Here is a 275,713-nt window from a genome sequence, read left to right on the forward strand (position 1 = left end):
AAAGTAAAATCTACACTAGTTAGTAATTCCATCAATCATCATACTATCATGCAAGAAGAGCCACACATCTTGTACTCATCTAGTTGTGCTTGCGGAGGTTGAGCTTCAGCTCTCTGATCCCGCCTTTCAACCGTCAATCAACAGGTGTGCAGGTTTCTGGGTCTGTTGGGCTCTATCATATCTGCACTTGAAACTGTATACAGAGTCTGCCTCCACCACATTACTTCCTAATGCATTCCATTTATTAACTACTCTGACACTAATAAAATTATTTTTAATGTGGGCACTCAATTTCTAATGTAGCACACAATTCACTTATGGCTCACTTGGACACTCAATTTCCACCTCCCCCTAACTCTTCTATCTTCTAGCGACGTGAGATTTAATTCCTCTAGTCTTCGTGGTTCATGCCCCTCAGTTCGGGCACTAGTCTGGTGGCAAACCTCTGAACCTTCTCCAATATAGTTTTATGCTTGACGAGATATGGATTCTGTGCTGAAGTTGCGTACTTCAGGATTGGTCTGACATATGTGGTATACAAGGTTCTGAATGATTCCTTAGACAAATTTTTAGAGGACGTTCTTATGTTGGCCAACCTGGCATATGCCGATGATGTTATCCTCTTGATGTGGGCTTCGGGGGACACGTCTGGGGTGATATCAAGCCCCAGGTCTTCCTCTCTCTTTCTCTCTCTCTGATTTTAGAAGAATTTCATCTCCCAAATGATACCTTGTATCTTGCCTCCTGCTCCCTACATCAGTCTTCATTACGTTACATTTGCTCGGGTTAAATTCTAACCACCATTTGTTGGACCATTCTTTCAGTTTGTCCAGGTCTTCTGGAAGCCTCATGCTGTCCTCCTCTACCTTAATCCTTCTTATAATTTTGGCATCATTAGCAAACATTGAGAGTAATGAGACTATACCCTCCTGTTTGATACCTGGTTGATGGGGTTCTGGGAATTCTTCTACTCCCCAAGCCTGGCCCGAGGCCAGGCTTGACTTGTGAGAGTTTGGTCCACCAGGCTGTTGCTTGGAGCGCCCCGCAGGCCTACATATACCTAGTTGATGAGGTTCTGGGAGTTCTTCTACTCCCCAAGCCCGGCCCGAGGCCAGGCTTGACTTGTGAGAGTTTGGTCCACTAGGCTATTGCTTGGAGCGGCCTGGAAGATCATTTACGTATATCAGAAAGAGGATAGGTCCGAGTACAAAACCCTGTGGGACTTCGCTTGTGACGTCATACCAATCTGAAGTCTCACTCGTCACAATAACTCTCTGCTTCCTATTGCTTAGGTGCTTCCTTATCCACTGGCGCACCCTAACAGTTACTCTTGCCTGTTTCTTCAATTTATGCACCAGCCTCTTATGGGTCCAACTTATGGAGATCCTCCACATCCTCGACTTGTGGAGATCAAGTCGAGGATCTCTGTCCGGGTAAGGGTCTGGTCCCCCTCTGAAGCGTACCATTATCCGGTAGATCATGGTACCTAAAGCTTAGTACCAGAGCGGAGCTCAACCAGGACAATCGGCTAACACATTCCGCACAAGGGATCGCAGTGTTCATTCAGATTCAGATTCTTTATTCAGGTAAAGGTACATCCGTTGAATTACATACATAATGATGGATTTAAGGATAGAGATAGTACATACAATACCTAAAGCCACTAGTACGCATAGCGTTTAGAAGATGTCCTCTCACTATAGAAGGTCGGCTGAATAAGGCCAGCTGGTTTGCTCAAAACTGATATAAGTTTAACTTGTATTCGAACCGTGGACCCTACGGTCCACGGTTGAATGACAATCAGTGCTTAGCTCGTGTGAAAATCGTGAAGTTGCTGTTTAGTCTGAGTTGATTTATTGTTTTTTTTGTATGGAGGCTGGTATTTTCTCCCGACTCCATGTATGACTAACCATCCTGTGAGAGGGAGATATTAGATGAATTTATAGCTAGTTTTTTTATCTACACTGTATAATCTTTCATATAGAATAGGATAGCAGCACATTGCTGTGAATACTTAAGCTTATTATTAAAAAAAATGCACGTATAAACTGGCTGACTGTCCTCCGACACAATGAATTACTATTATTATTTCATCAATATTATTATTTGCATTATTATTATTATTAATATATTATTATTGTCATTCTTATTAGTAATGAACTAAACTTGGCTTACCAAAGAAAACGTAAACGCAGACATAACCACAAGCGAGGGTCTGACACCTCCACAACAACATTCGTCACCGCTCTGAGTTCTATGTGAATTGTGCGTGTCGGAAAAAAAGAAGCACATATTACAAAGAAGCAGCACGTTTTCACCAAGAAGAAGCACGCATCATAAAGAAGCATGTATAAAAACTCTTAAGAAGCAATACTCGTGCCCGACCTTATCGTAAAGAGCGTCACTTCACTAATACCAATTGTACAGTCACTGAGAGACGATAAACCGTCACCCAAATTAACTATCATAAAGCAGTCTACGCCTGTGGCTCAATCTGTTTAGCAGACCATGTGCCTAAAAAAGTAAAGCATTGTCTTGTAGCTAGGTGGAATATCTGGCTCCTGCTCTGCCTGGGACTCACCGGGAAACAGCTTACAGATTTTTGCTTGAACGACATCCTTATTCGAATACTGTTACTGGAAGGAGGAACATGTGTGGTTAAATTGTAGTTTTTAGATTTTCAGTGTTCTGATTTGATCTTTGAGCAGATCATTGGCTTGGCCTAGAGGTGATGGGCCTTTGCCATAAGGTATATACTATTGACTGCTAGTCATAAATATTTTGTTGCAAGAAACAGTTTTTTAGCTGAACAGATCATATTTTCACTATTTGATGTCAGTATTCATCTGCGGCATTGTTATAACTCAGTGACTGTAAGATTGGGTTTAGAGAAAGATTGGATTGGGTTTAGTAGTATTTTCCAGTGACAGCTCTTATAATCAATCAAAATCATCAAAAATCAAAGATCATCTTTGACAATTGCCCAAAGAATACCTGAAAAGGGTAGAAAGAATCTATACATTAATATTCACTGTAAAAGTGCTTATGTTTAACAACAACAGCAAAAACACATGAAATATTAAACCTAATTTAACAACAACAACAATTCATGAGAGATAAAACCCAGGTCTAAGTAACTCTGCTGAAGTGCCGTGTCTCTAGAAGGCACACTACACAGTCCTGTTACTAGAAAAATGTGTCAAACTATAATAAAGAAGAAATATAAGTGCTTCACAGTAGGTGACCAGTAATGGCAGCTGCAAGAGGGATAAACTGCTGCACTTTGTAAATTGTAACAAAGAAAGTTTATATCCATCTTTCATTGGATATTTGGTGACGTTGGTCAACATTGTCTTGCTAATAACAATGATAATCCGGAGCATTTGCAGGACGTCGCGTGGTGTGAGTGTGATATTTGCCATGTTGAGATACCAATCTTCCAGATGCTTTCATGCCCACTGTAAGTTTTACTTTATGCTGCATTTAAGTCAGGGTGTTATGCTGCACAGTGCAGTAATTTCATAGATCATTTTTTTTTACAGTATTTGTCAATAAAGTTTCATTGTTAATATCTTAAATTTCCATGCTAATAAAGTACCTGTACAGTGGAATCTCGATTACCAAGGTTCCACTGGATTTGAGTTGTGGACGGTCGACCCCACAGACGCAGTCATAAATTTTTACATGCTGTTCATTTAAAACAGGAATTTTATCAAATGTAAATTAATATTATAATATATAGTATTAGTATATTGTGCATATATAGGTATAGGTAAGGTTAGGCGTTAAGGTTTGTTGGCAATCATTTGTATTTATAGTAGTGGGTGAAGCATTTACCAACCCGTCTTTGACTCAAGCCCATTACATCCAGCGGTCGACCCCACAGGTGCATTCATAAATTTTAACATGCTGTTCAATCAAAACACAAATTTTCTCAAATATAAATTAATATTATAATAAATTAGCATATTATGCATATATAGACATAGGTTAGGTTAGGTTAGGTGTTTAGGTTCTGTTGGCGATTATTTGTATTTGTAGTACAGTACGTGGGTGAAGCATTTATAGCATTTGTGGTTCGAACGAAACTCGTCAGTGAAGCACTTGTTCCGGAACTGTTCGAATGTCATCAGTTGTGAGTCATGTGTAAACCGTTTTTCATTCATGAACAGTGGGTTTGGCGGGTGCATGGAATAGACTTTGGGTCTTTGTTTGGAGGATGTGATGCAACCCGTCCTCAACTCAAGCCCATTACATCCAGAGGTCGACCCCACAGACGCATTCATAAATTTTTACATGCTGTTCATTCAAAACAGGAATTTTCTCAAATATAAATTAATATTATAATATATTAGCATATTGTGCATATATAGGCATAGGTTAAATTGGGTTAGGTGTTTAGGTTCTGTTTGCGATTATTTGTATTTGTAGTATGAAGGTGAAGCATTTACAGCGTTGTGATTCGAACAAAATTTGTCAGTAAAGCACTTGATCTGGCAGCCCGTCCTCCAAACAAAGACTCAAAAGTGATTCCTTGCATCCGTTAAACCCCCTGTTTATGAATGAAAAACGGTTTACACAACTCCCAACTGACTTCGTTCGAACACTTCCAGAACAAGTGCTTCACTGACGAATTTTGTTTGAACCACAATGCTGTAAATGCTTCACCCACATACTGCAAATACAAATAATCACCAACAGAACCTAAACACCTAACCTAACCTAACCTATTCTTATATATGCACAATATGCTAATATATTATAATACTAATTTATATTTGAGAAAATTCCCATTTTGAATGAACAGCATGTGAAAATTAATGAATGTGTCCGTGGGGTCAACTGCTGGATGTAATGGATTTGAGTCGAGGATGGGTTGGAACCACAATGGTATAAATGCAGCCCGTCCTCCAAACAAAGAGCCAAAAGATATTCCATGCACCCGATCCGTCTAATTACCACAAGCTATACAAGCTTCACTAAGCTTCCTGGCAATACGTTAGTAATGAATAAATATGATATATTTACTTATTATAATGTTGGTGCTGAATGTACAACACGAAAAAACAATTTTAATCTGAAAAAGTATCTTTTTATAAAGAAATTAGACGAAAATAAAGAGCTGGTGACGCCAAATCAAGTTGACGATCCAAGCGTCGGTTTGGTAAGGTTAGGTTAGGTTAGGTTTGGTTTGGTTTGGTTTGGTTTGGTTTGGTTTGGTTTGGTTTGGTTTGGTTTGGTTTGGTTTGGTTTGGTTTGGTTTGGTTTGGTTTGGTTTGATTTGGTTTGATTTGGTTTGGTTTGGTTTGGTTAGGTTTGGTTAGGTTCGGTTAGGTTCGGTTAGGTTAGGTTAGGTTAGGTTAGGTTGGGTTAGGTCAAGCTAACCTAACATATCATATTTATTCATTACTAACGTATTGCCAGGAAACTTTGTGAAGCTTGTGTAGCTTGTGGTAATTAGACGGACCCCATGCACACGCTGTAAATGCTTCACCCACCTACTACAAATGATCGCCAACAGAACCTAAACACTTAACCTAACCTATGCCTGTATGTGCACAAGATGCTAATATATTATGATGAGATGCTAATAGGGTAGCGTGGCCGAGTGGTCTAAGGCGCTGGATTTAGGCTCCAGTCTCTTCGGAGGCGTGGGTTCGAATCCCACCGCTGCCAAGAATATTTATTTGGAGCTGGTCGGCCGAGCGGACAGCACACTGGACTTGTGATCCTGTGGTCCCGGGTTCGATCCCGGGCGCCAGCGAGAAACGATGGGCAGAGTTTCATTCACCCTATGCCCCTGTTACCTAGCAGTAAATAGGTACCTGGGAGTTAGTCAGCTGCCACGGGCTGCTTCCTGGGGGTGGAGGCCTGGTCAAGGACCGGGCCGCGGGGACACTAAAAAAGCCCCGAAATCAACTCAAGATAACCTCAAGATATTATAATATTAATTTACATTTGAGAAAATCCCCGTTTTGAACTAACAGCATGTACAAATTTATGAATGCGTCTGTGGGGTCGACCCCTAAATGTAATGGACTTGAGTCGAGGATGGGTTGGTTGTGTGTAAACCGTTTTTTTTTAATCATAAAAAGGGGTTTAGCGGGTGCATGGAATCACTTTTGGGTCTTTGTTTGGGGTACGGGCTGGTTTGTTTGTAAACATAGAGGCGGACCGAGCGCATGGTTCCTGGTGGCAGGGATGCCAGATTGGGCTACAAGTAGCGAATTGGGCTACTTTTCAGAGCCCCGCGCTCCCAAATTTTTAATTTCGCTACTTGCGACTTTCTGGGCTACTTTAAAAACAAGTTGGGCTATTAATGTTAAGAAACTCAATGATGATTTTTATGCTTTTTATAATGTCATGTGTACAAATTTTAAGTCTCCGTGGTGTAGTGGTAAGACACTCGCCTGGCGTTCCGCGAGCGCTATGTCATGGGTTCGTATCCTGGCCGGGGAGGATTTGCTGGGCGCAATTCCTTAACTGTAGCCTCTGTTTAACGCAACAGTAAAATGTGTACTTGGATGAAAAAACAATTCTTCGCGGCGGGGATCGTATTCCAGGGACCATAGGATTAAGGACTTGCCCGAAACGCTACGCGTACTAGTGGCTGTACAAGAATGTAACAACTCTTGTATATATCTCAAAAAAAAAAAAAAAAAAATCACAGCCGCGTCCTATTCAATCAGCCGCTTGATTGAATAGACCACTTACCGCAGGAGGCCAGAGGTCAGAGACCGACCCCCTGGGGACGTTGATCCTAGGAACTTCCCAAAGAAAAAGTAACCGCAAGGCAAGATAATCCTCCCCAGGGGTTATAGATTTCCCAACCTTAATTGTCATTAATACTTCATCCCGGGTACTGTCTATGTTAAATGACCTCCCACTGTTGCCTACTGTAAATATTAGGTTTCTCTTTTGGTGTTTCCAAGTATTAAATGACTGTCGTTAAGAGCGGATTAGAATACAGTGAACTTGGCAGCTTCATCTGTGCTTTTAGTTCGACACAAGTTACCGCATATAGAAAAGAAGTTACCGCTGTTACTTTTAGAATTTGCTTAAGTGTTGAGATAAAGAAGTGTAAAATGGGGAAGTGGTCTAAACACCAGAAAGCGTTTCAGATGTCCTGGCTCGTGTTTGGAAAGTGGTTGGCTGAAGTGAAAGAAGATGGAAATAAGGCATATTGTAAAGTTTGTAGAACTGAGATAAGAGCTCATAGAAGTGGTTTAAAGAAACACAGTGAAACATTAAAACACAGACAAAATATATCGGAGGTAAGTCATCAGCAGATGAGCATCAAGTCTGTTCTATCAAAGAAGGAAGATAAACTTACTAAATTTGAATGTCGTCTGTCTGTATGTACTGTTGCTATCTAGAAATCTAACATTATGTTTGTAACTCATCTTGTATGTATGTACTTTTACCTGAATAAACATTTGATTTGATTCGATTTGACTAAACAAAAAATTGGGCTACTCTACTTGCAAATTCGCTACTTTTTGACCGTCAGCTTGCTATTTTTAGCAATTTGGATCTGGCAACCCTGGGTCGACCACGCTTCAGTTTACGAGTGTCTTCTGCCTGGTGACGATCGCGCTTCAATTCTTTGTGAAGCATTTCAGTGTTTTTTTCGGCTTTTTTTGGTTTCTAAACATAAAAATAATTATTATATACCACACCATGCGTCCCAGGAAAGTCAGTAGTATGGTTGAGCCAAAGAAAGCACATGTGAGGATGACTATAGCGGAAAAACAAGAGATCATTCATAAGCATGAACGTGGTACTCGTGTTGTTGAACTAGCAAGGCAGTACAAGAAGTCTACGTCGACAATATGCACCATATTAGCTAAGAAAAAGACCATTATGAGTGCTAAAGTAGCAAAAGGAGTAACAACAATCACGAAACAGAGAACCCAAACACTTGAGGAAGTTGAAAAGTTATTATTAATTTGGATAAACAACAAACAGTTAGCGGGTGATAGCATTTCAGAGGGCATGATTTGTGAGAAAGCAAGACTATTACACGAAGATCTTGTAAGAAAAACTGATATGAGTGATGCAGATGTGAAGGAGTTTAAGGCAAGCAGGGGATGGTTTGAGAAATTTCGAAAGAGAAGTGGTATTCATAGTGTTGTGAAGAATAAGGAGGCTGCCAGCTCAGATAAACCAACTGCTGAAAGCTTTGTTGACGTATTTAAAGAGTTTGTAGAGAGTGAGGGATACCTACCACAACAAGTGTTTAATTGTGGCGAGACAGGGCTATTCTGGAAAAGATTACCTAAGAGGACACACATTACCCAGGAGGAGTCATCATTGCCCGGACACAAGCCTATGAAAGATAGGTGTACTCTTGTGCTGTGTAGTAATGCGAGTGGAGATTTGAAAATTAAACCCTTGGTTGTGTATCATTCCCAAAATCCAAGGGCTTTCAAAAAATATAGAGTACAGCAAAGCCAATTGTATGTGATGTGGAGGGCTAATATTAAGACAAGGGTGACTAGCCTATTTTGTGCCGAGTGGGTGAATGAAGTGGTTGGCCCTTCCATCAAAAAGTATCTGCAGGAGAAACGTTTGCCACTCAAGGCCCTGCTTCTCCTTGACAATGTTCCTGCTCATCCTCCAGGCTTGGAGGATTATTTGTTGACGAAATTTAATTTTGTTACAATAAAGTTCCTTCCTCCCAACACCACTCCTCTACTTCAGCCTATAGACCAGAAAATTATTTTCAATTTTAGGAAACTTTATGAAAGGGCACTTTTCCGAAGATGTGTCGAAGTGACCAATGCCACAAACCTCACCTTTAAAGAGTTCTGGAAAAACCATTTTAATATTTTTACTGCTTTAAAACTCATAGACAAAGCCTGGCAAGAAGTGACTCTAAGAACCCTGAACTCTGGCTGGAGAAAATTGTGGCCTGAATGTGTTCCAGAACGAGAGTTTGACGGGTTTGAGCCTGAACCTGAAGTGCTTCTTGTTGAGGAAATTGTTTCTCTGGGCAGGCAATTGGGCTTTCAGTTGGATGGTGCGGATGTGGAGCAGTTGGTGGAGGAACACAGTGAAGAACTGACCCCCGAAGAACTCCTAGCCCTTCACAAGGAGAATCAACGAGAAATAGATGAGGAAATTTTTTCAAGGGAGGAGGAGGAGAAGACATCACCGATTATCCCTTCCTCAACAATTAAGAAGTGGTGTGAAGTATGGAAAGAAATGCAAAGTTTTGTTTTAAAGTGTCACCCAGATAAAGCTGTAGCAGCCCGTTGCATTAACCATTTTGATGACAATGTGATGTCTCGCTACAGACAAATATTAAAACGTAGGGAAAAACAAGTGTCTATAGACAGGTTCTTATCAAGACAAGCAAGCAGAGACCCACAACCAGGTCCTAGTGGTATGCCTGCAAAACGTAGGAGAGAGAGTACCCCAGAGAAGTCATCACAGCCTGATGTTATAATGGAAGGGGACTCCCCTACCAAACACTAACATCTCTCCTCTTTCCCCGCTCCTCACCGTCTTCCATATGCCAACAAGAGGCATCAATAAAGGTAAGATATAACTTATACATACTGTAGTACAAATTATTTGTAGTATTATGTATGAAATGTATTTTGAAGTTATTATTTTTGGGAGTGGGGAACGGATTAATTCAATTTACATTATTTCTTATGGGAAAATTTGTTTCGTTTCTATTTGCGAATTTACGGTTTATGAGCCGTCTCTGGGAACGGATTAAATTAAAAAACCATGGTACCACTGTATATCATATTTTGTAACCATTTTGTACACCCACACTATACAGTCTGCTTTATACATTTTAAATGTATATTTTTGGGTAGGTCAGGCTTTAAAATCCACATGAGAAGTCTGTATGAATCAACCAGGGTTAGTGTGTGCAATCCTCTCTTGTAAAGTACATGCATTTTACACATTTGCTGTTTCATCCATTAAATTTCATTATAAAAAAAATAGGCCTATACTGTATACTGTATATAATTGTTTACAAATTTATAACTTTAAATTTAATGTTTTGTATGTCTAATTACAGTATCTTACAATTATTTATGAGTTTATTTTACAATTTTTTTTTAATTATTGGCTCACTTTTTTCCCTTCATTATTTGTCTAATTCATCACTTTCACTGTTTATGTCATGAACTGCTTCACTGAATTGTACAGTATTAATTTTCATTATTAATTTGTCTTTTTCATTTCCAACATATTCATGCTATATCACAAGTTATAATTAGTAATTAATTAATAATGAATAAATGTTGCAGTATTACCAAGACTAAATGGACGCTACACACATGAGTGGCGGAGCAGAATGGCTGCCCAGCTATTCAACACGAGCTGCATGTTGAAGGCTAATAGTGTGTTGTGTGTCTCATCTTGTGCTGCATCACACAACGTGTCGCTGCCTGAAAAGAAGTCGTCTAAAAATAGGTACTGTACTTGGTTGTTAAATGTTAAATTGCCTTGGTTGCATAAGCCTTTCATATTTGTAGAATTTAGGGCAAGGCAAAAAAACTAACACAGTTTATAAGAGATTTATGATAAGTCAGCTTAGGGTGGAACTTCAGAAAGGTCAAGAAACCAGGTTTCTGTTCCAGATTGACCAGCCTCTTGTGGTGCTTGCCTTTCCTGAGCAATGTAAAGGTCTTGGACTCTTCTGTGTAGCTATGGGGTGGAAGCAGGTATGGTCTTGTTGGGGGTGAATGGGGATCGTCTGTTCGTTATGCAGTGTGGCAATTATGCCCTTCCCAGCTGTATTTGCAACTGAAGTTGGATTCGATGTCTGCTGATGAATGGCCCCTACGCCTGTGTTCTGGCTCAGTTTTCATCGTCTGCAGCTGGAAAACCCCTGTGGGTCTCTTGGTGCAAGTCTGAAGGATGTACATGTACTTCAGTTTTGATTCATGCCAATGGCCATTCTTAATGCCTCTTATCATTCCACTTGTTGTATGTGTTGTTGTTGTTGGGTCTCTGTTTTGGCTGACTGACCCCCATCTTGGGATCGAGGAACAACCAGGAACGTTTTTCCTGACTGCATTGTTTGATGGAGCTGCTGTCATTGGGGTTCACTGTCAACATTTCACCAGCGCCGTTTAAAAAGTTGTCACAGGCATTTGTTTTCACCTCCGGCATGCTCTCATTCTTGAACCTTCTTGGTCTTTGGATAGTGTTTTGTTTTTTCTGTCCTCTCAGTTTTCTGTCGTCACTTTGGTCATTGATTGCATTTTCAAAGCTCTGTTTCTGGGGCAGCCTCTTGTGGCTCCCTGAATCTATCTTGCTGAGATGAAGCCAGAATCTGGCTCCTCTCTCACAGAGGTGCAGAGAGCAGGTGATACTCTGTTACCCCACAGGGAAAGTATCCAAAAAGGATGTCAGTTGGGGGGGAAGTTTTCAGGTCCCTTTCAGTCCTCCAAGCCGCTAAGAGATATGAAAAGACATACACTGGTGAACCTGAAAAGGAGGGAGGGAATCAGGGAGCCACTGGGGCTCAGCCAGAAAGAGGCATTTCATTACATTCAACACTGGTTTTCTGGGGAGACCCTCATGGCTCGCTAAAGCTAACTACCCATGGGGAAAGGTAAAACAAGGACTCGCCAGAGAGAAGGAAAGACTGCATGAAGTCAAATCTAACCAGGGATGGCCAGTCAGGAGAAATGCTCCATGGAGCAGGTATTGCAAAGCGCTGTGATAGCTTTGCTTTTCTATCGCAGATTTAGAAATCTTTATAATTTAGATTAGAAAAATATTCTCGTAGATATATCATCTTATTGTGATTTCCTTGTCTGTTTGTTGCTTGAAAAGTTGTGTATTGAGATCCAGTTGTCTATATATTGTACTAAGAATGGCAATAACTATTTTCTCCCTTATTTCAGTGATGATGAGGATAAGCATATAGATGATGAATTGGGACATGTGGAGAGTGAAGATTCTTGCCTAGAAGAGGGAGAATTTTTTGACAACCCTTATCATCAAGACAGAAAGATTCAAGTGAAAGACATTGGGGAAAAAGTAAAAATTATTTGTTAGATATTGTAATATTTTTTATTAGTTTGAACAAAGTTTAGGTGTATAATAGTCTGTTCTTCCATAGCTTATAATTAAGGAAAGAATAAATTTTGGGGTTCTTGGAAATTTCATTTTGTGGTTGATAAGTTTATAAGAAGGTAATGATAACTGTACATACAAATATATATACCAGTAGTATCATTTAGTGGTAAGTGGTAATTTAGATTTAGAAAGTGGTAAGTACATTTACCACTTTCATGAGGTGGGGGAAGCATCTGCCTGGAGGAAAATAGTAATATAACTAGTAACTGAAGATTATATATATACAGTACTGTATATACAGTATATATATTGAATAATAAAACGTTAAATGTATCACCTGGCCATTCATTACATCATTCACAATACAGTATATAGCATCACTTACAAGCAAGCACCACTACACTCCAGCAATCATCCACAGCAGGACGCTGCTGGTTCATAAGACCAGGTGTACACTGATCATTGTGAATTGTCACATAAATTACACGTAAATACTTTTACTATCATACACACCACTTCCACCCATCCTTATTCCTTATATCTTGGGTGTTGTCCACACTTACTCCCTGCATTCTCACACCCTCACTCACTATGTCCGCTATAACATTCACTTACTCCCTGCATTCTCACACCCTCACTCACTATGTCCGCTATAACATTCACTTACTCCCTGCATTCTCACACCCTCACTCACTATGTCCGCTATAACATTCACTTACTCCCTGCATTCTCACACCCTCACTCACTATGTCCGCTATAACATTCACTTACTCCCTGCATTCTCACACCCTCACTCACTATGTCCGCTATAACATTCACTTACTCCCTGCATTCTCACACCCTCACTCACTATGTCCGCTATAACATTCACTTACTCCCTGCATTCTCACACCCTCACTCACTATGTCCGCTATAACATTCACTTACTCCCTGCATTCTCACACCCTCACTCACTATGTCCGCTATAACATTCACTTACTCCCTGCATTCTCACACCCTCACTCACTATGTCCGCTATAACATTCACTTACTCCCTGCATTCTCACACCCTCACTCACTATGTCCGCTATAACATTCACTTACTCCCTGCATTCTCACACCCTCACTCACTATGTCCGCTATAACATTCACTTACTCCCTGCATTCTCACACCCTCACTCACTATGTCCGCTATAACATTCACTTACTCCCTGCATTCTCACACCCTCACTCACTATGTCCGCTATAACATTCACTTACTCCCTGCATTCTCACACCCTCACTCACTATGTCCGCTATAACATTTACTTACTCCCTGCATTCTCACACCCTCACTCACTATGTCCGCTATAACATTCACTTACTCCCTGCATTCTCACACCCTCACTCACTATGTCCGCTATAACATTTACTCGCTCCCTGCATTCTCACACCCTCACTCACTATGTCCGCTTACTCCCTGCATTCACTTACTCCCTGCATTCTCACACCCCTCACTATGTCCGCTATAACTTTTCCAGACATTCTCTTCTGCTTTCAAATTCACTTGAATGCACTCTTTTCACGGGTATACCATCATTCACTCATTCTTCATGCCAAAAACATCTCGTGCATCTCAGATTGTATAATATTCTTTGCAGGTCAATGTTGGTGAACCTGTGATATGTGGATTGAAACGTCTGTTTCAAATAAATCGTAATGAAGCACTTCGTATGGTTCGCCCCAGAAATTTTCTCTTGGTGTCTGATGGAGCTATATTGAAAACTCTCTACTTTCTTAAAGACCAAAATATTGCATCTCGACAAATACAACGAATACCTTGGATAATGCTACATTCTTCAGGTGTGTTGTTAATAATATAGTAGCTAGTAAATTTCAATAGCATCTTGATTCATGTTAAAATATTGTATTTTTATAAATATGGAAAGGCTATATATGAGATTCGTAAAGGTAATTACAGTATGTTCATTAGTTGAATCCAAATTGCCCTGTAACTGACTAGAGAACAGCTTCACGACAGCCTAGACTTGCAACACTGAGGCCAGCTGCAGCCGAGGCCTGTGATCCTCTGCGATCAGGGCTCCAGATTGCACAGGCAAACTTATATGGAACTGCCACAAACCCATCTTCTCGGCGCAAGGCTGCAGCAAACAGGCACGCCCGAAGTGGCTCAAAGGAAGAGTCGCCCAAGAACAACTGAAAAATTACCCTGCCTCATGTCACTCAAGCTGTGCCATGCCCCGAAGGTAAACAAGAGGTTGTCCGCAAGTCAGGAAGAGGAAGGAGCTGTATATCTCAACCAAGAAGATGAAGCAGAACAGAAGAGGATGGATTCATCAAAGAAACGAGGGCCTGATCCTGAAGGAAGAACTGAAGCAAATTTGCTCGTGCCACAGATGGAGAAAGACAGGTTGTTGGAAACCTATGCAAAAAAAAAAAAAAAGAGATGAAGCAAAGAACCCTAATTGAAATTGAAATAAGTTTATTGAGGTAAAATACACACAAAGGGATGAGGTAGCTCAAGCTATTCTCACCCCGTTCAGTACATCGTGTTAATACATACATAGACACACATCACAAGCAATAAACGTATTATCGAACATTCTGAGAGATAAACATATACATTTCCTCCTTTACACAAGTAAAGAACCCTAATGGAACCCAGAAATATACAGTACACAGGGAGTGGCAGCCAAGGATCAAACTAAAACATTGATGGAGGATACGTGTAATCCTCTTTGCAGTTGGGCCATAGGCTGTGTGCTATAGACTAAGCTCGCTGCTTATGACCCAACCCCCAGAACCTCACAGAGGAGTCAAAGAGCTTTACACTGCCCAAAGAATGGACCTCTCAAAAGGAGGATTCCTTTTCGGGAACAGCCACCCGAACCGCCCAAGGGAAGCAACCCAGACCTGCATTCGTCTGATGCGTTCACATTCACAAAGTCGTGCTCAGAGGCTGGTTTTGTTACTGCTTATGTGTATGTGTTTAAGAGTGTTTATATGTACTATTTTTAAACAATTTACATATTATTACATAAATTTTTGTGTATTGTTAGTTGATATATTCTATAACACAGAATTAAAAATCACTATAATATTTTCTTACTATTGTATTTACAAAACAATAACACCACTGGTTTACATAGTAACAATATTAACATTCTTTTATTCAACAGATAGTCTTCAAGAAAAATTTCACAAGATTACCGAGCCATATTTATTCCGCAACTACTCGGAAGGCTTGGGATTTTGTCACTTCACACCTAGTGTGATAGTCAGTCTCCAGGACACTTTCATGATGGAAGCAGCAAAATTTTCCCATCACCCAAACCGAATATATTATATGGCTGACAGATTAAATGTAAGTTGAAATATTATTAGATGTGAAAATTTAACTTTAATAGGGGGAAAAATTTCTTTTTATATACAGGTATATGTAACCCGCCTAGTAATTATGATCACGCTGTTAGGTTTCACAATCGAGGGAAGGGGAGCCAGTCGGCCGAGCGGACAGCACACTGGACTTGTGATCCTGTGGTCCTGGGTTCGATCCCAGGCGCCGGCGAGAAACAATGGGCAGAGTTTCTTTCACCCTATGTCCCTGTTACCTAGTAATAAAATAGGTACCTGGGTGTAAGTCAGCTGTCACGTGCTGCTTCCTGGGGGTGGAGGCCTGGTCGAGGACCGGGCCACGGGGACACTTAAGCCCCGAAATCATCTCAAGATAACCTCAAGATCTGGGTTCAATCAATTCCCAGGCAGGACAGAAATAATTGGGCATGTTTTCTGTCAACTGTTGTTTCTGTTGACTTTGCAGTAAACAGATACCTGAAAGTTAGGCAACTGTTGTAGGTTGTATCCAGGGTAAAGTCAGTAGTTGGTTTTAGACGACCTCGATAACCCTGTATGTTAGTTCAGGCTGTTGTTCCCAACAACAGGAATTAATAAATGTCTTTTCTAGATAATAAGTGTATTTTACATGCTGGTTTGATAAGCATTTAAATAATCAGCCACCATCTGGTTCCATATTACTGTTAGGTGAACAGAGGCTTAAAGTGAAAGGAAATGTGCCCAACCATTTCTGTCTTCTTGAGGTTATCTTGAGATGATTTCGGGACTTTAGTGTCCCCGCGGCCCGGTCCTCAACCAGGCCTCCACCCCCAGGAAGCAACCCGTGATAGCTGACTAACTCCCAGGTACCTATTTACTGCTAGGTAACAGGGGCATCAAGGTGAAAGAAACTGTGCCCATTGTTTCTCGCCGGCGCCTGTGATCGAACCCGGGACCACCGGATCACACGTCCAGTGTTCTGTCCGCTCAGCCACCAGCTCCCGGTCTTGCTGGGGATTCAAATTTGGGATTCCTGATTGTGAGTTGAGAACGAATTCAACTGTATTATCGAGACCCTTCTTGAAAGCCACTTAAATCTTTTAACGTGATTTAAATAACATGGGGAAAGTTTTTGCCTAAAGAAAGGAACATTCCTAAAGGGAGTAAGGCATAAGAAAATGGCTGAAGAATGTACAGTGCTGGACAAAGATGTGATTGATGTTTGCATGAAACTTATGCTTTATAATCTAAATTAAGGTATATAATGTTATCTGAATGTTTCGTATACTGAAGTGTGAATATTATGAAACCTATTTAAAACCCATAACTTTCAGGTGCCGGTTGAGCAGCTCACAGAGAGGATTGTCAAGCCTAAACATATTCTTAATATGGACGTGAAGCGTTTGGACGTAATAATTGATATTCTCTTTGGTATGGAGTTGCATCGTTTTCTATACATGAGTGATGATAAGACTCAACAATAGTGATTATATTCATCATCAGTCTTCATTATTATTATTATTATTATTATTATTTATTATTATTATTATTTATTATTATTATTATTATTATTATTTATTATTATTATTATTATTATTATTATTGTTTCCTACCTAGGGAATGGAACACTTTTTTTTATAAGCTAAATGCCAAAACATGAACTAGGACTCATGTAAAAGTTGTAAAAAGTTTATTTGTTTACATAGACAAGAATATTGGATGTAAAACAGCCAGTGTGATAAGTCTTTTTCCAACTTGATCATATTGATTTGGAAGGACTTCTATTTTGCCAACTCTCAGTTATACATTACATATATCACTTATGTAGTTGTTTCAGTGGAAAACTTATTAATAAATTTAAATTCATGTAATTCATTGTGTTTTTGGGAAAGCAGCCAGTGTATATATATATACATGTTAGGCTTATATATTAACGTCCCCCTCCCCTAAAGTTGCTCACCATAGCCCGTGTTACTTGGAACTTTTTGTTCCAGGTAGCGAATCTTTAACAACAACAACAAACCCTAAAGTTGAACTACTGACCCTCCCCTAGGATACAACCCCACAGCAAGCTGATTAACTCCTTGGTACCTATTTTATGTTAGGTGAACAGGGCATTAGGTGATGGGAAACACCCCCAACCATTTCTGTCCCAACTAGGAATTCCCGACTGTGAGTTGAGAACAAAGCTGACTGTACTATTGGTCGAGGACCAGACCCTGGGGACGCTAAGCCCCCGAGACCATCTAGTAACCCTCAACGTACTACTGGGTCCCGGGGGTAGAGAGTGGGAGGACGCAGTGGGGGACCAAGGGATAGGGACAAGCGGGGGTCAAGGGGAAGATGGGGTGAAGAGTAGAAAAAGTGGGGGGACAGAGACCTGGGTGCAGCAGGGTACCCTATATATGTATATATATAACTGTTCGAGGTTGGAGAGATGGGGGCGAGAGTGAGTGGGGAAAATGGAAAAATGGGATAGAGACAAGTAAGTAATTATCAACAGAAGGCACCAAGCCAGGAAGGAGGGATAAAGAGAAGGGGGAGGAAACATGGGGAAGAGGGGAAAAGAATAGGGGTGGAATGGGATGGTCGGGAAAAGAGACACTATCCCAGGCACTGCTGGATATAACATATATATGATGATCATTTTTTTTCCACAGCATATGGAATGAAGGCAGAAGACATACTGGCTGACCTGTGGGTGTTCTACCACAACGTTAATAAAATAGAGGCGAGGCTGCAGCGGGCTACAGAGATTGGTTGTGAGAGAATCAAACCGTGGATTTGTCATGCAGCTCCTCATGTTTTTGAGAGGTTGGTAGCCAAGTAATGTTATTAAAAGCCATGCGGAGTCACCTTGTTCTTTCTAGCAACTTGGTAGCTGGGACTTGTTTACTCAATATAATAATAAGGACAAGGGCTGTGGTGGGTATGTGGGCCTGTGGGCCGCTCCAAGCAACAGCCTGGTGGACCAAACTCTCACAAGTCAAGCCTGGCCTCGGGCCAGGCGTGGGCAGTAGAAGAACTCCCAGAACCCCATCAACCAGGTATATGTGGGCCTGCGGGCCGCTCCAAGCAACAGCCTGGTGGACCAAACTCTCACAAGTCAAGCCTGGCCTCGGGCCGGGCTTGGGCTGTAGAAGAACTCCCAGAACCCCATCAACCAGGTATCAACCAGGTATCAAGGATGATGCATGGGGGACTGGATACTGCATTTAGGCCCTAAAACAGAAGGGTCCAGAACCGAGACAAAGACCCTTTCTTTGTCTTGACAAATCTCATCCAACCCACAGTGGTGGAAGACGAGGCCTTGGTAAGCTGATAAAGGATCGAAACGTTACCACCGTCAACTGACATGATGGACTGAACCTGATGTGGCAACATCAGAGTACAGTACAGTAAATGTGATGGAAGAGGTAAACTTCCTGATCAGCATAGAGAGACCTCAAAGAAGGGGCACGAATGCCTTTTCTTTGCACGAATTTGCCCAAGAAGGAACTTGAGTTAGATTCACATGGTGTACTTTACATACTAATAAATAGCCCAGTAATACCATAGTGCTCACGAAAAAATTTGTTCTGAAAAAAAAAATTTTTTCTTTTAACACTTTCGCGCTATCTGGACGCGCCGGCGCGTTCGGTTTCGTCTAACGTAAACGCATAGTGGACATAAAGTTATGTCAACTTTTAAAATATTTGTATAAAATTCAATTTTTATCCGATTTACTTTGGGTTTGTTTCAAACTGCGCGCTATGAGGCTCTCTTTCTCACCACTAGGCTGCATGGTACAATAAGTTCATGAAAGGTGTGGATAACGTCGATCAAATGGTATTTTGTCCCAAACGGGTTGCAGGTGGGTGACTTTAGCCGTTTATACTGGTAATTCTTCCCCCATATCATGTATTATATGCATATGTCTGTTTAGGGAATTTTATTCCGATCAATATACAACCAAAAATAACTGTGTGCAACAAGTATAATCTTGACAAACATAACAAAAGTAAAAATATTTCGTGTGTGTTTGACGCTCACTGATATGTTCCAGCGTTGTTTTATATTTGTCGCTATTCTAACTTACGCTTTGTTGATATTTTTTACCTATGGGCACATAGAACATTCTATTGCGAATACATTGACATGAAAATGAATGACGTACATAGAAAATTAATGTCATGAGAGTGAAATAAGTATAAACTTTCAAAGCGCTGTGCGTCGTCCCGTCACCGATACCGGGTAACAATTTCACCACTTCCCACACTCTTGCGGGCGGGCTGCATCAATATTCAACGCTTATATTCATATCACCGTGTTGGGAATTTCATTGCGAGTCCATTGATACCAAAATTAACGCTGTAGAACAAGTGTGGAGGTGATTATAATCCCAAGAGTAAAAACATTTTGTTGCTGATGGGCGCTCACGGCGAGTCATCTACGTAGTTATTTATTTGGTGCTGGTATCCCTATATGTTTCGTGACTTATTTTACTAATGTTCTTCTAGAGAATTTTATTGCAAACACGTTGGTGCCAAAATGAAATACGTAGCATGAGAACTAAGGTCAGGAGAGTAAAAAGAGTATACACATTTTTGTTTTTACGCTTAAGCGATAAAAACGCAGCGCGCACATTCGGTTGGCTGAGTGACCTTTGCGGAGAGCGCGAAAGTGTTAACATTGTTAATGAACCTTCACAAAACACGAAAATCCAACTAAAATGTCCCCACCGCTTGTAGTTTAGTTGTAATAACCCAGAGTAGTTGTAGTTGTAATAACCCAGAGTAGCTGTAGTAACCCAAAATATGATTTGCACAGTGCAGTCAGGTAGGCCAAAATCATATACTGTATACAGTATAAATATATGTGTATATGATTTATGCAGTGGGAAGGGTAATGAGTGACCACTGTCTTAAAAAATGTATCATTCTACTCTTTCAGATTCTGTGAACGATTTGTGTGTAAAACCCAGCTGCTTGGAGAACATAAAGATGTGGTGAGCTATTTATCTCGCAGGCTGGAGTGTGAACCTTCTGTAGCAGCCGAACTCTACCGAAGTAGATCGGGGCTAAATGTCGGTCATATTCCCAAACTGAAGAGGAATCTGGATCTTCTGTTTGCTGCAGGATTTACACCACAGGATGTTAGGTATGGTGTATTGTATTTTGTGTCCATTAGCTCGTAATATTATCTCTGTGTGCTATTGGACTCTGGTGTGTTATTATTTTATTTTATTTATTTATATATACAGTATATACAAGAGTTCTTTCATTCTTGTACCGCCACTAGCGCACACAGCATTTCGGGCAAGTCCTTAATCATAATTTTCCCCGGAATACGATTGCCAATTCGTTCAACAACCGGATACCCATTCACGGTAGGGTGAACAGAGGCTTAAGGATTGATGCCCAGTAAATCCTCCTTGGCATAGGATACGAACCCAGGCCAAAGCTCTCACAAAATGCCAGGCGGGTGTTACCACTTCACCACAGGGAATTATGTTTACCTTCGTTTGATCATCATTGTAATAGTTCACGATAGGTGATTGTTGAAGCCTGAAGAAGAGACTTCCATCCAGCAATGGATGAAATGCAATATGAAATATTTTAACAATGTTTCAGATCTATTCCTAATCTCAGTGTGGTCTGACACATTATGAAATAGACAAAATTTCAGGTTTATATTTTATAAAAAAAAAATTGGGAATTAGGATGTAGTGATTCCATTGCCCAAAAGTATTTATGGCGTGCATCCATACTGGCCAAAGGAAACAGAGGTAGCCATACAGGTACAATAGTGTATTTGAAGAATTTGAAAACGAATTAATAAGGTACAGATAGAAAAGCCAGGACGAGTCTCGTATCAGCTGAAGGCATGACTGTAACAAGGCTGACCGAGAAGAGAAAATGGAAGGACAGCCTGGCAGCCCAAGGAGAGAAAATGGAAGGACAGCCTGGCAGCCCAAGGAGAGAAAATGGAAGGACAGCCTGGCAGCCCAAGGAGAGAAAATGGAAGGACAGCCTGGCAGCCCAAGGAGAGAAAATGGAAGGACAGCCTGGCAGCCCAAGGAGAGAAAATGGAAGGACAGCCTGGCAGCCCAAGGAGAGAAAATGGAAGGACAGCCTGGCAGCCCAAAGAGAGAATATGGGAGTACAGCCTGGCAGCCCAAGGAGAGAAAATGGAAGGTCAGCCTGACAGCCCAAGGAGAGAAAATGGAAGGTCAGCCTGGCAGCCCAAGGAGAGAAAATGGAAGGACAGCCTGACAGCCCAAGGAGAGAAAATGGAAGGTCAGCCTGGCAGCCCAAGGAGAGAAAATGGAAGGTCAGCCTGGCAGCCCAAGGTGATTGAAGAAATAGAGCAGAAGTAATGTAAATGAAACTGTATATGAGATATGAAATTTGTTTAAATTCTTTTTCACACATGCAAAATCAAATGTAAAATGTCCATTGATTATTAGACTTAAACTTGCAAGAGGAGGTTCATACACAGAGAATGACAAATAAATTAGTGAAATCCTGAGAGAACAGTTTGAAGCTCTGTTTATCACTCTACCAGACAACTTGAAGGTTGATGATCTGGACAGCATCTTCATAACAATATGCATGATTCAGACCAGTTGCCACTTTTGTTGGACATTTGGGACAAAAGTTTGTTGCTTTTCTTAATATTGACAGGTTCATAATGTTTAAATATATGTATGTAACATTTTGACGATTTGGAAGTAATTTTACAAATTCCATCTTTCTTTCCAGGTCGTGCATACAGGTGCTGCATATTTCTGAGGAGAGGGTAGTGAAAAGGATTACAGAACTCAAAGAAATTGGTTATTTCCCATTCCCAATATTACTTTTGTGCAAGTCTTCAGTTGCGTATAAGAAAATTGTTAGACAGTACAGGTACAAGGATAAATATTGCCAGGGAAATGTTATTGATACATGAAGCTTATCAAAGCTCGAGTAGATTGCGTTAGAAAATTTTTCATTGCCTTTAAATTTAAAAATGAAGGTGACAGCATAAAAACTAAGCTATTTTATCACAGAGCATACATGGCAAGAGTGAATTTGATATCTACTGGCAGTGAAACTGTTTTCAAAATAGCTCTCATTTTTGTTTAAAACAAACGATGAAATGTATGACGTGTAACAATTGAAAGTGGGGACGGAATGAAAGCTAGAACGTGAGTGTATGAATGACGGATCCTGTAGCACAGGCATCTGTATTCTCTGCTAACAACTGAGGGACTAGGTTTCAGTCTCTGAGCAAGATAGAAACAGTTGGGCACATGTACGTTCACCTGATGCTGCTGTTCACAGCAATAAAATAGATACCTGGGAATTAGACAATTGTTTTTTTATTGCATCCTGGTGAAGATAAACAGGTGGCCTTGGGGGACCTCAATAAGCTCAAGAAAAGGCTTCCTGCCCCCATCAACAGGCACTATTCAGCATTATACCTAACCATCTTCCAAGTACTGTGTTTGACCTGCGATGTTGGCATACAGCAGGTGATATACCATTTGTTGTACATATATGTAATGGTGTACCCCATTTCTTAATTATATATAGTTTATTATTAATTTTACACCGTGCATCCTCACTAATTTCGGGATGGTTTGAACAAATAGTATTCGATACAAGTGTTTGATTAAGTGAGGACTGTTCGTCCCAGCTGTCACTGAGGCCGGGATCTAGGGTAAAGAGAAGAGGCGGAATAAGGATGGTGGGGAATGCTAACCAGTAAAACTATATTTTATTCTGGAACTACACTTAGGTAATTATATAAACATATTCAGCCTTCTGGGTATAACTTTTCAAAAACTTCAATTTTTTTGTTATCAAACTTTATTTACAAAATCTAATCTAGATTTAATCTAGATTATCTAATCTAATAAGATGAACCTCCAGTCCAAGTTTCAGCATTGATTTTTTATTCTCTGTTTTTTGGATTACAAAGTACAAAAAAAAATTACATTTAAAAAATCCAAGATTATAAAATCTCTAACCAATATTAACAATATTATAGTTAGCTAGTAAAATAATCTAAAGCAACATGGAAGAGGATATTATGTAAAAATGTGTAGTTGTTGACTGAGAACCATCATTTTGCTTCAAAACAGCACTTTTCAAAATTAATCCCTAAATATAATTTGTAATTTAAAATTTGCTCTTTCCAGATTATAACAATATACAAAGAATATATATGAAAAATTTGTTTAAATTTTATTACAAATATCAAACCCAACCTTTTTAAAGATGTACAATCGTACTATTGCGAGTAAGTAAATCAATCATGTGCCACCTGTGGATGAGGTAAATATTGCTTGATTTTCTTCAAACTTCACATAATTATAGGTTGAGCTACTTCCTCAAAGGCAGGTTAGCTTGAGGGAAATTGCACATCAAACAATGGGGATGAAAATTACAGAAAACATAGAAATTCCCCTGTACTTATTTGTATTTGATTTAAACACTGTACAAATACATTTAATAAGACTAGTTACTAAGTTTATATGACATATACCTGTAATGACAAATTACAAAGACAGAAAACCCTTTCTCATCATAATATTCGGAGAATGTGTCCTACAGGTAAATTTCCTGCTACGGCAAGATCACCAATGTCTCAAGATGCGCTCCTACCATGCCCAGGAGAAGAGGTTTGGTTAGCAGCATCACTGATTTCCTGTCACCCATTTGGGTAGTGTCACACACTAGCCTGCTGAAATCAGCATGACCCTTTGACATTTGCTGCACATATCTAAACTGCGTGTGCCACTTTCAGTCAATGTTTAACGCATATAGAAAAGACAGGCATCTTAAATGTGTTATGAAACGAATGATGTAGAGAATATATACTGTATCTGCTAGTAAACTAAGCACGGACCTGTAGTACAGATCTGATCTGTCTAATGGCCCGTTAGTCATTGACAGACTCATCCCATCCATGTTTGAGTCTTGGATGTCAGAAAGTTGCCAGTGACCATAAGAGATATAATAATAATAATTTCACATATACAGCATTAGTAAAATAAATATTTATATAAACACAAAATATATTTAGAGCCTGTGAACTTCCTGGCTGGCTGCCAGGGGTCAGCCCAGCAGTGTTATAGAAAAAAAGGGGCATGTATACATTTCTGCCACATTAGTCCCTTTTCACCTAATTATGTGTGATTGTGGAGGTAAATCCTCAGAATGAATTGCCATTGCAGCCTACCTGTTCATTTCTTTCACAATGTGTTGCGTTTATCTTGACCATCTTTGATGGCTTTAGCTGTGCCATCCCACCCTGATTTCACTAAACCTGCTCCTCTTTCGTATTCTGTGTCCTTCTTTGCCTTAGTTTTCTCTCTTTCTGTTATCCCTGTTCTTTGCTATATCTATTCTTGAGTGACATATACAGTACTTGGTTTTATACCAATTTTCAGGAACTCCAACTTCTGATCTCTCAGTTTTCACCGCTTTGTGTGTCTTCAGGAGACCAATGCTTGGCTCTCATCCTGGTCACTTCTGTGGTTGTTCCTCTCTCCTCTCCTGCTTTTGCTGGTAACCTAACTCTACTGCTTTTGCTGGTAACCTAACTCTACTGCTTTTGCTGGTAACCTAACTCTACTGCTTTTGCTGGTAACCTAACTCTACTGCTTTTGCTGGTAACCTAACTCTACTGCTTTTGCTGGTAACCTAACTCTACTGCTTTTGCTGGTAACCTAACTCTACTGCTTTTGCTGGTAACCTAACTACTGCTTTTGCTGGTAACCTAACTCTACTGCTTTTGCTGGTAACCTAACTCTACTGCTTTTGCTGGTAACCTAACTCTACTGCTTTTGCTGGTAACCTAACTCTACTGCTTTTGCTGGTAACCTAACTCTACTGCTTTTGCTGGTAACCTAACTCTACTGCTTTTGCTGGTAACCTATTTACTGCTTTTGCTGGTAACCTGACTACTGCTTTTGCTGGTAACCTGACTCTACTGCTTTTGCTGGTAACCTAACTCTACTGCTTTTGCTGGTAGAGTTACTGCTCTCTTGATCTAAAATGATATTCCCTTTGTTTACCTGCTTTTTCAGCCAAACATTCATTCTTCTTCTGCTTGTATCTTTGTGAGTTAATGGTATACCATCTTAAAAATTACTACAAAACCTTTTCCAGTTTGTCCAAATTCTGCTTTGTAACTGTCCATTACATCAATATATGTAAGATGGTCCAAATCGTTACCATAAATACCATCTAAACAGGACAATATGCTGACGGGGCAGATATTCTAATTATATTGCTCTTGTAAGTTCTTGTAAGTATCCTGTGCAGCTTAAGGGTTGCTCAAAACTCCTCCAAAGTATTCTTATAGCTTGTCATGCTCAATTCACAAATCTGAAAGCATTATTATTAAGAGAAAAAAAAGGCAAATGCTGTACTGTATTAGTTTCTAAGGTTTAAGTTGAATTCGGACACATCAGTGTTAGGAATTCTATAGACTGCACCCACAGACAGGACAGACTCGGCACCCTTGACTCTGAAGCTGGCGAAGATATACTCCCCATAGCAGTCTCTAGTTCTAATTTCTTTTAAGCATGTTAGTTCTTAGTGGTAGTAAAGAGCAGTGCCACCACCTCTCTGAAGTTGACGACAGTTGTGAATTGCCGAGTAGTTAGGCATGTTAAAGAGTTAAGTAGTATCCTCTTTCAACCATGTTTCAGTAAGTATAATAAAGGAGAATTATTTATTGCCTGACCCTACCTCCTCATCACAATCGACTTGAGAATGGTCCAGGACGGACCGAAACGTCGTCGTCCCTTCAACTTCTAGTGTGTGGTCTGGTCAACATACTTCAGCCACGTTATTGTGACTCATCGCCTGCATAATAAAAGAGAATTTGTTGTCAATAGTTTCAATCAAGGCACTAACATCATCGAAGTGTTTACCTAGGGATCTAACGTTCAAGTTGATTACAGAGATATTGTGATTATGAGTTAATACATTGTTTACATCATGTGCTGCAAAATATCTGCAATTTAGATCATTAAAGTGATGATTGTCATAGATAGTGGATAAGAGGTTTAGTTCTGGGTCTATACTTATCTGCATAAAAAAGCTGATAGCAGGAAAACAATGCAAGAAAGGCAAATTACAAGGTAGAATTAAGCTATAAAAGGGGGAAAAATATGTAAACAATACTATACAAAACAAACACAAAATGAACAACAAAAGAAAAAAATGAGGTAGCTTACAAGGGGCTTACAGGGGTACAATGGAGTAAGGGAGTAGGGCGAGGCTAGGCAACCTAGGTAATAAATGATTAAAGCACATTGATATATTAAAGCTCTGATTGATTACACTGACAGCTTGATTGGTAATTTGTTTGCTATCTTGAGATGATTTCGGGGCTTTAGTGTCCCCGCGGCCCGGTCCTCGACCAGGCCTCCACCCCCAGGAAGCAGCCCGTGACAGCTGACTAACTCCCAGGTACTATTTTACTGCTAGGTAACAGGGGCATAGGGTGAAAGAAACTCTGCCCATTGTTTCTCGCCGGCGCCTGGGATCGAACCCAGGACCACAGGATCACAAGTCCAGCGTGCACCACACTCAACATAATACTAATAATAATTTATTTAGTTACAGTACATACATAGTTGCAGTGTTACAGTACAAACATTGTTAGATTTAAAGATAGAGGTACAGTAGTACATACAATAGTACATGAAATTCACCAACAACGAGACTCCTCAAGACAGCTCAAGCGATGAACTGTCATCACTTATCATCACGTCATAATAAAGATGAGGATATCCATCATCCTGAGATATCCAATATGATTAAAATAATGAGGGCAAATTCCTCATAGTGGACATCTAGCATCATGATCCAGGCAGGAATCTCCAGTGGACATTAAATATCCTGATTCTGGCAGGACTCTCTCCAGTGGAGATTCAACACCCTAATTGTGGCAGAGCTCTCGCCATTTGATATCCAACAACCATATTCAACCAGGACTTTCTCCAGTGGATATCCAACATCCTGATTCAGACAGGACTCTCCAGTGGATATCGAACATCCTGGTTGAGGCAGGACTCACTCTAGTGGATATCCAACATCCTGATGACATTGTAGACAGAGAAATTTTCTACACAGTGATTGTAGGCTGTTATAGGCTTGAAGATATAAAAAAGTGTCTACATAAATGACGAAGAAATAAATTCATAATTTTTTAATATCCATTTATTATTAGGTTCATTATAATTATTATTACATGCTCATCAACTCATTTTTCTTAATAATATGTTGAGAAAACATGATGATATGTTTGATATTTGAATTGGCTGTATCTCGGTAAATATATGTGTAAAAGGCTTAATATTGGAAATTAGCAAAGAAAGAGTTAACAGAAAGAAACGTCCAGAGGTGCGGTAATTCTAATGGTAGCATTTTGAAAACGATTCTATGGCTGGTTTTGATTTTGAGTTTTGTGAAAAATGACGATTTCGCCGAGGTGGCGATTTTTCCGAGGCAGCTCCGCTTTGCGCCATCTTGATGGCGACACAGCTCAGCGGTCAGTTAAATCAGTAAATAATTGTCAAAAGATGGCGCAAAGCGGAGCTGCCACGGAAAAATCGCCACCTCGGCGAAATCGTCATTTTTCACAAAACTCAAAATCAAAACCAGCCATAGAATCGTTTTCAAAATGCTACCATTAGAATTACCGCACCTCTGGACGTTTCTTTCTGTTAACTCTTTCTTTGCTAATTTCCAATATTAAGCCTTTTACACATATATTTACCGAGATACAGCCAATTCAAATATCAAACATATCATCATGTTTTCTCAACATATTATTAAGAAAAATGAGTTGATGAGCATGTAATAATAATTATAATGAACCTAATAATAAATGGATATTAAAAAATTATGAATTTCTTTCTTCGTCATTTATGTAGACACTTTTTTATATCTTCAAGCCTATAACAGCCTACAATCACTGTGTAGAAAATTTCTCTGTCTACAATGTCATCAGGATGTTGGATATCCACTAGAGTGAGTCCTGCCTCAACCAGGATGTTCGATATCCACTGGAGAGTCCTGTCTGAATCAGGATGTTGGATATCCACTGGAGAAAGTCCTGGTTGAATATGGTTGTTGGATATCAAATGGCGAGAGTCCTGCCTGAATTAGGATGTTAGATATCCACTAGAGGGAGACTCAATTATTCTTTTGGATATCCTTGATCCTGACGACAATGAAAGCATATCTGAGAGCTGTTGATATCCTGCACGCTGAATATTGTAGAAGGCATTGCATCTATGTATATCTGCTTTCCTTTGATATAATTATGGTATGTTGTGCCTCAGTGGGACTCCTATTGTTACAGCCGCCGGATTCCTTCGCGGGTATTCTACATCCTGATTATAATGTAGGATGTCCATCATCCTGAGATATCCAATATGATTAAAATAATGAGGGCAAATACCTCATAGTGGACATCTAGCATCATGATCCAGGCAGGAATCTCTCTAGTGGACATTAAATATCCTGATTCAGGCAGGACTCTCCAGTGGATATCCAACATCCTGGTTGAGGCAGGACTCACTCTAGTGGATATCCAACATTCTGATGACATTGTAGACAGAAAAATTTTCTACACAGTGATTGTAGGCTGTTATAGGCTTGAAGATATAAAAAAGTGTCTACATAAATGACGAAGAAAGAAATTCATAATTTTTTAATATCCATTTATTATTAGGCTCATTATAATTATTATTACATGCTCATCAACTCATTTTTCTTAATAATATGTTGAGAGAACATGATGATATGTTTGATATTTGAATTGGCTGTATCTCGGTAAATATATGTGTAAAAGGCTTAATTTTGCAAATTAGCAAAGAAAGAGTTAACAGAAAGAAATGTCCAGAGGTGCGGTAATTCTAATGGTAGCATTTTGAAAACGATTCTATGACTGGTTTTAATTTTGAGTTTTGAGAAAAATGACGATTTCGCCGAGGTGGCGATTTTTCCGTGGCAGCTCCGCTTTGCGCCATCTTTTGACAATTATTTACTGATTTAACTGACCGCTGAGCTGTGTGGCCGTCATGTCCCGAGGCATCATGCTTGTTTCTATCTTTTGGTCAGTTTTTTATTTAATTTAATCATTGACTATTTTCTGTTTCTATAGGAAATAAGGTAATTAAAAATCAAGAGAAAACAAAAGGTTTATGCCGAAAAATGACCGGCTAGCTGTGTGATGCATCATACTGAACCGCTATATATATATATTTATTTAAACAAGAGTTATTCACTCAATTATTCCTTGTATATGAGCATTCTTTTGGATATCCTTGATCCTGACGACAATGAAAGCATATCTGAGAGCTATTGATATCCTGCACTCTGAATATTGTAGAAGGCATTGCATCGATGTATATCTGCTTTCCTTTGATATAATTATGGTATGTTGTGCCTCAGTGGGACTCCTATTTACTCGTTACAGTCGCCGGATTCCTCCGCGGGTAATCTACACCCCTGATTATATTGTAGGATGTCCATCATCCTGAGATATCCAATATGATTAAAATAATGAGGGCAAATTCCTCATAGTGGACATCATGATTCAGGCAGGACTCTCTCCAGTGGATATCCAACATCCTGATTCAAGCAGGACTCTCTCCAGTGGATATCCAACATCCTGATTCTGTCAGGACTTCCTTCAGTGGATATTGAATATCCTGTTTCAGGTAAGTCTCTCTCCAGTGGATATCGAATATCCTAATTCAACAAGGACTGTCTCCGGTGGACATCCAACATCCTGATTGAGGCAGGGCTACACTTTACAGTCGCCGGATTCCTTCGCGGGTATTCTACATCCTGATTATAATGTAGGATATCCAACATCCTGAGATATCCAATATGATTAAAATAATGAGGGCTAATTCCTCATAGTGGATATCTAGCATCATGATTCAGGCAGGACTCTCTCCAGTGGATATCCTACATCCTGATTCAGGCAGGACTTTCTCCAGTGGATATCGAATATCCTGATTCAACCAGGACTCTCTCCAGTGGATATCCTACATCCTGATTCTGGCAGGATTTCTCCAGTGGATATCGAATATCCTAATTCGACCAGGCCTCTCTCCAGTGGATATCCAACATCCTGCTTGAGGCGGGACTCTCTCCAGTGGACATCCACCATCCTGATTCAGGTAGGACTTTCTCCAGTGGATATCGAAGATCCTGATTCAACCAAGATTCTCTCCAGTGGATATCAAACATTCTGATTCAGGCAGGACTCTCTCCAGTGGAGATTCAATATCCTTACTGAGGCAGGAGTCTCTCAAGTGGATATACAACATCCTGATTCAACGAGGACTCTCTCCAGTGGGTATCCAACATCCTGTTTCAGGCAGGACTCTCTCCAGTGGACATCCAACATCCTGATTCAGGTAGGACTCTCTCCAGTGGATATCGAATATCCTGATTCTGTCAGGACTTTCTTCAGTGGATAATGAACATCCTGATTCAGGCAGGACTCTCCAGTGGATATCCAACATTCTGATGACATTGTAGACAGATAAATTTTCTACACAGTGATTGTAGGCTGTTATAGGCTTGAAGATATAAAAAAGTGTCTACATAAATGACGAAGAAATAAATTCATAATTTTTTAATATCCATTTATTATTAGGCTCATTATAATTATTATTACTTGCTCATCAACTCATTTTTCTTAATAATATGTTGAGAAAACATGATGATATGTTTGATATTTGAATTGGCTGTATCTCGGTAAATATATGTGTAAAAGGCTTAATTTTGCAAATTAGCAAAGAAAGAGTTAATAGAAAGAAACGTCCAGAGGTGCGGTAATTCTAATGGTAGCATTTTGAAAACGATTCTATGGCTGGTTTTGATTTTGAGTTTTGTGAAAAATGACGATTTCGCCGAGGTGGCGATTTTTCCGTGGCAGCTCCGCTTTGCGCCATCTCCTGACAATTATTTACTGATTTAACTGACCGCTGAGCTGTGTGGCCGTCATGTTCCGAGGCATCATGCTTGTTTCTATCGTTTGGTCAGTTTTTTATTATTTGATTTAATCATTGACTATTTTCTGTTTCTATAGGAAATAAGGTAATTAAAAATCAAAAGAAAACAAAAGGTTTTTGCCGAAAAATTACCGGCTAGCTGTGTGATGCATCATACTGAACAGCTATATATATATATTTATTTAAACAAGAGTTATTCACTCAATTATTCCTTGTTTATGAGCATTCTTTTGGATATCCTTGATCCTGACGACAATGAAAGGATATCTGAGAGCTGTTGATATCCTGCACTCTGAATATTGTAGAAGGCATCGCATCTATGGATATCTGCTTTCCTTTCATATGTTGACCAGACCACACACTAGAAGGTGAAGGGACGACGACGTTTCGGTCCGTCCTGGACCATTCTCAAGTCGAATAATGTTCAAATTATGCTGCAATGTACCCGTTTAAAACCCTCAAATTTTACAATAACATACCTACTGATCTCATTCTTACACTGCACTTTCACATTGAGTTTTTCTAGAAACTACCTTACTTAAAATTATCTGTTAAATTAAGGACCTTCTTGAAACGCTGTACATGTTAGTGACTTTGCAAGAAAGGTAAACCAATTCTGTGTACTTTTGTGCGTATATATATTATATAAGACAAGGTGACAGACAGTGTATAGTTTTAAATTTTGCCCCGAGGGGCGAGTTTATTAGGCAGCGCCACTCATCCTGCGAGTGGACATACCGCCATAGCAGCATGTACAACACTCCCCAATAGGAAGAAAACCCGCTGGGTTGTTCACCCTGTCACTTGTACCCAGACACAGCTGGGACTTGCTTAACTGCCTCAAGTGAAGAGTTTCTTAAACAAGAACACTAAACTAATCTTATCTTATCTTGCGGGTGCAAGATATGGGAATCTCAAGACCATTATTTGACAGTTTTTCCCCCCAATTCAATGTAGATTTTATTTTTCTACACATTACAACGGGCTCACCATAGCCCGTGCTGCTTAGAACTTCATGTTCTAGGTAGCGAACCTTAACAACAAAAATACACATTACAAGTGACATTCATACACTTTGTGGTCAAGGCGGTGTCCGTCACTCAATTTCTGCCACTCTTAACCGTTTCCATTCCGAATCTACATGGATATTAATCCAAGACGGATTCTTGCTAATACTGATCTCTCCCGCGACCACCACCTCTTCGTCCATATTGATTGGAATTAACTTTTGCAACCACATTGTACCAACGTACCGAGTTAGTTTAGTTACTTGCTATTGGCCAATAGCAGCCCATAACAAACATCTGATGCCATCTGTTGGCAGAAAATGGTACTATCAGCTGGCCTAAAAAACTTGCCTGATAATTCCTTTAATGTGAAGAAGTCTTGTACGAAAAGTTAAATAGTCCCTTTCAGCACCTCTACTCGTTCATTTCTAAGATTCCAACATGGGATGGGATCCACAGAAATTTGACTAAGCTATAGCTGATAGTACCATTTCCTGCCAACAGATGTATGTTACGGGCTGCTATTGGCCAGCTGATAGTACAATTTTCTGCCAACAGATGGCAGCAGATGTACGTTATGGGTAGCTGATAGTACCATTTCCTGCCAACAGATGGCATCAGATGTATGTTATGGGCTGCTATTGGCTAGCTGATAGTACCATTTCCTGCCAACAGATGTCATCAGATGTATGTTATGGGCTGCTATTGGCCAGCTGATAGTACAATTTCCTGCCAACAGATGGCATCAGATGTATGTTACGGGCTGCTATTGGCCAGCTGATAGTACAATTTCCTGCCAACAGATGGCATCAGATGTATGTTATGGGAAGCTCTAGGCCAGTTAATGGTGTAATTTCCCGCCAACAGATGGCATAAGTTGTATTTTAAGGGCAGGTCTGTTGATAGTGTACATTTTCCCCAATAGATGGCATTAGATATATGTTATGGGGTGCTGATGGCCAGCTGATCACTGAGGCCATCTATTGACAAAAAATTGCACTGTATGTTATATCATTTGCTGGTCAGTTGATAGTGCAATTTCCTGCCAAAACTCTGTGTGCCAGAGTGCCGGTGATCACTCTCTGGTGCCAAGCAGGCCGGTGCCAGAGTGCCTGTGATCACTCTGGTGCCAAGAGCTGGTGGGTGCCAAAGTGAGGAAGGAAATTAAGTACACCTGTGGGCAGATTTTTCATCTTTTTAATGCATTATTATTGTACTGGGAGCTGGCACTGGGGGGGGGGGTGCCAGGGCCATACCCCGCCCCCCTCGCCCGGTGCCCGAGGTCACCCTCCAATTACACAGGACCGTGTCAGCCATATAAGAGGCACGACGCTGGTCCTCCAAGGGTCGAGCTTCAGCGATGGGGCTACGGCTCGCTTGCCTCTCCTGCCGGGCCGCCAAGGGGGAAAATCTCAACAACGTCATCGATGACGTCAACGATCCAATTGCATCATCGATGACGTCACTGACCCAATAACGTCATCGATGACGTCACTGACCCAATAACGTCATTGATGATGTCACTGAGAGGCTATATGACTGGCTTGGTGTTAGTTGACAGTTGTGTTGACAGTTGTGGTGTTGACAGGTGTAGTGTTAGTTGACAGTTGTGGTGTTGAAAGTTGTGGTGTTGACAGGTGTAGTGTTAGTTGACAGTTGTGGTGTTGATAGTTGTGGTGTAAGTTGACAGGTGTGGTGTTAGTTGACACTTGTGGTGTTGACAGTTGTGGTGTTGACAGGTGTAGTGTTAGTTGAAAGTTGTGGTGTTGACAGTTGTGGTGTTAGTTGACAGGCGTGGTGTTAGTTGACAGGCGTGGTGTTAGTTGACAGGCGTGGTGTTAGTTGACAGTTGTGGTGTTGACAGTTGTTAGTTGACAGGTGTGGTGTTAGTTGACAGGTGTTTGTGATGTCATCTCGGGTCAGTATGCGGTGTTTGGCTGCGTCATAGTGGTGGTGGTGGTGAATCAGAGTGCCAGACACTACAGTTTGATGGACTGTGGTGAGGGGCTGAGGACGAGCTGCTGGAGGGCCTCAGGGTCGACACACACACTGCTGGAGTGCAAGTTGGCACAGTTCAAGTGCCTCTCACACGGGCAGTGGTCGAAGTACACCTGTGGACAAGGGCGGTACAGGTGAGCAAGTATATTTGTAATGACGGGGAGTTGTGTAACTAAATGCTAACTAATTCTACTTCTCACATGCACATCTACGCCTCTTTCTGTGCTATCTACGACTTTAATCTACTCAACATCTTAGGAATACTTGTGGCTGGGATATTGTTAACACAGCAAGGAGGTTATCTTGAGGTTATCTTGAGATGATTTCGGGGCTTTAGTGTCCCCGCGGTCCGGTCCTCGGCCAGGCCTCCACCCCCAGGAAGCAGCCCGTGACAGCTGACTAACACCCAGGTACTATTTTACTGCTAGGTAACAGGGGCATAGGGTGAAAGAAACTCTGCCCATTGTTTCTCGCCGGCGCCCGGGATCGAACCCGGGACCACAGGATCACAAGTCCAGACCGGCTCCCATGACTGATGCCTCAGGGGACAAGGGAAGATTATAAGTATATACAGCTATACAGACACATATATTAGAGAATAAATCTAACAAAGGGAAAATTATAGAAGAATGTTTTCAGGGCACAACTAAGTAAATTTATTTAACCACTGCCTGGAACAAACACTGCCTGGAACAAACTGCCTGGAACAAACACTGTCCCAGACCCTTCTAGAGGAAGAACTACAATAGAGGTGAGTGAGAGGAAGCAGTGAGAGGAGCTGGATGTGATGACGGCCTCAGACTGTGACAAGGTCGCTCCCTGGGTACTCAAAGAAGCAGCTGCAGCACTGTGCGGACCTCTTGCTACAGTCTTCAACTCCTCACTAGAACTGGGGAACTGATATCTGGATATTGGCTAATGTGACACCTATATATATAAGAAAAGGAAAAAGACATGAGCCACTGAACTACAGATCGTTATAACTAACAGCCATCTGCTGGAAGCTATTAGATATAGATATAGATATAAAGGCACGGTGAACACTTAGAGCATATGAACTGTGAACCAATGGAAATCCTGCTTGACCAACCAACTAGGAGCTCTACGGAAGATGTGGACAGTCAAAGTGGAGAGAGAAAGAACTGGACAAGCTGCATTTTCCAGGATTGCCAGAAAGCTTTTGACAATATTCCTCACAAGTGACTGCCGTAAACACTGCCAAACCTGCTTGGTGTGTTGGGAAGAATATTTCGTTGAGTGGAGGAGTACCTCTCAGGAGGGAGCCAACAAGTGGAGGAACTACTTCAGCCTCAGTGTGGCAAGCTGCTGGAGCAGGTTACCACAGGAGCTCGTCGAGGACACTACGATACACAGTTCCTCATGTACACATGATAGAGCAAACTAGTTAAAAAGTTATTGTATAAAACTAGTGATGAGCGCAAGGCGGGGCCCAGGAGCAGAAGCATGACCTGGTATACACATGTGAGGGCTCCCACCGAGACTCACCTCGTTCTCGACGTCTACAAGGATGGCGGAGGCGTCACAGATCTGGCCCCGGGTCTTGTAGGGCAGACAGTAACTGTTCGTAGCCAGCATGGGTCGCACGCAGCACCGCCCCGGCCCACAGTCCGCCCACGTCACACACGTGTTCTTCGTCCGGGCTGCAATATGACCACACACACACACACCTGTTACTGGAGTCTCACGACTGGTATAGGGCGTGGCAGATGTTTAAGGATATGACAGGTGCCTCAGCGTCATGTCTCACCGGAAGGTTCCGTTATGATGGGAGGGAACAGATGAATGTTATGGGTGAGTGAAGCTGGTGGTACAGGGGGGTACAGGTGACGGGTGGTACAGGGGTACAGGTGAGTGTGACGGGTGGTATAGGGGTACAGGTGAGTGTGACGGGTGGTACAGGGGTACAGGTGAGTGTGACGGGTGGTACAGGGGTACAGGTGAGTGTGACGGGTGGTACAGGGATACAGGTGAGTGTGACGGGTGGTACAGGGGTACAGGTGAGTGTGACGGGTGGTACAGGGGTACAGGTGAGTGTGACGGGTGGTACAGGGGTACAGGTGAGTGTGACGGGTGGTACAGGGGTACAGGTGAGTGTGACGGGTGGTACAGGGGTACAGGTGAGTGTGACGGGTGGAAGTACAGGTACAGACGGGTATAATAGTGCCCCTACCATTGACCCACCAGCTGGGTATCATCCTGTTGGCCACACGAGAGGGTATGCCCACGGTGGTGCCCACAAGTATGCCTGCGACCACCACCCACACCCACAGTGCTCTACGCTCGGCGCCCACACTCATCACGCTCTCTGTCAGCAAGGAAATAACCTTGAGACATGCCCATGTCAGGACACGCTGCTCCTTGACCTGCGACACCGGTACAGCATCAACAGGACCTGGACATAGCACAAGTACTTTACATCAAACACTTTCATCCAATTATTTACAACCAGCTTGCAGAGATATGTCCTACCACTAACACATCTTAGGGGCTCCTACCTTAGGGGCTCCTACCTTAGGGGCTCCTACCTTAGGGGCTCCTGCCTTAGGGGCTTCTGCCTTAGGGGCTTCTGCCTTAGGGGCTTCTGCCTTAGGGGCTTCTGCCTTAGGGGCTCCTACCTTAGGGGCTCCTACCTTAGGGGCTCCTACCTTAGGGGCTCCTACCTTAGGGGCTTCTGCCTTAGGGGCTTCTGCCTTAGGGGCTCCTGCCTTAGGGGCTCCTACCTTAGGGGCGTCCACCTTAGGGGCTCCTACCTTAGGGGCTCCTGCCTTAGGGGCGTCCACCTTAGGGGCTCCTACCTTAGGGGCTCCTGCCTTAGGGGCTCCTGCCTTAGGGGCTAATATTTAATACATATAAAAGACCTCACCAGTAGTGTAGTGTGTAAGACGTTATCCTGTGGAGGACTGGAAGCCAGCAGTGTTCCCGCTCCTATATATACCCTCCGCTCTGTGAAGTCACAACCCTCTTGACCAATCACGCCACTATTGTCATCACACTCGCCTGAGCTCTTACTTGAAGACTCTCAAGACTCTCACAGCGTCTTACAAGCCTCCACTGCTGCTTGAGTCAGTAACTGGCGCGTGTGTTCCCTCCTACAGTCCTCTCCCACACTGCCCTTCCAGGAGTCCCCTCCCACGATAGTGGGACATGTCCACGAAACGATAGTATGGTGAGTGGAGAGTAAATTAGGAATGGGGAATATGATGAAGGGGTGTGGAGAGCAGAGGTCAACATACCCATGACTGTGAAGGGTATACTAGGAGGGTATACTCATAATATCCTGTGATTCCCATCATATCCTGTGATTCTCAGCATATCCTGTGATTCTCAGCATATCCTGTGATTCTCATCATATCCTGTGATTCTCAGCATATCCTGTGATTCTCAGCATATCCTGTGATTCTCAGCATATCCTGTGATTCTCAGCATATCCTGTGATTCTCAGCATATCCTGTGATTCTCGGCATATCCTACCATTCTTATCAAGTTATATTCTCGGTATATTCATTCTCTCTCTCTCTCTCTCTCAGTATCTCCAATCATTCACAGTATATCCTATTATTCTCAGTATACCCAATCTTTCGCATACTCAGCTCGTGTTTTATGCCTACAGTCCTCAGTATATCCACATTATATATTAGTATACCGATAACCTTTTTAATTATACCAAATTTCACCATAGGTATATCCACAGTTTTCTCAGTATAATGATACTCATTCTCAGTATACCAACAGTTAATTTAATATATCCATGATAATTATCAGTATATTTATAGTCTAGCTCGGTATATTCGTAGGGGATGAGCTTATATCTAGTCTATTGGTATATCCACAATCCTGGTTGCTATAACCAATCTATCGGTATAACCACAATTGTTCTCACTGCACTCAGATTATCTAGATATATGCAAATATATTCTCTGAATGGCCAATGTTCTCAATATCGGTTAGGTTAGGTTACAATGTATACACACATTTCAGAGTTTACCTGAGGTACAGGGCCATCGGCCCTGGCCACTAGAGATGGCCCCGTCGTGGCCACAACGGGGACAGGAAGCCTTGAGGGCCACCAACAGTTGATCCAGCGTTGATGCGATTGATGGAGCATGTTTTACCGGCTAGGACGCATCTGGGGGTCTTTGTTTACGTGGTTCTGGCAGCAGAGTTGAAACCTCCTTCAACATTCCTTGCTGCGTAAAGCCTCATCCTCCGTTGCTGAGTGACTCTGCAAACACGAAACGTAACCCACGACGTTATTCGTTATTACGTTGATACGACGTTGTGACGCCGTGATAACGTATACAAACGTTGTGTTTACATTATGTGTTTGCTGGGATTGTGGTACAAGGTAATGGTGTTAGGGGTAATGAAACTCATCGGTGTTGGGTTATCATTGTTTTGTATTGACTAGCCGGACCAAAGCATGAGGTGGATAGGGTTGAGAATGTGAACGTCGCCTTGGAAGCAATGAACGCCACCTTGAGAGCTGTGAACGCCACCTGGGAAGCAATGAACGCCACCTTGAGAGCTGTGAACGCCACCTGGGAAGCAATGAACGCCACCTTGAGAGCTGTGAACGCCATCTAGTGAGCTGTGAACGCCTCTTGTGGATCTATGAACGCCACCAGGGAAGCAGTGAACGCCGTCTGGCCTGCCCACCCCGCCAGTAACACGGTATCCACCGCCCTCGTCACCATGATGTCTCCTGAAGAACACGTATTGGCAGTCTCAGCTCCTGTGGTGGATGGGAGGCTCCTGGAAGTCTTGCCCAGGTTCCCGGGCTCGTCGACACCAGCTCGAAGTCCAGCCGACGCCACGGACGCTGTTATTTTGACAGGGACACAACCGCCTGTCGTATTGACCTCGGTGGACAGGGGTATAGAAGCACACACCGTCAGTATGTGGCCTAAGGCATGTGAGGCAGACGTGATGAATACCCTGCGGAAAGAGATTGACAGCCACATGCGATTGATGAGGTCCACATCATGCCGGGTGATTTTCTTCCATTCATCTTTTTGATTTAGTGTGATGGTACCCGTTTGTCTTCCTCATGAGCGGGTGGAAGGTACTCACAAGATCGTTGGAGGTCATCTTCAAGATGGCATGAGGTCGTCCTTGAGGTAGAATGCCATCCTTAAGATGACTGAGTCGTCCTCGGCATGGCTGAAGGTGGTTCTCGTGACAATTAGAGGTGGTCAGGAGTTGTCCTTGTGGTCGTTAGCGAGAAGTGGTCCTATGGCGGCCAGAAGTGGCCCTCGGACTGGTCAGAAAAGCATCTTGTCAGACGCGAAACTTGTAATGTGCAAAGATGTGCCTTGGAATGGTTAGAAGTGAGTCTTGTAGTGGTTAGAAGTAGACTTAAGGAGGTCAGAAATAGGTTTTGGAAGAAGCCTTGAAATTTTCAGACGTGTGACTAAAGGATACGGACCTATAATATGTGGACCTGTAGACGTGTAATGAGAGGTAGTCTTTGGAGAAGACAGAGAGGGTGTCTGAGAGGCCAGAAAGTGGCCATCGAAAGCGGGAACCGAGTTTAAAGAGGTGAGAAATGGACCCCATGTGAGGTCAGAAATGGACCACGGGGCATAGAAAAGTTATGATAATTAGAGAAAGCGCTTTTAAAGGTTTGCAATGGTCTTTGAGGCATTTAGACGTGGTCCTTGAGATGGTGAGAATTAGTCCCTGAGGTAGTTCTAAGTGGTCCAAACGAGGCATTTGAGGCATTCAAAACCTGCCGAGAGACTTGGAGCAGTTGGTCTTGGAGCAGTTGGTCTTGGAGCAGCTCAGAGGTGATAGTGGAGGTGGACCTCGTCACTGGCAGGTCAAGTGGATGTAGAGCCGCACAGCCTCAAGGATGGAGGGTGAAGACTGGAGGAGGAGGAGGAGGAGGAGGAGGAGGAGGAGGAGGAGGAGGTGGTTCAGTGGTTCTCGCTCAGGGGCGGAAGGTTCATGGCAGCGAGGCGTCGGTAATCGACTTCGAGGGTGCGAAGGTCGACACACTGAGACTTGGACTTGTTGCTGAGGGAGGCACACACCAGGTCGTACTGGCACGGACAGTCGCTGAAGTATACCTGTCGGAGGGGCGGAAGCAGCATCAGACGCCTCATCTCAACTCACAACAACGTCATAATTCACATTATTAACTTTTAAGACAACTTAACATCCCTTCCATTACGTAAAGTCTCTCAACAGACGTAACTTAGACCAGCTTGAGAATCAAGACAGTCACTTAACCAGCTTTACAACGGTATGTCAACACGCGGCAACTGACCTGCTTGGCGAAGTCGAGCATGAGAGGCGAGGCATCACAGACCTGACCCCGGTCCCTCAGGGGCATACAGTAGGCCTTGGAGGAAAGCATAGGCCTGGCACAGCACTCCCCGGGCTCACAGTCCGACGCCGACCAGCACACATTCTTGGCTGTGGGACCCCACCATACACACCCCCACACTGTTAATTCTTGTACAAACGTCATCCACCAACGTTTAAACCACAGAGAATCAACATTGTTAACGTCATCCAACAACGTTTAAACCACAGAGAATCAACATTGTTAACGTCATCCAACAACGTTTAAACCACAGAGAATCAACGTTGTTAGACGTTAATTCACTGTGTCACAACGTTGCCGTTCATTCACTGTTACCAACTTCCCCGAAGGTTCACTGTTTATCAGTACTGTTCAGCTTTGCTCACGGGAGGAATGGCGTGAGTGAGGTCAGGTTATGGACCAAATATCAGACTAAGCTGGGCAGCTTTCAAACTTATTATGGTTTATCTACAGATAAATGAAGTTTAGCTACAGTGCAGATATGTAACAGAGAGCTGGGTTTAAACATTGGGTGTTGATTTAGGTATATTATTGCTTCAACAAACATGCTTAAGATGTGGAAATGGACTCTATTAGGGAAATTAATATTTAAACTAATCACAGCAGGATACGAGAAGCAAAACATTGGAGTCATTAATACTTATAAAGTTTCAGTTGAGACCTGGAAAATATGTCTCTTGTTTATGTTCGAGTTCAGATGCCTTTATCATCTTCAATAAGATATTGACGTAATTTCAGTAAATTAGAACAATAGAACACAGACTTATGATCAACTTTATACTTAATAACGCCTACTTAAAAAGAAAGTTTGAAAATACCATTAAAACTTTAAGGGATTTTACTTAGATAAACACAAGCGACTATGGATAGATATGCATAATTGTTTATTAGAAATTGAGATGTGGCAGGTGTCCACAGGTGATTGGCTCACCTGTGGACCACCAGCTGGGGGCATGGCTCACCTGTGGACCACCAGCTGGGGGCATGGCTCACCTGTGGACCACCAGCTGGGGGCATAGCTCACCTGTGGACCACCAGCTGGGGGGCATGGCTCACCTGTGGACCACCAGCTGGGGGCATGGCTCACCTGTGGACCACCAGCTGGGGGCATAGCTCACCTGTGGACCACCAGCTGGGGGCATAGCTCACCTGTGGACCACCAGCTGGGGGCATAGCTCACCTGTGGACCACCAGCTGGGGGGCATAGCTCACCTGTGGACCACCAGCTGGGGGCATGGCTCACCTGTGGACCACCAGCTGAGGTCATAGCTCACCTGTGGACCACCAGCTGGGGGCATGGCTCACCTGTGGACCACCAGCTGAGGTCATAGCTCACCTGTGGACCACCAGCTGGGGGCATGGCTCACCTGTGGACCACCAGCTGAGGTCATAGCTCACCTGTGGACCACCAGCTGGGGGCATAGCTCACCTGTGGACCACCAGCTGAGGTCATAGCTCACCTGTGGACCACCAAGAGGGCACCATCCTATTAGCGACTCTCTTGGGCACAGCGTGAAGAGGATCCGCCAGGGACGACATCACCAAGACCAGGATCATCATACATCCGCCACGCTGTGTACAAATGTTAAAAAGTACGTTGTACTCTGTAATACAAGTACTACAGAGTACAGAGGTTGTGTATTCTTAATACAAAGGTAGGTACACAGCCTCTGTACTCTGTAGCACAGATACACAATGTACTCTGTAATACAAGTACTACAGAGTACAGAGGTTGTGTATTCTTAATACAAAGGTAGGTACACAGCCTCTGTACTCTGTAGCACAGATACACAATGTACTCTGTAATACAAGTACTACAGAGTACAGAGGTTGTGTATTCTTGATACAAAGGTAGGTACACAGCCTCTGTACTCTGTAGCACAGATACACAATGTACTCTGTAATACAAGTACATATAATCTCTGTTCTTTGCTGGACAGCTCCATGGTCTATTCTGTACTCTGTAATGCTAGTATATATAACCTCACCTGTACTCTGTAGTACAGTATACTCACCATCACAATTACCACACACACCATCAGACAATCACCATCATAACCACACCACAATCACCATCACAATCACCGAACATTATTGTCTCTATTTCAATCTACTAATCTTATGTTTTTATTCCTTAAAGTGTCCCATTTATTCCTAAAAACTTTTATTCCTAAAAGTTTCCCTTAATAAAGTGTAACGATGATAATCTAAACCCAAACTTACAACTGTTCAAAAGGTGCTTTAATGACTGCACCCAAGATGAGGTCTAGGGGGGTCTAGGGGGGTCTAGGGGGGTCTAAGATGAGGTCTAGGGGGGTCTAGGGAAGTCTAGAAATGTCTAGGGAAGTCTAGGGGGGTCTAGGGAAGTCTAGGGGGTCTAGGGAAGTCTAAGATGAGGTCTAGGGGGGTCTAGGGAAGTCTAGAAATGTCTAGGGAAGTCTAGGGGGGTCTAGGGAAGTCTAGGGGGTCTAGGGAAGTCTAAGATGAGGTCTAGGGGGGTCTAGGGAAGTCTAGAAATGTCTAGGGAAATAGAGAGATATCTATGGAGAGAGAGTTAGAAGTGCAGTCTTGGAGAGAGTTAGAAGTGCAGTCTTGGAGAGAGTTAGAAGTGCAGTCTTGGAGAGAGTTAGAAGTGCAGTATTGGAGAGAGAGTTAGAAGTGCAGTCTTGGAGAGAGAGTTAGAAGTGCAGTATTGGAGAGAATTAGAAGTGCAGTCTTGGAGAGAGTTAGAAGTGCAGTCTTGGAGAGAGAGTTAGAAGTGCTGTCTTGGAGAGAGAGTTAGAAGTGCAGTCTTGGAGAGAGAGTTAGAAGTGCAGTCTTGGAGAGAGTTAGAAGTGCAGTCTTGGAGAGAGTTAGAAGTGCAGTCTTGGAGAGAGAGTTAGAAGTGCAGTCTTGGAGAGAGAGTTAGAAGTGCAGTCTTGGAGAGAGAGTTAGAAGTGCAGTCTTGGAGAGAGTTAGAAGTGCAGTCTTGGAGAGAGAGTTAGAAGTGCAGTCTTGGAGAGAGAGTTAGAAGTGCAGTCTTGGAGAGAAGATGTTAGAAAACGGAACTTTGAGACTGAGACTGAAGAAAACCTGTGAGCTGTTTAGTGAAGACAATGCAAAAAGACAATTTGCAAAAAGATGCAAAGTTGTGGCACGAGGCCAGAGACTCCAAGAGATTTGTTTTTTGGTCAAGGGAGCTGTTGCAGATGGCGGCTCTCTATATTGTATTAATGGACTAGACGGGTTAACCGGTAGTGCCCGGGTCTCTGTCCATTCGTTTCTCCTATTCTTCCTCCCACTCCTTTGATCCCTCCTCTTCTCTCTCTTCTCGCGGGCAAAACATGGGCGATTAGTGAGCAGTTGAGCCATCGTCGATAACAACAATGAAATGACGTAGAAAACACTCTATGGATAATACATCCCACATTTCAGAATTTACAGGACTTTGACTCAATGGGAACCAACCCTTCTTAAAGGGGGGGCATTGTAGTCGACCCCTAACCCCTCCTGTAGTCGCACCATCCAATCACAATTCAGGACGGAAAGTTGTGTGAGGGGAAACAGCGCGAGACCTCACCTCCATCCTCCAGCAGACATTCTCTTGGTCAGAATCACATTATGATCCTTTCCCCTGTGATGGGTGTACTGTCAACGGCAGCCTCTGCTCTATTATCCTCATCTCTAGCTCAAGAACTAGCGGTTAAAACATTAAACTATAAGGTCTTGCCCCTACCTGAATACTCATGGTAACTGAGGAGGACGCGACGGCTGCTCTTCAGTTCGAGGTTCCAGACGTTGTGACTGGACCAGGACCGGTCTGCCCCCCTTATATACCTCCAGGATGACATCATAGGCGATAATGAGAGTTGATTGGTCGAGCAGGCCGTACCTCAGACGTGCATCCCTCCCCCCTGGACCAATGAGCGCGCAGACAATAAAGCCGGTTGACTGACGAGTCTTCGGTGGTTGGCTGAGGACTCAACGGATTACAAGAGCTCAACAAACAGATGAATTATCAAATCTACAACGATAGGAAGACACCAGGACACAGTGAGGAAAACACCAGGACACACAGTGATGGAAGACACCAGGACACACAGTGATGGAAGACACCAGGACACAGTGATGGAAGACACCAGGACACACAGTGATGGAAGACACCAGGACAGTGATGGAAGACACCAGGACACAGTGATGGAAGACACCAGGACACAGTGATGGAAGACACCAGGACACACAGTGATGGAAGACACCAGGACACAGTGATGGAAGACACCAGGACACACAGTGATGGAAGACACCAGGACACACAGTGATGGAAGACACCAGGACACACAGTGATGGAAGACACCAGGACACACAGTGATGGAAGACACCAGGACACACAGTGATGGAAGACACCAGGACACAGTGATGGAAGACACCAGGACACACAGTGATGGAAGACACCAGGACACACAGTGATGGAAGACACCAGGACACACAGTGATGGAAGACACCAGGACACACAGTGATGGAAGACACCAGGACACACAGTGATGGAAAACACCAGGACACACAGTGATGGAAGACACCAGGACACACAGTGATGGAAGACACCAGGACACAGTGATGGAAGACACCAGGACACACAGTGATGGAAGACACCAGGACACACAGTGATGGAAGACACCAGGACACACAGTGATGGAAGACACCAGGACACACAGTGATGGAAGACACCAGGACACACAGTGATGGAAGACACCAGGACACACAGTGATGGAAGACACCAGGACACACAGTGATGGAAAACACCAGGACACAGTGATGGAAGACACCAGGACACAGTGATGGAAAACACCAGGACACAGTGATGGAAAACACCAGGACACAGTGATGGAAAACACCAGGACACACAGTGATGGAAGACACCAGGACACACAGTGATGGAAGACACCAGGACACACAGTGATGGAAGACACCAGGACACAGTGATGGAAGACACCAGGACACAGTGATGGAAAACACCAGGACACAGTGATGGAAGACACCAGGACACAGTGATGGAAAACACCAGGACACAGTGATGGAAAACACCAGGACACACAGTGATGGAAAACACCAGGACACACAGTGATGGAAGACACCAGGACACACAGTGATGGAAGACACCAGGACACACAGTGATGGAAGACACCAGGACACACAGTGATGGAAGACACCAGGACACACAGTGATGGAAGACACCAGGACACACAGTGATGGAAGACACCAGGACACACAGTGATGGAAGACACCAGGACACACAGTGATGGAAGACACCAGGACACACAGTGATGGAAAACACCAGGACACACAGTGATGGAAAACACCAGGACACACAGTGATGGAAAACACCAGGACACACAGTGATGGAAGACACCAGGACACACAGTGATGGAAGACACCAGGACACAGTGATGGAAGACACCAGGACACACAGTGATGGAAGACACCAGGACACAGTGATGGAAGACACCAGGACACACAGTGATGGAAGACACCAGGACACACAGTGATGGAAGACACCAGGACACAGTGATGGAAGACACCAGGACACACAGTGATGGAAAACACCAGGACACACAGTGATGGAAAACACCAGGACACACAGTGATGGAAGACACCAGGACACACAGTGATGGAAGACACCAGGACACAGTGATGGAAGACACCAGGACACACAGTGATGGAAGACACCAGGACACACAGTGATGGAAGACACCAGGACACACAGTGATGGAAGACACCAGGACACACAGTGATGGAAGACACCAGGACACACAGTGATGGAAGACACCAGGACACAGTGATGGAAGACACCAGGACACAGTGATGGAAGACACCAGGACACATAGTGATGGAAGACACCAGGACACAGTGATGGAAGACACCAGGACACAGTGATGGAAGACACCAGGACACAGTGATGGAAGACACCAGGACACATAGTGATGGAAGACACCAGGACACACAGTGATGGAAGACACCAGGACACACAGTGATGGAAGACACCAGGACACACAGTGATGGAAGACACCAGGACACAGTGATGGAAGACACCAGGACACAGTGATGGAAGACACCAGGACACAGTGATGGAAGACACCAGGACACATAGTGATGGAAGACACCAGGACACATAGTGATGGAAGACACCAGGACACACAGTGATGGAAGACACCAGGACACAGTGATGGAAGACACCAGGACACAGTGATGGAAGACACCAGGACACATAGTGATGGAAGACACCAGGACACACAGTGATGGAAGACACCAGGACACATAGTGATGGAAGACACCAGGACACACAGTGATGGAAGACACCAGGACACACAGTGATGGAAGACACCAGGACACAGTGATGGAAGACACCAGGACACAGTGATGGAAGACACCAGGACACATAGTGATGGAAGACACCAGGACACACAGTGATGGAAGACACCAGGACACACAGTGATGGAAGACACCAGGACACACAGTGATGGAAGACACCAGGACACAGTGATGGAAGACACCAGGACACAGTGATGGAAGACACCAGGACACAGTGATGGAAGACACCAGGACACATAGTGATGGAAGACACCAGGACACACAGTGATGGAAGACACCAGGACACATAGTGATGGAAGACACCAGGACACACAGTGATGGAAGACACCAGGACACAGTGATGGAAGACACCAGGACACATAGTGATGGAAGACACCAGGACACATAGTGATGGAAGACACCAGGTGATAGAGGTGATGGTGTTAGACAATGGGAGGGAAGAGACAGCTGTGGACAAGCGACAATCAATTTTATCGAGTCCTGTTACTATTTTGTACGTGGTGATCATATCTCCTCTTTTTCTTCTATCTTCTAGTTTTGGCATATTTAGTGCCTGTAACCTCTCCTCGTAGCTCTTGTCCTTCAGTTCTGGGAGCCACTTAGTGGCATGTCTTTGCATCTTTTAAAGTTTGTTGATGTGCTTCTTAAGATATGGGTACCATACAACCGCTGCATATTCTAGCTTTGGTCTAACAAGTCGTGAACAATTTCTTTAGTATTTCGCCATCCTGTCACCCCTCCAATATGTTTCAGTTTTCAGAACAACCTCTTATGCTCTGATGGACATAAGAGGTTGTCGAAAGCCTTTTTTCGGTCCAGATAGATGCAGTCAATCCAACCATCTCTTTCCTGTAAAATCTCCGTGGCTCGGTCATATAAACTGAGTAAATTCGATAAACAGGATCTTCCAGATCGAAAACCATACTGTCTGCCAGATATTATATTTATTATCATCGTTTCTCTCCAGGTGTCGCTGCTACTGTTGTAGATTGGAACTATGTTAGCCTTTTCCCACACATCTGCTATGACTCCTGTACGCAAGGATGCCTGAAATTCCAGGGATGCCATTCCAGCTGAAGTGGAATGCTGAGCTCAGGTGCACATTCTCTCAGTACCCATGATGAAACTCCATCTGGACCAACTGCTTTGTTCTTGCTTAGCTCTAAGAGTATTTTTTTTACTTCGTCTCTAGAAACCTCTATGTGCTCTATGTCGTTCTCTGGAATTCTTATTGTGTCTGGTTCCTTGAAGACTTAGTTTTGTACAAATACACTTTGGAACTTTTCGTTTAAATGCTTCAGACATTTTATTTTCATTTTCCGTGTATCTGTCCCCCATTTTTAACCTCTAAATATTACCCTTTACCTGCAGCTTGCTTTTAATGAATTTATAGAAAAGGCCTGGATCTGATTTACATTTGTCTGCTATACCGTTCTCAAAGTTCCTCTCTGCCTCTCTCCTTACTGACGTGTAGTTGTTTCTCGCACCTTTGTATCGCTGGTATGTTTGGGGGTTTGACCTCTTTCTATAATGATTCCATGCTTGTGTCTTTTGATCTCTGGCCCTCTCACAATTTCTGTTGAACCAACCCTGTTTCCCAGGTCTGCATGTCTGTTTTGGTATGAATGTTTGTGTGCCTTCATCGTATATTTCGCAAAATATGGCCTACATGTCATTTACTTCCTTGCCTAGCAACAAGTCCGTCCATTTATACCCATGAACAAGTTGTCTAAGTTCCCCGTAGCGTCCTTTCTTGAAATCGAGTTTATCAACTGTTTCAATGTCCCCATTCTCTACTAGATTATATCGCAAAGCATATTTAATGTCCAACAGGACATGATTATTCTTTCCCAAGGGAGGAAGGTGCTGGATGTCAAATACCTCTTCTTCTTTCCTGGTGAATACTAGATCCAGTACTGACGGAACATCCCCTCCCCTCATTCTTGTGGCCTGCTTGACGTGTTGATACATGAATGTCTCCAAGATGAGGTTTACAAATCTGCCTGTCCAAATGTCTTCCGTTCTTGCCTCGTAGGCCTTCCAGTCTATTGCCTTAAAGTTGAAGTCCCCGAGTACCAACAATCGGGATTTATCTTTGTCAGCTCTTACCATAATTTCTCTCATGACCATTATGAGGCCCTCTTGTTTGTCATCCAGTTCTTCCTTTGTCCATGTGTTGCTTGCTGGTGGGCTGTAGGCATTTAAAATTATCAGCTTTTCATCCTGAGACCAGACAATGTCATTATGTCAATATCTCGAGAGTTTTCAATTATTAACTCTCTTACCTTCAGGTGTTCTTTCACCAGCACAGCCACTCCTCCCGCCTTCCCAGTTTTCTCACGTCTCCAAACTGTGTAGCCACTTGGGAATACGACCTCATTTAAAATATTTTCTTCAAGTTTCGTCTCTGTTAATGCAACAATATCTGGGACTTTGAGTTGAATTATATCTTTCAACTCCAATATATTTTATCTCACTCCATCTATGTTGGTATATACTATTTTCAGGAACACGTTCCCCTTTACTTTGTTCTTTACACCCTCTTTCTCTAATGATTTTGTTGCTTTGTCTTTATGTACCATTCTGCTAGCTTTCTAGTCCCTATCACTTTGTAGAAAAAAAATCTTTTTTCTTCATTTCTATTCCCATTTAGATGTTTTGCTTCAACGAGGTTCATTTTCAGTTTTTCTCTGTCCTCCTTTGAGAGGTCTTGTCTTATTGACCAAAGTTTGCCATCCTCATCACACTGCAATTCTCTGGCATTTCTAAGCACTTCCGACATATGTTTCACGCCATTAAAGGTCACCTTTAAGGGGCGGTTTTTGTCTCTCATATTTACCTAGCCTCCTAAAATCACTGACATGTTCCTTTGAATTTAGGCCATCTCCTTTTTTTTTTTGAGATATATACAAGAGTTGTTACATTCTTGTAGAGCCACTAGTACGCGTAGCGTTTCGGGCAGGTCCCTGGAATACGATCCCTGCCGCGAAGAATCGTTGTTACAACCAAGTACACATTTTACTGTTGAGTTAAACAGAGGCTACAGTTAAGGATTTGCGCCCAGTAAATCCTCCCCGGCCAGGATACGAACCCATGACAAAGCGCTCACGGAACGCCAGGCGAGTGTCTTACCACTGCACCACGGAGACTGGTGAGGTGTTCCTAATCGTATGATTTTCATCTCTTCTGCTGCTCTGTCCACCCTAGATGAAATTTCCTTCTCTAAACACCTGAAAATTATTATGGACTTCTATCTGCAGTGTTTTGTACCAGTTTACTGTTGGTAACTTGTTCTTCCCTAATTGCTGGCCTAAGTTCCGCTTCTTGTTGTGTGTGAATGTCTGTGTCTGTCTCAGGGGGGTCTGAGGGATGGAGGGAAGGTGTGAGGGAGTGAGGGAGTGAGGGAGTGAGGGAGAGAGGGAGAGAGGGAGGGGTCAGTGAGGGAAGGGGGGGGGGTGTGAGGAGGGGGGGTGGTATAGGGTCCCCTCACAGACAGTGGTCGTATATGGCTGCTTGTCTCTATAGCATTAAAAATACCCCGAGGAAGGGAGGGGGGGGGAGAGAAGGAAGGGAGGAGGGGAGGGAGATGGGAAAGAAGGGGGGGGGGGGGTAAGGGAGGCATAGGGAAAAGGAGGGGGGTAGGTTTTTGGTGGGAGGGAATGTCTGGGTGCCAGTGCCAACCCACCATCAGCACACTAAGGAGGCTGGCACCCACCTCCACCACCCATGCCCACTTTCACTCCACACCCACTGGCCTAGTGCCCTACCGTGCCCACCCAGCGCCCAGTGCCCACCCACCGGCCCGCGCCACCCAGCGCCCCGCGCCCACAACGATGCTTGCTACAATAGCCTGGTGAACATTGGTTCAAGTTTCATCACAGCGGATATTGTTGTCATGTGCAGTGCCAGAGAGGAGGAGGAGGGAGGTGGCATTGGCCCCGTGTATGTTCAGAGGGCCACTGGGAGGTGGCACCAGCCCCCGTGTGTGTTGTGAGGGCCACTGGGAGGTGGCACCAGCCCCCGTGTGTGTTGTGAGGGCCACTGGGAGGTGGCACCAGCCCCCGTGTGTGTTGTGAGGGCCACTGGGAGGTGGCACCAGCCCCCGTGTGTGTTGTGAGGGCCACTGGGAGGTGGCACTGGCCCCGTGTGTGTTGTGAGGGCCACTGGGAGGTGGCACTGGCCCCGTGTGTGTTGTGAGGGCCACTGGGAGGTGGCACTGGCCCCGTGTGTGTTGTGAGGGCCACTGGGAGGTGGCACTGGCCCCCGTGTGTGTTGTGAGGGCCACTGGGAGGTGGCACTGGCCCCCGTGTGTGTTGTGAGGGCCACTGGGAGGTGGCACCAGCCCCCGTGTGTGTTGTGAGGGCCACTGGGAGGTGGCACTGGCCCCGTGTATGTTCTGAGGGCCACTGGGAGGTGGCACTGGCCCCGTGTGTGTTGTGAGGGCCACTGGGAGGTGGCACTGGCCCCGTGTGTGTTGTGAGGGCCACTGGGAGGTGGCACTGGCCCCCGTGTGTGTTGTGAGGGCCACTGGGAGGTGGCACTGGCCCCGTGTGTGTTGTGAGGGCCACTGGGAGGTGGCACCGTGCCGGAGGAGTGCCACCCAGCATCCTAGTAAACTTGAGGGACTTTCAGGAAGAGATGAGAGACGCAGCCAGCCGGCATAGTGACCGGAAGGACCTCCTACCTCTACCATCAGCCACTAAGGCTCTCCTAGGAGCTGCGACAGCGCCACTGAGCACAAGACCGACCTAGAAATCTGTAACCATTCTCTACTACCTCTCCAAGACCTAGAAAACTCCAAGAATTGTCTAAGATCCTCGAAGAACCTACTAGAATCAAGAAGAACCAGCTAGGAACCTACGAGAACCTGCTAGAAGCCTACAAGAAGCTGCTAGGAACCTAAAGGAACTTGCTAGGAACCTGCAACAACCTGCTAGGAACCTCTAGGAAGCTTCTAGGATTCTCGTCCACCGCTGTGCATCCTCCCTACACCAACAGGTTAGTGTATCCATATGACCCAGTATACAAATGTTAGATAAACACACCATCAGTACAGGTTCCATAGTTGGTACAATCTTTATGAAAGTATATTATACAGGTCAGTACAGGCTACAGGTCAGTACAGGTCAGTACAAGCGACAGGTCAGTACAGGTCAGTACAAGCTACAGGTCAGTACAGGTCAGTACAAGCTACAGGTCAGTACAAGCTACAGGTCAGTACAAGCTACAGGTCAGTACAAGCTACAGGTCAGTACAGGCTGCAGGTCAGTACAAGCTACAGGTCAGTACAGGCTACAGGTCAGTACAAGCTACAGGTCAGTACAAGCTACAGGTCAGTACAAGCTACAGGTCAGTACAAGCTACAGGTCAGTACAAGCTACAGGTCAGTACAGGCTACAGGTCAGTACAGGCTACAGGTCATTACAAGCTACAGGTCAGTACAGGCTACAGGTCAGTACAGGCTACAGGTCAGTACAGGCTACAGGTCAGTACAGGCTACAAGTCAGTACAGGCTACAGGTCAGTACAAGCTACAGGTCAGTACAGGCTACAGGTCAGTACAGGCTACAGGTCAGTACAGGCTACAGGTCAGTACAAGCTACAGGTCAGTACAGGCTACAGGTCAGTACAGGCTACAGGTCAGTACAGACTACAGGTCAGTACAGGCTACAGGTCAGTACAGGCTACAGGTCAGTATAGGCTACAGGTCAGTACAGGCTACAGGTCAGTACAGGCTATAGGTCAGTACAAGCTACAGGTCAGTACAGGCTACAGGTCAGTACAGGCTACAGGTCAGTACAAGCTACAGGTCAGTACAGGCTACAGGTCAGTACAGGCTACAGGTCAGTACAGGCTACAGGTCAGTACAGGCTATAGGTCAGTACAAGCTACAGGTCAGTACAGGCTACAGGTCAGTACAGGCTACAGGTCAGTACAAGCTACAGGTCAGTACAGGCTACAGGTCAGTACAGGCTACAGGTCAGTACAGGCTACAGGTCAGTACAGGCTACAGGTCAGTACAGGCTACAGGTCAGTACAGGCTATAGGTTAGTACAGGCTACAGGTCAGTACCAGCTACAAGTCAGTGATGGACCACCAGAAAGTACCAATATGTAGTGATGGACCGCCAGAAAGTACCAATATGTAGTGATGGACCACCAGAAAGTACCAATATGTAGTGATAGACCACCAGAAAGTACCAATATGTAGTGATGGACCACCAGAAAGTACCAATATGTAGTGATGGACCACCAGAAAGTACCAATGTGTAGTGATGGACCACCAGAAAGTACCAATATGTAGTGATAGACCACCAGAAAGTACCAATATGTAGTGATAGACCACCAGAAAGTACCAATATGTAGTGATGGACCACCAGAAAGTACCAATATGTAGTGATGGACCACCAGAAAGTACCAATATGTAGTGATGGACCACCAGAAAGTACCAATATGTAGTGATGGACCACCAGAAAGTACCAATGTGTAGTGATGGACCACCAGAAAGTACCAATATGTAGTGATAGACCACCAGAAAGTACCAATATGTAGTGATAGACCACCAGAAAGTACCAATATGTAGTGATGGACCACCAGAAAGTACCAATATGTAGTGATGGACCACCAGAAAGTACCAATATGTAGTGATGGACCACCAGAAAGTACCAATATGTAGTGATGGACCACCAGAAAGTACCAATATGTAGTGATGGACCACCAGAAAGTACCAATATGTAGTGATGGACCACCAGAAAGTACCAATGTGTACTGATGGACCGCCAGAAAGTACCAATATGTAGTGATGGACCACCAGAAAGTACCAATGTGTAGTGATGGACCACCAGAAAGTACCAATATGTAGTGATGGACCACCAGAAAGTACCAATATGTAGTGATAGAGCACCAGAAAGTACCAATATGTAGTGATGGACCACCAGAAAGTACCAATATGTAGTGATGGACCACCAGAAAGTACCAATATGTAGTGATGGACCACCAGAAAGTACCAATATGTAGTGATAGAGCACCAGAAAGTACCAATATGTAGTGATGGACCACCAGAAAGTACCAATATGTAGTGATGGACCACCAGAAAGTACCAATATGTAGTGATAGACCACCAGAAAGTACCAATATGTAGTGATGGACCGCCAGAAAGTACCAATATGTAGTGATAGACCACCAGAAAGTACCAATATGTAGTGATGGACCACCAGAAAGTACCAATATGTAGTGATGGACCACCAGAAAGTACCAATATGTAGTGATAGACCACCAGAAAGTACCAATATGTAGTGATGGACCACCAGAAAGTACCAATATGTAGTGATGGACCACCAGAAAGTACCAATATGTAGTGATAGACCACCAGAAAGTACCAATATGTAGTGATGGACCACCAGAAAGTTGACTTTTGTTGTATTGAACTTCGACTAACCGGAATCTTTCTTTTAAACTGTAACATAATATAATATAATCTCTCTTATCAACCCTAGGCAGTAATGCACGTTTATATATCATTTATATATAAATATTTATATATATATTTATATAAGTACTTCCAACACCGTTCTAGTAGCTTGCAACTCTTGTGTTGAATAAGCTGTGAAGCACCATGGGTTAAATCTACACAAAGATCAAGTTATCTGGTTCATTTCTGTAGTTTTCATGTATATTCACTCCACTTAAGACTGCTTCCTCGTGTACTGTGGCCGCGGTCCCGAGGCTCGTGTGGACCTTTTGAGCGAGCGAGTATGGCTGGCGGTGTAACCTTCATATGAAGATAATTCTGTCACAGAGGCCGCCAGAAAGTGGGTGATGTTGCATGCAACAATGTGTTCATGAGCTCAACTTATTTTGGCGCCAGAGGACCGGGTCGCAGCGCACCTGCAGGAGACACGGACCAGAGGGGCTCATGAGGTATACAAGGTACAGGGCGTCCAGGGTCACTCAGACAATATATTCTACAACGGGAGGTAGCCAGTGGGTTGATGGGGCTGGGAGGATGAGGTGTGTGTGTGTATGGGGGGTTTTAGAGTAGGTAGAGAGGGTCGTGGCGACAAGTACTGGTGGTCCTGCGAGAGGGCGCTGGTGGAGACCCACACACACACTCATGGAAGCCTCATCCACTCCTCCAGCTCTCATAGGATGTATGAGACTTCTCTATAGCTCGCTGATAGGTATATAAACGGTCTGGGTACTCAGTAGCTATAGGAGGTTATAGTTCAAGCTCTCGCTCTATGTGTTTACCAGTTATATACTCCCAGATGTGTGCCGCTTGTCTTGTGTGTATATACTGATTGTTGCCGGCGGAGGTGGTTAGTTTATTGTGCTCCCCATACTCATCCTGTGAGCGGTAGCGCAAAAAGGATTACAGCGGGCACAAAAGGTCTTTATCAGACCACAATGGTGATTATCACATTAACAATTTCATGTATCCTAACACCTTATAATGTTAGCTAGTTCACAGACTATGATAAGACGGGGTCTCTTACCTTGTTGCTACGTCAGTCGTTCAGCACCACCACCACAGAACTGCCAGTTAGTGTATCACCTCATTGCCCCAGCTGGCCAATGAAAATTCAGAACCAGATTATCCTGTTCTTTCGACAGGGTAACCACCTCCCCCCTCACGACACTCCCTCCTGGTGGGGCAGGTGATGGAGGGTATATGGGACATACACCCTCCATCACTCGCCAGTCCTCCCTCCTCCTAGTGCTGGAGGTATAGTGCCTAGGTAGGTGTAGTGAGGTAATACTGGAACACTGAGTGTATGTGATGGGAAGCACTTCACTGTTCTACTCCTGTTGTTAATCAATCCGTCTGTTATATCAGTGTTGTTTGCCCCATACCTCCTATCATTGTGTAGCCCTCAGCATCATCCCTTCATGATCACTAATACCGGAACCTGTAGAGCAGTTGAGAGGCGGGCCCCGAGAGTTTAACCCCCCGCACATGCACAATTAGGTATTTAGGGTGGTGTGTATACCCCGGTGTAAGATAACAGCCTCGCCCGCTGCCACCACCTCCTCCTGCCCCGTCACTCTACACCGGCCACTGTGTCTTCTTCACTGTTATGTTCACTGTGATCCTTTTGTCACTTGTATCCTCTCGGCCTTCAAGCCTAGGTCTACTGCCCTAGCAATACTGTCCAAGGTGTACCGCCCTAGGTGTTGTGTCCAAGGTGTACTGCCCTAGGTGTTGTGTCCAAGGTGTACTGCCCTAGGTGTTGTGTCCAAGGTGTACTGCCCTAGGTGTTGTGTCCAAGGTGTACTGCCCTAGGTGTTGTGTCCAAGGTGTACTGCCCTAGGTGTTGTGTCCAAGGTGTACTGCCCTAGGTGTACTGTCCAAGGTGTACTGCCCTAGGTGTACTGTCCAAGGTGTACTGCCCTAGGTGTTGTGTCCAAGGTGTACTGCCCTAGGTGTACTGTCCAAGGTCTACTGCGTTAGGTGTACTGTCCAAGGTGTAGCGCCCCGTCACACACTGGCTCCGTGCCCCTCACAGTAAAGTGGTCCAGACGGGTGAGGAAGGGCCCTGCGTCAGGAGACTCCGTCAATGTCTCTCCTTGTGACGTTTAGAATTGTCAACATTACATCTGTGTCTAGCGTGTGGGTGTCCCCCCTGTGGGTGTCCCCCCTGTGGGTGTCCCCCCCTGTGGGTGTCCCCCCTGTGGGTGTCCCCCCCTGTGGGTGTCCCCCCTGTGGGTGTCTCCCCTGTGGGTGTGTCTCCCCTGTGGGTGTGTCTCCCCTGTGGGTGTCTCTCCCCTGTGGGTGTCTCTCCCCTGTGGGTGTCTCCCCTGTGGGTGTGTCTCCCCTGTGGGTGTCTCTCCCCTGTGGGTGTCTCTCCCCTGTGGGTGTCCCCCCTGTGGGTGTCCCCTGTGGGTTGTCCTGGGCCCCGCTGGTGGTGGTGGTAGTAGGGGGGTGGTTGTTGTCGTGGTGGAAGTGCTGTATATTTCGAGGTATATTATTTACCAGAGATGTACTCACCTAGTTGTGCTTGCGGGGGATGAGCTCTGGCTCCTTGGTGCCGCGGGTATGGCTATACATGTGGGCATACATCTGTGCAATGTTGTGGAGCATTGAAATGCTTCTTCGTAGCGCCAGTGAATATTAGGAGCCTTTTGCCTGAATTTACCTGAGGACTACTATCTATCTAGTGGCCTCGACGGGGACAGGAAGCCAGGGGGGAGTTTCAAAAGGTCCTCTACCTTTTTCCTAGGATTTTTTTGTCAAAAGGTTTTTGAGTTGCAGCAATTTCTTGGGAATGTGTTGACTATAATTTATAATTGTGTTTGGGGACAGGCAGGCATGTAGTATGTGTTTATGTCAAGGTTGAAGGGCGTGGTGGAGGGAAGGTATAGTGGAGGTGTAGTGGAGGGGGTGGGGAGTGGCACTAGTGTTGTGGAGCAGGAGTGAGGGAGAGAGGGAGAGAGGGAGAGAGGGAGTGAGAGAGGGAGGGAGGGAGAGAGGGAGGGAGAGAGGGAGGGCCCAGCTCATCCCTACATCAAACACGCCACACAAAAGTCTCTCTCAGACTCCAAGACACTTTGTCATCTCCCGCCACACACACACACACACACACACACACACACACACACACACACACACACACACACACACACACACACACACAGAGGCGGGGACCAAAGAGGCGGGACCAAAGAGCCAAAGCTTAACCCCCTCAAGCACAAATAGGTGAGTACATACATATTAGAGATAGAGATATATTAGAAAGAACTTTTTTAGTGTCAGAGTTGTTGACAAATGGAATGCATTAGGCAGTAATGTGGTGGAGGCTGACTCCATACACAGTTTCAAGTGTAGATATGATAGAGCCCAATAGGCTCAGGAACCTGTACACCTGTTGACTGACGGTTAAGAGGCGGGACCAAAGAGCCAGAGCTCAACCCCCGCAAGCACAATTGAGTACAATTAGGTGAGTACACAGAGTGCTCCGATGGGCAGTGGCGCTGATGGCTGTGTGGGCAGCACGCTGGGCACGTAATCATGTGACCCGAGTTCGATTCCCGGTGCCGGCGAGTAAACAAAATGGGCAGAGTTTTCGTTCTGGACTCTTAATCGGGAATTGCAGGTTCGATTCCCAAGCGGGAATCCACCCACACAAGGCCAGGCGATTAAGACTGCTGACTAGTTCAGTGGTTACCAGGGAGGAAGTTATTAAACAAATAGGAAAAAACACTAGTCAAACAGGGAGGGAGCCGGTCGGCCGAGCGGACAGCACGCTGGACTTGTGATCCCGTGGTCCCGGGTTTGATCCCAGGCGCCGGCGAGAAACAATGGGCAGAGTTTCTTTCACCCTATGCCCCTGTTACCTAGCAGTAAAATAGGTACCTGGGTGTTAGTCAGCTGTCACGGGCTGCTTCCTGGGGGGTGGAGGCCTGGTCGAGGACCGGGCCGCGGGGACACTAAAGCCCCGATATCATGTCAAGATAACCTCGAGAGGAAACAGGTCTCCATGACCGGGTAAAGTATTCCCAGCGTGTTTAAACACAGTAAATAGGAGTTTTGTGAGACCTTGTCGTGCATATTTAATAAATCAGTAGTGAGGCAGAGTGGCACGAGTCATGGAGGGCTGCCAACGTGGTGCCAGTGTCCAAGAATGGGCCACAGCTCATTTACCAGTTTACGTCGAAGAGTCGACCAATTAGCTTAACGTTTACTCAAACTTGATTGAATTGATAATCATGAGAGCCATTTGTTGTCATAAGCTCACAACCCGACATGTTTTTGAGTAATAATAATAATTACCAGTACCAGCTGGTCAATGTTGACACTGACAAGTCTGTGTGAGGAAGATCTTGGGGGGGGGGGGGGAGGGGGGTAAGGATTAGTTGGTATCTTGCGCCAAATCCAAGCATAAAGAGTTCTTACAAGAGTTCTTACATTCTTGTTCAGCCTTGTTCAGCACGCATAGCGGGCAGGTCCTTAATCTGAAATTGTCCCCAGAATACGACCCGCTAACAGTTTAACAACCTGGGGCCAGATTCACGAAGCAGTTACGCAAACACTTACGAACCTGGGGCCAGATTCACGAAGCAGTTACGCAAACACTTACGAACGTGTACATCTTTCCTCAATCTTTGACGGCTTTGGTTACATTTATTAAACAGTTTACAAGCAGGAAAACTTGCCAATCAACTGTTGTTATTGTTATAAACAGCCTCCTGGTGCTTCGGTGCTCATTAACTGTTTGATAATTGTAAACAAAGCCGCCAAAGATTGAGAAAAGATGTACAGGTTCGTAAGTGGTTGGTGTAAGTGCTTTCGTGAATCTGGCCCCAGGTACCCATTCACTGCTGGGTGAACAGAGGTATACAGCTAAGGATTGTCGCCCAATCAATCCTCCCCGGCCAGGATACGAACCCAGGCCAAAGCGCTCGTTAAGCTCGGGGCGAGTGTGCTACCACTGCACCACGGGAGGGGGGGGGGGACATAAATGTTGAAAATAAGGCAAATAGTATCCTGATATTTATTTCTATTAGTCGCCTTAATGCCTTATCAGTTTGTTTAGGTATCTAAAATATATTTATTGAAATAAAATGAGGGAGAATACAGTTTGGGGTGACATCTGCCCACATCCCAGACAAAGGGCGCTAGTTAAGCGTGTCTTGAATCCTCTCGGAGAGGAACCAGGTACCACTGAATGTTGAGTCCCACTCACAGGATGATTACCCACGATTCAGTGGGGTCCGGCTCCCCCCCACTGCTCGTTAGTACTATACACCAGCCGACTGAACCACCAGCACTTGGAGTGGGTAATAACTGGTGGGTTCCAGGCACCCTTCAAGGAAGCCGGTCGGCCGAGCGGACAGCACGCTGGACTTGTGATCCTGTGGTCCTGGGTTCGATCCCAGGCGCCGGCGAGAAACAATGGGCAGAGTTTCTTTCACCCTATGTCCCTGTTACCTAGCAGTAAAACAGGTACCTGGGTGTTAGTCAGCTGTCACGGGCTGCTTCCTGGGGGTGGAGGCCTGGTCGAGGACCGGGCCGCGGGGACACTAAAGCCCCGATATCATGTCAAGATAATCTCAAGAAACCTTGGTGCCCTCCGACCCTCCCAAGACCTGGCAACGGTCTGGTAACGTCGCAGCAACGTTGGGTCACAACGGGTTCTCAACGTTCAAGTACCTTTATTGAGACAATGGAATACATCTCGAAGGGCTAGAGTAGCTTAGGCTATTTCTATCCTCCTCAACCTTTTAATAACGTTGGAACAACCTTTAATCAACGTTAGTTTGACGTTCATTCATTGTTACGTCAAAAAATGTGCCAAGAATTTCTCCAGGGAAGGAGGGGGAAGGGGGGGGAGGTGGAAAGGATTGGAGAGGGCAGGGGGAAGGGATTGGAGGGAGAGGGGATTGGAGGGGAGGAGGGGGGAAATTTTGCTCGCACCTAAACAAATAGTTTTTTGCTGTGGTCGCAAAACGCCCCATTTTAGGCAAGCTTTAGCAACACTGACGCAACAACTCGACCAATATTACCAACATTTGTTTACTATTTTGTCCAACATTAAGTTATTCCGTTTTTTAATTACTGTAGGTGACTGGATCTCTCACCATGATGTACCACGGAGGGGTGAGGGAGGATGTTGACCACCTCCGTGTTCTAGAAGGACAATTTTTGGCCGTAGGTAGAATATACGTCAAAATGCTACGCTCTATTGGGAGACCGGGTTGGTTAACTCTATTGGTCTATTAGATGGGGGGGGGGGGGGGGGGGCAGAGTGTGGGGCCCTATATCCCCCCTACTGGCAGTCACAGCCCCCCCCCCTACTGGCAGTCACAGCCCCCCCCCCCTACTACACCTGATATTTATACCATGCCATATATATACTTTACTGACACTGGCTAATGATGTGTGTCAGACAGATGAGAGAGAGAGAGAGAGAGAGAGCGCGAGAGCGAGCTGCACTGTTAACTGCTGGGACAGTAGACTTGTCTACCCTATTACTATCCCCTGATTAACTTGCGTGTAGATAGAATTCAGAATAGAAACTAGGTAGTCTCTCTTCTACCTTCCTCCCCCCCCCCCCCCCCCCCCCCCCGCAGCGAGCACTATAGACTCACTGTTGGCCTTTATAGAATTTATATCCCTGTTATTGATCAGACATCGTGTCTTGAACGCGTACAGTCCCTGAAAGTTATTCCCCAGGGAGTAGGAACTGGTATTGCTAGTTCTATAGCACTATAGAACTATGCACAGACAGTAGCACTGTCACTTGGTGACGAGAGTAGTATGAAAGTGACAGAAAATGTGCAACACAATTAGGTATACTAATACTAGTATACTATTAAGATCAGATATACTACGACAATGTATACTCCGCTACCATCCTCATCATCATCTGGGGGTCGAGTTACAACTCCAGTTCACGTAAATACCATTGTTCATTGTTCCTTTTAAGAGCTTGTCGGATGGTTCAATGTTTTTTTTAACATAATTTCACAATAAAATTGGAAATATAATTAACAAAAAAATCCCCATGATAATTCCCACAAATGCCGGCTAAATCCTGTTCTCCTATTAACCTCCTAGGTGACTTAGAGGCATTAGGTGAAGGGAAACGGGCCAATTTCCGCTTCTATACCTCTCTGAGATTGCCTCTAGGTGTCTCAGTTGTGAGCTGAGGATGTAGACTGCTGCGCTACTGAGCGCTTAACATCATAACTTGGGACTTGGGTGAGATATGGGACCAGGTCTTGCAAGACGTCTGCAGACGAGGCGAGGCCAGTCATGCCTTAACTTTATTAATTATGACATTAGTCGGTTTCTGTCAGAGAGAGAGAGAGAGAGAGAGAGAGAGAGAGAGAGAGAGAGAGAGAGAGATCGTGTACAATGATCATTTACCTTATGGAGAGAGAATTAGAGCGTTATCAAGAGACACAGAGAGAAAGAGATAAAGCAGAAAGAGAGAGAGAAACAGGGAGAGACAGAGAGCCATAGAGCCCTTGCAACATAGTTAGTGTTGCCAACTTGTCACTCTTTTATTTTTAATTCGTGACGATGCTGGCGGCCTCCGCGGAGTCTGCTGTGAGTGGAGTTGTGTTCTAGCTGGTTGTGGTGGGTTGTAATGCACACTTGTATGCTTGTTAGGGGGAGGGGGGGAGTGCAATGTGTACAAGCATGTTTGTGGTGGTCATTAGTTGGGTTGTGTGTGGTAATGACCTAAGTGTAGTTACAGGATGAGAGCTATACGCTCCGGGTGTCCCGTCTTCCCAGTACTCTTTGTCATATAATATGTTGACCCCTGTACTCACCTATTTGTGCTTGCGAGGGTTGAACTCTGGCTCTTTGGTCCCGCCTCTCAACCGGCAATCAATAGGTGTACAGGTTCCTGAGCCTATTGTGCTCTATCATATCTACACTTGAAACTGTGTATGGAGTCAGCCTCTCCCACATCACTGCCTAATGCATTCCATTTGTCAACCACTCTAAACACTAAAAAAGTTCTTTCTAATATCTCTGTGGCTCATTTGGGCACTCAGTTTCCACCTGTGTCCCCTTGTTCGTGTGTGTGTGTGAATACACAGCTCATGTAACATAGATGAGATATACACAGGTTCTAAAATGCTTGGCAACATCGTTTTGTGAATTAAGTAATATCTTAATCATTCCAACTCATTCTTAAGACATATTTCCTAAGAATCAAGTTCATATTCCTGGAAAAGTTTGTGGCTAAGGATTAAGTTATTGACTGAAACAAAGAGTTTGTGGTAATTATTGGATGGCAGACTTTCTATAGACAAAAGGAGATTCACAAGTTCGTTTGCGAATGATGTTCTTATTCTTAAAGTATGTGTGTGGGGATATATATTGTGACAATCTCAATATATATCCCATAATGGCATATATCACACACAGAGATCACACTAACGTGATGCATCAAATGAACAAAGATTAAGACAGTGTCTGGGATGCTCCCGAACGCAGGTTCGAATCCTCGTCACGGCCCTTGTGGATTTGTTCATGGCATATATATTGTGATTTTCCTTGACCCAGATAGCACCAGCGAAATATTCAACTGCCCTGTTTGAGGACACGACCCAATATACATTTCTGAATTATTTACCGAAATCTCTGTGTGTGAAGCCTATTTCAAACGAAAAGTAGTTGTACCATTTGACTCTGGTGTTGGCTGACAACCTGGCCGACTTGTCTGCCGCCATGTTGGCAAGCCAGCGGTTGCCATATCCTGTCAACCTGGGGCCAGATTCACGAAAGCACTTACGCAAGCACTTACGAACGTGTACATCTTTCCTCAAACTTTGACGGCTTTGGTTACATTTATTAAACAGTTTACAAGCATGAAAACTTGCCATTCATCTGTTGTTATTGTTATAAACAGCCTCCTGGTGCTTCGGAGCTCATTAACTGTTTAATAATTGTAAACAAAGCCGCCAAAGATTGAGAAAAGATGGACAGGTTCGTAAGTGCTTGCGTAAGTGCTTTCGTGAATCTGGCCCCAGGGCTTTGCCAGCTAATGACAATTGTCACGATCTTTGACCTGGCGTTGCTGCTGTTAACTGCCGTCTAAACGACTGTTGTGAGGTCAACTTAAGGTCATTCATTAGCATTGTTTAGTTCGTTTATTGTTCACTCTATACCCGTCCCGTGGGAGGTAGTGGAACAAGTTACTGAAGCACATACCTGGATTATAACTGACAGCTGAGGAATGTTTGGAGAGCAGAATGTAATATATGGCTCGGACGCCGGAGTTCAGATGTGTAGGGCGAGGCCGGGGTTCAGGTGTGTAGGGCGGGGCCGGGTTCAGGTGTGTAGGGCGTGGGCCGGGTTCAGGTGTGTAGGGCGTGGGCCAGGTTCAGGTGTGTAGGGCGGGGCAGGGGTTCAGGTGTGTAGGGCGGGGCCGGGGTTCAGGTGTGTAGGGCGGGGCCGGGGTTCAGGTGTGTAGGGCGAGGCCGGGGTTCAGGTGTGTAGGGCGTGGGCCAGGTTCAGGTGTGTAGGGCGGGGCAGGGGTTCAGGTGTGTAGGGCGGGGCCGGGGTTCAGGTGTGTAGGGCGAGGCCGGGGTTCAGGTGTGTATGGCGTGGGCCAAGTTCAGGTGTGTAGGGCGGGGCAGGGGTTCAGGTGTGTAGGGCGGGGCCGGGGTTCAGGTGTGTAGGGCGAGGCCGGGGTTCAGGTGTGTAGGGCGGGGCAGGGGTTCAGGTGTGTAGGGCGGGGCAGGGGTTCAGGTGTGTAGGGCGGGGCAGGGGTTCAGGTGTGTAGGGCGGGGCAGGGGTTCAGGTGTGTAGGGCGGGGCCGGGGTTCAGGTGTGTAGGGCGTGGCCAGGATTCAGGTGTATAGCGCAGGGGTGATTGCCCTTGTCTGGGAATTAGAAGGTAGTGTTTGTATGGGGTTTAAACCATGAGTAGAGGCGTGGGAGTGTGTGTGGAAGCAGGTGTGCCGGGAGTGTGTGTGGAAGCAGGTGTGCCGGGAGTGTGTGTGGAAGCAGGTGTGGCGGCCGGAAGGAAAGTGTAAACATTTACTTTACTGCTAAACTGAATGGGAAAACTATAGGGGTAAACAAAATGCAATTTTAGAGGCGTTTTAAGAGGCAATTCTCGAAGATAGTCTTAACAAAAGCACAAAAGTATAACATTGGTCGGAGCCGGTTGGCCGAGCGGACAGCACGCTGGACTTGTGATCCTGTGGTCCTGGGTTCGATCCCAGGCGCCGGCGAGAAATAATGGGCAGAGTTTCTTTCACCCTATGCCCCTGTTACCTAGCAGTAAAATAGGTACCTGGGTGTTAGTCAGCTGTCACGGGCTGCTTCCCGAGGGTGGAGGCCTGGTCGAGGACCGGGCCGCGGGGACACTAAAGCCCCGAAATCATCTCAAGCTGATGGTGGATGCAATTTACCATATCTAAATATTATAGTATCTTTCTTAAGCAATACACTACGGGGTTAATATGGGCAACCAATATATTAGAATTGGTTTTTATCCATTTGGGAGACACTCGTAAATCTCTGAGATATAAGGAGTGCGTTAAAGAACAATGATGTTAAGGAAATTGGATTTAACATGAAGTGGGAATTTGTTTAAGAAATAAACCTATTAAAGTACCAAAATTGTCGTAAAGCCAGTTGAGTCTGGCTTTAGAAGGGTCAAAGTTGGCGGTGTGTGGAGTTATGATGACCTGAGTTTACCTGAGAGCCACTAACACTAGTGGCCTTGACGAGGATAGGAAGCCGGCGGCTTGTCGAAGACCCTTCCCTCATTTTGAGTTGATATTGTCCAGGTGTACCTTAAAAATTGACTGCTTCGGCGGGTAAACTCAGGTAATGGAGGGGTATCCAGGTAAACAGGGGGTGGGGGGCTGTTTACATATGTTTACATATGATCAATGTAGCCCCACAAGACTAATTTCTCTTTGATCGACAGACCTCGGCGCTGACGATGGCCACCTGGACCACACGACCAGCTGTGAGGGGTACAGACGCCAACTGCTGGGAGCCGACGCCGCCTCCTAGCTCTCCTCTAGCTCCTAGCTGCACCCCCAGCACCCCTCCAATGTCCCCTCACTCCCCCTGGGACGACCTTCCTCCCTCCCAGGAGGTCACTGACTCCGACCTTGATGATATGGATGATAGCGGCTTCTATGATTGGATGGGTAGGCTGTGGACACACACACACACACACACACACACACACACACACACACACACACACACACACACACATACATACATACATACATACACACACACACACACACACACACACACACACACACACACACACAATTTCCTTTGCATCAGTTAGGCAGTGATGTGGAGGCTGACTCCATACACAGTTTCAAGTGTAGATATGATAGAGCCCAGTAGGCTCAGGAACCTGTACACCTGTTGTTTGACAGTTGAGAGGCGGGACCAAAGAGCCAGAGCTCAACCCCCGCAAGCACAACTAGGTGAGTACACACACACACACACACACACACACACACACACACGCACACACAATGCCGCCACGTTCAGATATGCAGATTCTATCATTAAGATTTAAGTGGTTTAAACAAATATCGCTCAGTTTAATAACATCACATATATAGCTGTAAGCATACACGGTGATAAATCAACTTGTTAAATCATAAATATTTACATAAAATACTAATTGCGTTGAAATAAGTTTTCTTTGAATAATTAAAATAAGCACGGTGACATTTTTGAGGAAATTGTTAACCCATAATTCCTAGGTTCTTCACTAACAGCGCTCAAAAGCTTGCGAAAACAAAATACACCGACAGATAACAGGATATCAGCTGTCATCGTGTTAATCCCAGCCATGCCATGGCGTCCCAGAAAACACGGTACATGAAGGCTGTTAGGATTCATCAAGGATTTAAGCAACCACTTACGAAACTTATACATCTGAGGTAAACAAACGCATTGCTAGACATATAGCATTATTGATCAAATTACAAATACAAAATATTTATTCAGGTAAGGTACATACATACAAGGTGAAATACAAAAGTTGATGGATTTATAGATAGAACTAGTACATACAATGCCTAAAGCCACTATTACGCAAAGCGTTTCGGGCAGTAAATTATTAAATTATACTAGTTACATCCTGCAATAATTCCAAGCCATGAAATATTCAATAAACGTAAATACAGTTTAAGCAATTTCTATTCACTATTACAAAAAGCAAACTCCATTTGAATTAAAGCTAGAAATACAGAAAGTAAGAAAGTACATTACACCGACCTGTAAACATGTGGGTCACAGCTGATCTGCCAGTCACCAAAACAATAACAGTCAAGCGAGCATCTATCCGGTACAACAACAACTCCAGCCAGATACGATAGATACAACACTCTTATTAGAACATCTTTCCTAAATTATATGCAGGCGATGAGTCACAATAACGTGGCTGAAGAATGTTGACCAGACCAACTTTCTACATCAACTTTGACCAACAACAAGTTGGTCAACTTTCCTAAATCATGTTTTTTTTTTTACGTTATTAAACGTTTGAGCTCCGAAGCTCTATGAGGTTGTTTATAACAATAACGTTGGGCTATAAAGTTTCGAAGCTCTTAAACTTCTTAATTCATGTAAGCAATGTCGCTATTATTAAGGAAAGATGTACAAGTTTCGTAAGTGGTTACCTAAATGCTTCATGAATCCTGATAAATTCTCAGTTCACCTTACACGAACGCAGCTTATTTCTGCTTCCCCAGGCCATGCAAGGCCGCTATTTCCATCATTTTATGTTTTATTACCCAGCAATTATTATTATTTATTATTTTTACTGCCAGTATTTTGGAAGTCTTCCCACTCGAGCGTCGACTGAGACGTTCGCGTAATTGGAGGAGTGTTCGGGCAGGATCTGTTTACCTTCTAGATGAGCGCGGATACTGCATCCTTTACACAAATATTTCTCTATCATTTTGCTAGTAGAAACTTACCTATTCAATATTTATAGAATAAAGCATTTTAGTATATTATTAACAAAAAAGTTGTAAAAGGAATAATAAATGTTTTTTATTAGTAAAATCTGAACAAAAAACGGTGAGCCTTTTGGGTAGTCATTTGCATGGACAGAAATGGAGCAGCCTGATACAAATTTTTTTTATTATATTTAGTGTTTAGGCCATTATGGTTGCAGGGAACATTGTAGATATTACATGTGGAGTTGTGGGTTTCTGTGGGCATGACATGTGGAATTATAGGTTGATGTAGGCATGATATGTGGTTATAGGTTGATGTTGGCATGACATGTGGAGTTATCTAGCTGTAAGCATTACATGTGGAGTTATAGGTTGGTGTAGGCATGGCATGTGTAGTTATATATTGTTAGTATCACTGTAATGTTGAATATTGGTTAAATTATAATTTGATGATTGACCGGATTGTTGTTGGTTTATGGATCGTGATATAAGACAAATCATTGTTCTTGGTGTGAAATCTTGACGAGGTATGCAGCTATGATAAGATAATGTGACCTTACGAGCAAAAGTGAGATTTTTAGGGCTAGGCTTGAGAATGGGTCTCGGTGACAACATATGTGCAATATTGATTGTTCGACTCAATACCAGTCAACCAATCACATCTTGAAACATGTCACTTGCTTCCTATTAAACATAACACAGAATGAATGAAACATGCTGAAAGCCTACTGGCCTATACGAGGCAGCCTATTATACATAACACAGAATGAATGAATCATGCTGAAAGCCTATCTATATCCACCCAAACTCATATATTTATCTAACTTATGCTAAAACAATCCCACGTATAACGTTAGCCAGTAATTTGTTCCATATATCACCAACCCTGTTCCCAAACCCAGGTATTTGGGTGTGGGTGGGACAAGGGTTGATATACGCGGCGTAAGAGTTGGGACTTAACAGAAGCCTGCGTCGACAGAGTCCCAGATGGCGGCCACGGGTGAGATGTCAGTGGTAGAGCGACTCAAGTACCTGCTGGACACTGGGCAGTTCGCCGACGTCAACATCAGGGTGGGACAGGGCAACAACGCCACTGTCTTCAAGGTAAATTCCGCCGCCACCTACCTTGAAAGAATAATTATAGCTTCCTTTACAAAGTATCCATTCCTTTCTTAATGTGCTTCCATAAACTTAATGGTTTATCTGTTATATTAGCCTGAGCGACACTTAAGTTAATGTCTACTTCCCGGAAATTAATCCAGAGACTTAATTGTCATCTTAATTGCTGGTGTTCGCCAGGCGCACCGTCTTCTGCTGGCAACGGCGAGTCAACCGCTGTACCGCCTAGTGTACCAGGTGTGTCCCTCTCCGGGGCCCAACGACGTCACTACCATCAGAGTCACTGACATGACCCCACAGGACTTCGAGTACATCCTCAAGTGAGTCACTCATCACTAACCAATCACCGTTCACCCTTTGACTAGATTTACAAGTGTAACAAGTTCTAAACAATGAAGATCAAATGTTAATATTAAATGTTTGTGTTACAGATACATCTACACTGACCAGATAGACTGTAAGAACATCAGCGTGGCCTTCGAACTGCTCCGAGCGAGCAGGAAATGGGGGCTTGCCGGCCTGGGGATAAAATCTTTAACATATCTTGAAGAATTCGTCGACAACTTCGAACCTACAAACGAGGAGAAGAAAACGAACCTCTTCGATCTCCTGGTGCTGTCGGAGGAGACGCTGAACGAAATGAGCGAGAAGTGCTGGCAGATCTTGACCAAGCATGCCAATACTATCATCCCGTGTGAAGGGTTCCTTAACTTGAACCAGCCTATGGTCAAGAAGGTGATCTGCCACAAGGATATAAAGTTCGAAAACCAGCTGAAGCTGTTCGAAGCGATCAGAGACTGGGGTCTGCGATACATAGAGAAACATAACCTGAAGATGATGCAGTTGGGAACGGTAGTCGAGGAGCTCATCAAGGTCATCGACTTCGAGAGAATCACCGACGCAGACTTCATCAACACCGTTCTCACCTCGGAGTGTCTGGGCAAAGCTGAGGTCATCGCGTTCTTCATGACTCACGGCCTCGAGATCCCCAGGAACCTCGACTTCAACAATAACAAACAGGTCTCTGGTATTCTGTTGGGTTTACATGTGGTACTCTTGTACGTCAATGGTTTATGCTGCCGTGTTAGACCTAGTTTTTTATATCTTAATAGTTCCACTTAACCGTATTGTCGTTTGGTATTCTGATAGTCACGCTTAATCCAGAACTTATGTTGCCATGGTGGATTCACCTTTACTGTCTCGGCTGGTTCATACTCTGTGAAGATCGCAGTTCTTCCCACTATACAAATATGAGGGCAGGAAAGCGGATTAATTTAATGTTCAGCTTATTGGAGTTAATTCGTTGAGGCGAATTTTTACATAAGAAATATTTAAAAACCAATTCATGGAGTCGCAGCGTGGCATAGAGCCTTTGAGCACGTGAATATACTCTTATAGACAGACAATTGAGTCTAACCAGCTTATTATTATTATTATTATTTTAACTAAAAGCCAATATGTAATGCATGTTAGTTGCTTTATTAGTGTTACATATTTGTTACTTATACGGGCATCTTAGTGTCGTATGATTCATACAAGCTCCTTAGTGTTGTATACTTTATACAGACATCTTAGTGTTGTATACTTTATAAAGGCCCATTAGAGTATGTGTCAATAGCTTCTTAGAATTTTTTTATTAAATACCGCAATGATGACAACTAATTCTTCTTGTATTTGATGTTTAGAATTTGCTGTTAGTGATAGTCTGAATTTTTGCGTATATAATTTTGGCGTATTTTGAATATCTTTTAATCCAAAATGTTTTAATCCAAATTAACAAGACCATTATGGATTTTATGCTAAACTGGTTGTTTCTCTTTTTTTTTTTTGCTTCTTCCTCTTTCTGTTTCTGTTGTTCGTCCTTTCCCTTTTCCCTGCTTCTGGTCTCCCATATTATTATTGAGTGTACCCTCTTCCCTTCCATTTTCTGTCTGTTGACATTATCTCCCTTTATCTTCCTTGTTTCCTCAATTTTATGTTCGAAGTGACTCCTTCCTTGTACTGTTCTTATTCCTCGTCCTATTCCTTATATTTTCTGTTAATGTTAACCTTGTTTCTTTGTGGCTATGTCCCCCATTTCCCTTGTGGCATGTCCCCCCTCTAACGGAAAACCACGTACCCATCCCCTTGTGGCTATGTCCTGTGTAACCATATCTGTCTCCCTGTTGTTGCCGCTGACTGCGTGGTCATTTCCCTCCCTTGCTGTGTGTGGTTACGTCCCACACCACCTTCCCCTCTGTGGTTAGACCTTCCTGCCCTGTAGCTGCCCTTCTGGTTGTGGTTCTGTGCCACGTCAGACGTCGAGGGGCGGGCGAAGAAGAGGCCGGGAGCTCCTCACCACCACGGCAACAATCACCATTCCCGCCTGGCCACGGTGAACGAAACTTTGTCCAAAGTACGTAGAGGGCGCCGCGGGCGTGTTGTCTGGCGGCGCGGACGCCGTAGAGTTCCCGCCCTACACATGACGTAACCACAACATTGCGGCAATGTTATTACGTTTGTATAACGTCAAAATATGGTTGTGGTTACGTTTTGTGTTTGTTGTGATGCAGAGGTCAGGTTGATGCAGCAGCCTGTTAGTGGTGCCAGTATAACAACGCCTGTGTCACCCAGGTTCACATACACACTCACGCACCCACGGTGCCTCAAGAACTGATCCAACCTCTTACGAAACCTATACATCTTTCCCCAATAATGGCAGCTTTGTTTGCATTTATTGAACAGTTTATGGGCTCCGAAGCACAAGTAGGTTGTTTATAATAATAATAACCTTGGGTTGTAAAGTTTCCAAGCTCGTAAACTGATTAATATAAACAAAGTTTAAGGGAAGATGTAGAGGTTTCGTAAGAGGTTGCAGCGTAAATGCTTGATGACTCCGTCTTGGCCTAGAGTAATATGGTGACATTTGCACCCGTGTCTTATGCAAATCTTAATGTCAATCGCCGATAAGACCTGTTGCCACCGGCGTTGTTGTAAGTGGTGTTTGGGGGTCATTACTAGCAGACAAATTCCCGAGTAACGTTGGATCAAAACGTTTTGTCAACGTTAGATGATCAACGTTAATTCATTGTTACAGCAATGGCCAGTTCTGGCCGAGGTTATTGTTGTTACTGAAGATGAGGGAGTTTGGCCGCTTGGTTCAGTAGTCTAAATAGTGAGAATATTGCTAGTTAGTGCTAATTAGTGAAGCATAGCACAGTCTGGTGTGGCACAGTATGTCCCTGAGGTGTGGCCCTATGTCCACTTAACATATAACACACCCACAACAAGGCCATCTAAAAATTACAGATTATATAAAAATTATATTTTTTATGTAAAAATTATATTTTTATGTAAAAATTATATTTATGTAAAAATTATATTTTTATATAAAAATTATTAAATTTTAATAATTTGTATATATAAAAATATAAACTTTAATTTTAGATGACTTTATTGTGGGTTAAGCTTATCATTGATGTGTTAAGTGCATAAAAAGGCCGTGAACGAGTGCTTATTTGAGTGGATGTTATCGTGGATGTGGTCTTGCTTTGGGCGTGTGTGTGTGTGTATATATATACAAGTTTATGTGGGTGTTGGGAGGAGTGAGCATGGCGTGGGAGTCCCACCGGGTGTATGGGAGCGGTTCAGGGCGCCGTGGGACCACAGTTCCTCCACCAGCCAAGATCTCTAACTATCTCCTCCCACAGATCTGCTCCCTGACGCAGAACGGGTCGCTCTTGGAGTTCCGGAAGGTGTGTCGCTTCCGGAAAGGCTACAGGTGCCCCCAGAAAGAGGTGAGAACGCCCGCGTCATACACAGGTGTAGGGAGATGCCCACAGATGTCAGGTAACATCTACAGGTGTAATAGGACGTCCACAGGTTTAGGGAGACGTTCACTGGTGTAGGGGGACACCCATGGTGTAAGGGAAGGTCTGCAGGTGTAAGGAGACGTCTGTAGGAGTAAGGAGACGTCCACAGGTCTAGGGAAACGTCCACATGTGTAGGGAAACATCCACAGGTGCAAGGAGACGTCCACAGGTGCAAGGAGACTGTTAAGAATTACTAGTCTGATATGTGGGGGTCTAGTATTATGGAGTAGGGTCAGCAGTTAGAATTAAGATGTATCTCAAGTATGGGAGATCATAAAGGCCCGGCCCCCAATAAGATATAAACAGTGTTAACTAATTGGCTACAAGACAATGTCAGCCTAGAGGTAGATCATGATCTTCTACACAGGAAGAATGGCTACTCCTTTAAAACTAACTTATTTATTAAACCCTCTTAACAACCCCCCATATACATTCACAACAATAATTACTTTATCACACTATCTTACGTTCACAGTCTCCGTGGTGTAGTGGTAAGACACTCGCCTGGCGTTCCGCGAGCGCTATGTCATGGGTTCGTATCCTGGCCGGGGAGGATTTACTGGGCGCAATTCCTTAACTGTAGCCTCTGTTTAACGCAACAGTAAAATGTGTACTTGGATGAAAAAACGATTCTTCGCGGCAGGGGATAGTATTCCAGGGACCATAGGATTAAGGACTTGCCCGAAACGCTACGCGTACTAGTGGCTCTACAAGAATGTAACAACTCTTGTATATATCTAAAAAAAAAAAGCCACATAAGCAGGATACAAGGTTTTACAAAGCACAAGCTAGGGTAAAGTCTACTAGTGAAGAACTTGAAGCTTGAGGCAGCTTAGGGTAGTGAGCCCACCCTAACATAACACTTAGGGGTGCCCAAAACACTGGCAAATACTACCCAAGGTCTACACAAGTCTTACAATTCCAGAGTTGGCACGATTATATACAAAGTACTTATCTTAGTGGTTACAGGAACTTAGGGTAAGGGAAAGAAGTAGAAGGAAGGGTAGAGGGGTGCAGAGCAACTCAGTAGAGATGTCGACACCACGAACGCCAGCCAGAGAAGGAGGACTCGTCTCCAGTTTCAGGTTCCTCCAGCTGACTCACTGCCGGCCGACTACTCGGCTAATCGTACAGCAGCCCTATATCCAAGTTTACTCAGATCTACTTTACTAATACTTTCTAATCATTTGTAAACATAGTTGATGCCTATTTTATTAATTAATAATCAACCACAAGCTCTGTGAGAAACAAGAATCGTCTTACGTCTGGCAGGGAAGATACAAACAGACACACGTCGACAAGCGCATCAAATAATATAAGGTAGTTTATTTAGCTCAATTTGACCTCTGGTTTCCAACTGAGGAACCCAGGCTCGTAACAGAGACGTCCACAGGTGCAAGGAGACGTCCACAGGTGCAAGGAGATGTCCACAGGTGTAAAAAAGACGTCCACAGGTGTAGGGAAACGTATACAGATGTAGGCAGATGTCTGCAGCTGACCTAGCACCTCCCAGCTTACCTAGCACCTCCCAGCTCACCCAGCACCTCCCCCGGCAGATCTACCAGGAGCACGAGGTGAGGTTCCGGGTGGACAAGAACATCCGGTTGCTGGGTGTTGGCTTCGGCTTCCTCTTCAGCTGTACGGACATGGGCATCAACGTCCACTGCCAGGGACCCTGGGAGACCCACCAGTGGTCCGACATCACACAGGTGAGACACCACACGTGTGGGACATACACACACATGTATCAGCATACATATAAATGTAACATTCTGTATGTTGTCTGAAGCCACAGTATTGACCACTAAATGCATTAGATTAGCCTAGTTACGCTGCAACGATAACTCTGTAGGCTTATGGTACAACAATCTTACGCAATGTGTCTCTTCTTTATTTCCCGCCTGGCACTGTACGTCCCCCTGTATGTGCACTGTACGTCGCCCTGTACGTGCACTGTACGTCATCAGTCGTACTGCAGAGTTTCCGGGGAGAAGCAGGAGACTGCGGACGTGAGGCTCATGTTTCTTCATCCGGTGAGGATAATCGCCAACCAGAGCTATAAGGTGAGGGGGAGTAGTGGCTGTGTCGGCAGGTGTGGCTGTGTCGGCAGGTGTGGCTGTGTCGGCAGGTGTGGCTGTGTCGGCAGGTGTGGCTGTGTCAGCAGGTGTGGCTGTGTCAGCAGGTGTGGCTGTGTCAGCAGCCGTTTAATCCTATATCTAAACAGTTTATTTGTATGATAGACAGAGGTCCCAGGAGAGTGCCTTGTGGAACTCTTACAACGGTCTCCTACTCGGACTTGATTTCATTTATGTTTACTCTTCTGTCTTTGAAGTAACAATGCTCTAGTGGAGATTTGGATAACTTTCACCAATCGTGGTTGTTTCAGGTTGTGGTGAAGACGGTACGGATGAGCTCCGGCAGCTCTGAAGTGGAGTTGTGGGGTGGGACTGGCGGGTTGTACTGTGTGGAGACGGAAGACGCAGAGTTCCACTTCATCAAGGCTGCGGTGGACCCCAGCAAGAGTGTGGAGGAGAGTGACGGTGACACGGCGCCCAGCGTCATCACTGAGCTCCTCTACCAGATGGACACGGGCGAGGAAGACCCGTCTGCTGCCGTGTCTACCACACATCGGAAGCCTCATGTCCAGGAGGATCAGTGTGAGGAGACATCTCAACGTCGGCGCCGCCCGCAGGAGCAAGACCAGGAGACGCAGCCGGCGGTCCAGACCAACCCCTGGCGCAGGCGTCACAGACCAGAAGTCTCGCTCAAGATCCGCAAGAGGTCTCCCCCGGCAGATGACCAGAAGACCCCAGAGGCGCCACCGCCCTGTAGGAGACGCGAGAGCAACGACTTTACCTCCAGAAGGCCGTCGACGGAGGAGTACAAACCGGACAGCTTCTCCACTAACAGGTGGAGAACCAGGAGCAGAGACACAACAGAACCAGAGTACAAAAAGTCTCCGGTGGAGGAGTACAAACCAACCAGCTTCTCTACCAACAGGTGGCTCACTAGGCCTAAAGCAGACAAGAGTGAGTCTGATGGCTCTTCTTACAAGAGTCAGAAAAAGACGGAGGAATACAAACCAGAGAGCTTCTCTACTAACAGGTGGAGAACCAAGAGCAGGGACGAGGACACTGCTAAAAAAACAGTAGATTCTTCTCCCTACAGCAGCCGGAAAACGTCGACGGAGAGCACACAGGAGACCAACAGGTGGCGAACCAGCTCACGAGAGGAGACCAAAGAGACGCCGTTCGGAGCCCGCAGGTTCTCCAAGTCTGACGACAGTGCCGGTTCGCACCCATTCATGAGAAGACGCGAGTCAAAGGATGCCGCGTCAGACGTGCCCTTCTACCTACGACCACGACCCTCCCAGTCCCAGGAGACGACGACGACGACGACAAGTGCCCTCGGCAGGAGCAGATGGGCCGCCACTACCACCATCCCGGCCAAGGAGGACAAGCCCGCTGAGACGACTACAATTCGCAGCAGATTCTTAAAATCTACTGACGGTCTCGGCTCGTCTTCCGTGCGCTCCAGCGGCTCCGACAGTCTCTCTTCCCGGTATGGCACGACCAGAGACTCCTCCTTGGCCAGAACACGCGAGACTTCACTCTCCCGGTACGGTGGCTCCGCCCGCAGCAGTTACCTAAGTAGCAGGTATGACCCCTATACTCCAGCAGGAGGATCAGAGTCCAGTAGCTCTAGCAGTATTAGTGCCAGGTACAGCTCCTCGTCGGCTCCTCCCGGTGGGTTCTCTTCAGCAGGAAGTGGCGTCTCCGGAAGGTATGGCGACTCTTCTGCCACTAGAAGTGGCGTAAGTGACTCCTCTAGTAAGTACAGCTCCTCTTCCGCCATCACCGCTGGGCTGGGAACTGGCGTTGGCAGCAGCAGCAGCAGGCACACCTCGCCAGCACCTGCTAGAAGACCGATCAGGTACGGTAGTTCCCCTACAGGGTCTGCTGGTAGCCTGGCTGCCCTCAGTCGCAGGTACAGTGTTTCTTCTGCCACTGGGTCTGGGAGCACCTTAAGTGGTACAACGGCCAGCAGGTTTGGTACATCAGGTTCTCTCGGTTCTAATCCCACTTCGAGCAGTTCTGGCTCCAGGTATGGTTCGCTGTCCTCTACCAGCGGGTCTGGTGTGTATGGCGCGTCCACTTCTACAGTCGGGTCTGGTAGCACGCTGAGTAGTAGGTACAGTTCTTCTGATAGGTACGGATCTCCTGGACCCTCGAGTGGTTCTGGCAAGTATGGTCTTGCTGACCCTGCTGGGAGTTCTACTGGTTCATACAGTGGGAGATATGGTTCTTCTTCCTCTACTGGTGACTCTGGCAACACACTGAGTAGCAGGTACGGCACCTCTGCCTCCACAGGCAGGTACAGTTCTCCAACTCCTAGTGGGAGTTCATCTCGTACTAGTACCTCTGGCTTAGGAACCAGTTACAGTTCTCGGACTTCTAGTGGCGTGGGCGCCAGGTACGGTTCTGGCAGCACGCTAAGTGGCATTAGCAGTAGGTATTTGTCGTCGTCGACAGGTACAGGAGACTGTGACATGTGTACCGCTGGCCAAAAGAGTAGGTACAATACTGCCCGTGGTACTTCTCCCAGCACCACCAGTGCCAGTAGCAGGTACAGTACCTCATCCACTGACAACAGAAGGACTAGTGATGGTGGGGTTGGTAAGGACACGTAGGGGCTTCCTGACGGCAATGTATCATACACTTTGTTCGTTAATACATCATAATTATGGACTACCACAACAGGCACTTGTTGGCCTATATTAGGTGGACCCCCCGTTTAAATCTACCTTTCCTCACCTGTGTTATAATCACTGGTAAATGTAATCCCTTTCTCTTTGTACAAAGGGTTTCAATAATAATCAACTTGACGCGGCTCTCACCCACTTTTTCTACCATACAGACAAAAGCACAATGTTTTTAGTATTTGTTATTGAATCTGATTTTCCTGGCCATATAAAGATTGTACAGGAATAGTTGACGCGCCAATTTAACATTTAAATCTGATAGTTTATCGATCCCAAATGTAACTTCATTATTCCGTGCGTTCGTAACTGTGCATTCTAATTTGTTACGCTCGAGTATTGCGAAGTTCGCCTTGTGTTCGTTCGTGGTCTGTTGTGATGCTGCTCCAAGCTGCCAGATGATACAAGAATATTCACACCGATTGTTTTTAACATTCAGGTGTGAATGTTAAAAACAGGATTAGCATGTGTAAACTCCGTCCCTGTTGTTCCTCCTCACTCAAGCTCCAATGTTAATCTCTGTGGATAATGATGTTAAAAACATTATCTCAGATCGGTTATGGTGAGAGTAGCGTCCACAATACTCTGTTTTCTATTACACTTTCACCGTATCTTTATGGGTGACTGATATTTCCTGATATTATATGAACATTTGCATTTCTCGTAGGGTGGCAACGAATGGGAAACAGCTTATGGGACTTTGTGTAGTTGTATTCCGGTGACGTGAGAGACACGTGATACAGACGTGACAGACACATGATACAGACGTGAGACACGTGATACAGACGTGACAGACACATGATACAGACGTGACAGACACGTGATACAGACGTGACAGACACATATACAGACGTGACAGACATAAGTGATACAGACGCCACCACAACATGTCACTAAAGACTCGCCTATAAGACAGACAGTAACATTAACTTGTTACTAAAACACATCAACCCGTGCAAGGTTGATGTAGACCAGATGATATCTTTATAAACTTGATGCACAGGCTTTGGCGATTACAGGATCTATATATTAATTATTTACTATGTAGTCTTTGTCAGTGGCATTATATATCTATACACAGTGATAGATTATAGATGCTAGGTTGTGCCCAGCTGCCCACAGTGTTGGCCAGTGTATTTTCATTACTGCAGAGAATGTCACAACAACGTAATTGAAAATTGACACAACCTACACACATGAAGTCAAAGGAAAGTGACGACGCTTCGGTCCGTCCTGGGGCTAGATTCACGAAGCAGTTACGTAAGTACTTACGAACGTATACATCTTTCCTCAATTTTTTATGGCTTTGGTTACATTTATTAAACAGTTTACAAGCATGAAAAGTTCACAATCAACTATTGTTATTGTTATAAACAGCCTCCTGGTGCTTCGGAGCTCATTAACTGTTTAATAATTGTAAACAAAGCCGCCAAAGATTGAGAAAAGATGAACAGGCTCGTAAGTGTTTGCGTAACGTCTTCGTGAATCTAGCCCCAGGACTTTTGTCTGGTAGTATGGTCTTAACATCTGATAGATTCAAGGACGGACCGAAACACCATAAATGTCATTTCATATTTGTGGGTTGGGTTATGTTTTATTAATTATTACGTGAAGAACATGTATTGAAGCATCTTGTTATGATGAGGAGTGCCACCTTCTCACAAGATAATTAGTTTCTAAAATATTACAATGAACTGGATAACGCATTTCAGAATTTATAACATATCACCTTAACTTAGCACAGTCAACAATATTAGTCTTTTGATATTGATATGAAGTAAGCACTCCTGGCTCCCATATACATGTTGATAATATATTTTGTAGATTTATTTATTCTTTGGTCAATATTGACCAATGCATTCTATGGATTTAGTTAATCATTACTCACTGTTGGTTGATGTATTATATTGGTTAACTTTTTATTTGGTCATGTTGATAAACCAACAAAAAAATAATCACTCCATGAAGCTGTATTCAATTTTGTAACTATTTTACCTATAAACTCATCTTCCCGTTAAGACAGAACATATAAAAACTTAAATTCACATACATAATATATAGTCATTTAATTATCAAACGGTCAATAATTTATCCTTTTGGACATATTGCAGACTGTTTTCATGTCTAAAGCTCATATTGTGTTTATAACAATTACATACAATTATTAATAATAATAATAATAATAATAATGTGTACATATAAAGTTAGTACTGTGTACATATACAATATTGCCGTCAGGGGCTCTGTCTTAACAGGAGGACGGGGCATTATATAGATGCATGTGAGGCAAGTATGCCTACCTAATATATTTGAAAATTATACTGCAAAAAACGAACCTGTAATCGGTTCCATGAGGCTTCATGATGTCACTAAATCTGTCATGGACACATTGCCCAGTAGCAATGGAGGAGAAATTAGTTGTCAACAATGACATAATGACAAACAATCAGTATTACAATGTGTTAATTAGACTCTGGGTAGCATATTTTAGAAGTAGCGCTTGGCATGTGATGTCCTATCAATACGTTTGATGGTTAGTTGACGCAAATGACGTCTTATTTTTCCACTGTGATTAGTTGACGCATGTGATGTTTGTTCAAAAAGTGATTGGTTGTCGCACGGGCAAAAAATAACGTTGGTGCAATAATGAATCATCGTTGACTAAACGTTGATCCAACGTTAAGTTAACGCTGATTAAGCATTGCTCCAACGTTGTTAAAGCATTGATCCAACGTTGACTAAATGTTACTTTAGCATGTTCTGCCCGCTGGCAGCTATTAGGTAATAATTGGTTAATAATTTACTACAAAACCAAATACATTGACTCAACTTTAGCTTCTAGCTTTATGTTCATAAATGTGTATAGTACTTTTCACCTATTATAGCTTTTTGATCAGTTTATATGTCAGTATTATTCACCCGAAGCATGATAATAGTTTTTTTTCTGTAGTCCTCCAAATGTCTGAAAATTCTAGACAGTGTCATAAAGATTCGTTTGTCAGCATGTCCTCATTATCTGCATAAAACAAATGATAAAGAAATGATCTTGAAGTTTCATTCTCCAAGAATTACAATTATTGTGTATAACTAATTCTCGAATTTTGTATTTATGAAGACGCGTTGGCCTCACTCTTGTGGATTAGGCTTTGGGGCTTCTGTATACTGTATATATTTTTAAGTTATCTCCAGATTAGTTATATCTATGTTAAGTAGCTATGATTTTGTTTCTTTATTTACTTTTATACACATTTTAGGTGATGGGGAAGCACATTGCAATGCTATTAATAAAGGTTAAGTATAAGTGTTGATTAAGTGTAGCACATTCTCTCTCTCTCTCTCTCTCTCTCTCTCTCTCTCTCTCTCTCTCTCTCTCTCTCTCTCTCTCTCTATCATTGGCGGAGACAAGAAGAAGGCGGCTTGTCAGATATTCCTTCCATTGTTCCTAATGATTTTTTTCCAACTGGCATTTACGGCTCATATGGCGGGTAGGCGGTTCCATGGGGTTTATAACCCTGTGGGTGAAAAGGCATCTCTTGTTTTTTTCTACATTGTGGCTTTTTGCACCATCACCGCCGGGATTATACAACCACCGCCGGGATTATACAACCACTGCGGGGATTATACAACCACTAGAAAATGAATGGACGACGACGTTTCGGTCCGTCCTGGACCATTCTCAAGTCGATTGTGAAAGAATCGACTCCAGAATGGTCCAGGATGGACCGAAACGTCGTCGCCCCTTCATTTTCTAGGGTGTGGATTGGTCAACACACTTCAGCCATGTTACTGTGACTCATCGCCTACATTATACAACCACTGCTGGGATTATACAACCACCGCTGGGATTATACAACCACCGCTGGGATTATACAACCACTGCTGGGATTATACAACCACTGCTGGGATTATACAACCACCGCTGGGATTATACAACCACTGCTGGGATTATACAACCACTGCTGGGATTATACAACCACTGCTGGGATTATACAACCACTGCTGGGATTATACAACCACTGCTGGGATTCCATCGCCACCATACGGCCGCATCAACCATAAGAACGCCGCCGCCACCACCATACTCCAGTTGACATCACCATTACCAGTTTTCTTGCTAACAAACGCAATATTATTTTGCTTATTTTGTTAATTTGCGTTAATCTCCTTGCTCTGTTTTGAATATCATTCTTTACAGGAGTGGTTTAAAAAGTCAGCGGACATTTTAGTTTAATACAGTAACTCCTTAAGGTATAATAATGTTAAAATTCTGAGTTCATTGAAACAAGACACTATGAACTTTGCTTTTGAGTGTCCTTTTGAGTTATATATTAATGAATAAAACGTAACTTTATTATATATTTCTCATTTGTGCACGATAACTAATCTTAAGTATTATTTAGTGTGACAGTTCTAAGATAATATATACATGCTTAACAATATCCTCCTTTTTCATTATTATTTGTACTGAAAAAATATATATGCTATGCTTTTTAGGAAGAAGAAAATTAAAATGTTAACATAAAATAATTCTAGACAATGTTGATTATTAATTAGTTGTGACTTATATAAAAAAAAGTGACTTATTCAGTGAAATTGAAATAAGTTTATTGTAATCCTTCCTAAACAGCACGATATATATATATATATATATATATATATATATATATATATATATATATATATATATATAGCTACAATTATTTTCTTAATTAACGTTTAACTAATTGTATTATTTGTAACTTATGCTTTTAAATAACTAGGCTTTGTTCATTTACAGATACAAGTAGAGTCCAGCAGAGGTGCCAAGGAGAAATTACCCAATACAATTAACGCCACATTATGGGACAAGTCTGCTACATGTATTATAGGTCTATACAACACCATCTCCACCTTCAGTTTCTCGAGCCCTTTCTCGCAGGCAAAGACGTTGGTGTAACAATGTTCCAATGTTGATTAAACGCTGAACCAATGTTGATTACATGCTTATCTAATATTGATTAAACGTTAATGAAACGTTGGTTAAACGTTGATCCAACCTTGATGCAATGTTCGTATAGCATTCAGTAAACTTTGATCCAACCTTGATGCAATGTTCGTACAGCGTTCAGTAAACGTTGACCAACGTAGAATCAATGCTGAGCCAACACCACTATCCTGGATATTGCGCCCACTAGATAGGATAAAGTATTAAATAGCCAATTAATTATTCACTTCACAATCTAAGTGGTATTATAACTCCACAGTGTCTAGAGCACTAATGTATATATCAAATTTACTTTCCAGGAATTAATAGAAATAAAATAACACAAAATAATCATAACAATAAAAAAATATTTTTTGTACGATTATTTGAAGACTCTGAAGTTCTAACACTCAGAATTTGGATGGTAATTTGGAAAATTATAAGTATTAATTACCATGTTATAAGTTACGCGAACGCGGGTCAGCCTAGTCGCACATCCGCTGTGTGTGCGCCCCATACTGGCCCCTGTTCTGGGTATAGTAGCCCTGCGCACTGCTACTCTGTGCATAACCGCCCTGCGCACCACCACTCTGCGCACTGCTACTGTGCGCTAACTGCCCTGTGCACTGCCACTGTGCGCTAACTGCCCTGTGCACTGCTACTGTGCGCTAACTGCCCTGTGCACTGCCACTGTGCGCTAACTGCCCTGTGCACTGCCACTGTGCGCAACTGCCCTGTGCACTGCCACTGTGCGCTAACTGCCCTACCACTCTGTGCACAGCCCAACCCGTCCTCTTAAAATTACGTCGCTTTTCGCTCGCTTGCCCATATAGCAACCCGTTCTCACACTTTCTTAGTCAATATTGACTTATTAAATAAGTGCATATGTGACATGCTAATTTATTGTGAATATTTTAGTTATACTAATTTATTGTAAATATTTTAGTAGTCACATATGCACGTATTTAATAAGTCAATATTGAATATACGAAAGTGCGGGAACGGGTTGCATATAGCCCAAAATGGACGCAATTTGAAATGAAATCGGCTCATGAAAGTGATGCACTCTCCCGTTTTCTGTTTGGAGTCCTAACTTACTCGGTTAGGTTACGAAAGGAAACTTTCAATTACAAAGACAAATTAAACTCGAGTATAACACTCTACAAAACATGTTTAATTATTTTGAAATGTATCCATAAATTATTGGTTTTGAAGAGCATGTATGATTGTTTATATACATATGCATACATGCCTTTATACACACGCATTTTATATATAAACAAGCTTATTCACAAAGGCACTTGTTCATATACCCATCCATGTATACGTATGTATCCACACGTATATTTCTTTATACATACCATTCAGATTTTATTTGCTTATTTGTTATAAAGATTTAGATGTTATTGCTTGTTTTTGAAGTTGTTCATAGGAACCCCAAGTATTCTACAACCGAAGTGTGTCTTAAGTGTTTTGTAGTAAGATACATCAGTAAGTGAACCATAAAACTCTTCCAGTAAGTGTTTTGTAGTAAGATACATCAGTAAGTGAACCATAAAACTCTTCCAGTAAGTGTTTTGTAGTAAGATACATCAGTAAGTGAACCATAAAACTCTTCCAGTAAGTGTTTTGTAGTAAGATACATCAGTAAGTGAACCATAAAACTCTTCCAGTAAGTGTACTGGAGTTCCGTAGTAAGTTACACATGTGTATCATATGTGGTAAGTTTGGTACATATGTTATGTGGTAAGCTACATATGTTTGTAAAAGCTACATACACGTGTACCTCTACACACACAAAATGCACTTGTTCATGTACCCATCCAACAATATACATACAAATTTATGTATATTGGTCAGCAATATATATAAAATTTATCATATACATTATTAACTTTAATAATCGTTTCTGTAAATAACTTTAAGGCTCTATGCCGCTCTTGTAGAGCTCTGTTGAACGAAATAAACTAGTTGAAATACCTTTTAATTTATACTTAAAATTATTCTCAAAATATGTATATAAATTTTTACTCAAAATGCTTAAATTTATACTTTTACTACACTTAAATTATATAATTACATAATACTCAAATTAACACAAATTACTTAAATTTATATAGAAAATACTTATTTTTATAATCGAACTATACAAGTCTATACACAGTTGTTTAGGTAGAACCACCTTCATCACGGGAAACCTCGCCTGCTGGGGTGAAGGCATTCATATTTTAGTTTTAAAACATTCTAATCAGTCTAAACCGGGGGTTTTCAACACGAGCCAGATTCACGAAGCAGTTACGCAAGCACTTACGAACCTATATACCTTTTCTCAATCTTTGGCGGCTTTGTTTACAATTATTAAACAGTTAATGAGCTCCGAAGCACCTGGAGGCTGTTTATAACAATAACAACAGTTGATTGGCAAGTTTTCATGCTTGTAAACTGTTTAATAAACGTAACCAAAGTCGTCAAAGATTGAGGAAAGATGTACACGTTCGTAAGTGCTTGCGTAACTTCGTGAATCTAGCCCGGAGGAAACTCCAGAGACTTACAAGGGGCTACGCCAGGGACTTACAAGGGGCTACGCCAGGGATCTATAAGGCGGTACGCCTAGCCTTATGTTTATTGAAGATGGTGTTTGGCGGCCCCGTGTCATTGCGTCCCGTCACGCTGGCGTCTCTACTGCTATATTTTACCCTACAACGCCCTATTGCATGTACTGGTAAGCTACATACAGTTATACATGATAGCACTGGTAGTAAACTATGCCCAAGTGAGAAAATAATGCATTGTATAACTGCTAATTTGGTCATAAATTAGGAGAAATGAGCATTGTTTTGGTGACTGCATCAGAATGTCACCAAAATGATTGGCTCTACCATTAACTCATAATCATATCAGTGGTGTATATAAATTCGATTGTCTATATGTTAATATTAGGCGTAAATACAATAATTTGGTATTGGTGCATGAAAGTATTCTCTACATGTGAAGAAAGTGCTAGTAATGTGAGCAGAAACAGCTAGTTGAATTTGTTTATTAGGCTAGCGCCTACTTTGATGAGATTTATAGAAAATTCTTTCTCTGGGGCAGAAGGACTATAATGCAATATTTCCTGTAGTTGTACAACGAACTCCTGCCGTACTAGGCTGCCAGGAGGACCTGAAGCTCTTAACAATAAGGCAAAACATTTGTACTGCATAACACATACCTTCCAAGAAACAGAGTACTGCACTAAAGGAAGATTTCGGTAGGCTGTGTCTTGGCCTAGTGAACACTTCCCAGGCTGTGTTCAGTAGTCCACGAAGCTATCCGGCCATCAGTCAACACGCCGGCCAACAGGGACGACAAACACGTCCACTCACCAGACGCCAGTAGTAGTAGCAGTCCGTCCACCCACCAGGCGCCAGTAGTAGTAGCAGTCCGTCCACCCACCAGACGCCAGTAGTAGTAGCAGTCCGTCCACCCACCAGACGCCAGTAGTAGTAGCAGTCCGTCCACCCACCAGACGCCAGAAGCAGAAACAAAACACGTCTGCTCACCACCACGTCCACGACGAGACTCCAATAACTTAAAATTCTTAATTCTACTTTCGTACAGATATTGCTTCTGTTAATTACGATATTCAGGAAGAATTCGTTTACCTGTGAACGATTCCAGTACTAGTGACCGCCTTGAGAAAGGTGTAAGATATCAAAGTCCTGCCCATGTGTTGCAGAGAAGCTGTTCGCGCTCTTTCCACTTTTCCCAACAACATATTTGTGTCATTCTAGTTATTCCAGCTTACTTATCATGAAATCTATAACAAGATGTCGACTAAAGATAGAGCGCCGACTTTCAGCGTGCCTTACCAAGCAGCTGCTTTTCAGCTTCCAAGGATAATTGATCATAAGCACCAGCCATCTCATTAATTCACTTTGCACTTGATGCCTTATTTAGTAATATCTTAAAATAAGTTAAGAGATAATAGCTGCCTACTTTTCCTTTAGCTTTGCTGCTGTTTATGTTTGAAATATTTTATAAAGATGGTTAATTATAATTTCTGTTTAACATTTGAAACCTAGTACAAATTCAATACTACACAAACACAAGAGAAGAAGGTTAAATTGCCCAGTAATCTTTACAATTGCTGTTTATGTTTGTGAAAACACATTAAGTAGTTATATATTTACTCATTTATTGCTGCTATTTACAAATATACACAACGGTGTTATTCTGCATAGTTTTTTTTTAGTTACCATTATGTCGGTATATGGATGACAGTAACATTGCTCACAGAGTATGTGAAGGGAGTATGATTGAATGCCTCTAGTTTAAGCAGAGGACAGTTATTGGCTAGGATGTGTGATAGATTGTACACCACACTAGGCTAGTGTACAATCCATCTGACTAGGCTATCTGTCTCTTGAGGCTTTATGTGGTATTTGATCCTATTTTCGGATGATGTCCATGGCGTTGTAGATGGTATTGAAAACATGTTGGGTGGACCTGTGGCTCCTGAACCCAAGCAGCTGCTCGGTCAAGATGTTCGTAAATTCGATGTAAATGATGAGGCTGTAAAAGACGTTTTCTTGCAAAACGTTTGCCGAATGAGGGTTGAGAGGCGGGGCCACGGAGCTGATGCTCGGCCCCAACAAGCACTATTAAGTGCTCACTCGCCCCGGAACTGAAGAGCGATCACAACATAAGAGATGATGAAGCTAGCTGTCTGGAAGGGAAATAAATACGAGTTAATAACCTGGACCAGTATTGTCTAACTGACCATCAGACACTAGGTCAGGCACTCTAAATTAGGCACTCAAGGTCGAACACTCAGGGTCAAGCTTTAAAGCTCAGGCACTAAGGGTCAAGGCCTGAATGTTAGGCACTCAGTCAAGCGCTGAAGGTCAGGCACTATGTACTTTTTTCTAGTGTCAAAATCATTTGATACTGGTCCTGACGACAGGCCGGTGTACAAGATAGAGAAGCAGGCTGGGATTACTGGAGAATTACTAAATTCGGTAAGAGAATACCTGAAGGAAAGAAAACAAAGACCGTCAAAAACCTTACCGTCAGAGGCGAGGTTTCAAGCAGGAGGAAGGCAACAAGTGGAGTTCCCCAGGGGTTTATCCTGGGACCGCTACTATTCCTAATTTATGTGAATGATCAACCGGAGGGAATGAGCTCATTCGTGTCAATGTTCGCGGATGATGTAAAGCTAATAAGTAACATAAAAAAAGGGACTAGAAAGTTATGCAAGATCTTGACAAACATCAGGAGGGCTAACAAATGGTTGCTGGGGTTCAATCCCAGCAAGTGTAAGGTGATGAAGATGGGAAAGGGAGACAGTAGTCCAGAAGGTATCTTCACTATAAGGAGCAGGCAGCTACAGGAGTCGGTAAGAGATAGATTTGAGAGTGGATATAATTCCAACACTAAGACCAGAGACACACATTAACAAGGTAATGTCACAACAATCTGTCTGCCTACACTGAGTGTCGCATTCCGCTCGTATTCGTTAGCTCTGATAGGTAAGTACTAATAGGTTAGCTCTGATAGGTTACCTCTGATAGGTAAGTATACTCACTGTGGCAACGGTGCCGCGACCAAGACTCACGAACCCAGCCAAGGTAAACTCCTGGTGTCGCTCGAGCATCCCTAGTAGTCGGTATACCTATGGAGGGTTAATTACATTAAACAGTGAGTATACATTAAGCAGGAGAGTGTACCTATGGGGGAGAGTATACATTAAGTATGAAGATATAGTTTCAACAAAAAGGTATACCTTAAGCAGGAGGGGTCTATCTGTAGTAGACGGTATACTTCTCACGGCACTCACCCTGGGGTCGTGGCACTCACCCTGGGGTCGTGGTACTCACCCTGGGGTCGTGGCACTCACCCTGGGGTCGTGGTACTCACCCTGGGGTCGTGGTACTCACCCTGGGGTCATGGTACTCACCTTGGGGTCGTGGCACTCACCCTGGGGTCGTGGCACTCACCCTGGGGTCGTGGCACTCACCCTGGGGTCGTGGTACTCACCCTGGGGTCGTGGCACTCACCCTGGGGTCGTGGTACTCACCCTGGGGTCGTGGTACTCACCCTGGGGTCATGGTACTCACCTTGGGGTCGTGGTACTCACCCTGGGGTCATCCTGGAGACTGGGGTCAATTTGCAGTAGCCTACGGTACCTTCCCGCGCAACGTTCCCTCTGCGACGTATTTGAGAAACAGTATTAGGATAGGTTAGGTTGAGTTGGATTGGCATAAGTTGAAATTAGGTTTCGTTAAGCTAAAACTAGGCAAGGTTAGATGGAGTAAAAATTAGGTTAGGTTAGGTTTGGTTAGATTAGGTTTAGTTAGATTAGGTTTGGCTAGATTAAGCTTGGTTAGGTTAGATTAGGTTTGATTAGGTTAGATTAGGTTTGGTTAGGTTAGATTAGGTTTGGTTAGATTAAGTTTGGTTAGGTTAGATTAGGTTTGGTTAGCTGGAGTTAAGAGGAGGATAGGTTTTCGCTGGAGTTAAGAGGAGGATAGGTTTTCGCTGGAGTTAAGAGGAGGATAGGTTTTCGCTGGAGTTAAGAGGAGGATAGGTTTTCGCTGGAGTTAAGAGGAGGATAGGTTTTCGCTGGAGTTAAGAGGAGGATAGGTTTTCGCTGGAGTTAAGAGGAGGATAGGTTTTCGCTGGAGTTAAGAGGAGGATAGGTTAGCTTGAGTTTAGAGGAGCATAGGTTAGCTTGAGTTAAGATGAGACTAGGTTAGGTTAGTTCCAGTTAAAATTAGGTTAGGTTGGGTTAAGTTAGGTTAGCTCGAGTTAAAATGAGGTTAGCTTGGAATTAGACGATTTCTTAATAGTTTCAACATTTTCATTAGTGGCATATACTTTTTTAATTCACGTCTTCAATAAAACTGTGTGCATTGATTTGAAGATGCATAATACTCTTGGATTATCTTGAGGATGTTATTGACATCCCACAGGATTGTCCAGCCACACTACCCTGGGGTGCACTCGCCTCTGTGGCATGGTAAATATCAGGAGGAAGTCAGTATGGCTATATACCACTTGGGAGGGATATGAGGACAAAGATATAAGATAGGATGGAAGAAAGGAATGTTGCCCAAACACCCGGATCGTCGCGGATCGAATCTCGGCCTGCAAGAACCTACTCCGCCAGTGTACCGTTCATATTGCTACCAAATTACTGTTATAAATATAATCTATGTCTGCAAGATGTGATAACTCCCGGGTACCTATTTGCTGCTAGAGGCCTTGGGTGAAAGGAAACGTGACCAGCCATTTTTGTCCCGAAAAGGAATCAAATCCAAGATCCCCGATTGTGAGTCGAGAACGAAGCCAACTGTGCTACAAACCTCGGAGGAGAAGTCATCAGCGGCAGTATTGACGTAGAGGAAGACTACACTGTACACCACAGCGTTGGCCAAGGGCTTCCACTCAGTGTTCTCTTGTACCAAGCTGTCAACGAAGGTGTACATCAGGACGATAAGGGTGAGCACCATGGCTACCAGCAGGAACACCATGTACAGCCCGATGTACTCTAACAAGTCACTTAGAGTCTCGTCCACATCCAACAAAAGGGTTTCAGCTTCACTAAGGAAATCACTCTTCAAGTAACTCTTTTGTGCATCTGAGGGAGTGACTTCGCCAGCCGTTGATACTTTGCGATCTCTCTTCCGTGTGAGGAACTGTATGAGCGAGGTTCTTCTGTCTTCGAATGGTAGAGGAAGACCCTGCCAGGCGGGGTCATTGAGGGCTGGTACGGTGTACTGTAGGGCACGTGTCAGGTGTTGACTAAGAACATAGAACATAGCCGGCGCCAGCAAGTGGCTCAAGAGCCCACACACGTAACACAACAAATACGGCAGAAGCACCCACCAAGCTTTATTTTCTTCACTCTGACGTTTTATTAGCATTATCAACTTATATATTTCGTGAATGTTTACAATCAGTAACACCACCACCGCCAGCATGATGAGCGCATCTGACTTGGTAAGTTTCACGGGAACTTTCTTCAGAGCTCGGAGTCGCTCGACTCTGTCAACGATAGTAGCCAGAACTGGACTCTTCAGGAGCGCTACTATCCTAGAGAAACCCAACGATATCCACACGTATTTCCACTGTCTGTTTGTCATCACATTCGTCTTGTTCATGGCGATAACTTCAGCAGGAATGAAGAACAAGGAAACACACGCAGCACAGACCAGCAAGCAGTTCAGCACACACCACAGCAACAATAACTTGCTCAGCTTGAAAACTTCTGCATTTCTTTTATAAAACGGAAAGAGTGCAAAAACCTGCATGGAGGTTAGAATCACGTTGACGACCTTCATGATACAAATTATTGTTTTAGCCAGAGAAGTGGTGATGTGGGGAGGGGTATGCTGGGGCTCCAAGCAGAGTTACAATACGTCTTGGGAAAGTCAGACCTCCGCACTGTGGTTGGGTCACTGTCCGCGCTAGGCAAGAGTTACAGCAACATGTGTGTTTAGGCTGAAGATAAAGAGACCTCGTTGGAGCTGTTACTGGGGCTGTGAGGTGAGTGCCCTCCTAGCAGCAGTGAGAGTGAAGGTGAGACTGGAGGCTAGTGGCCCCCAGGCTGGCAATGGGGTAGGTAGAGCCTGAGTCCCTGGCAGCTAGGAGGGGTGTAGGGGAGGAGCCAGCTGGTGGCGCCGGCCTGTATTACCTTCATCAACGTAATGGCGGTGTCAGCTACCAACATAATGTTTCACGGCCACTCACCCACACACACACACACCATCACTGATTTATAACTAGCAACAACTTGTAACATACTGAAGAGAATAGATGAAGTAGACAGTATGCAAACCTTCAACCTTTCCCTCCACCACTTACAGGATGGAGTACATAATAAGTAAACAAAATTAAACAGTTATGGAAAATCAAAACTGGTGGGCAAAAAGGGATTAATGTCAGAAATGTTTGATTCGGTAAGGATAGTAAACTATGTGATTGGCCTTCACCCATAATAGACCTTGGGCTACACTCTACACATAGCTTTAAGAACCCTAAAATGTTGGGACAACTCTCTCTCTCTCTCACCAAAATTTAAAAAACACAGGTGTCCAACAAGATTAGTGGTAGACCTAAGAATGCTAGGCTACGAGGATAGGATAAGGGAACTAAGTCTCACATCCTTGGAAGAGAGAATAAGCAGAGGAAATATGATCGCAACATACAAGGTACTGAAGGGGAATAGTCAAGATGGGGTGTACAGGTAAAGCCTCTTTAAAGTGAGAAAGTGCAGAAACAGGACATATAAATTGGAAGCGGGAAACATAAATGAATCGAAAATGGTAAGGAAATACTGGTACCCTGTACGGGTGGTCAACAATTGGAATACACTGAAAGAAGAAGTTATAGAAGCCACCTCCATCCACAACTTTAAGGTCAGATTCGACAACGAATTTGAACGTCAAAATAGTTGGATTGTAACGCAGAAGGTACAAGACGGCCAGCAGGAGGCGGGGCATAAAGAGGTAGAGCTCACTCTCCCGTAGACACTGTTGGGTAAGTACTGGTAGGTAAGTAGACACCAGTTTTGGCTTCAAAATATTTAGCAGTGAGGGAAGCGGTCTTGTTTACACTGCAGTAGGGCCAGTGAAATGCCACGTGTCAATAATTATAATCAACCGCCACTAATTAAATAGATTATTGGAGAAAGTTAGACGAACGATACAGACAATTGAAAAGTAACGATTACAAGTGTGGAGAGTAGAGTGAAAAAGATGGGGAATATTGTTAAATACACCAGAAATATACCAGGAGCCACGTATGGCATCATCGCATCTGCAAGGAATCAACACATTCTCAAAGGCCTGATTGTGTTTATGTAGCGGAGAGCCTGGCCGCTTGGTATATACATTTCTTACATATTTTTCATGTGGTGTTATATGCTCATATAATTACAAGTTATGGAACTGAAAGATTTGTCATTTTTGGTTTTAATTTGCCCATAAGCTCCCAAATTCTCGTTATTTTGAAGGTGTAAATAACAAATAATGAGTAATAGTAAATTTGACACGCGCGCATATGTTAAGGATCGATGTTGTCACCACGCCCACGACCAGTGTAGCCACGCCCACCAGTGTGGCCACGCCCATCACTGCCTTACCGGCGCATGGGCGCGCCTGGACAACAGGTGGTGTGTTGTCCACCAGCCCGGTGTAAGCTGGTGGCGAGGCGACAGGTGGCTTGTAGTGGTGACTTACTAGTTTCTAGCAAAGGTGATGGCTTGTAAGCATCTATAATGGCTTCCGGTGAATCATTTCTTAACTTGTAAATAACATGTTGACCAGACCACACACTAGAAGGTGAAGGGACGACGACGTTTCGGTCCGTCCTGGACCATTCTTGTAAATAACATCATAACTTGTGCGCCTGATATGACATTTACCTTCGTGGCTGATATAATTGTCATGAGATGATTGTTTATTCTTATATAAGTCCCGTTATATATTATATATATCGAGGTCCCTCGGTCGGTGGAACTACTGGACTAACCCGAGGACGCAACCCCACAGCAGTTGCCTAACTCCCGGGTACCTCTTTACTGATAGCTAAACAGAGGCATTAGATGAAAGGAAACGTGCCCAACCATTTCTGTCCCGTCCGGGAATCTAACCTGGGATCCTCGATTGTGATTCGAGAACGTAGCCACTGTACTACTGGACCCCATACAGACATCAGGAAGTAAGTTGACGTGACCTCCAGTGAGTGAAGTGAGGGATATGGTCTAACTTGTTACACTGTACTAATATTAACGTTCTGCTTGACTTGAGGGCTGTGCTTGCCTCGTTTCCTTTCTATTGTTATGTGTTGGTTGAGTGTCTTGCAAATCTTGACTTCCCTACAAGATGTGCAAGCAAGCTAGTGATGGACAAAAAAAAGTCTAAGAAAGTGTGTCTATCGGTGAAGGTATTTATTTTTTGCAGGTAAATTAGAGAGAGTGAGGTACTGGAGCTTGTGTAGCACCAACCCAGTAACGTCTGAGGCAAGCTTGGGCGACTTACGGTTCTCGGCACACGGGTTCACAACACCTCTAAACGGAATTAACAATTATTATTTTAGAGTAAGCTTGAGATATGTTTTAGAGGCCATGACGAGGCTAAGTAAAGGAAGCATAACATCACTCCAACGCGACGCCCAGACGGATATAATGATGGTTCCGCTTCATGGAGAACCTGAGACGTCCGTGAATTCTTCATGCGAGGAGCTGGAGGCCATGGAAGACGAGACTGAGCAGCCAGACAACATACTCCAGGAGCCGCTCCGTCTCCTGCACGGATTTCTGAAGGTAATGGGGGTTGGGCCCCAGAATTACGACGAAGTAGCTGGCGAGTACAAGGTGTCGTGGAGAAGTGCAGGAGCCATGCACACCCTCGTCACAGCCTTCTGCATGGTCGCCCTCACCGCCACCACAATATTCGGCCTCTCTCGCTACACCATCGTCACAGCCCCGACCGCTCCTCCCGAAGATGAACACACACGTAGCATGAAAGTGATCGGCGTGGTGATCGTGGCCGGCTACCAGGTGAACGCCCTGGTGCAAGTGCTCAACACCATCCGTGCGGGACGCTGCCTGTGTCGCCTGCTCAATACCTGGAACCACCTGGGGGTGAAGGAGGCCATCAACCCCACTAAAGGTCTCTACACCAAGTCCTGCGTCCAGGTGGGCTTCATGGTCGCCTTCATCCTGGTGATGCTGATGGTGACGGTGGCGGAGCAGCCAGTGTTCCTCTCTCAGGTCCTGGATGGCCTCGCTGAGCGCATGTTCCTGGTGCCTCGCTCCTGCCTCGTGCAAGCAACGCTCCTTGCCAAGGTACAGCGCCTCCCTGTGCTTGTCGGTAGCGGTCATGCACAATAACATTGTTACTATTATACTTGCATCAAGGGAACTATCAGGGGGGGGGCACCAAGCCATTACGACTATATAGCACTGGGAAGGGGTCAGGATAAGGATTTAGGATGGGACGGGGGGGGGGGGGGGGGGAAAGAATGGTGCCCAACCACTTGCATCAATTATTGATCATTTGAGTTGTAATGCTCGTTAATAGGCTATTGTTAATTACACAGTTACTGCTTGGTTGTAATATTTGTTTGCTGTTATACTTTTGACAGTCTTCTCGATAACGGGAGATAGCTTAATAAGACTTCCGCATACTCAGTAAACTACTCTCTCTATTGAAATTGGGCAGTTTATCCCTCTGGGGACATTTTGGGTTATCGTCAGAGGCAAGGCTTTGTGTTCCAGCCGAGGCTCGCTAATAAGGGAGACGGCTCACTTTATAGTGTAAACAGTGAATGCCTTTTGTTGAGCCAATATTCTGACATTTTAGGAATATTCACTAATTTTTGGTAAGTTTGGTGTAGTTTAAGGATTAACAGCCACCACAACAGCTTACTGACCAACCAGCAAGTATACTTTAGTCCTGGGGCCAGATTCACGAAAGCACTTACGCAAGTACTTAGGAACGTGTACATCTTTCCTCAATCTTTGACGGCTTTGGTTACATTTATTAAACAGTTTACAAGCATTTGTGTGTGTGTGTGTGTGTGTGTGTGTGTGTGTGTGTGTGTGTGTGTGTGTGTGTGTGTGTGTGTGTGTGTGTGTGTGTGTGTGTGTGTGTGTAATTACCTAAGTGTAGTTACAGGATGAGAGCTACGCTCGTGGTGTCCCGTCTTCCCAGCACTCTTTGTCTGTGTGTGTGTGTGTGTGTGTGTGTGTGTGTGTGTGTGTGTGTGTGTGTGTGTGTGTGTGTGTGTGTGTGTGTGTGTGTGTGTGTGTGTGTGTGTGTGAGTGTGTGTGGTGGGGGGAGGGGGTGCTCCCCACATACCATCCATTCCCTGCCCCCAGGTGACGCGAGTAGTGGTGTGCACAGTGGCACTGCACCAGTTCGCCATCAACAAGGGCTATGTGTTCGCCTTCACCACCCACTGCCACCTCCTCTCCACCGGGGTCGCCATCTGGAACACCCAGCTCGCCTCCGCGCTCGATGGTCAGTCCCCTTATGCCTTTTTGTTTTGTTATATATCACCTACTTGAGAGTCATACAAAAGCCTTAATTGGCAACATATACCTCAGCCAAAGACGCATTCGGTAAATTTAACATATTGTGTATTTAAAGTCGGTATTTTCTCAAATATAAATATTATATGTACTGTACTAGAATTTAATGTATATTTAGGCCAAGGTTAGGTTGGGTTAGGTATTTAGGATCTGTTAGTAATTATTTGTATTTGTAGTACGTGGGTGAAGCATTGCTGCAACCCGTCCTAGACTCAAGTCCATTACATTCAGCGGTCAACCCCACAGACGCATTCATAAATTTTAACATACTGTTCATTCAAAACGGGAATTTTCTCAAGTATAAATTAATATTATAATATATTAGCATATTGTGTATATATAGGCATAGGATAGGTTAGGTGTTTAGGTTCTGTTGGCGATTATTTGTATTTGTAGTACGTGGGTGAAGCATTTACAGCGTTGTGGTTCGAACAAAATTCGTCAGTGAAGCACTTGTTCCGGATATGTTTGAACGTCAGCAGTTGTGAGTCGTGTGTAACAGCCCGTCCTCCAAACAAAGATCCAAAAGTGATTACATGCACCCGCCAAACCCCCAGCTGTTTATGAATGAAAAGCGGTTTACACACGACTCACAACTGCTGACGTTCGAACATATCCGGAACAAGTGCTTCACTGACGAATTTTGTTCGAATCACAACGCTATAAATGCTACACCCACGTACTACAAATACAAATAATCGCCAACAGAACCTAAACACCTAACCTAACCTATCCTATGCCTATATATACACAATATGCTAATATATTATAATATTAATTTATACTTAAGAAAATTCCCGTTTTGAATAAACAGCATGATAAAATTTATGAATGCGTCTGTGGGGTTGACCGCTGAATGTAATGGACTACAGTCGAGGACGGGTTGTGTGTAAACCGCTTTTCATTCATAAACAGGGGGTTTGGCGGCTGCATGGAATCACTTTTGGATCTTTGTTTGGAGGACGGGCTGGTTTACAGCGTTGTTGCTCGACCAAAATTCGTCAGTGAAGCACTATGAGTTACAACAGAATATTGGATTTCTAGATAGAGCTAGTATATACCCGAAACGCTGCGCATACTAGTGGCTTTACAAGATTGTAATTACCATATTATGTATCCTCACAATCCCAATGTACCTTCTAGTTTATATATAAATAAATAAATAAATATTATGTCTAAAGCCACTAATGCGCACAGCGTTTCTGGCAAGGTTATTTGTCATTAACGTCTTATTCTGTGTGCTAGATAATATAAGTTAAGAGAGTGGTAGTTTCTATACACAGATGTAACAAGTGTCTTCCCTCCCCCCGGACAGAGGTGTGGGGGCGGGGATGTGGCGGGGAGCTGGGGCGCCTGGTACACCGGCGCCACCTGCTGGTGGGTCTCGTCAGGGACACCCAGTTTGTCTTCAGCCCGGTCCTCCAGTTCTACTTCTCCTCCACGGTACGTTGGTCAGGGCTGTGGTACGTTGGTCAGGGCTGTGGTACACTGGCAAGGTATTATAGTTTGTGTGTCGGTGGTGTTGTCGTGTTGTTCCTCCTTTGCAGACAACCCAACCCACAACTCGGTAGAGTGCTTATACTTCGCTAGGAGATCACACTAGGCGCTTCTGGCCCTTGGAGAGGGGCTCAACGTCACACATTTAGGGGATGCGGCTCCAACACTTAGCCTCGTTGTCACGTGCACACACCCACTCGAGCCGTTGTGACTCCCCACTCTCTCCTTAGGTGATATGATCTCCTCAATCCCCCTTTGACTTATTAGTATTACCTTTTACCCTGTCCACAGCAGTGGTTCTTAGTTCTTTCTCTCTCTCTCTCTCTCTCCTTCTGTACTATTTCCTGGGAAGCCTCACTAGGACAAGGTCAAATACCAGCAAATTTGAATACATTTACTGGACAGAGCACATACACAATACATACACACATATAATAATAATGAATCCTATACTCTATACTATTACAATCAGGTTGCACTCCAACACCATCAGAACTCTATTATCAGTTTACCAAGTGGTATCCTATCTCCTGATTCACCACCTGATACTATCAACCTCCTCAAGTAGGTCAAGTCTACATACACTGTTGCACTATCAGCAAGAGAATATATATATATATATATATATATATATATATATATATATATATATATATATATATATATATAAACTTGTACAAGAAAAATCAGCATGTGAATGCAATAACATATATCAGTATAAATGTTCCTTGATACACAGCAATGATCAATCGATCACCCTATCAGTCCTAGAACACATACATCTGTAGGTAATCCAGCCTACGACTGTAACTCTAAACTTCAGTATAAAACACTCCTTGACATAATGCAAACAATCACTCACCTCTCACTGTGTCTTGCACGCTAATGACAACCAAACACTATCAACTCCCTACAATTAATCCACCAGAACTTCCCTTCCACCTCTGGAAGTTCACTACCCTGATATCTTCAGGTTCTTCCGGGCTTCACTACCAGGATCCTCTGCAGCTCCTCCAGGCTGCTATCATGAAGTTTCCTTGAGCAACTACGGTGCTTCACCCTTCTGCTAGGTTCCTCCACAGCTCTCTTGGCTGCTACACCATGAAGTTTCCTCGAGCAACTATGGTGCTTCTCCACCTCTACAGAAGCATGTGACACTCCTCTTCACTGCTGCTTCTCCTCACAGCTCGAGGTCCTCTGCTCCACTACCTTGGAGTCTCATCAACTACTCCCTCTGTGCTGGCTTCAAAGTTCTCAGCAACTTCTTCCCCAAAGACAAATCTGCAACCCATGGACACTCCAATAAAATTGTTTCCCCCTTAACACATAAACGCAAATAATCACACAATATGTTTGCCTCAAACCTCTATCTGTCCTCTACATACAGTGAGAGTGGACTCCCCCGTTTTGGGCGGGTCCATACTCCACCTCGCCCGGCGGGCCTCCTCACTCAGGGAGGGTCCTTCACCGTCAGGAGCCGGGCTCCCTCAGTTGCCTGCCAGCGCTCAGAGGAGGTGGCTGTCGCTCCGTGTTCCTCCCTCTCCACTCTCTTATTTCAGGCCTTCTGCCTTATTAAAACATGTCTAACTTATCAATAAACATTGCTACTGTCGCTGGGCACACGACCAACTACAAGCAATCACTATGAACTGGCGTATATCGTGCTTACCACAGATTGCCTGGTCGAGGGCGTTCCTCCCTCTGACGAAGCTTGGTCAGGTGCTTCCACAGCCCACAATAATGTCTCTGGGCGGCTTAATACTCTTCTTGTCGACCACGACTTGAGACCACAACGTTCCCAGCTCGATTCTACAGCTGGCATGTCTACACACTTCTCTTCGATATATCACTAGGGGTTCCCTTCTGACGGGAGCTCGAACGGAGCGCAGCTTTCCCCTGCGATGTCTGGCACTCAAGTGAGGTCAAAGCCCCTCCAGAAGCGAGCCTCACGCCTCCAGCAAAATGTCCACATCTCCTAACCAGTCATTTATCTGTTTTCTTCTACACTGCCCATAATCTTAAATTGTTCATCATATCCAACCAGTTATTTTACATATGTGTTATCACCTCTATATTTCTTAGACCTTCTGGTTAGGTCAGGCTTGATAGAATAATTCTCAAAGGAGAGACTCGTTTTTCGGCTACCTGGGATCATAACACAAGGGCTGTGGTCCGCTGGTCAGGGCTGCGGTCCGCTGGCCAGGGCTGCGGTCCGCTGGCCAGGGCTGCGGTCCGCTGGCCAGGGCTGCGGTCCGCTGGCCAGGGCTGCTCATGTCTTGATCGGTGTGACAGTATATTTTATTTAAAAAATGGTTATAAATAATATTGACAATTATAACTGTCCTTTTATTTTGTCTACAGACTGTCATTTATTTTATTAAATATTTATACGTGTGATGGTGCTATTTCTCCCAAATTCTATATTAAATTAATAACTTTATGTATAATAACAAGGCTTATCATTGTATTACGTAATAATAGCCAGAGATGTCAACTCTTGGTAATTAAAGCGATTTAAAATAAAAACCACAATTCACATAAAATATCTTTACTGAAAAACATGATATAATGCCAATCTCTCTAATGATTAAAGGCGCCGTATAATAATTCTTATGGTGTGAAGTATGGGTTTGGGCGCCAGCCAACGAGGCCACACATGAGAGAGTTCTTACCTGCTCCCCAAGCCCGGCTCGAGGCCAGGCTTGGGGAGTAGAGGTGTTCTAGTAGAACACTTAGCTCTAGAGTTCTAATAGAGTAGAAGTGAATGCGGTAGATGTCTCGCAGGCAGTGGTGTCCTCGGGTACTGAGGAAGGTAGTGGTGTCCTCAGGTAGTGATCGTGTGCACGGAGCTGTACCTCTTGGCCAAGAACGTTGGGTCTGGGGCGTATCGTGTGGAGGAGCTGGTGATCCTTGTGCTGCTGACTCTCCAGACCTTCTGGCTCCTGGTACACGTCTCTCTGGCCGCAGGCGCCGTCCAGGAGCAGGTGAGGCCCATCTCTTGCCGCAGGCGCCGTCCAGGAGCAGGTGAGGCCCGTCTCTGGCCGCAGGCGCCGTCCAGGAGCAGGTGAGGCCCGTCTCTGGCCGCAGGCGCCGTCCAGGAGCAGGTGAGGCCCGTCTCTGGCCGCAGGCGCCGTCCAGGAGCAGGTGAGGCCCGTCTCTGGCCGCAGGCGCCGTCCAGGAGCAGGTGAGGCCCGTCTCTGGCCGCAGGCGCCGTTCAGGAGCAGGTGAGGCCCGTCTCTGGCCGCAGGCGCCGTCCAGGAGCAGGTGAGGCCCGTCTCTGGCCGCAGGCGCCGTCCAGGAGCAGGTGAGGCACGTCTCTGGCCGCAGGCGCCGTCCAGGAGCAGGTGAAGCACCTGGCGATTTAGCGGGTCTTATTCCAGGGACACTTAGGATTAAGAAGCTGCCCGAGACGCTATGAGTGCTACTGCCTATACAGGACTGTAGGAGCTCTTGTATATATATTTGCAAATAAATAATCCACACAGAGTGTTGGGCAAGATGTGGGAAAAACAATTGACAACTAAGACTGTTTGCCAGCCTTGCTGGCTTAGTGCTTTCTCTTGATAATTGCCTTGCCAGCCTTGCATATGCCGCTGCTGATATATTTTTGGTGTGGGTGTGTGGGTGTGTTCATGCATAGATGATAATTAACGAGTTAATAAACAAATGTATGTATATATATGAGAGCGTAAGTGAGGCAGAAGGCGTGTGTGGTGCACATTAGTGGAGGCGGCGTGTGTGTGAGGGCGTCACGCTCACCACAGGAGCACCCGGCCGCCCAGCTCATAATGTTGTAATGAATCTTGTCACACAAAACGTGTGGACTGATAATTGTGTTGATTCACCTAACTGGGGGTAATGAGATTTGAACTTCAGCATTCTGAGACTCGTATGGAAGGGGGCGCACTGCTCCTGTGCCAGGTAATTGAAATTGAAATAAGTTTATTGAGGTAAAATCCACACAAAGGGATGAGGTAGCTCAAGCTATTCTCACCCCGTTCAGTACAACGTGTTAATACATACATAGACACACGTCACAAACAATAAACATATTACCGAACATTCTGAGAGATAAACATAGATTTCCTCCTTTACACAAGTAGTATGGTATCAGACGTACACACAAAAATGTGTGCCAGGTAAGTCCACTACGAGCTCACCATAGCCCGTGCTACTCGGAACCAGTTCAGATCTACTCGGAACCAGTGAATCTATAACATGAGACTCGTCTTTCAAACTGGTGTGCGGGTTCCCGAGTGGTCGTCGGGGCAGATCATCCACCAGACAGGGAACATTATCATACCTGATGATGTACCTCTCCTCCCTGGCTCCAGGCTAATGGCAGCGGCGACGTCTTGGCCCGCGGCCTCCCACATTACGCTAGCGACGCTGACAAGTTCAATGTAAGTCAAGCCTTTCAATTGTATTTAATTAATTAAATTATACAAAAAGGTACAGTGGGTTTGTGGGAGTGTACGGGAGACATCTCCCGTCACGCAGGGTGCAGTCGCACCTCCACAGATCTCCAGTATCAGCTCTTGATACTGGTAATGGCTCAAAAGGGCCACCACTTACGGGCTATTCATGCCCGTGCCACCTTTTGGCTGGCTTAATCTTCATCAATCAATCAATCTTGTGGGAGTACATAGCATTAACGTTTTGACTCTTGTAAAGCCACTAACACGCATAGCGTTTCGGGCTTTAATCTAACAGATAATTATAAGTAGGTAATTTATGCTTTAATAAGTATTTTACCACTGCACCACACGGACTGCTACAAAGACTATTAAAGCATTTTACTTAATTTCATGTAATCATTACAGGAGTCTTGTCGTACAGTGATTGCTGCAGTTTGATCACAACAGAATGGTCCCTAACTTTGGTTCTGGAACATGATGAGATATTTGGGTATATTTCCTTACACCTGATGCTACTGTTTACCTAGCGGTGAATAACTACCCTAGGAGTTAGACAACTGTTGTAGGGTTGCATCCTGGGAAAGGTCTCTCACCTCGATAAGCTTAACAAAATTCCTGTCTCTGGTAGTGGGAAACTGAAAAAACTAGTTTTTGAATATTAGCCCAAGGTGCTTATACAAAGTGGCCTCTGTGTATCTATAGGTTTCTCTAATAGTCATGGTGCAGTTTGGAAGCTGATGGTTTGTTGACTTTTATGAGTTGTTTAAGCTGTCTTAGTCTGTAGCACTGTATAATTGGACTCTATGGGTTCAGTGATTAGGTTGTTCCATAGATTAACTAACCACTGGCTAAAATTGTATCAACTATTATCTGGTATATATATTGGTATGTTTAATTGTAACATGTATTCTTTCTTTTTGTGTTAAATTATATAATAATGGTACATAAGAAAAATATTGAATGTTCAAATTAAGAAAAGAAATATATACCCAGTCTACTAGCTTTGGTATATTTAACACTTATAACCTCTCCCCATGTGTGGAGGTGGGAGAACTGACCCGGGCACTGATCATCGCTCCTGCATACATCACTGGTGGCAACTTCTTCATCATCAATCGCTCCTTCATACTTACAGTAAGGGCTGCAGCACATCTGTTTCCCGGTATTTTTATCTTTTCAATAAAGTAACCTTAGAATGGGTGATCCAGTTTCAATAAATTTGATAACTGGATTTTGGGGTGTTGACTGTAACAAAATAGCTTGATTTCAAGAAAATGAAATATTTGTTGAATGACTTGTGGTCTGCACATAGGTGGAATTCAAAGAGTTAGTGTACATTTTATTTGGAGCAATACAGCTCTAATGTGAATATATGCTACACACATCTGACGAGCAATGATGGGTAACCGATGATTATAGCAACGTACAATATCGTAGGTAACTGAATGGCAGGTGCCCGATACACTTTCCTGACTACTGCAACTCCACATTTGGTCTTTTGAAATACTGTACTCTACAGTCTTTGTAGATTTAAATCGGTATGGCATTTAACAATGGCTTGTTAAAACTGGTCATGTCACAGGGATGTTTGGAAGAATTTCTTTAGTGCAAGGGTAGTGAGCCAGGGCAATTGGTTAGAAAGGGAGTATGCTTATAAAAATATGTTTATTAAATATGCTTATTTAGTAAACAACTTCATAATTTGATGCAATAGCAACCAAGAGGGTCAGGAGTCACTGGATAAGGCAATCAACAGCTGGTATGTTGGGGCTCAACATTTGGATGAATACATTTTGGCATATGCACATGCACAAATTTATTTAGAATACTACTGCACATACAGCGTATGCGAGACCAGTCTTAGAACATGCAGCACCTGCATGAAACCTAAACCATAAATAGAAACTTCAGAGGGTTCAGAGAATTAGCATTTTAAAAGCACTACAATCACCTGTGGTCGATTTTTCAACATATCACTGCAGTGTGTGTTTAACATATCTCTAATCCTGTCCCATGGAGGACAGAAGAAAATGTATATATGCTGGTTAGCATTCTAAATGTGTGGCCACATCTGTGGTAAAAAATAATACAAAAAAAAACAGGCTGGTCCCAGACCTAAGAGAACAAAGCAATAAGTACATGCCAAGTTGAGCCAAATACCACTGCACAACGGGGAAACCAGAGGATATAGAGACTAAAAGCATTGCATAGGTAGAAAAAGGACAGTCTGTTCCTACCAAGAGAAAATTGAATGAGAGGGCACATGTGGAAGCTAGAAACACAGAAGAGCTAAATGCCTTGAGGAAATGTTTGTTGAGTGTATAAATGGTAAACAAGTGGAATAAATGAAGGAAAGTGGTGGATATAAAACAACATTAAAAGATTAGGAGTAGCTGTACGAATCTAGTGATAGGTAGAAGGCAGGGCCCAAGAGCTAGGCCTCTCATAAACACTAATGGATAAGTACTTTGTGCACAAATTAGTTTAATTCCAACATATACTGCTTTACTGTTTGAAATTGTGAAAATCGACAATTACTCCAGTGTACAATTCTTGTACATTTCAATGCACTAAGGAACACGGCCTTCCTGCCATTTTAACACCAATGATAAGATAACTGGAAAACTGATATTGTAATACTGTACCATGAATTAAGTAAGGTAGTTGTTTTAGGTAACTTTCATGTTTCAGGTGATGAGTGTCGTGGCATCCTATTTCATAGTGATTCTCCAGTTTATGCAGTCTTGTAGTACTTCAGGCAACAACTGTGTGCCAACCAACCTCACTCTTGAGGTGTCCACATGATGTCCTGCGCACAAACCCTACTTTGTGGGTGACAGTCGTGGCATACTCCCTCAGGTTCACTTTGAGAGGTGTCCACCAAGACCATCAACCCCACACTGTTGTCCAGTTGATGTCCAAAACCATTCTTGGGATGTCTCTTCAATTGCCCCATCTCCCAACCATGGAACAATGGTTGCAAGATGAAACTAACCATGGAACTTCATGAAAATAGAATCTATTTCACCATTACATGACATTTTTGGCTACTGTGACACCAATACATGATCTGACAATTTACATTATCTATACTCTGTAGATACACATAGTGAACCAATGAACATGATAAATGGCACTACAGTATGGGAAAACACGAATAGCAATTTGTCATAAGCAGTGAACGTCTTATAGTTTTTGGTTTGGCATCCCTGCATGTTCATTTTGTGATTATTATTTATTATTACTTTATATATTTTGTAATGACTATTGTTTATAATTATTGTGTAACTCTACTTGTATTATAGATTTATTCCTGAAGTAGAGTATTTAGTTTGGGAGAGGGGGGAGGAGAATACCCACAACAGGAGGTTGTAGTGCCATGGACAAACTTCCAGCAAGTATTGCATTGACATAGAGACGAAAATATTCCCAGATAGAGCATTTGATACCTCTAAGGACAAATCAAGGTCTAGGGGGTGTGAACAATAAAAATAGTTGTTGGTATATGGAGAGTGCTAGTAGACTCACCAAGATGAACATGTTTACCTGAAGTGACCTTGAAACTCTTAAGATGGTCTCAATATCACCATGGTAATCTTGAAAATCCCTGCTTCCAACAGCAAGATGGGACTAACCAGAACCTCACAAATGAACGGGATTGCAGCCAGGTGGTCATATTGTTCTTGACATTAGATTGCAACAACATGTGTTAGACTGCTGGGAATGGAAGGTAACATTCAAGCCAATGAAAGGAAGCAGGTAGAGACGTAACTGGAGATAATCGGCAATTCTTTCCATGTGGCGCACTCCCTTTCAACAGGGAAGACTACCAACACAAACCCTAGACAAAATTCCAAAGCCCAACAGTGTTTGCCCACAACAGCTCGAAGATCTCTCTCTCCCTGAGACCCATATCCATACACTTATTGCACTTATCCATACGATTAGGAAGTCCCACCTGAGCAAGCCCTCCAGCAGGTGGTCCAACGACTCAAACATGGTATTGTATTTTTTTTATTGGGTATTTGAGTCTATGCCACTTCAGCAGATGTGAGAAAGAGAGGTAGAAGCCACCAGCACCGGCCCAAGAGTGGTGCAGTGCCCCCTCACTACATTATGGCAATGCTCATTTGGGGTTTGTTGGAAGTTTGGAAGTCTTGTTTCTCTCGTTGGCAGCTCAATAGACTTACCTGCAGGTTAAACCATGCCTGTGCAGTCCTTTACCTAGGCCATATCCAGCTACAGCATCGGTACTAGTTTCTCTGTACAATTGCTTAGCACTGACTTTAGTGCTACATAGCCTTCCTGGCTTGGTGCCTTCTTTGATAATATCTAAGCACAGGCTTAAGGAACCAACAGGTGTCTTCTCCACTGCCTTGCAAAGCTTGCTGCTTCAGGAATTTTTATTAGTAGCTTTTCCACGTCTCCTTTTCATTGAAGTTTCCTCTCTCCATCTCTTGAATCCTCAAAAGATAACACAAACCCCTAGTTGAGTCTGTAGGCAAGTCTGCAACAGGCAGGTCAAGGTTGTTGGGCCCAGTCCCTTGCCCAGGCATGTATAAAAACTGTATGATGAAATTGGTAGCAGTGTGGTTGAACTTGAATGATTGGATCTCTCAAGAGATCCATTGAATCTTGACTACAACTATCAGTGAGGTAATGCTTCAACAAGTAAGGCTCGACCAGGTCCCTGCTGCTGTGGCAATGGATATTGACTGTAATTACTCTTCTAGCTTACATTCAAAGTGTGCTGAATTTCATTCCTGTTTTCATCAAACAAGACAGAGTGGGAGGTGGACATTGAAATTGCCAACCATTAAGTTGGATATTCATGTGTCCACACACAACCACAAGGGAGCCGGTCGGCCGAGCGGACAGCACACTGGACTCGTGATCCTGTGGTCCTGGGTTCGATCCCAGGCGCCAGCGAGAAACAATGGGCAGAGTTTCTTTCACCCTATGCCCCTGTTACCTAGCAGTAAAATAGGTACCTGGGTGTTAGTCAGCTGTCACATGCTGCTTCCTGGGGGTGGAGGCCTGGTCGAGGACCGGGCCGCAGGGACACTAAAAAGCCCCGAAATCATCTCAAAATAACCTCAAGATAACCAAGCTGCCTGACTATGTGCCTCCTTTCCATAATCATAATGATTCTGCAGTGGATGCTATGCACATAGCACCTCTCAAATAATTTCTCTTTCCAGTCATGCTGTTGCTTCAAGTCCTTGAGAAACTAGTCCTTTCAGTGCCATGGTCGTCCTTGGGGCCCCTATCCCTACTTGTGGCCTGCTCAGTCATGGTTCACTTAGTCTTTTGGCTAGTTATCCCAACCTGTTTTCCTCTCTCACTTTGTGTCCATGCAGGTTGTCTGTTGAATATATTCATGCCATACAAATACATTGCACAAGGTCTTGAACTTGTATTAGGTGTCAGATGATGATGTTTTAGATTCAGCTACACAGTACAAAAAGTTCCAAGTAGCATGGGCTATGGTGACCCCGTAGTGGACTTGTTAGGTGTCAGATCTCGTTAGTTCATGATGTACTTTTCATTTTGTGATTGTTTTTTCTCTCTCTTTAAGGGAACTTACCTTAAGGATAACCAAATGTGAATACAGGTGCATAGAAATATACAGGTACCTCTGAATAAATATGAAAAGCAACTTTCCAAGAACAAGCCATTCAGTTGCACCTTGCTCACTCCCTTGCAGTTGCATGGAATTTGTCATGAAGAACGTAAACAGTGACACACCTGGGGATTCATGTTGTGGTTAAGGCAATGACATCTGCTGGCAGTCGGGGGTACTATGCAGTTTGGCGTAGAGGTTATCGTTTGATTCCAAGAAAGAACTCTATGGCCGAGTTTACAGGAAACCTACATTTAGTCTTGTCATTCTAGTCATCCCAAGCACCTTGCATAACCCTGTAAGCTGTTATGATACTTATCTAGAGGACACAGATCTCATCTATGGGCAGTAACAGAATGAAAGTTTTATTTTTGTACACACTCATGTATAAAAATTTATAAGGATAATACTATATTAAAATTAGTAATGAAGATAGGTTGCATTAAACAGTCATCTCTACAGCATCATGCTGACATTATCATCAGTAGCATTCTCAACACACATTAAAACATTAAAATAGAAACACTAATTACCATAAATCATTTAATAAATAATTTATTTGTTATAAACAAAAAACTACATTCAGTAATTTAATAGCTCTCTATTATCTAAAGCCCTCTAAATAATATAACATTTTATAACAAAAGTTTATTAACAAAATATAAACAACAATTTACTTTGTAACTTTGACAAAAGAATTGTTTGTGTAATTCAACAATTATATAATTATACCCCAAAATTAAGGACAATACAGTACAGCTAATACAAATAATTTGTACACATACATGTAAATTATACGCAGCAATGTCATTAAGTGAATGCATCAAAAGTCCAACTTCTAAAAGTAATCATTTCATTATAGTGGCATGCAGGTGTTGTGCGGGTTTCTGTGTTCTTATCATCAAACACATCCCACAGAGCACTCCGAAGGCGCACAACAAGAGCTGGCCGCAATCTGAGCGAAGACAAAAAATATTTCAGCGACTGTAGACGACACAAATTCTGAACATTAATCATAACACTAGATGGCGACTCGATAACAAGGTGTCTTAATCACGTGATCGGAAAAGGTTATCATCCTTGATTATCCAAACCAATGGATGCCTGCGGATGTTTGGATAACTGGGGAAAATATCATGCAATGTAATTGGGGAGGCTATAGGTCCGGCTGGCTGGGAGGCAGCTTCTGGTACCTCTACACCAACATTGCTCAACTGGCAACGTCATATTCCCTCTCTCGCTCCTCTTAATTCATATCCAATTCCACTAAAAACTCTATCTTCCTCTTAAGTGTTATTTTGTATAAACCTAGCACATTACGTTTCCTTATTAATAAATTCTATCCTATTTTATTCTTAATAAATGTCTTACATGGGCCACACTGCTCTTTTCACCATCATCACTATCCAGCATCCCATGTGAGGTATGGAGACAGAAAATAGTAAGGAGAGAGAAATAAGGAGACAAACAGTATGGAGCTACAGCAGCATATAGACATGAAAATAGTATAGAGACATAGAAAAGCAGTACATGAAAACAAGATTCAAGATTAATGAAACATAGCAAAAGATAATACAGGAGTAAAGAAATTAACATATAATGTAAGTATTTTACCTGTGTGAATCTTGTCAAATTTTATTTGGCATTTACATTACTTTTTCAGGATTTTTTTAGTATGAATTTTTTTTTTTTTTTTTTTTTTTTTTTTTTTTTTTGAGATATATACAAGAGTTGTTACATTCTTGTACAGCCACTAGTACGCGTAGCGTTTCGGGCAAGTCCTTAATCCTATGGTCCCTGGAATACGATCCCCTGCCGCGAAGAATCGTTTTTGCATCCAAGTACACATTTTACTGTTGCGTTAAACAGAGGCTACAGTTAAGAATTTGCGCCCAGTAAATCCTCCCCGGCCAGGATACGAACCCATGACAGCGCTCGCGGAACGCCAGGCGAGTGTCTTACCACTACACCACGGAGACTGCATTAATTCTAATTATTCTACATATCTCCAGTAATTCATCCCCATGTAAAATAAAGATTACCTGTGATTTAAATAAGAATGAAAATAAATAAATAATGAAAATATTAACAAATCTGAAAAGTGCAAAATATAGGATTGTTAGGACTTGAATGCAACAAACTTTTGGTGTCAACACAGAAGAACCTACTGGGAAGAATGTAAAATAACAAAATACACACACACACACAGCACACTATCATTTTTACACAAGGGCCGACTTTCAACGTAAGAAAGAGTTTGTTGCTTTACTATCCACTGATAAATAATTATAATAATTTATTCACAAGAAGGTACAATGGGTTGATTAGATTACATAAGATTGATATTTTTACATTCTTGCAAAAGCCACTGACATGCATAGTGCTTCATGTCTAGATTCCATATGTCAACAAAGTCAAAACTACATCACATCAAATGTCAATTCTAGAATCCATATACCCAGTATCAACAAAGTCACACAAAATGTCAACTTACAAATTTTTGTACTTTCTGGTGAGCTTGGCACACCTGTCCTTGGGTGTGTGGCTGCCAACTATGAAGACAAACACTAAACTTGTCCTCTTCTCAATGCAGCTCTCTATAGCAGCAATGTCAAGGGCATGTGCATCTCTCTCGGAATGAATAAACAACCTCTCCAGCTTCTCACACTCTTCCAGGGACTTAAATATTGCTGTCCCAGGAGCTAGGTAGTTTTGCTCAATTCTGAAAAATCCAGCGGTGAATGTAATGAAACGCCATTTTCTGGGTGAGACCCGGAGGCTCCCTGGAACTATACCGGGTTGATGTGTACTGTATACATGTATATTAGACCGTGTCATCAGTCAATTGAAGGAGTTCTAAGCCTACTGGGGACCAGAGCCAGAACCTTGCCTCCTCAAGAGAGGTACGAGGAGCAGGCCGTTGCTCCTCGTGCCTCTTTTGAGGGGGCCAGGTTCTGACTCTTGTCCCCAGTAGGCTTATAACTCCTTTAATTGACTGTTGCCACAGTCTAATATATACACATCAGCCCCGATATACAGTAGCTCCGGGGAGCCGAAGGGGCTCTCCACAGAAAGATATATTTATGCTGGAAAAAATAACTGCACAATAATGACATCAAGACAAAAAAAAATTATTACAAAAGGTAGGAAGATAGTGAGGCAATGTGATGAGATCAACACATCATATTATTGTGATGTCACTGTGCATTTACAAAAGGTTGTTAATATGTACATACTCGTAACTGCTTTTGTACACAAGTTTATCCAAGCCCACACTGGCATTTACTCAGGAAAAAGTCAAATATGATAGCTCAGAAATCAAAATTAACCATCACAATTCCTACTCTTACCTTTAAAACAAATCTGAATGCATAACAAATATTAAAAAATTTTGATATTACCTGAGATGAACAAGATTTCTGCATGTACGAAGGGCCTGTGTTATGGAAGTCATATAGCAACATTTTCCCGAAGGTCCCAAATGTTTCAAACGAAGAAATTCTAACTTGGTGCATCCTTGAGCTATCTGGAAAAAATAGTAATTACTCGGCACCCTTTACATTTATCTAAACTAAATAATGTTGTCTTTATATCATACTTATAAAATAATGCACATGGTCCGCAGTGGTTCCCAGTTGCTGGCCACGTTGTTAGCTCCACCCAATTTAAGTCAGACCAGCCCCTTGAACGTTATTAAAATCCTATTGGGAACCAGAGACCAAAATCTGGCCCCCATCAGAGGTACAAAGAACAGGGGGATGTTACATCACCCAACTGAGAAATGCGCTATTAGAATGGTAGAAGAAAACAAAACAGAGAACAATGATGCAAATATAAAAAAACTCAGACAATGAGTAACACAGTAGTTAAGCATTCACCCTCTGTTAGCAGTTACCCACCACCAGGTGGCAGCACCAAGGGCTCAGAGATCAGCCAGTGTAGCTACTCGGTCAGGAGCTGACTAAAAGGCACAACCAACATGTCTGAAAGGAAAAGGGGAGGGTTCAGGGAGCAACAAAGGTTCCACCAGGAAGAGGTGTTTCATTACATTTAATGCTGATTTTTCTGGGATGACTCCACTGGTGGCTCCTAGTTGCTATCTCACCACAGAGAACAAAACACAAGGAGGAACTTGCCAGGGGTGGAAGAGAGCAGAAGTCAATTACCTCCCAAAGAAGGGACCAAGACGACTCGGGAGGCAAATGAGAAGACCGGAGGTGAAGACACACACAAGCCAACTTGCGAAACAGCTCCGCCAGCACCCAACAATACAAAGAATAATGGGGTCAAGAAGAGAAAGTGCAAAGCCATTTAAGGTAACAGCATTTGCCATGAGATGCCGATCAATGAACCACCAGGACAAAAAGACAGGACCACCAGAATTGAAACAAAAGACATGTACCAAAGAGACATAAAAAGACAAATAGAGTGCAAAGAATCTTCATACAGTACTGCCAGCCAAGCGAAAGACAGGTGTGACACCAAGAAATCGACCACCTGTGGACCATACAGTGAGACCCGAACCAGAAATTACAGACATGACGATCAGAGAAGAGTTCCTCGATGGTTCCTCAAACCATCAAGGAACATCTCTGAACCGTTCTTCTAAAAGAAGCAGAGCTAGGGAAAAGCGTGGATTTGGACAATGGGTCTGAAATAATGACTGAGCTGACCACCAAGACACCAGAAGACTCACCCCTGCCTGGAAACATCTCCAATCTGAAAAGCACCAGGAGCAATAGCCGAACTGAAGGGGAGAAATACAGGAACTCCCACCGACTCCAGTCCAGCTGAATGGCATCCACTTCAAGTATTGCTACAATCACCTTCTGTGGTTCATTGTTCAATAAATCAGTGACTTATATGTTTAACAATTTTCTAACCCTGTCTATGGAGAACAGAAGAAAGTGTATATATGCTGGTTAGCATTGTAAATGTGTGGCCATGTCTGGGGAAAAAAATTCAAAAGCCTTGCGATTGCAAAATGCAGCCACATAGGATGGAAGCCACCAGTTTTGTGGTGGCATGAAGAGATCCAACTAGGAACAATGACATTCTGCAAAGCATACAGAAGGAAGCAGATACCCCACTTCTGTATGAATATTGTAGAGTAGAAGAGTAAATGCTGACTTGAGTGCTATGGCCTGAGAATCTGACACCTTTGGAAACCTACCTGGACAACAACAGATGAGGCATAAACACTAGAAGACAGCCCCCAAGCAGCATGGACAGAACCCAACTGCAAAAGATGATCTAGGAGCTGGAAGGCAACAGCTGCAGCCAACATGGTAGAGGCAACAGCTGCAGCCAACATGGTGGAGGCAACAGCTGCAGCCAACATGGTAGAGGCAACAGCTGCAGCCAACATGGTAGAGGCAACAGCTGCAGCCAACATGGTAGAGGCAACAGCTGCAGCCAAAATGGTGGAGGCAACAGCTGCAGCCAACATGGTAGAGGCAACAGCTGCAGCCAACATGGTAGAGGCAACAGCTGCAGCCAACATGGTAGAGGCAACAGCTGCAGCCAACATGGTGGAGGCAACAGCTGCAGCCAACATGGTGGAGGCAACAGCCATCTCAGGAAATACTAGAGATGAAAAAGGGGTGGCGGAGGAAATGGAAAAACACCAAGTCAAACCTAAAGCATGGGATAACACAGCTTAGTGGTACCCCACCAAGAATAAAAATCCCAGGGCAGATCCATGGTCTGTGCAGAACATTGAGAAGACAGAAGAGAGCTGCCCCTACAACAAGGAATGATCTGCACAGATTAAATCCCAGAGAAACTTAAGGCAGTGGATCTTTGGTGGGATATAACTGTTGAGCTACTTCCACTGCCGACAAGGAAGAGGCAAATCCCAGAGAAGACCCTGCTACACACAAAGAAACACCAGCTCCAGACTCCGAAACTCTCAGATGTCTCGAAGCCTGGAGCAAAGGACGGGGACAAGAGCCCCTGACACACCTCACCAGAAGGATCGATAGAAAGGGATGGAGGGGAAACTTAGAACAGGTGGAACCCACTTTCTGCTACAACACTGAATCTTGAAAAGACAAAGGGGGTCAACTATGAGGCATCCACATTAGCACCAAGCCACACGTAATAAATTTGGGAAAATCAATCCAGTAAAAGTGCTGCTGCCTGATGAAGCCTCAAGATAAAACAGACCTCCACCAACGACATACATTGCAGGCCTCGGAGTGTAATGTATCACCCACCCAACAAGTGACATGGCAGAGACATTATGAATGATCATTGGCATGTAGCAAGACCAATGAGCATCCCTCAAACTTGTAACCAGCAAGTGTGGGCTTGGCGGGCCAGTTCATCCCGAAGCACACCAAAGATCTTGCAGGGTTTCCAGAACCTGAAGATAAAGACCAAGCAGGGATTCCAGGCATACAGGCCAGTCGCTAAGAGGAACTGGCATGAAACACAGCTCAATAGACAAATGAAGGGCATTAGTAGCATGCCATGTAAAAAAGCCCATGCACCTCTGGGCATCCCAAGAAACCCCAAATGCCCCTAACACTAAGAGGAGTCACAAACCCTTGCTCTATCCATGGTGAGGTGCCCTCCACAGTGGATAGCCTCTCAAGGACAGACACCCGAACCCAAGAGGAAAGGCAACCCCCTGTCAGGACACGAACAACATCTGTGAGTACCTAGGGGAAGTCAACCATGGAGCATGGAGCTCCAGGCAAAGGAGCTCCATGGGAGCTCCTTTGCTCCAAGACTTGGGAGCTCCAAGTCATGTATTGACTTGGAGCTCCAGGAACTCCATGTCAATACATGGAGCTGCAGGCAAACAGTTTCTGAAAGTCCATTCAACACTCACTCACTATAAAATATTAAACATTGGCATGTAAACACTCTCATAAAGCAAATATTAAACATTGGAAAAATACACATGCAAATGGGGCCTTCCCTGCAGGATGAACTCCGAAGATGGCCAACACTTATCTGCTGAAAATTTGAAATCTGTAGAGCTTAAAGCGTCTCAAGGAGCAGTAACAGCTGTGGCTACACCAGGCGACTGACTGGAGAGATTTGCCAGCTGAGCCAGTAGCGTCCAGGTGCTGTCACCAGGTGGTGAACATATGCTACTAGAAGGGGGGACAACCTAACCACTGAGTGGACTGTTTTCTAAATTGTTTACATTTTCCTTGCTGTTTTGGTTTGCTCTAATCTTCTGGTGGTTGTTCCTTGATGAGGGTGACCACAGACCTCGTGTCAGGGGAATCAGGTTCTGACCCCCAGTAGACTTTTACTGACTTGCCTGGTGTGACTCAATAGGTAGGGAGCTAACCAGGGGCCAGATTCATGAAAGCACTAATGCAAGAACTTACGAACCTGTACATTTTTTCTCAATCTTTGGCAGTTTTGTTTACAATCATTAAACAGTTAATGAGCTCCGAAGCACCAGGAGGCTGTTTATAACAACAACAGTTGAATGGCAAGTTTTCATGCTTGTAAACTGTTTAATAAATGTAACCAAAGCCGGTAAAGATTGAGGAAAGATGTACACGTTCGTAAGTACTTGCGTAACTGCTTCGTGAATCTAGCCCCAGAGCAGCAAGCTATAGGGGCGCCACCAAGTGGCTCCTCCAGAAATTGGATGGTGGTATGGTGGTTAGCTATGTAACTACCATACAACCATAGGCCAGGCCTTGGAAACCTGGACAAGGGTTTATGGAGCACTAGATCTGAATGTCACATAGGTGTTGACTTACTATTCTTGTTAAGAGACATGTCAGTGGTTGTATAATAAAGATACCTACCTAATGGTTGTCACAGTTATTATTAAAATAACACTATATAAACACTAAAAGGTGGAGGGAATGTTGGCTCTGTCCAACATTCCCTTCAGACACAAGCAAGCCCGCAGGAAATGAGACATATATGTATGTATACATTTTTAACATACAACTGGTAAAATTCTCACCAACTACGTGCCTTACCTCAATAAAAAATCTTCCATTAGTTATAGGGATCCCATCAAGTGTAAGATGTGTAAGCCTTTTCAGCTTCTTTATGTTTTCCAAACATTCCCAATGAATTTTAGCTGGGCTGCATGAGGCACTGTGAAAAATTAATACAGTTTATTACCCGTTTCCATTTGTAAACTATAAAATGGGTAATTACTATGACATCTTTTACTAACTTTACTAGCTCAAAACATAAGCTATCCTAACTCGCAACCATTTTTTTCTTATATTATGGGGGATGTTTATGATGACCAAACCACACACTAGAAATTGAAGAGACGACTACGTTTCGGTCCGTCCTGGACCATTATCAAGTTGATTGATGTCCCAATCAACTTGATAATGGTTCAGGACAGATCGAAACATCGTCATTTCTTCAATTTCTAGTGTGTGGTTTGGTCAACGTTTTCAGCCACATTAATGTGACTTTTCATCTGGATGCAGATGCAGAAGAAAAAATACCCTAAGACAGAGCCAAGATTTCCTTCAGGCACAAGCAAGCCTGCAGGAAATGAGAAGTATCAACCAAGAAAGTCACTGAACCTCAGGACAACGAGCCCCAGAAACCTACCAAGGAAATTACGGAAATGTGGAGGATATAGGACAGTTGCCTCTGTCAGCAAAGAGAATGGGGCAACCCCAGCCTGAAGCCACTTTAGGGCCCGAACCTACAGAGAAGGCTGAGAACTGAACGAACAGAATCAGAATGGACCAGACCTATGACAGCAGACAAAGAGGTATCAAAAGGAAAAAAGGAGCCAACTGCATAGAATGATAGTCTATACAGTTGGCTTATTTGACAAGTGGTCAAAATCAGCCACTTGACTAGTACTACCTTCCTTGAACAGCAGTTACCATAACCCCACTCCCTGGGTTTGAAAAGGGCTACCAAAGGCAATAGCCTTAGGTAGCCATTTGGTAGCCTTTGGTCTAGCCCTCAGGTCTGAGGGCCAGACCTGAGGGCTACTATGCACTCAGGGCCACTCAATGCAGCCACTATGTGAAAAGTCACCAACTGGGTAGCCATCTCGTCAAAAACATCACACACCTGAAAGTTTTAGGAGTCTAACTCAATGAATAAGGACAGCAGCAACAAAATTTAACATCACTGACCCAGAGGTTTTAACACAAATAATGGAGAACCCCCACACAGAAGTATGCAAGACAAGTCACTTCATATTGATGGTGAGAATACAACCCAATATTCATTAATATTTTTGCTAACTGTCCCCACACGAGTGCCAGTAGCTCCGATAAAAAAAAAAAAAAAAAAAAAAAAACTGCAAAGATCCCGGAATGACATAAATATAGCCAACCATCTGTCTGAACTAAGGAATAGAATCTATACTGGGCTTTTTTCTAGAAAATAAAGGAACCTAGGAGGGACCGGCCACAAGAAAGCAAGCGGGATTAAGTGACCTAGAAAAGTCTCCGTCTTCTCAAGGCCTGGAAGAAGCAGCAGCATAATTAGAAGAACAAGTTCAAATCTCTCACAGATGTAAATTCCCATGCATGGCATCCATGACACACACACCTCAGTGTTGGTAACTAAAATGTTTCCCCGTCTCACTCTCATGAGCCTAGTCCTGAGGACACAGCTAGTAGTTAAGTGTCTAATTAATAGTAAATATAATCTTACTTTCAGAAGACTAATAACCATGATCAATGTTGTTGTTGTTGTGTGAGCTCAAGGAGAAAAGTAAATATAATAAACTAATGTATTTCTTAATATTATTCAGCAATATATTTTTAACTATTTAATGCTTAATGTAATAAAAAAACTTACAAAATGAACATAAACATACCTTGTATTAAATCCAATTTCAAGCATTTTCATCATTGGACAGTTTTCAAACACTAAATTAAAGGCTGCAATTTCAATTTCCGACAAATTGCTTGTACTGGGAACCCCAACTCTCTTTCTTTTAAATCCAATACTGACTAAGTTATCTGGTTGGGTGATGCAAGTCTGCTGATGCCGAGTTTCTGAAAGTATAAATTAAGCATTGAATGTAACGACACTTTACTAGTCAGTTTCTGTAACTCCTGGGTGCACTGACTATAGCACCACCAAGACAGCCATAGTGTTATTGGCCCTCCAGACCTGCACAAGCCTACCGAACACCAAGAAAACAATCAAGTGAGCTCAAAGATGGGAGAGCAGCATGATTTAAAATCAACCCAAAACTGTGTAAAAAAAACTAGAAAGTACACAAGAAGCAAAATAAACTACCTATCTTGTTTAAAGAGGAAAAGGTGGAGGGGAAACCAGAACATTTTTTATTTACTCTATGTCAACAATCAATGTGCTACTACCCAAGTATGCCACCAGATGGAAGCTCAGGTCACCTCTAGGTCCCGCCAACCCACATCCTTAGTCAAGCGCTGACACCCAAGATGCACCCAATCCTCACAGGAAAATAAGGCAAAGTGATGGTACAGGTAGCTGCCAAAGCAGGGAAGAAATGGGGAGTCATTATACAGTACAGTATTCAACACTTTGGGCTGGCACAGTCTCTATGTCTGGGAAGGCAGAGTCTCAAGAATGGGGACAAGAGAGAAAGGCCAGTAACTGGCAGAATAAAAACTGGCAGAATGACATGGCCCACAAAGGTCTCCAATCAGACAAACAAGAGTCAAGAGGCGGCGGCACTAGACCATAGAAATGAGTTCAAGGAAAGCCCACCAATTCCAGTCCAAGGAAAAAGTGTCTAATGCAAGCAACTGAAAATCAAGAAAAGGAGTAACATAAAGAAGCAGCCTTCGATTCCACACTGAGGCAACTAGATCCACCTGATGATGACCCAATCTGTCATATCCATCTCCCACTATTGTTGGACATGGCTGCTTGCAGCCTGATGTATGTATTACAGTCTGATTGATCAGTCTGATTGATTGATAGGGGCCTCGTAGCCTGGTGGATAGCGCGCAGGACTCGTAATTCTGTGGCGCGGGTTCGATTCCCGCACGAGGCAGAAACAAATGGGCAAAGTTTCTTTCACCCTGAATGCCCCTGTTACCTAGCAGTAAATAGGTACCTGGGAGTTAGTCAGCTGTCACGGGCTGCTTTCTGGGGGTGGAGGCCTGGTCGAGGACCGGGCTGCGGGGACACTAAAGCCCCGAAATCATCTCAAGATAACCTCAAGATAAGGTATATGGAAAGGAAATGGTTGAAGCACCCTCTCATAAGGCAGTGGACCAACTGAAGTGCAACCAGAGTGAAGCCAGATCCCACAGACCCACGGAAGAGGGATCTTCTTGAGGTTATCTTGAGATGATTTCGGGGCTTTAGTGTCCCCGCGGCCCGGTCCTCAACCAGGCCTCCACCCCCAGGAAGCAGCCCATGACAGCTGACTAACACCCAGGTACCTATTTTACTGCTAGGTAACAGGGGCATAGGGTGAAAGAAACTCTGCCCATTGTTTCTCGCCGGGATGGTGCCACCTTGTGTTGTGCTTACATATTAGTGCAGTTTACTGACATTGTCCAAACTACTACTTCTCTTGTTTACGAGTTTTACCCTCTTTAATCATGATACAGTTTATTTTGCTTTGCCCATACTTTTTAAATAGTTTTTCTTGGCTCTGATCCAGGTGCTGAAAAGATCTGAACAAGGCCATTAGCCTGAACAAGGCCATTAGCCTGGTTGTTTTGTGGCTCTCTCTCTGATACCAGAGACAATACACAAGGGACCTACTGATGGCCAGCCCAGAAATGCAATTAATTTGAGGGGCTGCAGTATTTTAAGCCTAAAAATATTCATTTAGGATAAATATTTCCTTTACTAACAGGCATGAATATAGTGGTTTAAGTTTCAAAAGGTGTGAATTGGTGCAAGTGTTAGCATAGCACATTCTATTATTTTCCCGATGGTCAGATGGAAATACTATACATATTTTCCTACATATACCCCTCATCCGCACACAACATTTCATCTTTTATTTTCATTGGGTTAGGCTCAGCCAAAGTTAGATTAGGTATGTTTATACAGCAGCGATGACATAGAGGAGTGCATATGTTTCTCAGGTCATAGAACCTGCTTGAACAGCGAGTACCACATACTGCAGCAAAGGCAGTGCATGTTCACTTTCTTCATCCCAGCAGGAGTCTTGCCTATGCATAGGTGACTATTAGTTTCTTTCCAAAGGTGGGTAAAGGATACTGATAATTCATCATTATATATTATATACATCCCTGGATAAATCATCAATATGTTGAGACCCAACTGATAAAAGGTATCAATCCTCAACACCCACCCCCACCAAGAAGGTGTTTTGAAGATAATTTTGAAGGTTGGAGAGTTCCTTATATAGAGCAGTGATATTGTTTCAAAAGTCGGCTGCCATCAGGTACTGTACCTTCAAGACCTCTTCCCCAAGCTGTCTGAGGCAAGGGTCAAAACAAAGTTTGAGAGGAATAATAGCCATTTTCTATACTGTACTGTATTTTGGAGGCATAAATAATCCAAAAATAGCACTTATTATCCAGAGACAAAAAATAAACACATTGGTTGTAATGTAATAAATATTAAACAAGGAGCAAAACCCATGAACAAATTCACTGTAGCTAAACCAAAGGAACATATAGTACTTGTAAGAATAAAAAAAACTGCAGAAGGCCTATTGGCCCAGAGGGAGCAGCTTCTATTGACCCAAATGAGGCAGCTTTTATTGGCCCAGAGGGAGCAGCTTCTATTGACCCAAATGAGGCAGCTTTTATTGGGCCATAGGGAGCAGCTCCTATTGGCCCATACAAGGGACTCCTACTGGTCCATACAAGGCCAGTAGGAGCCTTGTATAGGCCAGTATGGATTTATCCTATTTAATCAAATTGATGAAACTTAAAGCTCACCTATAAGTGCACAGACAGGTACTGTGAGGTGAGTTAAATGACGAAGTGTTGCGATGCCGTCGACAATCTTCGGGGGTCCTTGCTCGGGATGGCAACATATGCTCAGTCTCTCCAGCTTTGGTAGCATTTCACAAACTTTCTTCATATCCTGGAAAATACAGTATATAAAACTAAATTAAAACATATGAAAAAACCAAGAGGCTTTTTTGGAATGAGATAAGAAGTGTATCAAGAAAATGGATGAAAGTAAACAGCAATGTTAACCCTTTGGATGTGGCACCTCTGGTTCATCCCCCCCATACTTTTAGACTTTTCTTAGGTCTAAATGGAGGCTAGAAAAATTAGTTTAGTTAAATTGATATACTTTGCAGAAAATGAGCTGCTCTCTCCAATGGTATCATTAAGATACAGGAAACAAAATTAAAAGTAAAGAACCAGCGTTGAATGTAATGAAACGCCATTTTCTGGGTGAGTCCCGGAGGCTCCGGGGCTCCCCCAGAAATTAAGTTTTTACTACTGGTATTCTCTAATAGAGAATATGGCCTAATTAACTACAAAATATCAGGTCATAAGTGTTCCCAAGGCATACACTGTAATACATAATAAATATTACCAACTTGCTTAATAGTCAATTTTATATTTTTAATGAGGGATCTCCATTTAATGACATTTCGAACATGAAAAAGTGAAAATAAAACTTAAACTATAGCAGCACTTAATTCTAAATCACAAGATGACAGAAGACAATTATATTTCAACTTCAATGTTTCCTAAAGAAAATCTCTTTGCTCAACAGGAGCCCCTTAGTCTTTGATATTCCTCATTCCCAACTCACCAATGTAATATTGAGACCATACATGACATTCATGCTCTTGAGATTGGGACAGGAGCGGATGATGGAAGTGAGGTTAGTACATCGAGGAGCCTGGCCCTTCACCAAAAGTTCTTCCAAGTGATAAAGGGGTCCAGCCTCACGCAACATGTCCCACATGAGTGGAGTCAGTGCGAGGAATGCCCTTGAACATTTTTTTATTACAGCAATTTCATCACCTGAGAAGTAAAAATACAATTTGTTTTCTTTAACAATACATGCTGCATGTTTTCTCCTAATGCCCACCCCATTCATATGTACTTTATCTCTGATGCTTCATTCCCTACTAAGAAAATCAAGAAGCAAATGTTGTATGTAATAAAATTACCTTTTCTGGTGGGCTACTCAACACCTCATAGTTATGCCCAACCACTTGGCATAGACAGTAGAGCGATAGTCTCGCTTCATACAGGTCAGCAGCGGCATCAGGAGAGAGGAGATGTAGCACAAATTCTTTTGTCCTGCCATGGGAAATGAAGCCGGATGTTTTCGGGTGTGACCCAATTGCACTACCCATTAGACCATGTTAATGCCAGATACTGCTTCATTCTGACACTTGGCATCTGGTCTGGCATACATCATCAAAGTTTGGAGCAAATGACTGAACTATAGCAACCATGAGTATCGAGTTCATGTGTACAGCATTATGTTGAGAACTAAGCCAAGATTTGATAATGTTCATTACAGAAAAAGAAAGAGCTGTTTATAGACATATGTGCTTCCAAACATGCACATAATCTTTTATTATATTATTTACTTAACACAAATATCAGAGGCATCAAAAGGAACTGAGTATCACCGAGCTTCTTGCTACAGCTCATGAAACCAGAAAAGATGTACAGTACTGTAAATCCAGTTTTTTCCATTTTCTTAATTTTTGCATTAAGATATATTATGTTATAAGGCTAAATTATTACAAAACAAATGTAATTTTTTTCTGCATCGAGAGTTCTCAAGATACCACTTGATACACAGGCATTCTGGGACAAAGCATGCCAAAAGGCACTTGTGAGTGCCTTTTAGCACTCCCAAGCACCACTATGTCACTGGGGTGTACTACAAGAGAGCTGGTGGGAGAAAGCTCACCGACTACCACACCTAAGTAAATGGTGAGGATGCATCTGTAAAACAGCAGAAGCAAAAACAGACCCCACACATGCCTGAGCAACCACTACATCAGAACCCCTACCTCGGCCAGGAGTCTGAAAAATGCAGACACCACACCACTGGAAAGATGAAACCAACGCCACCAGCCTCGGCAAAAACTCCTCGCTGAATGGCTGAAAAGCCACACCAACCAAGTCTTCCTTACCAGAAAAAGGATAGACAAGAACTGGGTAGTAAACCGGAAGAAAAACAATCAATTAAATTCCAGGAAGAAATTCAAAACTGATAAGCCACAGGCACAGCAAGCTGCATAGAAGTCTGTCACTAAATCCTGCACGAGCAGAGTAAACAACATGGAGACAGCAACTACAGCCATGGCAGGAGACTACAAGGCAGAAGCAAAGGTGTCCAACATCAAAGAGCCGAGGTCACATGTCAACTGCCTAGAGAAGCATTTGCACCACAGAGAAATGGCCTTGTGATTCACAACCACCAAAGCCAAAGGTAACTTGAGCACCATGCATAATGTCTCTGTAGGCTCTTTCTTCATGTAAAAGCATCATCGAAGTAAAGGCAAACACACTGAAAAATATCAAATTACTCTGGAAGCGATTGTTGCTCAGTTGTTAATCAAATTAAATTACACAAGTACCTCAATTGTTACTTCCCATATGAATTCTGAATCCTGTTGTACTCCACACACCTGTATCAGTGCATTGTGAATGATTTGAGTGTGTACTCTAAGTAGCATTCAAGAGACTGTTGCAGGCTCATCCCACATCATCATCCTGTCTGAAATCTAGTGCAATTACAATACAATTCCAAGATCCAGTATTCAATCATCTTAATTTTCCGTTATCAATGCCAATGAAAATTGGAGCTTCACACACTGCACTTTCAAGTTTAGCCACACCCAAATTAAAGGTAAGGTAAGGTAATTATCAGGAGAAAATGCCAAGCCACCATGAGTATATAGCACTTGGAAGGGATCATGATAAGGATTTGGAATGGAATGGGGGGGGGGTGGAATGGTACCCAGCCACTTAAGACGGTTGGGGATTGAACGCCGACCTGCATAAAGCAAGACCCTCGCTCTACTGTCCAGCCCAAGTGGTGCCCAAATTAAAGCTCCAAGCTCAATCAGCAGCAGTTCATCGATATCTGTGGGTCTTGCTAAGGTTATGCTCTTTTCAAGAAATTTTACATGTCTCATTATTAAAGTCTTCAAGAAAGTATCAGAAGAAGGCACTAAGCTGGGGTGACTATGTAGCAAAGCAGCCTGTTACTTCAGGCTTCAAAGATTACCATATCCAAATAAGCTGTTAATACTAGGTATTTGTTTTTAACTGAAATTTGGCAACTCAGTCCCTATTTATTCACATATTGCCTGAAACGCTATGCGTACTAGTGGCTTTAGGTATTGTATGTACTACCTCTATCTTTAAATCAAACAGAATGTTTGTACTGTAACGCTGCAACTATGTATGTACTGTTCCTAAATAAATTATTATTATTATTATTATTATTATTATTATTACATTATCAGGGTATTTCTGTACTAACAAGGTACACACATGAATCAGCACACACACATACTGGTGTACAATAGCCTACATGTAAAGACATAAATTACATATGGACAGACAACTGTTACAAACACACAAAATGGTTTTTCATTTTTCACAGATAGCAAGTAAATATAAAAAAAAAATACAAATATTTATTCAGGTAAAGTACATACATACAAGGTGAAATGCAAAAGTTGATGGATTCATAGATAGAGCTAGTACATACTAGCTATATATACACACAGTATATACACACACATAATATACACAGTATATACACATACATAATATACACAGTATATACACATACATAATATACACAGTATATTGACAAACATGGACAAGGATATACATGGGAATAGAGTGTATGTGGATATAGATATGGACAGGTTAACATATAGGCATAAATATGGATACATAACCGATATCCAGGGCGATGTAAATGTTAAATGGACGTAACGATCTTACCAAGAGGCTCAAAATTTACATATACTGGAGTGTTGGTCCAGTATGTTCCCCATTCAGCGGAGCTCTGGCAGCCTTCGGATATTTTGCGGAGAAGCCCCCTGGAATGTAAATCAACGTCTAAATGAACACTGTGGAAGGAAATTCGCATTCACAGAGTTAACTATATATCCCATTAACAGACAAACTGTATTTTATAATAATTTGTTATGACATTCTTGAGAGTTGTGGATGTTAAAGTAACATTGAGCATTTTTTTTTTACACAGGTGGGTGCAGAAGTAGACAACTGCTGACTCGTTAGCAGGCTGAGAGCTTTCCCATTCCCATAGTTCATTGTAAGCCTTGCCCTACCAGTTTCCCTGGAATACGACCCTCCAATCATTAGCAACCAGGTACTCAATCACAGGGTGAACAAAGGCGTACAGTTAAAGATTAGCGCATAGTCAATCCCCCCCTCCTCGGGCAGGATATGAACCCAAGGCAAATCACTCATAAAGCACAAGTGGAGTGTGTTACCACTGTGCTATCAGGAACCAGGGACCAGATGTAAAACAAAAATAACACTGACCGAGAAAGAACTCACACCATGAGATAGAGAGGAAAGCTACCATCCAGATGGTCAATGATGAGCTCTTGCAGGTGGGGAAAGTTCAACGTGTATTCTTTACCTGCGCATGGAAAACAATATACAATAAAACTTTGATAATTTTGACATTAAAGAATAATTAACAGATAACCAAAAATATCTTACTGATATGTCTTGTAACCATTATTGTACCACACATTCAAATCAAGCCTACCAGAAAAGCTCCGGGGAGCGCTGAAAACCTTGCGTGCGTGGTGGTTCGTGATAACCAGTTTCCGAAGTCCTGTGCAGTGGATAAGAAGCTCCAGTAGTGGCATGGGGTTAGAATATATCAGTATTTGTAAAGTTTGCAGTTCACTAAGAACATTTTTCACCTCGGCAAATCCACCAACCCACTGCTTTGCATTGTCGGTTTCCATGTCATCTGGCCAACTTATGGACAGATCTTGAAGCTGCAAAAAAATTAAATCAATAAATATATACATACATACATACATATAGTATAGTATATTGTATATAGTGTAACTGTGCTCACACTAATTTTTCACAATTCTTTGTCAAAGCATTTTTCTGGAATACAGTACTGTAGTGCAGCCTCAGAAGAGAATAAATACCATTCAAGGATGACTTGTAAGCTCCACACGTGCACTGGAATATTCTACCACCCAAATTTGGATTTTGTATATTTTATGGTGTACTTTATTATACAAAAATGGATTACAGTAATTACAAAAAACAAACACCGGAAGATATTAACCATCTGGCTGGAATAGGTTCTAGCACTTGCTTCACAAAAGTTCTTCACTACTAAAACAAGTTTTATCAAGTCTCAAAAAATGTTTCAACATTCCTGATCAGGAATTGAGTTAATAGGACCATTTTTTATTTTATTTTACATAATAACTTGCAATTTTATTTATTATTTATTTGCTGTATATGAATGTTAATAATGCAAAAAGTATCTTTAATTATTTTGATGGAATATAGGTAGAGTACATGGCAAAAGCATCCCACTTCATTAACAAAAACCTTTTGGCAATTATGCTTTTAGTCAAGTTTATAATGACATTCTATGTTCAATGTCTTTAGAACATTTTTTTTTTTTTTTTTTTTGATACAGTATATACAAGAGTTGTTACATTCTTGTACATTCTGAAGTGATATCGAGTTTCCTGGGCTATATTCTCACTATTTTGACATACTGTGTGCTCAGCTGTCTGTTCTACAATCCCATCAGAATAGATTTTTCAAAAACTTTATACATATGGAATTATAATTTTTTTCGGTCTAAATTAGCCGCATATTTCAAATGCCCTATTGACAATTTTTTTTACAGTAAACTATACTGAAAACCTATATTCTAATTTGATGAAAATGAAGATCATATGCTATTCCGAGAGAATAATACAGTAATACCAAATGAACAATTGGTGATAGTTCATATTTTTTATTCCAATTTGAAAATCTGAAGTTTTCAATATTCAATTTTAAAATAACAGTAATTTTCATTCTCTTGTTTTTCAAGTTCATTTAGACAAAGTTGGATTATTTGCCTAGTTGATTATGCACAAAAAACTGTTAAGTGTTTGTGCAAGTTTTAAAAACTTGAGTTATGGCAAATCGTTATTGTATGTTTTGCGTGGCTTAAGAGTTAATTTTGTTGGTTAACCGGTGAGCAGTTTTGATGCTAATAAAGATATATGCTTTATCTATTTCTAATAATGCACCATTTCCCTCTTAGTTACTGTGAAATTTTGATAATATAAGTACTGTATTACAATTTGACAATATAAGGACTGTACTGTATAAGTATATCCCTGCCTGAAACCCTGTGCGTGTTAGTGACTTTGAATGAATGTAAAAATACCAATCTTATGTAATCTCACCAACCCATTGTACCTTCTTGAAAATAAATTATTATTATGATTACTACTACTACTGTATAAGTATGATCCTTGTGTGTATATGTATGTATTAACATGATGAACTGAACGGGGTGAGAATAGCTTGAGCTACCTCATCCCTTTGTGTGTATTTTACCTCAATAAACTTATTTCAATTTCAATATGATCTTCTGCACTTATGCTCAGACATAAATAAATAAATTTTTGTTGCAAGCAATGTATAAAGTCATTCACCATGTAAAAGCTTCAAACTATGCTAGGCCGCCCTACATTGGAGAGGCAAATGTGAGCACTTGTACCTGGATTGGGTTCTGGGAGCCCAAGTCTACTACTTGGGCTCCTAGGTACCCAACCTGGGAGCCTACTTTTCTGCTCCCCAAAGTCCAGCCTGGAACCAAAATAGATTGGCAAGTGCTTGGTTCAACAGGCTGTTGTTTGAAGCGGCCCACAGCCCCACATATCCACTACAGCCTGGTTGGTCAGGCACTTCTTGCAGTAAACTATCTGTCACAATATAAGAGTACAGGAACCTGAAAATAAGTAGGCCTTATTTTGTATGCAGCAATAGCTATCTACCATACAAAGTAATTCATACCTTTGTGCAAGCTATGAGAATCCACTTGAGTTGTAAAAATGTCAAAGGTGTTCCTGCCATATGCAGTGATTCTACATTTTTCAGCTTCACCACAAAGCTGGGTAATTTGATCCAGTATACGTGGTCTAAATTGATTTGCTGGACATTCCGACATCTTGTACGAGGGAGAAAGAAGGTCTTGAAGTCCTCAGTTGTGCAATTATAGACTTTTCTCAAATCTAAATACCTGAAGAAGAATACTACAATTAAAATACTACATACTAACAATAAATACCGTTTAGACAATCTGAAAATAAGGTTCATGAAAACTTTATGGAAAAAATAACAGATACTTTTTCACCTATGTTGTTATAAACCCACGGAAACGCCTAAATGCCGAAGCCATAATGCCAAAACTCTAGTTAAATTTTTTAATTCAACTGGAAAAGATCATTAGAACAAATGAGGAGACCTATGACAAGCCACCGGCTTCCTGTCCTCATCGAGGCCACTAATACTAATGACCCTCAGGTAAATATATGTATAAAAGATTTGCCCATACCACGACTGAATGACCCTTCCCCCCCTCCCCAGTACCCCACATTTCCTCTCACCTAACCACGTCTCGGTCACTAACTAGACTGCTGAACCGGTTGCTGACGCAGGACACCACCAGCAGGTCCCGGCAGGAGAGGTGACGCAGGATTCTCAGCAGGATCTCGTCAGGGAGCTGGTCAATGTTGGCCTCCATAGCCACTTTGTTGACATGCCGCCATTCACAAGTCATGTATAATATATACTCATATCATATATACACTATATATATACATATATATATATATATATACAACTCACATCATATATCCTCCTTCATATTTCACAAGAGTGAAAATTTACACGTAAAGACAGATACTGAGTTAGTTAGTATCGTATCATTAAGATTCAGAGATTCAGATTCAGATGTTTATTCAGGTAAGTGGGTGAATAAACTTGTATCATTAAGTTGGTGAGTTAATCAATTTTATTAATTGGGGATTTATCATTACTCGGTGAATTAATTTTATTAAATTGGTGAATTATCTTGTATCATTAAGTTGAAGAATTAACTTAAAGTGATATAAATATGGCTTACCTCAGACTCGAAAGTGATCTGCCTAATAACAATTTCAGTAGTTATTGGGATACAGAATTATAATAATAATAATAATAATAATAATAATAATAATAATAATAATAATAATAATAATAATAATAATAATAATAATAATAATAATAATAATAATTTATTTACAAGAAGGTACAATGGGTTGGCGAGATTAAATTAGAAGTAATTTACATTAGATGTAAAAAGAATGTATATTTTTTACATACTAGTAAAGCCACTAACACGCATAGCATTTTGGGCAAGTCATTAATCTAACATATCAGGTAAAGTGAAAAGGCACATTGTAACAAGATTTTTATAACAATATAAATTGACAAGAGGTGATTACACAGCTAAAGATGAAGTACTTAATTAGTCTTAAGTACTAATATTGGGGAAAGTGGGTAGTACAAGATATAGTGGGAGTTTGAAGCACACGGTAGGAAACTATGAGGATGAAAATAGGTATTTTTTGGTTTTACTTTTGAACAGGTGATCTATCTTGAGATGATTTCGGGGCTTTAGTGTCCCCGCGGCCCGGTCCTCGACCAGGCCTCCACCCCCAGGAAGCAGCCCGTGACAGCTGACTAACACCCAGGATAGGTAACAGGGGCAGTCAGGGTGAAAGAAACTTTGCCCATTTGTTTCTGCCTGGTGCGGGAATCGAACCCGCGCCACAGAATTACGAGACCTGCACGCTATCCACCAGGCTACCAGGCCCCTAAGTGTTATACACTTAGGACCAAAAGTGCTTATAGCTCGGCCCTGTGACACTTCACCCAGACAAAGTGTTGAAGGCTTGAGTTACATTCCCCCAACAAAATACAAGGCTGAAAGGTACATTGTCACGAACAATGGAACAATTTGCATGAGGAAATAGAGAGCAACAATAGACAATAGGAAGGTGAAGTAAACTCTGGAAGGGAGAGTTTTTTAGTTTACTTTCTGCCACAGATGTGGCCATACAATGCTAACCAGCATATACGAATTTTCTTCAGTTAGAGATCCGTTAGACATCATATAGTGTAGTGAGTTACTAATATAAGTACAAATAGGAAAGTACTGAACAGGGAAAAGGGGGGGATACCTAACGAACAGAAAACAAAGACTCACGGCCAGAGACGAGGTTTCAAGCTGGAGAAATGTAACAATTAAGTGGCGGGTCCCACAAGGCTCTGTCCTGGGATCCCTGCTGTTGACCAGACCACACACTAGAAGGTGAAGGGACGACGACGTTTCGGTCCGTCCTGGACCATTCTCAAGTCGATCGATTCTCAAGCCCCTGCTGTTCTTAATTTACATGAATGACCTGCCCCGAGGAAGTGAACTCAGACAGATGAGGAACGTAAAAAAAGAGGATGACTGTAGGAAGTTACAGGAGGACCTTGACAAACTCCACGAGTGGCCAGACAAATGGTTGCTGGAATTCAATCCCAATAAGTGTAATATAATGATAACAGGGGGAAGAAGGGGGGGAGGAAGGTTGTAATGGAAGGAGGAATGGTAGTTATTAATGCTGATACTTGAAACCGGTTGTCATACGATGATACAAGGGGGCGCAAGGCGCCCTGTTTGATTAGATTAGATTAGAAAGTTACAGTGGGAACGTGACAGTTCGGTAATGATAAAGTCTGCGCACTTTACTGGTTAACCTCTCTTCTGCCTCCCGGTCACCCTATACTCTGAACTACCGCGCTACAACCACTGCCTTCACACCGCAAGGAAAGCTTCCTTCACCACATAAGAAACACTTCCTTCACCCCGCAAGAAACACTTCCTTCACTGTTTGTCAAATAAAGATAATGAACTTAAAAGATTCCTTTACACCCGCAAGATATAATGTAAGTTTAGGGGTTGATAGATGTTAATCTTCTTGTTTGAGGAGCTGTTCACTTGAGACAGTTAAGCAAGTCCCAGCTGTGTCTGGGTACAAGTGACAGGATGAACAACCCAGCGGGTTTTCTTCCTATTGGGGAGTGTTGTACATGCTGCTATGGCGGTATGTCCACTCACAGGATGAGTGGCGCTGCCCCATATATATATATATATATATATATATATATATATATATATATATATATATATATATATATATATATATATATATATATATATATATATATATATAATTTACCTACAGGCCACCCCAAGAAAAACAGAAGCAAGCAACACTTAGTGGGCCAGCCAGAGGCTTAGGGCCCGCGCAGGAATATCCCTGCAAAACAAAAAAAAAACAAAAAAAAAAATATCCAGTAGCCTCTGCCGGGGACAGGAAGCCGGCTTGTCAAAGATCCCATTGTTCCTGGGATATCTTTTCCAACTGTATTTCAAACTGAAGTAATATCTGGATATTTACGGCTTCGGCGGGTAGGCGGCTCCTTGGGTTTATAACCAACTTCCTTACCTTCCAGGGCACAGAACAACGGTTGGGCTTTGTTTTCTACTCACAATAAGGGAATCCCGGGTTCGAATCCTCCTATGATGGGCACATGAGCTGTATGTAAAGGAATTCCACGTGTCTAAGGTGATTGACGGGGTCCAATGCTGGTCGGAAAAGTGTTTTTGTTAAAGATTCAGCTACTCGGAACAAGTGCCAAGTAGCACGGGCTATGGTGAGCCCGTAATTCGGTCGGAAGGTGTTTGGTTCCGGTTGTATACTGCTTGTTAGTGCGTCTGATGGGGGGTGAGGTGTGAGGAATGTCTGTATGTCTGTCTGTCTGTCTGTCTGTCTGTCTGTCTGTCTGTCTGTCTGTCTGTCTGTCTGTCTGTCTGTCTGTCTGTCTGTCTGTCTGTCTGTCTGTAAGGCACTAATTGGCGCCTCATAAACCTGTGGCAACGCCGCTCATGTTGGTGACTTGGCATCGCCGCTAAATAAATGTCAGCGAATGGAATTAATTAACAAATCATACTCAAGACGATTCAATAAGACTCGCTTTTAACAAACCCGTAAATATATATTGTTAGGTATTACCTTAGGTTAAGGTAGGCTCGGTTAGGTTGGCTTGGGGAAGGTTAGGTTGGCTTGGGGAAGGTTAGGTTAGGTTGGGGAAGGTTAGGTTAGGTTGGGAAGGTTAGGTTAGGTTGGGTGAGGATAGGTTAGGTAGTTGCCTAAGTACCTCTACTTATTCACTGCTAGGTGAACAGACAGAGCCAACAAAAAAAGAAGCATGAGGTGAAAGGAAGCGTGCCCAACCGTCTCTGTCCCGCTCATGGGATTGATCCTGGAATCCTCGTTTGTGAGCCCAGGACGCAGACCACTGTGCTACAGCTTACAAAACTTAATCCTTTATTAAAGTCTTATTTAGAATGATAACTCAGCATACTTGCATGATAAGGCCAGAGATATATGTCAACAATCTAAGAATAAGAACCTCATGAATCAATTAAATTACAATCAATTACACTTAAGGCCTATAGTAATATCTGAAGGGTTATTAAGGCCTATCAATCACGGGAGGGTTATTAAGGCCTATCAATCACAGGAGGGTTATTAAGGCCTATCAATCACGGAAGGGTTATTAAGGCCTGCCAATCACAGGAGGGTTATTAAGGCCTATCAATCACAGGAGGGTTATTAAGGCCTATCAATCACAGGAGGGTTATTAAGGCCTACCAATCACAGGAGGGTTATTAAGGTCTACCAATCACAGGAGGGTTATTAAGGTCTTACAAATATAATGCTTTAGTTCCGCCTCCTAATGCCCACCAGATCTGAACTATTCAGGACCAGAGTGACTACAAAACACAGGGTTTAAAAGGGTAAATACAGAACAGCAATTTGTAATTTAAATCATTGTTTTTAGCCATTTCCTAACCTCAAGAGAATATTCCAATCAAACAGAGATTATTTATAAAACCATAGAGGTGAGTTTGCCAGCCTTAAAACAAGGGATTGGCGTCCTTGTTGGGTTGTTGGGTTGTATAGTGCTTGTGCTCGCCAAGGGCTGTCACCTACGTCAAGGGTGACCTGTAGTTGACATTAGTAAGCATTACCAGTCGGTACAGCACCACTCCTGTGCCAGGTAAGTCCACTACGGGGCTCACCATAGCCCGTGCTACTTGCACCACTCCTGTGCCAGGTAAGTCCACTACGGGGCTCACCATAGCCCGTGCTACTTGCCCCGCTCCTGTGCCAGGTAAGTCCACTACGGGCTCACCATAGCCCGTGCTACTTGCCCCGCTCCTGTGCCAGGTAAGTCCACTACGGGCTCACCATAGCCCGTGCTACTTGCCCCGCTCCTGTGCCAGGTAAGTCCACTACGGGCTCACCATAGCCCGTGCTACTTGCCCCGCTCCTGTGCCAGGTAAGTCCACTACGGGCTCACCATAGCCCGTGCTACTTGCCCCGCTCCTGTGCCAGGTAAGTCCACTACGGGCTCACCATAGCCCGTGCTACTTGCCCCGCTCCTGTGCCAGGTAAGTCCACTACGGGCTCACCATAGCCCGTGCTACTTGCCCCGCTCCTGTGCCAGGTAAGTCCACTACGGGCTCACCATAGCCCGTGCTACTTGCAACTTGTCCCAGTAGGTGAACCTATAACAACAACACTACCATTACCCCCGCATACAACCAGGTGAATACAACTTGTGTCATTGACAAGTCCAGCCTAATGGGACGTGTCATACCCTTGCCCGCCCTGACGGCTGACCCAACCCGCGGGCATGTCTGTCTCTCATGTTGATCTGAGAGAAGCCGGACAACGAGGCTCAGGTCAATTCAAGGTCAAAGTGAGGTCAATATAAGAAATTGGCGCTAAGAAGCCATGAGTATATATCACATGGAAGGGATATGACGACGGGATACGAACTGGGATATGGGGGATGGAGAGGACTGATACCCAACCACTTAGACCATCGGGGATCGAACACTGGCATGCAAGAAGCCAGAGGCCAGATTCACGAAAGCACTTGCGAACGTGTACATCTTTCCTCAATTTTTGACGGCTTTGTTTACAATTATTAAACAGATTACAAGCATGAAAACTTGCCAATCAACTGTTGTTATTGTTATAAACAGCCTCCTGGTGCTTCGGAGTGCATTAGCTATTTAGTAATTGGGAACAAAGCCGCCAAAGATTGAGAAAAGATGTACATGGGGAGCCGGTCGGCCGAGCGGACAGCACGCTGGACTTGTGATCCTGTGGTCCTGGGTTCGATCCAAGGCTCCGGCGAGAAACAATGGGCAGAGTTTCTTTCACCCTATGCCCCTGTTACCTAGCAGTAAATAGGTACCTGGGGTGTTAATCAGCTGTCACGGGCTGCTTCCTGGGGGTGGAGGCCTGGTCGAGGACCGGGCCGCGGGGACACTAAAGCCCCGAAATCATCTCAAGATAACCTCAAGATAACAGGTTCGTAAGTGCTTTCGTGAATCTGGTCCCAGGCCCGTCGCTGTACTTCTTGATCAAACTTGCTGTTGCTGGAGGCTCATTGTTTTCTTTGAGCAACATTCTCATGGCACTTGTCTAGGCCCATCTTCTTGAGGTTATCTTGAGATGATTTCGGGGCTTTAGTGTCCCCGCGGCCCGGTCCTCGACCAGGCCTCTACCCCCAGGAAGCACCCCGTGACAGCTGACTAACACCCAGGTACCTATTTTACTGCTAGGTAACAGGGGCATAGGGTGAAAGAAACTCTGCCCATTGTTTCTCACCGGCGCCTGGGATCGAACCCAGGATCATAAGGCCAGTGTGCAGTCCGCTCGGCCGACCGGCTCCCTTGCTGAACATTTCTTGTGCAAATGTTGCCTATTGCTTGTGCTGTTGCACTTATTAATAAGCCAAATATTGACTATAAGCAAGTGCGAGAACGGGTTGTCTAATGTTATGTTCCAGAATTTTCATCTTTGGAATTGTTTGGGGTATTTGTCTTCCGTTTTCTATTGCCTAATCTGCGCGCGCACGTGGAAACTTCTAATTTATTTGATGTTTAAGACGATCATAAAACATAAAATATAAGCAAATTAGGAATAGGGAGGAGGGAGAAATATATAGAAGAGAGAAATGGGCAGGGGCCAGATTCACGAAGCAGTTACGCAAGCACTTACGAACCTGTCCATCTTTTCTCAATCTTTGGCGGCTTTGTTTACAATTATTAAACAGTTAATGAGCTCCGAAGCACCAGGTGGCTGTTAATAACAATAACAACAGTTGATTGGCAAGTTTTCATGCTTGTAAACTGTTTAATAAATGTAACCAAAGCCGTCAAAGATTGAGGAAAGATGTACACGTTCGTAGGTGCTGGCGTAACTGCTTTCGTGAATCTGGCCCCTGTTTTTTTTTGGGGGGGGGGGAATAACGATATCCAAAGTCGATGGGTTCAATCTTCCAGTAATCAAAGCGGTCGCTCGTTTTGAACCTCAGCTACTGGCGGCTCGTCCAATCAGCGACTCACACGGGCGGGAGCCGAGCTTATGATTGGTGGGGAGGTTTGTTTACATTCAGGAAGTGTGACGGCCGAGCTCAGGGGCTAATACCACAAGCGATTGGTCGCTTCCACCTGGAGGGTGTAGGTACGGCCACACGCAATTCCAGGGCGGGTCAGCTGAGAGAGAAAGTAGCAGAAATTTTGATTTTCCAAACAGTTTATGGCCAAAACGTTCCAGAAAATTTATTGTACGTCCAAATTATTAGCTTTTACGGCCAATAAATATCCAAATTATTAACTTTTACGGCCAATAAATATACAAATTATTAGTTTTTACGGCCAATAAATATCCAAATTATTAGCTTTAACGGCCAATAAATATCCAAATTATTAGTTTTTACGGCCAATAAATATCCAAATTATTAACTTTTACGGCCAATAAATATCCAAATTATTAACTTTTACGGCCAATAAATATCCAAATTATTAACTTTTACGGCCAATAAATATACAAATTATTAACTTTTACGGCCAATAAATATACAAATTATTAGTTTTACGGCCAATAAATATCCAAATTATTAGCTTTTACGGCCAATAAATATCCAAATTATTAGTTTTACGGCCAATAAATATCCAAATTATTAGTTTTACGGCCAATAAATATCCAGAATATCGAACGTCAGAATAGTTCAATTGAACCACATCAGTTCGAGGGGCCTGACGGCTGAGTGGACAGCGCTCGGGGTTCGTAGACCTAAAGGTCCGGGTTCGCTCCTCAACGGAGGCGGAAACAAATGAGCAGAGTATATTTCACCCTGATGCCCCCTGTTCACCTAGCAGTAAATAGGTACCTGGGAGTTAGACAGCTGCTACGGACTGCTTCCTGGGTGTGTGTGTGAGAATTAGGATTAAGCCTCAACCACTATCGCCGTCAACAACCAACACTACCATCTACCACCAACATCGCCCTACACTACCCTGTAAACCACGAAGCTCCGTGTAAACCTACCACCGTCCGGTCATGTAAACCAAAGCATGAACGTATCATGCGTATCACACGTATCATGGGATACTTGGCACATACACCAAGTATCCTTCCCCCTTCTCCCACCCCCCATCCCAGCTTTGATATCCAACTGCTGGAGGATAACCAATTTACCTGAGGAGATGGACGGGGCTAGGGAGGGTGTTCCGTGTTCCAGTGCTCCCCCCCTCCCTATTCGTCTCCCTATTCCCCCCAACCCCCCTTACCCATCCTTTTAATGGTCAATAGACCACACACGTTGGCTCAAATGGTGGATTAACCTGAACGGTTTCACCTGAAGGTTCCTTTTAGGATTGGATGCTAGCTGCTGGGTCCCTAATACATGCTGGGTCTCGTTGTTGGGGTTATCTTGAGATGATTTCGGGGCTTTAGTGTCCCCGCGGCCCGGTCCTCGACCAAGACTCCACCCCCAGGAAGCAGCCCGTGACAGCTGACTAACACCCAGGTACCTATTTTACTGCTAGGTAACAGGGGCATAGGGTGAAAGAAACTCTGCCCATTGTTTCTCGCAGGCGCCTGGGATCGAACCCAGGACCACAGGATCACAAGCCCAGCGTGCTGTCCGCTCGGCCGACCGGCTCCCCTGGTTGTTAAAACTGTTCTGTTACTGCTCCTGATGGTGGTAGTGGTGGTGGTGGTGGTACAATAACTGCTTCTAGTCACAACTTACAACTGACATTAGGCCTACATCTACCACTCTTTTTCGGGCTATTCATTCCCGTGCCACCTTTTGGGTGGCTTAATCTTCATCAATCAAATCAATCTACCACTCTTGTTGCATCTATTACAATCATCATCAGTGCCGCTGCTCTTCCAGCTGCCTCTGGTAATCCTCTGTGGTTGGTTTACCAACCACTACCATTTGTTTTACTGTTCTCAGTAATTAGGACATTTAACAGCGTCAGGGCTACCAACTGCTCTCTTATTAAAACTATTTTTTGTTTACATTCCGTTTTCTATCCTTTCAATTTTGTCTGTTTTTGCGTTTTTCCACACTAGTAGTTTTGTTTTTGCTAATTTTCATATTATTCTCAATACGTTAATATAAATTTTCATCTTGTAATTTACACTATATTTTCATTTATTTAGTTTTCTTCTATTTTTGTATCTTCTAATTTTTTGTTTTGTTTTCTATTCACTTCCAACAAGAAGCATTACGAGAATTCCCAGGAAGGTGACCTAGATGTGGGGAAACTTTCCTAGTGAGTGTGGGGGAACTTTCTCCCGCCTTGCTGGGCTGGCGGCCAACACCGGACACTAACCGATGTAAACAAATGCTCTTTCGTCAGGCAACCCAATGATGACATGGATTGAGGCGCCTTCCTTTCTCTTCTTAGACCCTCATGCGCTTTCTTCCCCATTTTTACCCTTTTCTCCTTCCAAAGTATGTTTATTGAGACAAGAAAGAAATACATCTCAAAGGGATAGAGTAGCTTAGGCTACTCTAAGGGAAGTTATACTTAGGGAAGGAGCAGGGGGGTAGAAATTACCCCCCTGCTCCTTCCCTTTTTCTTGTTATGACATGGATTAAGACGTCTCTTTTTCTCTTCTCAGACGACCTTTTCCTTTCCTATTCCTTACAACCTTTTCTCATTCACCTCCTCTCTATTTCCTCCCTCTCTCCCGCCCGCTGGGTTAATTGCCTAACTCGATTAGATAATGGACCTGCGGAACTACCCTCTAAATGCCTTTAACCAGCAATTTGATGGTCAGTAACCATGAAAACAATGTCGAGATGACTGATAGACTTTGAAGCGGGAGAATGGCCCATGTGAGGCGCAGAAGAATCCGATAATTCGAGTGAAGAGATAATGAATTACTCGAGTTTAACGAATAATTAATCTAGGACTGGAGGTGGAGAGAGATAATCTAGGACTGTAGGAGACCAAATAAGCTAGGACTCGAGGAATACGAATAATCTAGAAATCTAGGTAACCAAATAAGCTAGGACTCGAGGAATACGAATAATCTAGGACTCTAGGTGACCACATAAGCTAGGACTCGAGATGAACAGATAAGCTAGGACTCAAGGTGACTAGAAAAGCTAGGATTCTAGGTGGACGAATAATCTAGGACTCTAGGTGAACCAGATGATGTGTTCTCTAGTAAACTATAGTCTAGGCAATCAAGTCAGCCTATGCAAACTGCGTAGGATATGACAAGTAGGTTGTGAGGGAATGGAATTTCACAACTGTGTAAGTTTGTGCAAATAATAATAATAATATTATGTGACTATAATATAACATGTGAGTGCACGGTGAATATAAAGCTATCCCCCTTCCTCCTCCTTCTCCCTCTCTCTCCATGTCCCTCCCACCTCTTACATCTTATTCATACTCTTCCATCTTGTCTTGTTCTGCCTCCCCCCCTCCCCCCCCAGAGATCCTTCTTCCACAACACAGATTATATTGTTCAGGGTTGTGAATAGTACAGGTGTCCTGACCCCCCCTCCCCCCTCCCCTTCTCTAGTCCCCGGTTGATAGTTTCAAGCGTAGGTCAGACATATATATAGATGAGTTTGTGTGGGTATAAGTAGGAGCTGCCTCGTATGGGCCAAAAGGATTTCTTTCATTTCCTTATGCAGGCGAGGAGTCACAACAACGGGGCTGAAGTATGTTGACCAGACCACACACTAGAAGGTGAAGGGACGACGACGTTTCGGTCCGTCCTGGACCATTCTTAAGTCGATTTCATTTCCTTAATTAATAGGGCAATAAATTTCCTTAATTCTTACGGCCGTAAGTTGAACTTCCTTTCCCACAGGTTCCCTTCCCAGGCTCATAGTTCCCACCACTTTACCTTTCCCAGCACGTCAGGCTCCTGAACTTCCAGATGCCCAACCGCTTCCCAACCCTTCCCAAGCACCATCTTGGTGCTTTGCCTCCATCTCCTCATTTTTCATCCCCATTACCATACTTATTTCTCCTTTGCCCTATTCCCTACCATTATCCCCTCCCCCTTCTTTTATCTATCCTTCTCTCTCTCTCTCTCTCTCCCCCCCTTCCTTCCTCATCGGTCGCTCTCTGCTTCACCTTTTTTGGGGGGTAATTTAGGGGGTGCGGCTACGGTGGTAACCTGCCCCTATTATGGGCAGACCTCGCCCCTCGCCCCTCTCCCCTCTCTCTCTCTCTCTCTCTCTCTCTCTCTCGTGTGTCTCAAATGCGAGGGATGCTGGTGATGGAGAGAGAGAGAGAGAGAGAGAGAGAGAGAGAGAGAGAGAGAGAGAGAGAGAGAGAGAGAGAGAGAGAGAGAGAGAGAGAGAGAGAGAGAGAGAGAGAGAGAGAGAAAGAGAGAGAGAGAGAGAGAGAGAGAGAGAGAGAGAGAGAGAGAGAGAGAGAGAGAGAGAGAGAGAGAGAGAGAGAGAGAGAGAGAGAGAGAGAGTAATTACCTACCTTTACTACTTAAGATGCAGTACATGGCGTTAAACTGAGTCATCAGCCATCAAGGTGCAGCTAAGACATGTTACAATCTCTGCCATCTTGGATACACACACACACACACACACACACACACACACACACACACACACTGCCTCCATCCATCACTGTAACAGAAGATGGGTAAGCTGTAGTGGGCCTACTGACCCACACGACCCTGTACCTCACTCTAGGGTATATATATTCACCTGCTCCAAGTAACTTATATTCCCTTATACCTCTGCCTATGAAAATGTTGGCAGGAGTCAATGAAACGCATCCTCTAGCCTCACACCATAATAAAAATAATTTATCTAACCCATTTTGGCATATAGTATTATTATATTAGCATTAAGGACCAGTCCGTGCTAGAGGCTTTACAAGAATGTAAGAACTCTGTTATATTATATATAAATAAATTAATATATATATATCTGCCCGAAACGCTTTGCGTAATAGTGGCTTTAGGCATTGTATGTACTAGCTCTATCTATAAAGCCAACAAACTTTGTAAAATCTCTTTATGTATGTACCTTTACCTAAATAAAAATTATTATTATTATTATTATTATTATAAATTTGTTACAGATGTGATTTATCGCAGCTGCCTCTTCTGGGGTCTTCTCTCCTACGAGTCGACCTCTCGTGTGCTATACCTATACGGTATATATCAGTAATTCTTCATGTGTGGGGCTCTGTCTGTTTTGTGTAGTCATCCCTGAAATATATGTATCAACTACCATCTTCTTTATTAGCGTACCTGAGAGCTGTCATGATCAGTTGAGTGTCATCTGTGGTCCTCTGACTGGTGCTCCCTCCTCTCCTACCTCTCTCTCTCTCATCTCTCTCTCTCTCTCATCTCTCTCTCTCTCCACGTTTATTATATCTCCCTCCTTCCCTCCCACCCTCCCACCGGTCTCTTGGGAAGCGGAGAAGGGTGAGTCCCCCTTCCATTCTGTGGGACACATTCAGGGTCATATATCCCCCTATTACACACCCCCTCTCTGAACCCCTGTCCCAGTACCTCCCAGTACCCCTAGTACCCGTGTCCCAGTACCCCTAGTACCCTTGTCCCAGTACCCCTAGTACCCGTGTCCCAGTACCCCCAGTACCTCCCAGTACCCCCAGTACCCCCAGTACCTCCCAGTACCCCCCAGTACCTCCCAGTACCCCCAGTACCTCCCAGTACCCCCAGTACCCTTGTCCCAGTACCCCTAGTACCCGTTTCCCAGTACCCCCAGTACCTCCCAGTACCCCCCAGTACCCCCAGTGCCTACGGGGTGGTGTAAGACAGATAACGAATGAATTACTGCCGTTCAACACAGTACAACAAACTCAACTGTCTGGAGCCTTGAAAATCAAGAGGCTCTATATACACAAACCACAACAACTTGACGTATCTACGAGGATATCCCTGGAGCAGGGCGGTGGGCTCGAACCTGCGTCTGGGTCTAGTAGCGTTGGATGTGAACCCCCAGAACGGTGGTTCAATCCTACCGTTCTGCTCCGAAGATTTTCCCATAAGATCCAGTGAGTTCATTCACTCGGTTCGCAGTACTTAGCAACAATGAAGCCTAACTCACATTTAATGAGTAAGATTAGTAATGAGTATTAATAATGAGTAAGATTATTAATTTAAGATTAAATTAGTATGTTGAAATAAGGAGATTAGGAGTATGGCTGGCCACAAATTAATAAATGGAACAAATTGATATAAAAAATATATTAAAATAAATTATAAATATATCAAAATAACTGATAAATATATCAAAATAACTGATAAATATATCAAAATATATGATAAATGAAACAAATTGAGACATTAATGAAACAGGGAAGAGGATAGCCTAGCTTACAGGTGTGTGTACTCACCTAGTTGTGCTTGCTGGGGTTGAACTCTGGCTCTTTGGTCCCGCCTCTCAACCGTCAATCAACAGGTGTACAGATTCCTGAGTTGTGTGTGTGTGTGTGTATTTTGAAAGCCTCTGTAATCCTTTCCACTACCGCCCACAAGACGGGTATGGGGTGCATAATAAATGAACTAAACTAACTGCACCCCCTCCCTCCCTTCCCTCCCTCCCCCCCCCCCTCTCCTCTCAGCTGGAACAAGCTACAGTTGAGAGAACAATGGCTGGAGAACGGATGTTCTCATAAACAATAGCAAATTGTGTCCATGTTCTAAATTACCCGAGGGAGAGGTGAAGAAAGTTCCGTTGTTCTTGTTCTTCTTGAAATTGTTCTTGTTCAAGTTGTTCTTGTACCAGTTGTTCTTGTTCCAGTTCTAGTCAGTTTCAATCCCATGTCGATCTTGAATTACTGAAGGTAGTTCCTATACAAGAAGTAGTTAGCGAGGCTTCGCAATACGCCAGCCTAGTCTAGCGACGAAGCTTTTCTCAGTCATTCTGAGCCATATTATTTACCAGGATGAGTCTCGCTAAACAAACCTTTTGATGGGTTTAGCCTCTTGCAAGAGGAACCTAAGTTAACGATAAGTGTCTCTCAGGAGGAATTTGATTATCATGAGATGTATAAGACAAGTTCTAGTAAGTTTATTGACCAAAGGAAGTACATTTCAAAAGGATAGAGTAGTTTAGGCTATTTCTATCCTTGTCTATATGAGGTCCTCCAAGGGGCTCACAAACCCATAAGTACACAATTATTGAAGTAGATTAGATGCCATCGGGGAGAAATTTCCCCTTAGGGAAGAAAGTGTGGACATTTGAAAGTGGGATTAAGGGTAGAAAGACGAGCCCTAAATTTTTTTTTTTTTTTTTTTTTTTTTTGAGATATATACAAGAGTTGTTACATTCTTGTACAGCCACTAGTACGCGTAGCGTTTCGGGCAGGTCCCTGGAATACGATCGCCTGCCGCGAAGAATCGTTTTTTCATCCAAGTACACATTTTACTGTTGCGTTAAACAGAGGCTACAGTTAAGGAATTGCGCCCAGTAAATCCTCCCCGGCCAGGATACGAACCCATGACATAGCGCTCGCGGAACGCCAGGCGAGTGTCTTACCACTACACCACGGAGACTGTGTCTGGCCAAAGTATCCTATTGATGAGCTGTTAGTTGTAGGAAAAGTATATTTTATGACTAAAATAAATCAACCACGAAGATTTCATCCAATCTGTATTTTCCCTTCATTGAATAATGTCAGGTCTACATCAGCAGATAATGAGAATTAATTTAGAACCTGTACTTGAGGTCGATCTCGAACCCATTGTTGATGTGACTACTTATATTGAATTTTGTAACTAGCTCATCAAGATTGTAACTTGCTTAGCTAAATGAATTGTGGGGTTCAGTCCCTGAGCCCATTATGTGCCTCTGTAACCCTTTCCACTACCGCCTACACGATGGGTATGGGGTGCATAATAAATGAACTAAACTAACTGAATAATGACAGCGAACTTCGTCAATACGCAGAAATCATTTCAGCTAAAGCAGCATCTTTAAAAATTTAACCCACAGTTAAGCTTTTAAAGATGTTAGCATTAAGCTGAAAATCGATAGTTTGAAAATAATCAAGCTATAAGGTTGTATAGATCCATCCAACATAGTTCAATGGTTCATGGGTCAATCGTAGGAGCTCTGCCCATTGTAAGGAATATAAGGACTCTCACACAATTGGAGAAACCCTGATCGGGCCACACATTCAGGGCCGCGGTAGTACAATTGGCTTCGTTCTCGTCTTACAATCGAGACTCCCGGGTTCGAATCCATTCACCTAGCAGTAAATAGGTACCCTGGAGTTAGTTGACCGTTGTGGGGTTGCATCCTGGGGTAGGGTCAATAGTTCGACCTTGGGGAACCTCGATATAAACCTAACGTATATATATATATACACACTGGATGCCTGTCCCCCCCGACCAAACGAATAACGCTGTGACTCACAACATAACAATTTTGCCATTGAATTGTTACGAAACCATTAACATGGCAAACCTCTCTGTCTGTCGTTTTTGTCAGAGACGTTGGTGGTCAAGACATCAAAGAAGCCTTCCTGTTTGGTCGTCCATTGACCACGACAAAAGGATGTGGTTATACTAAGTTCAAGTTTCCCTATAAAGAAGGACTAACATGAAAAGATGTAACCGGAGTGTGTGTACAGGTGGCGAGCCAGTAATGTTGGGATCAGAATCAAAGATGTAACCGGAGTGTGTGTACAGGTGGCGAGCCAGTAATGTTGGGATCAGAATCAAAGATGTAACCGGAGTGTGTGTACAGGTGGCGAGCCAGTAATGTTGGGATCAGAATCAAAGATGTAACCGGAGTGTGTGTACAGGTGGCGAGCCAGTAATGTTGGGATCAGAATCCGGACTCTTGGCACTTGTCATACGTAAAAATTCTAAAAAAAAATTTGGGTACACATCATGATTCACAGAGAACCCTTAACTTCAAAACAATACCAGTGGATGGTAATACCAGCGTCATTACATAGCAATACCAGCGCCCTTACATAGCAATACCAGCGCCCTTACATAGCAATACCAGCGTCATTACATAGCAATACCAGCGCCCTTACATAGCAATACCAGCGTCATTACATAGCAATACCAGCGCCCTTACATAGCAATACCAGCGTCATTACATAGCAATACCAGCGCCCTTACATAGCAATACCAGCGCCCTTACATAGCAATACCAGCGTCATTACATAGCAATACCAGCGCCCTTACATAGCAATACCAGCGTCATTACATAGCAATACCAGCGTCATTACATAGCAATACCAGCGTCATTACATAGCAATACCAGCGCCCTTACATAGCAATACCAGCGCCCTTACATAGCAATACCAGCGTCATTACATAGCAATACCAGCGCCCTTACATAGCAATACCAGCGTCATTACATAGCAATACCAGCGCCCTTACATAGCAATACCAGCGTCATTACATAGCAATACCAGCGCCCTTACATAGCAATACCAGCGTCATTACATAGCAATACCAGCGCCCTTACATAGCAATACCAGCGTCATTACATAGCAATACCAGCGTCATTACATAGCAATACCAGCGCCCTTACATAGCAATACCAGCGTCATTACATAGCAATACCAGCGCCCTTACATAGCAATACCAGCGTCATTACATAGCAATACCAGCGCCCTTACATAGCAATACCAGCGTCATTACATAGCAATACCAGCGTCATTACATAGCAATACCAGCGCCCTTACATAGCAATACCAGCGTCATTACATAGCAATACCAGCGCCCTTACATAGCAATACCAGCGTCATTACATAGCAATACCAGCGCCCTTACATAGCAATACCAGCGTCCTTACATAGCAATACCAGCGCCCTTACATAGCAATACCAGCGCCCTTACATAGCAATACCAGCGCCCTTACATAGCAATACCAGCGCCCTTACATAGCAATACCAGCGCCCTTACATAGCAATACCAGCGCCCTTACTTAGCAATACCAGCGTCCTTACTGACGGAGTATGTTTAATTTAAAGACAATTTATGTAAATATATGTAAAGACCTTGTTAAGAGTGTTGTTAAGAGGGAAGGAAAGAGGGTCAATATATATTTTTCCGTCTAGTGGTGAAAGGCGCGGGAAAGGTTAGGGGCGTCTGGTCAAGATGAACTTCATTTATAGAGGCCAAACACTCCATGGACAGCTGGTCCCGCCATGGCGACGACAGGGGACAATATCACGGTGGAGATTATCTTCTCACTTTACCTTTATCCATTCCATCTCTCCTCCTTCCAATCTTTCTCCCTCTCCCTCTCCATTGTTGGCCTGTCACCCTCACTCCCTCAGGTGAACGATCACTGTATACCATATCTCTCTCTCTCTCGCTCTCTCTCTCGTTCTCTCTCGTTCTCTCTCTCGCTCTCTCTCTCTCGCTCTCTCTCTCTCGTTCTCTCTCGTTCTCTCTCGTTCTCTCTCTCTCGTTCTCTCTCTCTCGTTCTCTCTCTCTTTCTCCCTCCCTCCCTCCCTCCCTCTCTCTCTCTCTCTCTCTCTCTCTCTCTCTCTCTCTCTCTCTCTCTCTCTCTCTCTCTCTCTCTCTCTCTCTCTCTCTCTCTCTCTCGTTAAACTTTGAGTAGAGTTCATTAGGAATGATGATATTCCTACTGAAACCGCAAGCTAGGAACTTACAGGTTCATTAGGAACTATTCCATAGTTTGGTGGCCAAAACTTCAGTGTAAACCACACCATCATTACTATCCCAAACACCATCATCACCATTACCAGCACAACAACGCTGCCATCACTATCTCCACCATCTCCACCACACCATCACCACCCACCCACCACCATCACAACACCACCCCAACACCATCAACAAGAACATTGCAACAACACCACCACCATCATTTGCTTTCTAAATACCAACATGGGACGAGTGGCGGCAGATGACGAGGCTGCACTCAATGAGGAAGGGCAAGTGTGTCAACGTGCTCATTACTTTTCCTTGTTGATCACGTTGCGTAGTGTGAAGTAGCTGTCAGCGTTGCTTGAGCAGCAAGTTGTGGAAGTCATACGTCAGGCTGCGAGCAGCCGCGTCTAACAGCCTGGTTGATCAGTCCAGCAACCAGGAGGCCTGGTCGACGACCGGGCCGCGGGGACGCTAAGCCCCGGAAGCACCTCAAGGTAACCTCAAGGTAAGCCACCTCCAGCAGCAGCGTGTAGATAATATATGACACACTACTGGGGCAACATTGCCATGTGCCACATCAGGTGCCACAGCACTAGGTGCCACAACACCATCAGACCAACACTTGATTATGCAGCACCGTCCTGGAACACGACTCTCATGGGGTACAAAACCAAACTTGAAGAAGGCGGAGGTCTGTAACAAGACCAGAGCCTCAATGCAGAGGACGAAGCTTCGCGAACAGGTTCAGGAAACAGACGGGATATGATCACAACATACAAGATACTGAGGTGAAGATGTTAGATGGACAAAGACAACCTCTTTAAAATGATAGAATAAAGAAGATGGTATAGGAGAAAGTTTTAGACGTCAACATGTGGAATGCAATGAAAGGAGAACTTGTGGAAGCCACATCCGTCCACACAGTTAAGGCCAGATTCGACAAAGAATTTGCACTTCAGAATAGTTAAGTTATAACGCAACAGGTATAACAAGACTAGTAGGGTTGAAGAGCTAGACCTCACTTCCCCATGGACAGTGATGGGTAAGTGGTGATAGGTAAGTACCAATACCACAGTTTGACCACTCAGCATGATCACTGTGGCAAACTTTCTAGCTTGGTATGCTTGGTATGCAACTTTCCCCCCACCTCCCTACCCGACCCCTGCCTACCCTCTACCACCACCTCCACCCTCGCCACCATAACCACAACACCTTCTATTAACACCACCACCACCACCACTCCCTCCTACAACACCTCCACCCTCGCCACCACAACCACAACACCTTCCATTAACACCACCACCACCACCACTCCCTCCTACAACACCTCCACCCTCGCCACCACAACCACCACCACAACACTCTCCATTAGCACCACCGCCACCACAACACCCTCCATTAGCACCACCACAACACCCTCCATTAGCACCACCACAACACCCTCCATTAGCATCACCACAACACCCTCCATTAGCATCACCACAACACCCTCCATTAGCACCACCACAACACCCTCCATTAGCACCACCACCACCACAACACCCTCCATTAGCACCACCACCACCACAACACCCTCCATTAGCACCACCACCACCACAACACCCTCCATTAGCACCACCACCACCACAACACCCTCCATTAGCACCACCACCACCCTCCTCCAACACCTCCACCCTCGCCTCAGTCACCACCACCCCAACTACCACCACCAACAACAATAACCTCCCCCCACCCCCCCGAACACAAACAAAACTTGACAAAAACAACTTAAACAGTTTATAAACAAAAGGAAAGGGCACCACCACTCACCGGAGAGGAGAACCCTGGAAATAATTCCGGGTCGCACATTAGATAAACACTCACATAATCCATTAACAACTGACAGGAGACAAGTTCTGCCTTTGCTCTTGATGCTAGTTAAATTAGACAAAATTACCACAAAAAGACCCAAAAAGCATATTTACAAATGATTAGAATTACTTTATTTATCCCTATCTCATGTGGAACCCGTAGTTATCGGGGGCTTGCGGCCACTTTTCATGCTGACGCTCTCAATGCTGACCCAATCTTCCCTGAAATTGTTAATGTGTTAATACAAATAAGTGAATTGACATTGAACTACTGATCTCGAACGGCGGGGCTATATGAGTTGATGGCCAACCCTGCAAGCACATCTAGGTGAGTACCGAAGCACATGTAATGAACTTGTATGTAATTGAACTCTACCGGGGGAAAGTGCTAAGCCATTACGGCTATATAGCACTTGGAAGGGGTCAGGATAAGGATTTGGGATGGGACGGGGAAAAAGGAATGGTGCGCAAACACTTGTGGGCGATCGGGGGATTGAACGCTGACCTGCATGAAGCGAGATCGTCGCTCTACCGCCCAGCCCAAGTGGTTAGAATTGACGCCACACTGCTTTGGCCTCACTCTTATAGTACACTAAAATTTGTCATTTCATTTCTTTATTATACACCCCATACCCATCCCGTGGGCGGTGGTGGAAAAGGTTACAGAGGCACATAATGGGTTCAGGAACTAAACCCCATTGTTCGTTCAAGTTCAAGTACGTTTATTAAGACAATAAAATACATCTCAAAGGGATAGAGTAGCTTAGGTTATTTCTACCCCCCCCCCATACTGTCATTTAGCTAAGCAAGTGTCAATCTTGTGAAGCTAATTAATATTACAACACACACACACACATATATACACACACACATGTGTGTGTGTGTTTAACCATTTAGTTACCATGTCCCATGTGGTCTAGTGGCTAGGATACCTGGCTTTCACCCAGGAGGCCCGGGTTCGATTCCCGGCATGGGAAGAGTTTTTATAGTCTCCGTGGTGTAGTGGTAAGACACTCGCCTGGCGTTCCGCGAGCGCTATGTCATGGGGTCGTATCCTGGCCGGGGAGGATTTACTGGGCGCAAATCCTTAACTGTAGCCTGTTTAAATGTGTACTGTTTGCGCATCCCAACAGTAAAATGTGTACTTGGTTGTAACAACGATTCTTCGCGGCGGGGATCGTATTCCAGGGACCTGCCCGAAACGCTACGCGTACTAGTGGCTCTACAAGAATGTAACAACTCTTGTATATATCTCAAAAAAAAAAAAAAAAAAAAAAAAAAAATTAACCTAACCATTTAGTTTAACCTAAACTAAATGGTTACTTTAGGTTAAATTGCAAGTTTAATCCCATCAAGCAGGTAACCTAATATCGATAATTCATGTAAATAACTTTAGCTAACATTCGATCACCTTTACCTGATTTTATTCGGCAATTCGAACACAAACGTATTTGTTTAATTCGGTTGCGCGAACAGCTATTGATAATTGTCTGCAGTGCAATGATGCATCATCTGAATTAATATCTTAGAGACAGACAATACAACGTTAGCCTATTTATTCGGTTATGTGTTATTTAACACATTGATGTGATTATCAGGCGATGCACACGAACTGATTATTGAGCCCATTATTGGCCTGTAACTTTTTTTATTGCCACCCACGGGATGGGTATGAGGTCCACTACTACCCACGGGATGGGTATGGGGTCCACCACCACCCACGGGATGGGTATGGGGTCCACTACCACCCACTGGATGGGTATGGGGGTCCACTATCGCCACAAGATGAGTATGGCTCCACTACCATCCCACGGAATGGGTATGAGGTCTACTACTGCCCAGAGGATAAATTAACAAACTCAAAATAGAATGTGTATATAGAAGGGGTGGAATGGGGGTGGTGGTGGCAGGTGGTGATGGCGGAGTGGGGGTTGGTCGTTGGTGAAGAGATGAGGCTATTCAGCTCTCACCAGCGGTAGCCTCGGGGTGGCGATATACTGGTGTCTGCCGATATAGTGTCTATATAGGACATACTCTCCAACACTATATCTGTGATTGCCCTGATATGTGTGACTTCAGACCATATGGTATGAGGTGCTTTGAGCTCTGTAATTACTTCATACACTCAGGAATATTGGAAGATATTCTTGCGCTGTACCCAGCCAGAGTTTGTTAATGCCAGGCTCATAGATCAGCCTGGCACTTCATGTTCTCTCCTGATTTTTAGTCAGAGTTGATTTGTTTTTGTATTGAGGCAAATATTTGCTCCCATAATTCCATGTATGACTAACCATCCTGTGAGATGGGAATATTTGATGAACTTAAGCTAGTTTTTTTATCTACTCTGTGTAATCTTTCATATATAATAGAGAAGCAGCACATTGCTGTGTATATATAATATAAAATGGGTGTTGCAATGCTTGTTAATAATAACAATAACAAAAATAAGTCGAGGATACGGGTATAACAAGTGAGAAAAGAATATGTACTCTTCTACGTCATGAAGTTCATGCAGGCAGAGATCTTTTAGCCTACTACAGTGTGGGGCCAGGTATAGTCCTCAGGGGATTTATCTTACACACACTGCCTCTCCAACTCAAGGGTGACGTATTGTCGAGGGGGAGATTATGGCGTCGAGGCTCAGGTGTTTTCCCGGTGTGAGTTATATGTGTCGCCTCGCTACTGGCAGCTGTGGTAGCAGAAGAGGATGGAACACTACAGCAGGTCTACTGGTCAATAATGCCAGGCCCCCACTGACAAACACTTTTACTCGTGTCTGTCTATCGTATTGTTAACGCTATCTTGAGATGATTTCGAGGCTTAGCGTCCCCGCGGCCCGGTCCTCGGCCATGCAGGCCTCCTTTTTGTTACAACCCCCCCAGGAAGCAACCCGTAGCAACTGTCTAACTCCCAGGTACCTATTTACTGCTAGGAGAATAGGGACATCAGGGTGAAAGAAACTCTGCCCATTTCTTTCCGCCTCTGTCGGGGATAGAACCCGGAACCTCAGGACTACGAATCCAGAGCGTGGTCCACTTAGCTGTCAGGCCCCCAAAGCTTATCAAAAATGTCTGCTTCAATGACGTTCCTTGACAGCTTGGCTCATATGTTGTAAACAACTGTCTGCAACACATGGTGACAGGAGGCCTGTCTATATATGTATATACATGTACTTGAAAATTATATCGAGGTCCTCCAAGGCCGAACTACTGACCCTTCCAGGGATACAACCTCACAATTCCCTGGTACCTAGTTAATGCTAGGTTAACAGAGACATTAGAGGAAAGAAAACTTGACCAAACGTTTCTGTCCTGCCTAGGGGATAGAACCCAGGATCCCTGATTATGAACTGGGAACGAACCAGACTGTACTACCAGAACCCTAGTTTCCGTTAGTTAGAAAACAAATCTATGAAAAAAATGGCTACTTAGGATTTTTCGCTTATTTTAAAATGTAGTTTGAGTATGGGTATGGTTTGAGTATGGCTTCCTAGGCGAAGAAGAACTATCAGGGGGAAAGCGCCAAGCCATTACCATTATATAGCACTTGGAAGGGGTCAGGATAAGGATTCGGGATGGGACGGGAGAAAGGAATGGTGCCTGTCCTTGAATGGACGGTCGGGGATTGAACGCCGACCTGCATGAAGCGAGACCGTCGCTCTACCGTCCAGGCCCAGGCGAGAAAGTTTGTGTCGGGAACACTGGCACCACCGGTGTTGTAACAACTGGTTGATCATGCAGGAGTGTTGATCCTGGCATCTTGGGAATACTGATATCACCGATGTTGCAACAGGAGTTTGATCATGCAGGAGTGTTGATTCTGGCATCCCTAGAACACCGATATCTTCGGTGTTGCAACTACTGGTAGACCATGCAGGGGTGTTGCTCTTACCAACCTTGAAACACATCACCATGGGTGTTGCAATCACTAGTTGATCAGTCTGAAGTGTTGTTCAGCCTTGTTTTTATTAGCAATTTTGTTATTATAAATATAGGTTACTCAACAAAAAAATCCTATTTAATATATTAGTTTTCCTGTATGCAATTCCTGGTATATATATATATATATAGCGCTCAAACTAGTCGTGCTTCTTCCAGCTGATACCAATCTCTCTATTCAGCGCTACGCTTATTTTTTTTTTTTTTTTTTTTTGAGATATATACAAGAGTTGTTACATTCTTGTAGAGCCTCTAGTACGCGTAGCGTTTCGGGCAAGTCCTTAATCCTATGGTCCCTGGAATACGATCCCCTGCCGCGAAGAATCGTTTTTTCATCCAAGTACACATTTTACTGTTGCGTTAAACAGAGGCTACAGTTAAGGAATTGCGCCCAGTAAATCCTCCCCGGCCAGGATACGAACCCATGACATAGCGCTCGCGGAACGCCAGGCGAGTGTCTTACCACTACACCACGGAGACTGCTATTGGTTCCAGCTGCTAATGTTAGCGACCAACGCAACACTAAGCGCTATATTTAGCAGCGTGAGCTTCCAGTGTTGCCGTCAGGGGCAAGATGGAGCAATCAGCATGTCCTACCTGACCTTCCCGCCAAAAAAAAAAAAGGTTCTCTCGTGTTTATAAGGTATGCAGCCTATTTCCTGTCGGGTCAGGCTTTTATAATATCTGGAGATAAACGAAATAAAATATTGTATCAATTTTGCTTGTGAGTAGCGAGGTGTTAAGGTCTTATCATGGAGCTTCCAGTGACATTGTGAACAACTTGCTACATCTAGCAGTGACCTTTTTGATATCTCTTGTGAAGGGGAAAAGTTGATATCTCTTGTACTGTGAAGTGAACAAGAATGGCTGTTCACTATAACGTCACTATAGTGTAAAAGAGGACACAAACTACTAATTATTACATCGTTAATACCTTGTAAATATAGTGATGATTTGTGACCAATGGCGTCAGCAGTATGTGGAAATATTATCACCAATACTTGACAGCTGATTTCCTGCCAGAATTAAAATAAACAAAACACACAATTCTGATACACATTAAAAACAAAAACAAAATATAATTCTTATACAAACTGTAAACAAGAAATGTAATTTTGATCACAATTTCCCCATTTATACCGAGTATGTCAACACTATTTCGTCAGAAATACCCCCAGTGCTCCTTAAGTTGTAAACAAACACAATCAGCTGGCTAAACAAAACACAATCAGCTGGCTAAACAAAACATAATCAGCTGACTAAACAAAACACGATCAGCTGACTAGACAAAACATAATCAGCTGACTAAACAAAACATAATCAGCTGACTAAACAAAACACGATCAGCTGACTAGACAAAACACAATCAGCTGACTAAACAAAACATAATCAGCTGACTTAACAAAACACGATCAGCTGACTAGACAAAACACAATCAGCTGACTAAACAAAACATAATCAGCTGACTTAACAAAACACGATCAGCTGACTAAACAAAACACAATCAGCTGACTAGACAAAACACTATCAGCTGACTTTATAAAACACAATCAATTGACTAAACAAAACACAATCAACTGCCAAAAAAAAAACCACGATCAGCTAACCAAACAAAGCAGGATCAGCTGACTAGACAAAACACGATCAGCTGACTAAACACAACACAATCAGCTGACTAACATTGCCCCATCGGCACAAGATAGACACTGAAGATCAGCTGATGGCGGGAGGTTCCCGGAACTCTGACCCCGCGTGTCGTAGCCACACACGCCATGGCTATTGTTACCTGCCACCAAACCAGAGAATCACAGCAGTAATCTCGGAGCCAATTGTACATGTACGTATCAGTTCATGTATGTAGGAGTACATTATGACGCAAATGAGTACATTTGCGTCCTGTCTTCCATGTTTATGCACACCCGGTTGTTTGGGGGGGTATTACATAGAAAATATAGGCTGCGCGGACTCTAAACTGTCAACACTTAAGGTAATCTAACCTAGGCCAAATCTAGGGAATTCTAGGGGAGCCAGTTAGAGTTTCTAAGGTAATCTAACCTAGGGCAAACCTAGGGAATTCTAGGGGAGCCAGCTAGAGTTTCTAAGGTAATCTAACCCAGGGAATTCTAGGGAAGCCAGCTAGAGTTTCTAAGGTAATCTAACCTAGGGAATTCTAGGGAAGCCAGTTAGAGTTTCTAAGGTAATCTAACCTAGGCCAAACCTAGGGAATTCTAGGGGAGCCAGCTAGTCTCTAAGGTAATCTAACCTAAGCCAAACCTAGGGAATTCTAGGGGAGCCAGCTAGAGTCTCTGGACCGTGCAGCAATATCCAAAAAACAAAAGTGAATCGTTCACTCCACAAGAAACACAAATACATTGAAGATTCCCAATATGGCTAAATTAAAGGCGGGCCATATTTAGTTTACTCTAGTCTGTGCAACCTGTTCTGATAAAGAATACTGTATCCTTGTATTTCACTGTATATCTCGACCATATTACTGTACGGGTGGTCAATAAGTGGAATGCACTGAAAGAAAAAGTTGTGGAAGCCACCTCTATCCACAACACATGGAATTCAAACGTGAAGATAGTTAAATTATAACTTACGAGATACAGCAAGGTCAGTAGGGCGGGGTATAAAGAGCTAGAGATCACTTCCCCGTGGTCACTGATAAGCAAGCACTCCCTCACCACCTTGCCCTCTAGGCAGGGAGGGAACGTACTTACCTTACCTTACCTTATGGAGGAGTGAGGTAAAGCTCTTTATGCCTTGCCTACTAGTCTTGTGCCATTTTGCGTTAGTATAACTGATCTATTCGGACGTTCGAATTCTTTCGAATCAGGCCTTTAAGTTGTGGATGGAGGTGGCTTTCATAACTTCTTATTTCTGTTCATTTCACTTGTTGACCACCTGTACATGAGGGAGAGAGGGTAGCAGATGGATGGAACAGAGGTGGAGAACATGGAGGTCACAAGGCCGGGGTGGGAGAGGTTGTTATTGACCTTCCCTTTGCCCACAGTAATCCCATGTGGCCACAGGTCAAAGGTCAAGTCAGCAGATATATGATAACACGAAAACATTCATCACTCAGCCCCAACACTCTACTTTTTTTCTTTATTAAATATAAATTTATAAATAGGGAAATTTATTGTACAAGATTACATGATTACAAATGTGGCCTTAACATATATACAAAACTACCAATACAAGTAAAATTAAAAACACGACAATGGGAAACAATGATAAATATCATAGAATTTATAAATAAATAAATAATTTATACAATATGAAGATCATATTTACATCAATTTACAAGGGAAAAATACTACATTTATATATTTTTTATATAATTCTTAGTAAATCAATTTTTTATATTATCACAGAGCATGAGCCGTAAACCCCAAATATTATACCTGATCCTGCCTCGCAAGAACTTCAATATTCTGTTTACTGAGTAACCCTCCTGCCTGCCTTTTAATTTTTAAATTTAAAATGTTTGGTCCACATAAAGCTTTAAGAGTGTCTTTAATCCAGTTTACGAGAACAACTTTACATACATCAATCACTCCCATGCAAAGCCGCTAACACTCATAGCATTTCGGGCAACCTTCATCTATAACTTTAAGGCCATACGGACATCAGAATAGTTCAGTTGTAATGCAACTGGTACAATAAGGCTACAGTAGGCGGGTCATAAAGAGACCTCACTCCCCGTTGACACTGACAGGTAATTAAAATTGAAATAAGTTTATTGAGGTAAAATACACACAAAGGGATGAGGTAGCTCAAGCTATTCTCACCCATCGTGTTAATACATACATAGACCAACCCGTCCTCTTAAAAATAACGTCACTTTTGGCTGGTATGCGCGCTATGGCCAAATTTGGACGTAATTTGAAATGAAATCGACTCACAAAAGTGACGTTCTGTTCCGTTTTCTGTTTGAGTCGTCCGGCGTACGCGCAGAGGTTATAAGAGGACACTTTAAATTAACGTTTTTCATAACGTTTTGAAACTTTATAAGAATTTCCTGCCCACCTAACCTATCAGAGGACCCTTAACTTACTGTTGTTGAAAAAAAAACTCCAAATTTATTTTCAATTTTTTTTTCATTTTCAAATTACGTCCAAATTCAGCCATACTGGCAAACGGCCAAAAGCGACGTTCTTTTTAAGAGGACAGGTTGCATAGACACACATCACAAGCAATAAACGTATTACCCAACATTCTGAGAGATAAACATATACATTTCCTCTGACAGGTAAGTACAACTTAAAGTAACCCTGAGACTGTTTACCAAGTTTAAGAGTTATCTATCTAATATTACCTCAAGGCTTGTGTGGCCAGGATTTATATTTACAGAGTGTAGTAAAGTGGCGGTGTAGAGCAATATAGGCGGGTGGTGGCTCGGTCATGCCCTTATTATACACGGGGCTGGAGTATTATAAGTTCATGTTTATTGAGATAAGAAAAAAATACATCTCAAAGGGATAGAGTAGCTTAGGCTATTTCTACCCCCGTAAGGAGTATTACAATGTGATCTTACAGAATACTCGTCCCTCGAGGTAATGTTGCCATGACTGCTCTGCTCCACCACTGGGTCTAGTCATCAGGTAGTATGATCATATAGTCATTTATTTATATATATATGTACAAGAAGGTACATTGGGTTTGTGAGAGTACATAACAAGGGCAGTCCCCGTGGTTTAGTGGTAAGACACTCGCCTGGCGTTCCGCGAGCGCTATGTCATGGGTTCGTATCCTGGCCGGGGAGGATTTACTGGGCGCAAATCCTTAACTGTAGCCTCTGTTTAACGCAACAGTAAAATGTGTACTTGGATGAAAAAAACGATTCTTCGCGGCAGGGAATCGTATTCCAGGGACCTGCCCGAAACGCTACGCGTACTAGTGGCTGTACAAGAATGTAAAAACTCTTGTATATATCTCAAAAAAAAAAAAAAAAAACAAGGTGTGTTTACATTCTTGTAAAGCCACTAGTAAGCGCAGCGTTTCGGGCAGGTCCTTAATCTAACAAATTGTCAGAATTTTTGACAAAGATTAGTGGGCACATAGAGCACGTTGATAGCCTAGTATAATCTCCTTAACGGGGCCATCAGGAGAGAAGTAATCACCCTCCAGCACCAATAACTATTACTTACCTTCTTATGAGGCTTCTAGGAATCAGTAGCCTCAGAAATATAAGAATTGTGTAGGCAGGTTTTGATTCAAGTTTCCTCGTGTTCACTGCTAGGCTCCTGGATTATATACTATGACACACCAGTACCACTCTGTACCACTCGTGGTACTGGGGGGCTTCCTTCTCGATTCGTTATCGGGGATCTCGGGTTCGATTTCCGGCTAGAACCGAAATGATTGGGCACATTTGCTTTCACCTACTGCCGCTGTTCGCCTACCATTCAATAGGTACCCGGAGGTTAGGTAACTTGTGAGGTTGCATTCTTGCCAGGGTCAGTACTTTGACATGGGAGATGGGGACTTTGACATGGGAGATGGGGACTTTGACCTGGGGCTGGGGACTTTGACCTGGGGGATGGGGACCTTGATACAAGCCTAAGGTATATACACAGACTACCTGTCCCCGACAAAACAAATTATATATTCTTTGGTTGGTATGTACTGCCATGTAATATTATTGAGAGGACAGATTAGCACTAATGATTTTCTTAACTTTACTAAATGATGTCAACATTTAGTAAAATGTTAAAAAAATGATAGAGAAAAATGATAAATATATAATTGTCAACCTCCTCGTCGGTCTCAACCTGTCCAAAAAGGAGTCGATCTGGAAAGGAATTTCTGCAACTTGGGCTTGAGTGTCACTGTCTGTCAGTATCTGTCAGTGTCTGTCAGTGTCTGTCAGTATCTGTCACTGTCTGTCAGTGTCAGTGTGAATATCTGTAATAGTCTAGGAGTCACAGAGGTGACCATTGCACGGAAGTAAATACAGCTGTTCTCTTGAGTTCTCAAAATGTTTCCTTGATGCTTGGGGATGATTTGTGGGTTGGCTACACGATTCTGGTATGGGGAGTTTTTTTTTTCCCCAATATGGCCGCCAGAGTCAATTCATCTAGTGATTCCTTGTTTTCTGCCCTTCAGATACTCCGTTACACAGTGCAGTGGTGTTCCAGTTGCTCCAGCCTGCCTCTCCATCTTGTACACCGATCTCTCATGAGGAATACTGTTTAGCAATCTAGGAAAATACAGTCTACACATACATCTTTTTCCCCCTGTCTTAGAACTCAGTCAAACTGGTCAGGCACGACTTTCCTTTTCAAAATCCATGTTGCCTTTTCGTTTCAAAATTGTTCTATCCAGATGTTCCGTCATTTTTACTTCGATTAATGACACTGGTCTGTAATTTAGTGCCTCCTACCACCTTTTCTCAATATTGGAACTATGTCTTTTTTTCAGAATTTTATTTTAGGATTTTAATTTAGAATTTTTTTAGAATTTTAGTTTCCTGTCTCGAATGTTTTTTTGCAAATTTAGGATATTTATGTATTTATTTATTTATTTTATTTATTTATTTATTTACAAGAAGGTACATTGCGTTTGTGAGAATACATAGCGTATTTACACTCTTGTAAAGCCACTAGTACGCGCAGCGTTTCGGGCAGGTCCTTAATCTAACAGATAATTTTAAGTAGGTAAATTCTAGGAGAATTAATGGGTAACAAATTGGGTAACAGGATAATGGGTAACAAAGTATTGTCCGTCTAATTACCCAAATCTACTCAAACAGTGAGTAGATCTACATTATAGTGAGTAGATCTACATTATAGTGAGTAGATCTACATTATAGTGAGTAGATCTACATTATAGTGAATAAATATATCATAGTTCTTAATTATCTACGTAATCCTAGTAAGCTTTGGGTAATAAGTGTTGTTTTAAGAAGTGTTTGTCTGCCAAGTTCAGTTCAAGTAAGTTTATTGAGATAATTAAATACAGCCCTACAGGATTGAGTAGCTTAAGCTATTTCTACCCTCATCTACTACAAGGGGGGAGGGTACTGGTGCCCAGAGTGGGGGAAGAGGAGGGGGGGAGGGAGGAGAAAGTGGAGAGGGGGAGGGGGAGGCGGTCCCTACTAGAAAGTACCGTAGCATCCTCGCTTAACCGGATAAACTCCTTACGGCTTACATCCTGCCTGCCGCTGATGTTTTTGAGTATGCCGGATGTGCGAGTAAAGCCGGATGACTTAAGATGGTGAAAGAACATAAGACAGCTTATTAATACACCATGAGTAGTGTCAAGGAAACTGAGGGGGACATGATCGCATCATTCAAGATACTGAGGGGAATTAGAGTGGACAAGAACAACCTCTTTAAATTGTCGTCCCGGTAACGACACACTTCGTCCTCAGTGAAGGAAGAGCCAAGAAGCACTTAAGACCATTTCGCTCTTAGTAGATAAACGATATATGAGATTAAGAAACAAGTAGTGTATTGTGAAGACTAATAATACCACACAGCAGCTCTTCTATGACTGTAATATCTCCAGTGCTCAAAGACTTATTAGCGATAAGACTTACCTCTAATGTAGGATGACTTACTGTAAATATATAGCTCTTGAAATAGAACATTCTATGGCCTGGTCGACGACCGGGCCGTGGGGACGCTAAGCCCCGGAAGCACCTCAAGGTAAGGTACAAGTTCAAGTATGTTTATTGAGACAAGAAAAACATACATCTCAAAGGGATAGAATAGCTTAGGCTATTTCAACCCCCCCCCCTAACATTCTCTGTAACTAGCTTGAGGTTATCTTGAGATGATTTCGGGGCTTTTTTTTTTAGTGTCCCCGCGGCCCGGTCCTCGACCAGGCCTCCACCCCGAGGAAGCGGACAGCACGCTGGACTTGTGATATTACGTTCCCGGGTTCGATACCAGGCGCCGGCGAGAAACAATGGGCAGAGTTTCTTTCACCCTATGCCCCTGTTACCTAGCAGTAAAATAGGTACCTGGGTGTTAGTCAGCTGTCACGGGCTGCTTCCTGGGGGTGGAGGACTGGTCGAGGACAGGGCCGCGGGGACCCTAAAGCCCCGAAATCATCTCAAGATTACCAAGATAGGTGAGCAGGGGCTTCAGGATAACCTCAAGATCCTTGTTTATTTAACCGATCCACTTGAGACAGATGATTGTAAATCAGTGTTTGTACACGGGGGCCACCGACCTCAGTCCTCACCATTGCCCAAACACCTCAGACAGGGAGCCAAGTAGGTATGATCAAGTTTCAAGTTCAGGATGAAAGGCTAAGCAGTGTGACGTCACGTGACGTCATTGAAACGAGTGATTAAAATGAGGAGAAAACTTGTCTATGTTAGACCAGCTTCCTGTCGAGGTCAGGCGTAGTCCCGGAAGACAAGGAAGGGGAGAGAGAGAGAGAGAGAGAGAGAGAGAGAGAGACACACACACAGAGAGAGAGAGAGAGAGAGAGAGAGAGAGAGAGAGAGAGAGAGAGAGAGACACAGAGAGAGAGAGAGAGAGAGAGAGAGAGAGAGAGAGAGAGAGAGAGAGAGAGAGAGAGAGAGAGAGAGAGAGAGAGAGAGAGAGAGAGAGAGAGAATGTACTCACCTAGTTGTGATTGCGGGGGTTGAGCTTCAGCTCTTTGGTCCCACCTCTCAACTGGTGTACAGGTTCCTGAGCCTATTGGGCTCTTATCATATCTACACTTGAAACTGTGTATGGAGTCAGCCTCCACCACATCACTGCCTAATGCATTCCCATTATACTCTGACACAACAAAAATCTTTATAACGTCCCTGTGGCCCATTTGGGTACTCAGTTTCCACCTGTGTCCCCTTGTTCGTATTCCACCCGTGCTAAATAGTTTGTCTTTTTCCACCCTATCAATTCCTCTGAGAATTTTGTAGATGGTGATCACGTCTCCCATTTCTCTTCTGTCTTCCAGAGATGTGAGGTTTAGCTCCCGTAGCCTTTCCTTGTAATTGATACTCTCAGTTCTGGGACTAGTCTGGTGGCATACTTCTGGATCTTCTCTAACTTCTTATGTTTAACTAGGTATGGACTCCAGGCTGGAGCTGCATACCCCAGGATTGGTCTGACGTAAGTGGTATACAAGATTCTAAATAATTCCTTATGTGTATGTGTGTGGGGGAGGGGGGGGCGAGGGGAGGAGGGATTGGCCGAGAATAACTGTAATAAGTGAACAAAAAGTCGTTATAAATTTTAATTTTGCTCCGAGGGGCGAGTTTATTGGGCAGCGTCACTCATCCTGTGAGTGGACACACCGCCATAGTGACAGTATTGGGCAGCGCCACTCATCCTGTGAGTGGACACACCGCCATAGCAGCATGTACAACACTCCCCAATAGGAAGAAAACCCGCTGGGTTGTTCACAGTCATTATACCAGATGGACCTGACCTAGAGACTTTATCTCTCCCACAATGAACTTGAATAAACAACATTCAATGATGACCACCACACTATGGTCACTTGACGACCCTTAGCGACCCTGGGGTCCGTGATATGGTCTGTCTAGGACCCTTCCGGCCGACCCGCCCTCTGCTATATTGTCACGTGTGTGACAATACAAGCTGTGTATGGACACAGGTGTTCAGCCCTGGGGACACAGGTACTCATTATAGGACACAGGTGTTCACATTGGGACACAGGTATTCACAGTGGGACACAGGTGTTCACATTGGGACACAGGTGTTCAGTGGGACACAGGTGTTCACATTGGGACACAGGTGTTCACAGTGGGACACAGGTGTTCACATTGGGACACAGGTGTTCAGCCCCTGGGACACAGGTTTTCAGCCCCTGGGACACAAAGGGACAGGAAGACAGCGACCCGGCTTAACGAGAAGCTTTTCAATAGGTTTGTTAAGGGCGTTAAAACCTGAAATCCTCCCCCCCCTTCCCCTTACCCATCCCCTACCCCACCGTACGGAAGATTTCCCTCCCTCCCATTTCCTTACCTTCCTTACCCCTCCCTATCTCTCCTCCCCCCTTTCCTGAGAGGGGCTCTTCTACATCAAACTCTTTACATTCTCTTTTTTCTTCGTGTCCTCCCTTTCCTGCTGTCAAGTTCAAGTATGTTTATTGAGACACTGAAATACATCTCAGAGGGGTAGAGTAGCTTAGGCTACTTCTACCAGAGGGGTAGAGTAGCTTAGGCTACTTCTACCAGAGGGGTAGAGTAGCTTAGGCTACTTCTATCCTCGTCTACTTCAAGTCCCTCAAGGAGCGCACAAATCTAGTGAGTACAATCCACAATTCACATCACAAGAATCACATTTAACATTGCAGGTTAATATAGTAAACAGCCTATAAGTGTTACACTCTTGGGGACAAAAGTGCTTGTAACTCCCAAGTTACAAGCCTCTTTCTTGTTTTGTTTTGAAGTTCTGAATTAAATTTCACCTCCACCACCTCCTCTTCATGTTCATATCAAGTGTTCACTACTGAGAATGAACTATATAATGAGTGTTGTTAATTTCATTCTTCACGGGAGACATCTCCCGTCATGCAGGGTGCAGTCACACCTCCACAGATCTCCAGTATCAGCTCTTGATACTGGTAATGGCTCCAAAGGGCCACCACTGACGGGCTATTCATGCCCGTGCCACCATTTGGCTGGCTTAATCTTCATCAACCAATCAATCTTTCATCCTTGTGGCTCGTCTGGGTCTCCAACTTCCACCTCTCGTCCGGGGGGAGGTGGGGGGGGGGGGAAGAAATAGCCTAAGCTACTCTATCCCTTTAAGATGTATATTATTCTCAATAAACGTTCTTGAACCTCTCGTCTTGCTTCTCCTCACCTGCAGCATCAACACCTCTGGTCTGTCTCCTGTGCCAGGTATGTCCACTACGGGGTCACCATAGCCCGTGCTACTTGCAACTTTTTGTTCCCAGTAGGTGAATCTAAGACAACATCATCCTCTTAAGCTTGCTGCTCGAGCTGACATGTTGAGTATCAGGCGACAGTCTCAGTGGTAGTCTCCTTATCGCAAGATTAGGCTGCTACACCCGCTGATAACTGTACTCTTGGACCCAGTTATTGAGAGGTTAATGGAGTGGAGGCAGATGTAGCACTCTCTACTCCTAGTGTCAGGCCAGATTCACGAAGCAGCTACTCAAGCACTTACGAACCTGTGTATCTTTTCTCAATCTTTGGCGAATTTGTTTACAATTATTAAACAGTTAATGAGCTCCGAAGCACCAGGAGGCTGTTTATAACAATAACAACAGTTGAATGGGAAGTTTTCATGCTTGTAAACTGTCTAATAAATGTAACCAAAGCCGTCAAAGATTGAGGAAAGATGTACACGTTCATAAGTCCTTGCGTAATGGCTTCCTGAATCTGGCCCCTGGCTTATTTTCATAAATTCGAAAAAGTTGATTTCTTTTATAAATTATATGTTAATATTTCACCGTTCCAATTCCCGAAGCTTCACCGGTAATATAATACAATATTATTCAAGTTTACAACTAATCCTTCAAAATAGTTATTTTTCTCTCGGCTATTACTATATTACAACATAATTTTAATATGTACGTAGGCTACATATGTTGTATTTCATATTGTGTCTGGTTACAATTTGATGGTAGGCCTATTAACCGCTAAAGGCGGAGATATTACGGCCAACACAATAACTTAATCCCAACCATGACGATCTATAGACAGTGTATTGGACTTTAAAAATTAAAGAGTATGTATATGGAGAATGTTGATACAATTCTCAGTGTAGATACTGTACCCATTATGCTGCCAGAGGTGTTGATACTGCCTGGTATCAACCAGGCTATGATTCATAAGTCAGGCTGCTCGCAGCCGCGTCCAACAGCCTGGTTGACCCAGTCCAGTCCGTCGAGCCCCGAAATCATGGCACGTTAAGGGGTATCATCTCTCAAGTGTACTCATCCATGTGCAATAAATAATCCACCGGATTATGTTGTCTTGTTAAAGATAAGGAAGGGAAGAGAACTATGAGGAGAAAGCGCCAAGCCATTACGACTATATAGCACTTGGAAGGGAAGAACTTGGGATGGGACAGGGGAAAGGAATGGTGTCCAACCACTTAGACGGGCACCAAATCATTATATTGTGAGTGAGAATACATAAGTTTTAGCAACATTCAAATAATTCATCCATTTGGATGAATAAACAGATTCAAAGTTCATTGTGTGAGTGAAAATACATAAGTTTCAGCAACATTCAAATAATTCATCCATTTGGATGAATTAACAGATTCAAAGTTCATTGTGTGAGTGAAAATACATAAGTTTCAGCAACATGCAAATAATTCATCCATTTGGATGAATTAACAGATTCAAAGTTCATTGTGTGAGTGAAAATACATAAGTTTTAGCAACATCAAAATAATTCATCCATCAGGATGAGGAAACAAATTCAAAATTCATTGTGTGAGTGGGAATAACATCATATAGGATGATGTCACCACTGTAGGCACAAGTCACCTCTTGTGTAACCTTAATATTAGTGACAAATATATTCTGCACGCACTGTAGTGATTGATGGTGATGACAGAGCATAATGGAGCCGTCTAATGTGTTCCTGTTGACTAGTTTGGAAACTAACGTTAGTGAAGTCTGCATTAAGTCAATGTTTCTATCAGATATACATTGGTTCTCAACCAGGGGGGTAGAAATAGCCTAAGCTACTCTATCCCTTTGAGATGTATTTATTGCTTATCTCAATAAATATACTTGATTGGTTCTCATCTATTTTGACTGTTCAGTCGAGTAAGACAGTCTATAGATTCTTGCAGGTTTATACCATGAACTCAATTCCTTTATATTTGTTCATTATTGTGTTTTATGTATGATAATACATCATGTATTTTTATTATGTATCTTAATACATGTATTACATCAGCAAATGAAATATTTCAGTGTTCTTCGCTTGGATTTAGAATTGTGAATGGTCAAAACTGGTCAAATAAAAATCGGAACCATCATTAACAAAATAAATTTAATCAAATAATATAAATTTACACAATATACATAATGAACTGCACACACACACACATATATATATATATATATATATATATATATATATATATATATATATATATATATATATATATATATATATATGTCGTACCTAATAGCCAGAACGCACTTCTCAGCCTACTATTCAAGGCCCGATTTGCCTAATAAGCCAAGTTTTCATGAATTAATGTTTTTTCGTCTACCTAACCTACCTAACCTAACCTAACCTAGCTTTTTTTGGCTACCTAACCTAACCTTACCTATAAATATAGGTTAGGTTAGGTTAGGTAGGGTTGGTTAGGTTCGGTCATATATCTACGTTAATTTTAACTCCAATAAAAAAAAATTGACCTCATACATAGAGAAAAGGGTTGCTTTATCATTTCATAAGAAAAAAATTATAGTAAATATATTAATTAATGAAAACTTGGCTTATTAGGCAAATCGGGCCTTGAATAGTAGGCTGAGAAGTGAGTTCTGGCTACTAGGTACGACATATATATATATATATATATATATATATATATATATATATATATATATATATATATATATATATATATATATATATATATATATATATATATGCACAGTTTTTACAGACATGAAAACAAAGATTGAGAAGACAACGCATTCACACACAAACAGATCAAACAAGGCTTAAAAAAGACAATCTTTGGCTCTCACCACTGTAAACAAAAGCCTATCAATTGTACACAATCATTTACTGTAACAAACATCTTACACAATTCTTGATACAGTAGTCACCCCCCCCTAAAAAAAATTAAATAAATAATTATATGAAAGAAGCGTCCAAAATGAAGCATAAATAAACACCACTTGTAATAATGGCGATGATAAATTAGAATAAACAATAATTATATTTTATAATAAATATATAATTACATTATAACTATATAATTACATAATAATGTTATTGTATTATATAATTATCATGTATTAAATATGAGATTTGTGCATAATGAACTCATGATGTATCAATGAGAAAATCGGTAGGAGCTGTGAGGAGGATTCGAACCTGCGCACTTGGTACTTTCAACCACGTGCCCTATGCTATGCCATTGTAAATAAAACAATGCTACCTGGGATTCAACGGAATCCTCTAGGGGTCCGGAGGCTTCTACTGAAGCCAATTAACGTGATACATCAATGAGAAAATTGCATTGGGGGGGGGGGTGTGAAACCCCTGATTGGGCTTCAGGGGAAGCCTCAGAAATCCTAGAGGGTTCAGTGGACTCCCAGGTGGCATTGTTTTATTTACCATGTCATGGTGTAGTGGTCTAAGGCATGTGCTTGGAAGTACCAAGTGCGCAGGTTCGAATCCTTCTCATGACTCCTACTGATTTTCTTATAAGATTTGCAATAATGATAATGATTAACAAATATTATAACATAAATAATGGTTATGAAGTTAATGCATTGTTGGCCAGCAGTGAAGCAGTTCAACATTGACATGTACAAAAATGTACATATTCCTGATACCAGTTGGTTTGGTCAGAGTGAAAAGCTAGACCATATGGACCTATAGGGTTTAAAGGTATGCTATAGGCCTATATAGATTTGACAATACTGCCATTGTAATACTGTTCTCATATATACAAACAAATATGGCACACTTTTCTAATTGTCAGTCAAATACAACTATAATTTTCTATAATATTAATATATATATATATATATATATATATATATATATATATATATATATATATATATATATATATATATATATGAGAAGTGAACACTCTTTCGTATTCAGAGTTAAATGTCAAGTTTTTCCCTGAGTGCTCTGTGTTCCCTTCTCTGAGGCTGTGGGTCCCTATAATTGCACCAGTGGTGGTACCCCCCTTATGTATATATATATATATATATATATATATATATATATATATATATATATATATATATATATATATAATACATACATACACACACATCAGACTACTTGTCACTGCCAAATAATAATTATACATCACTCATAACGTCCAGTCACTGGTCAAATATCTCTGTTTGCGTCCACTTCTGACAACTGTAGTGTCATTTCAGTGTTTGACTAGTGTCTAGTGTTATCTGAAGTCTCTGTTTTCACGTTGAGAACTCTATTATTAACACAGTAAAATTTCTCGATTTATTATTTCCACTGACCGTTCCTGTGGCACTGTCACTGCCACTATTGACATATTCCCTGGCTTTTCAGACCTCTAGTGGTGTCCTCACTATTCTACTCACTGTCAGTTTGCTACAGTTTTCACTTTCCTAAAATTTGTGATTATTATTTAAAGTTTATCACCACTGTACTATAATTCCAAATTCATTTTCAATATTTGGGTTCCAAAGGCCGACTTTCTCAATCGTGCATGAAGTCTCTTATTTCCACCACTGTGACCTCGACCTTCACTACTGACCTTTACCCGTACCCTGGTGAGCTTGACCTTCACCTGGCACTTGTTCTGGGACATTCAGGCCAAACAAGTCCTTGAGGACTACTGCCTCGATGGCATGAATTGAGTAATGTTGGTCACTTTATCCATTGTCTCACAAACCGGTTAAGAATGCGACCAATTAATTACACGTTTACAGAGACTGAGACGACTTGTGTGTTTATCCTTCTGTCATACGTGCTGGAGTGGTGGACACTGTCACATGTTGGGATGCATTGATGTGACTCGAGGGCGAGCTGGGGCTGCAGTGACGTGACTCCGAGGGCGAGCTGGGGCTGCAGTGACGTGACTCGAGGGCGAGCTGGGGCTGCAGTGATGTGACTCCGAGGGCGATCTGGGGCTGCAGTGACGTGACTCGAGGGCGAGCTGGGGCTGCAGTGATGTGACTCGAGGGCGAGCTGGGGCTGCAGTGATGTGACTCCGAGGGCGATCTGGGGCTGCAGTGACGTGACTCGAGGGCGAGCTGGGGCTGCAGTGACGTGACTCGAGGGCGAGCTGGGGCTGCAGTGACGTGACTCGAGGGCGAGCTGGGGCTGCAATGATGTGACTCGAGGGCGAGCTGGGGTTGCAGTGATGTGACTCGAGGGCGAGCTGGGGCTGCAGTGACGTGACTCGAGGGCGAGCTGGGGCTGCAGTGATGTGACTCGAGGGCGAGCTGGGGCGGCAGTGATGTGACTCGAGGGCGAGCTGGGGCTGCAGTGATGTGACTCGAGGGCGAGATGGGGCTGCAGTGACTTAACTGGATGACTTGGGCAGCAGTGACTTGAGCAGATTTGACTCGAGGGTGACCTGAAGTAGTAGGACTTGACTCGAGGGGGTGAGCTCACTTTCTGGCCTTGTGGGTCTTCCTGGTCTTGAGGACGAGGTGGTGGAGGGCGGCCATTGCCTCATCTAGTCCCTCGCCCGTAACAGCGCATGCGGCGGCCACGGCCCATGGTTGCGGCTGCGGCAGGTCGGGCAGGCCAAGGGCTTTGGCCAGCTGCTGGGTATCAATGGCCCCAGGAAGATCCTGCTTGTTGGCCAGCACCAGCAGCGGCGGCCGAGCTCTGTTGAGCGCCAAGCACTCGCTGTTCTGCACGCGGGTGAGGCGGTGGAGCTCCAGACGAGCCTCCTCCAAGCGGTCCCAACTACTGCTGGAGTCGACGACGAAAATAAGGGCATCCGTAGCTCGGGTATAGGAACGCCATAGTGGTCGTACCCGCTCGGCGCCGCCAACATCCCACACTAGCCACTGCCCACCCCCACACTTCACCTTCTCGCAGTTGAAGCCCACAGTGGGCACGGCGTTCACGTACTGGCCGTACTTGAGCCGCAGGAGAGCCGTGGTCTTGCCCGAAGAGTCCAATCCCACAAGCACCACGTGTGGCGGGCTAGTCACTAGTGCTACGAGACCCAGCACCAGGGACTGTGCTGCCTCTACCACGCGATTCACACCCATGGCTCTTACACCAACTGATCCACGCTCTGTTACAACCAGCTACCTGGATATTTTATCTGATCCACGCTGTTACAACCAGCTGAGCCACACTTTACACTCCACACACGGTAAGTGTAATCACTAATAAACCCCCGCTATAAAGAGCTGTAAGTGGTTAAGTTTCGTATCTTTTATTTGGCAGGTTGACCAAGCCAAGTGAAAAGTGTGGAGAGCGAGACTGACGAACCCTCCCCGCGTCGTGGTCTGCTGGGGACTGATGCCATTGGGACGTGCTCGTCCAAATATGGAGGCGCGTGAGTTTCTTTAAAAAGAGTTGCCAATTGCCACTTGTTCTTCTGAACAGGAAGCACAGATAATTAGAATATTTTTGAACACATTCAGTAGATTCATATGTAACTAGCACTTAGTGTTATTCCCTAATAGTAAAACTCATTTTTGGGCGTAATAAATTAAGGCAAAGTTATTGACGTTAGGCTACTATTTTTTTCCTGGCCAATCACAGCCGAGAACGGAGGAGGTAGGCGGAGCTACAGCCATGACGTAGCACACAAACATTACCACGTGCTCAAGTTTACTAATTTAGTATCCACATTTGTTGTATAATAAAGCTCATTGCATATGAAGGCAAACTAATAAGAACATAAGAAATAAACATTGCAGTATGCTTACTGGCCAATAAAAGCAGGTTACATTTACACATAAGAAGTATCAGTTAAGAAAATTATTAGTTATGAAAAGAACTCACTAAAATAAAGTACCAGTTACGAAAACAACCAATTAAAAACTATTAGTTAAGAAAACTATCAATTGAGAAAGTATCAGTTAAGAAAACTATCAATTAAGAAAACTTAACTGATAGTTAAGAAACTCAACTCATGATACCGGCCCATGCAGTGCTTAATGTGTCTTTATATCTAACTAATACTTAAAATATATATTTTTTGTATAAACTGTTAATGTATATGTTGAATGACTTTTTTCATTTGTCTAAACCTGATCAATATTTTTTAATTCCTTCATAAATGAGAAGATTTACGAAAAAAATTATCATCTCTGAAAATATGTTGATTAACACGAAAGTACTTAAGGAATTTACTGTTTCACTCTCTCCTTCGTGGCTAAACATTGTCATATAATATATGAAAAAGTTTAACCAATGTAAATGTACACATTTGTTTAAAGTACACACACACAATTCAAGGGAACATGTTATACCTTGTAATACCAGACGAGCCTCTGATACTAGGCGACCAGTAAGAGGGTGGTGGTGGGGGGGGGGGGGGGGAATTAGCCTAATCGTTTCCTCAGCCACACCCTCACGTCGTCGCCAGGTTTACGAGCGCGGGTTTACTCGTAAACCAAAAGTGGGCTGTTTGTGGCTCCGTCTGGTCCGCCGTAAACTACGAACACAGCCATGTGGATCAAAGGGGATTTGGAAGAGGCTTTAGGGAGTTGGGGGTAACTTGTGACAGGCTGGTGGGGAAATTTGAAGGAAGATTTGAGGGGAATTTTAGTGTGAATTAGGAAAAAGTTTCGGGAAGTTTAAAAGTAAACTTGACGGAAACTTCAGGAAGATGGAGCTAGTACACAGATGAGTATATATATATATATATATATATATATATATATATATATATATATATATATATATATATATATATATATATATATATATATATATATATATATATATATATATATATCTCTCTCTCTCTCTCTCTCTCTCTCTCTCTCTCTCTCTCTCTCTCTCTCTCCCCAACCCATCACCAGGTCTCTAACAATACTCAATAATCCTGGATTACTCAGATCATTAACTAGGGCGTAAACCCAGAGGGGATTAACCATATGAAGGAGACACAAGGGATTTACCCATGTTTTCCTAGGCAGCAACTGTGAATAGGTCCTGTAGGGCTGTTCTTGTTGGTAGTGTATTTGTTGCTCTTGTCGTTATTGTATTTGTTCTTGTTCACGTTCAGGTGTAGTTCAGCGTACATAAGGGAAAGGAGAACGTGAATAAGTCTCCATGGCGCAGTGGTAACGCATTCGCCCCGCGCTTCGCAAGCGATTTGGCCTAGGTTCGTATCCTGGCCGGGGAGGATTGACTGGGCGCTAATCCTTAACTGTGCGCCTCTGTTCACCCAGCAGTAATTGGGTGCCTGGTTGTTTAACGGTTGGCTGGTGGTATTCTAAGGGAAACTAGTGAGTAAAGTTTACCATGAGTTAGGGGGAAGTTTCCAGCCCAAAGGGAGCTGGCGGCTGAGAGGACGGAACACTGGACACGTAAGCCTGTGGTCCCGAGTTCGATCCCGGGCGCCGGCGAGAAACAATGGGTAGAGTTTCTTTCACCCTAATGCCCCTGTAACCTAGCAGTAAATAGGTACCTGGGAGTTAGTCATCTGTCACGGGCTGCTTCCTGGGGGTGGAGGCCTGGTCGAGGACCGGGCCGCGGGGACACTAAGCCCCGAAATGATCTCAAGATAACCTGCTGACAGGACTCAGCATTCGTCAGTTCCTGTACTCATCTGTGTACAAAACCAAGCCACACTGGGGCAGAGAAATGTTAACAACGTATAAAGTATTGTCAGAGTAAACAGGAGATAGAGCAAGCGAGAGGGTGAAGAGATGGAGGCAAATGTCATACTGGATTGAAATGTAAATTTGGTGGACTTCAGAGGTCAGAAACCTGTATATCAGTCCTCTGAATGTCAAGAGGCGGGACACAAGTTAGGGGGGGGGGACATGATCACCACATTCAAGATTCTGAAGGGAATTGATAGGGTAGATAAAGACAGGCTATTTAACACAAGGGACACACGCACAAGGGGACACAGGTGGAAACTGAGAGCCCAAATGAGCCACAGAGATATTAGAAAGAACTTTTTAGTGTCAGAGTGGTTGACAAATGGAATGCATTAAATTAGGAAGTGATGTGGTGGAGGCTGACTCCATACACAGTTTCAAGTGTAGATATGATAGAGCCCAATAGGCTCAGGAACCTGTACACATGTTGATTGACAGTTGAGAGGCGGGACCAGAGCCAGAGCTCAACCCCCGCAAACACAACTAGGTGAGTACAAGTAGCTCAGATCCAGCTCAGGTTCACCTAGATGAGTATTCGGTCCACGTGGCGAAGTGGTGACACATCCGCCTTGCGTTTCGCAAGCCATTTGGCCTGGGTTCGTATCCCGGGGAGGATTGACTTGGCGCCAATCCTTAGCTGTAAGCCTCTGTTCACCCAGCAGTAAAATAGGCACCTGGTTGTTAAAAGATTTGGCGGGTCGTATTCTGGGGAACTTAGGATTAAGGACCTGCCCTAAACGCTACGCGTGCTGGTGACTGTACAAGAATGTAACAACTATTGTATATATATAAATAAAATGTAAAATAAAATACATCAGTACTCACCATCCACACCCCGTGACCACTGGACCCTCCACAACACTCACCATCCTCACCATCCGGGCGCCTGTACGGACTCTGAAAACTTAACATTGACCAATAAGACTTAGGCCCGTTATCCCTGATAACAACAATAAATAGGATTTGACCCAAAGGAAATCACTATTTATTCATTAGGAAAATTGGAACCTCTGCTTAAATTACTGGATGATATCTATAGGCGAATGGGTGTTGTTTAATGCTATTGTTATAGAGGATGGTTATCTCGTCATACTGGATGGTTATCTTGTTATAGAGGATGGTTAGCTCGTCATACTGGATGGTTATCTTGTCATACTGGATGGTTATCTTGTCATAAAGGATGGTTATCTTGTTATAGAGGATGGTTATCTTGTCATAAAGGATGGTTATCTTGTTATAGAGGATGGTTATCTTGTTATAGAGGATGGTTAATTAGCTCGTCATACTGGATGGTTATCTTGTCATAGAGGATACTTATCTTGTCATAGAGAATGGTTATCTTGTCATAGAGGATGGTTATCTTGTCATAAAGGATGGTTATCTTGTTATAGAGGATGGTTATCTTGTCATAGAGGATGGTGCTCAACCATTTCCATCCGACCCGGGTCAAACTCCAAATATGTGCAACGAGCCAGAATTCGGCTCGAAATTAATAATCATGAGTCAAATTTCCACTATACCTGATATTTTGAAAACTGCAGGGGGGTTTGGGCAAAATGTGACTCATCGCTGTTTTCAGTAATTGGCATATTTTCGGTATAAAAAGTCGTAATTTCAAACTCTAAATATGTGCAATGAGCCAGAATTCGGCTCGAAAATAACCCTCATAAGTCAGATTTCCGATATTTCTGATATTTTGAAAACTGCAGAAGGATTTGGGCAAAATGTGACCCATCGCCATTTTCAGTAATTGGCATATTTTCGGTATAAAAAGTCGTAATTTCAAAGTTCACATATGTGCAATGAGCCAGAATTCAGCTCGAAATTAACGTTCATGAGTCAGATGTCCGATATTTCTTATATATTGAAAACTGCAGGAGGGTTTGGGCAAAATGCGACCCATTGCCGTTTTCAGTAATTGGCATATTTTCCGTATAAATAATCGAAATTTCAAAGTTCACATATGTGCAATGAGCCAGAATTCGGCTCGAAAATAATTCTCATGAGTCAGATTTCCGATATATCTCATATTTTGAAAACTGCAGGGGGGTTTGGGCAAAATGTGACCCATTGCTGTTTTCAGTAATTGGCATATTTTTTTCAGTAATTGCCGATTTTTTCTGGATTGGTATTTTTTTGCGTGTACTAGATCAGATATCACACTGGGGTTACTTTGTTGTGTATTTTACTCTACTCCTTCTAAGACTGGTGCTGGCTGTTACTTAAGCATTCCTTCGAACTGTTTCTTATCTTGAGATGATTTTGGGGCTTTAGTGTCCCAGCGGCCCGGTCCTCGATCAGGCCTCCACCCTCAGGAAGCAGCCCGTGACAGCTGACTAACACCCAGGTACCTATTTTACTGCTAGGTAACAGGGGCATAGGGTGAAAGAAACTCTGCCCATTGTTTCTCGCCGGCGCCCGGGACCACAGGATCACAAGTCCAGTGTGCTGTCTGCTCGGCCGACCAGCTTCTTCTCTGGTTGGAGATTCCAAGAGGAAATGGTTTCACTTGGCACATTAGGTATACATGTAGGACTAACTTGACATATTAGATGTAACATAATACAAGTAGGAGCCCTTGATTGTTTTAAGCATAGGTTAAACATATATATATGAACAAGATTGGGTGGTTATAGATAGGAGCTGCCTCGTATGGGCTAATAGGCCTTCTGCAGTTACCTTCATTCTTATGTTGTTGCGTACATGTTGGAGTAAATTGGCAAATTAGGTGTACACATAAGCAGGACCAGTGCCAGAGTACTTTGCATCCTAGGCAACGAAAACTACTCATAGTAGCAAAAAAAAAAAAAAAAACCAACTTCAATTAAAAAAAACAGACATTTTGTACAACAAATTATAAGCACAAAACTTGAAAATGCAAAATTTAGTTTAAGTTGCAAGAATAAATAATACATCAATCTTTGATTATCTTTCTCAAATACAAAAGAAAATTTGTATAAAACTGTGATCCTCGAAGGTCAGTATTGTGCATCCCTCTCAGTTCTGCACCCTTGGTGGATGCCTAGTTGTCCTAATGGTGGCCCCTCTCTTCCTGCTTGAAGGTTTCACTTAGCATATTGTATGGAGAGATGTCAACCTCCCCTGGCAAACTGGATGTATTGCGACAAAAAGCAAACCTACACAAATTAAATGAACAAATCCACAAGGGGCCGTGACGAGGATATGAACCTACGTCCACGAGCATCCCAGACGCTGCCTTAACTGACCGAGCCATTGAATCCTCGTCACGGCCCTTGTGGATTTGTTTATTTGATGCATCACGTTATTGTGATTTCTGTGTGCTACATAAATTGTGTGTGGGACTACAATATCTTGCTGTATATTGATACTCTACTACTCTAGGTACGTCACAACTTGATAAGGGTTCAAGACGGACCAAAATGTTATCAGTATGCAGGCGATGAGTCACAATAACGTGGCTAAAGTATGTTGACCAGACCACACACTAGAAGGTGAAGGGACGACGACGTTTTGGTCCGTCCTGGACCATTCTCAAGTCGATTGTGAGAATGGTCCACAATCGACTTGAGAATGGTCCAGGACGGACCGAAACGTCGTCGTCCCTTCACCTTCTAGTGTGTGGTCTGGTCAACAAAATGTTATCACTTTCATTTCATGTCACATGGGTTGTTTATTACAATGGGATTGATCCAATCCATTTGATATGATATCCAAAATATGCATAATAATGATAATGCTCAAAGCAATCAGCCTTTTGTTATAGTCCGAGTTCAGTGTACAATAAGGTAAGTACTGTATAAGGTCAAGATCATGTACAACAAGGTACTGTATAAGGTTAAGATCATGAACAAGGTACTGTATGAGGCTAAGATCATGAACAACAAGGTACTGTATAAGGTTAAGATCGTGTTCAGTTTCTTAGGGGCATATGATGGTACTAAAACCAAATATCTTAATATCCATATTATATTAACAAAACCAATATTTACAACACTGTTGTAGCATTTGTGTAACTTCCTATCAATAAAGAGGGCACCCTCTCAGAACCCCAATCATCCAAAAACAATAAAAATACATTCAAAATAAGATAATTTATACAATAACTGAACTCAACCACTTGCCAATAAGCTGCCAATCAATATACTGTAGATGCACAATTATAATAATTGTATTGTACTGCATAATGAGGTTCTGTGAATTTTGTGATACAATTAAAATTATACAATACATAAAAAATATGTAAAAATGCAAACTATTTGTATTAGATGTCATTAAAAATGCTAAAATGATTTACTGTACTCTAGTTCATACAGAAAAGCATTGTATAAAAATCTAAAATTAATTTATAAATACACCTGTCTCGAGCAGTGAAGACGATCAAACAGTATAAAGGTACAAAGGGAGAGCAAATTCAGCTTAACAGAGCAAAAGTCTACATAATTTATAGGCCAAAAATAAAAGACCAATATCAAGCATCACTAATATTATTCCAATAATGAACTCAAGAAAAAGACTCAAAGTTTGTCTTTGGGGGTTAAGTCCCACTATTCTTAACATAAGCAACATAAATAACTGTCCAAATAAGGAAAAACTTGTACATATCAGCAAAAGGAATCAATAACCGAAACCAGTTGAAAACATGCTCGACAACCAAAAATTTTGTGTTACGTCTTATAAATCATTTAATATTGCTAATTATGTGAGAAAACCCCTAGCATAAAGTGAGACTACATTTTGAAAGATTTTGCAAATAGTGCAGCAATTGCTTGAGTCTTATTGCCATTCTGTCGTCTCAATTCTTCGACGGCTTGAATTCTAGTAAATCCTATTTGTATAATTTCCTGGACATCAGATTCAGAAAAATGATCATGCTCAGATGCGGTATCCATTCCTGAAGCCCCAGATGCAGCAACAGCCTTGGGAGGTGCTGCGGAGGAACTGGGAAACTCTTGCCCTTGTGCTGTTGAGTAGAAACAGTTATGAAGTTAAAATAATGGCAAGAAAAAGTGTTAAACTTTCATTCCTTGCCAACAATCTCTCATCTCGGAAATGATTCCTTTCTACTGTACAGTACTTCAATTACATCCTGGCATAATTACTGTGTCAAGTCTTATTTTCACAACTTCATACAACTTCAGTCATACACGTCATAATTGCACACTATTCGAATCACACAGCTTTCACCATTTCTCATCATTTTCAATCACACCCTGACTGAATGTCTTAATTCTTATAAAATATTATTGTACGGCACTTGTGACTATTTCTGACTTCTCAGTCATTATCAACATACCATGCTTACATTAGGTGAGAAACAAAATGCAACATCGTGTTGCCACACTCAAATTCCTGACTTCGGCTCTCTATCGTACATACCGTATAAAAGCCATATATAACATTACATTGCCACTAATACTGTCCTCTACAAAATTTAGAAGCTCTTGTACCATGCTTACATTATTTGCTCACCTGTCTTAATTTACAACTGTAAACATGGAAGGGTTGTTAACTCTTAAAATACAACATGAGATTCAAGACTACTATACATCTGGGATCTATAGTTACAACACATACAGTACTATAATCAGAAAATTACTGCACTACTGTATCACACTGGCAAAATCATAAGCACATACATGTTCCCGAGGCTGAAGGTCCGGTACCAACACCAGTGCCTTCTCTTGCACTTGCTGCTAATGCCTCGGCAAGAGCGCGGTCTTCCGATTCCTTGGCTGCTCTCTCGGACTGGCGTCGGACCTCCTCTTCGCTGAGTGGTGTAAGGCGAGCACAGTCAGGTAGCTCACTCTCGCTCAAGAAAGTTGTGGCTGTTCCAGTAGTGCCAATATGCAGTTTATTGTTCTTTAGGTCAATACACATCTATCAAGAACAAAGATGGCATTTGTGATTTGTGCATTTAACAGATTTACTAAACAATATTTTACCTTTAATGAACACCTGTTTTGAGAAACTCTTAACTGTATTTGATGGAAAACAATGACAATTAGGATGAATGAATGAAATTTGGTCTAAAGAATATAAACAAAAGTTATAGATCCATCTCACGAAGACTTAGGGGAGGTATCCATGACTCTATCACAGCATATCTCAAAATAAAAGAATTTAAGAACAATTTTGATCACAAGGCCACAGTTGCTCCAGGCTGCATAACCTGCTGAAGTTATCTGCCAACAGTGTAAATATATCAGCCACAATCTTTAGTGGCTGAAGTAGGAATAGGAAGCTGGGAGATTGTGCAAGACCTCACATTCTTCCTGACGAGATTCTCTAGCTATATTTTCAACAAATCTAGCGGGTATGAGGTTCTACAAGTTCATTACCCTATGGATGACAAAGTATCTCCTATTGTAGTTTGAAACTGTTGGCTCTTTCAAGCCAGCCAGTCAGCTGAGGTTAGGAAGGGAGGGAAGGAAGAGAAGAAAGGATGAAGTTGGGAGAAAAGAGAGGGAAGGAAGAGAAGAAAGGGTGAAGTTGGGAGAAAAGAGAAGGAAGGATAGAGCTGGAAGGGAAGAAAGGGTGGGAATTGAGAGAGAAGTAGGAGGCAGATCAGAAGGGAAGGAGGTGCTGAGCTGGCAGAAAGGGAAGGTAGAGTCTGATGGTAGGGAGTGACGGAAGTGCCAGTCGGTCGACTGTCACATCATGTGTAAATGTTGCCAGATGCCCAGCCAGCCAACCCACCTACCCACTCGCCTATATTAAAACAATTATAAAAGCACTAACCAGAGGTTAACCAAGATTTCACATCAAATATTGATGTGTGTCAGTACTCCTTATACCACCGGCCTTTACATATGTTTAATCACTAAATTTGTCCCTCTTATTTTAAGCCAGCTAGTTTATTGTGTACCATTTTTACACTGTATTGTGTCAATAAGAATTTATTTTACAACACAGTACTGTATAGCATTTATTAATTTTAAAGTACTGTATGTACAAAATTCTTCAGCCTGGAATGCATTGTTTTCCCACATGATCTGAAACTAAATATTATATAGGAAAGTTAGACAATGAATGGATCTCCGGGCAGCCCATTCTCCTGATCGTTCCCAGTGCCACTAAACTGTACTAAATTGCCCGAACCTAACCTACCCGATAACCCACGAACAAAAAACAGGACACCGCGTCAATTTGTGAGCCACTATCATTTTTAGTACCTCGGTTTTTGGCCTTAGGAAAATTACAGGTCAAAATGCGATGTACTATTCAGGAGAACGGGTTACTTCAGGAACATAACCCAGTGCAAAACTTGGAGTAGTAGTAGTAGGCATCCATCAGTCTCAGGAGACTATGGAGTTGCACTCTAGTTGTGCTCTCCAAGGCACAAAGCCAGGGTAGGTTGATACGGGGGGAGAAGCTATCACCCATGCAGTAGGTACCCCCTTCTCCATGGCGTCTAAGTCTCCAATGGAAAGGCAAGCACCAATGCGATATGTTCCATCGCCATCGTAGGAACTGTCAGAACGAGGTTGAAGGCAACAACAAACTGTCCTATTGGCTCCAGCTCTAGAGTTTACCTCGAAGTTGGTAAAAAAAGCCACAGGGACTCCAAACCCAGAGACCGCTGTGGTCGGGCCGGAGAAGAACTCCCCCAGCAAGGGCAGGAACGACCTCAGTGTACTTGGAGTGCACTGCTAGTATTGTATGTCTTATATGATAAAGAAGAAAATAGTATCAGTGTTCATAAATAATCCTACTCACTTGGTGTCTCTTTAGCATGTCAAGTCCAAGAAGCATATCCATTGGTTGCTCTTCAAGTATGCTGAAGGATGATGCTAGAAAATCCCTCTCAATCTGTATTTGGCCCATATGAACACGACCAATGATCTTCTGTGTGCCAACACCCTTGGCAATGCCTGCCCACCGGGTGTCAACAAGACGCATTATATTGCACCTCTCCGCACAGGCTTGCGACATGATGGTCGTCTGTGCACCTGTAGTGGAAAATCATAATTATGTGACAATCACTGAAAGGTATTCATATAAAAATTTAGATATTAAGCATTGCATAATTTGAATTACTGTATAATACATAATAAGTTCCATGACCAAAACAGCAAAAATAATTTGCTAACCAACCTGAGTCAATGAAAGCCTTGACGTCGTGTCCGTTGACTTTACAATTTATGTAGAGCATGTGCACTGTGCCAAAACTTTCAGGGTTGTATTCCATAGCTGCTTCCATGTTGGCATTGATATTCTGGGGAAGGAATGCAATCTTCAGATAGATTTGAAACTCTACTTCCTAACGCAATCAAACACTGAACGTAACCAAACGCCCTTTCCTGGATGCCCTTCAGTATCTCCCTGAGCTATGAGATGATCCTGCCAGGCCTTGGGAGCATGCACCAGGTCCCTGAGCCCCACCTTTGCTTACTGGGAACCAGGAATATTGAAAATTTACTCACAGTATTTTGCTTGTTAATGCAAATACCAAATAACCATTCATGTTTCTTTTCATTGTCTAAATAATTAGCTGTAAAATTTGTTGAATGTTTTGCTTTACTAACATGTCATGCACGATACAACACATATTACTGTACTTCATAATCCCCTATATACATTATATTGAACAAATTAATGCAAGAGAATCACAAGATAGTGAAATGTCAAAATAAATCTGTTAAAATGTATTTTAACAAAGATATGACCATAACAAAATTGAGCAATGAATTGTGATTCTTTGATAAATTTTTGAGGCTGGGGTAAGCAAACATCACAGGAGTACTAATGAAGTTCAGACACCTAAATTCAATGAATTTTAGATATCCCTATTTCTGCCCTCTTGTTAACAAATTAAACCATTTCATTTCAAATCACTTACCTCCTGCTGTATCTCATTGGCTATGAGACGCTGAGCCTCCATGTCAAATGGATCGGCAGTCAACAGTCGAATTCTTTGCTGCTCTCTATCTCGTCGGATCTCTTGTTGTTCCCGGAGTACAGATGCAAATTTTTCTGCCATACAAATTCACCAAAGGTAAAAGTACTTCCAATATAAAAGTTTATATATAGAGGATGCAAAAATTTATGAAGGCATTTAAAAATGTGGAAGAAGTATATTTACAGTATATTAATATAAAACTTAAGAAATAGAGCACACTCAAAATGCTTTACATGATAGTGCCTTTATTATATACAAAACATCTGTGTCTACAAATTAACCACTTTAACCCCTGCACTGTGCACCTGTTTTTGGCAAACGTTCAACATATATTTGTTGTCTTTATAAATGTTTATCAAATGTTAATGTCAAAATGTTTCCAAATGCTACCATTTTAATTTAAAATCACAAAGAATGTTGAAAATATTAAAATATGGCCTAATTAAAAATAATTGCACAACCCTCAGAGTGCCTTAAGATGCTTTGCATAGTTAAATTGTTAATAAGTTATGTACATTTATAATAAAATTATTATTATTATTATTATAGTCTATGAAATAAATTCAAATTGAGAAGGAAATGAGTGAATGTGGCAGAGTGTAAACTCATAACGATAAAATATTCAGACTAAAAAAACACAAGCTCTGTGAAATGTGATATTATTGAAACCCTGGGGGCAGCTTCAACAGCAGTCTCCGTGGCGCAGTGGTAAGACGCTCGCTTGGGATTCCACGAGCGCTCTGTCCTGGGTTCGTATCCTGGCCGGGAAGGATTTAACACAAATTCTTAACTGTAGCCTCTGTTTAACTCAACAGTAAAATGGGTACCTGATTGTTAAACGATTCTTTGCGGGGGTCGTATTCCGGGGAACTTAGGATTAATTACTTGCCCGAAACACTACACGTACTAGTGGGTGTACAAGAATGTGACAACTCTTATATATATAAAAAAAAAAAAAAAAGGAAGAGGTCCCTACAAATACTAATTGAAGGGACCCTTGGCTTCAAAGAAGACGATATACAGCATCCAGGGATGCTACATATCATTTATGCTAACAGAATACTGTATATATACTATACAGAATGTAATATATACATTCTACAGTACAGTATATTCATTATATTTGTTAATACCTATCATATCAAAGATATTATGAAAAACTCAAGAGATGTCACAAATAATATAGGACAATGTAACAGCAGAACTTTAATGGCATTATGGCCATTAAAGACACACACTGTTGCATTAGGAATTAAGATTCATATAAGCTTCCTAAGTAAAGATGGACTGCGTCGACACAGTAAAATACAAAAATACAAATATTTATTCAGGTAAAGTACATACATACAAGGTGAAATACAAAAGCTGATGGATTCATAGATAGAACTAGTACATACAATGCCTAAAGCCACTATTATGCAAAGTGTTTCGGGCAGTACTGTAATGAGGACATGTATACTGCTTAATGATTTTGTTTTTAAGGACAAATTTACTATTAAGAGTGCATATCTGAGTAAAACCAAAACAAGTTGTAATAATAAATTATAGACACTAAAAACCCTCAGAATAGCTTCTCGGTGAATATCAAAAGTGCTCGAGGCATGAGGACAACGAGATGAATATTGTATGAAGTCCTCAGCCGAATACTTCAGATTTGGCTAAAATTCATCCTGGGAAGTACGGGCTTGTAAAAAAACAAAAAAAACATGCTGGTATCAAAGTACTGTACTGTAACGACTTCTAATATTTGAAACATTAGAGGAAACAAATCGTGAAGCTGCATAAACAACAGTTCAACTTACCCAAGTCACCACTGGTAAGGGCTTCCGCTAGCTTGGGGTTGTTGTGGCGAAGCAGAGCCAGTTGCTCAGGGTTGGCCATCAGCATGTCTCTTATCACTGCTGGGTCATCTTCACCTCCTAGTTATGCAAAAAAAAAAAAAAATGGCTCCAGATTGCATAGAAAAATATAGTATGCACTATTTTGATGCAAAATTTTTAATTATATTTTTACTATGCAGACAAACTTATGGTAAAACAATAAATAAGTGCATATGGTAATGAAACAAATACTGTACATAATAGTCATCTTAAAACAAACATTTCATTGAATTTACAATACAGTACTGTATGTACTGTGTATCTTTTCAGCATTTATTCAAGAACCTACTGCAGTTCCTCTTACCTTTAATGTATGTTAGAAGAAATTAAGCCACTACAGTAACTCATATGCTATCTTTAATGCACACTAATTACTGGTAATAGAGCTGAAGACATCAACTCCTATTCATATGTGTTAACATCAATGTCCTCTCATGTTACTGTATTACCCAAATATGGTACAATATTTTTAATTAAGCCTTACCGTTGAAATGTATTCTCTCTCTACTGCAACTAATGTAAGTATTGGCTAGTTAATAACTATTTAAGTACCAACTATAATCACTAAGAAATAAACAAAACTCCAAATCATGTTACATCCGCTGCCTTCTAGGAACCAAAACTGGAACCTAGCTCACTCTACGAGATGTAGAGGAGCAGGGAAACAGAGATCAACCACAAAACTGGGGAAAACACAGCAGAAAGCACAGACACAATAAAATGCGACTGCATGAAGAAAATTAAGAACTTCTAGGTAAACAAAGCAAACAACCAGGCTGTGACTCATATGTCGCAGCGGCATCGAACAGCCTGGTTAATCAAACCAGCAACGAGAGGCCTGATTAGAGACTGGCCTGTGAGGATGTTGTTCCTCGGAATCAACAACAGGTAGTCAACAGGAACAGATAGGTGTGGGGTAAATACCCTATCTGTGAAGAGTTTGGCCACCACCAGATGGCAGCTCAGGTCACCTGGGCTCTTGGCCAGCCAGCCTTTCACAGTTTTGAGACCTATGCAAAACCCCACAAATTCAGGGCAGGGATGGAAAGGTACTGGAGGCCTACCAGCAAATGGCTTTTCATTACATTCGATGCTTGATTTTAGGGAAGAAGCCAAAATTAGCAGAGGTAGGTCAGAATATGAATCCTCTGAAGATGAAAACATTGGAGAACCATGCAAGCAGCCATGGAAAGATTTTGAGGTCATAAGAAAACCAAATGGCAGAGCCCAAAAATTTTGCAAGTGGTGCTCTTTGCTGAACCCTAACCAAGCCCTTAACTCTGAAAGAAAAGGGGCACACCAATAGGTATCCTGGAGATCCAAGCAAACAAGACTAAATCTGATGTGTTTACCTGGAGAAGGTTTCGGAAGTTCTTTTACTCCCCAAGCCTGGCCTGAGGACAGGCTCGACTACAACCAACCAAAACCTTACAGCAACCCAAAAATATTCCAAAACCCATATTCCTCCAAAATCTAGATCAAGTCTAGGATGATTAACCTCAAAATGCATGCAACGTATTGTATTCTAGAGCAATGTATTTAATGCAATCCAATTATTAAATAACAATTTGCATTTAGCGTCAATGTCTGAATGTGATCGGAACCAATATTGGAAAAAATATGGTTCCAATAGCCCAATGGTGTCTCCCAGTAGTTCTGGGAAGCCACAAAATAAAGTGAAGTCAAATGAACTTGAGCTCCTGGTCCTTTATCGTTATATGTTGATAACAGCACATGGCTGCGAGCATCCACATCGAAAAACCTGGTTGATCAGACCAGCAACCAGGAGGCCTGGTCAGAGACCGGGCCATGAGGATGTTGATCCTCGGTATCATCAACAGCTACCTGATCCAATATCCAATCTTCACTATTTACAGTACAGTATACTGAATTTATTTTGGCATTTCATCTGAAAAATAACAAAAAAGTTCCTTTTTTTTCTCCTTGGCTCTCATCACAAAAGGAATGCTGCTGAATGCCAGAATAAACATTGACCACTGTCAAGGTCAAAATTTGGGTAGCGATATAATTTTTGGTGTATATTACACACTTTTTAATACAGATCTACTACATACGTCAATCAAGTAAAAGAATTTTGGGAGGCATACATGCAGGGCGACAACTTTGATAACAGCCACACTCTGGGGGGTTAATCCCAACTTTTAGAGATGCAACTATGATAAAAATGTTGACAATACAGTCAGAAATAAAAAGTTATAATTTGGATCAAGCAATCCTTAGTCATAAGCCACCTACAGCCAATCTACATATACATAATTAAGCTCTTACAGGGCTAGTCAAAACTGCATGTAGGAGAATTTACACAACAAAAGCGAAGGACTGATTAATACAGCATTATTCAAAACGTGCAACAAAGATGATGTCTCAAAAGTCAATACAAAGGAATTTTAACTGGTGTAAAATGTGCTTTAATGATGTACAGTGTTGCACATCATCATCTTATCCTGCAATGCTTAAAAGAAGTGTCGAGTAAAGTGAAATACCTTTTTCTGGGCAGCACACCAATAGCTTTCCTGAGCTTATTGCACTTGTACCTTAGGGTAACCCCCAAATATCACTTTCCTGAGACTTTACTGGCTCTGAGTGGGGCCAAGATTGTCCCAATATCTTGTCCCCTAAAGTGTACGGGTGAGTATGTGCAGATCAAAAATCCTGCCAAAAAACATTGAAATGTCACAAAACAATCTGCATCTTCATGAAAGAAGAGTAGGCAAGAGAGTTGGCGCATGTGTAGCGTGGCTGTCCCAGCTATCTTTCGGAATGTCTGACTTTACCAGTCTTTTCACATAGAGATGTTGCTTGCTATGTAATGCTTGTCAGCTATCTGGGCAGTTCACCTTGGCAGTGGGTTACTCTTTGCTTAACACATACTTTTTCACCCATTTTAGGGGGGGGGGAAAGATATTGGTTCTTATTTCCAGTGGATGGAGAACATCTCAGGAGCCTCCTGACACTTGGGATGGCCTTGAGGTGTTAGTGCAGTAAGCTCTGGCTTCTTAAAGACTTGCTACCTCCCATTAATTTTATACTAATAGTACACAATAGTGCTAAGAGTCCAGTTATCAATTCCTAGTGTGTACTTTGAGTCATCGAGAGGATGCCACGCTGACACATCATTCCCACCTGTGTTCCCCAAGCCCAAGTCCCCATCATCACCCAGCTGTTCTTCCACACCCTCCTGACCTGCCACTTGGCCTTGAACATTATTTGATGGGGTCTGACCCACAGATGCCGAAGATGAGCTGCTCCGACGGGTACCAGGAAGTTGAATTCCACTGAAGTCAATCTGGCCAATTTCTGTTTCAAGTGAAATACAGGGTACAACAGATAAGCAATTATGCTTTTAAGTACCAGATATAAATAAATTACACTACATTTGTTAAGTTTATGAGAAAGGAATCATTAAAAAAAAATAGTCCAAGTGTTGAATGTAATGAGATACCTCTTTCTGGTGGGGTCCTCTGGTGCTCCCTGAATTTCCCATTTGGTAAGCTTCAAACTTTGTATACTACACAAGACTCCAAGATTCACGAGCACCTCCCAGAAGCAGTACAGTACTAGAATCTGGCACCTCATTAGGGGCAAGGGAAGTATGGGGGTACCAGATCACCTCACTAATGCAAAGTCAAAACCACTAGAAAGGTAGGGCACAACAAAACAAGCAACTGCATGGACAGTACCCATCCACTTGGGCTGGACGGTAGAGCGACGGTCTCACTTCATGCAGATCGGCATTCAATCCCCGACCTTCCAAGTGGTTGGGCACCATTCCTTCCCCTCCCTGCCCCATTCCAAATCCTTATCCTGACCCTTTCCCAGTGCTATATAGTCATAATGACTTGGCGCTTCTCCTGATAATTCCTTTCCTTTCCTGCATAGACAGTATTGGTATCCCCGACACAAACATGCACACGTTTATTAGTGACAAGTGACCACTAGTTAGCAACACTTGCTAGTCACCAGATGGCCGCCTGAGGGTTAGGGTAACGTTTCTCGAGTCTACACAATAAAGAAAGTCATCAATGTTTTCGGCAGTCTTAACAGAAAGTTTTATCCCATTTGATGTAATGGAATACCCCCTTTCCTGGCGTAGCCATTAATAGCTTTCCGAGCCAAGTGCTAGTCCAGCTAAATCGTAAGAAGATGTACCAGGCGTCTAAGACCCACCTTTGCCTACTGGGCAATAAGATCAGAGCCTGGCTCTCTCTATGAGGCAAGCAGAACATGTAGATCAAAGATTAACCCAAAACTGAGAAAGAAACTGACTAGAAAGCATAAGCACAACTTAACAAGTAGCTGCTTGAGGAAAATTAGATATCTAAAAATATTGAGGCAACTGATCATTTCCATGGGGTAAACACCTTAACTGTACCTGACCACCACCAAGATCACCAATGAACTTCTGTCAAACAATCACAGACAAGCCACTATTTCACTATCTCCTGGAATGTGAAGCAACCAATGACCTTATTAGAGCTTTAAGAGTCCCTGAATCTTGCAGTAACCATCCTGAAGCCATCAACACTGCAATTCTCCTGGTCAAGAAAGGTATGGACAGCTTCATACTGTCAAGCAGTATCCTTCCCCACGATAACCGCCACAGAAGTAAGGACTGACAATTTAAATGTGAGCTCAGTACACAATATATCCTTTCATGACCAAAGATCACATTCACTCCAAAAAATCTACCACTTACAGGCTATTCATGCCTGTGCTACCTCTTGGGTGGCTTAATCTTCATCAATCACCAAGGGACCCTGCCAGTCTGCTCCCTTACTCATGAGAAAAAAGGGAATGGGACGAGGACAGGGAGCTACTGAGAACCCCACCATTAGTTCCCTAAGCTAACTCACGATGGTGCCTCAGCAAGGAAGACTTAACATTTTTTAAAAAGAATATACTGTACCAATAAACAGAAAAATGCAACCAGGAATTACCTATTGGAGAAAACAGCAGAAGAAGGGAGCTTGGGAGAAGAACTTTAGGTGTGCACCAGACACACAAGTGCAACACAAGCATTACGAGCCCAAAGCCATCTAATAAATAGCACGAATCCAAAGCCCTATTGGATCCAGCTCATCAAAGCTCCTTACTATAAAAGTACAAATAAAAGAAATGGAAACATCTCTCATGAGATTTCCCCTGCAAAAGGAGGCGAGAAGACTTAAGGCACAGCATCACATGCTCAGGAAACCAGTCATAATCCATGAGGCCTTTGACAGAACCTTCAGCACCTCGTCATGAGGGAACAGAAGGGCGAAGAAAGGGGAAAGTGCAAGTGACACATGATCCATGTAAACTCCACACACACTAGCTATAAACCACATGGCTGCATGTCACAGTTGTAGTCAACACACCTGACAAATGACATGATTCACGTAAACTCCACACACTTGCTATGAACTACATGGTTTCATGTCACAGCTGTAGTCGGCACACCTGACAAATTGCACTGAACCAGCCCGGTAAACTCTTACCTGAAACTGGGTGCAGAAGAGCTTCCAACGTGCAAGGAATCTAAGGACACCAGATAGAAGAGAACGACCTCTCAAATTTAACGAAGGGAGATTCTATAGTAAAAGGGAAACTTGGACATGCAGCCATCCATTACACCTGAGAATTCTCAATGTTTTCTTTACAAGGGTCACACAAATATTGGGGAACCTTATTCTCAAAAATCAAAATAATGTACAGTATAAGCAAACTTCTGCCATTTCCCCAGTGAAAATAATGCAGTGCTTACTAGCCAGATAGAAAAATACAACTGAGACTTTAACATAAAGGAGTCAAATCCAGGTTAAATCCATGCTCCTCGGGAAGAATTATTTAAAGCACTGTATAGCCGAACCCAAGTAGCAGTAAGGCAACACCACAGAAGAAAATTACAAAGCAAACCCTAAGTGGAACGGAGGAGGTTATGACTACATAATAATTAAGAAGGTACAAAAGTCTCCATCTGAAAAACAAATCATCTAGTTTGGAGACTTAAGACAAGTATGGTTAAAGATGCATGAGGATGAATCCTCATCCAACATCTCAAATGAAGCCAAATCTTCTACAAAGGTAGAGTAATGGCATACTCTTGAATCCCATGGGGTAACCAAAGAATTCCCAAAAGCTTAAATCCAGAAACAAAATGAGGCTCTGTAGCTTCCCAGAGTGCTTGCAAGGCAGGGAAGGAGCCTCAAAGCTCTTGAGTTTCTTAGAGTTATCTTGAGATGATTTCGGGGCTTTTTAGTGTCCCCGCGGCCTGGTCCTCGACCAGGCCTCCACCCCCAGGATGCAGCCCGTGACAGCTGACTAACACCCAGGTACCTATTTTACAGCTAGGTAACAGGGCCATAGGGTGAAAGAAACTCTGCCCATTGTTTCTCGCCGGCACCTGGGATCGAACCCAGGACCACAGGATCACAAGTCCAGCGTGCTGTCCGCTCGGCCGACCGGCTCTGCATACCCTCACAGAATAAAATAGGTATATAATCACCACCATCTGCTTGAGAGAACTAAAACCTTATAGGACTTGATGCTGGAAGGGAAGGATGGGAAACTGAGCACTTATTAACAGACAATGTTTATTGAAGCTAAAAAAAACAAAGCACAAGTCAAGACAACCAAATGATTCAAATACAGTATCCCCAAAATAACAAGCACTGAATGTAATGAAATGCTTCTTTCTATTGGGGGCCCCCATCTGTAATTTCCTGTTCCTGCCCTTCCCATCTTTCCATGGTTCTCAGGGTTCATTTTGACAGGCACATATCTGACGGAGGCCCTGATTCACCAGGCTTGCCATCTGGTAGCAAGCGAGCGCAGTTAACTAGCAGTTGGCACTGAACAACTACTATGTACAAAGTCTGTATCAGAGTTATCAATGTTTTCCATGCAGTTGCACACTTTGGTGTGCTTTACCTTTCTGGTAGCTATTACTTTCAACGTTGGTTGATCTTGTATCCTTGGACTTCCCTTGCCTCTTTTGAGAGGGGCCAGATTCTGGTCTTTGTCCCCTAGTAGGCAAACATGACTCATAAAGACCTGGTGGGGGTGTTTTAGGCTTGGAGCTATCCAGGTGGGTAGTTCAGGAAGCTACAAAAGGAAGCCCTCCAAGAGAAAGGGAATAAATTCAGGAGTCTGTCAAAGATGGAAACTGTGACTGCCAGTGTTGACACTAGAACATATGCACAATGCTCTGTGGTAGCTCATATGCCATGCTGTGAGGTAATGGTCAACAGATCACAAACTCATGAGTGAATGACCCTGAGCACAACAGAAGGAATGAGGCCCATTGATGTGAAGAGGAGATCAAATCAAAGTATGATCTTTTCGGACTTAACAAAGGACATTCTGCTCAGGCAGAGAATGCTACATCTGCAAAGTGTTTGACCCATTTACCTTCTGGACATAAAGAAAGCATTTCAGCCTGGACATAACCCAACCATTTCTATCCTGTCCTGGAATTGAACCCAGGTCCCTCAGTTGTGAACCAAGGATAGAAACTAACATGCTACAAGACCTATCCCTGCAGAGATACCAGTACAGTACCTGAAAATTCCCAGCAGTGCCACACTATATGTTGCCCAGCCCAAATGCAAGATCCGATATCCAAGGAAACTGTGGAATCTTACATGAGGGAACAGCCCAGTGTAAGAACTAAGAAATATAACAATTAAGTCCAAAAGTACCTTAAAATGTGTTCCTAATGTTAAGTTGAAATCAAAGCTAGATAAATCAGAATAAAATTATATACAATATGGTACTGGATTGACACTTTCAACAGCCCTGGTCAAAAGGTAATTACCTAAGTGTAATTACCTTTTGAAGGTGACCTAGTTCTCATGTATATTGAACAGTTTTATATACTGAAGCACCAAATTACAAATAGACTGCTTGAAAACATTTTGCCTGGAATTTATCAAACATAATTTTATAAAACTCTTACAGTGGAATGTTTTCTACAAACAGTCTACTCTCATCTTGGTGTTTCTGTATGATGCTACTGGCACATTGTGTTCTTTTTAAACAAACATGTATACCAAAAGTCAGTACAATAGCCACCAAAAGATATACAAAGGATGAATTGGGCTTCCTAAACCTTAGTGATCTATATTACATGAATGGTGAACAGTGGACGAGGAAGGTGAATTTTTCTTACGAACAATCAATTGCCAACAGTTAATAACACGAAGCACAATCCTCATTGTAGACATTGTCGAATGTTGTGAGACAATGAACTACACTTTAGAACACTTTACAGAACACTACAGAACACTTTACAAAATAAACATAGCAAAAAAACCAAGCTGACATGACACATAACTACAGTATAATAGTTAATGGTACTCTAAAATCACAATTTTCACAACTAATATTACTAGTGCCTTTGTTGCGGAAAGGAAACCTATGTTTCACCGAGATGACTTTTCAACAACTTATCACACATGACTTGATAATGGTCCAGGACAGATCGAAACATTATCGTTTCGTCACTTTCTGATGTGTGGTTTGATCATCATATCTTCAGCCATGTTACTGTGCCTCATCATCTGCATGACTTGTCAAGTGTGAGGGTATGATCTGTAGCATAACACATTCTGAAAAGCAACCAGTATTTAATTTTACACCACCATGCATTGTGTGTTGAGTTGGGAGTCACGTCACCTTCTTCCTTCCCTGGTAATTCAAAGTGGCATAGGTTAGAGATGATTTGTGTCAACCAACAGTAAACAATTGTTATTGACATGCAGGAATATCTTTAGTACAATCTTCTTGCTAGAAAACAGTAGTCCATACAATAGGTGTACAATAGGTTTGTAGAGCAAAATGATCATTTGATTTATTTTCCTTGATTCCAAACATGCATTTGGCAATTCACAGAATTTGGTTTGCTTTTGTGCAGGTGGAGTATTCTCATTTGCTGGACTACAGTCAAGGATTAACACATTATAGTATCCAAGTTTTACCATTTTCTACAGACACCAGGAAAGAACTTGTGCTGTAGATTGTGAAGTCGTCTATTTTGATACATTAAATGCCATTCAAGTCCATTAACTATGTATAGAGATAAAGCCAGATAATTTTTCATTGCAGCTATGTATTTGCATCTTTTACTGTCCATGTAAAATTTTTATTATACTAAAATTTCATAATTTTTTTATAAATGTATAAATATATTTCTTGCATACATGATACTGTACTCTCTTTTAACAGCTCCCTTTGGTGTAAGTCACAGAAATAGTCTTGTATCACCTCCTCAGAGGTACACGCTCATACACTGCCTCTTTCTTGGGGATCTGCCGTGATGAGTCGATCATTAGATCTTTTGGAATTCAGTCTTCAAAGACGCGTATTTTGTTTTGTTTGTCTCGTGTGTTGGTAGGCACCAAGGATGACGTCATGGTGACTACAATGGTGATGACATGAAACTTGACCTACATTTCAAGGATAGTATACCACTGTATGGTATAATGATCACTATTCCATGGTATGATGGAATAGTCATATTTGAGTACATGTGGGCATGAGTTTTTTACCAACTATAAACTTGGTTGATGAATTCCCTCTTCAACTGTCAGGACCAGATCTAAAATGTTGTTATCTCAAATACAAGTAGTCTATGTAAGATCAAGTTTTTGTTTTGTTTTGAGATATAAACAAGAGTTGTTACATTCTTGTACAGCCACTAGTACGCGTAGCGTTTCGGGCAGGTCCCTGGAATACGATCCCCTGCCGCGAAGAATCGTTGTTACAGCCAAGTACACATTTTACTGTTGAGTTAAACAGAGGCTACAGTTAAGGATTTGCGCCCAGTAAATCCTCCCCGGCCAGGATACGAACCCATGACAAAGTACTCACGGAACGCCAGGTGAGTGTCTTACCACTACACCACGGAGACTGTTTAAGTAATTCCTCATCTTTAACTTACAATATGATATATTCTCCCAGTCTACTGCCTTGTGCGTAAAATCTCTATAAGGGCCCAGTGATCAAGTTGGTCGGCAACTTCTGTAGATGTTCTTCTGTTGGTGCTAAGTCAGCTCTGTAGCACACCTGTAGCACATGAATTTGGTTTCATCTTGAGAAACTTGTGCCATAAAGTTTCCGAGTTCCTCACGTTGTTTATGTGCTCATTCCTAGGTACTGACAGGATGTTTGAATTTACAGTAGTACTGTTCCTACTCTTGCAGTTCTGTTACTTCTAAATGATGGGGGGAAAATTCCGAGAGAAAATAAATCAGCAGCATATATGCTCGGCCCATTACTCAAAAATTCTGATACTACAGTATCAGGGTTTCCTGCATATGCACAAAGTGCCGTACATTTGTTCACAAGGTTTGTGGCATCATGAACAAAAGGCCTTTCAGGTAATGTTCAATACAGCTAAAGAGGAAGATAGAGAAGGTAAGGGAACCTGAGATTTGATCAAATAGGAGTTACTATGGCATGCACATTATTTACATATATATATACAGTATATAATTCCCTGGAGCTACAGTATTACTGGATCATTGGGAAGAGAACTACGTCCTCTCCTCAGTCTATTACCTTGATCAGCTCTCCTCTCCGTATCTTGAGCTATGGAAGAAGATAAAGAAAATTAAATAATATTACTTCTCTGGTTTTTTCCTCACCTTAAAAACTGTTGGGCCTATGTTAGAAGAAAGAATAAGGTAGCGACTGAAGTAACTTGAAACATCGCTTCTATATCAGATGGTACCTGAGGTATAGCTGAATTCTCTATATTAAAAGTTAAGCTAGAAGCAATTTATTAAGATTTCAACAATCACGTATCTCTTAATGTGTGTGGCAAATGTTTCATGTATCGTGACCTCCAATTAGCTTTCAGATCTTGCTCTAAATGTGCACCAAGAAATCAATGTATCTACACCATAAGAAATTTATCATAATATTTATTATCTTTTTCACGGATCAACAATACTTAATTAATTTAATATGAACCTTTGGTGTGTTCCTAAACACAAAAATGTAAAGCATTCCCCTTTCCAAAAATGTGGCAAGAACCACAAGAACCCAATTAACTGCTGTACATGTATCTTACAGTATAAACCTACTGCCGTGAGAAAATACATGCGCAAAAGCTTTTGGAGACATTGGTTAGTGTTATACTTACCTCACTTCTTGAGATTAATAAACAATTCTTAATATTCAAATTATGTTTGCAGTTTTGTATTTTCTATACTGTATGTTAGCTTCTTAATTCACTGCTCAACTACTACTTACAACAGTAAAATGTCTTTTTCAAAGTGACATCAATAAAACATATTTCATTGGTAGCCCTGTGATCCTGTGGTCCCGGGTACGATCCCGGGCCCCCGGCGAGAAACAATGGGCAGAGTTTCTTTCACCCTATGCCCCTGTTACGTAGCAGTAAAATAGGTACCTGGGTGTTAGTCAGCTGTCACGGGCTGCTTCCTGGGGGTGGAGGCCTGGTCGAGGACCGGGCCGCGGGGACACTAAAGCCCCGAAATTATCTCAAGATAACCTCAAGAAGATAGCCCAATATACGAGCAAAGTGTAGAAAAAACAACTTGTCCATTACCACTTAAGATATTAGAAACTTGATTCATTCTTTCATCATGATAAAAAGGCAAGAGCAATGAAACGGTAGCCAGCAAAGTACAATAAGTTAAACAATATTTAGTGTTTAACTTACTCAAACCTTAAATCATGATGCAGGGCACAAGTCATAATAATGTGACTGAATCAAATAACCCACTTTTACATATGAAATTAAAATAAAATTATGACATTCTGGTTCACACTAGATCTTTATATAAAGTTGTGATGTATTTTAATTATCATGATGTGAATATATGATGTGAATATATAATATACATGATGTGCATTTCTGCCCGAAACGCTGCGCGTACTAGTGGCTTTACAAGATTGTAATTACCATATTATGTATCCTCACAATCCCCATGTACCTTCTTGTATATGCATAAATAAAATAAATAAATAAATATTATGGCTTGGTCATACTGACCAATGATTTTTCTGGTGCTCTATCCATTCATGGTAGACTACAAACCACCACATGAATAGGAATGACAGAATTCCTGTTTTTTTTTTCAAGCAAAGAATGGTTCTTTGCTTGAACCACCAAAGAACGACACCTGATCAAACCCCCCAGAAGGTGAAGGTGTCATGGAAGATGTGAAGGAATGGATGCTAAACTCCAAGGTCCAGAAAGCAACAGTAAACTGGCCATGAAGGAGGAGTAGCCAATCTACAGAGGAACTCGGGCAGGAAGAACAGGACAAACACCAACCTGATAAGGGGGGAAGGGGGGGAATGTTCCTGTTCATTGCTACTACTTATACTCTTCATATTCTACTATACATTATCACATGTTCATAACTTCATTATACCATTAAAACTGATCAAGTTCTATATACAGAACAGTATAGTAATGTACATTGCAATATAACTTTCCCAAACGCCTTAACATATCTCTACTATTATTTTATACTTTTTCTTAAAGCAAACTGCATGTACTATATAGAACAACAAGTTGAATAAAGAGAGTTATTCCAAATTTGTTCCTCCTCCTCCTCCTTCACAACCAATTGAAATATTCAGCTTTTTGCTTTTTTCCTTCATAAACATTTTATGTGCAAGAAGCTATTGTTTCTACCTTAATACCCACCAACACGCTCAGCACCCCTGACGTATGATTGACGCCTGGTTGATCAGATCTCCTTTGGAGGGGTTTATCACGCTCTCTCTTGAACACTGTGAGGGGTCGGCCAGTTATGTCCCTTATGTGTAGTGGAAGCGTGTTGAACAGTCTCGGGCCTCTGATGTTGATAGTTCTCTCTTGAACACTGTGAGGGGTCGGCCAGTTATGCCCCTTATGTGTAGTGGAAGCGTGTTGAACAGTCTCGGGCCTCTGATGTTGATAGTTCTCTCTTGAACACTGTGAGGGGTCGGCCAGTTATGCCCCTTATGTGTAGTGGAAGCGTGTTGAACAGTCTCGGGCCTCTGATGTTGATAGTTCTCTCTTGAACACTGTAAGGGGTTGGCCAGTTATGTCCCTTATGTGTAGTGGAAGTGTGTTGAACAGTCTCGGGCCTCTGATGTTGATAGTTCTCTCTTGAACACTGTGAGGGGTTGGCCAGTTATGTCCCTTATGTGTAGTGGAAGTGTGTTGAACAGTCTCGGGACTCTGATGTTGATAGAGTTCTCTCTCAGAGTACCTATTCCACCTCTGCTTTTCAAAGTGGGTATTCTGCACATCTTGCCATGCCTTCTGGTCTCATGTGATGTTATTTCTGTGAGACTCCAGTTTCACTTAGTACTATATCTCATATATATACTATATATAGTACTATAGTACTATATATAGTACTATAGTACTATATGTTTCAGTACTATATCTGTACTACATAGAATACAGTATATCACTCACTCCTGTCTCATTAGAATACAGTACCTATACTTACAATACAGAACATTGCTTCTGTCTCACTTAGAATACATTGCTACTTATTCAGAATACCAGTACATTACTACTCTCCCTGAATACATTACTACTTACATAGAATATAGTACCACATCAATACTACTCAGAATACAATGCCACATCACTCACTCCTGTCTCACGTAAAATACTTCGTAATACAGCCACTCACCAAGCTTTTCATAAAGTAAATTTTGACCCATTTACTTTTCAGTTTCCCTGATGTTTAATAGTGTTCACCTCACGACAACCTCAACAACACAAAATTTTAATATAAACTTGGTCTAATTTTGGTACTGAAGGCAGCGTCTGTTTAGAAAGCCCTTACATGTACTTAACCCCTCAAATGTAATACAGTACATATTTAAAGATACAGTACTACATTGAGGTGTTTGAGTTTAATAATAGTTAAAAAATCAAATGGGGAAAATTGCATATGGCAGTTGGAGCACAGGAGGAAATTGCAAATAGCAACTGGAGCAGGGTATAGGTTAAGTATCAACCAGTAATTCCTTACCCGAAGGGACTGAGCGCTGCTGCCGCCTCTGCTGCATATGTTCTGCCGCCCTCCTGAACAGGGCACTGCCTCGTATGATCATGATGAGCTCTCCATCCTTCACTCCATAATCTTTAAGACTTTTCTTATTGTCTGTAAGTGGCTGTGCATTGAACACTACCACCATTTCTCCCACAGGGATTCCAACCTGCCAAATATATATAATCAGTAAATTCAAGCAAATTGCCCCTACATAACTTAAAGAAATAAAATATTCTTTCTCTGTACAATACTTCAGATCAGATTAGCTGAAATTTTGATGTTAATGGTCTAGTACTGCACAAACAAATGATTTTCAATTCAAAGTAAACAACAACTTGAGTTGAACAAATCCACAAGGGCCGTGATGAGGGTTGGTACCTCCATCCGGGATGATCCCAGATGCACCTTAGTCAACTGTGTCACGACGTGGAAAAAACTGCAACCTGGGGTGCTACTGCCCTCACTGCCATGTTGTGGCACAGTTGACTAAGGCTCATCTGGGATCATCCCAGGCATATGTTCGAACCCTCGTCACGGCCCTTGTGGATTTGTTCATTTGATATATCATGCTATTGTGATGTGTGTGTGTAAAACTTCAGTTGGTTGTGATCCTCAAATTCAAGGCAACTGCTCTTTTTTCTCCCCATTTATCCCATAAACTTATGCTATTTATGTCTTTTAACACTTTTATTTTCAGCACAACTCATTGTAAACACGCACTATAAGAACTCTTCATACAAAAACAATTTTAGCCAATAGCATTTTTTTGGCTTCATTCTACCTACTAGTGCAGGGTCTACATGTTTATTAGACTCTGGTGGCCAGATACTGGCTACTTTATTCTAGGCGACACTTTAAAATCATACTGCACATAGTTGCCTAAAGGATATACCTTGCAGCTATGACACCCTACACCAGACCCGAAGGTTTGATACAACTCCAGTCAGATTTCCACGATATGAGAGACTTTGAGAAACCCAATGTACCTTCTAGTAAATAAATAAATAAATAAATATGCAGATTTTTTTCACTCTTGTCACACCTTACCTCCATTTCACAGAGTGCCTTGAAGTTCTCCAGCTCCAAGTCCTCCGCTACCTCCAGCGGAATGATGTCATTCTCTGTATTGACGGAGATACGCATTTTTGGAAGCCTTGTTTAAGGACTGCCAAGTATGGCTGTAGTGTATTCACCTACTATTCACCTAGTTGTGCTTGCGAGGGTCGAGCTCTGATCTTTCAGCCCGCTACCTCACTATGGTGGCTTCAATAGGGTGTAGTGGTGCTGGAGGGCTCTATTGTGAACCCTGGGAGGTGTGCCTGGGTGACTCCTGGGGTCTGACGACGCCGAGGAGAGCCTTTGTGTGACTAGTGATGGGAGCAGTTGCTGTAAGGCTACTCTGAAGGGTGGTTGTGGTGGCCACGGGATGGGCTCGTGTGTGAGGATCTGGGGAAAGACTTGTGTAGCGATGACGGGAAGGGCTTTGTGTGACAGCCCTGAGACGGGCTGTAATGTGGTGGGGCTGGGAAAGGCTTATGTGTGATGGTCGTGGGAAGGAAGTGACGCGACTCCCTTCTCTCTCTCTCTCCAGTTTGTTTACATCACGTAAGTCGACGGCACAACACAATGTATCTAAATAAATACTTCTTGTATAATTACTATATTGGATCTACTACACATCATAGAGTACTCTTTAAATAATCAACTTATATTCCCTAATTCTATAGTATTTTGATCTTTTCAAACGGGTATTTTTAAGTATCCAACACGATTTGTGTTCTGTCGACTTCCTCACACCACTTGTCAACTCTGTTGTCAGCCTAAACTTATTTACATTTTTCTTTTATTCCGCGTATGACTAACCATCTTGTGAGATGGGGATATTACCTCATGGTCTTATTACCCTGTAATCTGTAATTACTTTAATGAATATTACCCTTTAATCTTTCATACATAATTCAATATTAGGGGTAGCTGCAGTGTACCTAATTAAATCTCTTTAAAAAAAATGGTGAAAGCATATACTAGAAAGTACGTTTTATAAACTATGTACTTAGTACATGCACTATATAGTAGTTTAAATAAACATAAGAACAATGAATTATTATTTGTCTATATTTATATCCGTAACAAAGGAAGCTGGCAGTGCTTATAGCCTATACTACGCTATAATTAATTCTAGCGACCTGTGCGTATACGTCGTGGACAATATGCTTGTGTTGAACGCAGTAGCTGTAAGGAAATGTATATGTTTATCTCTCAGAATGTTTGGTAATATGTTTATTGTTTGTGATGTGTGTCTATGTATGTATTAACACGATGTACTGAACGGGGTGAGAATAGCTTGAGCTACCTCATCCCTTTGTGTGTATTTTACCTCAATAAACTTATTTCAATTTCAATTTTCAATTTCAGTAGCTGTAGGAGCCATGGGTTCAAATTCTAACGTATTTAAAAACATTCTCAGTACAGCCTAGTTAGTTAGTATACCATATAAATTGATTACGTCAATTTTGCTGCTTGGTGAACAGAAGCATCAGGGTGAAAGACACTGTCCATTTTTTTTTAATGTTAACTTTTTTTCAATTTTGCTACAAATTACCTACTTAAAGTGATCTGTTAGATTAAGGACTTGCCCGAAACGCTATGCTTGTTAGTGGCTTTACAAAAATGTAAAAACATCAGTGCTATGTATTCTAATAAACCCATTGTACCTACTTATATATATATAAATAAGTAAATAAATAAATAAACGTCAAATAACAATTACCCCAAATGAGTAATCTTGATACGAGAGAATTTTATCGTGAAAAAAAACTTATGTACAAAATGTATAAGCTGTTAACCTGTGAACTGCGCAAAACTTGAATCCCCCCCCCCCCCCCCCGCCCCCAAGCAATGATCCTATAATCTCTAATGAGACCTCAAGGATTCGAACCTAAGCGCCCAGGGTTAAAATTGAAATTGAAATAAGTTTATTGAGGTAAAATACACACAAAGGGATGAAGTAGCTCAAGCTATTTCTCACCCCGTTCAGTACATCGTGTTAATACATACATAGACACACATCACAAACAATAAACATATTACCAAACATTCTGAGAACGCCCAGGGTTTTCCCACTGGCTGTCAGGTACGGATTCCACTCCACCATCGATTGCCAAAAACAGTTTTAGAGTGTTGCAGATGAAGTCACAATAACGTGTGATTAACGTTAGGTTTGGAGTAAATGTGTATAGTTTGGAGTATTGTTGGGAGCTTATTTGGTGTTCTTACCTTGAGAACATAAAGGGAAACATTGCATCTGCATTGTGTTCCTCCCATGTTGGTGTTAATTGTTTCTATGGCAATGAAATACATTCTTGAAGGACATCATGCTTTGTAACATTAAAACATAAGGATCCTATTTTTTTTTCGGGGGGGGGGGGGGGGTAGAAATAGCCTAAACTACTCTATCCCTTTGAGATGTATTTTTCTTGTCTCAATAAACGTACTTGAACTTGATTCTATTATGTGTTCACATGCATTATTTATTTCTTCCCACCTTGTGAAGTGAGAGGATTAATTCATTACCTCCCTCGCCTCTCATTAGTCTAAACGCGGAAGCTTCATTTATCTCTGAGATTCTATCCCTAATACTCTGTAAAGCTTAATCATATCATTATCTCAGTAATAGTTTTCTTAGACCAAGAGAATAATCTTTAGGATTATTCTCATGGCTTCTTTTTGTACCTTCCTCAACTTGTTTTGCCCGAAACGCATTGCGTAATAGTGGCTTTAGGCATTGTATGTACTAGCTCTATCTATATATCAATCCATTAATGTAACATCACTTGTATGTATATACCTTACCTGAATAAACATCTGAATCTGTTTATCTGCCTTTACCAAAACAAGACATGACAGGGGCAGCATAATCAATGGGAGATCTCCCAGTATGCCATATGATTACAATTGGAATGTGAAATGTAAAATATGATTAATAATTGTGTTCTGTATGGGTTTGTGAGCCCCTTGAAGGACCTTATATAGATGAGGGTAGAAATAGCCTAAGCTACTCTATCCTTTTGAAATGTACAGTACTTCCCTTTTCTCAATAAACTTGCTTGAACTTGAACCATCTGTGAGATAGGGATATGAGGTGAAGCAAATAGTTAACTCTTGACCTATTGATTGTAATTCCTCATATAGAGTAGATTTAGCCGTTTATCCAAGTTCATCAAAGTAACATCACCGTGATCTGAAACAGTGAGGAGTTGAAGTTAGTTAATAATGGGTGTATTTGCAGGTTCAATTTCTGAACTCATTATTGGGTTCAGAGGTATATAACCCTCTTCACTAACGATACATTCACTAGATGGATTTAGCCTGCATAATAAGTATTTTTGTTTATTATATAAAACAGCGAACATATACAAATCAATAATTACATAGCTGAAAAATTGATGTATTAGTGAAAAACCCGACCATTAACATACAATATTTAATAATTTGTTGAAGTGTGATAAAAGATCTTTTGTTCCCTCTAATTTCTTTTATTGAGGAAGTCGATCAACATAACCATCAATTTCCATATGTCAGTATATTATCTCCCCTGAGGGAGTGGACTATATAGTCCTTAATTAAAAAAACACCATGGATAGACCATAGTAGACTTGGAACCCACTGCTCAGCCTGTGCGGGCCTCCTCCACTCCTGGTAAACCAAGAGGGAACGGTCATCAATGTCCAAGGCATTACACCTTGAACAGCTTCCCGCTCAGAGGCTCACACTTAGCTACATCATCGCAGTGTGATTCCTTCCCGAGTTTCGGACAAGGAACTCGGCAGTCATACTATAGAATTGATCCTATGAAGTATGATCATGCTGGGACAGGGAGAGCCGCGAGACCTTCCTCATCGCTCTGCTGACCAACGAGGAATATATCATCCACGCCTATTAGTAATGTAAATTTTAATAGAAAACAAACAGAATACATTTTTACTTTAATGCATCTAACAAAGTGTTTAAATACACATTTTATAGCATATCTAATTATACAACTGAAATGATTAAAAGCGTTTATGGGACTCTTAAAGTAATAAATGATACTGAGCGCGCTTATTGCTGTATATGGAAGAGCGATCATTCAGTCGCCACAGACACAACCACTCATATATTTTGATTTATTTATATATACAAGAGTTCTTACTACTCATAGATATTCATAGAAATCATGTAGGTTCATTGATTTCCGAAACGTTATGCGTGTTAGTGACTTTGCAAGAATGTAAAAATACTAATCACATGTAACCTCACAATCCCATTGTACCCTCTTGCAAGTAAAAATTATTATTATATATAACCAGGTGAGCTTATACTACACATTATAATATCAAGTACGCTATTAGAATATTTAGTATATAATCAAAAATTATATATACCCAGAACTTATTATAAAAAACGGTAAACTTTTCTAAAGCCTAAAGCTCTTGTTATGCAGCTCATCAAGAGTGTAACTTGCTTAGCTGAATGAATTGTGGGGTTCAGTCCCTGAGCCCATTATGTGCGGTAAATCACCTATACTAATTATTTCCCCCAGGAAGCGTCAATATATCAGTTATTAATGCCTCAGAGAAGGTTCGTAGATCCGTCGCCAGAAGGCAGCACGTGATGGCTACATTCTCGAAAAGGCAATTCACTCACAGACTAAAGTAATAATAATAATATTTTATTCAGGAAAAGAGTTACAAACATAATGTTGGATTAATAGATAGAGCTAGTACATACAATACCTAAAGCCACTAATGCGCATAGTACGTAAGTAGTACATATATTATATATTACATATATGTACATACAAGTACATATATGTACATATATGTACAAGAATGTAACAACTCTTGTATATATCTCAAAAAAAGTAGTACATATATTACATATATGTAAGTAGTAGCAAGTACTCACTCACGGACTAAAGTCATTCACAATTCACTCACGGACTAAAGTCGTTCATAATTCACTCACGGACATTGAAGATATTTTCATACTCTGGCCAGAATTTGCTGGTGCAGAGTAGACTCATGCTTTAAATAATCAACAAGCCTGTGAGATTGGGATATTAGGTGAACTCTTTGTATTTACTCTGTAATGCATCATATATAGGTTGGCAGTGTACCTAAGCTTGTTTCAATGTGTTTTAGTTGCTAATGTGTAAATAGCAACTAAGAATAGTTTCAAGGGATTACTTACTCAATCACAGAGACGTGTAATTTGTACAACTTTGTTCTTAATCATTCCTAAAGTATGTTCGTCAGTTTCATACTAGGATTCTTAGAAATAATGTTGTCCCAATATGTGCCTCTAACAAGTTCAAGTACGTTTATTGAGACAATAAAATACATCTCAGAGAGATAGATAAGCTTAGGCTAGTCTTACCCTCCTCTAACCTTTTCTAATACCACCAACAGGCTGGAAATGGGGTGCATATTAAACCAAACTAAACCTATTTAGAATCCATTATTTCTTTCGTTTATTATTCAGTAACTAATAACAACAATTTAGAACATTAATGCAGAAAGAAAATACTTATATAGTGAAGAATAGTGGAAACACTAACATAAAAATAGCTGGGACAATGTTGGTTATCAGTAGCGGGAGGCGCGTGTGGAGGCTGTGAGAAGACTAGCATACTTACCTGGCACAGGAGATACCGTGATCACGAAGGCGGTTTTCCCAAGGCGAGGCTCACCATTGCACTCCGGTGGCGCTGACCCTTGCGATTAACCCAAATGTGGTTAACTCGAGTGCGAAATTTTTGTTAGCTGGGGACTGCGTTCGCGCTATCCCCTTAATATACTTATATTGTTAAAGGGAAGGCACGGGAGACATCACCCGTCACGTAGGGTGCAGTTGCACCTCCACAGATCTCTGGTATCATCTATGCTGGCATGGCAATGGTGGTCAGCAGTAACACAGTCAAGAATTATGCAATAATAAATATAAATTCGTCCTTCTCTTAATGATAGAGGAAAGTCTACTTGGAAGGATTCAGTTTTCATGAGATTAGGATTAGTAGGATACAAATATTTCTGGCAATATGGTGTTGATGTCAGTGAAAAAGATAAGGAGTGTAAATTATGTAGTACGGTGCACGCCCACACCTTAGATCATTATGTATTAGTGTGTAGTATAGTGCACGCCCACACCTTAGTGTGGTGCACGCTTACACCTTAGATCATTATGTATTAGTGTGTAGTATAGTGCACGTTCACACCTTAGATCATTATGTATTAGTGTGTAGTATAGTGCACGCCCACACCTTAGTGTGGTGCACGCCCACACCTTAGTATGGTGCACGCTTACACCTTAGATCATTATGTATTAGTGTGTCAACTTTTTGATAACTATAGAAATCATTATGTATTAGTGTGTAGTATAGTGCACGTTCACACCTTAGATCATTATGTATTAGTGTGTAGTATAGTGCACGCCCACACCCAATACATTTGTATTGGGTGTGGGCCCAATTTGTATTGGGTGGGCCCATTTGTATTGGGTGTGCGCCCAATACAATTGTATTGTATTGTATTGTAAATAAGGAAATAAGTAGTGTACCACATCAAATTGTTTGGATGTGTGATAATGGTATAATAGACAGAATACTTGGGAGCAACAAGCAGTTTTGTCCCCAAGAGTGTAACACTTATATGCTGTGTTTACTATACTAACCTGTAATGTTAAATGGGATTCTTGTATTGTGATTTGTGGATTGTACTCACTGGATTTGTGCGCCCCTTGAGGGACTTGAAGTAGACGAGGATAGAAGTAGCCTAAGCCACTCTACCCCTCTGGTAGAAGTAGCCTAAGCTACTCTACCCCTCTGAGATGTAATTTATTGTCTCAATAAACATACTTGAACAATGGAGTATGGAGTGCACACTACACTACCACACACAGGAGTATGAAGGGACGTAAATATAAGGGAAAACACAAAATCATTACGACTATATAACACTTGTAAGGAATCCGGATTTGGGATGGGACGGGGGAAAGGAATAGAAGTCTTAGAATGCACAATACTGTAGCCGCCTTCCGCTGCAACAATATTGTATACGCCGAAGCTTAAAGATTGATAAAGATTAAGCCAGCCAAAAGGTGGCACGGGTATGAATAGCCCGTAAGTGGTGGCCCTTTTGAGCCATTACCAGTATCAAGAGCTGATACCGGAGATCTGTGGAGGTGCGACTGCACCCAACGGAGAGGTCGTGACCTGACCGAAGCTTATTAATAATAAATAGCATATAGGAGGAGGTGGACAAGGTGGAGGTGGCCGTGGAGAAGGTGGACAAGGAGGGGGTGGCCGTGGAGGAGGTGGACAAGGAGGGGGTGGCCGTGGAGAAGGTGGACAAGGAGGGGGTGGCCGTGGAGGAGGTGGACAAGGAGGGGGTGGCCGTGGAAGAGGTGGACAAGGAGGGGGTGGCCGTGGAGGAGGTGGACAAGAAGGACGTGGCCATAGAGGGGGTGGACAAGGTGGACGTGGCCATGGAGGACGTGGCCGTGGAGGGGGTGGACAAGGAGGACGTGGCCGTGGAGGGGGGGGGTGGCCAAGGGGGTGGCCGTGGTGGCTCAGAGCCCCACACCACCAGTGCCATTGATCAGCTGGCGGCGGCCGCCGGACCCTCGTTCCTACCACCACAATGGACTAATATACCGGTGAGGGGCGGCCGTGCTGACCCACTTGCACATGGCTGGAGGCACACGTGGCCCCCAGTGAGAGGCACCAGCCATACAGACCAGTGCCAGGGGTGCCAAGGCCCACCTCGTGCCCCTCTAAAGTGGCATCTCCCTCTGGCTACTACATACGAAAACACTATACACACATATATATGTATTTTAGTATAACATATGGGTGATTTCGGGTCCAATTTCATCGCTATTTCTTGGTAATAGGTTAAAATAAGGGGAGAATTGTGCATTAGAGGAAGGTGTATAATGTGGCCCCATTAATGCTCGCGTGTAAGTCGGCGCCTCATTAATTTACCCGAATTTACCTGAGGGCCACTAATACTAGTGGCCTCGATGAGGACAGGAAGCCGATAGCTTGTCAAAGACCCTCCCCCTCATTTACCCTGATAATCCAGCTGTATTACTACTGTATATTGTACTAATTATGTGTACATAGTGCTAAGTAATTTTTCCAGCTTTGTGCATTCTCTTTATCATTATTTAATTACGCATTTACAGCGTTATTACACATTTAGTGACACAAATATTTAAGATGTGTGTGTTGCTTAGTGGTGAAAGATGTGTTACTTGTGTTGTAAAGTCTTAGTTTGATGTGTTAGGTTACAATAGACAGGTTAGGTTAATTACCTTGGGTTAGGCTAATTAAGTTTGGTTATTAGGTAGGTTAAGTTTAACTATTGATAGGTTAAGTTGGGTTTGGTAAGAAAGGTTAAGTTAGTCAAGTTGGGTTAGGTTAAGTTAATTATATGATATATGGTTAAATTTCTATGTATTTCTAAGTTTATGCACACTAACTTACATAAGTTGGTGTGCTAACAACAATTATAATAGCTATAATTAATTAACTTGTTACATTTCTAAGATAACAGTTAAACTAAAGCTTGATATTTAATGTTAAAAATGGTGCATAGAAGTTAAACCCAAAGTTCCATATTAGGGTATGCCTACAGGCACATTAAATTAGTCTAGGCTTTAATATTTGGTGCCAATGTTGACTATGCACTTGCATAATCAAATCTTTAAATCCCTCTCAACATGCTAAACATCAACTCACTCCACAATCGTTATATGACAAAGAGTGCTGGGAAGACGGGACACCACGAGCGTAGCTCTCATCCTGTAACTACACTTAGGTAATTACACATTCTCTTGTGCCACTTACTTGTGCATCTAAGAACAAAATCTTTTTCTTAGATGTAAACCCTGATCTGAAACTCTTAATTGACAGATTAAGATGTCAATTAAGATGAAAATATAGATGTACACTGTAATTAAACACATAATCACCACAACAGAAATAAATATCTCTGTGATATCCCCAGTCAAGCTAAATCTTGCATACACAATTATTCTAGTTTTCCATAGAGAAGGGTAGGAAGTCATTGGTGTACCACTCGCAGGAGTATTGACCAACTACATATGCATCCCCAGGATTTAACTTCACAATAGTTGCCCAGTGTACCTATTTACTGCTAGGGAAATAAGGGCATTAGGCAGAAAGAAATGTTAGCTAAATGCATTTGTTCTGCTCCAGGAATTGAACCCAGGACCTTTTTTTATTTATATATACTGTACAAGGGTTTATATACTTTTGTAAAGCCACTAGCACGCATAGCGTTTTGGGCAGGTCCTTAACCCTAATTTTCCCGGAATACGACCCACCAAACCATTTAACAACCAGGTATACAGTACCTGCTAGTTGAACAGAAGCTACAGCCTGTTCACTTCTGGGTGAACAGAGGTTACAGTTAAGAATTGGCACCTAGTCAATCCTCCCCATCTTATGCTTTACTCTTGAGTAATTACCAATATATACTGCTAGGTGATTGTGCTGTGGCTGCCCCTAACCAAACAACAGATATATTTTACCTATAAATCCAGGCATAGCTGGAGAGTCCCGAGGAATGAACAGGGGACCCTATGGGTGCGACCTGCACTGAGTACTGATGTCTGTATGTGGCCTGCAAAAAGTGGAATGTCAGACACGGGACATCGTAATGCGATTCCTTCCACTGGCCTTGGTCATTGAGGAGAATGGGAAGTGTGAGGCAAGAATTCAAGATGTGATTTATTTAGCTTTTTCTTTATTTATATATACAAGAAGGTACATTGGGTCTGTGGGAGTACATAACATTGATATTTTTACATTCTTGCAAAGCCACTAACACGCATAGCATTTCGGGCAGGTCCTTAGTCTAACAGATAATTGTAAGTAGGTAATTTATAGTAAAATTTGAAGAATATTAATAGGTACATTGTAGGAAAATTTGAAGAATATTAGTATTTGAAGAATATTTAAGTCGCAGCCCATACAGATACCATACGTGGCAGGGAGGTAGCAGAAGACCCAAAGATTCCAATCATCCTTTGTTATTCTGCCATTTCTTTCCAGGTTTTCTAGCCATTTGGTTTTAATTTTGTTTGTTTAATGATTTGACTACCATACATGTCAATAATAGATGTCTATAATTTATAGGGTCTTCTTTGTTGTGAGTAATTACCAGATGAGCGCTATGCTCGAGATGTCCAGTCAACCCTATAGTTGCGGATTGCAAGTCGTATAACAACCTGAAACGCTTTACATGCTAGTGGCTATACAAGAATGTAAGAACTCTTGTATAAAAAAAAACCCACTATAGTCTGTCAGTCATATTTGAAATAACTGATGGTTTTTGGCATCCACCACTTTCTCACTTGAATTGTTGCTACTGTATACAATTGTAGTCATGTGTTTGTGTTTATATGTATCAGTTGTGATAGTATACATTATTTTCTTCCTCCAAAGCATATTGAAGAGGCTGGGGTCCTTGCCTCACTAACAAGCCTTCACAATGATGAGCGGAGAGTCATATGGCCGGTAAGTATCCCACAGGTATTTAAAGTTTTATCGATCTAGTATAATTGATATACAGTATTGATACAGTAATAATAATAATTTTTATTTAGGGAAAGTACATACACACAATATGGGATACATGAAGACCGTTGGATTTCTAGGTATGGCAAGTACTATGTTTACAACCGCTAATACATTCAGCATTTTGGCCATGATGTGGAAAAAATATAAAATTAAAAACTAAGACCTGAAACTAATTGAGATCAAAAGCAAAAATGAACTAAAGTAGAAAAAATGGCAATAATTACTGTACATGGTGAATGGTACAACAGAAAATGCAACAGAACAGCAGAAAGTAATTTTTCACTAAATAAACAGAAGGAATAAAATGGTGAAATTTTTACACGGCAGATATCGGCAGTTTTACAAGTTCAATCATTAATTAATGTTCAATGACTGAATGATAAAAATGATAAAAAAATAAATGATAAAAATCTGCTATCAGAACAATAACAAACTCTGCTGTCAGACAACACACAGCTTTTCCCTGTTTAAATCCCTCAACATGCTAAACGTAAACTCATTCCACACATTCTCTTGTGCCATTTACATGTACAAAACCTTGTTCCTAGATGCAAACCCTAATCTGAAATGCTTCCTTGACAGATGTAATAGAACCCATAATCACCACACCAGAAAGAAATATCTCCTTGATATCCCCAGAGTCTAACTAAATCTGTGTAAGCACACAATGCAAATAAAGAGACCTAGTCTATGGAACTCACTTTTTAACGACTTAAAAAGCTGTCCGACCTACGCCTTATTCAAGAGTAACACCAAAAAGTACCTAATTTCATCCTCAAAGTTTTCTACCCAGTGCTTCCCACGTGCACTGTATCTTGTACTACCCCAAAATATGTGTCTGAGCTATATAACTTCACTGTAATCACTTATCATCTTATATCATGGTTGTTATGTTGAAAGCAAATTTTACTACAATGTACCTAGAAATAATCCTCAAATTATTCTTAATTGTACCTGTCGATTCTACTCAGATTTTACTAAAATGTTCCTACTAATTTTCTTCAAATTTTCTTACAATGTACCTGTTAACTTTTTCAGTTTTGCTACAAATTAGCTACCTAAATACACATAGAAATCACAGTAGCGTGATATATCAAATGAACAAATCCACAAGGGCCGTAATGAGGGTTCGAACCTATGTCCGGAAGGATCCGCATCTGTAAGGCAGATCAGGCGCGTCTGGAATCATCCCAGACGTAGATTCGAACCCTCATCGCGGCCCTTGTGGATGTATTCATTTACCTACTTAAAATTACCTGTTAGATTAAGGACCTGCCTGAAGCGCTATGCGTGTACATCAATGCTATGTACTCTCTTAAACCCATTGTACCTTCTTGTATATATATAAATAAATAAGGTAAGGTAGGTTGCATAGTTGATTAAGTAATACTTAGTTTCTCTTTTTAAAAGAACACAAAAGATGTGTTAAATCTGCAGATATGACCAGTGCTGTCTTCTGTCATGTTAGGGACTAATTATTTAATTATTTAATTACTAATTATCCTATACACGTAGATTGGTCTTTTTTTCCAAAATAATCTTTCCCTGCCTCTGTTCTCCACATACACTGTCTTGTTGAATCAACTCTCATATGTAACATGCCCAACATGAACCTTAGTCCTGACTTTGTACATAGTTATATGTTGTAACCTGCTTAGCAAATGTGATCTGACCTAGGTTTTTGCCCCTCTAGGCTCTCCTTCCTTCTCTTCTGTTTCTTTCTCTTTTTGTCTCTGTTTCACCTGATTCTTTTTGCCATTAGGTCTTATGCACTTTCCTTTAAATAGAAATACTTATACTGTATATAAAATTAACAGTCCACTATAGTATTTGTGATCAAATTATATGGAAAATTATATTTAGAACAATATTTAATTTTCGGAGGGGAGCCCCGTCGGCTCTCTGGAGCCAGGGAGCCTCCAAGGTTCGCCCAGAAAAAGGCGTTTCATTACATTCAACGCTGGTTTTTGCGTTATTTAACTGTCATGCATCTTGAAGGTTCGGACTGGAAGATGACGACGACGATGAGCACGATGGCCCCGGGCGCCATATGTCTCCGCCAGAAGACCCTTGGAACTTGATCTATCTGGCACTAGTGTTGGCTGGGGCTGGCTTCCTTTTGCCTTACAACAGGTATTGTTAACTTGCATCTGAAATGTTAAATAAGATCCATCTTTAATAACAAAAATTACTGTGCATACTGTGTATGTACTATAGCTTGTTGATATTTTTTCATAAATATAATTTATGCAGATATATTAGGTGGCTTTGTTGAAGGATGTAGCTCAGATAATAAGGGACAAGAACATTCATTCAAAAAAATGATTTTAGCTTGTGAAAAGCTGATTTGGAAAAGTGATGCAGTACTTTATTCAAGTACAGTAGTTATTTTAACAGCATTATTCCCATAGTGAATTTTGGGACTTGCAAAGGTTAATGGGCTGTTTCCCCACTGCATCCACTGGTGGAACCTGTAGTCACACAACTAGCTGCTTACTCAAATCAAATCAAATGTTTATTCTGGTAAAAGTACTTGCATGCAAGATGAGTTACAAACATAATGTTGGATTTCAAGTTAGAGCTAGTACATGCAATGCCTAAAGCCACTAATACACACAGCACAAACACCTAATAAATTCCCTGTAACCTACCTTACCCCTCTATTATCAACGCATGTCTGTTTTTTTAAACAACGCTGTTTGTCGACCTAATTGTATTGGTGCTGCTTTTTCTGCCATGTTCCCCCCTTTTTAATTTTTATTTGTTCTCAACACATTTTATACTTTAATCTCAATTAGTATTAAGTTTAACACAAATAACACCTTGTGATAGTTTCAAGGTGAAATAACACCTTGAAATAACGAAAATGAGTTTTGGAGAACTCTTCCTTTCAGCTAAGCCCTGATGCTAGGAAAATAGTTAGAGGGAGAGAAGCCCTAAATCAGAAGATAGTAAATACAGAATATGCGGTCATATTCAATGAGACATGTTTAAAAGAAAACCTGCTGCCAGTATACACCATTATAGTATAACATATAGCTACTGCTGTACATGTAAATCCTGTACAGGATTTATAAAGATTTATTTTATAAGACTGCCTGAAACGCTGTGCGTATTAGTGGCTTTAGGCATTGTGTGTACTAGCTCTCTCTAGAACTCTAACATTATGTTTGTAACTCATCTTATATGTATGTACGTTTACCTGAATAAAAATTTGATTTGATTTGATTTCTCAAATTTTTCAGTTTCACCATTGCTGTTGATTATTTCCAAGAGCGGTATCCTGGGACAACAATTGTGTTCGACATCTCCATCGTATACATCTTTGTGGCGTTCGGGGCTGTACTAGTCAACAATCTGCTAGTGGAACTGGTACCACTCAACATCAGAATTATATTTGGTAAGATGCACATTTGTACGTGTCTCGTATTGCATTTAGCATACATTAGGTGAAATACATGGCCTAATTCAACACACCTTTATGTTACGTGAAAAAGAATTCAAGCCATACTGGTATATAATATTTGTAAATGTCAAGACAATACTGCAATTCTAAATACAGCTGGAAAAAGTCATTAGGTAAAGAGGGGGGGGGGGAACCTTTTGTAATGACTGGTACCTGTATATACAGTAAAATCTAGCTTTTGTTATTAATGTAAATGTTTCTCCTAGTTAAAATACAGTACCAGTTTGTTTTGTGTGTGTTCAATTTTATATTTCATTTGTGTTTGAGAGTATGTATTAGTAAATGTGTGTGATTCCGTGTGTAAAGTTTTCATGTGCATTTTCGTGAGGGTAGTGTCCCTGAACTCCACAAGGGAAGAGAGAGGGCCGAGCCTCAACACACAGGTTGTGTGGTGTGTACTCGTGAGGTGCCCACCTCACAGTGTGAGGTTATTGACCTCCATTTATATCTTGAGTGATTGGAACTGTAATCGTTAATCTGGTGATGAGAGATTTTTTCTTGTTAGTGTATTGTCCTTTTTCCTGTGTTTAAATAAATGTAATGCACACACTTTGATGGTTTCTTGAGCCCCGCCAATGCAAAAATATGATACTGGCTCCATGTGGTCACTCTTGAGTTTGAAGTGTTTATAAATGCATATTGGTTCTACATCCCTGGTTTAAAGTAAGATATCTATACAGTACTGTAAATAAGAAAGTGAGGGCGGGTCTTGTTAGTCCCATACTCTAGGGTACGGCTTTTAAGACCGTGCCCTTAAAACTGCTTACATACTGGGAGCCACCTCCAGAATTTGGCTTTCTCTCTATAAAACTGAATAAACCATCCAGAAGGGCTAGGCAAACCAGCAACTCCTCAAAAGAAAAAAAATTAAATTAAGGCAACCAACCCTGACCCTAAAGTGCCCAGCCACAACATCGCACCCAAAGCTCTGGCCAACTACCTATCTTACTCGGCTGGTATTATGGACGTTGGACGGCCAATGGTGGGAGCTCTTGCTGCTTTCTTAACCCTTGCACTGCTCACCTATTTTCGGCAAAAACGTCTTGGTGCAATTGACAAGGACATATTTTTGTTATTTTTACAAATGTTCAGGTAAATTTAATGTCAAAATGTTTCCAATGTCAACTATTTCCATTTCAAAACAAAAATAGTAATGAAAACATTAAAAAACATTAAAATATAGCCAAATTAAAAAACAAAAAGCACAACTCTCTGAGCGCCTAAAGGCGCTTTGCGCAGTGCAGTGGTTAATCAGCTGAGTGGTGTTGGTTTTCCATGAAACATTTATTAAATGTGGGGGCCATTGTTTTCTTTTACAGTATGTACTTCATTACCACCTCATGATTGTGTTCAGTACCACCCACTGTGCGTGTTCATTACCTTTTATTTCCCTTTGTCTATGGCTAGGGTTATCGTCTCTGGTGGCCATCCTGCATCTTCCGTGATCTACTAGTGATAGCTTTTCTAAAAGGTTTGGATTCCTTCTCTGAGTTGGCTCTTTTTGAGTTACCTCACTTCTGGATAATGCATTTGCCTGTCAATGGGTAGTTGATGTAAATAACTGTGTGTTAATGTGTGGTGTAGAGAATTTACTTGTGGAGAGTCTCTCAGTTCCATCTTATTTTGGCTGAGTGGATGGATAACAATAATTACCCTCATACTGTTATTGTATGTTTGTATGGCCCTCCATATAGATAATACATCCTCCTGTTGGAGCTCTTCATGTTGTCTCCTGTTCTTCACAGGAACAGGAGACTTCCTATGTACAATATGTTGTCTTATGTACCGGATTGTAGGGCTTTCACAGTAGTTGATTTTTGCTTGGAATAGTCAGTGGGACGTTCTTTATCTATATGGTTTGGCTTTGGTTCCCTCTTCCCCTCAGACAGGAAACATATGTCAACAGGGTGACCATTGTGGCTTCTTGGTGTGTAGCTCAGCCGTGGTTTCTGGAAATTCAATTTAGGTGTCTGAACCTGCATGTTATCCCCAGAACTCTGCCTCTTTTTGAGGATCTGTTGGAAGCTACACATCAATGGTTTGGGACTCTCCACCAATCTTCACATATGGTTTTTCCAAGTCATGTGTACCACCATCTGTATTGGGAGTAGGTGGCAGGTCTTCTCATGTTGCATTTGCTGAATGTTTTGTATTTTCTCTCCTGGTTCTTCATGAAAAGATCTGCCCTGTTGTGCCTGGCTTGCAGTGTTGTTAGCCCTGTGGCCCTCAACTGTTCCTGATACACGAGTTGACTTGGCTCTGGAATGATATTTGTTGACCGGTGTTGCACTTTCTCCAGAGTAACTATGTCCTTCTGAAGATGTGGGTCTCCATGCTGGGATATAGTAATCCAAATGGGGGTTATCTTGAGGTTATCTTGAGATGATTTCAGGGCTTTTAGTGTCCCCGCGGCCCAGTCCTCGACCAGGCCTCCACCCCCAGGAAGCAGCCCGTGACAGCTGACTAACACCCAGGTACCTATTTTACTGCTAGGTAACAGGGGCATAGGGTGAAAGAAACTCTGCCCATTGTTTCTCGCTGGCGCCTGGGATCGAACCCAGGACCACAGGATCACAAGTCCAGCATGCTGTCCACTCGGCCGACCGGCTCCCTGGGGTGCATCAGAGATTTATACAATTGGATCACTTCCAAAGGTACACTTGATTATTCCAAGGGTTTGTACCTTGATGGGGATCTGGGTGTTCTTCAACTCCCCAAGCCCAGCCTGGGGCCCGGCTTGACTTATGATTGCTTGGTCACACACAGGCTGTTACTTGGAGTGGCCTGCAAGCCCACATATCCACCACATCCTGGTTGGTCCAGCACTTCCTGAAAAAAACTATCCTGTTTTGAAGACATTCACGTTTGTTCCATCAATATTTCTTATGCTCGCTCGGAGGATGTTGAACAACTGTGGACCTCTGATGTTTATTCAATGTTCTCTAATTGTGCCTATGGTACCTCTCCACTGATCCTATTCTTCATTTCCTTCCATATTGTTTGCTCCAGTATTATGTTATTTTACTGTGTAGGTTTGGCACCTGGCCCTCCAGTATTTTCCAAGTGTATATTATTTGATACCTCTTTTGTCTCCTTTCTAGGGAGTACATTTGGAGAGCTTTGAGACGATCTCAGTAGTTTCAGTGCCTTATCATGTCTATGTATGCTGTTTGGTTAGCATTTGACTGCTGCTTCCACCTGTTACCTTGAGGTTACCTTGAAGTGCTTCCGGGGCTTAGCGTCCCCGCGGCCCGGTCGTCGACCAGGCCTCCTGGTTGCCGGACTGATCAACCAGGCTGTTGGACGCGGCTGCTCGCAGCCTGACGTATGAGTCACAGCCTGGTTGATGTGACAGTTGCAACCTGTTGTGCAACTTTTAATGAGTGGTGGATTTTGACTCCAAGATCCTTTTCTTCATCAATCTGCTGTAATGTTATGTTATTAATTTGGTAGTTTTGTTTTTTCCTACAGCTTACTGTATTGATATAGCATCCTCATACTTCCCTTGCCTCTGTTGAGGAGCATGATTATGGAGCTGGTCTCTGGTAGGGGCTCCTGAATCTTAAGAGCGTGGTGTTGTAGCCAAGGTTTGCAGTTTCCCAGGTGGGTAGCTCAGGAACCCACCGAGACGAAACACTACACTGGGAAGATGGGACACCATGAGCATAGCTCTCATGTTGACCAGACCACACACTAGAATGTGAAGGGACGACGATGTTTCGGTCCGTCCTGGACCATTCTCAACTTCTCAACATTCTCAAGACAATCGACTTGAGAATGGTCCAGGACGGACCAAAACGTCGTCGTCCCTTCACATTCTAGTGTGTGGTCTGGTCAACATACTTTAGCCACGTTATTGTGACTCGTCGCCTGCATAGCTCTCATCCTGTAACTACACTTGGGTAATTACAGTACTAAGGGACCCCACCAGAAAGAGGCATTTTATTACAATTAACACTAGATTTTTACATGCAAATGTATTGTTGTAGTATATAAATTCCCACTCCAACACCACACACAAGTGAAGTGACAATTTTTGGTGATTGCCACGTTCTGAGGGTTAATTGCATACTTATTATTGATCATATTTTGTTTTTCAGGTTATGTTGTGTCTCTATCAATGCTGATTTTTGTAAGCTTTTTTGAAATCTGGTGGCCTAATGCCTTTATGGCCAGCATCTCGTACAAAATTACACTGATTTCAGTGTCTGTGGTCGCCTTTGGATGTACAGGTACGTTAAGACATTCTTACTTGTTATTTATATGTAACCTTATTTGATTTACTTTCTTACCGTCTTATCTTTCACCTCACCACATTGAATGTATGTTAACTCTACTGCTCTTTGTTTACACGAGTTGATAATGATCCGGGATGGACCGAAGTGGCGTCACTAAATATTTGTTTATATGCAATTTGATAGCGTTTGTGTAATGCCCTGAATTGTACACTGGAGGCCTAGTATATCAAGCCGGTTCTTCTGTACATACTTTAATGTTTATAGTTTTTGTAATTATTCTTTTTAAGCATTATGCCTGTGAATATGCTCGGTATAGGATACATTACTCTACCAGTACTGACAGTGTATGCTCACACTGCCAGCATACTCACTTCTGCCAGTGTATTAGGGCTGGTGCTTCTACCTGCTGAGCATGTAGTTTTGCCACTCGCAATATTACCAAGTTGTAAATATATTGCCAATACTATTACTTCCTATTTTATTGTAATAATATACAAATATTCAATGGCACTGACAGAAGATAAATACATCTGTAGCCTTAAATTGGAGAAATGTTCAACTTTTCATCTATCAAAATAAGAGATGATCAGAATTTGGTGGGCATAGTGGATCTTTCAAAATTCAGATTTACTACATCATTCTGCACATGATCTAAATTCACTTGAAATCAAGATTTCTGAAGAATTGCCCTTCTTAGGGCTATTTATTAATACATTTTTCAAACCTGTTCATGCCAAATTCAAAGTGGAAATGAACACAAGAAATTTAGTTTTAACTACTGTATGTTTAATGAATTTCTCATGCTGGCTGGCAGTCTGTGGGCCAGGTGGATCGTAAGTCTCAGCTGGCTTCTGCCCGATGCTTTTTCTGTGGGACATTTCTGGGTCGGTCAGCCCTGGCTGTTCTTTTTGCTTTATTTTTGAGTTAGTTCTCTTTCAGAATTGCTGACTTCTTCTACCTAGGCTCTATAGCTTTGGGGAGCTACTGAACTCCAGCATTGGCATATCACTGCAGGACTTCGCTTGCAGGAATCATTACAGAATTCATTATCATCATCTGTGTTACAATTTCTTCACAGCATTTCCCTCTTTTGGAGCACATTTTGCTCTGCCGGAAAGAGGCATTTCATTACATACAACACTTTGGTTGGTCAAACCAGCATGTATAATTTTTTGACAAATGCCCCAATGATTCCTTTAATAGTCTCTAGCACCTAAAGGAAATTTATATAAACATTCAGAAAGATATTAAACAAATATTTATTCTAGCACATTAATTTAGAATTTATATCGAAAGCTAGTATTATACATTCAGTAAACTGTACATGTAAAATGCTATTCTGTCATGTGTAACAACCCCCCCCCCCCCCCCGTGTTACACATGGATGAAACAGGAACTCTACTTGACAAAGTTTGAAGGACCGAGAGCACTAAGAATTAAATGCTTCAAGGTGGAACATACTAAAGCACAAAATGTCAGTAATGCAGAAAAACATGAAGATGAGAGTAGACTTTATTAATGAGAGCTTTTTGTTCTCGTGCAATCTTTATTAAGCCAATAGATATACTCATTGTTGTTTTAGATTTAGCTATTCAGAATGAAATGTCCATGTAGCATGGGCTATGGTGAGCCCGTAATTGAGTACAGATATACTCAGGACTAGCTGCTTTTAAAGAAGACAGAAGGTGAGGTGAAGGTAGGCAGAGGCTAGAATGGTGTCACAGTACCACATTCTTTTGTCTGCTTTGGTAAATCTGATGCTCCTTCACAAAATCTGAGATGTTGTACATAAAGTTGTGAGAAGTAAGATCTATGTTGTTGTGACTGTGCATTCCCATAGCAAAGCTGAATTTACCTCAGGGCTATAGCTGTATTGTGGCTTAGATGAGGACAGAGAGCCAGCAGCTTGTCAAAACTTCCCCCGTTTGTCCTGATATTTAAATCAAGCTGGATTTTGAAATTCAGCAATGTTGTGGCATTTACGGCTTCAGCGGGTAGGCAGTTCCATGGGTTTATACAGTAACCCTTTGGGTGACGAAGCATATCCCATTGCTGATATGCTTGTGTCAACCAAAAATGGTTGGCCACGTTTCCTATCATCTAATGCCCCTACCCACCTTTTTATTTATTTATTTATTTATTTATTTATAAACAAGAAGGTACATTGGGTTAGAGAGAATACATAGCATAGTATTTACAATCTTGTAAAGCCACTAGTACGCGCAGCGTTTTGGTGCGCGTTTCGGTGCGGTGCGCAGCGTATGCGCAGCACCTAGCAGTAAATAGGTGCCCAGGAGTTTAGTCAGCTTGTTGTGGTGTTGCATCCTGGGTAGGGGTCAGTAATTTGACCCTGGGAGGGACCTCGATATAAACCTAACATGTACTGCATGTATAAACTGGCGGCCTGTCCCCTGAAACAATGAATTATTAACTATTATAGTGTATATTTATGGCTTCTACAGATGTACACACCCGACATCACAACATAGACCACAGTTCTCGCAACTATGGATATACTGCCTCAAATTTTATGAGAAACTATGTACAAGGCATCTTAATTATTGTTTCAGTAGAACCATGACTCCACATAATGGCTGTCTTAGCCTTGGTAAACCTTGCCACCGATTACACTGGTCAACAATTTTTCATAAGTCGTCTGCTCCTTTGATGTAAAGAGCTGTTTATCATGCATTTTGATGTCCTGAATTCAAATGTACTAATTAAAATTGTTCATTAGCTATCGTTTTATGTGTGCGGGAGGTAACAAAATCTTGCTTTATTTAACAAGTGGTGGATGCTGAAAATTTTTTACCCAGGCTCCAATAATGGATGGAGTGGCCGGTCTCTCATGACATGGTGGCAATCTCTCGCACAACTATTCCACTCGCAAAGAAAACAGCTGTACTATGTGTGTCCACCCCCTCAGATCCATCACAAGAGCAACAATCTTCAATTTATCTCAGAGCTCCCACTGATATTAGTCATAGTTTATGCACCTCAAAAGTTGCTTCATGTTGTCATACGTTTTTTCATATGGGCTGCTTAACCCAATGAAATTGATGGCAAAACACTTCTATTATGCTGCAAAATGGCTTTAAGACTCTTTTTGGATGAAACTAGAGCTAATCAACAATTTCAAGCATCATTTCCATTCACAGTGACCCAGAATTAGTCGGGATTGACTCCATATGTCTCGAAAACAATTTGGCTGTAGACCAGTGTTAAATTATTAGTTGTACCCATCTTAACTTCATCATTTTTTTTTTTTTTTTTGAGATATATACAAGAGTTGTTACATTCTTGTAGAACCACTAGTACGCGTAGCGTTTCGGGCAGGTCCCTGGAATACGATCCCCGCCGCGAAGAATCGTTGTTACAACCAAGTACACATTTTACTGTTGAGTTAAACAGAGGCTACAGTTAAGGATTTGCGCCCAGTAAATCCTCCCCGGCCAGGATACGAACCCATGACATCTTTTACCTTTATAAGCAGCTAGCCTTCTGTATCTCTGATTTGCAGGCAAAACATCATCTTCAGTAAAGTCTGTACTTAATTTTACATTTTTATACAGCTTAAAGTTATGGCAGAAATGCAGTGTAGATGAAGCTGGACAATTAAAAGTGATATTTTCAGATAATTATATAGAAAACAAAATTTTTACAAAATTGTCTGTCGAGGCAAACACATCAGGGAAGTAAGTTGCTTTACTGATTATTCTACCTGTATGGAGCAGGTAGATGCCATTTTATTTTGAGCAATGGGATATGACTAGTTTTTCACCTTAATTCTAAAATGTTTCAACATTGTCTTAAGCAACATATGGGGGTTAGACTTTGTTCTGACTGTCATCCTTTTGAAAATCTCTCTCTTATTTCAGTCCAGCAGTCAAGCTTCTATGGTTATACCAGCATGCTACCAAAGAGATATACTCAAGCTGTTATGACAGGAGAGAGTGAGTATAATCTTGTGACATTTACTCACTCATTTACACTCATACATGCACTGAAAAACACATACACAATTGTACTTTTACTGAAATACAAATTGTTGGCTGTTTGCTTCTGAAATGATCCGATGCTTCTGTTGAACTTAGACACCTAACCCACACATGGGAAAATAAATGAGGTGACGGAGTTTCAGTCTGTCCTTATCGCGTGACTTGATAAAGGTCCAGGACTGATGGAAACATTTGTTGAGTTCTTATGTTCCGATGTGTGGGTTGCGGGTGTCTAATTTTCAGCCCCATTATTGTGACTTATTGCATGTTACTAAGGGTGATCATGTGCGTGACAACAGCTGTGTGTGTGACAACAGCTGTGTGTGCACGACAACAGCTGTGTGTGCACGACAACAGCTGTGTGTATGACAACAGCTGTGTGTGCACGACAACAGCTGTGTGTGTGTGACAACAGCTGTGTGTGTGTGTGACAACAGCTGCATGCATGACAACAGCTGTGTGTATGACAACAGCTGAGTGTATGACAACAGCTGAGTGTGCATCACAACGGCCAAGTGTGCATCACAGCGGCTGAGTGTGCATCACAGCGGCTGAGTGTGTATCACAACAGTTCTGTGTAGAATTGGTAACAGTTGTTATTGCATGCCTTTGCTCCCACTCTGCATTTCTTTGTCTTTTAACATTTTCTAACCTCTTACATAGCATGCATTTCCATTTACTATGCCAGAAGCAGATGGTTTTCATGAGAGTTTTAGGCAATGTCCAATATTTGTAAAACTAAATCAATGTTGAATTCAGTGTTTGGTCAGTATAGTTAACAACAAAATACCTGATCAGAGCAGTAGCGTTTAATTTGCCGTTACGTAACGCACTTTTTAATTAAAATTTTAATTGACCATATTCGCACCTAGCATCACTTGCTACTACTGGCCTCTGGCCATTTTCTGTCTGGACCATTTTATTGGCTTCCTCAGCACTGTCAGTTTGTAATAAAAACATTCGTCTCCTCCTCATGTAAATGTGTCAACGAGGAAAGAATTTCCGCATGTATTATGACCCTATTTAATGAACAATGCCATAAATCCTATGTAGTCAACTTTACATAATAAGCATTCCTGGCATATATATATATGCTTCTGGGCTCCTCCAGTACCTGACCACACCACTTGTGTGGTCAGGTACATATATATATATTATATATATATATATATTATTCATGATTGCTTTGTTACTTGGTTAAGAACTAGGAGCAGTCTGTGACAAACATTAATCTTTGTTATCTTTATTGTATGGATTGAGGCCTATTGTTCACCTGGAGGAATTACTTTTAGGTAAGGAATCTTGTATGTGAAGAATTAGCAGTGAATAGGGGTATGGGGGAATATATCTTCATATGTTTGGGTATAATAATCCCAATTTGCTTTTCAATATATGTATTCAGCATTAGAATATAACCTGATATATCTGCTCATCCCCTATCAGCCCATCTGAAGCATATTTCAGCTGTCCTGTCTAGATATACTGCATTGCACTGTCCAGATATACTGCATTGCACTGCCCAGATATACTGCATTGCACTGTCCTAAACTTTCAAAACCAAAAGCAGTGTTAACATTCATGTTTATGTTTGGTTTTATACATTTACTAACAAGAATATTTGTTTTTTCATAATCATTCCACAGCTCCTGATTGTTTCCCCAAGCAATTGGGGGTTTGTTACATTTGCATTAGAGTTCAGGAGATAGCCTCCACTACTTTCTCATCTATCTTGAAATTTTCTTGTGTTGGTTTCGAAGATCAATGTCCCCGTGACCGGGTTTCTGACCAGGGGCCAGATTCACGAAGCAGTTACACAAGCACTTACGAACCTGTACATCTTTTCTCAATCTTTGGCGGCTTTGTTTACAATTATTAAACAGTTAATAAACTCCGAAGCACCAGGAGGCTGTTTATAACAATAACAACAGTTGATTAGGAAGTCTCGTGCTTGTAAACTGTTTAATAAATATAACCAAAGCCGTCAAAGATTGAGGAAAGATGTACATGTTCGTAAGTACTTGGCGTAACTGCTTCATGAATCTGGCCCCAGGCCCCTCCTAGTGCTCCTTTCACCCATTCTTGTCATGCTGAAGACTTTCATGTATATCACTCACTTATTTACGTACTGTATTCAATTTTCACATGTAACCCCTTGTTCTCACCCTCCCCCCTTTTCCAGCAAGCTTGATTTTATATGTATATATATTGGTACAGTATGTACTGTATGTATGAAAATAAATACATTGGTAAATGAAAAATAAATCATAGTTTTCAACCCAGGGTTTCATAAAATGTAGCAAACCCAATTTGAATTTAAAGTCATTTATTGAAATAAACAAGTTAATGTAGTGTGAATTTTGGATTTGATATATATATATATATAGAGAGAGAGAGAGTAGCTAATTAGTATAACACTATGTTCTATACAATACTGTACAGTATTTTGAACTTTCACTAACAGAAGTTATATATCATACATTAAACTAGGTCAGTATGGTGTAAATAGTAAACTGAAGTTTTATAAAGTATATCTTAAACTTTTATGAATTAGTAAAATTCCGTAGAATATGAAATGTGGACCAGACCACACACTAGAAGGTGAAGGGACGACGACGTTTCGGTCCGTCCTGGACCATTCTCAAGTCGAGAATGGTCCAGGACGGACCGAAACGTCGTTGTCCCTTCACCTTCTAGTGTGTGGTCTGGTCAACATACTTTAGCCCCGTTATTGTGACTCATCGCCTGCAATATGAAATATGTTCTGGATTGGAAATTATAAACAATTTAAGAGTCAATATATATAAAGGATTTAAATGCTGATTTTTATATTTTGTGTAGAACATAAGTCACAATAATGTGGCTGTAAATTTAGATACCCATCCAAGGTCCAAAAATAAAGGAAGTGATGATGTTTTGGTTCATCCTGGACCATTAATAGGTTGCCACTGCCATTATTTTCAGATTTTTGGGTTGTGTCTGTTTTTTTGTTTACGTTTCCAACCCCTTCGTGACCACTCAGGTACAGCAGGACTGATCATTTCTGGGAATCGTATAGTGACAAAGTTGCTGTTGGATGACCAGCGGACCAACACCATGATTTTCTTCGTTATCTCCATTGCCTTTGTCTTCCTCTGCCTTGTCACGCACATTGCCGTTCAGAAGACAACATTTATACAGGTTTTGTTCTTTACGTTTCAAGTACAAGATTTTGCCACACCTTTATTAATAAGTGTTTTCATGGTGTCTCGTCAGTATATTGTTTCAAGTACAGTACTGTATAAGGAAATTTCTTGGTACTGTAGTTTTGTAATTATTGTGTAATATATTGTAGTGACATCTTTGTAGTATTTCACATTATATATCTGTATTTATCTTTTATCACCCTGATTTGTGCAGATGTCAGTAGAAATGAAAACCACTATTCTTTTCTTTTAAATACATCTTGAATTTGAGATTAGAATTATATATGGGAAGAGACTATTTAGTCTATACTTTTTCTACTAAAAATAGTTTTCTTTTTAAATTGTACTCAGTATGGTGTCTGTATCACAGCTGAGAGTAGAACTTTTTTTAGAAATTGTAATACATATGTATTACAGTTGAGAGGGGGGCCAAAAGAGCCAAAGCTCAACCCCCGCAAACACAAATAGGTGAGTACAGCATCGTTGTCTGTACTTCGTGCTGTTCCTTCCACTGAATTGTGATGTTTGATGCACACTGTGCAATTAATTTTTTATTTTTCACTTTTAGTTCACATTTTGATTAAGCCTTTAACTAGATTTACACGATGATTAGGTGCTTATAGGCCATGAAAGAAATTTTATCTGGCTAGTTATGTGGGAGCTTAGTTGTCCCTGGCATCTGTCTCTGTTGCCTTAGGTCCTCTGGTGAAGGAGGAGGTTGTACACCAGTTGCTCGCCCAACTCCTGCAGGAGGCAGTGGCATACTTCTATGAGACCCGCTTAGTTTATAAGCAGGCATTGTCTTGGGCTTAGGAATCTGTGTGGTCTGTCTCTTAAGTGTGCCATGGCCTGTTCTCCCTGTTTTACTAGGTGCAGGGATGTTCTAGCGGGCATGAATGATTGGGGCGATCAGGCGGGACCCTCGGGTCACCAGGACTGCCAGCTGGTGGACTTAAGCAATGAGTATGCAAATAGATCGAGTCAAGAATGTAAATGTTGCCTAAGCAGTTGCTTGTCTTGGTGTGCTCGCCTTTCTTCTGGTTTTCTTTAATATTTGTGGTGATCTTGTATCACCAGACTTCCTTATGCCTCTATTCAGGGGCCCAGATTATGGGCCTGGTTGGTGCTAGTGATTTATTAAAGTCTGATATAACACCTGAGGTTTGGAGGATTTCAGGTGGATTGCTCGTGGAGATAAAAAGGAACTCACTGCAGTATTTCATTACATTCAATACTGAGGTTTTCTTTTTCTTATCATTCAATGCTAAAATTATTTCTTTAAACTTAACCATATATTGCAAGATATGTTTATCTGATTCAGATGAAAAGTTTTGCATATTTGGAGAAACTAGTGCTATTTTCTGTTTGTCACAATTACTCACGAATTGCAAATTATCGTCAAATGTTTCACACATCTAAGTACTGCATATTATGTCTTAAAACTAAATTACCTTTCACACCTATTAGTATATAATGTACCACATTGTTATTTAGTTTCATAATGTCTATATCACCCATAAGCACGGAGGTCAAAAATATTCGACAAGTTAATATTTTCCACCATTCCAGTTTTATCTCAATCTGTGTCAAACGAATGAAGACAGAGACGACCTCAAGAGAATTACCCTGGAGCCATCAGAGGAAGCCATACTTGTAAGTACACATCTGGTGAATAACCATAGAGTAAATGTCCGGTTGTGTTAATTGGTAAGCAGTCTTGCCATGTTAATGGGGAAATATTGTACAAATCCACAAGGGCCGTGATGAGGATTCGAACCTGCGTCCGAGAGCATCCCAGACGCTGCCTTAATCGACTGAGCTTAATCATTCGATGCATCACGCAATTGTGATTTCTGTGTGTAGGGAAATATTGTTAAAAATAATACACTATTGATAGCAATGGTTACAGCATTATTGTTTAAAATAATAATAATAATAATAATTTGTATTCATGAAATATACAAAGGAACATATAATTGATATTATTGTGGTTACCGAGTTGGTACAGTAATTGTTTATTATTTAAAGTTATTAATTTTGTGCTAATTGATTGGTTGAAACTATAGTATCTATTTAACCCTTTGGTCAGTACAGTAATTTGACCTGGGGGGGGGGGGGGAGGAGGAGGAAGCCTGATATAACCCTAATGTACATATCTGCCCGAAACACTATGCCTGTTAGTGGCTTTGCAAGGATGTAAAAATACCAATCTTATGTAATCTTGCCAATCCATTGTACCTTCTTGTAAATTAAAAATTATTATTATTATAATTATATATAGGCTGCTTGTCCCCCAACAAAATTAATGAACTAATTAATCTTCTTAATGCTTCTTTTCTTCATTATTTTATCTTTTCTTTATGGCAAAATTAATTATCCTTAGACAAACCATTCTTTTTATTCATGACTTATCCAATATTACTTTTATTTTTAATTAAAATGCTGTATAATATATTCTTCACTTTACTCTTAAGTAATTCCTCATTTTGCTGTATCCACACACACCATCAAGGAACTTATAAAGCAGTAAACGAATTATATTGTATAGGAGTTTTTTTTTTTATTATTATTATTATTTTCTACCACAGACGTGGCCAGACATTTACAATGCTAACCAGCATATATACATTTTCTTCTGTCCTCCATGGACAGGGTTAGAGATGTGTTAAACATATAGTTCAAGGGTTTATTGAACATGTATAGGAGTGATGGAAACAGTTCTAATGGGATGTCAATTTGTTTTACACAAGGAAGAGCATGAATGCACGAAGCCATGAACTGGTTCCGTCAAAACGTATTTCCCAGCACTTTTTACTTGTGTAAAGGAGGAAATGTGTATGTTTATCTCTCAGAATGTTCGGTAATACGTTTATTGTTTGTGATGTGTGTCTATGTATGTATTAACACGATGTACTGAACGGGGTAAGAATAGCTTGAGCTACCTCATCCCTTTGTGTGTATTTTACCTCAATAAACTTATTTCAATTTCAATTTCCAGCACTTTTCCTACAGTGTTCACACTCAGTCCCATCTTCCATATACACTATCACACTAGGTCTGCCCATTGTTTACCCCCTCCACCCCACACATACACTAGGTCTGCCCATCATCTCACCCCCTTCCTCTACTCCTACTTCTAATGTCACTGGAATACATTCTTCACCACTCCATTCCTTCGCTTAATAACTTACCAACAGCTTAATATGTCTTACCAACACAATGCACCATCCTCATTCTTACAAGCTACTAACTTCTGCACTCCACTTCGCTGAAATTTTCATTATTTACGCTATATATCTTTTAGAAGTAAATAGGTACCAAAGAGTTATGGTACTGTTGTGGGTTACATCCTGAAGGTCAGTGTTGGTCTATAGAGACCTCAATAAGGCTCACATGCTTCCTCTCCCTCATAATGAGAAACTTATATTTCCCGAAGCAAATCTGCCAGCAAATCTTCCCGGAGCAAATCTGCCTTATCTGCCAGCAAATACTGGAACCTTCCCATATTTGCTGGCAGATAGAATGCATGTTTTTGGTCCACAATCAACCAAATATACATATATTATATTTATATGCCAAAAATCATGTCCCCCCCCCCTCCCCCAACAAAATTACTTGAAAATTTCTTTGAATAAATGTATGATGAAATGTACAAAAAATAAGTAATAAATTCACAAAACATCCTTGTAAATTAGGTGCGTTTTATACGTCTGAAATTATGGTACGTGTCTGAAGAATGTGATGAATTTTGTATTGAACTTGTTTTATAAATGAGACATAGAATAATAAAGTTTAGTGTAGTAGAGTCAAGTAGTATAATAAAATTAAGAAGTGTTTGTGTATTGTATTTCTCTTAAGGTTGATGTAGCTGGTGGATTTGGGATAGGTAGCGTGAACAGTTCATATGGCGGAACTGTGACTCCCTCAGACTCCACTGCCACCTTCCAGTCTGCTGCCACTCTTCCCATCTCTGCGTCAATAGATCCCATCGACTCGTCAGCTCCCAGCTATCGAGTTGAGCATGTAATTATGGGGAGGGTGAGAGGAGGCTATACATCAACTTACACTACTTCCATCAGACTTTGGTCAGCAATTAAAAGTACGTTATTCCGCTGCATTTGGCTGTTTAGTATAAGAACCATATATTTAGTAGAAACTTATATTTTCTCAGGGGGGTTAATGGCTAAATGAGCTTGAGAAATGAGAAAACACTTGAAAACTTTGCATAGGATACAGAAGGATTTCAATTATATGTGGAATTTTTCTGCTGTACTTTGCTTTCAACTTCCCTACCCATGGATTTCTGGAGCCTATGGCAAGCTAGTGTAATCCCTGGAGTTTCTGCTTCTTTGGTAGTCTCTGTTTCTTTAATTTTGCTTGCAAACTGTGGTTTTGGTATTTGATTTCCAAAGATAGAACCGTCAAAAAGAACCGACAATCCTGATCCTGTCCTTGCCTCAAAATGGACCAAGAGTCCCAGTCGGTCCTTTTGGAACTGTGGCCAACTCGGTCCTCTGTCCTTGCATTAAATACAATATAAGTAAAATAATTAATTGAAATTAAATATGCAATTAAAGACAACACTAGGTTCTTCTTTGTCATCAGGTGCTGAAACCACTTACATGCTTGTAAGTTCTGTAAGTTCTTGTAAGTTACATGCTTACAGTTCTGCCCATATTTGATGATTTCCCCAGTTTGGCCTGGATTTTGTTGGATTCTCCTCTTCAGTTCTGGATTTGTGGTACTGTGGGTGGTTGGGCTATGGTTTTATGCAGTTCCATGTGGCTTCTTTGTTGCCTTTGCAACAAAGGTGGGGGGGGTGTTACACTTGCCTTTGAGGATGGGGTGTGGCCCTGGAATTGTCTGGCTTTCCTGCTCTGATTAAGAGGGCTCCACATGACCTTTGAGGGAACCAAACTATCAGAAGCGCCAAGCCATTATGACTATATAGCACTTGGAAGGGACCAGGATAAGAATTTGGGATGGGACGGGGGGAAGGAATGGTGCCCAACCACTTGGATGGTCAGGGATTGAACCAAACTGCATGAAGCGAGACTGTCACTCTACCGTCCAGCCCAAGTGGTTGGGCGAGGGAAGGGAGGATGTGTGTGCTTGGTTTTAAGCTGTTTGTTTGCCATAGCCTACAGGGGATTCTTGTTAGCCATTCTCTTGGTTTGCTTGAGTTTCTCTGTTTCCTAGGGGGAGGGGGGGGTTCTTTTTTTTTCTTTTTTCCTGGTCAACTGTTTGTTTCTTGCCAGCTGTTTTGTGAGTCTGTTTTTTCTGCTTTGGCCAGCTGATCTCCACCTTTTCCCTGCATTCTCACTCCAAGAGTAGATCATCTATGGGGAAGGGGGGGACATTCCCACAATGTACTTGCCTAGTTGTGCTTGCAGGGGTTGAGCTTTGGCTCTTTGGTTACAGGATGAGAGCTATGCTCGTGGTGTCCCATCTTCCCAGCACTCTGTCATATAACGCTTTGAAACTACTGACGGTCTTGGCCTCCACGACCTTCTCACCTAACTTGTTCTGTCTACCACTTTCTTTGCGAAAGTGAATTTTCTTATATTTCTTCGGCATCTGTGTTTAGCTAGTTTATATCTATGACCTCTTGTTCGTAAAGTTCCAGGTCTCAGGAAATCTTCCCTATCGATTTTATCAATTCCTGTTACTATTTTGTATGTATTTGTTTGTATGTAACTATTTGTTTGTATGTGTCTCAGGTTGTATGCTTGTAGCTTTGTCCTGTGGTTACATTTTCTGACCCTCATGCAAATGCATTAGGGTCAAAATAAAATAAATTGGCATGAGTTGCCAATATAAAACATTGGCAACCAATGTTTTATATTTGTATTATTTTTGTTACAGCCCCCCATTAAAAAGAAGTTGCCCATTTTCTTTAAAATTTAACTTATTCCTGGGTCTAGCAACCCAACCACAAACTGAGAATGGAATGTTTATATCATCATTTGCATTCATCTTCTGTATATCTATATATATGAGATAATAATTTTTACTGAAATTCTTCAAATAATCCCATACAAATATATATGTTTGATCATTCAGGAGGAGTCATAGCACGATGGCAAGTTGGTCGCAGTGTGTGGCAGTACATGCTCTCCATTGCCCTCGCTTATTTTGTGACGCTGTGCTTATATCCGGGGATAGAAACTGAGGTGGTGTCATGCAGATTACACTCCTGGATGCCCGTTGTCATGATGGCTACTTTTAATCTCTTTGATTTTATTGGCAAGGTAATGTTGATATTGAATGTTTAAGATTTGTGTGTCATAGAATAATAATAATAATAATAATAATAAACAAATGAACAAATCCACAAGGCAGTGTCTGGGATGCTCCCGGACGCAGGTTCGAATCCTCGTCACGGCCCTTGTGGATTTGTTCATTTGATGCATCACGTTAGTGTGATCTCTGTGTGTGATAATAATAATATATTTATAAGATATACAAAGGCCCAGATTATTGTGGTTACTTAGAGGATATACAGTAGTACTGTATTTGTATATTTTATAAAGCCATTAATTATGCACAGTGTTTTATCCATAACTTAAGATAATGAGTGAACTGAGGTTTACATTTACTATTTCTAGGAAATGTCTACCATTCTCATAGTGTGTGTAGTTCTATCTCCCTAAGACAGATGCACAAACTCTCATGCTAGATGGCTGTGAGCATTTTTGTAAGACCTTATAAAAATCCAGCATTGCATATAATGATGAAACGCCTCTTTCTGGCGGGTCCCTTAATGGCTTCCTCGTAGCTAACACCCCTAGATATCTCTACACGTTACACACCCTTGTGAGTCATTAAAACCTATCAGAAAATGGGGGCTTAAATCTGATCCTCTTAGAGAGGCACAAGAAGTAGGGGGACCTCCCAGATCAAGCGAACAAGCCACCAGAGAGGTACACTGAAACAAACACATTTTTGGGACCTGCCCAAAATGCTGTGTGTGTTAGTGGCTATACAAGAATGTAAAAACATTGATGGTATGTATTTATTTATTTATATACAAGAAGGTACATGGGGTTATGAGAATACATAGCATAGTATTTACAATCTTGTAAAGCCACTAGTACGCGCAGCGTTTCGGGCAGGTCCTTAATCTAACAGATAATTTTAAGTAGGTAAATTCTAGCAGAATTAATAAAATAACAAATACATTGCAAGAAAAAAATGAGATGAGAGAGATTAGTAAATATATTAAAGCACATTGGTATATTAAAGCTCTGATTGATTACATTGACAGCTTGATTGGTTTTATGTAATGTATTTGCATAAACCGAATGTACCTTTTTGTATAAATATATAAATAAAATAAATAAAAATGCGAGAAAGGAAAATGTGAATAACTGACACGCAGGAATACATGATTCTACTGTTCATTCACACTTCTCCCTTTTTTTTCTCCTTCAAATTTTGTTTAATATTGCCTTCTAAGATCATGCTATTGTGATTTCATTGCACATCACACAATTCTCTGTTCTTGGCTTAATAATTTGTTGTTGTTAACAGATCCTTGCATCAATCCCGTACGACTGGACCCGCAGACAACTTGTGAGCGGATCTATAGTTCGCATCGTGTTAGTGCCCTTCATGATGCTGTGTGCTGGACCACGAGCCACCCCGTTTTTCCCAGGCGAAGTCACTCCACTCATCCTCTCTGCTCTTCTGGGACTTTCCAATGGTGTTCTGGGTTCTGTTCCCATGATTCTGGCTCCAACTAAAGTGCAAGACGAACACAGAGAACTTACAGGTAACATCATGACACTCTCGTACTATATAGGACTGACACTCGGTGCCAGTGTTGCTTATGGCTTGGACGATATTTTGGGCCCACAGTTGCTCAACCCGTGTAATAACATTGATCCAAACTCAAGCCTGAAAAAACTTATGCTAAAACCAACAGATTTCACAGAATTAACATCCACACCACAAATCCCTTTCCAGAGTTTATTCAATATTTCAAGAGAAGGAATGAAGACTTTGTTCTGAAGTAGTTAATGTCCATGTTCTGTGTTGACACTTGTACCCTCTCGTATTAACTGCCAAAGTGTTGGATATAAAATTCATAGAGTAACTTGGATGTTGTAGTATAAAGGGTTGATAAGGGAACCAATATATAATTTTATTACTGACTAAAAAAAAAAGTTGTCAACACTAGTTGTTAACGTGTCACAAAGTAAACTTTTGAATGCATAACAAATGTGTTGGTAGTCAGCTGGTGAAACATGTGGTGAAGGTTCTACATGTGGTCAAGTATGTTGGTAGTCAGCTGGTGAAACATGTGGTGAAGGTTCTACATGTGGTTGAGTATGTTGGTAGTCAGCTGGTGAAACATGTGGTGAAGGTTCTACATGTGGTTGAGTATGTTGGTAGTCAGCTGGTGAAACATGTGGTGAAGGTTCTACATGTGGTTGAGTATGTTGGTAGTCAGCTGGTGAAACATGTGGTGAAGGTTCTACATGTGGTTGAGTATGTTGGTAGTCAGCTGGTGAAACATGTGGTGAAGGTTCTACATGTGGTTGAGTATGTTGGTAGTCAGCTGGTGAAACATGTGGTGAAGGTTCTACATGTGGTTGAGTATGTTGGTAGTCAGCTGGTGAAACATGTGGTGAAGGTTCTACATGTGGTTGAGTATGTTGGTAGTCAGCTGGTGAAACATGTGGTGAAGGTTCTACATGTGGTTGAGTATGTTGGTAGTCAGCTGGTGAAACATGTGGTGAAGGTTCTACATGTGGTTGAGTATGTTGGTAGTCAGCTGGTGAAACATGTGGTGAAGGTTCTACATGTGGTTGAGTATGTTGGTAGTCAGCTGGTGAAACATGTGGTGAAGGTTCTACATGTGGTCAAGTATGTTGGTAGTCAGCTGGTGAAACATGTGGTGAAGGTTCTACATGTGGTCAAGGAAACAAAACATGATAAAAGGGAGCAATATATATATAAAATGGCTAAAACTGTTAAGCATCAAGTTTGTGGATCTATAACATGAAAAGTAACGAAAATTTATGTGATGTTAATTGTCATAAATGGGCATTAAGAAGCTTGTAATGTGTTGGTAATAGTCAGTGATTCTAGTCATTCGTACAGGAGTTAAACTTACAGATTGCCTTCAAAATGTTTGATAGCATTTTAATACTCTTTTTAAGCAAGGCCCCCTTGGTTACTTTGAGCCATGAGCTAGGAATCATCCAGGACATTGCTTAAATGCAAAGCTCTCCTCGACTTTCACCCCACAGTGACAGTGGACTTTGCTAATGATCGTACTACTTAATTCAGAATGGGAGACAGCGGAGAGTACTCTGAATATACTATTGTAAGTGATTGCTTGTTATTATATCTCTTAATAAGTAAGGGGCAACCCAGTTAGTTTAGTTCATTTATTATGCACCCCATACCCATCTTGTGGGCGGTAGTGGAAAGGGTTACAGAGGCACATAATGGACCTTGGGACTGAACCCCACAATTCATTTAGGTAAGCAAGTTACAATCTTGATGAGCTAGCACAAGGATGCCAATTTTTCATTTGAACCACTGAGGTGCTGAAGACTAGCTGTCACCTGACCACCACCGAGTGGCAGTCAGGTTAGTGCTACAGGGTTAGTGTGTGTGTGTGGACAACCCCTCATTTTCTGTGTTATACATCCAGCCGAGACTATATCTCTGTAGAGACCAATTCAGCTAGATTGTTTTCCTTCAAACTTTATATATATTGTGCATTGATTGTGTTCACTTCACAGCAAGGTTTCCAGTGTTTTGCTTGTCTCTTACTCGTCTCCCCAGTCCTTCTTGCTTTGGTTTTGTTTCTGGGTTTTCTTCCCCTGGCACTGATTCCTCCGACTGGGAATTCCCCCCCCAAGTTTTTTTCCTGTGGTCATGGTGTATGGCTTGGGCAGAGTATTGTTTATCTTGAGCTGGACCACTTTCCTTGGTGGGGCATTTTGGGACACTGTCTCACCTTTTGAGACTTTGTGCTGGTTCCTGCACTACAGGTATATTGATATTCATGTAGATTATACACAGAATCTGCCTCGGAATCTTTAGCGTGCTCCGCCACGGTAACACTGTACAATTGGATGTTTTACGAGAGGGGTCTCATTTGTCTGCCACATCATAATTTGTATGAAGTTGAGTTAATGTACACCAGGTATACACCTCTCAAGTTTAAATTGCTTCTCCAGGTTATGACAGCTGGTGGATCTATTTCTCATGCAGGATTACTTCAGGATTTTTGTGCGCTACGTGTCTACTGGTTGGTGTTAAGCCTATTAATTATTTTATGTCTTGTTGTGTGCTGTTTCCTGATTGTACACTTCTGTCATCAAGACATACAGTAAGTATGCATATGATATGGAAAGACCCATATGCACCTATTTTCAATAAACAAGAATGAAAACAAAATAAGCATTTATGTCTATTAAGTCATTATTCTAGACGTTGCTTTGTGTGCCCCATATCCTTGTGGGTGCCCCCCCTGGAGTTAAGCTCCCCTAGGTTTGAGCATGTACCGTAGTCCTTCTGGAGCAAGTCCCATTCGCACTCATTTTTTGGGAGTGCCATGAACGTTAACTATAAACGTATGGCCCCCCCCTCCTGTTGGGGACATGTCTCAGGGTGGTTTTGTGGTCTCCCTGAAGAAGTACAATGCTTGTTTCATTGGGGCATGCTTTGTGACATGCTCCCCAGTTTTTTTTTTGTGCTTTCCTTGGCTCTTGAGATTAGGGCTCCCTTAATCTTTTGGGAAATACCAGGGAACTCCCTGGTATTTTTCTTGGTGGGTATCTTGGATGACTGGTTCCTTTTCCAAGCTCAACATATGTGCCCCTGAGTCACTAGATGTGATCCCTGGTTCCCCAGGTATTGTACTGTTTTTTTCTGGTATGGCCCATATTTTCCAGGATGCATACCGTATCTTCTCGGGTGCATCCCTGGGGTTAGTTCCCTAGTTCTCGGGCAATGCATCCCGGTTTAACAGGTTCTCCAGGGTCAAATCCTGTCTGGAGTTCATCTGGGCCAGAGATGTTTGCTGTGCTCTCTTAACATGTCTTTTGGGTTACCATGGCGTTTCCTAGATCCCTCTGTGATTTCTCAGACCTTTCGAGCATGCCACGATTCTCCGTCATCCTGGTAGGGGGGATTAAAAGGTTCCTGGGGCAGTTGCCTGTAACTTGTCTCCGAGTCTCTTGCATGTTCTAAACCCATTTCCGCCATCTCCCTCTCCACATTTATATGGCAAAGCAAATTGCAAAGTGCCTTGTAATGTTGGCACGAACACTGGTGGAAGTTTGAGGTCATAGTGGTGTCCTGGATAGATCTTGTTGATAGCTTAGGGAATGCTCAAGAGGGGTTAATAAAAAAAAAGGAGCATTTCAATTCTCTCGACACCATATTTTTTTAATACGCATAATAGATTAGGTTTCATAAAATAAGACGTTGCTGCTTTAGTTAAGACAATATTTTACAATGATTGTATTAATCTTTTAAGTATAGGAACTTCTAATAAGGTCAAAGTTTTTCTAGTGTGTGTCTCAGGTTATTATTAGTTGATACACAATAAAAAATCTCATATCACAAATTATTTATTCTAGAATAGCAGATATAGATTTTATTAATGCATTTTATATATATATATATATATATATATATATGGTACTATTAGAGTATATATAGCACTGTATTTATAATTTTAATTCATGTTCTTGTAAGAGTAGAGAAGAATACATTTTCCAAGTCACGCACACATTATTTTAGGTTGTGTGAGTTTGAATACGAGTTTTCTCCAGATTTAAAATTGACACCTTTTATTTTGTGATGAACAGTTGTACAATTCTGTACTTATTGAAGTTAATTGTTGTTTAAATTTTTGAGAATAGGGTATTATGTTGCAGAGTTGAGTAAGAGTTTAAAGACATAGTGTGATTATACATTCTAAGGACAGAAGTTATGCAGGTTCCTTTGTGAAAAAGTCCACATACATTATTCATTCCTTTTTAATTACTAGAGAATAAATACAAATCCTATTGTCATTTGTGCAGTTCTGTGGTACAACATAACATTGAAGTTGCATGGAAAATCTCGCTCTTTACCATGCTGTACGTGCAAGAGCTTGGTGGTAGCCACACACAGATATATATAAGGTGTCATTGTCTTATTCACTCAAATGATACAACTGTCAGCCATAGAAAGTACATGGAAGGCTTCACTCTACTGTTAGCCATAAGTACCTGGAAGACTTCACTGTACCAGCCATAAGAGTAGGCAGACGATGAGGCACTATAACATGGCTGAAGGTATGATGACCAACCCACACACCAGAAAGTGAAGAAACTACGACACTTTGAAACTAACAGGAAACTACGAAAGAAACTACGTTCACTTTTGATACCTGGTTGATACCTACCAGGTATCAACCAGGTTTGGTTTGTGCTGGACAATTATTAAGCCATCACATGGCTCGATAATGGTCCAGGACGGACCACAGCATGTCGTGGTCTCTTCACTTTGGTGATCAGCCATAAGAGTACAGGGGAGACTTTGCTGTACTGGCAGCCATAAGTACATGGAAGACTTCACTGTACTATCAGCCATACTCAAGACATGTCTCGACATCTCTGCAGACAGCTTGCCGGGCTCATGTCTTGAGTCATCTTTACCTGGTTGGGCTCCAATACTTTTTCTGGATTGGAGACGTAGTATTTTGATATGAATGAAAGTATTGTTCACTTTAGTTCCATTTGTAATCCTTTGTGAAAAAAGGGCGTAAAACATTGTTTTAAATTTGTACATCCAATTACAAGATGTCTTTGAAGTCAATAACTGTTATTACGTAATGTATGCCTGCCTTCATATATATATATATCTATCAACGTTTCAAATTATGTTCAAGAATTTAATCCCGTTTGAATAATATATTTTGATATATTTAAATAATATGAGAAACATTGCAGATAAGATTTAGGGGGTAATGACAGTGGACAAAACGTATTTTGCCAGGTGCAGTATAATGTTATATGCCTTGGTTAATACAGGTTAGACATAACTATGTCTTGAAAAGCTTGTCTTCCTTACACATTTGTATAATTCAGTCATCTTGGAGGACTCTCTCTGTCAGGGCCTAAAATTACTAGTCACTTAGCTACCAAGTTGGTTTTGGTTTCACTGTGAATTATAGAGTATTAGTGTTAAGTCATTATATTTATCTTAACCCAAGTGGACACACTATCCAAGAGTGGCGATGGTTTGATGTCGAATCAATGTTGTCGATGACATTAATTTTGCATTGAATTACTCTCGGATATTGTGCCCTCTGCGATGTTTATTAGAAGACTGACAAATACTTATTGTATACATTTATATTATTATTTTTATGATGATGGCTTAAGAAAGTTTACTTAGTTCTTGACTCTTTCCATAAAACATTTATGATTTGAGACCATCAAATAATGTATAAGATTATTTTAATATACTGTACTTGATTTTTAATATTAACTTTATGATCAAATAAAGGTTACAAATACATTTGACAATAGTACTACTGTATTTAGTTTAATTCCTTTGAATTAAACACTAGATTATTTTTTGCCTTGCTAACAAGTTTGTTAAATATTTTAACATCTTATGGCCCCATGGCAACTACTGTATTTTTTTTTTTTTTAACCTTTTGAGGGTGGGGGAATTTTGTGCATCTAAAATAGGCTTAATTGTATTCTTGAGGTTATCTTGAGATGATTTCGGGGCTTAGCGTCCTCTTCTTCATGAGCCACTCAAACAACTGCTCTTCAAATCAAGGCACTCGAGCCTCCTTCGCTACAAGAGAGGGTCGTCTTAAAAGGCAAGATCAGATCAACAGTTAATTACCTCTCTCTCTCTACTGCCTTCAAGGTAAGTAATGAAAAATATGTTTAAATACAAAACAAATATTAAGAAAATCTCACATAATGGTGCAAGAATCTGCAACATGAAGCCCTTCTCTCACCCCAGACGACAGAGTTTAATTCTCGTGACGCACCTTTTACATCAAGACTTTGGAAGATTATATACTCAACCATTTTGGTAAGTACAGCTCATTAATTATTGTACAGTATTTAGTTTGCATGTACAGTACAACACATTTATGATGCAGTATAGTATACTCGTGTATATACACTACATACACAGTACAGTAATATTCTGCATATACAGACCAGATAATGTAAATGTTGACGTACTATCCAGCAGCAAACATACATTCTGGTTCCAACTGTTAATTACATTCAACTGCACAATTCTGATCTGCTAGTTAGCTCAATCTGGGCATTACAGCACTACAAAACTAATTATCTAATAAATCTAATAATTTAGAAGACAATTTTGTCATAAGAAATATTGTAAGAGTTTACACTAACAAACTACATGCAAGCTTAAATTACAGTTTATAAAATGTCTCGACACTTTCTACTATTCAAAATGTCTACTGTAGTTTAAAAAAAAATCAACTTAAGGGAATTTCTAGGCAAAAGGACAAGAGCAACTACTTTTAAAAAATTAAATACACTTTATTTACCCAATCATTACACAGTTTCAAATTAAAACATCCTGAGTTATTAGCCATAATATTTATTGCTTAACTTACGACATAAAAGGGGCATTACAGTATTACCTAATGGAGTTCGGTGCTTGGAGCTTTTCTAGTGCCCTCCAAATCTTGTACAGTATTACCACAACCTGGATTAATATTAACTACTATGTAATTCCCATCATCGGGGACAGGAAGCCTGTACTTAGGCTTACCAAGATCGCCCCCCATAGGCCAACAACCGATCTTCCCCAGGATGCAACTCGCAATAGTTGTCTATTGTACTCCTTGGGTATCTATTTACTGCTAAGTGAGCCGAGGTGTCGGATGAAAGGAACCACGTCTAAGCATTTCAGCTCTACCTAGGTTAGGGTAATTATGAGGTGTGGATGTAGACCACTGTGCCACAGGAGCCTATATATATATACCTATACATTATCTCTAATCTGTGGGCTTATTTAACTCCTTTGTGCTCACTTGTGTACATTACAGAGGTTCTCTGAACTTTAAAGCTGATCAATTCTTTGCCAAGCTGTTTTTTACATTTGAACAATAACAACACACACATACAGTATTCTACAACACCTCTACATTTTGGTTTTGTGTTCTTAAGAAGTTGGTGTTACTGAAGAAAACAAACAATTTTTACAACAGCTTCCTGTAAACAATCAAGAAATAATTTTTGTGCAAATTTTTATTTGTTTAAGCCACTACTTCATAGAGATTCACATTAACAAATTGCCTAACATTGCAATGACTGAGTTTTGTCATTTCTATTTGAATCTGTGTATGGGTGAGGGTATGCCCATGTATGTATGTATGTATGTATGTATGTATGTGTATGGGTGAGGGTATGCCCATGTATGTATGTATGTATGTATGTATGTATGTATGTATGTATGTATGTATGTATGTATGTATGTATGTATGTATAGAAGATAAAAAATATATGGCAAGTAATATTGATATAATAAAGGAATGTCTGAACATTTCAATGCACATTATTTATACACATGGGTATTTGTAAACAAAAAATTTGGATACTTCAGTGCAAAGCTGGAGATATGAAGGGCATATGTTATATAGATAAGCTTAAGGAAAGTTTGTAGCGAGATATAGGGAGGTTAATGGAGTAACATGTGAACAAATGCAAGATATTCCCTTGAGATATGTTGACAGCAGGTAATATTGTACTTTGTAAAACAATGTTGGAATACTTTTCCAACTCGTTTTTCGTCTATCATGAGCTAGTAATGCAGAGGTGGAATTATTATTATTATTTAGTGAGATTGAACATGTAGGGAAAGTGGTGGTGTTGAAGTGTAATAGGTTAGTGCCGAAGTAGTAAAGCGTGACGGGTAGATGTTGAAACATGATAGGTTAGTGAATTATCAGGGAAAGCACCAAGTCATTATGACTATATACCACTTGTGAGGGGGATCAGGATAAGGATTTGAGATGGGATGGGGGGAAGGAATGGTGCCCAACCCATTGACAGTCGGGGACTGAACGCGTCCTGCATGAAACGAGACCGTTGCTCTATCATCCACAAAGTGGATGGTAAAGCGACGGTTTATTGGTGTTCAACACGCATATATTTCTACGGGTATTGAAATGCAATAGAGAAGTACTGGGCACAAGCTAAAGTAATACAAGTAGGAAAATATTTTAAAATGTTGAATAGTTAAAGAATTGTAGCTGAAATAGTTCTGCTATCCTTAAGTGTTGGTAAATTACTCCATATACATTATAGCATATTACAATATGCATTAGACTAAGTCACTCTTAAAATTTATTATGATATGTGAAGGTGTGCAGACATTATATTGCTGCTCCATAATACACAAAGTTCATTTCCGGTATTGATGACTTCCACAAATTTTCTTATTAGTTAACTATGTTATAAAATTTTGACAAAGTATTATGTTTTCTGTAACTTTGCACTTTTAAAGGCCTTCACCATGTCTTCACGGGAATAATTTAAGCTCCTCTTCTCCGGGCTTCTGTTTACTAAGTATGCAAAGACTCTTACATTACCCCAATTATTTTACATCAATTTTTGTTACCAGACATGGACACACAAGGACTACTAGAGATTCCACCTATAACATTACAGGCTTAACCAAGCCACAACACATTTATAATAAGGATCCTTCAAGTTAATAAGTGCTATTGCTGTAACACGATGCCCTGGTATACAGTATTTGCATAATACAGGTATAATGATGTACCCACACATCAATATGCCTTCTGAAAGGAACACACATTTACATTTACTTAAATTGGATTTTGAATATACAAGTGGAAACCCATTTTTATCTCAATTGACCCCAGAGGGTCACTGTCGCCCTTGGTGGCCTCATCAAGGACTGGAAGCCAGCAGCTTATCAAAGGGGGTCCCAATTGTTGCTAAAAATTATCAGCTTTGTTTTGGCAGTAAACACTTTTCCAAAATATTTATCATGAGTTTAGGTGTCTTGTAGCAGCCTTTTATTGTTTAGAGTAGTTTATCTCGGTACAAGGAGGCCTGGTCGAGGACCGGGACGCGGGGATGTTTTTTTTTTTTTTTTTTGAGATATATACAAGAGTTGTTACATTCTTGTACAGCCACTAGTACGCGTAGCGTTTCGGGCAAGTTCGGGCATGTTAAGCCACGAAATCACCGCAAGGTAGCGTTGTGCAGAGGGAGAAGTGTCATGTTCACAGAATAACATGATATTTGAACTAAAGTTCACAGAGAGGGAAAAAGAAATAAAAGATTCTCCTTTTCCCTCTTCAAATTCATTACATCATTATTGTTTGTCATAAATGTTGAATTTGGAGCAAACATTACTGGTGGTTGTATCATGAGATAAATTTGTTCTCCAATTATGGTACTAATTATGATAAATTATGGTTTATCCTGCCATAAAAATATGCATAATAAAACATTTACTAAGCAGAACAGTAAATGCAAAATTCATAAAACAAGATATGGAGACATTTTGGTCAGTCCTGGACCATTAACAAATTGTATGGGGACTTGATATGCATGTATCATATATATCAAGTCCACATACAATTTGATAATGGTCCAGGACAGACCGAAACGTCATCGTTTACTCCATACTTCTGATTTGTGGTTTGGTCATCCTATGTTCAGCCATGTTATTGTGATTTGTCCTCTTAAAGTAATGCTGTGTTGAATCTGGCCTACTGTATATACTGTAGTTTTTTACTGTTGAATATAGTTTTACCCTGTATATTAAATGTTAAACATTATTTCCACACATGAATAAGTATTTAGCAATAAGGGAGCAGAGCTGCCTCTTTCCTTGCCATAGCTGATGGATCCACATGTATTTTCTCACATTAATATGCATCACCTTAATCTATAACTTGACAGTTACACAAGGAACATGTGTGCAACTTACAATGAGCTACCCTTGTAATAATTGTCATGCTTATATAATGGTATCTCTTAATATACAGTACAGTATTCACATGTAGGAGTCAACCGATGAACTCCTTCCCTCAACTTATTTATTAATATAGATAAAAGATGCTTTTCTTGGCAAGTTCATTAGTAAGTTCCCCCGGTTCATTGGCTCTAGTTCCACAGATGTTTTCACAATGCTACCAGGCCTCTGAACTTGCACAGCACCAGAATCTATACCAGAACCAGCATCTACTCAATACCAGAATCTGATGTGCTCATCGAGATCAGGAAAGTATGGGAATTTAAGATGTGTGTTTCCTTATTATTATTTTGCTCCAACTTTATTATGTTGCATTCTCAGGTGTCTTTACCGAGTTATTTTCTCCGAGGATTTTTTGGGTGTCAAGAGGCTTCTGCTCTCAACTCACCTTGGTGCTTGTGTAGTGTGTGTGTGTTGTGTGTATGTGTATGGGAGCCGGTCGGCCGAGCAGACAGTACGCTGGACTTGTGATCCTGTGGGCCTGGGTTCGATCCCAGGCGCCGGCGAGAAACAATGGGCAAGAATTTCTTTCACCCTATGCCCCTGTTACCTAGCAGTAAAATAGGTCCCTGGGTGTTAGTCAGCTGTCACGGGCTGCTTCCTGGGGGTGGAGGCCTGGTCGAGGACCGGGCCGTGGGGACACTAAAGCCCCGAAATCATCTCAAGATGTGGAGCTTTGTCCTTGTGCCAGACCTGGTTATGAGAGTTTAAGTTCCTTGTGTACTTTTGCCTTGGGATGGAGGGACTAGTATTTCCTATACAGTGGAACCTCGATTAACGAATTTAATCCGTTTCGGCACAGAGCTCATCATGTGAAATGCTCGTCTTTCAAACCAAATTTCCCCATTTAAAATAATGGAAATAAAATTAATCCGTTCCACCACCAAAAAACATCAATATGATATTCAATTTTTTAAACAATGGAGCAGCCTACCGGACATTCACTGAATGAACCTTTTTGACATGTGATCTTTTTTCAAATGTTTTCAATTTTTTTTATAATTTTGTCTAAAAAATAAAAATCAATGCTTTGCAACATTATAGCAGCCACCCTTTTACATCCCAGCATCATTAGCATCTTTAAAAAAAAAAAAAAAAAAAAAAAAAAACGGTTATTTGCATCGTTATTTACAACGAAGGTGTCCGAGAATTTGCGAGAACCAGCGGGAATGCTAGGAAGCACCATGTGCTTTTCTTGTTAATCAAGCGAAAGCTCGTCAATCGAGACGAATGTTTGCCGAGTGGCACACTCGTTATTCGAAATGTTTGTAGATTGAGGCCCTCGTCACTCGAGGTACCACTGTATCTCTGTTCCTCACCATCTTGATCTGATCAGAGAAATTTGCAGACTGCATCATTCTGCTGGATCATACATGGCCAATTCAGCCATGGCTTCCAGCCCTTCTCACTTTTTATCCATATCCTCTTACACTCCTAGGACTCTGCCTCTCCCAGACAATTGGCAGTTAGACTTAACTCAATAGTCAAAGGCTATCCACCAATCATTGTGTCTTGAACTTTCTAGTCAATTGTACTACACCTTTTGATTGGGTATTGGCTCTGTGTCACATTTCTATCCTTCTTCCCAGTGCTAGTATGAGGTAGCTTGGCAGTCCTTCAGACTTTCTCTTCACCAACTGTCCTCTGTTTCTGTGCCAGTTATCATGCACTTCCTCTCCTGCAGCATTATTGAGCACTATATCATGCCCAATACTGCTGCCTCCCACCATCTGGCCTTGGCAAAGCCTCTCTTGCTTGCTTCTGGGATAAATGTTTTTCTTCCCCTTTGCCTTAAATTACCAGAGACATTATTTTTACATCCAGCCAGCCTACTTAAGTCCTAGGATCAGGTTCTTTCTTATCTCGATTTTTTGTGTCTTCCTCAGCTGAGGATTCCTTTGTCAAGGCGGCTTTCATGTTGACTCTGGCTGCCGACTCTTGTGTTCTTTTGTCCTTGGAATCCCTTTCTGTCTCCAATATTCTTTGTCTGGGCTAAGAATGCATCCTCTGCATCTTGTTGATGTTCTCTGGTAGTGGACACTTGGTTAATTTGACCGGGAGAACATTAGGGCCTTTGTTCTGTTGCTGCATAGCAGAGTTATTCATGTGCCGGATACCTGCTGGAGTCTTTTGTCAAGGCGGCTTTCTACGAAATGAAATTTCTTTCATTTCACCAAGGAAATGGATATACTACCCATTTCCTTAGTGCCTTGAATTTTTTTTTTATTTTAAATATACAGGAGTTCTTACATTCTTGTGCAGCCACTAGCACGCATAGCATTTCGGGCAAGTCCTTAATCCAATATTCCCCGGAATACAAGTCGCCAAATCGTTTAACAACCCGGTACCCATTTTACTGTTGAGTAAACAGAGGCTACAGTTAAGGATTGGTGCTCAGTAAATCCTTCCCAGCCAGGATACGAACCCATGACAAAGCGCTTGCAAAACGCCAGGTGAGCGTCTTGCCACTACGCCACGGGGACTGCGGGTACTGCTGATACAAAGGCCTGGTTTTCCTAAATTATGTTGGGTGGTTTGATCCAACCAGCCTGATGTGTATTCACATACACAAGATATGCATAAGTACTGTATGCTATTCCTACCATTGCTAATATATCTACAACTAATATTCAGGCTAAGGTTTTCTGGCACACTCACCGAGTGTTGGGTGCTACCAGGCCTGTGTGCCAACTGGACAATTTTCCAGTCTGAAGAAATCAGTTTTCTTTTCTCATGCATAAGCCGCTTCTTGTTTGTTATTCTGTTTGTTTCTTTTCAGCAAAGCTGGTCTTACTCTCAAGAGGCACTGTTGGGAGTATGCGCCAGAAAATGTATGATAGGCCTGCCCAGAGCTCAAGTGGTGAATATAATGGAACTTTCCTTGCGGGGCAGCCTTAGTAGCTCTGTGGGGATTGGGTGCATCTTGGGGTGATGGCACTCAACTAAGGATGTGGGCTAGCTGAACCCTCATGTGAAACAGGATGCAACCATGTGGTCGGCAAGCTGTCACATGCATTACTTCAATTCACCATTACATTCTAGGTGGTTTTATTCTGTTCTTGGTTGATCTTGGATTCCCATACTCCTCTTGTCTCTTTCAGCCTGGAGTTTAGTTGGCTTGCATAAGTCTAGGGGCCACATAGCAGTGTAGAGATCTCTGGTATAATAAGCCAATGCTCCAGGGGGATATTAAGGCTATCCAGAGAAAGAGAATTTCGTTACATTTAACACTACAGTAATTAAATTAAAGAATTAAACACCCAAATCAGAATTTTTAATACTAAATAGAATGAGTCTAAATTTCTATTACTGACCATGGTGTTTATATGTACAATTCATGATGCTTCAAATTACTGTATTCAAATTGATGATGTATTGAATGAACATTCTCCAACATGTTACAATGAAAAGAGAATATCACCATTACAGAATATATCTCAAGAAAACATCCTGCTAAGTTAGGTAGCTATCTGAAGATCAAACTTTGCTTACTAAGTAGGATCCTGATCTATGGGTTTCTTGACGCTGTACCTCGTCCCTGCCCTAGCAAGAGGCAACACCAGCATAAGGCCTCTGAGGAAAGTACACAAAATAACCATTAGTAAATTACTCTTGATATTACAAAAAACATTTGCTAAAAAATATTGCTGTTAGACTGAGAGTTAAAAAATTTAAATATAAAAATTACCCACAGCAAAATGGGCTCACTATACACTGAAGCGTGGTGATAAATATATTGCCTTGAATATAATGAAATGTCAGTGTGCGTGTTTCCTCGGCAGTACTATAGAGCCTCCCATACACACACAAACCCCCTACTGAGAACTAGGACCAAACTCTGGCTCTCACCAAGGCAAGGTAAAGCATGGCAATTGCAGATCAACCTAAACCCAAGATACCTGGCCAGAAATTACAGGTGGGTGGAATAACACTTGCTTCAGCAGTGACAGGTAGATAAAACGCCACCTGTTACAGACCAGACGAGTGATTAAACAAATGTCTCCTGCCGTCTGGTGTCGAGCATGTGGTGTTAACGGCTGAACCTAGACGATGAGCCTGTATATAACTCGCATCAGGGTTGCAAATATTGTCCAAGCAGTTTCATATTTTGATGCATTCTACCTTTCAGATGATCTTTCCTTTAGTATTGTGGTGATTTTACATCCTAGATTATCCAAACCAAGAGGGATAGCTGGTCGGCCGAGCGGACAGCACGCTGGACTTGTGATCCTGTGGTCCCAGGTTCGATCCCGGGCGCCGGCGAGAAACAATGGGCAGAGTTTCTTTCACCCTATGCCCCTGTTACCTAGCAGTAAAATAGGTACCTGGGTGTTAGTCGGCTGTCACAGGCTGCTTCCTGGGGGTGGAGGCCTGGTCGAGGACCGGGCTGCGGGAACACTAAAGCCCCGAAATCGTCTCAAGATAACCTCAAGAAGATTGTCACATTTTGACACTCTACCCAAGGCCAATAATTGATGTACATGAAAATGATAGCAGCTCCCAAAACTGACAATGTCCCATTTTCTGTTAGTGGGTTCTCTGGTTGGTTACACTAGAGTACTGTATTTCGACAGTTTCTTGATGTTGAGAACGCTCACGAGAACGAACCGTAATATTAAAATGTAGCATAAGATTTTAAAACTCCTGCGGTTACATGGGGTTCACATCGGCTTTCTCAGGCCTCCAGTAAATAGACACCATTTTGAAATAAAAAATTGTGGACATCATTCCTGGGTGTGAGAGCATCAGTACTGAATGAGCAACCAAGGCCAGAGCATGCAGCATGAGCTAACACCACCGCTGCTCATGCTGCAGCATGATAATTGGGTGCTCATGCAGTTTATACACACATGGGTGTTGCACCATGTAAACAGGTTCGCAGCCGAGGGGCTAACACACCATAATTTAGAATACTGTAATAAACATGGGCCTTACCATTACTTGAAATTGTCGTGAAGGCAATGCTCTCGATCCAGCTTGAAATTAATAGCTGCCAAAGCTGATCCATAAGCAGCATCTCCTCTTGAATCTAGTGAGACAGGGAGATTATATGCCTCTTCTAGTTCTTGTAGTAGTATAGGATTCCGTGCAAGGGCCGACCCACCCCCGATGATTCTTGTAATGCCATTTTCCACAAGAATGCTGTGTGGCATCATGCTGTATAAATATAATATCAATTAATATTTCAAATGCATGAAAACAAACAAAAATCTAGCATTAAATGCAATGAAATTCCTCTCTCTGGTTGGTCCCTGTAAGCCCAGCACTGCCCAGAGACAGTGACCAAGAATTAAATAGCAAGCACTATTAGAGCACCAGAAACCACAAGCTCAAATATATTACATCACAGATGACAAAGGTTCAAAAGGAAAATTAGCCAGCAGAGATTAAAAAATGGCAGATGTTACGGTAGGACCACAAATCCACCTTAAATGCCAACCAGAGAGGCTCTGCAAAGGCCGAAAGGTAAGAGGTGATATTATTGGGCATTAATGGATGATCCACAAAGAGTCAAGAAAAAATTAAAATGTTTGGTATTTGTTTATACCAAACATTTCTCTCCAAACATTTTGAGTTTTTGTAACCACTTTTCAGCCACTTTAGCAGTTTCCTCAGTGTATGTGTGGAGTATTATGACTTCCTTAGCTCTCCCATCTCTCAGAGGGCAGGATCCTAGTACAGTACCTGCTACCAGAGAGGAATGTCTGATTTGGATCTGGCTCCTCAGTGCATAAGCACTGAGGAGCCACCAAAGGGTCTCCAGGAAGGGTGCTTTCATTATATTGAACTATTTTTTAAGATAGCATTCAAGATCAGTACTTAACCCAATTATTTTTAGAATGGTTTTAATACCTGTCACTAGAGGGCTACATGGCTTAATTTCAATACGAATGTTTCTTACATTACCATACAAATGTTTTAAAAATTTTGAGCAGAACTGTGAAGCCATATTCTTCAATTATAACACACTAATTTTGTTTAATTATGTATAAGTTGTACAGTATACATTGGATGGATACCTAATTATGAGACTGTCACACTTGTTTTTCATCACGTCATACACAACATATCAATTCATAAAGTGGATGAACAATGCCATTAAGCTCATTAATGTAATTGTAAATGCGGCAAAGATACGCAGATATATGGTAATGTGTATAGCTTCCACCTGAGGACTTTGATATATTACATAGAACCTTTCTGTAGTCTTAATCTAAATATGCCAAGACTTCTTTATAAAGAAGTTTGCTTACATATATGTAAGCATTTTTATCTCACCTGTGTATGTTTGTTATGATTCCCTTGCACAGTGACCGAGTAACTTTTCCCAGCGATACGTTTCCCAAGTCGATGTTGGTTACAGATGCATTAACTTGTGGGGTGTGACGTTCTCCAAATATTAAAGGCTTAATCTCCAAAGACGACTTATTCTGGGGGTCTCCACCCAGATCGAGAATCCTCTGCCAGATTTTAGCTGGAATGAGAAAGCTGAACTAAAAGGCTTGGTAAAGACTGATGTGGCCTCCCACCCAAGGTAGGGAGTTATAAGAGTAAAATAGTATTGAATGTAGTGAAATGCTCTTTCCTGCTGGGTCTCTCAGTAGTTCCTGGAGTTTTAAGCACTGGTATTTCCAACCCTAGATAATTACACCGGGCCTTTGGGAACCCTCTCTGACCTACGAGGAGCTATAACAAGAATCTGGGTCACTGAAAAAAAATGGGAACCTAGAGATCAGATAGCCCCAAAGCCAAGAAAAAACAAAGGTTAACCTCAAGAAAATAATTGATTACTCGAGGGGAAAATATTAACCCTGATGTAAACAAAGCTGTTGCTGAGAGTGAACTACTGTAACTGTGATATGGTTGACCACCACCAGACAACAACATAGGTCATCTGGGGTCACAGTCAGCCACCCACCTCACTCTGCAGCAGCCATAACAGAACCTCAAAACCACCAGGAAGAGAGAGTTACAGCCCCGCTCCTGTGCCAGGTAAGTCCACTACAGGCTCACCATAGCCCGTGCTACTTGGACATTTCGTTCCAAGTAGCTAAATCTAAAACAACAACAACAACAACACCAGGAAGAAGGGATCAGGGCAGGGACAGGGCATTACCAAGAGGCCCACATGAAACGGACATTTCATTACATTCAGTGCTTGATTTCTGGGAGGGTTCCGTCAGTGGCTCGCCAAGCTTACTTACAGTAATGTCACAGTAGAGGAGACTGGCTTTTCTGAGACTAAATATCAGCACAGACAGAAAAAGCAGACAGGGCTTACCAATGGGGACAAGATGGTAAGAAAGCATTAGCTGAGGGCCACACATAAGCTTCACACAGGCATGTCAAGACATATCCATTAAGTACTGAGGCCAACACTTTTTTTTTTTTAGCATTCAAAAGCCTTGAGTATAGATATATGAAATGGACATATTGGTAAAGAAAGCTATCAAAGAAATTTATAAACATTGAACTGAACCATCTTTTGAAACTGATGGTTTCATTTTCATGAAAGTCAAACCTTGAAACAAGTAAACAATACACAGCAATTACAGAGCTGGAGATGAAGGCCTCGGCTGAGCTCCAATGCATCTGTTAACAACATGAGCAATGATGGAGAAGAGCATTGTAAAACTAAACTCCCATCAAAGCTGAAGAGGAAATTGATGAAGTAACATTTACCTTGGGCAAAACAAGGCATACTTCATACTAACTCTACTGCAGTGAAAAAATACCTATTGGGGGGGAAAGGGAGAAGGGCCTACAGCCAAACCTGCCCTAAACAGTAAATCATATGCAAAGTTCATGGCACAAGAAGGCATTAAAGGCACCAATGAAAAACCTAACCCTTTCCAGCACCAGCAGGAAATAAGAACATTCCTGCAACAGGGCCAACAGCAGGAGACTGTCCTGGTATCATAGACAAGTCCTAACAGATAAAAACCCGAGAACACATCAAGTGGGACTTTCGCTAACTGATCAAAAAAGTCAAATCTGACTAACTGGGTAAGAACCAGGACCCAGATTCATGAAGCAGTTACGCAAATACTTAGGAATGTGTACATCTTTCCTCAATCTTTGATGGCTTTGGTTACATTTATTAAACAGTTTACAAACACAAAAACGTTCCAATCAACTTGTTATTTTTAAAAACAACCTCCTGGTGCTTTGGATCTCATTAACTATTTAATAATCACAAACAAAGCCGCCAAAGATTGAGAAAAGATGGACAGGTTCGTAAGTGCTTTCTTAACTGCTTCGTGAATCTCGCCCCAGATCCCTGGCCAGCAGACATGCTGAGTGACTAAAGCCAAACCAGCCAGACAAGGAAAACCACACCATGGATCCCCAGAAGACAGACAAAGATGTTGAAGGATCACACAAGTCAGTCTAGTGAAAAATCATGGAGCCAGATTCTGACCAAACAGCAGAGCCTGAAAATGAAAGGTGGCCCTATTCTGAACCCCCAAGTTAATCCCTCAACTCTGAATAGAGAATAAGGTGCCAATAGGCATTCCAAAGATCCAGGCAAATATGCCAAGAATCCCTCTATACAACCTAGGACACGGTAATCATCTGGAATGTGACAAAAATAATGTACCCATTGAGGACAGCAAGGCTCCAGAGTATCTCACTTAGAGACTAGGAAAAAGCAGGACAGTCTCACAATAAGCACACTTGTCCATTAACGCAGAGCCACGGCACGGCAGACTCGGTGGTGTAGTGGTAAGACACTCCCCTGGCGTTCCGCGAGCACTTTGTCCTGGGTTCGTATCCAGGCCGGGGAGGATTTACTGGGCACAAATCCTTAACTGTAGCCTCTGTTTAACTCAACAGTAAAATGGGTACTTAGTTGTAAAAACGATCCTTCATGGGGGGTCGTATTCCAGGGACCATAGGATTAAGAACTTGCCCGAAATGCTACGCGTACTAGTGGCTGTACAAGAATGTAAGAACTTGTATATATATCTCAAAAAAAAAAAAAAAAAATCCAAATAATGTTATAGAGCAGAGAAGTAGACACTTGAGCAGGTACCAAAATACCTAACTAAATGGTTGAAAGGAAGTATCTGCAATCATCAAAACCATAGAAATTGTTCCCCTCCAGCCAAATTAGGGAAGAAAATTTGGGGAGTGAAGAACAAGGAGAGCAACCAAGCAAACTACTGAAGAGAATCCAAAACAGGCAGCCGGTAAGCATGTTGAACTGCATATACGTCTGCCTGTGCCTCTCACCAGGGCGGAGTGAGCAGCTTGTAAACATCATCCATAACTACAGCAGACTAAGCAGAGGACAAGGAATCCCCAAATGCAGAGCTGAGTTGAACTTGTAGCTGCACAGCTCAACAACGGAGAACCTCCACCAAATGAGTGTGAGCCTTATGGTCTACTGCTATTAATGCCAAAGTCAACTTGAGCACCTGGACATGGTGCTGCCTATCCCCCTACTTAATGGGAAATGGCAAGAGTAAACAGAGTACTACTGACTGCTGGAAAGAAAGACCCCCCCCCCAACAAGAAAGACCTGATTAAGGGGGTACCTTCCTTTCACTCAAGTGCCTATATACAACACAAATGTTGCCAATCTTCTAAGAAAAAACAAGGGATTATCTGCCAGCCAGGACAAAGCTGGGATCTCATACAGCAACAGGAGCCAGAAAAGGATCTGTACTCAAACAAGTATGAGTATTGTTTAGACACATTGTCACCTAAGCAGTGTGTGGAATATCCAGGTCACGAACCGACATTCAAAAACAAAATCACAGGGGAAAGTAGACATGGTGTCAAAGTCATACTGGAATATGGAATAGATCACGTCCTTATGGAACAATCCCTTTGAACCAGTAACCAAATTCCACAGGGTCAAAAGGCAATCATAGACTTCTGTGGTAACCCCAAAACTCTGGGATCTTCACCTGCTGTAGGAAGGAATGAAGCCTGAATCCTGTTCTGGAGCTCTGAGACTTAGGAGGAGGAATAGACAGGATATCAACAAAGGAAGATTTCAAACTCCAGAAAGCTGAATTCCAAAGCACATCCCAAAGAAACAAGAGAATCGAGGAATGAATAGTAGGCTCCAATGCCTCGGTCAAATTAATAAAGGAGGGTCTGTTCCCTAGTCTGTTGGCCCTGGCAAGTCCAGAACCCAAAGTTATTTAGGACTGAGAATGAATGACAGGGGCTGGGAACCTGGATGAACTATAGTAGGGTGAACCAGTTGTTTGACTGCAAAAGTAAACAGCACAGAAAGCCAGCATAAATGTAGTGCAAGTGTCCAAGATCAAATGATTTTAAAATTCCTCAAAAAAACGTGGGGGATTAGCAGCACTGCAGCACACACCTGATAGGGGCAGTAAAAGTGTGCAGCACAAAGCCTGGTTACACAACATGGCTACAGCCGCATAGTTATTGGCTTGAGAAGGCGGCTATGCCAAAACTGAAGTCCATCACTAGAACACAGCACACACGAGGGCGAAATGCCTTTTGAATCCAGGCCAAATGATGGAGGAAACAGGAATGTCTTTCAGGCATCGAAAATTACAGATTCACACCTAGAAAAACTGTGAATCTCTCATGGATGGAATCATAAGTAGGGAAAATAATAAGAACAACCATGCATATAAGACAGAGAAACTCCACAGGGACAAGGAACATGCAGACAAGCAGGTATGCCAGGCGCAAGGAAAGTGTCTTGGAGAATCCCAACACCGAAACCCTAACCTCTATCCACCTGGAGAGGGAAGGCATATGAAGCCACAAACAAGAATAGTCACCTATGTGACCCAAGTACACCCTTGACTAAAAGCACATGGGATACAGAGCCAGATCAACAGGCCTCACAGTGAAGAGCAGTCTTATGCACTATGTGGAAGTGAAATGATTCAAGATGATCCAACTCAAAAATAGGAGGAATAAAACCACCTCAGAGCAGGCGTCTCTGACTGGGCAAGGGAAATGCAAACCACTCACCAAGGAGGATTACCCTGGCATACAATTGGTGTGAAATACAAAACTAGGAACATGCAATGTTGGTGGCACAAAACACAACCATGAAGCTAAAAGGAAACAAAACAAAGCAATGGCCCCCTGTCAGAACAGGGGCCATTGGGAAGGGAAGTGTTCCAGGGAAGGCCAACACTTCTTAGCTAAAAGCTGAGCAGCTGACCAGCCCCATAAGAGCATACCAGACATAAACTAGGCAAGTGAGCGAGATGCATGGCTGAATGACACCCATGGTGACTTGGGCAACTATCTGGTGGTGGCCAGACACATCACAGTTAGGGGAGTTTTCCACGGAAGTGATCATTTGCCTTGTTTACATCAGGGTTACTATTTCCCTCCAACCAGTTACATGTTTTGTAGTGCTTCACTTTTCTGGTGGTTTTATGTTGATTTTATGTTGATTTTGAGTAGATCTTCAATCCCCCAAGCTACCCCTTGCCTTGTTGAGCAAGCCAAATTCTGGTTTTGGCTTCCAATAGGTCAGGGTGGGGTGTTAAGAAACCTGGTACAATTTTCTCAGGCTAGGCTATAGAAGTGCTTAAGCTCTGGAAACTATTGAGGAAGCCCTCTTAAAAAAACAACAAATGGTATGTTAAAAACTTACACTGAGGAACTTGAAAGCCGAGGTCAAGACTCCACTGTTGGACTGTTCGTACAAATGCCGCCAAGGCATTTCCTCCATTTAGTGAGGCGGCAACAGCCAAGTACGAGTTGTCAAAGAAGGGAAAGTACTCTATGGGCTGTGGGGTTACTGGTGGCTCCTCGTCTGGAACAAAGCCCTGACAGGATTGGAGAGGATTAGAATTTGTTTTAGAGTTCCACCATAAAAGAGATGAGAAGATGATTAATAACAGTAATTATAACATCTGGAGTAACAAATAATATACAAATTGGATTAATACTAATCCATTGATGCTATTAATATTAATACTGAAATAAACAAAGATAATTTTTTTATTTTCAATGAGATCTTCCTACTGAGTGAAGATGAAAATTAATCATTTATTGTAGATAAATTCTGCTTTTTGGAGCCAATTTTCTCAGTCACTCATTTAGGCACTGTTCAACTCCCTGTGACATTAAAAACTCCAGCCTCAATCAGTGACTTTCCATCTCCTGATGCAGCAGGTATCTTTTCCAAATGCCTCTGCCAGACAATACCAGGATGAAGAGCAGGGGAAGACACAAGACTTTTAATAAATTTCATCCTGAATGACAATGTACAAAGTTCCTCTACACACGGAAATATTTTGAAGCAATGTTTAAAATTAAATAGGCTGCCAAACATTGCTCTGCAATTTTGTCACTGGTATCGTGGATTTATACGTTCTCTAGAGGTTCCTCTTGGTAAAACAGACCATCCGTCTATGGCCAAAAGGCCACACAACTTTCCGATGCTTAAGGCATTCTCATCCATAGCTGAAATTAGCATTCTGAAACTATATTCTTACCTTAGGCATTTTGAAACACATCTGGGCTGAGGTAGATATGTTGATCACAGCATCACTATTCTTGGCTAGCAATGGTAAGACTGAGCACTGAAGGTCACCTGTAACCAAATGATAACATCAGTTGATCTATTTCTAAAGATTAACATTAGATATGCAAAAATATAGCATTGTGAAATGGTAGTTCAGAGATGTGGAGGACCGACTGCTGCAGCATTTGACAAAGAGAAGAGGGGATGTGGGCAGAATGTCCAGTGGAGTTCAGCTTGGCCAGTTTGTTGTAAAATTATAATCAGTCTTGTGAACTACATAAACTGGATTAATAATGGCATTACAATAAATTATGCTCTTGGGCTTATTATTTATTTAGTTAGCTTATGTCTGTATTTTTGGAGAGGTCCTACTCCATTTCTGGGGAGGCTCAGCGACTCCCATAAATGTAAGCACTGGTACCCCAGGACCAATATCTCGCCAAACATCTCAGATTGTCTCATAGTCTACCAAGACAAGGACCAGAATCTTGCTCCCTCACACAGGGAGACAGCTGACAGTGTCAGACACTACACACACACAAATTGCCCTGCCAAAAATGTTGCAAGAAGGTCATAAATACTCAAAACACTCAAAAACAAATGTTTGAAACAAATAAATGCCAAATTATTCACAAACGTTAAGAAAACCACCGCACTGCTTCCTTCTCCGGCCAGCAGCGCTAGCCATCCAGGAGAGTGTCTGGTTCCCTCGCTAGGTGCCTGGCTATCTACTTGGCTGGTGTCTCCCCTGACTGTTTATTTTGCTAAGAGCACAGACTCTCACTCGGGAAAATCACATACAGTACAGCTGTTTCAGAGCCTGAAACAAGCAAGGGAAGTCAAGCATGCCAGCCAAGCACGGGACCACACCAAGCTCTTATTCCACACCTAACTCTCGGTTGCAATTTGTGAAAGAAGTGGAATGCAGTGGAATTATTCATTCTCTCTCTCCCTGTCGCAATTCTCTCTCACACCCACCCAACGTCAAACAAATACAAGTTGGAAATTTTTTAATAGAAACTGAAGCAACAGTGATAAGCAAAACTTAAAGAGTATAATAGGAAAGTCAACAATGATTATGTACCTTTGATCAAAACCACCACCCAATACAAACACAGAGATTGAAAACCATTACCGGTAATTATAGTAGGAAATTGTGCTCCAGCTGCATTCAGATTGCACAAGAAAAACCAAAGTGTCTCCAGGTCATTGTATGTGAAACGTTATGTAGTGGTTCAGGTAACAAATTCTTGGTAACAGTTCATCCTGGGACATTAATGCCATGCTTTTACATTTTTTGTAACTAGAATTCCTAGCAACTACAATATTAATTAGCTGCGCATCTGCTTACCAAGTGAAGCAATGACTGGGGTGCCGGCTGGGATACCATACCAAGCACTGACCAGTTCTCCAGCGTCCTCCCCCGAGTCCACTACCTTTGGGAGGAAGTCACGAGGAAGTCCAGCCTCTTCTAGTATTTCATAATTCCATTCCTGTTGTAAGTTATTTGTATTACAATAATAGCATAACAATAAACACAAGACCTGAAGAATGATTTTTGGCTAAAGATTTTTGTTCGGACCCATTTCTGGACTTATTGACTACATCCACATATCAACTTCTTCAGACATTTAACAACTATTTTTGTACTTTAACATCTCAAAACAGACTGGGATAAATTTGCAAAGCTTACTGAAGACTTTCTCTCGGCATATAGTATTAATGCTAGACATGGTATTTTAATACTGATGCAATATGAATAATTGAAAATACTTCTGCATTATGAAATAATGCAGATTGTTCAACTCACACAACTCACAAGTGGGTTATCTTGAGGTTATCCTGAGATGATTTCGGGGCTTTTGTGTCCCCGCGGCCCGGTCCTCAACCAGGCCTCCAATCCCAGGAAGCAGCCTGTGACAGCCGACTAACACCCAGGTACCTATTTTACTGCTAGGTAACAGGGGCATAGGGTGAAAGAAACTCTGCCCATTGTTTCTCTCTGGCACCCGGGATCGAACCCAGGACCACAGGATCACAAGTCCAGTGTGCTGTCCGCTCGGCCGACCGGCTCCCCTTGGGTGAAGCAAAGCATATCATACCATATGGTAGGTGTCACTGAAATTTTTTAGGTACGTGTGCAAATTAAATTTTGGAACCAAGATATATTAGGCATTTGTGTGGACAAATAGAACAGTAAAAGAAAAAAGAACAGCAGTGAATGTGATGAATGCATCTCTTTCTTGCCTTGGTGGCTCTCTGTTGCTAGCCAGACTAAGATACATCCATACCTTTACCTTCAAGGAAAAGAAAGTAGTCATTCAACTGTACAAGTCTCTGATGTGCCCCCACCTGGATTATTGCATCCAGGCATGGAGACCATCTTCAGAAAGATATAGCTGCTCTGGAGAAGGTGCAACACCGAGCAACAAAAACCATCAAAAATCATACCAAAGCTTAGTCGCCTCACGTATCAGGAACAGTTGAGGGCCACAGGGTTAACAATGCAGACTAGGCACGGCAGGGCAGACCTCATCGAAACTTTTAAAATACTGAAAAATTTAGAGGATGCTGACCCGGTCAATTTCTTCAAAAGCTTAGATGTAACACAAATGAGGGGCAATGAGTTCAAGCCCAATAAACCACAATGTAGGACAAAAAAAAGAGGGGATTCTTTTTCCCCTATAGGGTTGTAAACCCGTGAAACCACCTACCCGCCAAAGTCATAAACGTCAAAACTCTGCTGGGTTTTAAAATTCAGCTGGAAAAGATCAAAGGGGGACCTTTGACAAGTTGCCAGCTTCCTGTCCTCATTGAGGCCACTAACATTAGTGGCCCTCAGGTAAATTCAGGTAAAATACTTTAAGTCACACCAGCACTTGCGAGTCATTAAATGCCTAACTGAGATCAGAGACCAAAACCACAAGTCAACGAGGCACTGCTAGCAGGGTGATTCATGATCACTAACCAAAGAATCAAATCCCCAGAAAGTAAGTGAAGCAAAACAGACAACTACAAGGTCAAAAGAACAAAAATGCAGCAAATGATCCACCCAGTACTTAGGTCATATCCTCCTCCCTCTTCTCAGCTGCCCACCACCAAGTTTTAGCACCAGAGCAACTAGAGCTGCAAGCTTCTGACCATCATGGGCCTGAGGGAAGACCACAGGCTGGCTAGATTTTATAACACTGCAGATGAATTGACAAACGAGCCTTAGAACGAGTGACCAAGGACACTGGATCAACAAAGTATCCCTCAAAACAACCCATGTTGTGCACAGGTAGTAATGGACAGTCGCAACTGGCCACAACACATGATGCACCCTTGGCTTAATGAACCAAGAATCAATAACGAATGAATCCCTCCAATAGCCAACTTTCTTATTCCAGAAAAGGAAAAGGCTCCAGACAAAGAACTTGTTCACTAGGGCAAAAAGAAGAAAACTTACACTTCTGGAGCACGAAGTTCCCTAGTCCAACAACCAAAAACGAGGGCTAACAAAAACAAAGCCTTCAAAATGAATCATAAACCAAAGGGGTGACCAAAAACTGAGGAGATTAAAGAATAATTAACACCCATCCAGAGACCAAGGCTTTGGCCACCAAGAAGGATCACCTTGTCAGCATGTCTCTAGTCTGGATAACACCTGAAGCAATAATTGTACCAGATGGAAGAGAAAGGAACCTCCACCTCAACTAGTCGACAACTTTCATTCATGGAGACTATCTTTTAGCTCCCATTTTTCTTCAGTTTATTCTAGATCCCTATATTGAGTGTGTTTATGCTTGGCACCACATGTTCACAGGCACCCTTTTGTTTTCTGACACTGTTTTTACCTTTTCAACCTGCATTTTTCTCTAAAACTTCAAATCTGTTTGCCTTGTTTCTTTAACATCTTAATGTCCCCATGCTCATATTTCGTTAAACTTGTTATACAGTATGTATATCCTGTATACTGCATTATATACAATATGTATATAAATAGCTCGGTCGATAGAGCTTGGGCCTCACACGCATGGAGTTCCCGGTTCGCGTCCCCTAGAGCCCAGGTGAATGGATATATCCTCCTGCCTGACAGCAAAACTGGTATGGAGTCTTACAATCACAGCAAGACTGTGGCAGGAGCCCACTGGACACAGTGGGCTCCTGCTTAAGGAAGAAGTGAAACATAGGAGTACAGAATACCAGGCAAACTAACAAGTAAAAACCATCAACACAACTACCAAATAACGTTAACTCATTCCTCATTAAATACAGGAAATAAGGTGAACCATGCCTCACATCCAACTACAATATATTAGGTACAAAATATCCTAAACAAATAAAAATTAAACATTCCAGATTTTTTATTGGTTCAACTATAGTATAACCAGTTAAATATATAACTGCAGTAATTCAGCTCTAGTACACAGAGAATGCATCATGGAAGAGCCTACCTTAGTGACAGTATTGAGATAGCCCCAGGACGAAGCATTCTGCACAGACATAATAGGATGGTCTAGTCCACACAACATACACACAAGGAAGTCATGGATTGTTCCCGCTCGGTTGAATCTGTGGTACAGGGCTCATTACATGTATGTGGACAGTAAGTCACAATAACATGGCTTAAAATTAAGACACCCAACCCACACATTTGAAAATAAAGGAAGTGACGACATTTCCGTCCATCCTGGGCCACCACCAAGTCGTCATAATGATGGTTAAGGGACAAAACAAAACATCACCGCTTCCTATATTTTCAGATGCATGGGTTGTATGTCTCATTACACACAACATCAATATATGATTCACAAAACATTGGAATATCAAAAATTATTGATAACATGCACTTGGTATTTAAGCTACAGTACAACATTAATGTAAATAAGTATTTATACAGTACACCGAATATTTCTTATGACCTCCAGCTCACCTCGTAAATGTATCTGGCTTGTGTATAGTGAACCAAAGTAAAGTTGCACAACCATAACCAGATGATATTGCTTGATGGGCCTTTGGTGCGGGAAGAGATGACAAAAACTCCTGAGTGCAACGACTGTCCTGCCAAGTGTACAAATTACTCACTTGATTGATTGCAAATCTGAAATGCAATAGAAAAACATCAAAATAGAACCACAGAAGTTATCATTATCACTACCCTGTTCCCACTTCCATTGGGTGAGGAGTAATTAGTTCAGAAGAAAATAAATCCAATAAATAAAACAAATACAAAAAGAACGAAGATATCTCCCTTTATTTGCCACATCTTCCACATTACATAATGCATTATGGTGAACCGCACTATTGCACACTGGCAATGCTGCACATCCAAACCAGAATCCCACCACTACATACAACCAGGTGTCAAGTGATTCAAATAAGTTGTCATTTAAATAATTACAAAGCATTCCCTCAATCTGATTCTATCTAGTCTCATTTGCTACCATTTTAAATATTCCTTTTCATGCTCAATCTCTGCTCCCTCACACACACTTATCGTGTCTGTTCATCTTCTTGACTTCTGCTCCTCCTCCTATCTTAAAACGAACTCAAAATACACTTTTTTTTAACCATTTATTATTGTTCAATCATTCAATATAATAGAATCTTGATAAACTCTTGTACTCCACATCTTTTCACAACAATATCAATTATTACAGCTATAATTCTTGATTTTTTTTGGTCATATTCGAACTTTACTAATGTCTCACATCCATATATGTGGGTAGACATTACCTTTCCTTCATGTAACCCTTTAGCTGCCTCTCTTCCTATCTTCCTATGCCTTGGTATTGAACAGAAATGGTTCCCTTCACCAAATGTTCCCTTTCGCCAAATGCCTCTGTTCACCGAGCAGTAAACAGGCACCCGGGAGTTAGTTGACTGTTGTGGGGGTTTAATCCTAGGGAGGGTCAGTAGTTCAACCTATATAGCAAACCCTGAGATGAGCCAAGAGTGGATCATAATGGTTTCAATCTAATGAGCAGCCAAGGGGGGACTAACTCAGAAAAGGTATATTAAAACCAATATCCAATTTTTTTTTTTTTTTAGCAAGAATTCATCAAGGATTTCCCTATCTATCAACATTTAAATTCAACTTACCTGTCTGACTCTGGCTTTTGTTCCCAAGCTTCACCTTGCTTCCAGAGCATACAGCCGTGCATCTGTCCACACACACCGATCTTTGTCACCTTCCTCATCCCCTCTCTCGGCAGACGTGAGACACACATTTGTAATGCAGAGAGGATGCGTGGGACATCCTGTTTGTTGCCCTCTGTGCCTGTTATAGAACTTTGTTATAATATACCAATATATATGTTTAGGGGTTCAGGTAGCAGATACCAGCTACCTGCTCTTGATATTTTCTCTTAGTAGAATTAAACAATATTACATTGTTGGAAAAACCTAAGATATGACTTAAAAGTGTTGATCAATAACATGACACCAGAATTTGATATGTAGATGCTATACATATAGATATACAATACAGCATTAACCATTAACCCAAAATTAAAATACAGTACATTGGAGGCCAATACTGATACATGGCAGGCATCCAGCCACCGCAGGGTTGATATCTCGCCAGCAAGACTAAATCACCCGTTCATGAAGGCCCTTTGCTAGCAGAAACATGTGTAGCTTATGTTTACAAAATAACGATAACCAAAGGCACTACCCGTAATTGAGAAGAACATTGTTAATCCTCTTATATTATTCATCATACTCTAGCATTAGGTTTGAGGCAGTCCGAGTCACATGATTTCCTTTTGTCAACAAGGTGGTTTAATGCTGCCTTATACTCAAGAATATCAGAACACAGGTTGTACAACAATGACAATCCTACATATTGGACCACATACATACATATCCACATACTCTAATTCAACTAATGTTGTGCATGAGTCCATGGAGTGGGTTGGTGGGTGTGCTGGCCGGTGATGGGGGAAAGTGAGAGAAGGGAAAAGTGTTAACAGACACAAATGTGAATATATATATAATGTATAATCGGTATTAGAGGTACGATCATGGCGTCCCATTTTCCTTGTAATGTGTTACATGACATTTTGAAGCTTCTACTGTGTTTTGGCATTCACTACGCTCTTATTTATTCCATCTGTCTACAACTCTACTTACAGAATACTACACCTCCTCCACTATATAACCGCTTATACTCTATCCTTTTGAGATGTATTTCTTTCCTGTCTCAATAAATATACTTGAACTTGAATAACCTCTTCACCTCCTGCACTATATAATCTCTTCACTTCTTCCACTATATAACCTCTTCGCCTCCCCCCTAACTGTTCAACTTGCCACTATAACAAACCTGTGTGCAAGAAAGTAAAACTCCATCAACCACAGCACATCCTCTCATTAGGGTCACCACGACGAACACAACAAGAGTGCACACAGAAACTGGCAGATCCATCGGTTATCACAATGAAACATGTCAGACAAAACCCTTATACAGGGCAAGTAACACAATCAGCAGACTGACATGTCGGACAAAACCCTTATACAGGGCAAGTAACACAATCGGCAGACTGACATGTCGGACAAAACCCTTATACAGGGCAAGTAACACAATCAGCAGACTGACATGTCTGACAAAACCCTTATACAGGGCAAGCAACACAATCGGCAGACTTACATGTCGGACAAAACCCTTATACATGGCAAGCAACACAATCAGCAGACTGACATGTTGTCACAGCTTGACTAGGCCTGTATAGGGTCTAGATGACAAAGTTGAGTATGTGGACACAGATACACATTAGATCATTGCATTTTATACCATGTAAATAATTTTGCCATTTATAAATAAATTTAAACATATGTTGTATTAAATAGCAAATGATTATACAGTATTATACATGATGAAATATCTGAAATTCTTGTACCGTACTGTATTCATATTTTGGTTCTGGGATATAAAAAATATATATATATGATGAAAGTATAAGCCATGTAATCAGGAAAAGCAACTTTATTACCCCATAATACCTAAATTTAATAATTTTTTGTATTAACAAAATGGCATATCTGCAATGTACAAAATAAAATAATATATTGTAATTCACACAAGTTGTAGTACAAGAAGGTTGTCACTATCTTTATAATCATCAGGTAGGCAGAGAAATTGTAAATGATAATGTAAATTATCTACCGAGGTCTGATTAACCCCTGCACTGCGCACCTGTTTTTAGCAAAAACTTCAAAGTGCAATTGTTAAGTACATATTTTTGTTGTTTTTATAAATGTCCAGGTAAAGTTAAATGTCAAAATGTTTCCAAACTAAACCATTTTCATTTCAAAACAAAAAGTAATGAAAAAATTAAAAACATTAAAATATCGCCCAATTAAAAAAAAAAAAAACTCTCAAAACGACATTTGTTGGCTGGCACAGTTGAGGGGTTAAAGATATTTAGTGCTCTCTGTAATGCTTTCTTAGTATTCATATGGTGAGTATGGGTGCACAATACACTACTGCTCACAGGATGAGTATGGGGTGCACAATACACTACTGCTCACAGGATGAGTATGGGGTGCACAATACACTACTACTCACAGGATGAGTATGGGGTGCACAATACACTACTGCTCACAGGATGAGTATGGGGTGCACAATACACTACTACTCACAGGATGAGTATGGGTGCACAATACACTACGGCTCACACGGTGAGTTTGTGAATAATAAACTACTGCTTACAGGATGAGTATGGTGCACAATACACTGCTGTTCACAGGATGAGTATGGGTGCACAATAAACTAGTCATCGCTAACAGAAAACAATCAAATAAGGGTGGAAGCCATAATTACCAAGTTCACTGGGTACGTCAGAGTATGTGTCCTTTTTCTGACTAGAGAGAACTTCCTTGGACATGACATCGACCAGGCAACACTTGACCGAAGTTGTACCAATGTCAATGCCCAACACACATTGACTCGAACTCATCCTGGAAGAACCAACATTTTGATTTCCAAGCATTCTTTCATATTGAGTATGCTATACAATTTTGAGTATGCTATAATACTGATATTATTGTCAGTATTATTTTTCTGCTGGAATATTACTGGTATGATATAGTACTGTATGTAGTTATGAGTAAATTACAGCACTATGCTGTAATATTGTGAATACACTGTAGGAGTGAATACTGTATCATTGTACATATGCTGAAATATTTTTAGTATGCTGTCATATTGGGAACATGCTCTTATATTGGAAGAAATCTAAGATACTGTACTGGATGAAAATTGCCATACTAGGAGAATGTGCTGGGAGTGTGTCATCCCTCTGGAAGCGTGCAGTCCCCCCAGGAAGCGTGCAGTCCCCCAGGAAGCGTGCAGTCCCCCAGGGAGCATGCAATCCCCCCTGGGAGCGTGCAATCCCCCCTGGGAGCGTGCAATCCCCCCTGGGAGCGTGCAATCCCCCCTGGGAGCGTGCAATCCCCCCTGGGAGCGTGCAATCCCCCCTGGGAACGTGCAATCCCCCCTGGGAGCGTGCAATCCCCCCGGGAGCGTGCAATCCCCCCTGCGAGCATGCAATCTCCCCTGGGAGCGTGCAATCTCCCCTGGGAGCGTGCAATCTCCCCTGGGAGCGTGCAATCTCCCCTGGGAGCGTGCAATCCCCCCGGGAGCGTGCAATCCCCCCTGGGAGCGTGCAATCTCCCCTGGGAGCATGCAATATCCCCTGGGAGTGTGCAATCCCCCCTGGGAGTGTGCAATCCCCCCTGGGAGCGTGCAATCCCCCCTGGGAGCGTGCAATCTCCCCTGGGAGCGTGCAATCTCCCCTGGGAGCGTGCAATCTCCCCTGGGAGCGTGCAATCTCTCCTGGGAGCATGCAATCTCCCCTGGGAGCGTACAATCTCCCCTGGGAGCGTGCAATCTCCCCTGGGAGCGTGCAATCTCCCCTGGGAGCATGCAATCTCCCCTGGGAGCGTACAATCTCCCCTGGGAGCGTACAATCTCCCCTGGGAGCGTGCAATCCCCCCTGGGAGCGTGCAATATTTTACTATTGTCCATTGGAATACCGATACAATGATACAGCATTGAGAATGCTTTAGTATAACATGCTATAGAACTGCATTTGAAGCACAGTGAGGGTCAGATGTCAATAATGGGAGCTGTTGTATTTGATGCGAATGTATCATGTATGATAAGTTGTAGTGTTGAGTTTGCTGCAGCACTGAATACCTTGTAGTGCTGAGTATGCTGTAGCACTGAATATTTTAGTGCTGAATATGCTGTAGCACTGGATATCTTGTAGTGCTGAGTATGCTGTAGCACTGAATACCTTGTAGTGCTGAGTATGCTGTAGCACTGAATACCTTGTAGTGTTGAGTATGCTGTAGCACTGGATATTTTAGTGCTGAATATGCTGTAGCACTGGATATCTTGTAGATAGGTATGCTGTAGCACTGAATACCTTGTAGTGCTGAGTATGCTGTAGCACTGAATACCTTGTAGTGCTGAATATGCTGTAGCACTGGATATCTTGCAGTGCTGAGTATGCTGGAGTATTTAGTACCTAGGGATGCGAGTCTCACTGCTCAGCATCCTCCCCTTTGAAAACACTTTCTGAACCATCATAAATGAAAGTAAGTACAGTACTGTATATACAAATGCAGTATATTATGTTACTGTATGTGTAATGATGGGCATGCATAGCAATGACTGTGAGTAGCAATGTGCATGCATAGCAAGGGGCATGCATAGCGATGGGCATGTGTAGTGATGGGCATGTATAGCAATGGGTATGCATAGTGATGGCTGTGTGTAATGCTGGGCATGCATAGCGATGGGTATGCCTATTAATGGATATGTGTAGCGATGTGTAGCACTGGGCAGCATGCATAGTGATGGCTATGTGTAGCACTGGGCAGCATGCATAGTGATGGCTATGTGTAGTGCTGGGCATGTGTAACAATGGGCATGTGTATGTGTAACCTATCCTCATAGCTTAGCCCTCTTAGCTCTGGCACTAATCTCATTGCAAACTTCTGTACCTTTTCAATTTTGGCATTATATATTTCACACAGTGCAGATTCCATGTTGGTACTGTACTGCATATTCCAGTATTGGTCTAACAAAGGATGTGTAGACTGATTGAAAGAGCTGTGGTTTACGTTTCTAAATAAACATTCTAATGTTACCCCCTGCTTGTGTATATCTCTGAAGCATTCTCTAATAATAATATCCATCCCTAAACTACATTACACATATTGTACGGTATATATGCAATACAGTATACAGTATTTAAGGTCATTGGCATATATCTTTTCAACACAATAGAAATATGAACATGCACATAAAGATGGGAATTTATACATTAAAAAATACAATTTACACATGCACACACACATGCTACAAGTTAAATGAGAAGGTGGTAGAGGCCAAAACCGTCAGTACTGTAGTTTCAAAGCATTATATGACAAAGAGTGCTGGGAAGACGGGGCACCCCGAGCGTAGCTCTCATCCAATAACTACACTTAGGTAATTACACACACACACACACACACACACACAAAAGTTCACTTTTGTAAAGAGAATGGCAGACAGTTGAAACAAGTTATGTGAGACTGTGGAGAAGGCCAAAATCATCAGTATGTTGACATACTGATTCATCAGTATGAAGCATCACCAGTTTCAAAGCGTCACATGACACAATGCAGGGAAGAAGGGACACCACAAGCGTAACTCATAATTCTGATGCCATAACTTTGGCATCAAAATTATGAGACATTATTTAGTAGGCAATACCAAATTGGCATTATCAATTATCAAATCTATTGATTACTCAATTTCATATGATTCAACTCATCCTCTCGCCTACGGCATTGCATTTTTTAATAGAATCGCCCAAGCTGTTAATAATGCAAATACTCTACCTGTATTAGTAAAATTTAAAGCACCGTAATATTTATTTTTTCTATATATCGGCCTCGATAAGTCGGGTAGGCGACTTAGGTTCATATGTTTCTGGTTAAGCAAAATGATTATTATTTTTTTTACGAAGTGGTAAATCAAGAAAACAGGCCAATTAGTTAGCCTCACCTTGCTGTATGATTCGTGAGTAAGTAATAATACTAGCCTCACTTTGCTGTATGATTCATGAGTAAATAATATTAGCCTCACTTTGTTGTATGATTCGTGAGTAAATAATAATATTAGCCTCACTTTGCTGTATGATTTGTGAGTAAATAATAATACTAGCCTCACTTTGCTGTATGATTCGTGAGTAAATAATAATACTAGCCTCACCTTACTGTATGATTCGTGAGTAAATAATAATACTAGCCTCACCTTGCTGTATGATTCGTGAGTAAATAATAATTCGGACTAATCTCTCAAGTTTTGATGATTTTGAAGTCCATGACATGTGTACTTCAACCATCTACACATATTGCACTTACCATTTCACGGGGAGCATTTCACTCCTTGGGGACAGTAATATCATGCATGGATTCAAAATTTATGACAATATCAAATAAGGCAACTGATAGGAAGTGATGCCAGGACCTGATTTTTAACCACCACAAGGACAGTATTTACTATGAGCATGCAAACGTACCCACACCAGGTGTACAGGTGTCCTAGCAGATGTGTGGAAAAAGGCTAACATAGTTCCAATCTACAAAAGTGGCAGTAGGGAAGACCACCCCCCCCCCCTCAATTATAGACCTGTATCATTGACAAGTGTAATAGTTTTAATTATTTTTTTCAAATATTTTGACTAAGTGGGTAGAACACGTGAAGAAAACTTGTATAATAACAGACAGACAGTATGGTTTTCGATCTGAAGATCCTGTGTAACGAATTTACTCAGTGTCTATGATAGAGCTCAAAGATTTTGCATAAAAGAGATGGTTGGGTTGACTGCATCCATTTGGACCTAAAAAAGGCTTTTGACAGAGTTCCACACAAGAGGTAGTTCTGGAATCTGGAACATACCGAAGGAATGACAGGGAAGCTTCTAAAAATGGATGAATAATTTTCTGACAGAAAAATGAGGGCAGTAATCAGAAACAACGTACAGTATCGAACTGGAGAAATGTCACGAGTGAAGTACTACAGGGTTCAGTTCTTGTACCAGTAATGTTCATTGTCTACATAAGTGATCTACCAGATGGAATACAGAATTATATGAACATGCTTAATTCACTATGTCAGGGGGACTAGAAGCCAGCATATTCATACACGTTTGGCTTTTATCAAGGTTCCCCCCCCCCCAGGTAAATTTACTGACCCACCCAGGATGCAACCCCACAACAAGCTGACTAACTCCTGAGTATGTACTCACTGCTAGGTGAACAGAGGCATTTCGTGAAAGGAAATGTGCCCAACCATTTCTTTCCCGCCCGGGATTCGAACCCGGAATTCTTCGATTGAAATGATACATATAATGATATATGTACTCCTATACTGCATATAAACTTGTTCCAAGTACTGCACATACAATTAAAACAGAAAATATAAGGCAAACAAGCCACATAACCCAATGGGAACTAAAGATCCTTACAACTGTATTAATAAATGAGCAAAAACACGAGACGCAAAGGTAGTGAGGCCTACCCTTAACACCAAAGTTTGGAAAGTACAAAAAAAGAAAGATGTAAGGCACCATGTAAATAAATTAATAGTCCCCTTATCCATTGCCCAAATGGCATTCTGTAAGTAAGCAGGGGCCTAATATAGACTCAACATAACCAAGCATAAATATTTTTTTGACTTTTTTACTTTTTATGTACACAGTGAATGTAATCAACTCCCATCAAGAGAAGCCCCAGAAAGGAGGACACTTGAACCTCTCAGAAGAGATAACTCCGGTGAAGAAGTGAGAAACACGAGCCAATGCCAGAGAGGATAATCATGAAACAAAGTCGGTGGCAAACTATAAGCTAAGGATATGGAAGATGATCATGAACACAACAGTGAAGCATATAAAATGCTAAGCATGGAATGCAAGACAACCAAGGCCCAAGGAATGCTAACCCCACTCAGCTTTAAAACAGTGAGTAATTATCAAACGAAGGCACCAAGCCAGGAAGACTTGTGTAGCACCATCTGTGTTGTGGGATATTCAAAAGGTGTTCAAATATCACACAAGAGTTTACCCGAGAGCCACTAACACTAGTGGCCTCGACGAGGACAGGAAGCCAACCGCTTGTCAAAGGCCCCCTCCCCCCATTTGCCTTAATCTTTTCCAGCTGTACTTTAAAAGTTAGCAGAGTTTTGGCATTTACAGCTTTGGCGGGTAGGCAATTCCATGGGTTAATAACCCTGTGGGTGAAAAAGCATCTCCTGTTCTCAGTCCTACACTGTGGCTTGTTCAGTTTGAAACCGTTGCTCCTCGTTTGTGTTACATCTGACCTGAAGAAATTTTCCCAGATCAACACCCTCCAAGAAAAATAGTATAAAGTTAGCATATTGAAGATAGTTTGCATAGTTTTATATACAGTATAACTAGATTTTATAAAAAGCATGTTATACTGCAATTATAATTTATGAATCCATTTTATCGAAGAACAGGAAGTCGGAGTGTATTCATACATGTTTTGGCTACTGTATTATCGAGAACCCCCCTCCCTCCCCAAGGCCGAATTACTGACCCCGCCCAGAATGCAACCCCACAAAAAGCTGACTATCTCCTGACTACCTACTCACTGCTAGGTGACCAGAGGCATTAGGTGAAAGGAAATGTGCTCAACCATTTCTGTCCTGCCTGGGATTTGAACCCGGAATTCTCAATTGTGCATCGAGAACGAACCCGACTGTACTTCCAGGACACTACGAATTATATTCAGGTGGACAGGGTCATTAGGTGATAGGAAATGTGCCCAACCATTTCTGTCCCCCACCTTCTCCCTGGGATTCGAACTTGAACGTTTCAACCGAGAGTCAAGAATGAACCCAACTGCACTACTGGGACCCTTAATTATGATGCTCAATTAGACACAATAACTTAAATAGAAACTATACTAAATTTTGTAAATATTACAAGTACAGTACTGTATAGTGTAATAGTGAAGGAGTGCATTGTGGTATACAATACACTCCTTATATATACAATATATATACAATATATATTCCTTATATATACAATATACAACCAAAGAGCAGTACAGTACTGTATTTGGTTGTTACCGCCAGGTGATGGCATGTACCAGGATGCTTAAATCCAATTTCCAAGGTCATGAGATGATTGTCTACACTCACAGCATACAGATCAATTTTTATATTACTTCAGACAAATGTCTCTTTCAACACTAGAAGAGCCATTTGGTGTTGGGCAAGTGTCGATTTTGGGAGCCACAGGGTAAATTTTACCCAAATTTACCTGAGGGCCACTAATACTAGTGGCTTCGACGAGGACAGGAAGCCAGCGGCTTATCAAAGGTCCCCCCACATTTGCCCTGATGATCTTTTCTAGTTAGAGTTTCCTGGAATGTGTAGTTTACAAAGACTCGTACCCAAATGTCCTCTAATCGTTCAAGTTCTTGCAAAAGCAAGGACACCAAATTACTATAATCAAGTTGTACACAATAATAATAATAATAATAATAATAATGCTGTACATATACAGTACAGTATTTACATTTTCAGCCATAAACTTGCGCAATAAGAATTATTGTTACGTGTGCTGCATTCACACTCAAACACTTGTAACTCATACACATACTGCATTGCAATTTTAGTTACAATTTCAGTAAAATAAAAATACACGTGCATTAGGCAACTTCATTAAACACACTGAACAATAAATGTTTGCATTTCATACTGGTATATATAATGTATTTCCTACATACATACCAACTGTACAGATTACTGACAGGGAAAACTAATTGAAACAGACAGGTATGGACCGTTAAAACAGACAGGTATGGACCGTTGAAACAGACAGGTATGGACCGTTGAAACAGACAGGTATGGATCACTGAAGCAGACAAGTATGTAGCTTTGAAACAGACAAGTGTTATCATGGAAACAGACAAGTATGGATCATTGAAGCAGACAAGTATGGATCATTGAAGCAGAGAGAAGTATGGACAAATGAAATGGACATGAAAAGAAAATTCTCTTCTCGCACTATGCTACTCGCCAATCTATCCCTATCTAACATACGGTACCTGTGCATGGCGTTCAACCACTGCAAACTGCCTCAAGCCCACTATCACCCAGCAAAAATATCTGTTATCAGGACTATGATAAACTCTTTCTTCAGACAACACACAGCCCCCCCCCCCCCTCTGTTTACATCCCTAAACATGCTAAACATACACTCACTCCACACATTCTCGTGTGTTATTTACACTCACAAATTCTTATTCATGGATTCTAATCCTGATTTGAAACTTTTCTTAAGAGATGTAACAGAACTTATGAGCACCACACACCTGAAATAAATCTCTGATCTCTGTCAAACTAAATTTGTGCAAACACTCCATGCAAGTAAAAGGACCCAGTCTTTGGAACTCATTCTATAATGAATTAAAAAATTGTCCGACCTATCCTTTATTCAAAAGTAAAACCAAAAAGTACCTAATTTCATCCTCATAAGTTTCCCCACCTTGTGCTACCCATTCACCCAATTTAGAATTTAAGGCATTCAACTTCATAGATATAATCTTTCCTATCAATTTGTAATGTAGTTATTATGTTGAACTCACATTCTGTTGCCTTATTGTTTAGCTTAAGGTCCTGCACAAAACGCTATGCATGTTAATGGCTTTGCAAGAATGTTACTCCCCTAATGTATGTGCTTTCTCAACCCAATGTACCTTCTTGTGTATAGATAATATATAATTACACAGAAATCACAGTAAAATGATGTTTCAATGAGAAAATCCGTAGAGGGGCGTAATGAGGATTCGAACCTATGCTCTGGGTATTTCCAAGCCTACGCCTAAAACTAGGCTACGACATGGTCAAAAGAATTGCAACCTGGGCTTCTACTGAACTAACGAGGGATCCCGAGGTTTCCACTGAAGCCGAACCAGGGTTTCACACAATCCTCCCCCCCCCCCCCCCACATGCATTCTGGCTCTGTTGCCCAGGAATTCTACTGGACGAATTCCTGTCATGTAAGAATTCTAGTAATTGAAAGAGGAAGCATCAGAGGTAAATTCCTGGACAACAGAGCCAAAATGCATGGGGGGGGGGGGAGGTTTCATGAAATCCCTGGTTCAACTTCAGTGGAAATCGAAGGAACCTTCATGGGTTCAGTAGAACCCCAGGTTGCAATCCTTTTAACCATGTCATGGCCTAGTTGTCACAGGCATGTGCTTGGGAACACTCGGAGCATTGGTTCGAACCTTTATCACGGTTCCTAAAAATTCTCATCATTATTATTATTATTTGTTATTCATTCAAGTCCCAGTGAATGATTTACTAAGATTTTTATGTGATGAACAGTTTAAGTATGACTTGCCCATTCCAGTTTCTATATTAATTTAATTAAATAAAACTGGAAATTAATGATTAATCTTGTTTTTAATAATGAAGCCTATTGCCAAAAATTAGGATTGGCTTTCATTGGCTTTAAGCAAGTGTAGAAGGGGAAGAGAAAGAAAGGGAGAGAGGGAAGATAGGGAGGGGAGAGTGGGAAGATAGGGAGGGGAGAGTGGGAAGGAGGGGAGAGAGGGAAAGAAGGGAGAGGGAGACAGGGAGAAAGTAAGAGAGAGAGAGAGAGAAGGAGAAAGAGAGAACAAGAGAGAATGGGAGAGTGAAAATGAGAGAGGGCGAGAGAGAGCGAGATAGAAGGAGAGAGTCGGCGACAGAACTAGAGAAAGAGAGAAAACACGAGAACAAACAACACAAGAGAACAAGGGAATGTGAGAAAAAATGAGAGAGCGAAAATGAGCGGGTGAGAGAGGATGAGAACAATGGAGTGAATAGTTGGGAAAATGATTGAGAGCAAGCAAGCAAGCAAAAAAAAGAGAGAGAGAAACAAGAGAGAGAGAGAGAGAGAACGAGAGAGCGCATATTTGTATGTGAAAGGACCCCCAATGCATGTCTGGAAATGCCCCAGTGCGTGTTTAGAGGGGCCCCTGGAAGGGGTGTCTGGAGGGGCTCTGGAGGGGCCCTGGAAGGGGTGGGTGTCTGGAGGGGCCCCTGGAATGGGGGTGTCTGGAGGGGCTCCTGGTGCATTTCTGGAGGGACCCCCGGTACATGTCTGGATCCTAATACTGTATATAAATACTGTATACGAGATGATTCATAAAATGATTCAGCGTTAATTTTAGCAGGAATGTGTGTATTGGAGGCAGAACATGAACAGTTCCTGTGTTGTTAATAAGAATAAGTAATGGTGCCTGCAAACACCAGCCAGTCGTTAGTAAAAAGCAAGCAAGATGCAATTCGGCCAAGCTTATACCCAAGTAAGTCCTTTACATATGGAATCAATTAAAATGCTTTAATGTCAGTAGAGGCAACTTTGGTTAAAGATGGCAATTAATTAGCAAAAACTGTATGCAGAATGTGAGGTGTTTTTTTTTCCCAGTAGCTAAGCATGTCTTCACTCTTAAGTACTGGGTGTGAATACAAGCTCCAAGTGAAGGAATTATCTTTGAAATAACTATCCACTGTGCACGTCCATATGCCATACTACAACTGTGCCGATATAACCTGCGTCCACACTCTAAGAGGCGATCATAACGGTCAGCTGTTCGAGACATGGTTGGTATCTGGCTGAAAAAATAAAAGCATTGGTGATGTTAAGCTGATGCTCTGGTATTATAAGTTACCTAAGCTTTGTTCCTGTATGGTATTTGTCAGATAAATTATATAATCACTCTCTACTATCAAATAACTACAGTAATTAAAAATGGCGAAGAAATTAGTAAGACATATTCAAAATTGATATTTTAATTCATTCGTCTATACAGTATATACAGTATAGTCAACTTTCAAAATACAGGCACACTCAACACAATAGTTATTCAATAGTTAAATCATTATTCATGCTTGTATTAGCCTAGTGAAGACACCTAACCTATGCATCAATTTTATACAAGGCAATTAAATGAAAATTTGGTTTTGATCAGGACTTTCATTTCCACCAGACTTGCTCTCATGTTACATACAAATACAGTACACAAACATTTTGCAACAAAATCAATAAATGTGCAAAAAATTATTTCATCCTATAGGCTATATATATGCAAAGGCTGTGAAGGAAAAAAAAAATAAAATAAAAATCATTAGTAATAGAAAACAGTAAGCATACACGCCTAAACGATGCATATTAAGATACTGCCGTGCTAATCATTATCTGCCAAAAAATTCAACTCCTGACACACACTTGCTCAGCAAACACTGACAAGCCTGATATGACTCTGTAGCTTTAGCTGCCCTCCCCTCTCAAAGTGGTCTTTCACTTGCCCATCCCACCACTTACTCTGTCAATAAACATCGGTAACTCTGCACGAACTCTCACCGCATGTGTTTGTTTGAGTTGAGAAATGGACCTGGGAGATTAAAAATAAGACTGAACCATTAAGAGAATGAGCGCCAAGGATTAATCCAGGTTTGCAATGCATCTTCCACGATAACAGGTTGGAATTTACGATATACTGACTGATGATGAACTAAAGATCAAATACTATCTGTTTACCCAATGATGAAATCCTAAAAATAATGGTCCAAGCTAGTCAATATTCTCTATAGCAAAAGTCTTACAATGTTAATAAGAAGATTATCTACTGTATATTGAAGATTCAAAAAGTATAGCACAATAAATAATTATTGGATGGTTTACCTTTAAACAATTATTGTAATTTTATTAAAGAGATTTTATAGTACTACTGAGGGAATTATAAATACAATTACTGTATTCCTGAAACAACTTGTACTATATAGCCTTCACCAATTTGTAAGGCTCATTCAAATTTATACAAAATTCCAGCCCATCATCCTAAAACAATAGTACAGCATAATAGTATACATACTGTACATGTAGCAACTGTTTGGTCATATGTACTAATATGTACTATTTGACTTTCCCCCTCCCACCCCACCCCACCCTGAAGTTCACATTTCTCATTATTGAATTTGCTCAATATTGTTCTGGCTCCAAGTTAAGATGTCAGTAGAAAATGTGGAGCCCGCTACAGGTAATATTTCATGATCTACATGTGATGGCAGCAGCTCTCCTCACATCCCATAATTATCCCAGTTTATTATCCCATAAACAAAGAGCAGCAGGAACAGCTGGCGAGTGAAATTGAAACCTAACCCATAGGAGTACAATTTTTTGTCCGAAATGCTTTGCGTAATAATGGCTTAATAGATTGTGTAACTCCTGTCCCTACAATTGTACATTATTCATACGGTCTTTGTATACACATTCTTTTGAATAAACATTTGTATTTGAGTACTGTATTTTTGCTATTGTCTGTTTAAACATAGCAAATATATTAATCACAGACAAACAAATACATCTACAAGCAGTAAATATTGTACTCAAAAATGTAAAACATCCCAGTCTTTAAAATTAAAAATTTGTTACAGTATAAATAAAACAATATTGAGAAGAGCACCAGCAAGTGTATACATGCATAATGTTTCCTCAAAGTGCCTAGGATCACGATACAGTATCCCAGAATTAATAGCAAAATATATCTTGAACAAATCTAAACCCTATTTCACCAGCACTTAAAGCATGACAAATAGTCAAGGCCACTGGCCCGTCCGGTTACGCTGGTGTTGCAACTCCTTCAAACCACCAATTGTAAATCAATTGAGAAGGGTAAATATTGTACATTGGTATATCATCAAAGTTAAGATCCAATACTCAACACCAACACACATAAGCTATATTTATAAAACATGACTGACAAAGGTCACTGCTCTATCCATCACAAAAACACTACAACTTACTTGATCTGAAAATAAACATGTCTCACAAGACATACACTAATTAATCTCTTATTTACTGTTCTACTGATGAATACTTCAGCAAGATACTAATTCCATCACTCGACGTGCTTTCACCCCTCTTAAACTCCCTCCAGCTTCAAACTGCTATCCAAAAACAGATTTCTCAGCAACATTCCATCTTAGAAAAGCTTTAACTATTTGCGCAGATGTGCAGGGGCATTTAGTGTCTGAGGTTAGCGGCACCGCTGCAGTTACCATGTGATGAGGTTTCAAGCTTCACACACTATGACACACAATTTTGGTAGCAGTTATACAGTGGTGTTTATTTACAAAATGTAAATGCTTTGCAATTTATAAGGCAGACAAAATTAAAGCACAATTAAATTACTCAACAAACAATCATAGTACCATGTAACATGGTACTATGTTACAACCATGTAACATAGTACTACATTATACGCTCGGCCAACCAGCTCCCTTGCAGGAATGCTGGAACATTCCAAACAAAAAATATTCTTGTCTGCCATATCAATTCTATTGAAGACTTTGTATATGGTACCCATGACTTCCCTAACTTCTACCTTCTAGTGACTCGAGATTTAATTGTATTAGCTTTTGTAAGTTGTACATCCCAATTCTGGGATTATTCTGGGAAAGACATATCTCTGGCCTTTCTCCAAGCTCTTTCTGTGTTGGACAATATAAAAACTCAATGCAGGTGTCACATATTTTGGGGCTGGTCTGATAAATGTGGTACATAAAGTTCTGAAAGATTCCTTACTAAAATTTCTAAATGCAATAATGTTGGCCAAACTATAATAATAATAATAATAATAATAATAATAATAATAATACTGTAATTTATTTACAAGAAGGTACAATGGGTTGGTGAGATTACATAAGATTGGTATTTTTTTTACATTCATGCAAGGCCACTAATACGTATTGTATTTCGGGCAGGTCCTTAATCTAACACATCTCGTAAGATGAAAATGTGTAATTACTGTACACTGGTTTGTGGATTACATATATGTCTTAAGTACTAATATTGGGGAAGTGGGAAGTACAAGATACAGTGTGAGTTTGAAGCAAAAGGTAGGAAACTATGAGGATGAAATTAGGAAGTTTTTGGTTATACTTTTGAACAGGGGATGAGTTGGACAATTGTTTAATTCATCAGGGAGTGAGTTTCAAAGACTGGGCCTTTTCATTTGCATGGAGTCTTTGAACAGATTTAGTCTGACTGGGGATATCAAAGAGAAACAGTATTTATTTCTGGTGTGGTGCTCATGAGTTCTATTACATTCAGCAATCCACTTCAACTGATTTTTCAGGGATCCCTGTGTACAGGAGTTGTAGCTGATGTGTGGAAAAAGGCTAACACAGTTCCAGTGTTCTCATCTTTTTTTTTTTTTCATTCCATGTAATCTGTTATCATTTTTTTGTCTATAAATTTTGCAAGTATTTACCTCCTTAAAATTTTCTTAGATTAAGGACCTGCCCGAAACGCTGCGCGTGCTAGTGGCTTTACAAGACTGTAATTACCATAATTGTATCCTCACATTCCTTATGTACATTCTTGTATATGCATAAATAAAATAAATAAATAAATGCTTGTAACAGTTGTGACTATAATACTATTTTCCTAATTATAAATGTACAGCCATTTATAAATTGTTTTTTATTTGCTTTAACTATACAGTAATTGCATGGTTACCTTTATGTACCTGTCAGTTCCTAGGTCAGATCTTATACTGTAGGTGGATAATTACATTTCCTTTCACCTAACACATCTGTTCACGTAACGGTAAATAGTTACTCAAGAGTTAGTCAACTACATATTGTAGGGAGGGTTCTGGGGATGGTCAGTAACTTGACCTTAGAGGGCGGAGGACCTCTATATAAGCTCTAGTGGCTGCGACAGATACAGGAAACTGGCAACTTGTTGCTGTATCTTTAGAGGCTATATGGTACCATATAGCCTCTAAAGTGCTTCTTGAGGTTATCTTGAGATGATTTTGGGGCTTTTAGTGTCCCCGCGGCCCGGTCCTCGACCAGGCTTCCACCCCCAGGAAGCAGCCCGTGACAGCTGACTAACACCCAGGTACTTATTTTACTGCTAGGTAACAGGAGCATAGGGTGAAAGAAACTCTGCCCATTGTTTCTCGCCGGCACCCGGGATCGAACCCAAGACCACAGGATCACAAGTCCAGTGTGCTGTCCGCTCGGCCAACCAGCTCCCTTGCAGGAATGCTGGAACATTCCAAACAAAAAATATTCTTGTCTGCCATATCAATTCTATTGAAGACTTTGTATATGGTACCCATGACTTCCCTAACTTCTACCTTCTAGTGACTCGAGATTTAATTGTATTAGCTTTTGTAAGTTGTACATCCCAATTCTGGGATTATTCTGGGAAAGACATATCTCTGGCCTTTCTCCAAGCTCTTTCTGTGTTGGACAATATAAAAACTCAATGCAGGTGTCACATATTTTGGGGCTGGTCTGATAAATGTGGTACATAAAGTTCTGAAAGATTCCTTACTAAAATTTCTAAATGCAATAATGTTGGCCAAACTATAATAATAATAATAATAATAATAATAATAATAATAATAATAATACTGTAATTTATTTACAAGAAGGTACAATGGGTTGGTGAGATTACATAAGATTGGTATTTTTTTTACATTCATGCAAGGCCACTAATACGTATTGTATTTCGGGCAGGTCCTTAATCTAACACATCTCGTAAGATGAAAATGTGTAATTACTGTACACTGGTTTGTGGATTACATATATGTCTTAAGTACTAATATTGGGGAAGTGGGAAGTACAAGATACAGTGTGAGTTTGAAGCAAAAGGTAGGAAACTATGAGGATGAAATTAGGAAGTTTTTGGTTATACTTTTGAACAG

General features: G+C 41.8%; 13 protein-coding genes and 4 non-coding genes across 38 annotated transcripts in view; 8 read left to right on the forward strand and 9 right to left on the reverse strand.

The window, feature by feature from the left end:
* Positions 1–2,196: 2,196 nt before the first annotated feature.
* mTTF (mitochondrial transcription termination factor) lies at positions 2,197–22,703 on the forward strand. 5 transcript variants are annotated; one of them, XM_045768623.2, is made up of 10 exons: positions 2,201–2,348; positions 3,063–3,460; positions 10,275–10,440; positions 11,883–12,018; positions 13,677–13,878; positions 15,216–15,400; positions 16,704–16,800; positions 18,030–18,183; positions 20,302–20,508; positions 22,113–22,703. In XM_045768623.2, exons 2-10 carry the CDS (start codon positions 3,367–3,369, stop codon positions 22,297–22,299), a joined length of 1,428 nt encoding a protein of 475 aa, XP_045624579.1. In that variant the 5' UTR covers positions 2,201–2,348; positions 3,063–3,366; the 3' UTR covers positions 22,300–22,703. The 5 variants fall into 5 exon arrangements, 4 of the variants coding, with proteins under 4 accessions (XP_045624578.1, XP_045624579.1, XP_069163914.1 ...); XM_069307813.1 differs by having other exon boundaries at positions 2,207–2,344; XM_045768622.2 differs by having other exon boundaries at positions 2,197–3,460.
* TRNAL-UAG (transfer RNA leucine (anticodon UAG)) lies at positions 5,595–5,676 on the forward strand. The gene has a single exon. It is a non-coding gene; the product is annotated as a tRNA-Leu (tRNA).
* A 10,875-nt stretch (positions 22,704–33,578) lies between the features above and the next one.
* On the reverse strand, positions 33,579–37,431 carry LOC123774299 (uncharacterized). Its single transcript, XM_045768453.2, has 4 exons — positions 37,280–37,431; positions 36,587–36,721; positions 35,902–36,056; positions 33,579–34,508 (listed from the first exon to the last, which is right to left on the reverse strand). The coding sequence occupies exons 2-4, from the start codon at positions 36,711–36,713 to the stop codon at positions 34,377–34,379; spliced, it is 414 nt and encodes a 137-aa protein (XP_045624409.1). The 5' UTR covers positions 36,714–36,721; positions 37,280–37,431; the 3' UTR covers positions 33,579–34,376.
* Positions 36,888–38,521, reverse strand: LOC123774239 (small ribosomal subunit protein bS16-like). Its single transcript, XM_045768386.1, has 2 exons — positions 38,402–38,521; positions 36,888–37,241 (listed from the first exon to the last, which is right to left on the reverse strand). The coding sequence occupies exons 1-2, from the start codon at positions 38,519–38,521 to the stop codon at positions 36,888–36,890; spliced, it is 474 nt and encodes a 157-aa protein (XP_045624342.1).
* Positions 38,522–38,793: 272 nt separating this feature from the next.
* On the reverse strand, positions 38,794–66,868 carry LOC123774394 (prokineticin Bm8-d). Of its 3 annotated transcripts, none has more exons than XM_069307815.1 (4): positions 66,816–66,868; positions 42,205–42,316; positions 40,685–40,833; positions 38,794–40,484 (listed from the first exon to the last, which is right to left on the reverse strand). In XM_069307815.1, exons 2-4 carry the CDS (start codon positions 42,302–42,304, stop codon positions 40,332–40,334), a joined length of 402 nt encoding a protein of 133 aa, XP_069163916.1. In that variant the 5' UTR covers positions 42,305–42,316; positions 66,816–66,868; the 3' UTR covers positions 38,794–40,331. The 3 variants fall into 3 exon arrangements, with proteins under 3 accessions (XP_069163916.1, XP_045624588.1, XP_045624587.1); XM_045768632.2 differs by lacking the exon at positions 66,816–66,868 and adding an exon at positions 55,583–55,662; XM_045768631.1 differs by lacking the exon at positions 66,816–66,868 and adding an exon at positions 44,460–44,586.
* Positions 50,784–80,275, forward strand: LOC123774393 (serine-rich adhesin for platelets). Of its 6 annotated transcripts, XM_045768626.2 has the most exons (11): positions 50,794–50,942; positions 51,722–52,087; positions 65,488–65,716; positions 68,481–68,605; positions 68,801–68,940; positions 69,052–69,640; positions 70,884–71,015; positions 72,310–72,396; positions 74,028–74,180; positions 74,439–74,534; positions 74,858–80,275. In XM_045768626.2, the coding sequence occupies exons 3-11, from the start codon at positions 65,503–65,505 to the stop codon at positions 77,159–77,161; spliced, it is 3,840 nt and encodes a 1,279-aa protein (XP_045624582.1). In that variant the 5' UTR covers positions 50,794–50,942; positions 51,722–52,087; positions 65,488–65,502; the 3' UTR covers positions 77,162–80,275. The 6 variants fall into 6 exon arrangements, with proteins under 6 accessions (XP_069163915.1, XP_045624585.1, XP_045624584.1 ...); XM_069307814.1 differs by having other exon boundaries at positions 50,784–52,087; XM_045768629.2 differs by having other exon boundaries at positions 50,784–52,087; positions 65,488–65,536.
* Positions 80,276–86,350: 6,075 nt separating this feature from the next.
* LOC123774395 (uncharacterized) lies at positions 86,351–91,547 on the reverse strand. Its single transcript, XM_045768634.2, has 4 exons — positions 89,540–91,547; positions 88,312–88,380; positions 87,760–87,846; positions 86,351–86,901 (listed from the first exon to the last, which is right to left on the reverse strand). Exons 1-4 carry the CDS (start codon positions 90,515–90,517, stop codon positions 86,845–86,847), a joined length of 1,191 nt encoding a protein of 396 aa, XP_045624590.1. The 5' UTR covers positions 90,518–91,547; the 3' UTR covers positions 86,351–86,844.
* A 1,756-nt stretch (positions 91,548–93,303) lies between these two features.
* Positions 93,304–104,020, forward strand: LOC138354119 (uncharacterized). Its single transcript, XM_069307984.1, has 7 exons — positions 93,304–94,026; positions 95,017–95,203; positions 96,590–96,717; positions 99,600–99,755; positions 101,106–101,174; positions 102,234–102,323; positions 103,881–104,020. Exons 1-7 carry the CDS (start codon positions 93,304–93,306, stop codon positions 103,992–103,994), a joined length of 1,467 nt encoding a protein of 488 aa, XP_069164085.1. The 3' UTR covers positions 103,995–104,020.
* Positions 104,021–107,341: 3,321 nt separating this feature from the next.
* Positions 107,342–127,516, reverse strand: LOC123774396 (F-box/LRR-repeat protein 18). The gene is made up of 12 exons (XM_045768635.2): positions 127,343–127,516; positions 126,750–126,975; positions 124,465–124,702; positions 124,248–124,332; positions 123,666–123,763; positions 120,487–120,701; positions 119,652–119,799; positions 116,606–116,786; positions 114,774–114,894; positions 110,214–110,338; positions 109,307–109,534; positions 107,342–107,767 (listed from the first exon to the last, which is right to left on the reverse strand). Exons 1-12 carry the CDS (start codon positions 127,513–127,515, stop codon positions 107,623–107,625), a joined length of 1,983 nt encoding a protein of 660 aa, XP_045624591.1. The 5' UTR covers position 127,516; the 3' UTR covers positions 107,342–107,622.
* A 20,059-nt stretch (positions 127,517–147,575) lies between these two features.
* Positions 147,576–147,647, forward strand: TRNAE-UUC (transfer RNA glutamic acid (anticodon UUC)). Its single transcript has one exon. It is a non-coding gene; the product is annotated as a tRNA-Glu (tRNA).
* A 16,170-nt stretch (positions 147,648–163,817) lies between these two features.
* On the reverse strand, positions 163,818–167,777 carry LOC123774397 (ADP-ribosylation factor-like protein 4C). Its single transcript, XM_045768636.2, has one exon. It carries the CDS (start codon positions 167,505–167,507, stop codon positions 166,893–166,895), a length of 615 nt encoding a protein of 204 aa, XP_045624592.1. The 5' UTR covers positions 167,508–167,777; the 3' UTR covers positions 163,818–166,892.
* Positions 167,778–174,021: 6,244 nt separating this feature from the next.
* Positions 174,022–196,696, reverse strand: rngo (DNA damage inducible 1 homolog rngo). 6 transcript variants are annotated; one of them, XM_045768639.2, is made up of 10 exons: positions 195,932–196,690; positions 194,864–195,050; positions 191,409–191,438; positions 184,053–184,166; positions 180,771–180,887; positions 178,909–179,042; positions 178,164–178,284; positions 177,786–178,018; positions 175,706–175,946; positions 174,022–175,029 (listed from the first exon to the last, which is right to left on the reverse strand). In XM_045768639.2, exons 1-10 carry the CDS (start codon positions 196,025–196,027, stop codon positions 174,797–174,799), a joined length of 1,506 nt encoding a protein of 501 aa, XP_045624595.1. In that variant the 5' UTR covers positions 196,028–196,690; the 3' UTR covers positions 174,022–174,796. The 6 variants fall into 6 exon arrangements, with proteins under 6 accessions (XP_045624595.1, XP_045624593.1, XP_045624597.1 ...); XM_045768637.2 differs by having other exon boundaries at positions 183,993–184,166; XM_045768641.2 differs by lacking the exon at positions 184,053–184,166 and having other exon boundaries at positions 195,932–196,696.
* Ent3 (equilibrative nucleoside transporter 3) lies at positions 196,413–234,964 on the forward strand. 2 transcript variants are annotated; one of them, XM_069307818.1, is made up of 11 exons: positions 196,413–196,489; positions 206,397–206,468; positions 208,530–208,664; positions 209,777–209,931; positions 214,098–214,229; positions 218,114–218,188; positions 221,253–221,410; positions 222,985–223,068; positions 225,274–225,514; positions 227,479–227,666; positions 228,949–234,964. In XM_069307818.1, the coding sequence occupies exons 2-11, from the start codon at positions 206,443–206,445 to the stop codon at positions 229,426–229,428; spliced, it is 1,674 nt and encodes a 557-aa protein (XP_069163919.1). In that variant the 5' UTR covers positions 196,413–196,489; positions 206,397–206,442; the 3' UTR covers positions 229,429–234,964. The 2 variants fall into 2 exon arrangements, with proteins under 2 accessions (XP_069163919.1, XP_045624601.1); XM_045768645.2 differs by lacking the exon at positions 196,413–196,489 and adding an exon at positions 203,468–203,578.
* LOC123774458 (small nucleolar RNA U3) lies at positions 199,549–199,749 on the reverse strand. The gene has a single exon (XR_006774951.1). It is a non-coding gene; the product is annotated as a small nucleolar RNA U3 (small nucleolar RNA).
* Positions 201,553–201,715, forward strand: LOC123774457 (U1 spliceosomal RNA). Its single transcript, XR_006774950.1, has one exon. It is a non-coding gene; the product is annotated as a U1 spliceosomal RNA (small nuclear RNA).
* The window catches only part of LOC123774400 (sedoheptulokinase), an 88,095-nt gene continuing 21,044 nt past the window's right edge, over positions 208,663–275,713 (reverse strand). The window contains exons 2-13 of one of the 5 annotated variants that reach the window (XR_011223413.1): positions 270,543–270,605; positions 260,736–260,872; positions 258,014–258,191; positions 256,845–257,012; positions 256,366–256,483; positions 253,281–253,422; positions 251,901–251,998; positions 251,054–251,228; positions 245,725–245,920; positions 244,381–244,602; positions 242,938–243,018; positions 208,663–208,681 (exon numbers count right to left, since the gene is read on the reverse strand). Coding sequence is in view for 4 of the 5 variants with exons in the window: in XM_045768646.2 (XP_045624602.1) it covers positions 244,383–244,602; positions 245,725–245,920; positions 251,054–251,228; positions 251,901–251,998; positions 253,281–253,422; positions 256,366–256,483; positions 256,845–257,012; positions 258,014–258,191; positions 260,736–260,872; positions 270,543–270,592 (1,482 nt within the window). In the remaining variant the exon portion in view is untranslated. Of the gene's footprint in view, positions 208,682–235,946; positions 243,019–244,380; positions 244,603–245,724; positions 245,921–251,053; positions 251,229–251,900; positions 251,999–253,280; positions 253,423–256,365; positions 256,484–256,844; positions 257,013–258,013; positions 258,192–260,735; positions 260,873–268,045; positions 268,104–270,542; positions 270,606–275,713 lie in introns of those variants that run through there. The other 4 variants (XM_045768646.2, XM_045768647.2, XM_045768648.2 and 1 more) reach the window with 4 other exon arrangements.
* Positions 229,628–230,425, forward strand: LOC123774240 (uncharacterized). The gene has a single exon (XM_045768387.2). It carries the CDS (start codon positions 229,628–229,630, stop codon positions 230,423–230,425), a length of 798 nt encoding a protein of 265 aa, XP_045624343.2.

The sequence above is a fragment of the Procambarus clarkii genome, chromosome 61 (assembly GCF_040958095.1).
Source record: "Procambarus clarkii isolate CNS0578487 chromosome 61, FALCON_Pclarkii_2.0, whole genome shotgun sequence".
Classification (NCBI taxonomy): Eukaryota; Metazoa; Arthropoda; class Malacostraca; order Decapoda; family Cambaridae; genus Procambarus; species Procambarus clarkii.

What these genes read in the sequence shown, in the direction of transcription:
- mTTF (XM_045768622.2), top strand. Translation starts at nt 3,367, where the DNA reads ATGATAATCCGGAGCATTTGCAGGACGTCGCGTGGTGTGAGTGTGATA. An exon ending in CAGATGCTTTCATGCCCACT is followed by an intron (nt 3,461 to 10,274) that starts GTAAGTTTTACT and finishes TAAATGTTGCAG; the next exon opens with TATTACCAAGACTAAATGGA. An exon ending in AATAATTGATATTCTCTTTG is followed by an intron (nt 16,801 to 18,029) that starts GTATGGAGTTGC and finishes TTTTTTCCACAG; the next exon opens with CATATGGAATGAAGGCAGAA.
- LOC123774299 (XM_045768453.2), bottom strand. Translation starts at nt 36,713, where the DNA reads ATGAGTGTGGGCGCCGAGCGTAGAGCACTGTGGGTGTGGGTGGTGGTC. An exon ending in ACCCAGCTGGTGGGTCAATG is followed by an intron (nt 36,057 to 36,586) that starts GTAGGGGCACTA and finishes GTCATATTGCAG; the next exon opens with CCCGGACGAAGAACACGTGT. An exon ending in TTGTAGACGTCGAGAACGAG is followed by an intron (nt 34,509 to 35,901) that starts GTGAGTCTCGGT and finishes CCTTGTCCACAG; the next exon opens with GTGTACTTCGACCACTGCCC.
- LOC123774239 (XM_045768386.1), bottom strand. Translation starts at nt 38,521, where the DNA reads ATGCTCCATCAATCGCATCAACGCTGGATCAACTGTTGGTGGCCCTCA. An exon ending in CCGATGGCCCTGTACCTCAG is followed by an intron (nt 37,242 to 38,401) that starts GTAAACTCTGAA and finishes TTAGCCCCTAAG; the next exon opens with GCAGGAGCCCCTAAGGCAGG.
- LOC123774394 (XM_045768631.1), bottom strand. An exon ending in GCCCTCTTGGTGGTCCACAG is followed by an intron (nt 40,834 to 42,204) that starts GTGAGCTATGAC and finishes GGGGTCCCACAG; the next exon opens with CCAAGAATGTGTGCTGGTCG. An exon ending in TGCTCGACTTCGCCAAGCAG is followed by an intron (nt 40,485 to 40,684) that starts GTCAGTTGCCGC and finishes CCCCTCCGACAG; the next exon opens with GTATACTTCAGCGACTGTCC.
- LOC123774393 (XM_069307814.1), top strand. Translation starts at nt 65,503, where the DNA reads ATGGCCACCTGGACCACACGACCAGCTGTGAGGGGTACAGACGCCAAC. An exon ending in ACTTCAACAATAACAAACAG is followed by an intron (nt 69,641 to 70,883) that starts GTCTCTGGTATT and finishes CCTGCCCTGTAG; the next exon opens with CTGCCCTTCTGGTTGTGGTT. An exon ending in ACAGGTGCCCCCAGAAAGAG is followed by an intron (nt 72,397 to 74,027) that starts GTGAGAACGCCC and finishes CTCCCCCGGCAG; the next exon opens with ATCTACCAGGAGCACGAGGT.
- LOC123774395 (XM_045768634.2), bottom strand. Translation starts at nt 90,517, where the DNA reads ATGAAGGTCGTCAACGTGATTCTAACCTCCATGCAGGTTTTTGCACTC. An exon ending in GTCTCCAGGATGACCCCAGG is followed by an intron (nt 87,847 to 88,311) that starts GTGAGTACCACG and finishes AACCCTCCATAG; the next exon opens with GTATACCGACTACTAGGGAT. An exon ending in GTCGCGGCACCGTTGCCACA is followed by an intron (nt 86,902 to 87,759) that starts GTGAGTATACTT and finishes TTTCCCTTCCAG; the next exon opens with ACAGCTAGCTTCATCATCTC.
- LOC138354119 (XM_069307984.1), top strand. Translation starts at nt 93,304, where the DNA reads ATGACGAGGCTAAGTAAAGGAAGCATAACATCACTCCAACGCGACGCC. An exon ending in GCTCGCCTCCGCGCTCGATG is followed by an intron (nt 95,204 to 96,589) that starts GTCAGTCCCCTT and finishes CCCCCCGGACAG; the next exon opens with AGGTGTGGGGGCGGGGATGT. An exon ending in ATCGCTCCTTCATACTTACA is followed by an intron (nt 102,324 to 103,880) that starts GTAAGGGCTGCA and finishes TTCATGTTTCAG; the next exon opens with GTGATGAGTGTCGTGGCATC.
- LOC123774396 (XM_045768635.2), bottom strand. Translation starts at nt 127,515, where the DNA reads ATGACTTGTGAATGGCGGCATGTCAACAAAGTGGCTATGGAGGCCAAC. An exon ending in AGTGACCGAGACGTGGTTAG is followed by an intron (nt 126,976 to 127,342) that starts GTGAGAGGAAAT and finishes ATTCTTCTTCAG; the next exon opens with GTATTTAGATTTGAGAAAAG. An exon ending in TTTCCTCTCTATCTCATGGT is followed by an intron (nt 123,764 to 124,247) that starts GTGAGTTCTTTC and finishes TTTACATTCCAG; the next exon opens with GGGGCTTCTCCGCAAAATAT.
- LOC123774397 (XM_045768636.2), bottom strand. Translation starts at nt 167,507, where the DNA reads ATGGGTGTGAATCGCGTGGTAGAGGCAGCACAGTCCCTGGTGCTGGGT.
- rngo (XM_045768637.2), bottom strand. Translation starts at nt 196,027, where the DNA reads ATGCGTATCTCCGTCAATACAGAGAATGACATCATTCCGCTGGAGGTA. An exon ending in CTTGGGCTTGGGGAACACAG is followed by an intron (nt 180,888 to 183,992) that starts GTGGGAATGATG and finishes TTGCATAACTAG; the next exon opens with GAGGTGAAGATGACCCAGCA. An exon ending in ACATGCTAAAGAGACACCAA is followed by an intron (nt 175,947 to 177,785) that starts GTGAGTAGGATT and finishes TGTTCTTGATAG; the next exon opens with ATGTGTATTGACCTAAAGAA.
- Ent3 (XM_069307818.1), top strand. Translation starts at nt 206,443, where the DNA reads ATGATGAGCGGAGAGTCATATGGCCG. An exon ending in AGCGGAGAGTCATATGGCCG is followed by an intron (nt 206,469 to 208,529) that starts GTAAGTATCCCA and finishes TGCATCTTGAAG; the next exon opens with GTTCGGACTGGAAGATGACG. An exon ending in TTCCTTTTGCCTTACAACAG is followed by an intron (nt 208,665 to 209,776) that starts GTATTGTTAACT and finishes CAAATTTTTCAG; the next exon opens with TTTCACCATTGCTGTTGATT.
- LOC123774240 (XM_045768387.2), top strand. Translation starts at nt 229,628, where the DNA reads ATGCATAACAAATGTGTTGGTAGTCAGCTGGTGAAACATGTGGTGAAG.